At 62.8% G+C, this 269008-nt stretch overlaps 15 protein-coding genes and 1 pseudogene across 36 annotated transcripts; 4 read left to right on the forward strand and 12 right to left on the reverse strand.

Moving 5' to 3' along the window:
• Positions 1-1482: 1482 nt before the first annotated feature.
• Positions 1483-10514, forward strand: DGAT1 (diacylglycerol O-acyltransferase 1). The gene is made up of 17 exons (XM_062187856.1): positions 1483-1685; positions 6038-6125; positions 7934-7974; positions 8082-8167; positions 8251-8303; positions 8428-8533; positions 8613-8714; positions 8809-8880; positions 8977-9080; positions 9162-9200; positions 9270-9311; positions 9389-9433; positions 9505-9617; positions 9695-9760; positions 9834-9921; positions 10006-10068; positions 10158-10514. The coding sequence occupies exons 1-17, from the start codon at positions 1483-1485 to the stop codon at positions 10311-10313; spliced, it is 1467 nt and encodes a 488-aa protein (XP_062043840.1). The 3' UTR covers positions 10314-10514.
• Positions 10515-10968: 454 nt separating this feature from the next.
• Positions 10969-29371, reverse strand: HSF1 (heat shock transcription factor 1). Of its 4 annotated transcripts, XM_062187852.1 has the most exons (14): positions 29107-29370; positions 15759-15867; positions 15341-15477; positions 15106-15230; positions 14107-14182; positions 13967-14028; positions 13782-13878; positions 13560-13693; positions 13205-13474; positions 12773-12859; positions 12105-12210; positions 11966-12031; positions 11806-11875; positions 10973-11717 (listed from the first exon to the last, which is right to left on the reverse strand). In XM_062187852.1, exons 1-14 carry the CDS (start codon positions 29221-29223, stop codon positions 11512-11514), a joined length of 1662 nt encoding a protein of 553 aa, XP_062043836.1. In that variant the 5' UTR covers positions 29224-29370; the 3' UTR covers positions 10973-11511. The 4 variants fall into 4 exon arrangements, with proteins under 4 accessions (XP_062043837.1, XP_062043839.1, XP_062043836.1 ...); XM_062187853.1 differs by lacking the exon at positions 11966-12031 and having other exon boundaries at positions 10969-11717; positions 29107-29371; XM_062187854.1 differs by lacking the exon at positions 12773-12859 and having other exon boundaries at positions 10975-11717; positions 29107-29369.
• Positions 29372-29614: 243 nt separating this feature from the next.
• Positions 29615-50653, forward strand: BOP1 (BOP1 ribosomal biogenesis factor). 3 transcript variants are annotated; one of them, XM_062187872.1, is made up of 16 exons: positions 29615-29716; positions 30612-30764; positions 39447-39524; positions 47641-47795; positions 47866-47983; positions 48124-48225; positions 48316-48528; positions 48614-48775; positions 48846-48926; positions 48999-49068; positions 49150-49282; positions 49354-49534; positions 49611-49899; positions 50082-50166; positions 50244-50351; positions 50438-50653. In XM_062187872.1, exons 1-16 carry the CDS (start codon positions 29615-29617, stop codon positions 50589-50591), a joined length of 2184 nt encoding a protein of 727 aa, XP_062043856.1. In that variant the 3' UTR covers positions 50592-50653. The 3 variants fall into 3 exon arrangements, with proteins under 3 accessions (XP_062043856.1, XP_062043855.1, XP_062043857.1); XM_062187871.1 differs by having other exon boundaries at positions 30612-30770; positions 50438-50650; XM_062187873.1 differs by having other exon boundaries at positions 30612-30770; positions 48409-48528; positions 50438-50650.
• On the reverse strand, positions 44881-46303 carry SCX (scleraxis bHLH transcription factor). The gene is made up of 2 exons (XM_062189425.1): positions 45758-46303; positions 44881-45190 (listed from the first exon to the last, which is right to left on the reverse strand). Exons 1-2 carry the CDS (start codon positions 46301-46303, stop codon positions 45152-45154), a joined length of 585 nt encoding a protein of 194 aa, XP_062045409.1. The 3' UTR covers positions 44881-45151.
• A 30-nt stretch (positions 50654-50683) lies between the features above and the next one.
• On the reverse strand, positions 50684-124356 carry MROH1 (maestro heat like repeat family member 1). Of its 12 annotated transcripts, none has more exons than XM_062187860.1 (46): positions 120321-120511; positions 119467-119580; positions 111680-111766; positions 109257-109326; positions 107365-107510; positions 103330-103461; positions 102955-103117; positions 102366-102464; positions 92549-92700; positions 91926-92066; positions 91517-91609; positions 89554-89632; positions 88725-88838; positions 82845-82918; positions 81416-81538; positions 75462-75560; positions 75006-75150; positions 74885-74925; positions 74492-74633; positions 74167-74219; positions 73778-73885; positions 73398-73517; positions 66231-66353; positions 65398-65544; positions 65280-65306; positions 64536-64658; positions 64338-64417; positions 64077-64170; positions 63876-63971; positions 63512-63616; positions 62661-62796; positions 62466-62578; positions 61309-61461; positions 57682-57836; positions 54934-55099; positions 54479-54669; positions 54065-54169; positions 52952-53089; positions 52651-52765; positions 52286-52432; positions 51997-52185; positions 51750-51905; positions 51540-51674; positions 51326-51428; positions 51189-51254; positions 50684-50868 (listed from the first exon to the last, which is right to left on the reverse strand). In XM_062187860.1, exons 4-46 carry the CDS (start codon positions 109276-109278, stop codon positions 50783-50785), a joined length of 4995 nt encoding a protein of 1664 aa, XP_062043844.1. In that variant the 5' UTR covers positions 109279-109326; positions 111680-111766; positions 119467-119580; positions 120321-120511; the 3' UTR covers positions 50684-50782. The 12 variants fall into 12 exon arrangements, with proteins under 12 accessions (XP_062043844.1, XP_062043842.1, XP_062043841.1 ...); XM_062187858.1 differs by having other exon boundaries at positions 119467-119584; XM_062187857.1 differs by having other exon boundaries at positions 119467-119605.
• Positions 124357-129511: 5155 nt separating this feature from the next.
• Positions 129512-131707, reverse strand: HGH1 (HGH1 homolog). Its single transcript, XM_062187874.1, has 6 exons — positions 131106-131707; positions 130929-131029; positions 130730-130828; positions 130446-130537; positions 130241-130363; positions 129512-130163 (listed from the first exon to the last, which is right to left on the reverse strand). The coding sequence occupies exons 1-6, from the start codon at positions 131705-131707 to the stop codon at positions 130023-130025; spliced, it is 1158 nt and encodes a 385-aa protein (XP_062043858.1). The 3' UTR covers positions 129512-130022.
• Positions 131708-145072: 13365 nt separating this feature from the next.
• WDR97 (WD repeat domain 97) lies at positions 145073-152820 on the reverse strand. Its single transcript, XM_062189398.1, is given in 27 exon segments — positions 145073-145281; positions 145358-145419; positions 145498-145928; positions 146132-146294; positions 146390-146511; positions 146592-146789; positions 146868-147062; positions 147150-147257; positions 147321-147458; positions 147553-147684; positions 148299-148382; positions 148463-148585; positions 148660-148857; positions 148946-149095; positions 149265-149325; positions 149503-149588; positions 149590-149625; positions 149711-149843; positions 149989-150079; positions 150151-150169; positions 150171-150388; positions 150474-150616; positions 150699-151398; positions 151517-151638; positions 151751-152379; positions 152487-152623; positions 152691-152820. Coding segments are annotated over 27 exon segments (4818 nt in total).
• A 132-nt stretch (positions 152821-152952) lies between these two features.
• MAF1 (MAF1 homolog, negative regulator of RNA polymerase III) lies at positions 152953-155784 on the reverse strand. 2 transcript variants are annotated; one of them, XM_062187876.1, is made up of 8 exons: positions 155425-155778; positions 154733-154857; positions 154519-154647; positions 154114-154279; positions 153906-154027; positions 153709-153828; positions 153498-153614; positions 152953-153372 (listed from the first exon to the last, which is right to left on the reverse strand). In XM_062187876.1, exons 2-8 carry the CDS (start codon positions 154813-154815, stop codon positions 153351-153353), a joined length of 759 nt encoding a protein of 252 aa, XP_062043860.1. In that variant the 5' UTR covers positions 154816-154857; positions 155425-155778; the 3' UTR covers positions 152953-153350. The 2 variants fall into 2 exon arrangements, with proteins under 2 accessions (XP_062043860.1, XP_062043861.1); XM_062187877.1 differs by lacking the exon at positions 153498-153614 and having other exon boundaries at positions 155425-155784.
• Positions 155785-156305: 521 nt separating this feature from the next.
• SHARPIN (SHANK associated RH domain interactor) lies at positions 156306-166539 on the forward strand. The gene is made up of 9 exons (XM_062187875.1): positions 156306-156506; positions 156711-156885; positions 164042-164179; positions 164257-164398; positions 164508-164616; positions 164690-164843; positions 164919-165034; positions 165137-165264; positions 165334-166539. The coding sequence occupies exons 1-8, from the start codon at positions 156306-156308 to the stop codon at positions 165251-165253; spliced, it is 1152 nt and encodes a 383-aa protein (XP_062043859.1). The 3' UTR covers positions 165254-165264; positions 165334-166539.
• A 428-nt stretch (positions 166540-166967) lies between these two features.
• Positions 166968-169130, reverse strand: LOC133758244 (cytochrome c1, heme protein, mitochondrial). Its single transcript, XM_062189426.1, has 7 exons — positions 168994-169130; positions 168302-168498; positions 168086-168212; positions 167854-168011; positions 167619-167779; positions 167359-167459; positions 166968-167273 (listed from the first exon to the last, which is right to left on the reverse strand). Exons 1-7 carry the CDS (start codon positions 169120-169122, stop codon positions 167169-167171), a joined length of 978 nt encoding a protein of 325 aa, XP_062045410.1. The 5' UTR covers positions 169123-169130; the 3' UTR covers positions 166968-167168.
• A 4988-nt stretch (positions 169131-174118) lies between these two features.
• On the reverse strand, positions 174119-180817 carry GPAA1 (glycosylphosphatidylinositol anchor attachment 1). Of its 3 annotated transcripts, XR_009865654.1 has the most exons (14): positions 180206-180817; positions 179945-180124; positions 179838-179873; positions 179420-179567; positions 179226-179327; positions 178957-179153; positions 178690-178886; positions 178454-178607; positions 177276-177371; positions 176932-177122; positions 176676-176846; positions 176340-176584; positions 175579-175644; positions 174119-175090 (listed from the first exon to the last, which is right to left on the reverse strand). XR_009865654.1 is itself a non-coding variant. In XM_062187878.1 (13 exons), the coding sequence occupies exons 1-12, from the start codon at positions 180473-180475 to the stop codon at positions 176341-176343; spliced, it is 1986 nt and encodes a 661-aa protein (XP_062043862.1). In that variant the 5' UTR covers positions 180476-180817; the 3' UTR covers positions 174119-175090; position 176340. The 3 variants fall into 3 exon arrangements, 2 of the variants coding, with proteins under 2 accessions (XP_062043862.1, XP_062043863.1); XM_062187878.1 differs by lacking the exon at positions 175579-175644; XM_062187879.1 differs by lacking the exons at positions 174119-175090; positions 175579-175644 and having other exon boundaries at positions 175651-176584; positions 179762-179873; positions 180206-180368.
• An 85-nt stretch (positions 180818-180902) lies between these two features.
• On the reverse strand, positions 180903-182318 carry EXOSC4 (exosome component 4). The gene is made up of 3 exons (XM_062187880.1): positions 182093-182318; positions 181579-181785; positions 180903-181497 (listed from the first exon to the last, which is right to left on the reverse strand). Exons 1-3 carry the CDS (start codon positions 182261-182263, stop codon positions 181138-181140), a joined length of 738 nt encoding a protein of 245 aa, XP_062043864.1. The 5' UTR covers positions 182264-182318; the 3' UTR covers positions 180903-181137.
• Positions 182319-200787: 18469 nt separating this feature from the next.
• On the forward strand, positions 200788-209943 carry OPLAH (5-oxoprolinase, ATP-hydrolysing). Of its 3 annotated transcripts, none has more exons than XM_062187884.1 (27): positions 200788-200874; positions 201872-202095; positions 202169-202360; positions 202715-202814; positions 202900-203023; positions 203116-203311; positions 203392-203557; positions 203646-203784; positions 203869-203936; positions 204072-204337; positions 204472-204584; positions 204675-204845; positions 204991-205128; positions 205218-205356; positions 205449-205561; positions 205733-205884; positions 206414-206574; positions 206660-206761; positions 206838-207012; positions 208094-208278; positions 208350-208496; positions 208571-208705; positions 208794-208943; positions 209044-209201; positions 209271-209431; positions 209518-209615; positions 209755-209943. In XM_062187884.1, exons 2-27 carry the CDS (start codon positions 201925-201927, stop codon positions 209899-209901), a joined length of 3867 nt encoding a protein of 1288 aa, XP_062043868.1. In that variant the 5' UTR covers positions 200788-200874; positions 201872-201924; the 3' UTR covers positions 209902-209943. The 3 variants fall into 3 exon arrangements, with proteins under 3 accessions (XP_062043868.1, XP_062043865.1, XP_062043867.1); XM_062187881.1 differs by lacking the exon at positions 200788-200874 and adding an exon at positions 201333-201394; XM_062187883.1 differs by lacking the exon at positions 200788-200874 and adding an exon at positions 201353-201390.
• On the reverse strand, positions 209908-212214 carry LOC133757473 (sphingomyelin phosphodiesterase 5-like). Its single transcript, XM_062187885.1, is given in 8 exon segments — positions 209908-210071; positions 210143-210208; positions 210210-210279; positions 210455-210518; positions 210605-210694; positions 210770-210910; positions 211063-211135; positions 211221-212214. Coding segments are annotated over 8 exon segments (1425 nt in total). The 5' UTR covers positions 212049-212214; the 3' UTR covers positions 209908-209978.
• A 1403-nt stretch (positions 212215-213617) lies between these two features.
• Positions 213618-237265, reverse strand: SPATC1 (spermatogenesis and centriole associated 1). Its single transcript, XM_062187889.1, has 6 exons — positions 237055-237265; positions 224781-224987; positions 224385-224681; positions 223779-224330; positions 223562-223701; positions 213618-213956 (listed from the first exon to the last, which is right to left on the reverse strand). The coding sequence occupies exons 1-6, from the start codon at positions 237263-237265 to the stop codon at positions 213627-213629; spliced, it is 1737 nt and encodes a 578-aa protein (XP_062043873.1). The 3' UTR covers positions 213618-213626.
• Positions 237266-257272: 20007 nt separating this feature from the next.
• On the reverse strand, positions 257273-258265 carry LOC133758215 (ribosome biogenesis protein NSA2 homolog; annotated as a pseudogene).
• Between the last annotated feature and the right edge of the window lie 10743 nt (positions 258266-269008).

Here is a 269008-nt window from a genome sequence, read left to right on the forward strand (position 1 = left end):
CCTGCTCAGCCACAGAGCCTGAGCAGAGAGCCCTGAGTCTTTGGCCTCAGAGGTTCCTACCAGGCCAGTCCTGCAGGGGCCAGCACAGCTGCCCACAGCCAGCGGCATGGGGAGGGGGCCGGGGGCCAGGTCTGCAGTAGGGGTGAGTGCCCCTTCTGGAGCGCGCAGCCAGTGGGACAGCCTGCAGGGTGAAGGCACCCTGCTCCAGGGGCCAGGCTCTCCTGCAGAGACCCTCCCTCTCATGGCCCCTAGCTGCAGGAGGTGGACAGCTGGAGGAAGGCTTCCCTCCACGGGCACTTCCCAGCCAGAGCAGCCCCGCGGAAGGCCAGGAGGAGCCACAGGTGAAGCCACAGGTGCTGGTCCCCCCCCCCCCCCCCCCCGCTCTGCACCTTGGAAGGCAGCAACAGCCGGCAGCATGCCCTCTCCTTCCCAAAGATGTAAAACTGGCCGCTCCTGGGGATTCTGAGGGCCGTGAGGGTGGGCGGTCGGAGGCACCTCCCCAAGCCTGCACTGCACACCACCTTCCTCCTTGCAGACCACTCACAGACCCAAGTTTCACTCCACCTGTGGCCTCTCCACTGGATGGCCCTTCAGCCCTGGGGTCAGCTGTCAAACCCCAAGATCCTTCCTGCCCTCCATTCCACCAGGACGGCGAGACCCCCTGGTGGGGCCTCACCCTCTGCCCTGTAACCTCCCAGCAGACAGACCTGCCCTGGCCAGGACACCACAGGCTTCACCTGCCCCCCCCCCGCCCTCCTGTCCCCGCGGTGGCGGTGGGGCTCCTCTCGCTGGTGGTCACCGCCTGGTCTTCCCGCTGTCTCGGCCCTCGGCCCAGCCGGACCTTCCTCCCCAGTGGCCCCGGCCCCGGTCGCCCAACGCCCGCGGCCACTGTCATGCCGGCGGCTCGGAGCTGGGACGTGGCCGCACACAGCCGCCTCCAAAGCGTGCCCGCACTGCCGCTGGCCAGCCCCTGCGGCGGGACCCGCCCCGTGCGGCCCGGCGTGGCCGCCGCTCCGCGCTCTCTCCCCGGAGCCCCAGGCGCAGAGCGGAGGCGTCGTCTGCCACGCCCGCCGCACGTGGCCGCGTTCACGGCAGCGCGCGAGGGCTTTGGCCGTCGGGCCCGCCCTGCGGACGCCGGAGGTCCTCGGCCGCCTCGCCGGACCGCCGCGCCCCGCGCGCGCCCCTCGCCCGCCGCCGCGCCGCGCCTACAACTCCCAGGGTGCACCGCGCGCGCCTGCGGGCCCCGCCCACGCCGGCCGCGGGCTACAAATGGGCGCGCGCGCGGCCTGCCCGGCAGGCGCGCGCGGTCTGAGGCGGCGGTGCCGCGGGTCGTCGCCGGAAGCGCGCGACGCGGGCGGGCTACGGCGGCCGGCAGGGGGCGGCGGCGGCCGTTGCCGAGGGTCCGGAGGCGGGGCCGCGGGCCGCGGGCGCTGCGAGCCCGGAGGGCCAGGACGAGGGGGCCGCGGGGTGCGGGCGGAGGCCATGGGCGACCGCGGCGGCGCGGGCGGCTCCCGGCGCCGGAGGACCGGTTCGCGGGCCTCGGGCCAGGCCGGCGGCGGGCCTGCGGCGGCGGAAGAGGAGGTGCGGAACGGGGCGGCGGGCCCGGACGTGGGCGCCGCGGGAGACACGCCGGCCCCGGACAAGGACGCGGACGCCGACGTGGGCGACGGCCACTGGGAGCTGAGGTAGCCGAGCGCCCGGCCCCAGCCCGCGCGGGCGCCCCGCGGGGGAGGGTCACCTGCCAAGGTCACCAGGTGGCCGGCCAGGTGGCGCGGAGCGCATCCTCCGGTGCGGGGCCGTGGAGGGGCCTCGCGCTTGGCTCCCCCCGCCCCCGAGGCTGGAGCCGCAGCTGCCGGGATGGGGGCGTCTCGGGGCTGCGGGAGGGGGCCCTGCCCTGAGGGGCGCGCGTCCTGCCGAGGGCCGGGAGGACCGGCCGGCCCAGGCGCTGGCCCTTGGCGCTGCCGTCCTGTGGCCCGGGGTCCTCGGGGCAGCCGAGGGGCCAGGAGGAAGTGGGCGCTGCGAGCCTGCCCGTGGGGTGCTCACGGCTCACGGGGAGATAAGATAACCCGCGGAGCAGTGTGGACAAAGGTCGCCCAGGCGGCCACGAAGGCGCTGGGGGGGAGGTGGGGCCTCCCGAGAGGGGTGCAGCTTCCCCTGGGCAGGGCCTGCCCGGAGGGGGGGTGTGGGTTCTGTGGAGGGGCGGCTGCGGGGCCTCTGTGTGAGATGGGGGCCCCTGGGCCTGGCAGGGGGAGCAGCCGCGTCCAGCTTGGCACTGGCCAGTGAGCCTTTCCTGTGTGTCCTGGTGTGGGCTGGGGGCAAGGCGAGTGCGAGAGCCAGCAGAGCCCGGGTCCCTGTCCCCCAGTCTGGTCTCCCCGGGAAGAGCTGGGCCCTGCTGGGGAAGGCGCTGCTCCTGGGTTCCCAGCACCTGTGTCTCCGTGCCTGTCGCTCAGAGCTGGGGGTGACCTGTGTCTCTGTGCCTGTCGCTCAGACCTGGGGGTGACCTGTGTCTCTGTGCCTGTCGCTGAGACCTGGGGGTGACCTGTGTCTCTGTGCCTGCCCCTCAGACCTGGGGGTGCACCGTGGCTCTGTGCCTGTCGCTCAGAGCTGGGGGTGACCTGTGTCTCTGTGCCTGCCCCTCAGACCTGGGGGTGCACCGTGGCTCTGTGCCTGTCGCTCAGAGCTGGGGGTGACCTGTGTCTCCGTGCCTGTCGCTCAGAGCTGGGGGTGCACCGTGGCTCTGTGCCTGCCCCTCAGACCTGGGGGTGCACCGTGGCTCTGTGCCTGTCGCTCAGACCTGGGGGTGCACTGTGGCTCCCTGTGCCTGTCGCTCAGACCTGGGGGTGCACCGTGGCTCTGTGCCTGTCGCTCAGACCTGGGGGTGCACGGGGCTCCTGTGCCTGCCCCTCAGACCTGGGGGTGCACGTGGCTCTGTGCCTGTCGCTCAGACCTGGGGGTGCACCGTGGCTCTGTGCCTGTCGCTCAGACCTGGGGGTGCACGGGGCTCCCTGTGCCTGTCGCTCAGAGCTGGGGGTGACCTGTGTCTCCGTGCCTGTCGCTCAGAGCTGGGGGTGACCTGTGTCTCTGTGCCTGTCGCTCAGAGCTGGGGGTGCACTGTGGCTCTGTGCCTGTCGCTCAGACCTGGGGGTGCACTGTGGCTCCGTGCCTGTCGCTCAGACCTGGGGGTGACCTGTGTCTCTGTGCCTGTCGCTCAGACCTGGGGGTGCACCGTGGCTCTGTGCCTGTCGCTCAGACCTGGGGGTGACCTGTGTCTCTGTGCCTGTCGCTCAGAGCTGGGGGTGCACCGTGGCTCTGTGCCTGTCGCTCAGACCTGGGGGTGCACCGTGGCTCTGTGCCTGTCGCTCAGACCTGGGGGTGACCTGTGTCTCTGTGCCTGTCGCTCAGATCGGGGTGCACGGGGCTCCTGTGCCTGCCCCTCAGACCTGGGGGTGCACGTGGCTCTGTGCCTGTCGCTCAGACCTGGGGGTGCACCGTGGCTCTGTGCCTGTCGCTCAGACCTGGGGGTGACCTGTGTCTCTGTGCCTGTCGCTCAGAGCTGGGGGTGCACCGTGGCTCTGTGCCTGTCGCTCAGACCTGGGGGTGACCTGTGTCTCTGTGCCTGTCGCTCAGAGCTGGGGGTGCACCGTGGCTCTGTGCCTGTCGCTCAGACCTGGGGGTGCACCGTGGCTCTGTGCCTGTCGCTCAGACCTGGGGGTGACCTGTGTCTCTGTGCCTGTCGCTCAGATCGGGGTGCACGGGGCTCCTGTGCCTGCCCCTCAGACCTGGGGGTGCACGGGGCTCCTGTGCCTGCCCCTCAGACCTGGGGGTGCACTGTGGCTCTGTGCCTGTCGCTCAGACCTGGGGGTGCCTGGGGCTCCGCGTGCCTGTCGCTCAGAGCTGGGGGTGCAACGTGGCTCCGTGTGCCTGTCGCTCAGACCTGGGGGTGCCTGGGGCTCCGCGTGCCTCTCAGACCCAGACTTAGGGGTGCACCGTGGCTCTGTGCCTGCCCCTCAGACCTGGGGGTGCACTGTGGCTCCCTGTGCCTGTCGCTCAGACCTGGGGGTGCCTGGGGCTCCGCGTGCCTGTCGCTCAGGGCTGGGCTGCACTGGGGGTCGGGGCTGCTGGCAGGGCAGCTCTTGCTCTGTGGCCTTAGCTCACCGTCTGTGTCCCTTCTCTCCCGGGCCTGGGGCTGCTCTTCCTCTCTCCCTTCCTCATTGCTCCGCGAGCACCTGCCTCTCCTCTCCACTTCCTGCTCTCCTTGGCCTGGGCGGCCCGGTCAGGTGCTGGGCATGAGCTCACTTCTGCCCTGTGGCAAGGTGAGAGCACCCTTCCTGCTCAGCCTGTGGCCTTCCAGGCTCCGCAGCCCCGCGGGTCCCTGGGGTGCTGTCTTTGGGAGTTCTGTCTGAGGTGCAGTGAGCCCCATGCTCCAGGGGTCAGAGTGGAGGCAGTGCTGTGGGTGGCAGCAGGGGGAGCTGGCCCTCTGCGCCGTCCTCGCTCTGCTTGGCCCTGGGGCTGGACCGTGTGGTCTGCAGGTGAGGCCCGACTTGGAAGCAGAGCTGTGTGTGTGCCTGCCGCCTGTGCTGCCTGGGCGGGGGAGTGGGTGTGGCACAGCAGCACAAAAGCCCGGGCAGGCTGTCCAGTGGGTGAGAGGGTGGGAAAGATGGCTCTGCACAGCTGGCCCGGGCCGCGTCTCCCTGCCAGTCGTCCCTGTGGCTTGCCCTCTAGCCCATTTGCCGCTGGCTGCACCGGCAACCCTGCAGCTCTGTGGACGCTGGGGACAGGGCCTCGGGCATGTCGGGGGGGTGGGAGGGCAGCCAGGCTGAGAATGGAGGGGTGCTAGGGGCAGGGCTGGTGAGGACCCCTGGAGGGGCCTGAGGCGTGTGCAGGGGTGGCTCGGGGAGGGCCCAGCAAGCGCAGCAGGGGTGACGTGGGAGTTTGTCACTTTGTCACGCTCCCCATTCCTGTGTTCGTGCTGGAGATGGCCACAGTCATCTCGGTGGTGGTCGCGGTGTGGAACAGCCGTAGTCAGGAGTGGTGCAGGAAGTTCGGTGGGCGCACACATGAGTGTGAGGGCGGAGGCTGCCCTGCCCAGCCCCTGCTGCTGGGCTCTGGGGGCGGGGCTCAGGTGCTGAAGGAGCTGGTGTGTGCAGGGGAAGCCCAGGCCCAGCTGCCTGCCCTGGTGCTGCAACCCGAGGTGGTCAGATGGGTGTGCCATCTCTGTACCGCTGGGGGCCAGGGTGGGCACAGGGCTGTGTGGAGGGGGGCGCCTGGAGGCAGCAGTACCGGGTGCTTGTGGGAGGGCGGGGGAGGAGGGGAGGCCGTGTGGCCTCTCTTACAAAACCCGGGCCTTGCTCAACGTGGCCCGGGGCTGCCTGCAGGGAGAGTGGGGTGTAGCTGCTGCGGCTCTGAGCTTGCCAGGGGCTGGGTCAGGACCTTGCCCCAGCCACACAAGTGGCCTCTGTTGGGCCAGGTGTCCACCCCGGCACTGATGGAGGCCTTCACTGGGGGCCTGCCCCGTGGTCAGGGAGAGGACACGTAAGCACATGGGGTGGTGCTCCTGCCTCCAGGAAGCTGCGTGTCAAGCTGGGCGCTGGGCTGGCCCTTGCCTCAGTCCCAACGTGTGGCCGAGTGGGGAGGTTTTGTTGGCACGTTGGGCCAGCTGAGCGGGGTGGACTTGAGCCTCAGCCTCCTGTCCCTACAGTGCTAAGTGGTGCCAGGTGAGCCTGCAGACCCCCAGAGTGGACTTCTGTGGCCCGAGTGCCCCTGGAGAGCGAGGTGTAGCCTCCTGCTTTCGGGCACCCAAGGGCACGGAAGCCTGGGCAGCCCGGGACAGGTGCCTGGGCCTCTGCCCGTGACCTGCTCTTTCCTGCTGCCTGCAGGGCGGGCCTCCAAGAGCTTCGCCGCCGCCTGCCCTGTGGCTGCGGGGTGGGCTCGCTAGCTTCTCTGCCCATCTGAAATGGGCTGTGGGGGGTGGGGGTGGATCACGGTGTGGGGCCCTGCCCTGCCCCCGTGGCTCACCAGGTGCCTGGTGCTCTGCCAGATGCCATCGCCTGCAGGACTCGCTGTTCAGCTCTGACAGTGGCTTCAGCAACTACCGCGGCATCCTGAACTGGTGTGTGGTGATGCTGGTGAGTAGGGCCGGCTGGCGTCCGCCTGAGCGTAGGCTGTGCCCCCAGGTGCTGGACCGTGGGTTGGGGCACGTGAGACACTGAAGCTGCCCTGAGGAGGCTGGGGCAGTGGGGGCCACACAGGGGTAGTCCCTGCAGTGACCAGAGGGGCTCACGCTGGGCAGGAGGGAGGGCGAGCAGTGTGCCCAGGGCTCCAGGCCTCTGTGCTGTGAACTGCCCCTGAGGGCCCAAGGGTCCCTTGTGGCCGCCTGGGCTGGTGTGGGCTTTCAGGGTAAGAGGGGACGGCCAGGCGGCACTCTGGGCCACAAGGCCTCTCTGGGAGCTGGTGGATGTCCCTGTGCCTTGCCGTGTGACCCTCGGGGGTGGAAGCCCTGCGGGCCTCCTGGCCAGCCTCTCTCTTCTTTGGGTCACAGGAGTTTGTAGGGAGCAACTGATGGACACCTGTACTACATACCAGACCTGATGCACGCCAGAGGCATTGGAGTCCGAGCTCAAAGGGGCAGCCTGCGGGGCAGGTCGGGGCGCACAGGCCTGTCTGGGACCAGTGGCTACCGCACACTGCAGTCCTCACCTGGAAGAGCTCTTGGGCCTCTGTGACTGCTCTGCGCATGCCCACACGCCCTGCCAGTTGTCCTGGGAGGGTCCCAGCATCCTCGGCCCAGAGATGGCCTGATGGTTGAGAAGCTGGCCAGGCAGGGGGCAGGAAGCCCAGTGCAGCCTGGCTTCCAGAGATGATGTGTCCATTCTGGCCGGGCTGGCTCTCAAGCCCTGAGCAGGGGCTCTGGGGTAGCCTGGGCAGCACTGTCTGCGCTCCTGGAACACCTGGGACCCTCTTTTTTTTTTTTTTTAAAGATTTATTTATTTGAAAGAGTAACAGAGAGAAGGAGAGGCAGAGAGAGAGAGAGAGAGAGAGGTCTTCCATCCGATGGTTTACTCCCCAGTTGGCTGCAACAGCTGGAGCTGTGCTGATCTGAAGCCAGGAGCCGGGAGCTTCTTCCAGGTCTCCCACGCGGGTGCAGGGGCCCAAGCACTCAGGCCACCTTCTACTGCTTTCCCAGGCCACAGCAGAGAGCTGGATCGGAAGTGGAGCAGCTGGGACTTGAACTGGTGCCCATATGGGATGCCAGCGCTGCAGGTGGTGGCTTTACCTGCTGTGCCCCAGCGCCGGCCCCTTGTGGCCTGGCGCATCTGCATACAGCTCGGGCTCCTGCCTTCCGTGGGCCCCCCAGGCAGGGCCCCCTCCCCACAGCACGTGTGGCTCCTCCACAGTCCTTGTCAGTTCTGTTGTGCAGAGTTGAGCTCTGGGCAGACAGGTCAGTGGCATCAGGGCCCGGCTTGCCAGAGTACCTGTGAGAGGGTTCAAGGGAGGCCGGGCCCTGGCCCCAGGCTTGAGCCTGGAGTCTCTGCTGTGGTTCAGGTCTTAGAAGCCACACTGGGGCTCGGAGAGCTCTGGGCCCAGTGCCCTGCGCCTCATAGCTCTGGCCAGTATCTTTCTCCCACCCCCAGGACTGCACCTCCCTGCTGCAGTCTCCTGCCACAGGCTGGACACTCGGGATTGGCCTGGCTGGTGGGCAGGCTGTGGCGGGTGGTCACTGTGCTGCCGGCCGTGGCTCCAGTCGGCTGGTGCCTGGTTCTGCGGTGGTTCTCGTGGCGTCTTCTCTGCCCCCGTGGTGGAGTGGGTTGGGGTGAGGTGGGTAGTGGGCCCCAGAGCGTGGCACAGAGGCCAGAGAGGAGCCAGGCTGCTGCCCAGGAGCGGGGAGGGCTGTCCTGTGTCAGGACTGCCCGCACTGGGCTCTCCTGTCTTTCAGATCCTGAGCAATGCACGGTTGTTCCTGGAAAACCTTATCAAGTGAGTACTCTTGCAGGCCCCCAGGCCGCCTCCTCACTGCCTGCTCAGGTTCCACCCCGGCCCAGGCCTCGCCCCCAGCTACTCAGGCCCCCGTCCCCTGCCCCCAGGTATGGCATCCTGGTGGACCCCATCCAGGTGGTGTCTTTGTTCCTGAAGGACCCCTACAGCTGGCCCGCCCCGTGCCTGGTCATTGGTGAGCTGGGCTCCAAGGAGGGCCTCGGGCGGGGACTGGGCCCACCGTGCCCTGAACCCGCCCTGTGGTGCTTCTGTCCTCAGTGGCCAATGTCTTTGCTGTGGCTGCGTTCCAGGTTGAGAAACGCCTGGCAGTGGTAAGCAGGGCCTGTCCTCTCCTCCCACGGCCCTTGGCACTCGGCCTTTGGTGTGGCACTCCTCACTGGCCGGCCAGCCCTCTCCTAGAGGCAGCTCTGGCTGAGCGCGCCGTCTCCACCCCAGGGTGCCCTGACGGAGCCCGTGGGGCTGCTGCTGCATGTGGCCAACCTGGCCACCGTTCTCTGCTTCCCTGCGGCTGTGGCCTTACTGGTGGAGTCCATCACCCCAGGTGCGCCTGCCCCGCCCGGCTCGGGCCAGCCTCGCTCCGGAGTCGCCTCTGGCACCGGACTGAGCCTGCCTCTCTACAGTGGGCTCTGTGCTGGCGCTGTCGGTGCACACCATCCTCTTCCTCAAGCTCTTCTCCTACCGAGATGTGAACCTGTGGTGCCGCCAGCGCAGGGCCAAGGCTGGTGAGGGCTGTGGGGGGCGGGGCTGCCCGCGGGGGCGGGGGCGGGGGCTGGGGCTGGGGCTGGGCAGCCATGGCCTACTCTGGCCTGTTTGCAGTCTCTGCAGGGAAGGCCATTGGGGCCGCAGACCAGTGCACCGTGAGCTACCCCGACAACCTGACTTACCGCGGTGAGGGCCTGGGGGCGGTGGGGCCTGGGTGGGGCCTGGCCAGGGTGGGGCCAGGCCTGTGAGGGTGCCAGCCCCCGCCTCCCCCTTTCACCCCAGATCTCTACTACTTCCTTTTCGCCCCCACTCTGTGTTATGAGCTCAACTTCCCCCGCTCCCCACGCATCCGGAAGCGCTTTCTGCTGCGCCGGCTCCTGGAGATGGTGAGGCGGGGGGCAGGGTGGCTCCCCGGGCTGGCAGACCCCCTGGACTGGGGCTCAGGCACTGTCTGGTTCCTCCTCCAGCTCTTCTTCACGCAGCTGCAGGTGGGGCTGATCCAGCAGGTATGTGGGCCTGGGCGTGGGGGGCGGGGGCCCAGCCAGCCTGAGCTGACCTTGTGTCTCCCTTTGCAGTGGATGGTCCCCACCATCCAGAACTCCATGAAGCCCTTCAAGGTGAGTGGCAGGCTCCGGGGGCTGGGGTGGGGCTGGGGTGGGGGTGGCGCGTGCTGAGGGAGCCGCTCTCCTGGCAGGACATGGATTACTCCCGCATCGTTGAACGGCTGCTTAAGCTGGCGGTGAGTGGGGTGTGTGGGGCGGGTGGGGGGCAGGTGGGCGTTCTGGAGCCTGGAGCCCCTTCTCCCTGCAGGTCCCCAACCACCTCATCTGGCTCATCTTCTTCTACTGGCTCTTCCATTCCTGCCTCAACGCCGTGGGGGAGCTCATGCGATTTGGAGACCGACAGTTCTACCGGGACTGGTGGTGGGTGGCCTTGGGGTGGCCCTGGGGGTGGGACTTGGGGGCTACACGTGCTCCAGGAGCCTCGTTCTCACCTCCAGGAACTCGGAGTCTGTCACCTACTTCTGGCAGAATTGGAACATCCCAGTGCACAAGTGGTGCAGCAGGTAGCTGGGCCCGGGCATGGGGGCAGGCTCGGACCCCATCCCCACCCCCGTCCCACGGCCTCCTTCCCTGCAGGCATTTCTACAAACCAATGCTCCGGCGGGGCAGCAGCAGGTGGGTGGCCAGGACGGGGGTGTTCCTGGCCTCGGCCTTCTTCCACGAGGTCAGTGCTCCTCCGGGTGCCCCGCCTCAGCCCTGGGCCGGGGTCTGGCACTGGCAGACACTGACGTCCTCCTTCCCTACCCAGTACCTGGTGAGCATCCCCCTGCGCATGTTCCGCCTCTGGGCGTTCACCGGCATGATGGCACAGGTGAGCTCCCTCCAGCCCACGTTCCTTCTGGGACCTGGAACAGCCAGCCCTGGGGCCGTGTCCCCGTGACACAGCCCTTGTGTCCCCAGGTCCCGCTGGCCTGGATTGTGGGCCGTTTCTTCCGGGGCAACTATGGCAACGCGGCCGTGTGGCTGACGCTCATCATCGGGCAGCCGGTGGCCGTCCTCATGTACGTCCATGACTACTATGTGCTCAACCACGAGGCCCCGAGCGCCGGGGCCTGAGGGTTCCCAGGACCCAGCCTCTCCTCACTGTCCACAACCAGAGCTCGCCTGCCCTGCCTGGGCCTCAAGTGCCGGGAGGGGCCGCCTGCCCGCCCCTCCTGCCCTGGGAAGGCTTCTGCCCCCATGGGGCCTCCTCGGCTGCCCTCAAGGTTAGGGTAGCTGCCCTGGCCCAGGTGGTCAATAAAGTGCTGCCCACAGTGACCTCTGCCTGCTGGGGTTGGGGATGTGGCCAGGGCTGCTGCTGGACAGAGGGAGGTGGGTCCCACTTCCCGCTGCAGCCACCTGGAGTGTCCACATGGGCGTGGGTGGAAGGCACTGTCTACCAGGGTGGGGACAAGCCTGCCTGGCCAGCCTGGGCCCCCATCCTGGACACACTGCACAGGGTGGGCCCTGCAGGCCTGAGGCTGCTTTCACCTGGCAGAGGGTCTTGGGACGGGGCCTCAAGAGGCAGGCCAGGAGCTGTAGGCTTGCCTGTGGCCCAGCAGCACTGTGTGATTGGTTCTGAGGCGCCACCACGCCCCCGGGCCCTGTGGGCCACAGAGGAAGCCACGTTGTGGCAGAGGCCTTGGTGGTAGGGGTGGCTGTGGGGCCCATTCCTGCCCTCCTTGGGCACATTGGGTTTCTGAATGCTGTGCAGCCATCTTGGTGGTGGGCAGTCCTACTGCACGGCCCACGCCTCTGCTGTCCTGGGCCTGCCAGGATGGGAGTAGCTGCGGAGCTCCCAGACCAAACTCCCCTGCACACAGCCTGATGGGGAGCTGGGGCCTCTCCCTGGGCCCGGGAGTAGCACCATGGGTGCCCACACATGGAGGGAAGGCCCTCCCCCTGCACATCCTCACTGTAGCCCGCCCGCCTCGCCACCAGGGGCAGGAAGCACACAGAGGCTGCAGCCTAGAGCCTGTCCATTTATACAGCATCTCTGCCTGTCTCATCTCCGTCTGTCCACCTGTGTGTCTGGAAGGGGAGGGGTACCCTCATGTAAAAATCCAAAATACAGCTCTGAGCGAGCCGCAGGTCAGTCCAAGTGTGGCTGTAAAGCTCCAACCAAACCTCTGGATGCCGGGAAGGGGCAAAGGCAACTCTGGCTCCTGCCTGGAGGCACTGCCCACCCCAAGCGCCTGTCCAGCTGCCCCGAGCCAGCCCTGCACTGGGGGTGGCGGTGGGCAGGCCCTGGGTGGCCCAGCTCCCCCCAGGGCCTCTAGGAGACGGCAGGGTCCTTGGCTTTGGGGGGCTCGGAGCCTGTCAGCAGGGATATGGTGGGGTCGTCTGAGTAGTCGTCCCCTTCGGAGAAGTAGGAGCCTTCCCCAAGCTCGAAGAGCACGGGCAGCTCGCTGCTCCCTGTGTCCACGGCGTCCGGGTCCAGCAGGAGCAAGGGCTGCGCTGTGTAGTGGACCAGCTGCTTTCCTGTGTGGGGGACAAGGCAGGGTGGTGGGCAGGGGGCAAGGGGCAGGGATGGGGGCTGCGGTTGGCGTGGAGCGGAGTCTCAGCTCACCTGAGTCCGGGCTGCTGTTCTCTGCCTCGAGAGGCCTGGGGGGCTCCTGGGGAGACAGGAGCTCCTGGATCTGTGGGGGGATGGGGTGTTGTGGGAGGGACACGGTGAGGGTCACTGCTGGTTCTTGCACCTGCCCCCTCCCTCCTGCCCGCCTACGCACACTGGCCAGGCTGTTGTCAAGGTCAGGCAGGTTCATGTCAGGCAGCGTCACCGAGGGGCTGAACAGCTGCGGGAGGAGGGAGGGAAGTCAGGGCCCAGCTGGGGAGGGGGAGCGGGGGGACGGGGGGGGCAGGACTCACGTCCAGTAGGGCGCTGGTGTCCACGCTGAAGCCGTGACTGGTTAGCATGGTCTGCAGGTTATCCAGATTGGAGTCCATGGCATCCAAGTGGTCACTGAGCTCGTTCCTGGCCCGGGGTGAGTGGGCAGGTGAACCAGCGCCCCAGCTTCCCTGCCCAAAAGTGCTCCTTGGGGAGAGGGGCTCCCCGTGACCACACCCCCACAGGGTGCCCAGCAGAGGCTGGGTGGGGGGTGCGGTGAGCTAGGAGATGGGAGACTTGGGCTGGGCTGAGACAGCAGCTGGCTGGGGGTGTGTTTTGGTCTAGAAGTGTGATGGGGGCTTAAGAATGTTATCAGGCTGACGGTGTCGTCACTGCATTTGGAAGGTGGTGAGGGGACGCATGGGGCTGTGTGGCCACGTCGGCTCCACCCGAGTTGTTGCGAGGCCGTGGCCAAGGAGGCCCTGGGTCCCTGTGGCGTGGGTGGGCTGGCCGGGCCAGCACAGAAGCCTGCATCCTGTTTTTGCCAGCCACAGGGCCAGGCTGGGGCCCAATCCCGGTCCAAGACAGCGAAGATGCAGCGCCTGGGAGGCCCCCTGCACCAGGCAGGGCCTAGTGCTGCACCCAGGCTGGGGGAGGGGCCCGAGCTCTGGCAGAGCCCTCCTCCCTCCCCAGAGGGGGCAGTGCTAACCCTGGCTGGACTCGGCCATGCAGAGAGGAAGAGGAGGGGCAGGGGAAGAGGCGGGCGACCCCAGACATCTGTGGAGCGCGAGCCACACTGCAAGATACAAAGACAAGAGCCCCCATTGCAGGCGGGGGCCGGCAGGCTGTGCCCGCGGTCCTCACACTCAGTGGCTGGGGCAGGGCGATGGCGAAGAGCTGGAAGCGGGTGCTCCCAGGGTGCTCTGCCAGGGTGCTCTGCCAGGGTGCTCTGCCAGGGGTGCCCTGCGGTGCCAGCGGCTCTGGGAGCTGTGCGGGCCCCCCAACCTCCCCCAGCCCGAAGTCTGGTGTGGAGCCAGGCCTGTCCCTCTCGCTCCTGGAAGCCTGAGGCTCAGCTGCGTGTCCGGCCTCATTGCCCGCCCTGGGCCCAGCCCTCCAGGAGTGGGGTGGGCGTGGCACTCACTTGTCCAGGCAGGCTACGCTGAGGCACTTCTCAGGGGCGGAGGGGGGTGGGGGCGAGGGGGGGCGGCCCCCTGTGTCCGGGAGGACTGAGGCTGAGGCGGCCGTGGGGGCAGGTTCACTCTCCCGCAGGATGGAGTCGATGAAGGTGGTTGGGGACAAGGGGGTATCCACAGATGACGGGCGCCCAGGATTCGCCTCTTCCACCCGAGGGCTCCGGGGCGGGCTCGGGGGCTCCTCCTTAACTCGCACCACGGAGCTGCTGGATAGAGGCCTGGACGGTAGGGTGGTGCCGCGTCAGCAGGAGCCCTGCTGGCCCCACCTCCCCACAGCCTGCCTTGGGCCCACAGAGCCCCCACCTCTCTGCGCTCACGCCTGAGGAGCCCAGGGGGCTGGAGGGGGTCAGCTCAGTGATGTCCGAGATGATGGGCCCGGAGCTGGCAACGGCGTCTGCCGCGTAGAGGCTGGAGCCGCTGTAGGCCGGGGCCGGGGCCTGCAACCAGAAGCCAGCAGCTGCACATCACATGTCCCCCGGCAGCACCCATCCCACCTGGCCGTGTCGCCAGGCCCCCGGCGCTCACCGCATAGGGGCCGGCACCGGGGACGTGCTCCAGGGAGTACTGCCGGCCATACTTGGGCATGGAATGTGCAGAGCTGCCGTCATTCAGCATCAGCGGGCTGCAGGGAAGGGGTGGGGTTAGCTGCCTCCCGGGGCCTCGCGTGGCCCAGGGCCGGAGTGTGGGGGGCAGGGACCCCAGCGGCTCACATCTTTCTCTTCACCCCCAGGATCCGGTTGGACTGCACCAGCGAGATCAGGAACTGAATGAGCTGTAGGGGGAGGACTCGGTCAGCCTGGTCTGTGGGAGGGCTGTGGGGGGGGAGGGGAGCCTCTGGCCCTGCCCCCACCTTGTTGACAACTTTCTGCTGCTGGGCGTGCTTCTGCCGCAGGCTGGCCACCTCCCGCCACAGGGCCTCGTTCTCGCTGCAACACACAGGGCTGTGTCACGGGGCGTGGGGAGCTCCACAGTGCCCTCCCCAGGAGGCTGCGAGCTCTGGCTGGGGAGCCCATGGGGCCTGTACCACCAGCCCTGCTCCACAGCACTCAAGAGCACCAGTGTACCCCAGGCACCTGGCACCAATCCTGGACAAAACCTCCCAGGGGCCTTCTTGCTCCCATGAGGGCTGGGGGCCAGGCTCCAGGAACACCCGGCACCTGAGGCCCAGGAGTGACCCAGGTGGCCACGTGGGCCGGGGAAGAGCTGCCACGAGACATGGCAGGTGAGCGTGCTGGGTGCACTCCTGCCCTCAGGGCCTCCAGAGATGTGTCTGGGACCCGGAAGGTCAAGTTCACCTGGGCTATCTCCAGGTATCACAAAGTTAGTCGCTTCTGCTGGGCCCTGGAGCCAGGGCCTCTCCACACCACTTACAGGGAGCTCCACAGCTGCCCTGTGCTGGGGCTCCCACGCTCTTGGGCCCCAAATGGATGAGCCGAGACCCACGCTGGCCGTCGTCCTAGGTGGCCTTGCCTCAGTGTCCCAGGTGCAACCTGTGTGGCAGGCCCCCAGCTAGGGGCTCTCCCAGAACCCTGGGGTCCTTGTTGAGGAAGGGGCCACAACCGTAACCAGAGTGACCGGACCCCCGGCAGGGGCAGAGCTCGGACAGTCAGAAAGGCACCCTGCTTTAGGCCTGTGGTGGAGGCGCTGCAGGTGCGCTGGGAGTGACCCAGGGTGGGGACAGGACTGCTGGCTCCCAGCCCGGCCTGCGGCAGGGCCCCAGGGAGGACAGCCGCCTGCTCCTGGCTGCCCTTCCTGGGCAGTGAGGGTGCGGGTGGGGCTGAGACACGTGGGACCCTGGCATGGGACCCCCTCTTCCCACCCGCTGCTCCCGCAGCACGTGGGGACCTACTGCTTCATGGCCAGGAGCTTGGAGTCCATGCACTCCTGCCGCCCCTTCATGAGCTGCACGTCCGTCAGCAGCTTGGTGACGCTGTCCTGACGCACCTTGATGTCCTCGCTCTTCAGGGTGGAGGCCTGGGTCCCGGGGGAGGGGGCGTCACAGAGGTGGCCCCAGCCAGGTCCCCAGGGAGAAGGGAAGGCCTGGGGCCCAGGGGAGGGTGCGGGCCTCGCGGGCAGCGACTCACACTGGTCACTTTCCTCTTGATGTTCTCGAGCAGCTGCTCCTGGCCACGCAGGAAGCACGGGTGCTGGAACTCGGTGTCGTCCCTCTCGGGCTTGACCAGGCCGCCCTGCTCGATGCGCACCACCTTCCGGAAGCCGTCTGCACAGGAGGCGGCAGCAGGTCTGCCTAAGGCCGTAGGCCAGACTGGGGCGCAGCCTGGCGGTCTTGGGCTAGGGGGCACCCTGTGGTCTCCCAGCTCCTGGCTCCCGCCATGTGGAGCTGTAGCTGAGGTTGGCTCATGCCCCTCCCACAAGGACCCTTCCCCCAGGAAGAGACCCCCCCCCCAGCCCGGGCCTGCTGGGCTTCACATCCTGCCCTGGTCAACCCAGAGGCTCTGTCCTTTGGCCAGAGGCCAGTGCCGGGGCCCGGCAGGCACTCACACATGTTGAGCTGCCGCACGAAGCTGGCCATGTTGCTGTGCTTGAAGTACTTGGGCAGCACCTCCTTGGCAAACTGGCCCTGGTCGAACACGTGGAAGCTGTTGCCGCTCTGGCAGGAGACACATGGTGGTCACACAGGGCAGCATGGGCCAGGCGGCGTGGCTGCAGCCCTCCCACCCCATGGGTTAGGGCTGTGGAGGAGCTCAGGGGGTAGGGGTACTGGCAGGAGGAAGAACTGTACATGCCCCATGATGTGAGGCACTGGGCCCTGTGGCCAGAAACGGGGCCCTCACCCAAGGCCCCACCTGGGATGAGAACAGCCACACCCTCAGGCCCATGCGCTGGGGGCCGGCACTGAGCAAGCCTGATTCCCGTCGGGAGGGGAGTGAACGCAGCCCCAGCCCCTGGCACAGACGGTGGCGGGGTGCACTGCCCCCTCGGTTCTCCTGAGCGCAGCCCCGGCACCAGGAGGAGGGTCTGGCACGGCGTCTGCGCTGGCAGCAGCTGTGGTGGCTCCGACGGGGCAGAGTCCACACAGTGCGGAGCAGCAGCAGGCAGGGACTGGGAAGAACCAAGGGCCTGTGGTTCTGGACAGGAACCGGAGCTGCTTCTGAACTCCAGAGAGAAGGAGAAAGACACAGCAAGGGGTGTGCAAGAGACGGAGGGAGGGACCCGACACAGCAGGGAGAGCCCCATGGGCCGACGCCCCAGAATCCAATGCGGGGAAGGGCAGCGAGCCTCCTGGTGAGTCACCGGCCCTCCCTCCACCCCAGCTGGGGCTGGGGCGCGTCTCTGCTGCCTGTCCCATTCCACAGGGGCTCCCCCAGGGCACGTCTATGGCAGCATCTAGACGACACTTTCACCGGAGAGGCAGACAGCTGTCCCATCTGCTGATTCACCCCCAAATGCTTGCAGCGAGCTGGTGAGACCAGGTGACAGGAACTCACCCCAGGTCTCCCAGGCGGGCAGCGGGGCCCACCCTCTTGAGCCATCACCTGTGGCCTCCCACAGCATTAGCAGGAAGCTGGGGCCAGGGGCCAGAGCCTCTGCCGTGGCATGGAGGTGTCTGAGCCTCTAGGCCGAACGCCTGCCCCCAGAGGCAGCTGTCAACAAAGCTCGCTGGGGGAGACAGAAGGCCAAGCAGCGGAGGCAGGCGGGAGACAAGGCGAGCTCCAGACACCTACGGGGGCCCGGATGCCAGGGCACGAGGCGGCCCCCAGGGAAGCCTGAGGCTGGCTGGCCCCAGCACCTCAGTACGTGCTGCACTCAGGGGACCACGCCCTCTCCTACGGGAGCCGAGGAGGTCGGGTGATCAGAGCTGTGAGCGAGGCGCAGCCCCTTCCTCAGACGCCTGCCTGGGCCACAGGACGCAGCGCGGGGCTGCACAGAATCGGCGACCACAGCGATGACGACTCTGGGAGGACGTCGCATCTCCAGAGCCGCCCATCCGGCTCAGCAACAGCCAGTTTCCAGCAAGCAAGCGAGAAGGGGTGGGTAGAGCCGCCGCCTGCAGTGCCACATCCCATATGGGCGTCGGTTCAGGTCTGGCTGCTCCACCTCCGATCCAGCTCTCTGCTATGGTCTGGGAAAGCAGTAGAAGATGGCCCAAGTCCTTGAGCCCTGGCACCCATGCGGGAGACCTGGAAGAAGCTCTTGGCTTGCAGCTCTGGCCGTTGCGGCCATCTGAGGAGTGAACCAGCAGATGGGAGACCTCTATCTCTCTCTGTGCCTCTCAAGTACATAAAAAATAAATCTTAAAGAAAAGAAGAACAGAAAGTCCCCCACGCAGGAGCTGGTGTTTGGCGCAGCGGGCTGAGCTGCCACCTGGGACACTGCAGCCACAGAGGCGCTGGGTCAAGTCCCGGCTGTCCACGTAGGGCCCAGCGCCCTGCTGACTTGCCTGGGAGAGTGGGAGACAGGCTCCTGGCTCTGGCCTGGCCACCTGGGGAGCGGGCCTGCCAGCAGAGTCTGCTGGGGCCGAGGAGTTCCTCGACATGAGGTGTACACCAGGGACTTAACCCGTGTAAGCGCCATGGGCTTTGGGCAGTTGGTTTGAGGACCTGGCCCACTTCACCTAAGCAGCGAATCTACATGCGTGCAGCTGCTCCGCTCCAGGCACCGCAGACGCGGTCTCCGGCCACGGCGGAAGTGCACTGCCCCCCCCCCCCCCAGCAGTCTGTAGACCTGCCCACAAGACTCGGGCCCGAGGACGTCACAGAGAAGCTTAGCCTGAAGCTCCATCCTCTGCGCGGCGGGTGACCGCTCCCCTTCCCTCTGTCCCTGGGGCTCAGAGCGATGCCTGAATCGGCGGCCATGGCACTGCTTCACAGAACCCTCACAGCCGTGAGCCTGACACAAGGAGAGAGGCTCCGGGCCCGCTGCCTCCTCCAGCCAGGCTGTCCACCCGGCCCAGAGCTGGACAGAGCCTCAGGAGACGGCAGGGACGGGAGGCTGACGTGGGCCTGGGCCCAGGACCTGAGAGGTGAAGCCCACCTCCGGGCACCAGCTCCAGTCCCGCGCAGCTTCCTGACGCACCCGGGTGCGCTGCCACTCATGGGGGAGACCCGGATGGAGCTCTGGGCTCCCGGCTTCGTCTGGCTCAGCCCCGGCTGTTGAGGGCATCTGGGCAGTAAACTGGTGGACAGAAGCTCTCTCTCCCTTTCTCTCTCTCCTGTACCTCCCAAGTAGATGAAAATGAGTTTTTTTTTTAAGTGCATTCTGGAAAAACCCAGACATCGGGTGTGGGGAGGGCACGAGGCTGCAGGGCTGAGGCGAGGCGGCTGGCAGAGGGGGAGGCAGTGCAGGACCACAGACTGCACAGAGGGGCCACAGCAGTTCTGAGCCAGCAGGAATCGGGGAGAGGGCATGGGTGCTTGAACTCATCCTTCCCTACGTCTTGTTTCTTTCTTTTTTTAAAACAATGGTTGTTTCTACTTATTTTTAAATATTTATTTGAGAGGGAGGGAGGGATCTTCCTACTCTCCAAATGACTACAACAGCTAGGGCTGGGCAGGGCCAGAGCCAGGAGCTTCCTCAGGGTCTCCCACATGGGTGCAGGGGCCCAAGCACTTGGGCATCTTCTACTGCTTTCCCAGGCCACAACAGAGAGAGGGATCATGGGACGCCAGCGCTGCAGGTGGAGGCTTAACCTTCTGTGCCACAGCGCTGGCCCCTGTATTTTAAAATCAGGAGCCTGGAACTCAAGTACGTGGGCCATTCTCGGGGCCCCTAGCAGGAAGTGGATATGCAAGTGCTGCTGGGACCCCGGCTAGCACCGACCGGGGATGTCTCTGCTCTGCTGCTCTTGCTGCCCCACTGCCCAGACGCCCGCACTCACTGCCCAGACGCCCACACGTCACTGCCCAGACGCCCGCACTCATTGCCCAGACGCCCACACGTCACTGCCCACTGCCCAGACGTCACTGTCCAGACGCCCGCACTCACTGCCCACACGTCACTGCCCACTGCCCAGACGTCACTGTCCAGACGCCCGCACTCACTGCCCACACGTCACTGCCCAGACGCCCACACGTCACTGCCCAGACGCCCGCACTCACTGCCCACTGCCCACACGTCACTGCCCACTGCCCAGACGTCACTGCCCAGATGCCTGCACTCACTGCCCACTGCCCAGACGTCACTGCCCTGCTGTTGACCGGCCACTCACCAGTGGATGGGCCTTGGCGGGCATCCACACTGGCTGCTATGGGCAGTGTCACACTCGTTTCTGCGTGGCCTCTGAAGGGACACGGCTTTCCCCACTGATCTCCACAAAGACTTGCCGGCTAACTGCTGGGCCATGTGTAAATGCCTGCCCAACTTTCCCAGGAAACCAGCAAACTTTCCAACACGGCTGGCCCACCTGCACTAACAGGTCGGGGTGCAGTCACCGCCCACGCCTGGTGTGCGAGGCTCAGCCTCTCCCCAACGCCCACCGCCACGCTGCCTGTGGGTCTTCTCGGGGTGCCTCGGGGCAGCTGACTGGCATGGCTGTTGCAGATGCTGCTAGGGGCGCCCACGGATGGGAGCCTCGGGTCTGAGTCGCGGCTCTGTTTCCCACTGCGGATTCCTGCTGATGCACACAGCAGCGGTGGCTGCCAGCCGCGTGGCAGACCCACACGGAGCTCCAGACGTGTGCTTTGGCCGTGCCCAGCCTCGGGTGTCGTGGGCCTTTGAAAAGTGAGCCAGGGGAGGGCAGATCTGTCTTCAACATTAAAAAATACTTTCCCTTTAAAAAAAAAAAAAAGGCTGCCTTACAAGCTGCCGGCGCAAGCAGGAGTTCTTAGCTCTGCCTCTGGTCCTCGCGTGTTCCCTACTTCACGCTTCCTGGTTCCTAACTCACACCAGGGCAAAAGGTGTTCTCCAGCCCGAGAGCTTCGGCTCCATTCCAGTCCGCAGCTGAGTCCGCGTCACTCCTGGCACGAGGTGCGAGGTGAGCTCTGCCACCCAGCCCTGCACTGGGCCTGACACACCGCTCCCCGCACCCTGACACTGCTCCCTACATCGCAACACTGCGCTCTACACCGCGACACTGCTCCCCGCACACGGCGACACTGTTCTCTACACCATGACACTGTTCCCTACACTGTGACACTGCTCCCTGCACACGGCGACACTGTTCTCTACACCGTGACACTGCTCCCCGCACACCCTGACACTGTTCCCTACACCCTGACACTGCTCCCCGCACACCGACACTGTTCCCTACACCGTGACACTGCTCCCTACACCGTGACACTGCTCCCCGCACACCCTGACACTGTTCCCTACACCACGACACTGCTCCCCGCACACCCTGACACTGTTCCCTACACCGTGACACTGCTCCCCACACACCCTGACACTGTTCCCTACTCCCTGACACTGCTCCCTACACGGCGACACTGCTCCCTGCACACCCTGACACTGCTCCCCGCACACCCTGACACTGCTCCCCGCACACCCTGACACTGTTCCCTACTCCCTGACACTGCTCCCTACACGGCGACACTGCTCCCCGCACACCCTGACACTGTTCCCTACTCCCTGACACTGCTCCCTACACGGCGACACTGCTCCCCGCACACCCTGACACTGTTCCCTACACTGCGACACTGCGCTCTACACCGCGACACTGCTCCCCGCACACCACAACACTGTTCTCTACACCGTGACACTGTTCTCTACACCGTGACACTGCTCCCCGCACACCCTGACACTGCTCCCTACTGACACTGCTCCCTACACGGCGACACTGCTCCCCGCACACCCTGACACTGTTCCCTACACCGCGACACTGCTCCCCACACACCACAACATTGTTCTCTACACCGCGACACTGTTCTCTACACCGTGACACTGCTCCCCGCACACTCTGACACTGCTCCCCGCACACCCTGACACTGTTCCCTACACCACGACACTGCGCTCTACACCGCGACACTGCTCCCCGCACACCGGGACGCTGTTCTCTACACCATGACACTGTTCCCCGCACACTCTGACACTGCTCCCCGCACACCCTGACACTGCTCCCTATATGGTGACACTGCTCCCCACACACCCTGACACTGTTCCCTACACCGCGACACTGTTCCCTACACCGCGACACTGCTCCCCGCACACCGGGACGCTGTTCTCTACACTGTGACACTGCTCCCCGCACACTCTGACACTGCTCCCCGCACACCCTGACACTGTTCCCTACTCCCTGACACTGCTCCCTATATGGTGACACTGCTCCCCGCACACCCTGACACTGTTCCCTACACCGCGACACTGCGCTCTACACCGCGACACTGCTCCCCGCACACCACAACACTGTTCTCTACACCGTGACACTGTTCTCTACACCGTGACACTGCTCCCTGCACACCCTGACACTGCTCCCTACACGGCGACACTGCTCCCCGCACACCCTGACACTGTTCTCTACATGGCGACACTGCTCCCCGCACACCCTGACACTGTTCCCTACTCCCTGACACTGCTCCCTACACGGCCTCACTGCTCCCCGCACACCGGGACGCTGTTCTCTACACCGTGACACTGCTCCCCGCACACCGTGACACTGTTCCTGACACCGTGACACTGTTCCCTACACCGTGACACTGCTCCCCGCACACCCTGACATTGCTCCCTACACTGCGACACCGCTCCCCGTACACCGCGACACTGCTCCCCGCACACCATGACACTGTTCCCTACACCGCAACACTGCTCTCTACATCGTGACACTGCTCCCCGCATACTGATGCGGCCCTGCACACCGTGACACTGCTCCCCGCACACCGCGACACTGCTCCCTGCCCACCGCGACACTGCTCCCCGCACAGTGACACTGTTCTCTACACCGTGAAACGGCCCTGCACACCTCTACACCGTGACACGGCCCCGCACACTGCTCCCCGCACACCGTGACACCACTCCCTGAGCACCGTGATGCTGTTCCGTGCACACGGTGACACAGCCCCACACACCGTGCGCTGCCCTGCACACCGTGACACTGTCCTCCACACATTGTTGACGCTGCTCCCCACACTGCGATGCTGCCCTGCACACTGTGACCCTGGCCCCTTTGTGGAAAATCAGAGGCGCTCCAATGCCCGAGTCTGCCTCGTGCCTCTTCCAGTTCCTGGCGTGTCCACACCTGGCTAGCACCGCTCTCAGTATAGCGGCACAGTATACCGCTATGGCTTGCAGTCACACTGTAAGTCTTGCAACACTGTCTGCAATTGTGTCTTGGGCGTGTGAATTCGGTAAAGGTTTCCTGCCGGCAGCCCACTGATGGCCTCTGGGCCGCTGCTCCCTCCGAGGGCACGGCGCTGTGTGCCCGCTGCTGCAGAGCAGGCTCCACGGAGCAGCCCGGGCCGCGCACTAGAGGCACGCTCAGAGGCTGCTGCCACAGCAGCTCCAGGGCCCACGCAGGAAGGAAGCGGAGTTCCTGGCCAGCGGCCAGGGAAGAACTGGGCTGGCCGGCAGCCTGCGGAGCGAGCCCCGAGGCGGCCCTTCTTGCCGAAGATGGTGCCAACTTTGTGTGAAACCTTGAGCCACAAGCAGCCCAGGACTCTAAGCACCCGAGATAACAGATGTCCGTGGCTCTAAGCAGTCCAGCTTGGAGGCTGCTGGCACGGGTGGCGGGTGACTCTGCCTTCACCTTCAGCAGCACAGCGCTAGTTCTCCGAAACACGACCGGCGTTGTCCGTGGATCTTCGCTTGTGGCCTCCGCTTTTCAGAGACCCTCCGGGACATTTTGTTTCTTATTGTTAAGCATGGAAGCAAAGTTTAATGGAGGGAGAGCCAAGAGGCTGGACGGGCCTCTGGGACTGCCCACGCCTCCCGTTCGTGACCGGCCGGCCCTCCGTCCAGTCCCGGGGAAGCCTTCAGTTCTGTGCTGCGGATAGGTGTGAGCTGTGGGCAGCGTGGACAGCTCCCTGAGTGGACGCCAGCGCTGCCTCCTCCCTGCGGGCGGGGCGCCTGCCATGGGCAGACCTTCCTTTTTTTCTGGCTGTTTTAGTTTTTCTCTTCATTGGTCTTTTTCAGACACTCGACTGGGATGTTCCTGGGCTCGGTTTTCTCTGTTCTTATTCTGCTTGACGCTTGTCCATATTCACAGGTGTACGGGCTGGCAGCTTCTCAAGTTTGGGGAAACTTTTGGTCATCCTTTCTCCTAAAATAAGACTTATTTACCTGTCTGAAAGGTAGTGACCGAGAGACAGAGAGAGAGAGATGGAGAGAGGGATCTTCCATCCACTGGTTCACTCTCCAAATGGCAGCGATGGCCGGAGCAGGGGCAGGGTGAAACCAGGAGCCAGGAGCTTCTTCCAGGTCTCCCACGTAGGTGCAGGGGCCCAAGCACTGGGACCACCTCCAACTGTTTCCCAGACACTAGCAGGGAGCTCGATGGGAAGAGGAGCAGCCGGGACGTGAACTGGCGCCCATGTGGGATGCCGGCGCTGCAGGTGGCGTCACCACCCCCCTTACTTCTATGCACCCCCGTCTCCCTCTCCTGGGTCAGGGTGAGGTGAGGCCCCCGTCTCCCTCTCCTGGGTCAGGGTGAGGTGAGGCCCCGTCTCCCTCTCTCCTGGGTCCTGGGTCAGGGTGAGGTGAGGCCCCGTCTCCCTCTCTCCTGGGTCAGGGTGAGGTGAGGCCCCGTCTCCCTCTCTCCTGGGTCAGGGTGAGGTGAGGCCCCTGTCTCCCTCTCTCCTGGGTCCTGGGTCAGGGTGAGGTGAGGCCCCCTGTCTCCCTCTCTCCTGGGTCCAGCGTGAGGTGAGGCCCCTGTCTCCCTCTCTCCTGGGTCCTGGGTCAGGGTGAGGTGAGGCCCCGTCTCCCTCTCTCCTGGGTCAGGGTGAGGTGAGGCCCCCGTCTCCCTCTCTCCTGGGTCCTGGGTCAGGGTGAGGTGAGGCCCCGTCTCCCTCTCTCCTGGGTCCAGGGTGAGGTGAGGCCCCCGTCTCCCTCTCTCCTGGGTCAGGGTGAGGTGAGGCCCCCGTCTCCCTCTCTCCTGGGTCCTGGGTCAGGGTGAGGTGAGGCCCCTGTCTCCCTCTCTCCTGGGTCCTGGGTCAGGGTGAGGTGAGGCCCCCGTCTCCCTCTCTCCTGGGTCCAGGGTGAGGTGAGGCCCCGTCTCCCTCTCTCCTGGGTCCTGGGTCAGGGTGAGGTGAGGCCCCGTCTCCCTCTCTCCTGGGTCCTGGGTCAGGGTGAGGTGAGGCCCCTGTCTCCCTCTCTCCTGGGTCCTGGGTCAGGGTGAGGTGAGGCCCCCGTCTCCCTCTCTCCTGGGTCCAGGGTGAGATGAGGCCCCTGTCTCCCTCTCTCCTCGGTCCTGGGTCAGGGTGAGGTGAGGCCCCGTCTCCCTCTCTCCTCGGTCCTGGGTCAGGGTGAGGTGAGGCCCCCGTCTCCCTCTCTCCTGGGTCCAGGGTGAGGTGAGGCCCCGTCTCCCTCTCTCCTGGGCCAGCGTGAGATGAGGCCCCTGTCTCCCTCTCTCCTCGGTCCTGGGTCAGGGTGAGGTGAGGCCCCCTGTCTCCCTCTCTCCTCGGTCCTGGGTCAGGGTGAGGTGAGGCCCCCGTCTCCCTCTCTCCTGGGTCAGGGTGAGGTGAGGCCCCCGTCTCCCTCTCTCCTGGGTCCTGGGTCAGGGTGAGGTGAGGCCCCCGTCTCCCTCTCTCCTGGGTCCTGGGTCAGGGTGAGGTGAGGCCCCTGTCTCCCTCTCTCCTGGGTCCTGGGTCAGGGTGAGGTGAGGCCCCCGTCTCCCTCTCTCCTGGGTCCTGGGTCAGGGTGAGGTGAGGCCCCTGTCTCCCTCTCTGCTGGGTCCTGGGTCAGGGTGAGGTGAGGCCCCCACCCGTCTCCTTCTCTCCTGGGTCCTGGGTCAGGGTGAGGTGAGGCCCCCCTGTCTCCCTCTCTCCTCGGTCCTGGGTCAGGGTGAGGTGAGGCCCCCTGTCTTCCTCTCTCCTGGGTCCAGCGTGAGGTGAGGCCCCCCTGTCTCCCTCTCTCCTGGGTCAGGGTGAGGTGAGGCCCCGTCTCCCTCTCTCCTGGGTCAGGGTGAGGTAAGGCCCCCGTCTCCCTCTCTCCTGGGTCCAGCGTGAGGTGAGGCCCCGTCTCCCTCTCTCCTGGGTCCAGCGTGAGGTGAGGCCCCGTCTCCCTCTCTCCTGGGTCAGGGTGAGGTGAGGCCCCGTCTCCCTCTCTCCTGGGTCAGGGTGAGGTGAGGCCCCGTCTTCCTCTCTCCTGGGTCCTGGATCAGGGTGAGGTGAGGCCCCCTGTCTCCCTCTCTCCTGGGTCCAGCGTGAGGTGAGGCCCCTGTCTCCCTCTCTCCTGGGTCCTGGGTCAGGGTGAGGTGAGGCCCCTGTCTCCCTCTCTCCTGGGTCCTGGGTCAGGGTGAGGTGAGGCCCCCTGTCTCCCTCTCTCCTGGGTCCAGCGTGAGGTGAGGCCCTGTCTCCCTCTCTCCTGGGTCAGGGTGAGGTGAGGCCCCCTGTCTTCCTCTCCTGGGTCCAGCATGAGGTGAGGCCCCCGTCTCCCTCTCTCCTGGGTCAGGGTGAGGTGAGGCCCTGTCTTCCTCTCCTGGGTCCAGCGTGAGGTGAGGCCCCCTGTCTTCCTCTCCTGGGTCCAGCGTGAGGTGAGGCTCTCTGATGGACTCCAGGGTCTTCCACAGCCTGTGCAGATTCCAGAAAAGCCGGGAAGACAGCACCGAGAGTCCCGCAGGCCCCTGCCGAGATCTCCCGTGTCCACTCCACGTGCTTTTCCATGCGTGGTCTTTCAGACCCTGCCAGCTTTCGGGGAGCCTCACGGCTCCGAGGGGGCTGGTCAGTTATCCCGCGGGCTGCCCTTCACTCTGGACTTGTCGATGTTTCCTCGTGATGAGCGCGGTCATCCGTGTTTTCAGGAGGCAGAGCACGGAGGTGAAGTGGCCGGCACAGGCAGCCCACACCTCGAGGGGCCGTCCACTCGCAGAACTCGCCGCTCGGCCGGAGACGCGCTCCAGGAACCTTCGCTCCCGCCTGCCTCCTGTTCCTGCTCTACGTCCCCCAGCGCTCAGCGCGCTCTCCACCCTCTCTCACGCCCTCCGGCCAGTCCCGGGCTCCCTGGGCGCCGGAGTTCCTCCTGGGGCTGCCCTCACAGCCGCCTCCGGTCACGCTGCTCCTGCTCTGGCTTCCTAGGTGCACATCAGCGCCTGCCACGGGCCCCGGGGCTGATCCCCTCCAAGCCTGGGCTCGGCCTGGCCCCCTCTTTCTGCCCGGGACTCTGAAGAGGGCCTGCCCAAGGGCGACCGCATGGCTGGCTCTGGCCCGACCGATTTCTAACACCCCAGCATCACTGACTCTCAAGGGTTAATTCAGGGACGCCCACCCAGGCCCCTCCTCTGCTGACCACAGCCAATTCCAGCCTGGTGACCGGCCGGAAGGATGGCTGGAAGATGCCGCGTCCCCCTGAGCGGGGGTCTGTGTGCACGCGCACTTCACGTGGAGAAGGTACGTGTGGCTTCTTTCCTCGAAGGGCTCCACGGGCCACAAGGGCTGCTGGCCGCTGCCTCTCACACAGCCCTCTGCAGGCCCAGGATGTGTCCTGGCCACAGGGGGGTCCCATCAGTCACCCTGCCCAGCCAGACCCGCGTGTGGCGTGTGCTCTGCTCTCCGAGCCCCAGGGCGTGGGCTCCACGAGCAGCAGATGCACACGCGTGGCACGCGTGGGGCAAGGGAGCCATGGGGTGGGGCAGAGAGGAGGGCTCCTCCCCAGTCCTAGCTTGGCTCTCACCCCCGCCCAGGCTGGCTGTGGCCCCTCTGCCCGGGGCCCAGACAACTCTCGCTCACCCAGGACCAACAAGGCTGCTGGGCACCAGCACACATCTGGGGGCCAGCGTCCCGACCCCCGTGAGGCTCCTCCTCCTGCCAGGCCTCCAAGAAGCCCTGCATCCAAAGGAGCAGGCTCTGGGCCCGTGGGCCTTGTGGGAGGTCTGCTGGCCCCCTCCCCTCAGTCAGGGGCTGGGAGCAGACACTGGCGCTGCTCTAACCCCCTCGCCTGTCCTCACTGAGCCCCACCTGCCTTGGCCCCAGGGACAGGAAGAGCAGAGAACCTGTCTCATCCATCCGTCTGTCTGCCCGCCCGTTTCGGGGGTGGGACCCTCCGAATCCTCACTGTGAGGCAGACGTGCTGGGGCCCTGCTGCCTCCCTCCCGGGAGCGACGCTGGCCGGCTTGGGGAAGAGTCCGGACTTGGCTTTACCGTTTTCTGCCTCACTGTGCAGAGCATCCGCCCCCCCCCAGCTGCCCACCTGAAGGGGACCCACGAGAGGGCGCCCTCGCCCTGTGCCTCAGGGCCTGCTGAGAAGGCGCTCACCTGGCTCAGCACAGCTTCCCAACCCCCCCCCCCCCCCCCCCCCCCCCCCCCGTCTGATCTCACTCCGAGGCCTGGGTGTCGCCCTGCCCCCAGCCCCTCCGGAGGCTGGCTGCTGTGCCCAGCAGACCCGCCCGCCCGGGTGGGCCCCGGGAACCTGGCAGACAGCACAACCTCCTCCCAGAGAGGCCAGGACGGCACTCAGCAGGGGCCACACTCTCCTGGCAACCAACCCAGCCAGCCCTGCGGGGCGCCCGCCTCCGGGTCAGGACACGCCCACCTGCACTGTGTGAAGTCTGCAACCCCACACCCAGGCCGCTTTCTAAACTTCCTTCCACCTTCTCAGGCTCTGACCCGGCCGCATCCCGGCCTCTGCTGCTCACGCACAAATGGGCTGGAAGAGGCCGTAGCTCGGAGCTGGCCCTCAGCCCTGCAGGGCCCCGGCACCAGGAGCGGGCAGTGGGGCTGAGGGACCGGCCTCGTGCCCCAAGCATGGAGCCACCTGTCCACCCGGGTCCTCGGCCCCCTCTGCCCCTTTGGGAAGCGGTGGGAAGCCTGCGGCGAGGTGCACGGGCCCACCTGGAACCCCAACCTCGCGCCCAGCAACTTCGCTACCCGGGCCTGGTGTCCCCCTGCCCCCAGCCCCCCAGAGTCTGACTACTGCGCCCAGCAGACCCGCCCAGGGGTTTGGGCAGGTGTGTGTGTGTGTGGGGGGGGGGCACTGGGCTGCCTCCGGCGGCCTGAACTGGAGGAGGATTTGCCCGGGAGGGCGCCGAGCCAGGATCCCTGCCCCCACAGACCCTCTGGGTGGTGACTCACTGCCCCGTCCTCCCCACGCCTGTGGCTGACAGGAGTCCGGATCTCAGCCAGGGCAGGCAAGTGCAGGGGCTACACCGGCCCCACACGGGCCAGGCTCTCCACCCGCCCCACCCCTGCCGACAGGCAGCGCCGGCTCCTGGGGAGCAGCAGCAGAAGGCACTCGGGCGTGGATTTCAGAGCCTCCCGAAGGCTCGGCGAGCTGGACTCTGGGCAGTGAACCCGCAGAGGCTACGGGCCCTGCGTGGGTGTCCTCCAGGCCAAGGTGACCAGAAAGCCAGCCTGGGGCAGCGCCGCCTGCCGCTGTGAAGCCAGGGCTTGGTCTGGGGTCGCCGTCAGCTGTGTGTCGGGTCCCGGTGGCCCGCGGGGACCACGCGCCGGCAGGGCCACAGGTGGTGGGGCCTTTCCCACTCCAAGCCCAGAGCGGCGCACCCGCTTCCCCAGCCGCCTCCCGGCCCAAGAAGCAAGACAGCAAGGGGGCCGCGGCCGCTCCCGGGGCGTCCACGCAGAGGCCCCGCGAGGTCCGGGCCCTGCCCGGGCAAGAACACCTCCTGCCGGCTCAGGAGGCAGGAGGCGGAGAACGCGCGCAGAGGAGCCGGGAGCCACTTCCCGAGGTCCGGGCCTCGGCCCACCCACGGCCTGCGCGGCGGAGAGCCGGGCCTGCAGCGCCGCGCCGCCCGCCTCCCCGGCCCCGCCCAGGCCCCGGGTCCCCGGCGCTCCCCGCCCCCGCGGGCCCTCACCGGGCTCCAGCAGATGAGCGCGTCGGTGTCGGGGTCGCTCACGAGGGTCCACAGCTTGGTCAGGAAGGCCGGGACGTTGCTGGGCCCCGCCGCGCCGGGGCCCACGGAAAGGTCCATGTCGGGCGACGCCGGGAAAGGCGGAGGGAGTGGCCGTGAGGAGGGGCCGAGGGCAGGGCTAGCGCCGTCGCCGCGCCTGTCTCCCGGGCCGCGCCGCCGCCCGCTGCGCACACGCAACTCCCGGGCCTCGCATGGCCGCCGCCATCTTGCGCCGGGCGCGCTCCCGCCGGCGCCCCGCCCGCCGCGGCCCTGGCGTGCGCCTGCGCGCCCGTGCGTGCCGGCCCCGCACCGCCCCTCCCCGGAACGCGCCTGCGCACCTGCGCGCGCCTAGCTCCTGCGCAAGCGAGGCCCCGCCCCTTCTCCGAGCAATCACCAATCAGGGCCGGCGGGGCGGTCCCGGGCCCGCAGGCGCATGCGGCTGCGATGTTCTGCCGGAAGCGGCCGGCAGAGCATGGCGGGCGTGCAGGGTGCTGGGCGCGCCGTGGCGCTGGCACTGCGGCCGGGGAAGCGGCGGCTGGATCCCGGGCCGGAGCGGGAGCCCGAGCCGGAGGAGGTGACCGGGGGACGGCGGGGGTGCGTCTGGTTCCGACTGGACGTGCACGTGGCGCGCGGCTGCTGGGGCTGGCGTCGGCGGAGGGCTCGCGGGGCTGGGCGCATTTCCCGTGTGCTGGGGACCGGCCTGGGGGGATGCGGGCGCCGTCTGCTGCGGGCGTCTCCGCGGCCTCCCCGGGGAGGGGGCTCGTAGCGGGGGCGCTGGGGCCGGGGGCCCGCGAAGGGGCCGGAGGCCGCCCTGGCGCCCGCCCGGACGCCATTTGTGCGTCCCGGCGCTGGAGGGTTTGTGCTTGCGCCCACGGCTCACCCCCGGGTCCCGCGCGGGGCGCGTTGTCTGCGTGGGGGCGATGCAGAGCTGAGCTCCCTGCGCCGCGGCGGGGCCCTCGGCGGTGCGGTAGACCCCCGCGCTGGGTGGCGGGAGGCGCGCCCGGGCCTGGGTCGTAGAGGCCGCCCCCTTTGTCTTGGGCAGTGCCGAGGCCGGGCTGCCCGCACCGGCCCCGCACTCCTGCGGTGCCGTGGGTGACACTCCCGCGGGGCCGCCTTCCCGTGTGCCCGGGCGTGGGGTGGGCTCGGCTCTGGTTGTGCTGCCTGCGGGGAGAGTGCGCGGTTGTGCCGCGGTGGCAGGCGCCCTGCGGCGGCGTGGTGCCGGCCCCGGGCTGCCTGGAGGAGGAGGCGTCTAGCCTGGGTGCTCCCGGGCCCGCTTCCGTTTCTCCCGCAGGGCCCAACCTTCCCGTTACCGGCGTCGGAGTGCGGTTTAGCTGGCGCCTAGAGCTGGCCCTGTTAACAGCAGGTGACAGCGGGTGGCCATGCCGGCAGTGGGGGCCTAGGTGGGCGGCCGCTTTGGAGGAGCTGGGCACCTGCTGGGGAGACGCCCACCAACCTGCGCTTCCTCGCAGGCTTCTCCCGGCTGCGGCCCCGGCCCCGACAGCGACTCCGGCCTCTCGGACAGCGAGGAGAGTGTGTTCTCAGGCCTGGAAGACTCTGGCAGCGACAGCAGCGCCGATGACGACGACGAGGGGGAGGATGGAGCCGACGCCGAGCAGGGCCAGGTGCGGGTGAGTGGCAGGAACTGCTCCGGGGAGGCCGAGCAGGCCCCGGGCCCTGGCGTTGTGCCTGCTGCTGGACCTGAGGCCGGGCGGTGCAGATGCCGGCGGCGGGGGCTGGGACTGTGTGCGGTGCCGCTGGTGACACCTTGCACTCTGGAAGCCCAGAGCTGTGCGTGGGCGGGTGTGGTGGTGCAGCCCAGCCCGCCCTGGGGAGCCCGGCTTCTCCGCCTCAGGTCCAGCTGCTTCCCAGCAGCCTTTGCTCTGGTCAAACCTGGGGCTGCGGGCATCTGGGGAGTGAGCCGGCGGGAGGGAAGTCTCTGTCACTCTGCCTCTCGAGTAAATGAAAATAATTTTTAAAAGTCATCAGATTTAAGGTTGCATTCATTAAAACTCGAGTTTTTATTTTTAAGAAGTCTTTTACATGGAACAGTAAAGAGAGGGAGAGACAGAGATCTACCTCCTGGTTCCCTGAAGCCAGGGCCCAGGAGCTCCACCGGGTCTCCCCCATACGTGCAGGGGCCCAGCAGTGGGCCATCTCCCACTGCTTTCCCAGGCCACAGCAGGGAGCTGGATTTTAAGCGGAGCAGCTGGAGCTAGAACCGGAGCTCTGCTACGGAATGCTTTGAGGCCAGCGTTGTGGCATAGTGGGTAGAGCTGCTGCCTGCGGCGCCGGCATCACACATGGGCTGCTGTTTGTGTTCCATTTCCTGCACTTCCAATCCAGCTCCTTGCTTGAGTTACAGAAAGAGAGGGAGAGACATAGAGATCTTCCATCTGCTGATTCCCTCCCCAGGTGGACACAGTGGCCACGTCAAAGCCTGGAGCCAGGAGCTTCTTCTGGGTCTCCCACACGGGTGCAGGGGCCCAAGGACTTGGGCCGTCTTCCACTGCTTTCCCAGGCTATAGCAGAGAGCTGGATTGGAAGTGGAGCAGCCGGGACTAGAACCGGTGCCCATATGGGATGCTGGCACTGCAGGTGGCGGATTTATCTGCTGTGCTACAGCACTGGCCCCATAAACTTTTTTTTTTTTGAAAGATTTATTTATTTATTTGAGAGTCAGAGTTACACAGAGAAGGAGAGGCAGAGAGAGAGAGACAGAGAGAGAAAGAAGGAGGTCTTCTATCTGCTGGTTCACTCCCCAGAGAGCCGCAATGGCCGGAGCTCTGCCTATTCAAAGCCAGGGGCCAGGAGCTTCCTCCAGGTCTCCCACGTGGATGCAGGGGCCCAAAGACTTGGGCCATCTTCCACTGCTTTCCCAGGCCATAGCAGAGAACTGGATCAGAAGTGGAGCAGCTGGGACTCGAACCGACGCCCAAATGGGATGCCGGCACTCAGACCAGGGCTTTCACCCACTGTGCCACAGCGCCGGCCCCCCCCATAAACTCTTAGAAAACACTAGTGCAGAGAGAAGGTGTTGGTTTGGGCATGTGGCCCGTGGTTTGTCGCATTGTGATCAACTGTGAGCTTGCCTGGCAGAGACTGGGTGGACATGAGTGCTGTGGTGGGTGCTCCTGCGCCCCTCAAGGTAGAGAGCCCACCCGTTGGGGTTGGTCCTTTGGGATAGCTCTGGTGTCTCAGGTGTGGAGGCTGGACAGGGGCCTGCCCAGGACGCTGGCCCGTGCTATGCGCGCCTGGGTCCCTGGGAGCAGCTGTCAGGTTCTGTGTGGGCCCCTGGGGTAGGCCTGCTCACCTGTAGCCTTTCCCCACGAGAGGTGGGGCCCTGGCTGCTGCAGCCCTGCCTCAGCCCGCCACGGGCAGCGTGGCTCGTGGCTGCTGCCGGAGCCCAGCGAGCAGCTTCTGCGGTCAGTGCCCCTGCCCTGTGTCTCCACTGTGTGGTGGAAAGCTCTCTGGGTTCTGCCAGCCACGGCCATGGCCACACCGCTGTGGGCGCGCTGCTCCTGAGTGGAATAATGTCCGGAGACCTGTGACGGCGCCCCCAGCCCCCTGCTGTCTTGTCCTCCGGGGCTGGTTCTCAGCCAGGCTTGCTGCTGGGCACTACGGAGTGTTTGTTTTAAGAGATTTATTGGGGCCGGTGCTGTGACACAGCAGGCCAAGCGACTACCTGTGGCACTGGCATCCCACATGGGTGTTGGTTCAATCCCGGCTGCTGCACTTCCGCTCCAGCTCCCTGCTCATGCTCCTGGGAGAAGCAGCAGAAAATGTCCCAAGTGCTTGGTCTCCTCTGCCAACGTGGGGGCCTGGAGGAGGCTCCTGGCTGCTGGCTTCGGGCTGGCCGGTCTCTGCTGTTGTGGCCATCTCGGGAGTGAACCAGCGGATGGCCGGCCTCTCTCTGTCTCTCTCTCTCTGTAACTCTGTCTTTCAAATAAATAAAACCTTTTAAAAAATGACATATTTATTTGAAAGGCAGAGTTACAGAGAGACACACACACACACATACAGATCTTCCTACTGCTGGTTCAGTCCCCAGGTGGCCGGGTGGGCCAGGCTGGGCCAGGCCAAAGCCAGGAGCTTCCTCCGTGTCTCCCAAGTACTTGGGCCATCTTCTGCTGCTTTCCCAGGCTTTTAGGGAACGGGATTGGAAGTGGAGCAGCCGGGATTTGAACTGACACCACGTGGGATGCTGCTGTCACAGGTGGAGGCTTTGTCACAGGCCGTGGCGCAGCGCCGGTCCCAGTCGCACGGTTTGCTGCTGCTGCTGCCTGGTGCTCCTGTCCACCTAGCGCGTGCCCGCTGCTGTCTCTCTGGGGTCCACTCTGGCCGGTGTGCAAGCTCTGCCTGTTCCTGCCAGGAGGGCGTTGGTGGGCGGGGCAGTGTCGGGCGCAGAGCCCAGCGCCAATGCAGAGACAGGGACTGCCTGCTGCCTGCTCTGTTCAGGGGGCTGCCTGGCTGGTAGGTGGCTTCCAGGAGTCCTGTCCCCAGATCCGGCTTCCACGTGCTCGGCAGGCTGCTTGGCCAGGGGAGGGGGAGGCTCCGTCCACACCTGTGGCAGCAGTCGGGTGGGATGACCCCGGCCTGCCCCTCCCACCTTGGTCCTTAGCATTGACACGTGTGTGTCCACCACACGCGTGCAGCAGGGACACGTGCATGAGACGTTGTAGGGATGCCAGGGGGTGCTCTGGAGCTCCTGCGGGGCTTGCGAGGGGAGGGGTCTCCATGTTCCCGGCCTGCCAGCCCCATCTCCAGCTCGTAGGTCTGTTTCTCGGGCGTTCTTGTGTCGGAGCCTCTCTGTACACCTTGAGGTTTGGTGGCTGTGGGAAGCGAGCAGCAAGGCGTGTCTGCGTTCCACGGAAGGTGGCGGGCGGTGGCGAGCACGTGGCCCTGGGTCAGGACCCTGGCCCAGCCAGGACATGCTGGCAGCGATCGCATTGCTGGGTTGGATTCTTATTTGAATGGCAGAGTTACAGAGAGAGAGGGAGAGCCAGAGAGAGATCTTCTGTCTGCGCTTCACTCCGCAGGCTGCAGTGGCCAGGGTGAGACAAGCCAAAGCCAGGAGCCTGCAGCTCCATCCTGGTCCCCACTTGAGCCATCTCGCAGTTTTCCCAGGCCATGGCCAGGCCGGCTCCACTTCTGGCTCTGGCTACCTGCTAGTTCTGTCTCTGGATGGCTTACGTGTGTGGGCCCCTGTCACTCAGATGGGAGACCTGGGTGGAGTTCCAGGACCCTGGCTTTGGCCCAGCCCAGTCTGGCCTCTGGGCATTCGGGGAGTGCAGGAGCTCTCTCTGTTTCTCAAAGAGTTCCCAGGTCCAAGGGCAAATGTACGCTTTTTTTTTTTTTAAGATTATATTTATTTGAAAGAGTTAGAGAGGTAGAGTCAGAGAGAGAGAGAGAGAGGTCTTCCATCTGCTGGTTCACTCCCCAAATGACTGCAATGGCCAGAGCTGAGCTGAAGCCAGGAGCTTCCTCCAGGTCTCCCACGTGGGTGCAGAGGCCCAAGCACTTGGCCATCCTCCACTGCTTTCCTAGGTGCATTAGCAGGGAGCTGGATTGGAAGTGAAGCAGCCGGGGCTCGAACTGGAGCCCATACGGAATGCCAGTGCTGCAGGCTGGGACCAAGGCACCGGTTCCTGTTTCTGGAAGACCCGGTTCAGCATAGCTTGCACCTGCCACGCCAGCATCTGCGGCTGTTGGTCTTGAAGGCTGGGGCTCTGCGAGCTCTGCTTGGTGTCCCCTCCGCAGAGCGCCAGGGGCAGACTTGGACCCGGAGCCTCTGTGGCAGCCTGGCCCGTCTTCCCCACACTCAGCCGTGCTGGGATTCTGCTTGGGGCCCTCCCCAGGGAGCCCATCCCGCTCTGTCCCAGTTCTTTCCTGCTCCTTTCCCACCGAGGCTCGGCGCGTGCCCGGCCCCAGCGACCCCGTGTCTCCTCTTGTTCGGGCCGACTGCGGCTTTGCTGAGCCCAGGAGAGCTGGGCAGCCCTGTCGCTGGGTCTGCGGCCCCCACACCGGCAGCTCTGGCTGTGTCTGCCCAGTGTCACGGGGTCACCCAGGCCTTAGCTGCTGTCTGGCCGTGGTGGTGTCGGGCGCTGGGTTTGTGGCAGGGCCTGTGTTTTCACAGCGGGGCCTGAGCCGCAGGAGCAGCCTGGCTGCCACCGAGGGCTTTTGTGGTGATGTCAGGAAGGGCGGCCCCTGCCCCACTGGGCAGGCCCCAGAGTCTGCTCCTGTGTCTGCTCGTCCTGCCTCCGCTCCTAGCGCCCACTGCTGTCTGCCAGGCACCCTGGTGACCGCAGTGCCCCCGGCCTCCCCAGCCCCCTTCCTGCCTGTCCAGGCCAGGCCCTCACCCCGACCCGCTGCGGCCGTTCCTCCCTTCGTGCCCTTGTCTTTTTTCTTTGTTTGTTTTTGTTTTTGTTTTTTTGACAGGCAGAGTGGACAGTGAGAGAGAGAGAGACAGAGAGAAAGGTCTTCCTTTGCCGTTGGTTCACCCTCCAATGGCCGCCGCGGCCGGCGCGCTGCGGCCGGCGCACCGCGCTGATCCGATGGCAGGAGTCAGGTGCTTCTCCTGGTCTCCCATGGGGTGCAGGGCCCAAGCACTTGGGCCATCCTCCACTGCACTCCCGGGCCATAGCAGAGAGCTGGCCTGGAAGAGGGGCAACCGGGACAGGATCGGTGCCCCGACCGGGACTAGAACCCGGTGTGCCGGCACCGCAGGTGGAGGATTAGCCTAGTGAGCCGCGGCGCCGGCCCTTATTTTCAATAGGGCCTTTGCTCACTTTTGGAGTGTGAGAAAAGGCCAGGCAGCACATGGCTGGTGTGAGGCCGTTAGCGTTCCCCAGAGCACTGCCGTGGGAGCTGGGGGCTGGTTCTCGATGGGCGCTGGGGTGCCCAGCCCTGGCAGCATCCAGCCACGCTCTGCCTCTGGGGGATCGGGTTTCAGGCACCCCACAGGGCCATTGTGTCTGCTCCCAGCCCACAGGCTGTGTTGTGGGGCTTGGGTGAGGGTCCCAGGTGGGAAAGCTGGGGCCTGTCCTCTAGTGGTTGGTGGCCACAGGACGTCTGTCTGTGCCCCTGGAGGGAGCCGGGCTCGGCATAAGCTTGCAGGACGCCGGGCGGAGCTGTGTGAACCTTGCAGTGTGGACCCGGGTCTTACATGGCCCTGTGGCTTTGCAGGGGGGACTTGGGGCGAGGGGACGAGGCCTCTGGAGGGCAGGGTCAAGGGTTGGCCGTGCTTCCACGGCCACACCTCCCTTCCTGGACGTGTCAGAGCCTGGCTCGGACCTGTGCATGTGTGCGCATGTGTGTTGTGCGTTTGAGTGTGTGCATGTGTTTGTGTGGAAGTGCGTGTCTGCGTGTATTGTGCGTGTGTACGTGTACATGTGTGTATGCGTATGTGTGTTTGTTCGCCTGTGCTGGGAGGTGGCTGGGCTGCTGCCCGTCTGCTGCTTTGGGTCACTCACAGTGAGGACAGGCAGGAAGCCATGCGCAGCCCCGACAGGGTTTCCTGGGAGTCCTCGTCTGCTCCTTGGTGGGCACCTCTTTTCTTCTTCTAATTTTTTAGGTTATTGTATTTACTTGAAAGGCAGAGTTAGACAGATCTTCCATCTGCTGGTTCACTCCCCAAATGGCTGCGATGGCTGGAGCTGGGCTGATCTGAAGCCAGGAGCCAGGAGCTTCTTCCAGGGCCCAAGGACTTGGGCCATCCTCCACTGCTTTCCCAGGCCATAGCAGAGAGCTGGTTGGAAGTGGAGCAGGCGAGACTCGAACCGGCGTCCACGTGGTGGCTGCTGGCTCGCTGCTCAGCTCCTGGCACGGACGCCCTGTCCTTCATGGTCAGTGCAGCCTCTGCCCTGTGTCCTGGAGCCCCGCTGCCCGCCGCTGATGCCACCCGGCCCTGTGAACGGTGCTGTCCTGAGGTCGCCCTCGTGCAGCTCGTGTGCCTGCCTGATTCCTGGCCCAAGGTCTGCTGACAGAACTCTGAGCCCCGGGCGAGGGTTTGCTGTGGGCCTTCAGACCTGCCTGGGGGCCCGCAGCGTGGACCAGAGTGCCTGGGTTCAGGCCCAGCCGCCTGCTGTGGCCACCCTGGGAGGACCCATGTGGGCCTTCAGACCTGCCTGGGGGCCCGCAGCGTGGACCAGAGTGCCTGGGTTCAGGCCCAGCCGCCTGCTGTGGCCACCCTGGGAGGACCCATGTGGGCCTTCAGACCTGCCTGGGGGCCCGCAGCGTGGACCAGAGTGCCTGGGTTCAGGCCCAGCCGCCTGCTGTGGCCACCCTGGGAGGACCATGTGGGCCTTCAGACCTGCCTGGGGGCCCGCAGCGTGGACCAGAGTGCCTGGGTTCAGGCCCAGCCGCCTGCTGTGGCCACCCCGGGAGGACCCATGTGGGCCTTCAGACCTGCCTGGGGGCCCGCAGCGTGGACCAGAGTGCCTGGGTTCAGGCCCAGCCGCCTGCTGTGGCCACCCTGGGAGGACCCATGTGGGCCTTCAGACCTGCCTGGGGGCCCGCAGCGTGGACCAGAGTGCCTGGGTTCAGGCCCAGCCGCCTGCTGTGGCCACCCTGGGAGGACCATGTGGGCCTTCAGACCCTGCCTGGGGGCCCGCAGCGTGGACCAGAGTGCCTGGGTTCAGGCCCAGCCGCCTGCTGTGGCCACCCCGGGAGGACCATGTGGGCCTTCAGACCTGCCTGGGGGCCCGCAGCGTGGACCAGAGTGCCTGGGTTCAGGCCCAGCCGCCTGCTGTGGCCACCCTGGGAGGACCCATGTGGGCCTTCAGACCTGCCTGGGGGCCCGCAGCGTGGACCAGAGTGCCTGGGTTCAGGCCCAGCCGCCTGCTGTGGCCACCCCGGGAGGACCGTGTGGGGCTTCGGCCTGGTCCAGCTCTGGCAGTTGGCAGCTTTTGGGGAGTGAACCAGTGGCTGAGTTCTCTCCGCCTCTTGCTCTGCTTTTCAAATAAACTAAAAAAGGAGACAAAACAGCACCCGGAGTCCCCCCAGGAGCCCCCCACACACTGCTGGGGGCCCTGGAGCCGGCCAGGCCCTGCCTGTGGGCTCCCTCGACAGCTCCCAGCAGGGGCGACCCCGCACTCCTCTCGGTCTTGTGAGTTTTACTTTAAAAAATGTCCAGTGCTCACCTGCGAAGCCTCTGCCTTTGGGACAGGAAGGGCCAGGAGCTGTGCTGCTGCCCTCTGGTGGACACCAAGTGCCCTGCAGCTGCCCCAGAGCCCTGGGTGCCCCCTGTGGAGCACATTTGTAGGGGGCTTTGGCCCCGTCATTGGGGTGCCTCCCCTTTCCCGGGGCCAGCAAGGACCCTGTGGCCGTGGCCTGTGGCTACCAGCGCCTGGCTGACAGTCTTCCCCAAGCCACCCCAGGGCAGACCGGAGGCCAGAGCCCAGCTGGCAGCCAGGGCTGTAGACTCTGGAGCCTCCCCTGGGCCTGGAGTCTGTCCGCCCTGGGGCCTGGGGCCGCTCAGGTGTTGGGGGAGGGGCTGTGTGCCCTGGCAGGGGCAGGAGTTGGGCTCCCCCGCCACGGTCCCCACTCCCGTGCTGACCGGCGCTGAGCAGGGAGCGGGGGAGACGTGGAAACCGAATCCCTGGTTCCTGGCCTGCAGAAGAACTTAGCCCCCATCCTCTTCCTCCTGAGGGGAAAAACAGGCCCGAGGAAGAGCTGGGCCTTGGCTGCTGCCGGGGTGGGGGAGTGGGGCCCTGGGCGGGGGTGCCCTCACGCGGGGCTGCTGCTCCCGAGCACCTTCCTGCCCCGGGCGAGGGGCCTGTTTTCTCCATCAGGCCTGGTTCCGCCAGCAAACTTGATCCGGTCGCAGACGCCCACGCTCTGACCTGGCGAGACGAGGTCAGCCCAGGGGCTGGGATCGGGCCCTGCTGCCGCCCGTGGCATTCTGAGGGCTCAGGGCACCTCTCTGGGCCTGGGCCAGCTGGGCTGGACGTGGCTCGCGCAGCTGCCGGCGCTGGCCAGGCCACCAGAGGGTGGGCAGCGGCTGTGGCTGACTGCGAGGACCTCTAGCCCCCCACAGCTGGCTTTGACATCAGTGGGGGTAGGGCGGCCAGGAGTAGGGGGCTTGAGTCCCCCGCTGGTGGCTCTGGGGGGTCTACGCATCAGTGTTCCCCCGAGGCCCCGATGGCAGGGGTGGGTGAGGACCTGGGGGTCTGTGGGGTGGGGCTGCGGAGGCTCACAGAGTGGGGCGTCCTCAGACTTGTGCCAAGGCCTGGGGCCAGGACCCTGGGCCTGGGATCTGCCCGAGGTCCCCCCAGTCCCCTGAAGTGACCGTGTGCCTCTCTCCGCAGCCTGGCACCCCTGGCCTGAAGACAGAGGCAAGGACGCACAGCGGGGACGAATATGCGGAAGACAGCTCGGACGAGGAGGTGGGCCGGGGCGGTGGGCCGGGGCCGGGGCTGTGGGGGCTGTGCTGCCCTGGGGCAGGGGAGAGTGCGGGGGCCTGTGTGTGCGTCTTGGCGTGGCTCCCTGTTCCCGTCTGGAAGAGCCATTTTGGGGTCTGCTTGTGTCATGGCCAAGGTTGCGGGGGAGGCTGGGCGTAGTCTGGGGCCCCGGGGTGGGGGGAGGACCCTGGGGCTCCTGGGCATCTTCCCGGAGAGCGCAGCCTGGGCCCCAAGTGCCTCTGGTTGGCGTGGAGAGGCTGGGGCCGCCAGGAGCAGTGCCTGGGCAGCCTGGGGCCGGGGCGGCGGCTCCGCGCTTCTCTCCCTGGCATCCCCAGATGCGGGCCTCCCCTAGAGCTCCGGGGGTCCTCGGCCAGGAGGGACCAGAGTGGGGGGTTCCTTCCTGGAGGAGCACGCGCTGTGGACGGCAGGCTGGGTCTGCTCCCCAGGGAGCTGTGGCCCAGGAGGCCGAGGGGCTGGCGTGTGCGCCCTGGTTCTGAGAACTCCCAGGCTGAGGCCTCGGCCGCTCTGCCTGCCTGTCAGGGCTGTCCCCGGGCCTGGGGGACACACGCCCCTCCCCAGTCGGGCTTCCTCCCCTCCCCGCGCTGTCTTGGCAGCGGCTGGGGGAGCTTTGGCCGCCCGCCCGATCCGGAGAACAGAGACAAAACAAAATAAATTGGTTTCCTGGCCGGAGCAGCGGGCGCGCTCGGCGAGGGGGGCCACGCAGCGCGGCTCCCGGCCCGCGGCTCCCGGCCCGTCTCCCCTCCCCCCCAGGGGCTCTGGCTGTCGGCAGCCACATCCTGTCGGCTACTTTTTATATTTGGTATTTTGAGAAATCGATGGTGATTGTAAGTGGAGCACAGAGGCCGGGGCGGGGCCTGCCTGCCCACAGGGAGGCGCTCCTCGCCGGGGGCCAGGCCCGGGAAGACCCTGCCGTGCAGGAAGCGGGCCGTGATGACTATCCCATCTGTAGGGCTGAGTGACAGCGCGGGAGCAGAGGTGCCCGCCCGGGAGCTTCTGCCAGCACAGCCGGCCAGCAGCTCGAGGGGGCGGCAGAGTGCAGGGACGCGTCCCTTCCTGAGAGGTCTGTGTGGGGCGCCCGCCGGTTCCCCCACCCCGAGTCGCGCCAGCCCCCTCACCCTCGTGAGAACTTGGCCCCCCTGAGCTGCCCTGAGCTCCTGCCCGGGGTGGGGCCTGGGTCAGCAGGTGCCCTCCGAGGCTGAGGGGCCAAAGCCCCTTCTCAGGGTCGCTGGAGGGGGCCTGGGCAGGCAGACTGAGCGGTGGTGCCCCCGAGGGTGCTAGCCGGGGCCCCAGGCAGGGGTGGGCCCTGCTGGGGGTGGGGGGCTGCCCAGGACCCCTCCTTGGCCGCCTCCTCTCCAGCCCCCACCCAGAGCCTGGATCCAGAGGGACTTGCTTTGGGCACCCCTCACCGGACTCCTCAACCTGCCCAGCCCCTCGCGAGGTGCAGTGGTCCCCCATGCACTCGGCCCCCTCACTCTCCCCCAGACTCCAGGCAGAGCAGGGGGTGGGGGTGTCCCGGCTGTGCGGAGTGGGGAGCCCCCAGGAGCGGCCGCCCCGCCCCCGGCCCTCCCCGCAGCACCCAGGCTCACAGACGTGATCTCATCCAGCCGCCCAGGGAGGTGGGCTGGGGGAGGGGCGGGCCCGGGGCGAGGAGGCCCCTCCTGCTTCTGTGGGGCAGCTGGAGAAACTGAGGCCGCGCAGGTGGAGGGCGGCCAGTGTGCCGGGCTGAGAGGCCCTGGGCGCCGCTGAGGGGCTGGCCTGGGCCCTGGGAGACCTCTGTGGGGCTGGGGCTGGCCTGCCACACGCCGCCCCCTGCCCCCACTCAGCCCGGGCTGCAACTCGGCTCCCGCAGGGACGGCCCTGCCTGTCTGCATCCAGAGCCCGCGGTCCCCTCTGCTCTCTCGCCAAACGCCGTTAATGGCTTCTCCCAGCTACTGAACCGGCAGCTGCCTCCAGCGCTGGCGGCCTCCCGCTCCTCCGGGCCCCCGCCCCCGCCCGCGTCCTGGCCGCCGCCCCGCACACTCACTCGCTTGCGTCGCCGCTGGCAGCAGCGCCTGGCGGCTCAGGTTTCCAGCAGGAGCGAGCAGCGCTCCCCGCCCCGTGTGTGGAGGGTGCTCGGCCTGCAGAGCGCCCTGGCGGCCGTCCACCCCGGCCAGCCTGCGTGCCTGTCTCTAGACGGGGTAGCTGGGCAGGCTCGGCCTGGCCCTCCGGTCTGGTTCTTTCCCACTGCTGGCCGTGGGGCCTCGCCCGTGGCCGCTGGGCGTGAGTGGGCCTTTGCAGCTGTGACTGCTATGTGCTCGGCCCGAGAGTCCGCTCCTGTGCCCAGCACCACTGTTGCCCTCGGCTGGTGGCTTGCTACGCGGCCGACTGTGCCAGCCAGGGGGCTCCCCTTGGAAGGGCAGGGTAGGGGTCGTCCACTGTGGTGAGGGTCGCTGAGTGCCCTCTGAGCGGCCCTAATGGCCTGGTGGCCTTTAGAGCTGCCTCTTCCTCCTTGCGGGGGGGGGGGGGCAGGGGCTCACCAGGAGGAGCAGAGCAGGCCTGTGGGACCCGCAGGGGAAGGCTGATGCTTGGAGGTCCCTGGAGTTGAGGGAGCTAGCAGGAGCAGCGGCTGTCTGGGCGAGAGGCTCAGAGCAGGCGTAGCCACGCTCATGGGGCACAGCACAGCTGGGGCTGAGCTGGGGACTGCAGGTTCTGGGATCCCCTGCCTGGACGATCCTGAGCGCAGGGGCACCCCCCCCCCCAACGCCGCAGGCACCGTGGAGGCCGACCTGCCCAATGGCCCCAGATTGGGTTGGGGTGGCCTCTTGAGGGGCGTCCAGGGGGAGGTTCCCGGAGCCGGTCGGGTCAGAGGCAGCAGGTGAGGCTGGCGGGCAGCCCCTCCCCACCTGAGCACACTGACAGAGATAAAACACCCCAGAGGAGGAGGCGGTGCAGGAGGGCCCGGTGGTGTCCGAGACAGGCGGGGTCTGGTGCAGGGGAGCCGGCAAGCACCGCACTGAACACTGCCCCATTGTAATCGGAGAGGGGCTGGGGAGGAGAGAGACAGAGCGAGGGCGGCTGACCCCCAGCTCCCGGGGGACAGGTGGGAGCGGCAGAACGAGGAGAGAGTGAAGGATTCCAGAGGTGGGCCGGCTTCCTCTCTCGCAGACAGACACGGGAGGGAGGTGGGCAGCCGGCCAGCCCCGTACCTGCAGTTCCAATCTGTGGTCCTGACAGCTGCAGCCACTTTGGGGAGGGGGAGGGGAGGGGGCTCCTCAAGCGGAAAAATCCCAGCCGACACCGCAGCCGCTGCGGTGTCCTGTGCAGGCGGGGGCGGGGGGGGCCTGCCCGGCCCACGGGCCGTCCTTGGGGCCAGCGGCCCCCGGGGGGAGCTCCGGTTCTGGGCCTGTGGGTGCCCTCGGCCAGCCGGGCCTGGGCTCTGGAGTGTGGTGCCTGACCTGCAGGGGTCACATGTGTTTCCTGGCAGCCCGCAGGTGCTGAGCAGGGCGGGGCTGCTGGCCTGGGGTGCCGGCCGCCTGGTGATGGATCACGTGGTGCCGCCAGCAGCCCGTTCCCCAGGCTGGGGACAGGGGGCTGACAGCTGAGGCTGGGCCCAGCGTTTCCAGTCCCACCCGGCAGCAGGGCGCCTGCCGGGCCCCCCCTTCCCAGCTGCTTCCATGGGGCACACGCAGAGGGGGCCCTGGGTCTTTGTCCCGCAGCTTTCTGGCTGGGGAAATGGGGGCTGGGGTGGGCGGAGTGCACCTGCCACCCCCTGGCCATGGGCTGCGAGCAGCCTCGGGGGTGCGCTGGGACCTCGGGGCAGAGGCCGGCCTGCGCCACCCCCGGTCTGGTTTGAATTTCTGGAGCAGTGAGGGTGACGGAGTGCTCCCCCCGCCCTCCCTCCTCCTGCTGGCTGAGGCCTCGGCCCGCTGCTGCTGCTGCTACCGGTGCAGCTCGGGGAGCTGCCGGGCCGGCTGCCCAGGCCTACGGCTGGCCAAGCTGCAGCCTGTCGGAGTCAGGCCCTGCGGCGGAGGGCTCGGCCAGCGCGTGCCGCGCCCGACCAGCCAGGCGCCTGGGGATCCTGCCGGCCCAGGGGCTGTTTTGTCCCTGTCCCCTCTGACCCAGCCGCCTCGGACACCCCGGAGTCGGCTCGTGACCCCAACTCCCTCTGCTCCAGGCACTCCTAGGGCAGTTCTGAGCCTCGAAGTGGGTGTCCCATGGTTAGCGCCTGCCCTGGCGTGTGCAGGGCCGGTGGGTAAGGGGAGGTGGCCAGGGTCCCTGGGCCTATGCAGTCTCCAGATACGGCTTGTCCAGGCAGGGGAGTAGGGTGACCAGGCCACAGGACTAGGGCTGTGGCGTCTGCCTGCCAGGCTGTGCTGCGCCCTGCCCTGTGTCGCACCCAGTGACCTTGCTTCCTGGGAGGGCGCCGTGCAGGCCCTGAGAACGAGCCCCACACCCCCCAGGTCTTGGCTTCCCGAAGGGCGGGGGCTCCTGCAGCGACTGCGCCCCCCACCCCCAGCCTCGGCCAGCTGGAGGCTCCTGCAGGATTAAGGAGAGGAAATTTGGGGTTGGGTTTCTCTCTGAACGAAAGCTGCCGCGGTGACTTTTTGTCCTGTTATATTTCTATCAGATTGGACACAGCCCCCCCAGCCCTAACGGCTCTGGCTTTGAGAATTTCCTCCAAAATTACAACACCGCTTCCTGCCCCAGGGTCCCTGGAGCCCGGCCCTGCAGAGCAGGGCAGCTGTGGCCCTGCCCTGGGAGGATGCCCACGTGGGCCTCAGCACCTGGGCTCCCCTGGAGCCTGGGGGAGGTGCCATTGTCTGGTGCCGGTGGGGAAGGCCCAGGCCAGCGGCCGCCCGCACCTGGTGCCCTGGGCCAGGCCCCGCCCGCCCACCCTGCCGGAAGTCGGCCGCTGGCCCTGTGGGGGGTGGGGGAGGTGGCCCTTTCTTCTCGGCTCTGCCCGCTGAACTCACGGCACTAAACTGTAATCGTCACCTGCAGGATTTTAACAGTCGGCCAGCTGTGCCCAGCGTGGAGGGGGCCGATGGACGGCCTCGTGGGCGGGTGGGTGGGGTTTTGCGGGGGTTGGGGGCTGCGGGCCCTTCCTCCACAGTGGACCCATGCGGTGTCTCCAGATCTGGCTTGTCCAGGCAGGGGAGCAGGGCTGTGGCCTCGGGCCGGTGGGGGCAGGCGTGCCGTCCCTCTAACACACACGAGGCTCCTGGTGGGCAGCCCAGGGAGGGAAGGTGAGCGGCCTCATCAGAAAACGGTCCCGCCGCCCGGGAGAGGTGGGGCCTCCGGGCTGGAGTGTGGGCTTCAGCTGAAGTGGACAATCGGCCTCCACGTTTGGAAGATACGGTTTCATTTTTACTTATACAAAATTTCCAGACTTTATATTATATCAAAGACAGCACGTCGCCCCCGAGGCAAACCCAGGTCGGAGGCCACGGCAGGAAGTTCTGTGGGCCTGGGCAGGTGCTGGAGCCGCTCTGAGTGCTGCCGCCAGTGCTGTCTGTCCATCTGTCCATCTGTCCATCGGCCCCGCTCAGAGCCAGGGGCAGGTCCAGGCTGAGGCTCGCCAGGGTCCCCCGTGCCGCTGCGCCCTCCTCCTCCTAACTCCGTATCGCAGTCTTCCTGTCTCGGTCCTTGCTCTGCGGAGGGCAGGGAGGGGTCAGGCCTGGGCAGGGGCCCAGCGCTAGCCCAGGCCTTTGGCTTGGCGCTGACCGCCCCTGCCAGGCTCCCAGCTTCCCCCGTGCGTTCTGGGGAGGGGAGCATGTTGCTGCAGCCGAAATTGTAAAATTAAATTTCCCAGATGTTCGGGCCCCGGAGCTCGCGCGCTGTCTGGAGAGGAAGCGGGGATTGCTCCCCACTCGCCCTGCTTTTCCGGTGCCACCACGCACAGCAGGGGCCGTAAATCACGAAGGCCCCAGCCCCCCAGGGCTCCCGCTGCCCCCCCGCAGGCCCTGGCGTCTGGGGGCAGGGCCGGCAGGTGCCCTGGGCACCCAAGCTGATGGCCTCAGGGCTGTGGGGTGTGGGCAGCCCCTTCCCGTGGGGCCGGGAGGGCTGCTTCCAGCCCCTCGCTCACTGCAGGACGGCTGGCCGTGGGGAGGCAGCTGGATTGCCGGGCCGACCCCTCATCCTCCCGCAGCCGTCCGTCTGCAGGTCCGGGGACGCGGGGACCGCCGACCCGCCCTGCCCACCCTCCCCGCCGCGCTCACCAGCTTCCTCTGGCTGCTCAGGCAGAAGGTGCAGATCTGTTTGGGCTGCGCGTTCTCGGCGTCGCGGGCCGGGGGCGGCGGGCTGCCCGCGCGCGCTGCGTGGAAGAAGGCGGGCCCCGCGTGGCACGGCTGCCCGTCGCCGCAGGCCTCGCCGGCCAGCAGCACATTGCCCAGGTGCGAGATGTAGCTGGAGGCCAGGCGCAGCGTCTCGATCTTGGACAGCTTGCGGTCGGCCGGCTCGGTGGGGATGAGAGTGCGCAGCGCCGTGAAGGCCGTGTTCACGCTGTTGGTGCGGTCCCGCTCGCGCGCGTTCGCTGTGTGCCGCTGCCGGGGCTCGCGGCCCGGCCGGCCCCCGGCTCCCGGCCCGCCGGCCCCTGCCCGCCGGCCCCCGGGCCTGCGCCGGCTGCCCTGGAGGCCGCAGCGCGCCGCGTGCACGCGGCAGGGTTTCTCGTCGGACCCCGAGCTCTCGCTGCCGCGGTCCTCGTCCTCCGACAGCGGGCTCACCTCGGGGTACAGGTAGCGGCCCGGCGGCGCCGAGCGCAGCATGGCGAGGGCTGGGCCGGGGGCCGGCGTCAGCTCCGCCGCGCGCCGCGCATGCCGCCGCCTGCGGCCGCCGCGGGCCTCACGGGCCGCCCGGGGCCGGGGAGGCGCGGGTCTCGGCTGCGCCCCGCGGTGGCGGCTGCCGGGCCGCGCGCACACGTGCGTCCCGGGCTGGAGCGGGGCGGTGAGCCGCGCCTTTATAGCGGCAGGGCCCCTCCCCCGCGCCGGCCGCCCGCCCCGCCCCGCCCCTCCCCCAGCCCCTGGAGGCCGGCGGGGCCGCTGTCCCTGTGCCTCCCCTAGGCCACACTTCTGGGGCGCAGGTCTTGGGAGCGCCTTTCAGTCTCCAGGTGGGGGGAGGTGGGAGTCCCCAAGACGGCGCAGCGCCTGCCCCTCTCCCCTGCCCCCGGGGGCGGGGGAGGGTCCATGAGGACCCCGGCCCAGAGCGTTCTTCCCTGGCCTGACAGCTACACAGCTGCCCTGGTCCCGGCCCTGGCCGCACCCAGCCTGCCTGTCTCCCTCCCTGGGCACTCAGGCCTTATGCCACGACGAAGGGGCAGGGACTCGGCTGCAGCCCGGAGGCTCAAGCGTGGAGGGGCGGGCACAGCCTGTATTGCACCTGCCCCTGCCGGCTGGGCCCGCCCCGGCTCCCTAGAACCCGCTGCCCCTTCCCCACCCGCCTGGGCCGTGCCAGCCCCCTTGGAATACACATGCACTCCCGGGGCCTGTGAGCTCGGGGTGGGGCCCCGGAGCCATGGAGGGTGCTGCAGGCTCCTGCCCCAGGGAGAGGGAAGGGCATTCTCTGTGAGGGGTGCATGGGGGCTGAGCCCTGGGGGTCCCCGACGGCCTCAGAGGGGCCGCCCTCCCCCTTCGCGCTACTGTTGCAGGAAGTGGCCGCCTGGGCAGCAGTGCCCATGCTGGGAGGAGCGAGGGTGGTGGCTGGCAGGGGCTGCCGCCAGGAATGTGTCCGGGGACGTGGTTGCAGGCGGCTGGGGGCACTGCCACCTCCTGGCAGGCTGCAGTGGCCTCGGGCTCCCTGTGGAGTAGGCCGATGGGGTCTCCCCTGCTCCCCGCCTTGTAGCTGCCCACTTCTTCCTAAGGCCCCTGCCAGGGGAGGGAGCCCACGGGCGATGAGGTCATCCCCGTCTGTGGCTGCCCAGAGCCCTGGCCAAGGAATCCGAGGCGGGGGGAGCTCTGGGGTTGGCACCACTTCAGTGGAAAATGTGAAGGTGCAGCTCCGGCGCCTGGGGGGGGGGGCAGCGCCGGCCACAGTGCCACGTCAGACCCCAGGGCCAGGGGAAGGGCACGTGGTCAGGTGCTGATGCCGCTGTGGCTGGTGGCCGCAGGATATCCGGAACACCGTGGGCAACGTGCCCCTGGAGTGGTACGCCGACTTCCCCCACGTGGGCTATGACCTGGACGGCAGGCGCATCTACAAGCCCCTGCGGACGCGGGATGAGCTGGACCAGTTCCTGGATAAGATGGACGACCCCGACTATTGGTAAGCAGAGGGGCCTGCAGGCAGGGGCTGGGCCTGCAGGCCGGAGGGTCTCTGACTGGAAGCCCCCCAGGCGCACCGTGCAGGACCGGATGACAGGACGAGACGTGCGGCTGACGGACGAGCAGGTGGCCCTCGTGCGGCGGCTGCAGAGGGGCCAGTTTGGGGACGTGAGCTTCGACCCCTATGAGGTAGGTGGCAGCAGCTGGCCCGGGGTGGGGGGAGCAAGTCCCGGACCTGGGCTCCGACCCCTATGCGGTAGGTGGCAGCAGCTGGCCCCGGGGTGCGGGGACCAGGTCCCGAGCTCACACGCCTGTGCCCGTCTCCCCAGCCGGCTGTGGACTTCTTCAGCGGGGACATCATGATCCACCCAGTGACCAACCGCCCAGCAGACAAACGCAGCTTCATCCCCTCCCTGGTGGAGAAGGAGAAGGTGCGAGCGGCCCCGGCCCCGGCCCCGGCCCCGGCCCCGGCCCCGGCCCCCGGCCCGCCCTGCCCCCCCCTCACCCAACCCCCCCTGCAGGTCTCCCGCATGGTGCATGCCATCAAGATGGGCTGGATTCAGCCTCGCCGGCCCCGGGACCCCACCCCCAGCTTCTACGATCTGTGGGCGCAGGAGGACCCCAACGCCGTGCTGGGGCGCCACAAGATGCACGTGCCGGCACCCAAGCTGGCGCTGCCGGGCCACGCCGAGTCCTACAACCCCCCTCCTGAGTACTTGCTCAGTGAGGAGGAGGTGAGCCTGTCGGGGGAGGGCGCCTGGGCTGCCCCCGCTGCCCCCGTCCCACCTGTGCCCCCAACCCTGTCTCCTGTCTGCACAGCGCCTGACGTGGGAGCAGCAGGAGCCCGGTGAGCGGAAGCTCAACTTCCTGCCCCACAAGTTCCCGAGCCTCCGGGCCGTGCCTTCCTACGGCCGCTTCATCCACGAGCGCTTCGAGCGCTGCCTCGACCTGTACCTGTGCCCCCGGCAGCGCAAGATGAGGGTGCGTGGGGGGCACGCCTCGGGGGGGGTCTCTGGGCAGGGGCCACAATGACTGGGTGCTTGTCTCCCAGGTGAACGTGGACCCCGAGGACCTGATCCCCAAACTGCCCCGGCCGAGGGACCTGCAGCCTTTCCCCACGTGCCAGGCCCTGGTGAGTGGGGGGTGGCGACGGCAGGGGCTCCCAGCAGCCCCGAGGTCTGTGCTCACGGCCCCTCCTCTGCAGGTGTACTGGGGCCACAGCGACCTCGTCCGTTGCCTCGCCGTCTCCCCGGGGGGCCAGTGGCTGGCTTCAGGTGGGCCTGTGGTGGGGACAGCCCCGCGTCGGGTGGCAGGGTGGAAGGGCCTGGTGCTGAGGACCCGCTCTGCCGGTCCAGGCTCGGACGACGGCTCACTGCGGCTCTGGGAGGTGGCCACTGCCCGCTGCATGAGGACGGTGTCTGTGGGGGGTGTGGTCAGGAGCGTCGCCTGGAACCCCAACCCCACCGTCTGCCTGGTGGCTGCAGCCACGTGAGTGGGCAGGTCCTGCGGGGGGGGGGCTGGGGGGGAGGCGCAGTGCTGAAGGCCGGCCCCGCCCCCAGGGAGGACTCTGTGCTGCTGCTGAACCCGCTGCTGGGAGATCGGCTGGTGGTGGGCAGCACGGACCAGCTGCTGGGCGCCTTCTCCCCGGCCGAGGAGCCGGCCGTGCAGCCCGCGCGCTGGCTGGAGGTCTCCGAGGAGGAGCGCCAGCAGGGCCTGCGGCTGCGCATCTGCCACGACAAGGTGTGGGGCGCGAAGGGGTCAGGGAGGGGGCGGGGGGGCGGCCCAGCCCACGGCCACCAGCCCTGTCTTCCTGCAGCCAGTGACACAGGTGACGTGGCACGCACGTGGGGACTACTTGGCTGTGGTGCTGGCCACCCCAGGCCACACCCAGGTGCTGCTCCACCAGCTGAGCCGGCGCCGCAGCCAGAGTCCGTTCCGCCGTAGCCACGGGCAGGTGCAGCGTGTGGCCTTCCACCCGACCCGGCCCTTCCTGCTGGTGGCCTCGCAGCGCAGCGTCCGCGTCTACCACCTGCTGCGGCAGGAGCTCACCAAGAAGCTGATGCCCAACTGCAAGTGGGTGTCCAGCATGGCCGTGCACCCTGCAGGTGAGGGGAAAGGTGGGGGTGTGCGCCCCCTGGGGGTGAGGGGTGTGGGTGTGTCCCCTGCAGGTGAGGGGAAAGGTGGGGGTGTGCGCCCCCTGGGGGTGAGGGGTGTGGGTGTGCCCCCTGCAGGTGAGGGGAAAGGTGGGGGTGTGCGCCCCGCTCACCCTGCGGGTTCTGGCCCCCAGGGGATAACGTCATCTGTGGCAGCTACGACAGCAAGCTGGTGTGGTTCGACCTGGACCTTTCCACCAAACCGTACAAAGTGCTGAGGTGAGGGGCGGTGAGCGGGGGTGCGGCCAGCTGGGCCCATCCCGCGAGTCCGCGCCTGAGCAGCCCCACCCCTGCAGGCACCACAAGAAGGCCCTGCGGGCCGTGGCCTTCCACTCCCGGTACCCGCTCTTCGCATCCGGCTCCGACGACGGCAGCGTCATCGTGTGCCACGGCATGGTGTACAAGTGAGTGCCCAGCCGAGCCCCGCCCCGCCGGCCGGCCCTGGCCCTAGCCCTGGCCCGGGTCTGCAGTGAGCCCCTCCTCCCCACAGCGACCTGCTGCAGAACCCGCTGCTGGTGCCCGTGAAAGTGCTGAAGGGGCACGCGCTGAGCCGGGACCTGGGCGTGCTGGACGTCGCCTTCCACCCCACTCAGCCCTGGGTGTTCTCGGCGGGCGCGGACGGCACGGTCCGCCTCTTCACCTAGGCCGCGGCGGGCGCGGCTCAATACAGTGGTGTGTCTGCTGTCCTGCCTCGTCCCTCCCACCGCGGCGCCGAGCGTTCCAGAACGGGGCACGCGTCACCCACCGAGGGCAGCGGTTTATTGCAGAACAGGGTGGGCACAGCGCCTGCTCCCCCCCGCCCCCGGCCGCCAGCGCTCCTCCGCGGTGCTTGGGCTCAGGCGAACTTCCCCAGGCGGCCCAGTGTCTCGGCGGCGCTCGCCCGCACGCGGGGGGCAGGGTCCTGGAGCAGCAGCCGCAGCGCTAGGGAGAGGGCGGTGCTGTGCGGGGCCTGCGGCGGCGGGGCCTCACCCACCACCCTCCTGACAGGCCTCTGCGGGGAGGGCCGAGGAGCCAACGGAAAGATAGTTTTTCCTTTTTTAGTGTTTTTTAAGCTCTTTTGGAACAGTTAAGAAGTTTCCGTGAATTACTAGAGACGATGAGGTCACCAGTGACAGGGAAAAAATCCTGAAATCCAGGAAAATCGCTTGGTCCCCGTGGGCGCCCACGGGGTCAGCCGGGCCAGGCAGGTTGGGGACTCGGCGGGGGGGGGGGGGGGCGCGAAGGCCAGGCAGGGGGCTCACCCGCAAGGAGCTGCTCCAAGTCCACCTGTGGGAGGTGCTCGCGCTCGGCGTTTAGCACCAGGACCCCTGCGGGGGGGGGGGGTGGTGAGGCGCGGGGGCCGGCACAGGGCGGGGGCGGGGCGGAGCTGGGCGCTCACCTGTGAACATCGGGGCTGCAGCGCGCACGCCCTCCCAGCTGCTCTTGAAGTAGAACAGGCTCGTGCTCACCAGGCGCCCCAGCAGGTCCGGGAAGCTGCGCATCTGCGGGAGCGGGGGCGGCCTGGTCAGCCCGCTGGTCCCGGTCGCGGGGTCGGCTGGTCCCGGTCGCGGGGTCGGCCGGCCCCGCCCCGGCCCGCCCCGGCCCCGCCTCACCAGGGGCCGGCAGGCGGCGTGGAGGAACTCCCCGAAGTGCAGGCCGCGCCCCTCCTGCAGGTGCTGCCGGAAGACGTCCTCCAGCTCCTCGCACTCCAGGTTGCGGGCGCACATGCGCAGAGCGAACCTGCAGGCCTGTGGCGCGGCACTCAGCCCCGGCCCCAAGCCCGGCCCCCCCAGGCCCCAGCCTCTCTCCCCCCAGCTACTCACCCCAGCCACGGGGGCCTGAGGGTCCTGCAGGTGCAGTAGGAGGGGCGCCAGCCCACCCACCACCTGGTCCAGGAAGACGTCCTCGCAGGCCCCATGGCACGCCTTGTTGAGGTGGCCGAAGAGGCGGATGGACGCGGTCCGGAACTCCGTCTTGTCCTGCGGGTGTGGCCATCACTCAGGGGGTGGGCAAGGCTGGCGAGCCAGTGGGGCAGCCAGGGTCCCGGGGGAGGGGCTCAGGGCTGCATACGCTGTCAAAGAAGGGCCGAGTCCGGATGGCCACGTGCAGCAGCACGGCGCGCAGCTCCCGCGTCTCCACCAGCTCCACCAGCCGCGCCAGGCCCGCCATGGCCTCCAGGGCAACCGGGCTGTGTGTGTGGTCCCCGTCGTCCAGCCCGCCGACCATGGCTGTGAGCAGCTGGGGGCCGTGAGCCCGCACCTGGAGACCCCCACACTCTGGGCCAGGCTCTGAGTCGCCCTGACCCCTGCGCTGCCCGCGGGGGCCGTCCCCGAGCCCCGCCCCTGGGCCCCCACGTCACCTTGTCAGGGGAGCCCGAGGCCACGTTGGACATCCCGCGGAGCACCAGCCGCCGCACACCGGCACAGGGGTCCTGCTGCCGGGCCGCCAGGCTGTCCAGCAGCGACTCGAGAAGCGTCAGGTCGTCCGCCACGCTGCTGCTCAGCAGCTGGGGGCAGAAGCTCCGTCCGTGTCCACTGGGCGCCCCCCACCCCGGACAGCTGGCCAAGGGGAAGCCTGGGCCTCCAGTTCAGCCCCCGGGGGTGAAGCGCTGGCCACCAAAGGAGCCTGAGAAGGCACCCGGCAGAGCTTGGGGCCAGCAGTCCACGCGCAGCGAAGGGAGGGTCTGGGAGGCTGTAGGGGAGGGGCGGCCCACGAGGGTCCTACCTCGGCCAGGAAGGCGGTGGAGGTGACCCGCTGCACCTCGTACAGGCTGCCCTGCATGCATGCCAGGGACTTCATCACCAGGGGCAGCCGGGGGCCTGCGTGCTTGGCCATGGCACTGGGGAGGCCAAGAGGTGTGGGGGCTGCAGGTGCTCCCCACCTGGAAGGGATCTACAGGGTCCTTCCACCTCCCAGCCCACCCCAGTACCCCCCACTCCCACAGCTCCCCTGGGTCCCCTTGGTCTCCAGCAGCCCAGCCCCACACGGTGCCCCATGGGGCCCAGCCAGTGCCGCAGCCGCTTACCTGGCCAGCCGGGTGACCCCCTCTTCGTGCCCTGCAGAAGTCCTGAGCAGTGCCCAGCCTCCCTCCATCTCCATGCACTGCTCCACGTCCTTGCTGCCCCCTTGGAGCAGCACGGCCCGCAGGGCGTCCACGGCAGAGCTGCAGGTGCACAGGGCTCAGTGGCCAAGGGGATATAGCTGACCGGGCGCAACCCCACCCAAGGAAAAGACCCCGGGGCTGCCACGGCTGTGCCTGCTGGCACCCTCCTCTAGGGAACAGGCAGGAGCCTGAAACCAAGACCCAGCTGCTGGTAAGGAGCTCAGCCAGCCAGCCAGCCAGCACCAAGGGGAGGAGCCACTCAGCCACACGGCCTGGAGCCCTGGACTGCAGGCACAGCACTGGTCCTGGCTGCAGCCCCCCAGCACCAGGTCTCAGGCTGGGGGTGCATGCAGGGTCCCATCCCCCAAGCCTGCCCACCTTTAGCCTGACAGTGGCTGGGCCCACACCCCCTCCCCAGTGTTGGGTGGAGCTGCCAGGTGAGTGACTGGCTGGGGTGGGTGGAGGCATGCCCTGTGGCCCGGCCTGGGGTGGGGGTGTGTGTGCATGTGCGTGCAGGTGAGGCCCCTGAGACGTCAGGTTCTCTGGACCGAGGACCGTTCCCGGGAATGGTCTCTGTTGTGCTGCCCGCACCAGCAGTGGCCACCTCACATACAGGGCTCTGGCCAGCCTGCTGATGTCCAGGTCTAGTCCTCTGAGCCCACCATGAAGTGAGTGGCAGAGCTGACCCCTGGGGAGAAGGCCTGAGTGCAGGCCAATAGGCTGCAGGAGCCAAGTTGCCGCAGGAGTCTGGGAGCCCTGGTGGCCTCCCAAGGTAGCACTGCCCACACTAGCCCTCCATGTCTGACACTCTTCCACACCCCCAACCCCTGGGAGAAAGGCACTGGACAGCAGCTCACACGAGGCCCATGATGCCAGTGGAGGGGAGAACTGCACCAGCCCCTAGGGGAATGGACAGATGCCCACGGGGTTCCCACTAAGGGCAAGACAGGGAGCCCAGCCAAAGGCCCATGGGCTTCCACAGGACAGCGGCCCCCCACTCAGTCCGCACAAGGCTGAGTCGGTGCTGGCACTGACCTTTGCTGGGGTTTGAGCCAGTCCTGGGGTATGGCAGTGCCATGTGGGGTGGCCGAAGGACCCACCCAAACCCAGAGCCAGCAGCCGCAGTGGTCACCATTAGGCCTGTGGAAGCCAGGAGGGGCCCTGAAGTGCCACCATGCAACCCAGGGGTGGCCAAAGAGGTCAGGGCCTGAGGTTTGGGAGGTGGACCAGAACCCAGGGCGCATCTGGTGGGGACCACAAGGTCCCCAGGGGAAGGCACGGAGCCCCTCGCAGAGGTCGAGGCGCCACGGCCAGGTGGCACACCCCAGGCCACTCTGTGGACAGCTTCCTTCCAGAGCCACACCCGAGGCCCTGGGCTCTCCTCAGCCTCCCATCCAGAGTGTGTTGGCCACGCGTGCACACTGGGAGTGGAAGGAAGGACCCTGTTACCTGCAGGGCTCGAAGCTCCCTGGAGCCGTGCTGGCGGCCCTCCTCTCCTTGGCCTGCAGGTTCCGAGGCAGCTGGACACCCACGGTGCTGCTGACCCGCAGCAGGAGGGCCACAAACAGCTGTGGGTAGAGCTCCAGCACCGCGGGCGCCGACGCCGGGGCAGACACGACCTCACGGAGCGCGCAGGTGGCCTGGGGGGCACCGCAGGGCTGGGCTGCAGCACCCCGACCAGTCCAGGAGCCCTCAGCCAGCACGCCGTGGGCAGTGGAGGTCATGGCCTCGGGTGGGGATGGTGGACGTCTGTTCCAAGGAAACCCTCACAGCTGCTTTAGGGCCTCGCCAAGTGCGTTTATTTTTCTTCCACAGGATAAAGTGGAAGTGGCCACCCCTGGGGCCGACACCTGTGAGGGCCTTTTGAGCCGAGGCTCCTGTGTCCCAGTGCAGCCCCCACTTACCGCAAGGGGCAGTAGTGTGGCCACACGGTCAGGGGCAGTGCCCGGCAGGAAGGTCCGGCTCTCCTTGAAGGGCACGTCCTTGCTCATCTTGTCCAGGAGCAGTCTCAGGACCGGGCCGCTGAGGCTGGGCTCCACGGCCAGTGCCCGCCACAAGGCACAGGTGTGGCTGAAGCAGGAGGGAGGAGAGGTGCTTTGAGCCACCACTGACCACGGTACCCCAAGGCCCGACTGTCTCTGCCCCGAGAGCCAGGCCCTGGAGGGCTCAGACAGCCCCAGCTAGGCGGAAGGTGGACTCCTGACCTCAGGTCCAAGCTCCCGTGCCTCTGACCCCAGGGCTCTAGGGGAGCAGGGCTAGGAGGGGCCCCCTGGAGGGAGCAGCATCCCTGCCTGGCCCAGAGCAGCCCAGAGTGAAGCAGGCATGCAGGAGGCCTGTGCACAGGGAGACCACGAGAGAGGGGTGTAGCTGGGGCCTTGGGAACCACTGAGCAGCCGCGCTGGCCACCAGCCTTGAGCTACCATGGGAGCGAGGCCTGTTGACAGTTGTCTAGCTCAGTGCCTGGGTTCAAGTCCCAGCTCTGCTCCTCACACCAGCTCCCCAGCGTTGGGCCTGCAGTGCCCGAGATGCTTGGACTGCCTGCCCAGCTCCGGGTTTTGGCCCTGGCTGCTGTGGGTATCTGCAGAGTGTCTCTCTGCCTGGATACAGAAGAAAAAACTGAATTGGGAGACAACTCCCAGAACCCAGCAGAGACACAGAACATGGTTGAAACTGGAAGGCAGAACAGATTATGGGGGGCGGACAGTGGGTGCCTCCAGGGAGAGGGGGGGAGCCGGGCACCAAGGGCAAACGCTGGCTCTCGAGAGCAGGGGAAGAGGACCACCCGAGACTTGTGCCGACTGCCAAGTGAGTTACAGGCTGGACGGCTTCGGGCGGACACAAGTGACCCCCTGCAGGCACAGTGGCCACCAGGGCTGCAGCAGTGAGGGGCGTGGTCTCTGGGCCCGGGCAGTGGGAGGGTGGGCTCTGCCTGGCAGCACAGCTGTACCCAGGGCAGGGCCAGGGAACGGTCTGAGCTCTCAGACCATGGCGACCCCAGGGCTGCGGAGGAAGGGTGGGAGCTGTGAACACGGATCTACATTCCATGTCCCTTGCTGTCACTCTGGTCTCTTTCCTGCGTGTACCACACCTGGCATCTACTCCCAGGTGTGCACACAGGACAGAAACCAGGACGGAGCAGAGCGGCCAGGAGAGGCCCTGCAGGGAGGGGCAGTGGCTGACAGCACTGCCTGGGTCTCCACCGCAGGCCGGAGCACCAGGTCATCCCGGCTGCTCCGCTTCCAGTCCAGCTCCCTGCTAATGCACCTGGGAAAGCAGCGGAAGATGGCCCACGCACCCTAGGATAGAGTTCCAGATGCAGTTCCAGGCTCCTGGCTTCAGCCTGACCCTGGCTACTGTGGCCATTTGGGAAGTATACCAGGGGATGGAAAATTTATCTCTAACTCTGCCATTCAAACAACCCAATCTTTACAAAGATAATAAAATACTGGGCAGCACTGACACAAGCTCAAGACCAGATTAACACCTCTGGTGACGGCAGCTGGAGGGGCCTTCCAAAGGTAGGCTCCGGGGCCGGTGCTGTGGCGTAGCGGATAGAGCCACCACCTGCAGCGCCGGCATCCCATATGGGCACCGGTTCTAGTCCTGGCTGCTCCACTTCTGATCCAGCTCTCTGCTATGGCCTGGGAAAGCAGTGGAAGATGGCCCAAGTCCTTGGGCCCCTGGAATCAAAGACCCTGATGAAGCTCCTGGCTTCAGCATGGCCCAGCTCTGGCCCAATGAAGCCATCTGGAGAGTGCACTAGTGGATGGGAAATCTGTCTCTCCCTCTCTCTTTGTAACTCTGACTCTCAAATAAATGAATCTTTAAAAAAAAAAAAAGTATGGAGAAACTCACCTAACTGCCAACTGTACCCAAAAACGACGACGAAGAGGCCAGTGCTGCGGCACAGTGGGTTAAGCTGCCTTCTGCAGCACCAGCACCCCATACGGGTGCTGGTCTGAGTCCCAGCTGCTCCACCATGGATCCAGCTCTCTGCTAATGAGCCTGGGAAAGCAGTGAAAGACGGCCCACGTGCTTGGGCCCCTGCACCCACGTAGGACACCTAGATGAAGCTCCTGGCTTTGGCCTGGGCCAGCCCTGGCCACTGCAGCCATCTGGGGAATGACCAGCAGATGGAAGACTTTTCTCTCTCTCTGCCTTTCAAATAAATGAAACAATTCTTTTTAAGAACGCTAACAGATGCGGGCACCAGTGAACATCAGCTGAGAGGTCTCAGGACTCCTGTCCAGTCTGAGACAAGCTGGACTTCATCCAGTTCAGGGGGACCATGGAAGGAACAGGCACAGGGCAGGACTTCTGGAAACAGCCTGTGGGACACACAGGCACAGAGAAGCGAGCAGGCCAGAAGCCATGGCGACGGGGGAGGGGCACCAGGCACGCGCACCTTGATGTAAAAGGCGTCACCAGGAGTGAAAACAGTGCCTTCCGAGGGACGCCCTGACAGCTCGGTCCCCAAGCCTGCAGGAACCCACGCTATGGGGCCAGGGCAGGGCAGGTGCCCCCAATGCTGAGCTCCCCATGCAGCCCCGGGGGCCCTGGCGGGAGCAGGCACTGCCCTCTGGGAAGACACCGTCATGTGGCGGGGGGCAGCAAGCAGCCCCGGGGATGCACACAGCTCGCAGTGCTGGTACCTGTCAAAGGGCAAGGGGCTGCCCAGGAGGCTGGACACCACGGCGGCGCAGTGCTGGGTGGCCAGCAGGTACACGCTGTGCTGGGCGGCCGGCAGGACGTGCGCCTCCTGCGCCTCCCGCAGCTTGCAGCGCAGCACGCTCACGATCTCGGGGACCTGCAGATGAGACGGCAGTGCTCAGGCCCGGGCGCGAGGAGACACGCCAGACGGAGACAGGGACACCGGTCTCCAGGCCAGCCTTGGAGACGAAGGGTGGGGCAGAGAGGACGACACACCTGCCTGACAGCAGTGACGGAAGGGCAGAGGACATGGGCAGATGGGCAGGGAGCCCTCTGCTGTGGGACCCCCCAGGCCTACCCCAATGGCTTCATTCTGGACACCACCTCATTACTGGGTCCCTGTGCCCAGGGCACCGGCCCGGAGTCTCCACTGTGAGCACGGCCCATGGTGGGAGCACACTCGCCTCACCCTGGGGACGGCTGGCAGACTGGGGCCCCACCTACCACGCACTCTCAGGCAAGGGCTGAAGCCAAACTTCCTGGACATGGCCACGGGACCCACCAGACGGCCTGGGCAGCCAGGAACCCGAGGCAGGACTGGCTTGGTAAACAGGAGCGCACTAAGTGCCACAGCAGCCAGCACAGCCAGCTGGGCCAGGTCCGCGCGTGCTGGCGCATGGAGCCACTGGCAGGTGGCTGCAGGCACAGCGTGGGCAGCACGGGCAGCTCCTGCCTCACCACTGCCCGCTCAGGGCAGGCCTGGTACAGAGAGCTGCTAACCCCCGCTCAGGGCACAGCACAGTTCCATCCGCAGCCCCGATCCCGGGCTCCTCTCCCTGCTGCACCTGCACCCCCTCCCTGTTGGCCAGCCTCTGGACTCCGCCCAGTGTTTCTCCAGCTGCTTCCCGGCTCTCCCAGCTTTCGGGAAGGCCTCCCTCACAGGAGCAGCTACACTACTAGGCCTGCACTCTGCGCCTCCACACCTTCCAGGCTCTTCTAGGCTCGGCACCCGGCACACCCTGGCCTCGGCACGGCGTGCTCCTGGGGCTTCCCTGGGATGGAGTCAGGCACACGGTCAAGCACGCAGCTCAGGGGTCTCGGCAGCGGCCTCCGAGCGCTGGAGCCTTCCCTCACCCCCACCCGTCTGACCTTGGACCCCCTTTCTGCCCCCATGGGCTGCTCTTCTGGGAGTGATGGCCTTTGGGCTGGCTTCTTTCAGCAGCGTGATGCTTCCGCGGTTCACATGCGCACCAGCTCACTCCATGTGTTCCTGTCTGTGGGCATGTATGTTCTGTTGTGTGTCCGTGGGCTCTATGATGGAACCCATCCTTTGCTTGAACCCCTGCCACCCATGTAGGAGACCTGGATGAAGCTCCTGGCTCCTGGCTTCAGGCGGGCCCAGCCCCAGCCTCCATGGCCATCTGGGGAGTGAACCAGTAGATGGTGGTTCTCTCTCTCTCTGTGTATCTCTGATTTTCAAATAAATTTAAAAAACAAATGGGCAAGGGCGGGAATGCCAGTAAAGGCACCCTCGAAGACTCCCAGCACCTCAGAGCACCTGGGTCTGAAGTCCGGCTCTGGCCCCCGCCTCCTGGAAGGCAGCAGTGATGGCTCCCTGTCAGGCCCCTGCCACCCGCATGCGAGACCTGGATGGAGTTCCTGGCTCCTGGCTTCAGCCTGGCCCAGCCCCAGCTGTTGTATGCATTTGGGAACGTTCACCAGCAGACTGGAGCTTTCTCTGCCTGTCTCCCTTCCTGGTAAATAATATTTTTTAAAGGGCAAAGAACTTGAACAGAGAAGACATACAAATGGGAGAGAAAAAAAAAAAAAAAACACAAGCCCAGAGAACCACAGGAGACCACCGGGACTGCCACTGGGAGCAGACGGAGCGACGTGGACGCCCGTGTGCCGCGGGGGGAAGAGACCGACGCAGCCGCTGCGGAAAGCAGCTGGGCGCTTCCTCAAACGCAGACCGGGCTGCGTGGTGCACGTGACCCGCCAGCTGCCAGGCCAGCAGCCCACATCCGAGCTCCAGTTCGAGACCCGGCTGCTCCACTTCCAACCCAGTTCCCTGCTCATCTGCCTGGGAAAGCAGCAGGAGGCAGGTAAGTGCTTGGCCTGCCACCCATGCGGGAGACCCGATGGAGCCCCTGCCACCCATGCGGGAGACCCGGATGGAGCCCTGGCTCCTGACTTCACCTGGCCGTTGCAGTCATTTGGGGACTGAACTAGCGGATACAAGATCTCTTCCTGTCTCTCCCTATCACTATGCCTTTAAAAAAAAAAAAAAAAAACCCTATTAAAAGAAATTTAAGCATAGAATCACCTCATGACTCCACAATCTCGCTTCTGGGGATATGCCCACATGTCCACCAAAGGGCGACGGATAACAAAGCGTGGTCCATACACCTGGGACCACACGCCATGCCCAGCCCGGCCCATCCCTCCGTCTGACCTGGAGAGCCCCTCAGCCTGCTAAACCAGCTGTCTCGATTGTGGCCTCTTCCCCCCCGCCAGTCTCTTCCACCTGGCCATGACGGCACACTATAGCACACACAGGCTCCACTGCTCGGGGCTCCTGCTGGACACACCCCTCCCTAGAACGACGTGTGCAACACACAAACCCAACAGATGACCTGTACCCGAAAGGTACAAAGCTCCCCCAAACCAACACACACGTGAGCCTTGCTCTAAGGGCTCCCCGTGGAAGACAGCCAAGGAGGCGCAGATGCGCCGTCAGCAGAGAAGTACAAGTGGAACTGGGCCACGGTGCCTGGGGGGCCCTCAGGGCCTCTGCCTGGCGGCCAGCCCGGACCTGCCCGAGCTCACGGAGGCTGCAGGAGCGGCAGTGGGGCACAGCCCGGGCCAATGACCTACACACCCAGCCGGGGAGCAGAAGGGCACTAAACCCAGCCTGCACCCACATGCCAGCTCCCCTCGCCTGATACAGGGCAGTAGCTGGGGTGAGGCTTGGGAGCCGGCAGGAGGCTCTGCCGTGGCTGTCCGCGCCAACTCCGGCGCCTCTGATCTCTGCTCAGAGTCTTGGCTTCAACATCCCCCTCAGGGAAACGGGCCAAGCCCAAACCCTCCAGCTGCATTCTAGTAGCCACCGGGCCCACGGGCGCCCAGCAGACTGGAAGGTGCCGGCCACAGGGACGTGCAATTCAGCCCCAGAAGAGGCAGGTGGGCAGCCCCCTGAGCCCAGCCCAGCAGTCTCGCCGAGTGCCCCCAGCTCAGCCAGAGCCACGGCCCACTCCCAGCGCTCCACCTTCCTCTGGACTGCTCTTCCCCGTGATTCTAGGCATGGCCGGTTTTGACGAATTTGTCTTCGGATTAACACAAATATTTGTCCTTAATTGGCCCACAGGAAAGAGGGCAGAGCAACAAAGGTCATATTGGGGGCGGCCAGGTGTAGGTGCACAGCCACTGTGTCCCGGCCCGGCCCCGCCCTCACCCTCTCCAACATCGAGCTGCCCCGCCCCATCCCTGGCCCCACCCTCACCTCCAGCAGTGCCCCGCCCCGCCCCATCCCCGGCCCCGCCCTCACCTACAGTAGCCCTAGCCCCAGCCTGGCCCCACTCTCACCTCCAGCGGTGCACCACCGGGCTGTGACCCCGCCCCGCCCTCACCTTCTCCAACAGCGCGCTGCCCCGCTCCTGCAGCAGGCAGTTGATCATGACCGTGGCGGCTCGAGAGCAGTTCTTGTCCGGGTCTCCCAGGCCCTCGAACATGGTCAGCAAGAGGCTGATGAGCTGGTCTGGCGGGAGGCGCTTGGCAATGACCTAGGTGAGCGGAGAGGGGCGACACCGTCAGACGCACCCCCTGCGGACCTCCAACCTTGGGCTGAAACTGCCTATGGAGGCCCCCCGCTACTGGAGAAGCGCCGGGCAGCTGAGGGGCCCTCCCAGGGGCTCCTCCTGAGCAGGGGCGAGCTGGGGGAGACCCTGTGCAGCCACTTTGGAACTCTCTAGAACAAGGAGGCGGCGGCTCAGCAGCCTGTGCCACCGCGGGGACCCTGGCTCTCCTCCAGGTCGGCCAGGGACAAAGCCGTCCCGTGCCCTCAGCAGAGAAGGGCCAGGAGTTAAAGCAAACATGGCAGTGTGGAGCCAAGGGAAGATAGAGGCAACTGAGGCCTGACCCCAAGACCACCAAGTCCCACACGAGCCTGACTGGCCCCAGGTGGTCTCTGCTCCCCAGGGCTTAGCCCCCAACCCTGGGGACCCCTTCCTCCCTCTGTCCTCTGCTGGAGACAACGCCTCCAGACCCCAGGGGCTACTCCCAAATGAGAGTGCAGCCATGTCCTGACTTCTAGTGGCCCTTAGGGGGGGCCTGGGAGAAAGGAATCTTGGGCCTTGATGGGCCTGGGCGGGCAGGACAGCTCAGGGCCGGCCTTGGGGCCCAGGGAAGGCAGGGGGGAGCCACGGGGCTGCCTTCCACAACGCAGTGGGAGAAGCACCTGCTGTGGCCGAATGCAGCGCTGCTCCCCACCCCACCGGGCCCTGGTGCCCCCACAGCCCCCCGTGGCTCTCAGGCAGGCAGGCAGCAGCACAGGCGGCCTGTGCACACTGACACTGGCACCATGGTTCCGAGTCTGCTCCAGGGACCCACAGCTGCAGTGCGCGGGCTGGTGACTGCCAGGCCTCACCAGGCAGAGAACCAGGGCCGGCAGGCACAGGACACAAGGCCAGCGCTGGACGGGGTGCTCCAGTGAGGGCGAGTGCAGAGCCTGTGGGAGGCCCTCCCAGCCCGGCACAGCCCTCCCCTGCTCCGTCCTGCTGGCAGGCACCTGGGCTATGCTGTGGCAGCAGTGGAAGAGGGTGGCAGGGTCTGGGTGCACAAGGCCGTCTTTGAGTGGGGGCAGCTGCTCAGCCACGTCATCCTGGTGGTCTCGAGAGAAGCCTGGGGCAAGGCAGGAACAGGGGTCAGGCTGAGGGGCCCCGCGCCACCCCTCATCCCTCCCGCCCCTCCCCCAAGGCCGCACCCTCATAGGCCAGCTGGAGATAGAGCAGGGAGTACACGCAGTCCACAGCCTCCTGGCGGCTGGCAGGCCACGGGTCTGCGCATCGTGGCGAGAAGAGGCCGACCAGGAGGCCCAGGTTGTGGAAGGGCACCAAGGCCTGGGGGAAGACCAGCGTGGGGCCAGGAGCCTGCACCCAAGCCTCGGGCCCCCCTGTGTCACACGGCCCTGTGTGGTGAGTTCCTCCTCCCCGGACCGCACGGCCCAGCGTGTCCTCAGCTCAGCTCTGGACATCCATGTCCGCACGGCGCTGCAGGGGAGCTGGTGTGCGCAGCTGCACAGCCCATCAGATGGAGAGCCAGCCCTGAACGGCAGCCCGGGGGCGGGACACACGCCCTTGCATGTCCCCCGGAAGGTCACTCCCTGTGGACTGACCCAGGCCCACCTCCCTGCACCTGATCCTTCCCCTGCCCTCAAGTCCTGGCCGGCATCTTCGCCTCCCGCTGCCCGGGGCCCTGCCCGCCCACTCCCGCTGGGCCCCCAGGGAGGTGGCCCTCAGCCAGCACAGGCTCTTGACCCTGCCGCCCTTGTCTGGCAGAAACCTGGCCTCTGCCCAAAGCAGCCTGCTGGGGGGGAGGCACCACGGCCCTCAGTGCGGGGACTTGCGCACGGGACTCAGAGGCTGCAGCGGGAGGGAGAGCCCCGCTCGCATGCACAGGAGGAGCGGCTTTCCACAAACACACCAGAGGATGGAGCCTCAGCCGGGGCTCTGCAGGCCTGGGACCCCCCTGACTCAGCTCTGTGCTGAGCCTGAGAAACTCCTCAACCAGAGGGTGGGGGTGGGGCAGCCCCAAAGCCGGGCGCCAGGGACTCACGCTGACACGCAGGTGCTCCAGGAAGTAGCGCAGCAGGCTGGCGCTCAGGGCGAGTGCGCGGGCCCGCTCATGGGCCCTGGGGGACTTGATCCACGGGCTCAGGTGCTGGGAGAGAGGGGGCTCACACAGGTGCTGGCTCGGGGGCAGCCCCAGAAGCTGCCTGCCAGGCCACCCTTCCCAGGCTGCAGGGCCAAGCAGGGCACCTGTGTGGCTTCAAGCCCAGGGCCTGCCCATCACTCCATCCACAATGCCCTGCTCCTCACATCCGCAGGGGGCATCGTGGTGCCCCCATGGGAAGAGAGGACAGGAAGACAGGTGAGCAGCCGGTCACCAGGCCCCGCCCCCAGCAGAGGCCCCGACACACCTCGACCATGACCTGCAGGCCCTGGGGCGTCATGTTTCTTCGCAGCAGGCTCGTCAGCAAGTTCTCCAGGGCACGCATGGTGTCCAGATACAGGAGCTGGAAGGAGAGCCAGGCTGCCAGCCCCCTTGGTGACCCTGCCGCCCACAGGCACTCCCGCTGCCCGTGCAGACGCTGGCGCTTGGTGAGGACCCACAGCCATACCTCCTGGGGCTCCGGCGGCAGGGCCATGACACTGTGCAGGCAGCCGTGGGCCACATCTGCCTGAGCCTGCTCCTCCAGTGCCGGCTCCAGGGAGCTGAGCAGCAGGTTAAGGTCTCCCGCAGAGACCCCCGCACACCTCAAGCCCATGTGCACAGCACAGGGGCCACGTGTTCAGTGTGCGCCAGGCCCAAGGCTGCCCCCCACAGGCATGTGCACACGCATACACGGGCCCACACACGTGTGCGCACACAGGAAGGATACACCAGGCAGGCACAGGTAAGCATGGCTGTCTTCCGAATGGGTGTTCTCAGGGAGTCTGGGGGCTCTGCCCTGATGAACTCCTGGGGAGGCAGCCGCGGGACTCAGCCCACAGGGGAGTGCCAGCTTTCCCCCCTGTTCGACCCCTTCCCTTCCTCCCACGGCTGTGGTGGGGCCCCCACCCGGCCCCCCAGCACTCACCAGCAGCTGCGCCACCAGCTCGGCTTTTTTGGAGAACTGGAAGCTGTCGGCCTGCACGCTGCTGTGAACAGCCTGGCTCACCATGCACAGGCCCTGGACCAGGCACTGCTTCAAGGCGGGGTCCTGAGGGCACAGCCGCCAACACCTGCCCCAGGGTGGTTCGGCCCTGGGGCGGTGGCCACCAGCACAGGCTGTGGACATGCCTCTCTTCCCCGCACAGCCAACGTCCCCCCTTCTTCCTGGCTCTCCGAGGTGGAGCCCAGGGCCCCACGTCAGTCCTGGGCAGACAGGCCACAGGGCAGATGCCATGCTCCAAGGCCAGGGGCCCTGGATGGCTGCTCCCCACCTGCAGGCCCTGGAGAAGGGCTCAGGCAGGGTCCTGAGGACATGGAGGGCCAAAGATCACCCTCCCAGCCACCCTGCAAGACACAGAAGAGTCTGCTCTTCAAAGGATGCCCAACCAACTCATCGGTTAGTGAGGCTGGGGCTGGGCCTCAGGGGGACCAGGAGCCTCGCTGGGGTCCAAACAGGGGCAGCGCCCGACAGCAGCAGGGAGCAGAGCCTGTCCCTGGACTGCCTGGGGCTCGGCCCCCCTTGGGTGCAAGCCCAGGATCCGGGTGCTGAGATGCAGACGCCTCCCTGCTCCCCACCCCCACTGAGAGCCTGCGCCCAGGAAGCCCCAACAAGTCGCAGTCAGGCAGAGGAGAGACAGTGAGGAAGAGCCCGCCTCCGTCCCCACTGTACCTTGCTCTCTATCTTTATTCCCAGAACCTGAGTGACGGAAAGTGGAAGCAGGTAAGACGTGAGACACTGCTGCCGGCAGGCCCCTCGCCTGCCCGCCCCACGCAGCCATGGTGCCCACCTTGGTGCTGAAGACCTGGAACATGTTCCGGAGGATGTCGGACTCCACCTTGGCCAGCAGCAGCTCACGGGGTGCCTGCGAGGCCACGTGCCCATAGCACAGCACCAGCGCACTCCTCACCCTGTCCGCCTCACTCTCGCTTCGATCCTGGCGGGCAGAGGCAGTGGCAGGAACTTGCTTGACCACTGAGGACACTCACGAAAGGGCGCCTTGGACACAGACCCACAGGGTCCCAACGTCCTGAAGTTTTCTCAGGAAAGGGGCCAGAGCCAGCCGGCAACAGCAGAGTTAGGACCGAGCCAGAGGCCTGTGTCCCTGGGGATGGTGTAGGGACGGCAGGAGGATGGCTGGCCAGGCACAGGCCCCCAGGGGACCAAGAGACAGGGGAAAGTGGGCCACGGTGCGTGGCTCCCAGCAGCCCTCTGACCTCAGCCTGTCCCACCTCTGCATGCCCGGGGCCAGCCCTGAGAGTCACCTAGGAGCAAACAGGCACCACCACGGCCATCCAGGCGTCCACACCTTCCCTAACTCAGAACACAGCCCCTGCCGGCCACCAGAGGGCAGCAGATGGCCCTTCCAGGCCCCCAGCGAGCCATCCAGAGCCCCTCTCTTCGCCTGTGACCGGCAGAGGGTACATGCTGGGTTTGCCTCTGGGAGGTCTGCTGCCCCTTCAGCCGGGTGACAGCCCACGCCCCCAGGAGGGGTGTAGGGAGCCAGAGGGCCCCAGTCCAAGCTTGCAAAGGGCAGGACCCCAGCCCTCAGGGCCACCAGATGGAGTGCAGGGGCTGACAGAACGGCCCTCCCAGCCCAGGGGTCCAACGTGGTCCCTCTACCTTAAATATGTTGAAAATGCCGATGGACTTCCGAGACATATCCGACCTGACGAAGTCTTCCAGCTGCGCCAGGGTGTCCTCGAGGTGGGAAACGGCACAGATTCCAAAGCAACAGGCCAGGCCCTGGAAAGATGTACAGGTGCACTCACACCTGGGCCAAGACACGCCCTTCACCTACTCACACCTGGGCCAAGACACGCCCTTCACCTACTCACACCTGGGCCAAGACACGCCCTTCACCTGCTCACACCTGGGCCAAGACACGCCCTTCACCTGCTCACACCTGGGTGAGGACACGCCCTTCACCTGCTCACACCTGGGTGAGGACACGCCCTTCACCTGCTCACACCTGGGCCAGGAGGACACGCCCTTCACCTGCTCACACCTGGGCCAGGAGGACACGCCCTTCACCTGCTCACACCTGGGTGAGGACACGCCCTTCACCTGCTCACACCTGGGTGAGGACACGCCCTTCACCTGCTCACACCTGGGCCAGGAGGACGCGCCCTTCACCTGCTCACACCTGGGCCAGGAGGACACGCCCTTCACCTGCTCACACCTGGGTGAGGACACGCCCTTCACCTGCTCACACCTGGGCCCGGAGGACACGCCCTTCACCTGCTCACACCTGGGTGAGGACACGCCCTTCACCTGCTCACACCTGGGCCCGGAGGACACGCCCTTCACCTGCTCACACCTGGGTGAGGACACGCCCTTCACCTGCTCACACCTGGGTGAGGACACGCCCTTCACCTGCTCACACCTGGGCCAGGAGGACGCGCCCTTCACCTGCTCACACCTGGGCCAGGAGGACACGCCCTTCACCTGCTCACACCTGGGTGAGGACACGCCCTTCACCTGCTCACACCTGGGCCAGGAGGACACGCCCTTCACCTGCTCACACCTGGGCCAGGAGGACACGCCCTTCACCTGCTCACACCTGGGTGAGGACACGCCCTTCACCTGCTCACACCTGGGTGAGGACACGCCCTTCACCTGCTCACACCTGGGCCAGGAGGACGCGCCCTTCACCTGCTCACACCTGGGCCAGGAGGACACGCCCTTCACCTGCTCACACCTGGGCCAGGAGGACACGCCCTTCACCTGCTCACACCTGGGTGAGGACACGCCCTTCACCTGCTCACACCTGGGTGAGGACACGCCCTTCACCTGCTCACACCTGGGCCAGGAGGACACGCCCTTCACCTGCTCACACCTGGGCCAGGAGGACACGCCCTTCACCTGCTCACACCTGGGCCAGGAGGACACGCCCTTCACCTGCTCACACCTGGGTGAGGACACGCCCTTCACCTGCTCACACCTGGGTGAGGACACGCCCTTCACCTGCTCACACCTGGGTGAGGACACGCCCTTCACCTGCTCACACCTGGGCCCGGAGGACACGCCCTTCACCTGCTCACACCTGGGTGAGGACACGCCCTTCACCTGCTCACACCTGGGTGAGGACACGCCCTTCACCTGCTCACACCTGGGCCAGGAGGACGCGCCCTTCACCTGCTCACACCTGGGTGAGGACATGCCCTTCACCTGCTCACACCTGGGTGAGGACACGCCCTTCACCTGCTCACACCTGGACCAGGAGGACACGCCCTTCACCTACTCACACCTGGGTGAGGACACGCCCTTCACCTGCTCACACCTGGGCCAGGAGGACGCGCCCTTCACCTGCTCACACCTGGGCCAGGAGGACACGCCCTTCACCTGCTCACACCTGGGCCAAGACACGCCCTTCACCTGCTCACACCTGGGCCAAGACACGCCCGTCACCTGCTCACACCTGGGCCAGGACACGCCCTTCACCTGCTCACACCTGGGCCAAGACACGCCCGTCACCTGCTCACACCTGGGCCAGGACACGCCCTTCACCTGCTCACACCTGGGCCAGGACACGCCCTTCACCTGCTCACACCTGGGCCAGGACACGCCCTTCACCTGCTCACACCTGGGCCAAGACACGCCCGTCACCTGCTCACACCTGGGCCAGGAGGACGCGCCCTTCACCCTCTCACACCTGGTCCAAGACACGCCCTTCACCTTCTCACACCTGGGTGAGGAGGACACGCTCTTCACCTGCTCACACCTGGGTGAGGACACGCCCGTCACCTGCTCACACCTGGGTGAGGACACGCCCTTCACCTGCTCACACCTGGGCCAGGACACGCCCGTCACCTGCTCACACCTGGGCCAGGACACGCCCGTCACCTGCTCACACCTGGGTGAGGACACGCCCTTCACCTGCTCACACCTGGGTGAGGACACGCCCTTCACCTGCTCACACCTGGGCCAAGACACGCCCTTCACCTGCTCACACCTGGGCCAAGACACGCCCTTCACCTGCTCACACCTGGGCCAAGACACGCCCTTCACCTGCTCACACCTGGGCCAGGAGGACGCGCCCTTCACCCTCTCACACCTGGTCCAAGACACGCCCTTCACCTTCTCACACCTGGGTGAGGAGGACACGCTCTTCACCTGCTCACACCTGGGCCAGGAGGACGCGCCCTTCACCTACTCACACCTGGGCCAAGACACGCCCTTCACCTGCTCACACCTGGGCCAGGAGGACACGCCCTTCACCTGCTCACACCTGGGCCAAGACACGCCCGTCACCTGCTCACACCTGGGCCAAGACACGCCCGTCACCTGCTCACACCTGGGCCAAGACACGCCCTTCACCTGCTCACACCTGGGCCAGGACACGCCCTTCACCTACTCACACCTGGGCCAGGACACACCCTTCACCTGCTCACACCTGGGCCAGGAGGACACGCCCTTCACCTGCTCACACCTGGGCCAGGACACGCCCTTCACCTGCTCACACCTGGGCCAGGACACGCCCTTCACCTGCTCACACCTGGGCCAGGACACGCCCTTCACCTGCTCACACCTGGGCTAGGACACGCCCTTCACCTGCTCACACCTGGGTGAGGACACGCCCTTCACCTGCTCACACCTGGGCCAGGACACGCCCTTCACCTGCTCACACCTGGGCCAGGACACGCCCTTCACCTGCTCACACCTGGGCCATGACACGCCCTTCACCTGCTCACACCTGGGCCAGGACACGCCCTTCACCTGCTCACACCTGGGCCAGGACACGCCCTTCACCTGCTCACACCTGGGCCAAGACACGCCCTTCACCTGCTCACACCTGGGTGAGGACACGCCCTTCACCTGCTCACACCTGGGGGAGGACACGCCCTTCACCTGCTCACACCTGGGTGAGGACATGCCCTTCACCTGCTCACACCTGGGTGAGGACACGCCCTTCACCTGCTCACACCTGGACCAGGAGGACACGCCCTTCACCTACTCACACCTGGGTGAGGACACGCCCTTCACCTGCTCACACCTGGGCCAGGAGGACGCGCCCTTCACCTGCTCACACCTGGGCCAGGAGGACACGCCCTTCACCTGCTCACACCTGGGCCAAGACACGCCCTTCACCTGCTCACACCTGGGCCAAGACACGCCCGTCACCTGCTCACACCTGGGCCAGGACACGCCCTTCACCTGCTCACACCTGGGCCAGGAGGACACGCCCTTCACCTGCTCACACCTGGGTGAGGACATGCCCTTCACCTGCTCACACCTGGGTGAGGACACGCCCTTCACCTGCTCACACCTGGACCAGGAGGACACGCCCTTCACCTACTCACACCTGGGTGAGGACACGCCCTTCACCTGCTCACACCTGGGCCAGGAGGACGCGCCCTTCACCTGCTCACACCTGGGCCAAGACACGCCCGTCACCTGCTCACACCTGGGCCAGGACACGCCCTTCACCTGCTCACACCTGGGCCAAGACACGCCCGTCACCTGCTCACACCTGGGCCAGGACACGCCCTTCACCTGCTCACACCTGGGCCAGGACACGCCCTTCACCTGCTCACACCTGGGCCAGGACACGCCCTTCACCTGCTCACACCTGGGCCAAGACACGCCCGTCACCTGCTCACACCTGGGCCAGGACACGCCCTTCACCTGCTCACACCTGGGCCAGGACACGCCCTTCACCTGCTCACACCTGGGCCAGGACACGCCCTTCACCTGCTCACACCTGGGCCAAGACACGCCCGTCACCTGCTCACACCTGGGTGAGGACACGCCCTTCACCTGCTCACACCTGGGCCAGGACACGCCCGTCACCTGCTCACACCTGGGCCAAGACACGCCCGTCACCTGCTCACACCTGGGTGAGGACACGCCCTTCACCTGCTCACACCTGGGTGAGGACACGCCCTTCACCTGCTCACACCTGGGCCAAGACACGCCCTTCACCTGCTCACACCTGGGCCAAGACACGCCCTTCACCTGCTCACACCTGGGCCAGGAGGACGCGCCCTTCACCCTCTCACACCTGGGCCAAGACACGCCCTTCACCTGCTCACACCTGGGTGAGGACACGCCCTTCACCTGCTCACACCTGGGTGAGGACACGCCCTTCACCTGCTCACACCTGGGCCAAGACACGCCCTTCACCTGCTCACACCTGGGCCAAGACACGCCCTTCACCTGCTCACACCTGGGCCAGGAGGACGCGCCCTTCACCCTCTCACACCTGGTCCAAGACACGCCCTTCACCTTCTCACACCTGGGTGAGGAGGACACGCTCTTCACCTGCTCACACCTGGGCCAGGAGGACGCGCCCTTCACCTACTCACACCTGGGCCAAGACACGCCCTTCACCTGCTCACACCTGGGCCAGGAGGACACGCCCTTCACCTGCTCACACCTGGGCCAAGACACGCCCGTCACCTGCTCACACCTGGGCCAAGACACGCCCGTCACCTGCTCACACCTGGGCCAAGACACGCCCTTCACCTGCTCACACCTGGGCCAGGACACGCCCTTCACCTACTCACACCTGGGCCAGGACACACCCTTCACCTGCTCACACCTGGGCCAGGAGGACACGCCCTTCACCTGCTCACACCTGGGCCAGGACACGCCCTTCACCTGCTCACACCTGGGCCAGGACACGCCCTTCACCTGCTCACACCTGGGCCAGGACACGCCCTTCACCTGCTCACACCTGGGCTAGGACACGCCCTTCACCTGCTCACACCTGGGTGAGGACACGCCCTTCACCTGCTCACACCTGGGCCAGGACACGCCCTTCACCTGCTCACACCTGGGCCAGGACACGCCCTTCACCTGCTCACACCTGGGCCATGACACGCCCTTCACCTGCTCACACCTGGGCCAGGACACGCCCTTCACCTGCTCACACCTGGGCCAGGACACGCCCTTCACCTGCTCACACCTGGGCCAAGACACGCCCTTCACCTGCTCACACCTGGGTGAGGACACGCCCTTCACCTGCTCACACCTGGGGGAGGACACGCCCTTCACCTGCTCACACCTGGGTGAGGACACGCCCTTCACCTGCTCACACCTGGGGGAGGACACGCCCTTCACCTGCTCACACCTGGGCCAGGACACGCCCGTCACCTGCTCACACCTGGGCATGGGAGACACGCCCTTCACCCTCTCACACCTGGGCCAAGACACGCCCTTCACCTGCTCACACCTGGGCCAGGAGGACGCGCCCTTCACCTGCTCACACCTGGGCCAGGACACGCCCGTCACCTGCTCACACCTGGGCATGGGAGACACGCCCTTCACCCTCTCACACCTGGGCCAAGACACGCCCTTCACCTGCTCACACCTGGGCCAGGAGGACGCGCCCTTCACCTGCTCACACCTGGGCGTGGAGGACGTGCCCTTCACCTGCTCACACCTGGGCCAGGAGGACGTGCCCTTCACCTGCTCACACCTGGGCGTGGAGGACGTGCCCTTCACCTGCTCACACCTGGGCGTGGAGGACGTGCCCTTCACCTGCTCACACCTGGGCCAGGAGGACGCGCCCTTCACCTGCTCACACCTGGGCCAGGAGGACGCGCCCTTCACCTACTCACACCTGGGCGAGGAGGACGCGCCCTTCACCTGCTCACACCTGGGCCAGGAGGACACGCCCTTCACCTGCTCACACCTGGGCCAGGAGGACACGCCCTTCACCTACTAACACCTGGGCCAGGAGGACACGCCCTTCACCTACTAACACCTGGGCCAGGAGGACACGCCCTTCACCTACTAACACCTGGGCCAGGAGGACACGCCCTTCACCTGCTCACACCTGGGCCAGGAGGACACGCCCTTCACCTGCTCACACCTGGGCCAGGAGGACACTCCCTTCACCTGCTCACACCTGGGCCAGGAGGACACGCCCTTCACCTACTAACACCTGGGCCAGGAGGACACGCCCTTCACCTGCTCACACCTGGGCCAGGAGGACACGCCCTTCACCTGCTCACACCTGGGCCAGGAGGACACGCCCTTCACCTGCTCACACCTGGGCCAGGAGGACACTCCCTTCACCTGCTCACACCTGGGCCAGGAGGACACGCCCTTCACCTACTAACACCTGGGCCAGGAGGACACGCCCTTCACCTGCTCACACCTGGGCCAGGAGGACACGCCCTTCACCTGCTCACACCTGGGCCAGGAGGACACGCCCTTCACCTGCTCACACCTGGGCGTGGAGGACGCGCCCTTCACCTACTCACACCTGGGTGAGGAGGACACGCCCTTCACCTACTCACACCTGGGCATGGGAGACATGCCCTTCACCTGCTCACACCTGGGCGTGGAGGACGCGCCCTTCACCTACTCACACCTGGGTGAGGAGGACACGCCCTTCACCTACTCACACCTGGGCGTGGAGGACGCGCCCTTCACCTGCTCACACCTGGGCATGGGAGACATGCCCTTCACCTGCTCACACCTGGGCCTAGAGGACGCGCCCTTCACCTGCTCACACCTGGGACAGGAGGACTCGCCCTTCACCTACTCACACCTGGGCCAGGAGGACGCGCCCTTCACCTACTCACACCTGGGACAGGAGGACTCGCCCTTCACCTACTCACACCTGGGCCAGGAGGACGCGCCCTTCACCTATGTGTACAGGGGAGCACACACACTGTACACACACATGTATGTAGACGGTACACCTTGCAGGTGCAGCCACACAGCTCTATGCACATACACCTATGTCCAGAGCACGCATGTAGATGTGTGCTCTGCACACACAGGGGATGCCACACACACATGTGCACACGCGGGCCGGCGGGCAGGGGTGGCCACCTCGTGCTCTGCCTCCTCCTGGTATCTGGCCGTCTCCAGCAGCTCGCGCAGGTGCTTCCTCACCACCTCCCTACTTGAAGCAGCACGCAGGGTGGCTCCTATGCACTTATACAAGAAGTTCTGCAACAGCCAAGAACACAGTGCTGCCCGGCTGCTCCTGGGTGCCATCCTGCCAGCCTATGAGGAGGCCGCAGGGAGCACGGACCAGGCAAGTGCTGGGCTCCCCATTTCCCAGTCATCAGCCATGAGAGGAGGCACCCGGGCCTTCTCCCAGGCTCTGCCAAGAGCAGCCAGGGTCATGCGAGGCAGCGAGGGACGGGTGCCGGGCGCAGGCGTTCGGAGCCTCAGGACCCTGCCAGCCCTCTGCAGGTGGCTCTCACCTTCTCCCGGGGCGCGCCGTTGTAGCAGGGCAGCTGTTTGCACATCTCCAGGCTCAGCTGGCAAATCCACGTGTTGTCAGAAACCACAGCCAGGGTGTCCTGCAGAAACTGGACGAGGGCACCGTGGGGGCTCAGGAGCCCGAGCGCCTGGCCTGAGCTGAGGCAGCGGGCGGCAGGCGGGTGGGAGAAAAGGCTCCCACGGCCAGGGTGGCTCACAGGCCTGGAATTGGGCCTTGGTCACCAGAGGGTCAGTGCCCCGGCACCACGGGGCTGGGGCCGGCCCATGGCCCTGGAAGGTGCAGGTCCTAGCCTGTGCCCCCCCCCGGCCCCTCTCCCACCATGGAACACAGAAGACGTCTCAGTGCCTAGGACCGGCCCGCCCATCTCACCATCAGCAGCCTCGCCTCCCACTCCTTCGGGGACAGAGTCTCCTCCGTGTGTTCTGAAACCACAGTCGCCCGCGGGGTCCTCAGAGCGCAGCACCTCTCCTGGCTCGGGCCCCACCCCACTTCAGAGCTCCTGGCGAGGACCCAGTGGCAGCCAACCCCGCGTCCATGTGCTCTGGGTGGCTCCAGGAAGGAGACACCGTCCAGCCCAGACCCTTTCTTGTCACCCCTGCCAAACCCTGGTGCTACTGGCGACAATGACCCCAGAGCAGGCTCCCCCTGGCAGCAGCCCTCCCCCGGACGCGCCCCCACTGGCCCCGGGCCTCACCGTCCAGGTGCTTCAGCAGCAGGGGCACGGCGCTCTCCCAGTGCTGACCCAGCAGAGGGTGGATACTGGGGTGCAGCACGTGCAGGAGGCGCAGTGAGGCCACCCCACGCCCATCCCCCAGGTAGGGGTTGCAAGACACAGCCTGAGGGAGGTAGGAGAACAGGGTCTGAGCATGGAGCTCCCCGGGCCTCAGCGGCCACCCGGGGGCAGAAGGAGACCCTGCCCTGAGCACTGGCCAGGTGGCTCTGCACCAAAAAGGCAGCAAGGGCCACAGAGATGGGGTGGGAGACAGCGAGGAGAGCCCCCTCCTCTCCAGAGGTCTTCAGAGGGCGGGGGGTGCAGTTAGCCCGAGTCTGTCTCCCAGCCCGGCGAGCTGTGAGAGATGGCGCTTACCAGGAGTCTCGTGGTGATGGCATAGGGAGACGGGAGGGTCACTGCAGGCAAGAAACGAAGAAACCGTCACTCAGCCCCAGGACGGCCCGCAGGAGTGGGCAGGCGCACCCTGTGCACCCACCGTGGGCCTCGGACTGGATGAGGAAGGCGTCGGCCCCCGCCTCCTGCCTCTTCAGGGCCAGATGCACGAGGCTTCTGCAGAGTGGAGTCAGGGCCCCGGTGAAGCGGACAGGGGTGAGGAACCCGAGCAGGTGCGGCCAGAGAACCTGGGAGCAGAGGATGGGGTGCGGGCTGAACGCAGCAGCTTCCACAGGACGGGGGGCTCCAGGGGTCTGCAGCACGCCCGGCAAGCTCAGGGGACAAGGGAGGTGGGCATGACCCGGGGCAGACCCTTTGCTCGTCCTGCTGCAGCCAAGGCGGCCTCCAGGCATCCCTGGCTACTGCCCATAGCACTGTTCAACTGCTGCCCAGGAGGGCAGGGCGGGAAATCTCCCAACGCGGCAGGGCCAGTGGCCTCAAGCTGGAAGAGCCCTGCTGAGCCGCAGCAGGTGGGGGTCGGGCGGCCCTGCTCACTCACATCGCTCATCCTGTCCACGGTGGTGCTGACCAGGTAGAGGGTGCGCACGCTGACTGCCCGCACGCTGTCGGCCGGGGCGTCCTCAGTGCCAGGGTCCAGCTGTGGGGGACAAGGCAGCCGCGCATGCACCACAGCACCACAGCTGCAGGTGTCGGGCGAGCAGACTCAGCTGTACGGGGCAGGGCAGGGCCTGGCCAGCCCCGCGTCTGGCAACAGACAGGAGGCGCTGTGCTAAGATCACCCACGAAGACAGGCTCACCTGCCTAAGTGCTCATCTCCAAAAGAAGAGAAAATTAGACTTTTCCTGTGATGCGCTGATCCCGCTTAAAGAGCAGCTCTGTCCCTGTCTGTGCAACCTAACATGGGGAGAAGCGAAACCACCTCTGCGGAAATAAGGCTCCCACCTACTCCATCCAGGCAACACCACGCCTCGGCAGCCCGGGAAATAAGGCTCCCACCTACTCCATCCAGGCAACACCACGCCTCGGCAGCCTGGGAAATAAGGCTCCCACCTACTCCATCCAGGCAACACCACGGCCTCGGCAGCCCGGGTACCCCAGCGGTGTTCCCTGGCGTGCCTGCTGCTCTCTGGACTGGGGGACACCGCAAGGCTCCCTGGGGAGCCTCCATTCATGCCTGAAACCACAGAGCAAAACTGAGGGACAGGAGACAGTGGCAAAGTACAAGGATCACAGGAGACTTTCAATGCCTCTACGAGAAAGCAAAAGTAGAAAAGAAAAATAGTGAAGACTTTAAATGTTTAAAGGAAGTTCTAAAAATATAGACAGAATTTTATCCCAAACATGCGCAGACATTATTTTTATGTTTTTATTTATTGTCATTTTAATTATAAGGCAGAGAGACAGAGGGAGAGAGATCAATCCATGGATCTTGCATCTGCTGGTTCTTTCCCCAAATGCCCACCACAGACAGCTGGGTCAGACCAGTCAGGATCCAGGACCTAGAATCCGGGTCTCCTATGAGGGTGGCAAGGACTCAACCACTTGAGCCATCACTGACCGCTGCCTCCCAGGGTGCACACAGGCAGGATGCAGGAATGGGAGCAGAGCTGGGACTGGAACCCAGGTGCTCGGATCGGGGTCATGGTGACTTGACTACTGCACCAAACGAGTGACAGCTCCACATACAACTGTAAAAACACTGACCATCAGGCAGAACAGAGTACCTCAACACACTCTGGCAGACCCAGTGTCACAACACAGCGCACCTTCCACTCTACGACAGTCACGACACCTGTCTGCCTGGGGACGCTCAAAGACCACTTTAAGCCATTTGAGTTACCTTAACGAAGAAACCAAGCAGGGGCAGGTATCTGGCACAATGGTGAAGCTACTGCTTCGGATTCCCAGGTCCAGTACCAGAGCCTGGGCTGGAGTCCCAGCTCCACTCCCGATTCCAGCTCCCTGCTGATTGTGCACCCTGGGGGCAGCAGTGACGGCTCAGGTACCTGGGTCCCTACCCCACATGGGAGACCCTGACAGGGCTCCTGGCTCCTGGCTCGAGCCTGGCCCAGCCCCAGCTTTTGCAGGTACTTGAGGAGTAAACCAGGAGATAGATGATCTCTCTCTCCCCCCTCTCTCTGTGAATTTCAATGTAATTTTTTTCTCTCAAATGAGTTAGGAAAGCATTGTGCATCCACAGGTGTGTGTATATAAAATATATGAAGCATATCAAAGATATAACAAGAAAACTACAGACCACTATAGCCATGGAAATCCTCAACGATTCAGCAAACTGAATCCAACAATACATACAAAATGATTCTCTATCATGACCAAGCTGGACTCACCTGGGAACGCAAGGTCGGTTCAACAGTGGACAATCTTTACTGAAATACACTGTATCACTAGCATCCATGACAAAAACCACATGCTTGAGGCCGGCCTTGTTGCACAGAGGGTTAAGCTGTAGCTTGTGACAGAGGCATTCTGCATTGGAACCCTGGTTTGAGTCCCAGCAGCTCCACTTCCAATCATCTCCCTGCTAATACACCTGGGAGAGCAGTGAAAAAAGATGGCCTAGCTGCTTGGGTCCCTGCCGGTAAGGTGGGAGACTCAGGATGGAGTTCTGGGTTCCTGGCTTTGTCCTGGCGCAGGCCCGGTTGCTCTGCCATTTTGGAAGTGAACCAATGGATGGAAGCTCTCTGTTTCTCCCTCTCCCTCTGCCTTTCAAATACACAAGGGGCTGGTGCTGAGGCGTAGTGGTGAAGTTGCCGTCTGCAGTGCTGGCATCCCAAATGGGCACCGGTTCAAGACCCGGCTGTCCACTTCCAATCTAGCTCTCTGCTGTGGCCTGGGAGAGCAGAAGATGACCCAAGTCCTCAGGCCCCTGCACCCGCATGGGAAGACCCGGAGGAAACTCCTGGCTGCTGGCTTCGGATCAGCACAGCTCCGGCCATCACGGCCAACTGGGGAATGAACAAGCAGATGGAAGACCTCTCTCTCTGCCTCTCTTTCTCTCTCTGTAACTCTGAGTTTCAAATAAATAAACAAATCTTTAAAAAAATGCACAAAATCTAAAAACAACAAACCGCCCACCACATGTTCATCTTAATGAGCACACTGTAAAATTTGTAAAATTTGATGCCCAGGGCCAGTGCTGTGGGGTAGAGGTTAAGCATCTGCCAGCACTGCTGGCATCCCATATGGGCACCAGTTCGAATCCCAGCTGCTCCACTTCTGATCCAGCTCTCTGCTATGGCCTGGGAAAGCAGAGGAAGATGGCCCAAGTGTTTGGGTCCCTGTACCCATGTGGGAGACCCAGAAGAAGGTCTTGGCTTTGGATCAGCCCAGCTCTGGCTGTTGTGGCCATCTGTGAAGTTAACCAGCAGATGGAAGACTTCTCTGTGTCTCTGTGGTATAGCAGGTAAAGCCACCACCTGCAGTGCTGGCGTCCCATATGGATGCTGGTTCTAGTCCCAGCTGCTCCACTTCCGATCTAGCTCTCTGCTGTGGCCTGGGAAAGCAGTGGAGGACGGCCCAAGTCCTTGGGCCCCTGCACCCATGTGGGAGACCTGGAAGAAGCTCCTGGCTCCTGGCTTCAGATCAGCTCAGCTCCAGAAGATGGAAGATCTCTCTCTCTCTCTCTTTCTCTTTAACTCTGCCTTTCAAATAAAATAAATAAATCTTTTTAAAAAATTCAACACCCTTCATGCAGGAGCAGAAAGAACAATCTCATCGGCTGAAGCGCTCACAGCACATGCCACACTGAGTGGTGAGAGACTGAGCGAGGCCAGGGGGCCTCTCACCACCCTGGTCCAACCTCACATGGGGGTTCTGATCATGGCACGTTGCTAAGGAAACTAAACAAAGGGCATCCAAACTGGAAAAGGTGCCTCTGTTTGCAGAAGACGTGATCTCGTCTGCGGAATATCCACTGACAACTGATCAGAACTAGCAGGCAAATCCATCAAGGCTGCAGAGTACAGAAGCAACATGAACAAGGCACTCCACTGTACTTCTCCACAGGAGGAATCACAAAGTGAACATTAAATTAAGATTATCCCATTAAGAACAGCACCAAGAAGAACCAGTGCTCATGAGCACACTGAACAGAAAGAAGCTCAGAGCTTACACTGGGAAAGCACAAACCCCGTCAGGAGCAATCAGCGACCCACACAGCTGGGAGCGCACCCAGCCATGGGTCTGGAGCCCCAGCGCTGCTAGACAGAGCACTGGCCATCAGAGCCCCAGCTGGCTCCTTTGTAGACATGGACAAGCTGACCCTAGGATAAATCCCTGTGAGAATCCAGGGGACCCAGAACAGCCAGAGCAACCCTAACGAGCGCAAAGCTGGAGGGCGCACACTTCCCCAGCTCCCGGCTCGCTGCAGTGCCGGAGTGGCGCACCCACAGGGAAGGGCCGCGGTGGCCGGGGGCTGCTCCCTGGTTGTTCTCTGCAAACTTGGACTTTTGTTTTTAACCACGGCAAAATCCATAGAACACGAAATCCACATCTCAACAACTTTTAAGTGATCAGCTCTGCTGTGTTAAGTGCACCCACAGTGTCGCACAACCCTCCCCACCACTCTCTTCCAGAACTTTCTGTCTCCCAAACTGAAACTCAGCATGCACTCAACTCTGACTCCCTATTCCCCGTCCCTTCCACTTCCTGTCCATGGGGGCCTGACCACTGTAGGGCCCATTCAGGTGGAACCAGCGTCTGTCCTCCCGCAACTGGCTGACTTCCCTGGGCATAGCGGCCTCCGGGTTCACACACATGGCAGCAGGGCTGAGAGCAGGGCCCGCTCTGCTCACCTGCCCCTCCCTCCAGGATTGCCCCCCTCAGCTACTGTGACTACCACTGCTAGGAGCGTGAGTGCGAGGACATCCCGAGATCCTCTCTCTACTCCCGTCTTCCATTCTAGGCAGGGAGAGCTCTCCAAATGCCTACAGGGGCCAGGGTGGGAGGGGCACAAAGCTGGGAGCTCGGAACTCCATCCAGGTCTCCCAGGTATGTGGCAGGGACCCAGTCACTTTCGACATCACCACTGCCTCTTAGGGTCTACACTGGCAGGAAGCTAGCTAGAGTCAAGAACCAGATCAGATCCAGGGGCTGGCGCCATGGCTCACTTGGTTAATTCTCCACCTGCGGTGCTAGCATCCCATATGGGCGCCGGGTTCTAGTCCCGGCTGCTCCTCTTCCAGTCCAGCTCTCTGCTGTGGCCCGGAAGGGCAGTGGAGGATGGCCCAAGTGCTTGGGCCCCTGCACCCGCATGGGAGACCAGGAAGAAGCACCTGGCTCCTGGCTTTGGATCGGCGCAGTTCTGGCCGTAGTGGCCATCTGGGGGGTGAACAACAGAAGGAAGACCTTTCTCTCTCTCTCTCACTGTCCATAACTCTACCTGTCAAATAAATAAATAAATAATTAAAAAAAGAGAGTCAGATCCAGGTATTGAACCCAGGTACTAGCACATGGGACACAGGCATCTCAACCACTTGGCTCAACACCACCCCCCGTTTAATATTTTGAAAAGCCTGCGTTCCACCTTCCTTAACGCCTACAGCATTCCACAAGACAGCACCTCAATACTGAAGCATCCTAGCAACCAGGTCATCCGGGTGCCTGAGGCACTACACCTGCTTTCCTACTGTGAGGCTGGGACCTTGGAGGTAGCCTGTGACCAGCCCCCCAAAGCCTTCCCCCTGCAGGGCCTGTCCATGTGCCCGTGTCTCACGGCGGCAAGAAGGCACACAGCAGGCCTGCCACAAGCCACAGCCTGGAGGACATTTTCCTCTAGGTCCCAACACCGGACCCTCGGCCCCAAGATCCACTAGCAAGGCTTACACAGGAAAAACAGACCCCCCTGATAGTCCTGTCCATCCAAGGGGGGAATTCATGATGGAAACTCCCCCACCTCAGACCCCCCACAGGCCCCAAGGGGCTCCTCTCAGGAACTCTGCCAAGTGTGTAAGGAGAAATGATGTCAATTTTCCACCAACTCTTCCAGAAATGAGAGATTCACCTGACGATTACAGGAGTATCCCTGCGAGACACGGGCTAACACCAACCACAGCCAGACCAAGTGGGCTTTACCCTGTACTGCCAGCTCCTGGGTCGCTCACGAGGGTCCGAGGAAGAGGCCACGCCTCTGCTGAGCTGACCATGCTGTCAGCCCGACCCGAGCACTGACACACCCGCCAGCAGGCTCCGAGGCAGCAGCTCAGGGTGATGCTCCGACTGTTGTCCACAGGTCTGCTTCTACCACCTCTACTTTGATCTTCAAGGAGAAGTCAGCATTTACTTAGGAACTTTTATAGAGAAAAGACCCAAAGAGACCAAGCCCTGTCTTCTGCCTCTGCTTTGAGTCCTGGGAGCAAGCAGTGGATGTACGTGGTGCAGACCTTGTTCCAGACACCAGAGGGCGCCCTGGCACACAGCCCCGGCTCCACCAAGGCCCCGCTCAGAGGCGGCAGGTGAAGGGGCAGCCCTTACCTCCTGCTCGGGGGGCAGAGCGCACTGCTGCACGATGTACTCAATCATTGCCTCGCCTCCAGGCTGCTCCAGGTAGCCGTGGTGGGCCATGGCGCTGATCACCTGCACCACAGCCCGCTTCACCTGCCCAGAACCAAGGGGAATCAGCGAGGGGCCGCAGAAGGAGACCACCCGCACCTGCTGTCTTCTTGGTCCCTTGGTGGCTGGAGGCTCTCTGAGCGCCCCACCAGTGGTGTTGCTGCCGGTGTGTAGGTGACCCCGGTCTGCCAGGGAAGGCTGTCCCGACGCCGGCTCCTCATAAGCCGCCGTGTCTCACTCCTCTCCTTCCTGTATCCTCTTCCACCAAGCTGCACCCCCAACTCTAGGAAGGCCCCACCCCACTGCCCTGCCCTTCGTCCAGTGCTGTCCACAGCTTCTGTGGGGCGGCATCCTCAGAACCGGCTTCTCCTGTGGGACACAAACCCCTTCAGGTGGCAGACCCTGGCCTGCAGCTGCTACTCCGACAGTCGGAGTTCCCAGCCAGCATGTCCAGTCCAATACGGCTGCACAGTCACCGCTTCCTGGAGTCAGACCTGTGACCCTCGTTGCACAGACCCTGGTCCCTTCCTGCATCCAATGACGCTTCCCAGAGACCTGAGGTCAGAGGCCTCCTTGGACCATCCTACTCTGCAGCATGGGCAATGGGCCCATAGGGTGCAAGCAGCTGGCCGCTGGGCCTGGGCCGGGTCCCTGGGATGAGCTGCAGGACTTGGGGCATGCCAGGAGAGCACACGCTGACTGTGAAGGGGGACCCTGCCACAGCTGTGATGTGGGGTCCATTTGAGTAGCTTCTGGGGAAACACAGTGAGACTCTCCCACCAGGTCTCAAGGAGCAAGCCCAGGACCAGCGTGGAGGCTGAGGTGGCCTCCTATGAAGGCAGCAGCCCCTGTAACCAGGGTGCGGTCACGGGTCCACCTTCCCAGAGATGGGTCTGGTCTCTGCTGTTGGCTCCTGGAAGTCCTACCTGGGGTCTGGGCACTGACCAGGTGGTCTATCAGTGATGTGGGTGGGAACTTCAGGCAACATGGCGTCAGCCCTGCCTCCAGAGGTCCCCAGGTCACATGACAAGAGCCCTGGTACAGGGCTGCTCTGTCGGGGGGGGGGTGTGGCTGCGAGGCAGGACCTCTGCCCTGGAGCCTGCTGGACAGTCTGGCACCCTTCTCAGTGGCCAACTTTCATCATACGCCTTTGCTGAAGTCAGCAGTCCCCCGCTTCCAGTAAGTCAGGAGCCCAGGGTGGTGCCTGGGGTGGGGTGGTCTGGCCACACACACTACAGGGTCCCATGCCTGGGCTGGCTGCCCAGCTGGAAAGGGGCGGGGGCTTCAGGTCCCCCCAGGCCACTCCCTGCTGCGGCTCCTGCTGCAGCTCCGGGGGACCTGCCTGCTTTACCTTGTTGTTGGTGTCAAGAAGAGGGAGCCTCATGGAAGAGAGAATAAATGGCTTCTTAACTTCCATTTGAGCAGCTGCAAGAAACAGACAGACGTCTCAGCGTCCCCCGAGACCCAGCCACCTGTCCCGGGCACATTCCAGGGGCCTGCCTCCCTGGCCTCCGAGCAGAGGATGGTGGGAGCAGGAGCACACCCACTTCTCTGGGGCCAAACTACTGCCCCCAAAGACATTATTTTACCCAATGAAAAAGCTGGAAAGTTGGCAGTTTGGGGAGCCAGGTAAGAGGCGGCCTGAGCCAGGCAGCCAGGTTCAGACACAGTTCTGGGAGTCTCTGCAGGAGCTTTCCAGCCGAACACTGTCTGTGAGCCCCCAAGAACTAGAAACACAAGTCTTCTTCACTGCCTGACACTCAAGTGGAGACGACATATGTCCGTCAAAAGCGGTTCCGAGGTGAATAAAGACCCAGAGCACAGCACAGTGCCCTCTGTGGCAGTGCCACCGACAGGTACAGCAAAGATCCCGACCTCACTCAGGGAACCGCCAGGTCTGGGAGCAGCCAAAGGCGGAGCCCACGCAGCCAATCCAGGCCAGCAGCCCACCAGGCTCTGCCTAGCCCACCAACCCGCCCTTCTCATGCCCCGCCCTATCCTGCCCCGCCCCCGATGCCCCACCTACAGACCCTCCCCTAGGCCAAGGCCAAGACAAAGCCTGGATAAACCCACAGCAAAAAGAGGGACAGAGTTATCTGTACCCCCAAGTTCACTGCAGCTCCATTCACAATAGCTAAGACATGGAATCAACCCAGATGTCCATTACTGATGGCTGGACAAAGTAGATTACGGTCTACATACACTATGGAACACTACTCAGCTGTAGAAAGAAATGAAACCCTGCCTTTGCAAGGAAATGGCTGCGACTGGAAGTGAAATACGCCAGGCCCAGGAGGACAGACGCTGTGTGTTTCCCCATCTGTGGTAACTAACAGAGCCTGACATGCAATGTGTCGGAGAGAAACGGACATTCTGAGACTCCATGATTGTTTGCAGCCCTTGTCTCGACTGGTGAGGAACAGGGCTTTTGTCTCCATATCACTTGTTGAACTCTACTGAGTGTAGGGTTAACCTTATGAGTATAAAGCAAACTGAATACGGATCTTGGTAAAAATTCAGAGTGGGAATGGGAGAGGGAGGAGGAGGAAGGGTGGGAGCTGGGTGGGATGGAGGGTGGGGTGGGGATGTCACTATGTTCCTGAACCTGTATATAGGGAAAAAAAAAAAAAAAAAAAAAACCAGCAGCACAGTTCTAGAGAGAACGGAGTCCCTGCGGGTGGAGGAACGCAGCCCCCTTCCTGGGCAGGGCCAGGCACATCTATCCCATACAGAAGCTGCTGCCCGCCACTCCACTCACACCAAGGTCAGAAACCCATGAGCCCCCCACTCCCCGGCCGTACAGTGGACTAGAAACAGGGCATGGCCCTGTGGGCGGCAGGCAGGACTGCTGCGCCCTCCTAAACCACACGCGTGTGTCCTGGGATCAGTTTGCATTTCCTAGTGAAAGGCTACTAAAAAGAGAAGAGTATCTTTTTTTTTGAAAGGCAGAGTGGATAGTGAGAGAGAGACAGAGAGAAAGGTCTTCCTTTTTGCCGTTGGTTCACCCTCCAATGGCTACTGCGGCCGGCGCATCATGCTGATCTGAAGCCAGGAGCCAGGTGCTTCTCCTGGTCTCCCAGGTGGGTGCAGGGCCCAAAGATTGGGCCATCCTCCACTGCCTTCCCGGGCCACAGCAGAGAGCTGGCCTGGAAGAGGGTCAACTGGGATAGAATCCGGTGCCCCAACTGGGACTAGAACCCGGTGTGCTGGCGCCGCAAGGCGGAGGATTAGCCTGTTAAGCCACGGCGCCGGCCAAAAGAGAAGAATATCAACAGCCCAGTAGGAAAATGGAGATGAGCCCTAGGCACGTGCCTGGCAGAGGAGTTGAGGGCCATGAGGGCCCAGGGCTCAGCAGAACAAAAGCTGCATCCGGGTCAAGGACTCACACCCATCCAGCCCCTGGCCCTGAGGTTCAAAACAGAGAAGTAAGAGAAACACCCCCCCACACACACACAGAAAGGTGCCACCTTGTCCTGCAGGTGTGGCACTGGACACAGGCTGTATTTTACTTGCAATCTGTCATTCACTCAAGTCTGTGTCAAAGCCAACCACCTGCCGTATCCTTAACAACACAACACGGGCCAGAGGCGAGGCCTCCAGTCTAGGGAGGTATTCAGTGCAGGGGCTACTGGACAGTGACAGGGAGCAGGACCTGAAGAACGCGGCATGGGGGCCAGCATGTGGCCCGTGGGCTAGGCCGCCGCTGTGACGCTGGCTGGCACCCCATCCCAGCAGCTCCACTTCTGATCCAGCTCATATAGGTAGGAGAAAGCAAGCAAGGTTAGGTCAGACCTGGGCAGACGGCAAAGGATGGGGGGGCAGCCGCTGGGTTGTAAGCAGCACGAGGGCATGCACTCAAGAGATACACTTGGCAAAACCTAAATCAGGCACGTGAAAAAGGAAAGCCTGAGATTGGAAATGGACAGGATAGAAGAGAAAAACCTGTGATTGTAAGCTAACGAGCCCAAGGCTACCACCAGCACGACCGAGGCACGGGCTGACCCACAGCTCACACACCTGGGACCAGACTGACCGCCAGGGAGGAACGGGAGGTGGGGAGGCAGGATGAGCTCAGCACACGACGGACACGTGTCTCAGAGGACCGAGAGTGTAAGACCCCCAGACCACCTGCTGTCCAGGAGTCTTCCCTCTGGCCCTCCAGAAAGGCCTTCCGGCTGCAGAAGGCTCCTCTCGCTGAGCCGCTTGGCTGCCACAGCTGTCAGCTCAGCTAACACTCTGCTAAAAACTGCCTCCTGGCTTCGTGCCTCTCCTCATACTTCATCGTGGGCAGGGCAAGTTCGGAGGGTCCCTCAGCTATAACACCGTTATACTTCCTGGCTAGTACGCCTGGGAAAGCGGCACAAGACACCCCATGTGCATGGCTCCCCAATGTGTGGGAGACATAGATGGAGCTCCAGACTTTCGCCTTTTATTTTTTTTTTAAAGATTTATTTTATTTAAAAGGCAGAGTTGCAGAGAGAGAGACAGACAAATAGACAGATCTTCCATTTGCTGGTTCACTCCCCAAATGCCTGCAATGGCCACAGTGGGGCCAGGCTGAAGCCGGGAGCCAGGAGCTTCCTCCAGGATCCAAGCACCTGGGCCACCTTCGGCTGCTCTCCCAGGTGCATTAGCAGGGAGCTGCGTCACAGGCAGAGGCGTAACACACCATGCCACAACACGGGCCCCAGGAGAAAAGAACTTAAAGGGAAAAGGGAACCACAGGTGAAGACCAAGCAGCTTCTGCAAAGCAGGAGCACCGTCCAGGAGCCAAGAGCGAGGGCAGCCTGGTGAGGGGCACGGAGAGTCCAGCTTCAGGGGGCCCAGGCACACCACTCACCTCCTCCTCCGAAATGGACCTCAGGCCGGCACTGCGGTGTGGTGGGCTAAGCCGCCAGCTGCAATGCTGGCATCTGTATTAGAGCCATGTGCTCTGCCTCCGACCCAGCTCTCTGATCATGTGCCTGGGAAAGCTGCAGAAGAAGGCCCAGCCGGCGCCGCGGCTCACTAGGCTAATCCTCTGCCTGCGGTGCCAGCACCCTGGGTTCTAGTCCTGGTTGGGGCGCTGGGTTCTGTCCTGGATGCTCCTCTTCCAGTCCAGCTCTCAGCTGTGGCCTGGGAGTGCAGTGGGGGATGGCCCAAGTGCTTGGGCCCTGCACCCGCCTGGGAGACCAGGAGAAGCACCTGGCTCCTGGCTTCAGATTGGCGCAGCGCGCCGACTGTAGCGGCCATTTGGGGGGTGAAGCAGCAGAAGGAAGACCTCTCTCTCTGTCTCTCTAACTCTGCCTGTCAAAAAAAAAAAAAAAAAAGAAGAAGAAGAAGATGGCCCACGTGCTTGGATCCCTGCCACCTGTGTGGGAGACCTGGACACAGCACCAGGCTCCTGGTTTTGGCTTGAGTCAGCCCCATGTGCTGCAGCCCCCTGGGCAGTGAACCAGCACATGGAATATCTCTGTATTTCTCTGTCACCCTGATTTGAAAATAAATGAAATAAATCTTAAAAAAAAAGACACACACACACACACACAGGGCACCTCCGTCCTGGGGTTCCGGGGGCCGAGGCACACACACACACAGGGCACCTCCGTCCCGGGGTTCCGGGGGCCGAGGCACACACACACACAGGGCACCTCCGTCCCGGGGTTCCGGGGGCCGAGGCACACACACACACAGGGCACCTCCGTCCCGGGGTTCCGGGGGCCGAGGCACACACACACACAGGGCACCTCCGTCCCGGGGTTCCGGGGGCCGAGGCACACACACACAGGGCACCTCCGTCCCGGGGTTCCGGGGGCCGAGGCACACACACACACAGGGCACCTCCGTCCCGGGGTTCCGGGGGCCGAGGCACACACACACACAGGGCACCTCCGTCCTGGGGTTCCGGGGGCCGAGGCACACACACACAAGGGCACCTCCGTCCAGGGTTCGGGGGCCGAGGCACACACACACACAGGGCACCTCCGTCCTGGGGTTCCGGGGGCCGAGGCACACACACACACAGGGCACCTCCGTCCCTGGGTTCCGGGGGCCGAGGCACACACACACAGGGCACCTCCGTCCCGGGGTTCCGGGGGCCGAGGCACACACACACAGGGCACCTCCGTCCTGGGGTTCCGCGGGCCGAGGCACACACACACAGGGCACCTCCGTCCCGGGGTTCCGGGGGCCGAGGCAATGCTGCGGGTGGGAGCAGCTTGCCCTCCTGTCTGGCTGCCCCCTCTGTCTCAGATGCCCCCTCCCCTAGGGAGCACAGAGCAGAGGCAGTCCATCCAGGCGCAGAAGTCTCCGGCGCTGACCCTCCACTGCCCTGCCCTGGGCGGCCCAACCACTGGCCGCAGGCTGTCTCTGGCCGGGGCAAGCACAGCTGTTCTGACGCTTTGGCTCCAGATGGCCACGGCCCCCGGTGCCCGCCCCTCTCAAGCTGCTCCCACACCGCCTTCATCACTCCCTCCACGGCCCTGAGTCCAGACAGCACACCACGCAGGTCAGGGCCGGCACACATGCTAAGTGGCCACAGAGAAGAGTGTCTAGGCCTTGCGGCCACAGGTGGCTGCTGTCACATACTCTGTTTGCTTTGTCACCCGCTGAAACGGTAACAGCTGCTTAGCTCGCAGGACACTCGAGAGCAGGTCATGGGCCCAAGGTGGCCACAGCTCCTGTGCTCTGACCCTGTGACAGGACAAGGTGACACTACACAAGCTACCACTGGCCCATTACATCAGCCTTAAGAGAAGGAAATGGGAACCCTTCTACCTAATGGGGAGGGAACAGGCGGGGAAGGCACCTGCAAACCAAGAGACGAACACACCAGGCCGCCGGCCAGCCCGTGCTGCGAGCGGTGTGCCAGGGCGCCGTCGCGGGTGCGGCTGAACACACCAGGCCGCCGGCCAGCCCGTGCTGCGAGCGGTGTGCCGGGGCGCCGTCGCGGGTGCGGCTGAACACACCAGGCCGCCGGCCAGCCCGTGCTGCGAGCGGTGTGCCGGGGTGCTGTCGCAGGTGCAGCTGAGTGGGGCATGCATCTGCGAGCTGCACCTGGTACGGCACACAAAGGAACTATTCTTGTACCTTTTCAGAAAGGCTGGAATATTGCAAAATATAAAGTTGGAAACTCTTAAATACTCAAAGCAGGAACGCTACTGTCCAGCTAAAAGGTGCACAACGTGCCTTTCTCAGCCCTGTTCCTCCAAGCACACGGGCGCACCGGCTGCCTGAGGCAGGGGACACTCACCCGCCGAGTTGATGACGTGCCTCAGGATCTGCAGACTGCCCACACGGAGCCTCTCATTGCTGGTGTCCAGCTTGGGCAGCAGGAAGGCCAGCAGGCGGTCAGGCGAGCAGCAGGCTACAGAGCAAAGCACGCATCAGGCGCCATTCGCGATGCTGTCTCCGCTGCTTGCACAATGCCTGGACCTTCCACCCCTGGAGTCAGGGGCTGTGTCCCTTCCCTGCACGCAAGGGCCCAGGCCAGTGAAGAGTCGCGTGTGGCCCGTGAGGAGCTGCAATTGCCTGATGGATCCCATCCAAGGGGAGGCCGAGGCCCAGCAGGGGCAGCCACACCAGGGCATGCGAGGCCTCCTTCTGCCCCTTGGCCACTCCGCAGCAGGGTGGGCTGACTCCTGAGTGCTTGGACCCCCAGCCCACAAGGGGCCAAAGCAGCGCAGCTGCAGCCTTGCGTTCCAGGCCCTGCAATGGGAACCTTCTGGTGATGGACCAGAGTCACCGACAGCTACCCTGCTCCACCTGGACACCAGGCTGGCCATCCTCCCACCCCCTGGCCCGGATGAGGTCAGCTCCCCACCACCGCCCCCTCCAGGCTCCTCAGGGCTCAGGGGGCCCCAGTCTGGAGGTGCACGAGCAGAGGCAGAGGCTGAGATATGGGGGAGGGGCCAGCTCCAGGGAGACCGTGACCTCACACCTCTGTGTGTCCTATGAAGCACACGAGGACAGCGCCACTAGACCAGGCTGTGCAAGGCCCATGCTGACCACAGCGCCACCCGGGTGTGACAGGGCAGGGGCGGAGCCTGGGGCGGCAGCATGGCCCACGCGTGTCTGCTTACCCAGCACAGTGAAGCAGCGCAGCACCTCCTTCTGGTTGCTCTGCACCAGGGGGCTGGAGGACTCCACGGGCACACAGATCTGCCCAGGTAGGAGGGCGGCACCGTCACCCTGAGCCCAGCGACGAGGGCCCAGGGCCACAGACCACCCTCCAGGCCCTTCTCAGCCAGAGCAGGGATGGCCAGGCCTAGCTCAGGACGCACTGGCCCGCGTCACCTGTGGTGTGCCAGGGACAGCCCACCCGCAGCAGCTGGGGATGAGGGAGACAGGTGGACACATCAGTGCACGGACACCTGGCCTGTCCACTCGCGCCACTTCTGTCAGTAGCAGAACAAATTCTTACTAGAAAGGCAAGCGTTCCCACCCAGACATACGCTCCCACTCACAGGCCAGAGACTGGAACCAAAACACCACAGGCCATGCCTTCCAAGGCACAAAGTGGCACGGGTGGAAGGCAAAAGCCAGGCAGTGAGCTCCATGGCGCCTCAGGTGACGCCTCCAGGTGCCAGCTCACACCTTGGCCTCCCGGCAAAGGACACTGTCAGGGGCTGGGACTCCGCAGGGCCCCCCCGTGAGGCAGGAGAGCGCGCACAGTGGGGGCACCCCCTGCCTGGAGACAGAAGAGCGGGCACAGCACGGGCGCCCCTGCCTGGAGCCTGCTGGATCTTAGGATGGTGGGGAAGCACACGGTGCTGACCTCTAGGCTCAGGGGGCTGCGTTGCTCCCCTGTAACGTCCAACGCTGACCACAATGGTCCTGCAGCCCCAGGGGAGCCTTCAGTTGGCACAACCAGGGCGCGACTGCAGCCCTGGAAACCCTGAGCCAGACCGCCTCGGGGAGGGGCTCTCGCAGCCCTGCCCGCGACTGCACGGTGACATGCGTGGCTGAGGCTGCCACAGCCGCAGATGCCGGACGCCAACGGTCACAAGTCCTAAAGGATCAAGCTGGACCCTCCCCTAAGTAAATGAACTGGGAGAACTTGAAAAGCAGTCGCTGCACGTCAAAGGTTTTCCACATAGGACAAACCTAGCTGTGACGTAAAAGACAAAGGAGGCGGCTGGCGCTGTGGTGTAGTAGGCTAAGCCCCCGCCTGCAGCGCCGGCATCCCATATGGGCGCCAGCTCTGGTCCCAGCTGCTCCACCTCTGAGCCAGGTCTCTGCTGATGGCCTGGGAAAGCAGTAGAAGATGGCTCAAGTGCTTGGGCCCCAACACCCATGTGGGAGACCTGGAGGAAGCTCCTGGCTCTGGCTTTGGGTGGTCCAACCCTGGCCATTGTGGCCATTTGGGGAGTGAACCAATGGATGGCAGATCTAACTCAGACTTCCTAATAAATAAATCTTTACATATATACATACTTATGCATATATACTTCATATGTAAAGACACAGGGGCTGCACCTCTGCTCCACTACCCTCCCCGGGGAGCCCAAGGGTGGGGGACGCAGCGGAGACTTGAAGGTCCACTTCCTTGCTTCTTTTGCAGGGTCTCCTGGGAGAGACTCAGCTCTTGCTCTCTTGCCTCCTGTCCTGTCTCTCCCAGAAAGTCCCAGGGACTCACGTCGCCACCCCTCGGTCACAGGCGTCCTCCACACATGGCACTCACTAGCCGACTACAGGCCTCTGTCAGGTGTCCAACCGACCAACTCCTCACGGCACTTCCCCTGCCCCCCCCTCCCTGTGGCCACTCTGCTCGCTCTAGCTCATAGCATCCCTGGGCCTCTGCTCAGGCCCTGAGGGACTCCCGTGCCTGCCCCTACACAGCGGTCACCTGAGCTCTCTCCAAGAGCGCCTTGGTGGCCCTCAGCACCTGCCCAGCTGCCTCTACCACCTGCATGGCCACACTCAGGGCATGCAGGCCCTGAGTGTGGCCACGTCTCCAAGGTCCTCACCCTAGCAGCTCTCAAAGACACTGCGTGGCAGAGCCACCCACCCGATCGACAGCTGCCCCTCGCACCCCCAGCCTACCTGTGCATGCAGAGCGGCCAGGAGGGTGTCGAGCTGGACCTCCAGCGAGCGGCTGCCCACACTCACGGCCGCCTCGAGGATCTGGCCCAGGCTCTGCTCAGGGCAGGAGAGGGGCTGTGAGTTCACCTCCAGATCACGCGGTCAACCAAGACCCCAGGCACAAGAGATGCAGGGGCACAGGCCCTGCCCCGAGTCTCAAGGGCGAGCTCGGCCTCCACACCTGGCGTTTACGGCTGGGGCTCTGGGCCAGACGTCCTAGGGTTCCCATATCCAGCGCAGGGCTGGGAGAGGCCCGGTCCTTCACAGCCCAGCCCTGCATCCCCACAGAGCACCGAGGCCACCCCCAGGGAAGGCCAGTGTGAGAGGGGTCCTCGAGGACTGGCTCTGGCCCTGCCTGGCCGGTGGGTACCTTGGACACGTGGAAGGCTTCTGCATGCTTCTTGTAGAGGGCGAGGACCCCGGGTAGGAGTTTGGGGAGCTGCTCCTCCAGCTTCTCCCCGGGCAGCAGGTGGCTCATGGGCCCCAGAGCCTCTACCACAGCGAGCCGGAGCTGAGGAGACAGTGGACCGGGCATCTGTGCTGCTCCCCGTCACCCAGCACCAGGCCAGTGCAGCAGCTGCGCTCCGAGGACAGCTGTGCAGTGGCCCTGGTCAGGGGCTGGCTGGCAGCCAGGTCAGAGGCATGGGATGTTCAGTGCTGGCTCTGGGAGCACTGGGGCCTCGGGCCAGAGGGGCAGAGGGGGCGTCTCAGTGCCAGGCCTTCAGGAACACGTGCTCCCAAGGAGAAGACAAGCTCCAGAGCAGGCTGGGACACTCACAGGCAAGGCTGAGCAGAGGCGTGGACCCGCAGAGGTCCGCCAGCCCCTGAGCACCAACTACGGGCAGGGCACAGGAGGCGGAGAGCACCTGACAACAGGTTCAACAAACAACTTCCCCACGCCCCTCCCGCCAGAGCCCACCGAGGCAGAGGGGCCCTCAAGGTGGGGAGCAGGCCAGGACCAGGTCAAGGTTCCTAGAGGCCCAGGGGCTGTACCTTGGCTTCTCGACTCTGCAGCCAGTGGTGGAAGAGAACGTCATAGGCACTGGCGAGGTCAGCGGCGAAGGTGTCCTTCCTGACCGTGGGGTCTGGGGCCTGGTCCAGGTTGGCAAGGTACTCCAGGGCACTCTCGCTGAAGCGCTGCAGGGCTGCAACGGCCCATGGAGAGACTCACCCGACGGCCGGCAGGCGGCACTGCTGCCCACCCCGGCACGCCGGCCAAGCAGTCCCCCAATCCCACATCCCTCCAGAACCTCAGAGAGGGACCTTAGGTGACAATGGACTGGCTGCAGATGCAACTGCTCGTCAGACGCCATGGCAGAGCAGAAGAGGCCCTAACCCAACAGAAGAAAGGGAGCAGGCACAGAGGCAGGCACACGGCACACGGCAGAGGCAGAGACTGGGGTGGGGGGCCCACCAAGGGTGCCAAGGGGGGACAGCCACGCCCAGGAGCTGGGGCAGGAGCAGATTGTCCCTCTAAGCACACAGGAACCAGCCAGGTCCACACACAGCCCCAGGCCCCTACAGACCAAGGGTTTGTTATTTCAGCTGCACCTGTGGTTGGTCAGGGCAGCTCTCTCGCAGCGGCCCCTGGCCACAGCGCCAGCAGGAGGCACTATGCCCCTCAACACACTTCCCAAGGGCAGCTATGCAGGGACAGTGCAGAGTGTGGCCCCAGGTAGGGGAGACGAAGGGGCACAGCGGTGGCCTGTGAACTCCAGAACCCCAGCACACGGGGCTGGAGAAGGGGACTTGGCCCCTGCCTGGGGGCTGAGCACGCAGCCAGGAGTGGACAGGGCCAGGGCCAGGGCCAGGGCTCTCCTTACGTCTACCTGAGCTTCAAGTGGCCGAGGCCACCTAGGTGGGAGGTCTGGGAAACACCGGCTATGGGGCCTGGAGTTCAAGACTAGGTGCAGATCTGGAAGTGGCTGGCGGGGCCGGGCCCGGGGTCAAGTGAAGAAAGAGGACCCCAAAGGGAGTGACCGAGGCAGGACCCTCCTGCACCGCCCTGAAGGAGCAGTCAGAGGAGCTGAGGAAAGAAGCGCAGCTGGACAGGAGCAGCCGGAGGCACCGCATGCCCGGATCAGGCCTCCCGAGACCTCCCGGGGCACAAACGGGTGCTCAGGACGCCAGACAGGGTCCATCTGCTCCACAAAGCAGCGGGCGTGGTAGGTCCCAGCGGCTGGGGCTGTGGGCTCCTGTTACAAACCTCAGCCGCCACTTGGAGTCTGACAACCCAGTGTCGTCCAGACTGACCGAGCGCCGCCCCTCTCCGCCCCACGCCCGACCGCCCTGACACTGGGGCTGCACTCTTCCTCCGCGTCCTCTGGGTCGTCTTCCCCTTCTGCTCGGAGGGTCTGGACCTGGGGCATGTGACTGAGCCTCCTTTCTGTCTTCACCCCAGGACTGGAGACACAGGCAAGGCAGAGCGCCGGCCTCCTTGCCGTCCACTTCTTCACAGCCACAGCTAGGCCTTCCCACATCTCGTAAAGCAGCGGTACCACCTAATTTCTATAGCATCTCCTGATGAGCAAAGATCCCTAAGCTTCGATGTCCACGGCACTCATCTGTACCCTGGATCTGCACTTCTGTTACCTTGAGAAACTTCAGGGGCCACCGTGGTGGTGCAGTTATGCTGCCATGCGTGGTGCCCAAGTCCCACATGGGCGCCAGAACCGCTTCCAAGCCAGCTTCCTGCTAACACACACCCTAGAAGGCAGCAGGTGATGGCTCAAGGACGTGGGCCCCTGCCAAGGGGAGTCCCGGATAGAGTCCTGGGCTCCTGGATTTGGCCTGGCCCAGCATCAGCCATTTTGGCCTTTAGAGAGTAAACAGTAGATGGAAGACCAACCTCTTTTCTCTATTATGTAAGTAAATATTAAAAAAAAAAATCCCTTCCAACAGAGAACCACACGGTGGCTGTCACTGACAGTGCCCAGGCTCACCCACACACTCACATCCGTCTCTCACCCTCCCCTTTCCACAGCCCCCCACATTCAGCTCACTGAAGGGGACCCTGACCCTCCTGAACCCACAGCTGTGTTCTGCACCCTGCCAGGCCTAGAAGCCTCACCCCAACACCCATCTCCACTGCTCCACGCTGCCTCCACAGGGGCCAGGGGACCGGCTCTGCAGCTCTGCCCTCAGCTCTGCCCTCAGGGCCACAGCCTCCCCCAGGGGCTGGCAGCCATCGGTAGAGGAGCTGTGGAGCTCTCCCTGGGACCTGGGCCGCCACATGCTGATGCAGAGGTCGCCAGCTCGGGGGCTGCTTACTCTAGGGCGCAGGCAGCCTGCCCTAACGCTCCAGCAGCACTCTGCCGCCGTCACTCATCACCTCAGCGGTTTGTAGAATGTGCTGGACGTTTTAGAGACCATAAAAGTCTGGTTTGTTCCCGGTTGCCCCTCTTCCAGGCCAGCTCTCTGCTGTGGCCAGGGAGTGCAGTGGAGGATGGCCCAAGTCCTTGGGCCCTGCACCCCATGGGAGACCAGGAGAAGCACCTGGCTCCTGCCATCGGATCAGTGTGGTGCGCCAGCTGCAGCGCGCCTACCGCGGCGGCCATTGGAGGGTGAACCAACGGCAAAGGAAGACCTTTCTCTCTGTCTCTCTCACTGTCCACTCTGTCAAAAAATAAAAAATAAAAATAAATAAATAAAAAAAAGTCTGGTTTGCTGCGGTTCTTCTGGGATACTGAGCTCCAGCAACTGCTGCCCAAGGACGGTGCCATCAGGCCTCCTGCCCCACTCCCGACTCATCGGGGCACTAACGGCTTCTGGACAGGCGAGTGACGCACGTGACTCCACACGAGCCACTTACCTCTCCGGGCCTCAGTCTCCCCAGGTGTAAACAGAGAACTGCCACGCTCACAGGTGGGACACGGAACAGCACCAGGTGTTCCCACGACCAGCTCTCATGCAAGGCCAAGTCAACCCCCTACTGCTTCTGGTCTGCAGGACAAAATGCCTTCAACGCCACGGGCAGTTCTGCTGCCCGGCAGCCAGGCCCTCAGGGTTTTTAGCACCTGTGCCCCCGGGGCCTGGCCTGTCCACTCGCACTGGCTCACCTGGAGCTCAGCCCCCACGCTAAGCCGCGGATGCTCTTTCGCTGCATGTTCTCAGGGTTCTGGTGTTAAGTGGAAAGAGCGCATGTGGTGTTCCGCCACTGGCCGGACCGCAGTGCTCTCCGGGACAAGGGGCTCCCTTTGGGCTAAGCTAACTCTACTTTTCTTATCCTGTAACAGACGCCCACTCACTTGTATTTACGAGGGATTAAGAATCAACAGCCACAGAAGTGGGTCTGCAGGTTTCTTCTGCACCTCCAGGCACTGACCCACATGGGACACAGCTCAGCTCCACGTCCGCTGTGACTCTGTCCCTGGGCCTCGTTGTCACCAAGGATGCTAATCTCCATGTTCCCAGGTTTTGGGACTAAACCAACACATCACAGGCTACAGATGGACACAGGCACCCAAAGGCACCTTCACTCTGGGAGCAGCACAGTGCGTGGCTGGAGGGGGTGTACTGTGTTCTCTCAGTGTGACGGCACTACCCAACTCACAGAAAGAATTTGGTGGGGTGGGCACTGTGGCATAGCAGGTAAAACTGCCACCTGCAGGCCGGCGCCGCGGCTCACTAGGCTAATCCTCCGCCTTGTGGCGCCGGCACACCGGGTTCTAGTCCCGGTCGGGGCACCGATCCTGTCCCGGTTGCCCCTCTTCCAGGCCAGCTCTCTGCTGTGGCCAGGGAGTACAGTGGAGCATGGCCCAAGTGCTTGGGCCCTGCACCCCATGGGAGACCAGGAGAAGTGCCTGGCTCCTGCCATCGGATCGGCGCGGTGCGCCGGCCGCAGCGCGCTACCGCGGTGGCCATTGGAGGGTGAACCAACGGCAACAGGAAGACCTTTCTCTCTGTCTCTCTCTCTCTCTCACTGTCCACTCCGCCTGTAAAAAAAAAAAAAAAAAAAAAAAAACTGCCGCCTGCAATGCTGGCACCCCATATGGTGCTGGTTCGAGTCCCCGCTGCTCCACTTCCCATCCAGCTCTCTGCTATGGCCTGGGAGAGCAGTAGAAGATGGCCAAGTGCTTTGGGCCTCTGTACCCATGTGGGAGACCTGGAGGAAGCTCCTGGCTTCGGATCAGCCCAGTTCCAGCAATGGGCACTTGGGGAGTGAACTGTCAGATGGAAGACCTCTTTCTCTCCACCTCTCTGTAACTCTGCTTTCCAATAAATAAATCTTTAAAAAAAAAAAAAAAAGGAATAAACGAATGAATTTGGCCCTGGGGTGGCACAGTCAGGCGGGGAGCCCTGGGTGACGGGGTCAGGCGGGGAGCCCTGGGTGACGGGGTCAGGTGGGGAGCCCCTGGGTGACGGGGTCAGGCGGGGAGCCCTGGGTGACGGGGTCAGGTGGGGAGCCCCTGGGTGACAGGGTCAGGAGGGAGCACTGGGGATAACATCTGGGTGACAGGGTCAGGCAGGGAGCCCCTGGGTGACGGGGTCAGGTGGGGAGCCCCTGGGTGACGGGGTCAGGTGGGGAGCACCTGGGTGACAGGGTCAGGTGGGGAGCACCTGGGTGACAGGGTCAGGCAGGGAGCCCCTGGGTGACGGGGTCAGGTGGGGAGCCCCTGGGTGACAGGGTCAGGTGGGCAGCACCTGGGGGTAACATCTGGGTGACAGGGTCAGGTGGGGACCACTGCTGCTTCGTGTTTCTCTTAGCTCTCTGGCTCTGCCGATGCCCTCAACACTTCTGAGGGGTGTGGCTCCTCGGGAAAGCACTCAGAACATGAGGACGCCCAGGCATCTGCACACCATCTCCGCACAGGCCCGCACGCAGCTCTCTGACACTGCAGTTTTAGGACATGGCTGCCAAAGCGAGTGCAATGTTGTATCTTCTCAGAGGCCTGTCTGTCCCTTTTCTGCCCCGTTCAGTCAGGGCAGGAGGGATGAGGACAGGCAGCCGCACTATCAATAACGAGGGAGAACCCTGTTCCAGCAAGGCCTGGGTGGCTCACTGACCACACAGCGGGCACAGCCCTGAGGTACCATGGCCAGAACAAGAGCCACCTGTCCATCTGTGGGGGTGGGTGGCTGCAGAAACACTGGACTCCAGGCTATAGCGGCTCCCAGGAAAGCCCTGGCCACGCACAGGTGACCAACAGCTGCTACTGCCGTGCTGGCGTATGTGCCCCACGCACCGGGTCACACTCCACCCTGCAACATGGGCTCCTGGAATCGGCTCTGCCCCAGCCACTCCTGCCTCCCCCTCTGGCAGTTGCAGGCTCCTGGCTTCGGCTGGAGGGGTCGGTGTGGGAGGTGGCCCCTGGGGCCCGACAGGGCACAGCCTTCCCAGCAGCTGCTTCCTGGCACCCGTGACCTCAGAGGATGCACCCAGCTGTGGACAACTGCGACGTCACCTCCTCTGCCTTTGGAGCGAGCAGCCGCTCTAAGCCCGCCCTTCCCCCACCCCTTCCTTCACGCCGCTCCTGCGGTCCCCAGAGCTCAGCCCGCTCAGAGCAGCGCTGGGCAGACCTCAGCTCCTGGCCCAGCTTCTCCAAGTGGCCACCCCTCCACCCTTCATGGAGAGCACCGGCTTCCTGTCTAAACGTTCTATCTGTCCCTCTCCAAACCGGCCGCAAGGGCACAGAAACACCCTTTTCTCCCGACTTGTTCCTGCTTTTGCTTCCTAACCCTGTTCCTCCCCCCCCATCTTTAAGAATTGTTTACTTTTACTTGAAAGGCAGAGAGAGAGAGAGAGAGAGAGAGAGAATGAATCTTCCCTCCATGGTTCATTCCCCAAATGCCCACAACAACCAGGACTAGGCAAGGCGTAAGGCAGGAGCCAGGAGCTCCATCCAGGTCTCCCACGTGGGTGGTGGGGATTCAAGTGCTTGGGCCGTCACCTGCTGCCTCCCAGGGCGCACTGGAGAAGTGCAGCAGCTGGGGCTGGATACGGGTGCCCCAGGGGTGCCGCGCCCACCCCTCTGCTGCTGCGTTTTGACCTTATGAACATCACAGACGCACTGTCTTCTGCTCTAACCCTGCTCTGGGGCTGCTGCGGGTTTTCTGGCTGTAACTGACACGGCCCCAGGCCCAGGCCGATCCTCACTGCAGGGAGCCAGTGAGCTGCCGACTCAAGCCTGTGTCTTAGAAGTGGGCCTCCCAGCCCAACAGGAGGCATAGACCACAGCGACACCTAGCTGAAAGCCAGGCACAGTTACACAACCTCAGGGGGGAAAACAACAGAAGAGAAAAAATCCACTTCCCAGGGCCCTTGGCACCAAGGGCGTCTCCTCGTCACCCTCTCGCGGAAGATGGGCCATGCCTGTCTCCTGCACCTGCCTCCCGTTCCCAGCCGCAGGACGGATAGCAAGCCCATCGGCATTTCTGGGTGTCCTGCAGCAGGAAGGGTTCGCAAGGTAACAGGCCACTCCTCACCTTCATCCGAGTCACACACAGGTTAAGGGAGGATTCTCACCCTCCCTCCCCAGCACTCTGCAAGCAGGCGGGTGCTGGCTCGGACCCCTATCTCCAGCTGCTGCCTCACGGCACCCTCTCTGTGCCTCATCTGCTTGGTCCTGCCCACCCCGAGTGGCCCTTTCCAGGGTGGCCTGGCAGGAGTCTCCCCCGTCTCCTAGCCCCAGTTCTCCTTCCTGCACGGCTTTGCTGGGCGTGAGTTAGGGGTCATCTCCTGTGTGTCTGCCTGGTTCCCCATCACAAACACAGCCCCCTTCCCCAGGGGGAAGACAGCAGCAGCCACTTGTCCTGGGCCTCCACCTCCTCCAAGAGGCCCAGGCGCCTGCTGTCCCACAGTCTCTTGGGTGCCCACGTGGTCAGAGCAGTGTCACGGTGGAACACACCCTCCATTCACCTCCAGGAAGCATGGATGGAGGTTTGTCTTGAGGCTTGCTTTCCATAAAGTCTTTATTCCACTCTGACACTCATATGGTGTTTGGGGTGGGCTCCCACTCCAGGCTGGAGAGGGCTGCGTGGCACTGCCACCAGAGCTGCCCACAGGCCATCCCGTCCCTCACCCCCTCGTAGACCATCTTCCCCACAAGAACACCCTGGGTGCCCCTCAGAGGACCTGCCTGTCCAGCCACTTCGGCAGATTCGCAACCACTGTTGGCTCTTTCTAAGGTGCCCAGTATCTGGGTCCTGGTTCCGTGCCCCAGCATGCTAACTCTCTCCACCTTCTCTTCCACTTTCCATACTTTTGCATCGTGGCTGTTTGGGGGAAGATTTCTACTCTTTCCTCGACTCTATTGTGGTTTTTATTTATTTACTTATTCATTTTGACAGGCAGAGTGGACAGTGAGAGAGACAGACAGAAAGGTCTTCCTTTGCCGTTGGTTCACTCTCCAATGGCCACCACAGCTGGCGCGCTGCGGCCAGCGCACCACACTGATCCAAAGCCAGGAGCCAGGTGCTTCTCCTGGTCTCCCATGGGGTGCAGGGCCCAAGGACCTGGGCCATCCTCCACTGCACTCCCTGGCCACAGCAGAGAGCTGGCCTGGAAGAGGGGCAACCGGGACAGAACCTGGCGCCCTGACCGGGACTAGAACCTGGTGTGCCGGCGCCGTAGGCGGAGGATTAGCCTATTGAGCTGCGGCGCCGGCTGTGGTTTTTATTTGTATCACCATGACTTTACTCTCAGAGCTCCACTGTATTCTCTGGATGTGGTTTCCTCACGACAACATGCTGCTTCACGGATCCACCATCTCCTCGCATCTCCCTTGGGGGCCTCGGTCACGGCTTTCTCAGCCATCTTCTCCCGGGGACCTCGGTCACGGCTCTCTCTTGGCCGTCTTTTCCCGGGGACCTCGATCACGGCTCTCTCTCGGCCGTCTTCTCCCGGGGACCTTGGTCACGATTCTTGGCCGTCTTCTCCCGGGGACCTCGGTCACGGCTCTCTCTTGGCCGTCTTTTCCCGGGGACCTCGATCACGGCTCTCTCTTGGCCGTCTTTTCCCGGGGACCTCGATCACGGCTCTCTCTCGGCCGTCTTCTCCTGGGGGCCTCGGTCATGGCTCTCTCGGCCGTCTTCTTCTCCCGGGGACTTCGGTCACGGCTCTCTCGGCCGTCTTCTTCTCCCGGGGACCTCGGTCACGGCTCTCTCGGCCGTCTTCTTCTCCCGGGGACCTCGGTCACGGCTCTCTCTTGGCCGTCTTTTCCCGGGGACCTCGGTCACGGCTCTCTCGGCCGTCTTCTCCCGGGGGCCTTGATCACGGCTCCCTCTCGGCCGTCTTCTTCTCCCGGGGACCTCAGTCACGGCTCTCTCTCGGCCGTCTTCCCCGGGGACCTCGGTCATGGCTCTCTCGGCCGTCTTCTTCTCCCTGGACAGTCTGCACCCCGAGTCCATCTTTGGCTCTTCTGAGGCTGCCTTCCTACACAGGCAGTGCAGGGTGCTGTACTCCTGGGCAGTGTCAGGCTGTGCCCTTTCCCCTGCATGGCATGTCCAGCGGTGGACACAAGGCTGCCCCGTGCTGCTCACTGACTGCCAGCGAAGCCTCCCTTCACGTGGGGAGTGGCCTCACCCCCAGGACAGAGACTGGAGGAGAGGCACCACAGCACCACAGCTGTGGCAGCGGCAAGGCCTGGGGTCATGGCTCTCAGCACCGTAGGGGCGACACAAGGTGAGCTCAGCACAGACCCAGCAGCCGTCATGTCATGGTCCCTGGTCGCCGCCACCTGGACGAGGCCCTGTCCTACGCTCTCCCAGCCATGCTTTCACGTCGGGAGGGTTTGCCCACAGCCCACGCCATGCAGGCACCCCCGAGGCCCACTCCTCCGCCCCAGCTCAGCGTGTGGTTCTCTGGGGCCCTGCGTCAAACCTCAGCCTCAAACGCCAGGAAGTGAGGTTGGCATCAGCTCAGCCAGGGGCCTCGTCCCCAGGCAGGAAGGAGTCTTTGAGGAAAACCCCAGAAATGAAAGCATGAAGAAGCCGGGCAAGGAGACGGGAGGCCAGGGGCTGCGAGGAGATGGCAGGGCTCTGCGGATGCACGGGAGGCAGGGCCCTAAGAGCCCAGGACCCAGACCCGAAGTCACCAGGAATGGGCCCAACATGTAAAATGTATTGCTCACTCCGTCACCATGCCCTTCCCCACCAAACCATGCCCCTGGGCACCAGGCCCTGCCTGCTGTCACGACAACCCACCAGGGGAAAAACCCGGACATCCCAATCCTGGGAGGGCCAGCGGTCAACAAGGGGTCAACGTTTAAGGAGCTGCTGCCTCCTGGGAGCCTGGAATGACACAGGTGCCCTCCCCACCAGGTTCCAGAGCTGCAGTCTTGCAGGGGCTTCACGGCTGCTACCAAGGGTGGCTGGGTCCCCAGGCCCACAGCGTCCAGGGTCTAACTTTGGCTAAGTTAGCTCAGATCCCCACAGGAACACCATGTTCCCAGAGGCCATGCCCAGGCCCCTCCTACAGCCTGATCAGACACAGGTTTGAGAGCAGGGAGCACCTCTCTGCCTGCTCTGAGATGCCCAGGGGGAGGTCACTCTGCAAGCAGAGCATGGGGAAACGGAACAGACGTGCAAAGCTGTGACTAAGGATGTGTCCTCCTACCCCGTGTCCAGGTCACTACAGACCCTTGGCGTGAGGATCCCAGCAGCAGAGAGAAGCAGCGAGGGGCACAGGTTGCAACACAAGGGCAGGCCCGCCCAGCACCCAGGAGCAGCTCAGCTGAGGCCCGCCCTCCGGCACCTGCCTACCTTCCTGCAGCCCCAAGGACCTGTGCCAGCCGACAGCGGCATGTCAGCCAGGTCCCACAGCAGCCCCGAGACAGAGGGCAGACAGGTGGCAGCCGCACCACCATCTTACCGCAGCAGAGCACAGCCCGCATGGTGTCGTGCTTGGCCATCCCCAGCATGGGCAGCATGGTGCTCAGGACGGACGGCAGGAAAGGGACGGTGCCGAACACTGTGGAGGCAGAGGGTGGTCAGGGTGGCGTCACAGCTCCCACCACTCACCAGAGCGAGCACAGCCCCCAGCGGTCAGCACAGGGACACACACAGCCCCCACCGCCCGGCACACACACACACACACCAGCGCACACACACACACAGCCCCCACCGCCCGGCACACACACACACACAGCCCCCACCGCCCAGCACAGACACACACACACACAGCCCCCACCGCCCAGCACACACACACAGCCCAGCACACACACACACAGCCCCACCGCCCAGCACACACACACACAGCCCCACCGCCCAGCACACACACACACACAGCCCCCACCGCCCGGCACACACACACACACAGCCCAGCACACACACACAGCCCCCACCGCCCGGCACACACACAGTCCCCTACGTGGCCTGAGCTCCTGACAGCCCAAGGCGGGCACAGGCACAGGAGCTGGGGCCATGAGGCCAGAGCACAGAGCGGGCCAGGCCACACCTACCGTTGGAAACGGCGAGGCTGGCCAGCGTCTGCACCACGAGAGGGTGCGGCAGGACCCCAGGCTGGAACTTGCTCAGCACCTCCTCCATCACGGGGTTGATGAAATGCTTCCCCACGGCCACCAGCACACTGCTTGCCGCCTGCTGCCACTCACAGAACAGCTCCTGCCCGAGACCCAGAGGGAGACCCTCTCGCAGATCCTCCCAGGTGGCAGAACGAGCCTCGGTCTGCAGTGTCCCTCGGGGAAGGCTGGGTGGCACACCAGCAGCAGCGGCAGAGGCACGAGACCTCCGCCAGACACAACCCACGCCTGACACCCGGGGCAGCAAGGCCCAGACAAGAAGCCGCCCTCCCGAGCAGGGCGGAGCCCACGCACCTTGGTCTTGGTCATCTCGCTGGAGGCCAGGAGGAGGACGGTGCTGGCCGTGTCCTTGTCCAGCCTGCAGGTGTGACTGCTCAGGACCGTCTCCATAGCCCTCAGGACCATCGCGCGGTATGGGTGCGCCAACTGAGGAGGGCAGCAGGGAAGGCTGTGGGGTGTGCAGCTGCACGCCCAGACTCCGTGTGCCCAGAGCTGCGCTACAGGGGTCCCCCACACAAAGCCACCCTCTGCTCCTGGCACAGGAGAGGGCACGTCCAGTCTTCTGCATGTGACGGGCAGCAAGCAGCCGAGCTGGAGCTCACAGGCCCCTGCTCCCCAACCTGGGCTCCAAGGCCCCACCCCAGGCTGTGACAAGCTCCAGGCACCAGACTCCAACATGAAACACGACCCCCATCCATCAGCCACGCCTCCACCCCTCGGCTGACCCCACACACAGTCCTGCCACCCTCTTCCTCCTACACCAGGCCACTCCAGCACAGTTTTTGTCTCAAATAAGCACAGGGGACAACGGCATGGGCTGGCCACACCACTGGACGGCCAGGCCCAGCCACAGCACACAGCAGAGCCACCACTGCCCACTCCCAAACAGGGCACCTGGTGTCTGCCACTGGAGGCACCCAGTTAGCCTGAGTGACATCCCCAGCACTCCTCCCGAGAGCAGCTGGCACGGGAGACAGCTAGTGTCCGCAGAACACTGCCCACACAGCAGGGGAAGGGACACATCAACCCAGCCCCATGGGGGAGAAACAGGGTTTCCCGGGGGAACTGAAGTTACAGTAGGCTTGCAGGCGACAGTCACAAGACAGCTTTGGGAATAGAGAGGGCAGTCAGTCAGCCAGGAAAGGCTTGGTTTTGCTTAGAAACCACTGGAAGGGAGTTGGCATGGGGTCACTTAACAGACACAGACTTGGCCTGACTGTGGCTGCTGCCCACACGGCTGGGTGGGTGATGGAGCAGTGGCCACCGTCTGGAACTTGGGGGGACTGTGAGTGTCCCAGCACTGCGGAGACAGTGGGCTGCAGAGGGGCCGTGACTTTCCCAGAAATGAGCCAGTGTACATCACGAGCACCCCAGGGACGCTGAGAGTTCACACAAACTGCCAGTTTGCCCGGGGAGCTTCGGTTCTGGGCGGTTTGCTCAGCGTAAGACCCTTCGGCCAGAAGGCCATCTCCTGAGGCGCAGTCAGCACAGCCAGCGCCTGCCTGCCTTCCTGGGGGCCACTTGTTTGCACGTCTAAGTTAGAAATAAGTCATTTCTCACTTCTGCAAAGTCGTGGGCCTCCAGGTTTGTGCAAAGAGAACCACGCTCAGCTGCCAGACAGGAGCCGACTCCTAGAAAGCACCCATGTGCCCCCGAACACTGGACTGAGTCGCTCCCAGCATCCCAGTCCTCAGAGCGAGACGCTGCAGGCCTGAAACACGCATGTCGTCTACACAGAGGCAGCCAAACAGGGCAACCAGGAACACACACACACAACCGCAAGGGCGAGGGTCTTGTGCCCACACCTGCAAGTGGCTGACAGGAGACAGACGAGGCGGCCACCCCGGAGGAGCAGAGCTCCCGACTCAAAACATGTACACAAACCGGCCACTGATGGGAAAGTCGTTTTACTTTGAAGCCATTTTAATAAGCTAAAATGGGAGCCAGGGCTGTGTGTAGCAGGTTAAGCCTCTGTCTGCAGCACCAGCATCCCATGTGGCTGCCAGTTCGAGTCCCAGCTGCTCCACTTCGCTAATGGCCTGGGAAAGCAGTGGAAGATGGCCCTACTGCTTGTGCCCCTGCACCCTGGCTCCTGGCTTCGGATCATCCACCTCCAGCCGTTGCAGCTATTTGGGGAGCGAACCAGAGGATGGAAGACTCTCTCTCTGTCAGTAACTCTGCCTCTCAAATAAATAAATAAATGAATCTTAAAAAAAAAAACAACACACAGCTAAAACAGCTAGAAAAGAGGCAAAATCAGACACAAACCAGGAAGCGGCACACACGACGAAGCACACTTATGCTCCACTACAGGAGTGGGCATCTGGCCTAGGACATGAACGCAGACAACTGCAACCCACTGCAGTGCCTGAGTCCACTCCCCGGCTCTGCCCTGACTCCAGCTTCCTGCTAACACACACCCCACACCCGGGGAGGCAAGTGATGGTGGCTCAAGTACACGCACCCTTGCCACCCACATGGGAGACCCAAATGGAGTTCCTGGCCCCGGGCTCCAGGTTGGCCCAGCTGCCACTGTTGTGGGCATCTGGAAAGAGAGCCAGCAGATGCAACATCTCTGTCTCTGTCTCTGTCTCTCTGTGGCTCTGCTTTTCAAATGAATAAAAACAAGTAAACATCTTAAACATTGTTGGCTACAAATTACTAAACATAACAGTCTCTTGTTTTCTGTGGTGCGTTTTGTTCCTCTGACAGCAGGGTCAGCCCCAGCGTCTGTCAAGGGCCAGGGAGGCTTTCTGCCACCCAAGGAAGTGTGAGCCCAGAGAGTCTGTAGGAGTCACAAACGGGCACACACACACACCCCACTGCACACGCGCTACACGCGTGGGCTGCATGCATACGCACCACACTGCCATCAACCTCCAGCCACTATCCTGTTGGAACCACAAACCCACCGCAGGGGGAGTAAGGACAGCCCCCTATGCCCAGGGGAGTAAGGACGGCCCTCCATGCCCAGGGGAGAAAGCACAGGCCCCCCAGGAGGCCTCACCAGGCTACAGCACAGTCTAGGCATCCTCTAGGAACCAGGCCACGGCACAGCTCTAGGCATCCTCTAGGAACCAGGCCACGGCACAGCTCTAGGCATCCTCTAGGAACCAGGCCCCGGCACAGCTCTAGGCATCCTCTAGGAACCAGGCCACGGCACAGCTCTAGGCATCCTCTAGGAACCAGGCCACGGCACAGCTCTAGGCATCCTCTAGGAACCAGGCCACGGCACAGCTCTAGGCATCCTCTAGGAACCAGGCCACGGCACAGCTCTAGGCATCCTCTAGGAACCAGGCCACGGCACAGCTCTAGGCATCCTCTAGGAACCAGGCCACGGCACAGCTCTAGGCATCCTCTAGGAACCAGGCCACGGCACAGCTCTAGGCATCCTCTAGGAACCAGGCCACGGCACAGCTCTAGGCATCCTCTAGGAACCAGGCCACGGCACAGCTCTAGGCATCCTCTAGGAACCAGGCCACGGCACAGCTCTAGGCATCCTCTAGGAACCAGGCCACGGCACAGCTCTAGACATCCTCTAGGAACCAGGCCTCGGCACAGCTCTAGACATCCTCCAGGAACCAGGCCATTTTGTGCCTCAGAGAAACACTCAGCTGATGAGGTCCCCTTTTACATATCAAAATATCAAATAAAACAAAAAGAATGAGGGGCTTCTTAGACTACAAAACCCTGCACCAACAGAAACAAGAAACCAACAATTTCAGGCTCTGCCAAGGCCCAGCAGAGGCAGAAGTCCAGTGAGCCGTGGCAGCTGAGTCGCTCACTCCCACGGGGGCTTGAACTGGCAACCTGACACCCGCAGGCAGAGGGAGCATACACAATTCTGCCAAGTTAGCAATGCATGGAGTGGACAGTGCGCTCCAGAGCCCCCTCCCTGGGGCAGCTCCCACCTTGGGGACAAGGCAGCCTCCAACCTCAGACCAGCTCTCCATGGCCCTGCCAAGTCTTCCCAGATACCAGCACCAAGGGGACAGAGACAACTCTCCCTCCCCGAGGCAGGAGCTTAGTCCACCACCTGGAGCAAAGGGAATGGCAAGCAGCCCCCGCTCACCAGCCTCAGAGCTGCAGTGGGGATGGCCAGTCTCCAGACAGGCCAGTGAGCCTGTTGGGGCACAGTCACACTCCAGGCACAGGACGAGGGGGCCCTCTATCCCGAGATGCCACCCTGGAGGGAGCCCAGGGGCAGTTCTCTGCCAACAGCCTGCACACATGCAGCCCACTGCTTCCGACTGGGCTGTGCACTCCCAAGCCAGGAAGGCCCAGCAAAGGGTGCCCCGAGGGTGTCCCCATGCGGGCAGGCAGACATACCTTGTCCCGGTGCCGCAGGAACTCCTCACAGGCACACAGCATCTCCGCGGGCTGCACCTCCCCAAGGGAGCACAGGGCCCTGCACACCTGCTCCTGCACAGCAGGGTCCTTGTCCGTGACCGCCTCCAGCAGGGGGTAGGACAGCTCTGTGGAAACAAGCCCCGTCCCCAGACACGGTCCAGCAGCCTCTTCACTGTGGCACAACTGCCACCCCAGATAGATGCCGTCAGCCTGGGGCCCAGTGTGGGGGTGGCACATTCCCGAAGCCTTAGGGCCACCCCACAGAACGGCCATGCCTACTGGCACCTGCAGCTACACAGTGGGCCTGCCTTCCACCCCTTGGGGTCGGGAGCACCAGGGGCCGCTGCCTGCCTGGGACACATGGGTTAGGCCTTCAGAAGACAGGCCCAGCTCCCCTCCCCACACACGAGGTTCTGCCAGCCATGATCACGAGGCCTTGGGCTCGGCCGGACAGGTTCCTCAGGGTCCATGTGCAGGACCACACCCCTCACGTCCCAGGACAGGCGTGAACATCTCCATCTCATCCTGTGTCACCTGGGTGGCCAGGCACCTTACGAGCAGAACCCATGGAGAGCAAGGAAGGAATAAAGCCAGACCCTGCCTCACGGCACTGAGAGAAGGCAGCGCTCACAGGCCAGGCCAGGCCTCAGCCAGTCATAAGCACCGCCCCAGGCAGAGACGAGACCCTGCGGGGCTGGCCATGCCCTCTGCTCCACCAGCAGGAGTCCGCCATGAGCAGGACGCTGCATTTGAACAGCCCCCACCTCCACACTCAATAGTTCAGCAAATAAGCCGCCCAAATTAAGGAGATCCACTCACATCTAAGTTTAACAAAGCAGAGCAAAGCTGGCCCGTCCTGTGGTCTGCACCTGCCCCTCCATGCAGGGCCCTCCTGCTGACCTCGGGCCCTCACATGGCTCGGGCCATCTGTGGGCAGTGCATGCTCCCTCCTCTGCTCTTCCCAGCCCTTGCCTGCACCCAGACTCCTCAGGTCTCTTAGTGGCCCTCAGCCTCAGCTGTGCCGCAGTGGCACTGACAGAACCCCCAGGCGCGGCCCAGGAGGGAGGAGGTGGAGCATGTGGGGGGAGCTTCCACCTCAGGGGGGCTGTGGGACTTTGTTGGGGAGGCAGGGGCCGGGGAGGCAGGTAGCAGCTCCATGCCAAGGCTGTGTCAAGGCGGGGAAGGCACAGCGACCCAAGGACCCTTCCCGTTCAGAGCGGTCGGGCCGAGCCCGAAGGAAGAGCTGTGTGCTCGGCTCCAGCAGCTGCTCCGGGCCAGCTCGACACAGCTTGAATGCCGGCCCCCTCGGAGTGCACACGCTGGGCTCCACTCCACGGTGGGCCCCGGGGAGCAGGGTTTGCTGTGCTCGTGTGCCAGTGCCTGGTTTGAGTCCCAGCTGCTGCACTTCTGGCCCAGCTTCCGGCTCGTGCACACCCTGGGAGGCAGCAGATGATGGATCCGCCACCCACATGGGAGACCTGGATGGAGTTCCTGCCTGGGCCTGACCAAGGTCCAGCTGTCGTGCGCATTTCACGAGTGAATGAGCAGACAGCAGATCGGTCTCTGCCTCTCTCTCTGCCATTCCGCTTCTCTAAGTTAGTCTTTAAACCGCGCAGTCTGAGGCATTTCATTACAGCAATCCAAATGGCCTGAGACAGCACTTTGTTTCCTGGAGAAAGCAACTTCTTCAAGACAGACTCCTTCAAGCCACAGCTGCCTGGCACCAAGGCCGGCTCTACACCAGAAGCCGGCAGGCTCGGAGCTCTGATGGGGCGCCAGGCATCCCAGAGCCGTGTAAATGCCCCAGCAAGGGGCAGCCCCATCCGTGGGGGCCTGGAGGCACTTGGGTCCCGCCCACACCGCACACTCACTCTTCACATAGGACTCGGTCATTTCTGAGGTCCTGGCTTCGCCCAGTGGGGACGGGGCAGCTTCTCCAACCTAGAATAACAAAACATTCATCCATGAGCCCCCACAACACCTAATTCCTCCAAAAGTTACTACTTCCTGTGGAACGTGAATTTGTTCTGTGGGAAATCTCTCTGCCACATTTCGGTTGAGCTGTTCGAGGGAAAGGACCCCTTCTCCTCAGATTCCGGTTCTGCTCTGTCCCTCAGCACCTGGCAGCCCTGCCCGTGAACTGGCCAGCAGGGCTTGTCCACCATCGTCAGCCTAGACAAGCAGCTCCCTGCTCACCCTGTGAAAGAGGGCGGATGCACACCTCGGAGCACCTCCCGCACAGACAGACATCAACACACACATCCCACTGCCTCTGCCTGTGGGGCACACGCCCAGCCCTGTCAGGGTCCCCCACCCCCGCACCCTGCCCCGACAAGGAGGCTGGCTTCACTGACTCCCGCGTCCTCCATTCTCTGACAGTTCCTTCAACCTCTGCGTCACCTCTCTGCCATCACTCCTCCCTAATACATCAGGAAAATGGGAAGACACAGTGCCCACCCTGAGCTGGGGGTGAGGGGGGCAGGCAGGGTGAGAGGTCATGCAAATCCTGGGAGTTACGGGAGGAAGAATCCAGGCCAGGAAGGCAGACTGACCCCAAGCGTCCACCCACATCCAAAAGCCCAGTGAGGAGGTCAGCACTAAGGTACAGCAGGTAAAGCCGCCACCTGCAACACCGGCATCCCACACGGGCATCAGCTCATGTCCCGGCTGCTCCATTTCCATTTCGTTTCTTTTTAAAGATTTATTTATTTGAAAAACAGAGTTACAAAGAGGGAGGGAGAGAGAGAGAGAGAGAGAGAGAGAGAGAGGTCTTCCATCCACTGGTTCACTCCCCGGATGGCCACAACGGCCAGAGCTGCACTGAGCTGAAGCCAGGAGCCAGGAGCTTCCTCCAGGTCTCCATTCAGTTACAGGAGCCCAGGGACGTGGGCCATCTTCTGCTGCTTTCCCAGGCCATAGCAGAGAACTGGATCACAAGTGGAGCAGCTGGGACGCGAACCAATGCCCATATGGGATGCCAGCGCTGCAGACGTCAGCCTTACCTGCCACGCCACAGCTCCAGCCCCCGTTCCACTTCTGATCCAGCTCCCTGCTAATGGTCTGGGGAAAGCAGCAGAAGATGGCCCAAGCTCTTGGGCCCCTGCACCCACGTGGAAGACCCAGATGAAGCTTCTAGTATTGGCCTGGCTCAGCCCAGACCACTGAGACCATCTAGGGAATAAACCAACGGATGGAAGATGGATCTCTCTCTGCAGCTGTTGTCATGCAAATAAATTTATTTATTTGAAAGACAGGAGTTATAGCGAGGTAGAGCCAGAGGGAGAGAGAGGTCTTCCATCTGCTGGTTCACTGTCCAAATGACTGCAATGGCCACAGCTGAGCTGATCTGGAGCCAGGAGCTTCTTCCAGGTCTCCCATGTGGGCATAGGGGCCCAAGGACTTGGGCCATCTTCCACTGCCTTCCCATGTGCATCAGCAGGGAGCTGGATCGGAAGTAGAATAGCCGGGACTCAAACTGGCACCCATATGGGATGCCGGCTCTGCAGGCTGGAGCTTTAACCCACTTTCCAGGGTGACAGGTTTTGAAATAGCAGCCCATGGGGCCAGCAATGTGGCATAGCGAGCTAAGCTGTCACCTGCAATGCCAGCATCCCCTATCAAAGCACTGGTTCCAAGTCCCAGCTGCTCTGCTCCTGATCCAGCTCCCTGCCAATGTGCCTGGGAAAGCAGGGGAAGAAAGCCCAAGTGCTTGGCCCCTGCCACTTATGTTGGGTAGCCAGGGAGAATTCCTCGCTCCCGACTTTGGCCTGGCCCAGCCCTGGTTGTCGCTGTCATCTGGGGAGTGAACCAGCAGATGGAAGAGACATCTCTGTCTCTCACACTCCCTTTCAAATAATTAAATCAATATTTTAAAAAATAAGTAAATAAGGCCAGCACCGTGGCTCAACAGGCTAATCCTCCACCTTGCGGCGCCGGCACACCGGGTTCTAGTCCCAGTCGGGGTGCCGGATTCTGTCCCCGTTGCCCCTCTTCCAGGCCAGCTCTCTGCTATGGCCCGGGAGTGCAGTGGAGGATGGCCCAAGTGCTGGGGCCCTGCACCCCATGGGAGACCAGGAGAAGCACCTGGCTCCTGCCTTTGGATCAGCACGGTGCACCGGCAGCAGCGCGCCGGCCACGGCGGCCATTGGAGGGTGAACCAACGGCAAAAGGAAGACCTTTCTCTCTGTCTCTCTCTCTCTCACTGTCCACTCTGCCTGTCAAAAAAAAAAAAAAAAAAAGTAAATAAGATAGAGCCCACAAGAGCACAATCAACAGGAAAGAAAAATGAACAAACCCGAGGCTGGCAGGAATCTCAGGAGACTGCAGGCAGAGGGAGCGCCCTGGCTTGGAAACACATGTCGTCTTTCTTCCTGGGGAGCATCTGCAAGGAGCAAGAGAAACCAGACATGAACGGGTGGGCCAAGCCTCTGCCTGCAGCGCTGGCATCCCATATGGGCACCAGGTTGAGACCCACTGCTCCACTTCTGAGCCAGCTCCGTGCCAATGTGCCTGGGAAAGAGGTGGAAGACGGTCCAAGTCGTCTGGCCCCTGCACCCACGTGGGAGACCTGGAAGAAGCTCCTGGCTCCTGGCTTGGGCCTGGCTCAGCACTGGCCGCTGCAGCCATTTGGGGAGTGAGGCAGTGGATGGAAGAGCAATTGATTGACAGATCTCTCTCTCTCTCTGCCTCTCTGTAACTCTGTCTTTCACATAAGTAAATAATCTTTAAAATGAAGCGAGGCAGAGGGAGGACTCCCATCCACTGCAGCTGGCTGTGAAGACGGAGGCGGCTCCGGGACAAGGGAAACTGAAGCTGGGACTCTGGTCCCACAGAAGCCAAGAACCAAAATCCACAAATGAACTGGAAGGGCAGGAGCAGCACCAGAGGACTACAGCCGGCGGACGGCTGGAGGACGGCAGCCGGGTGAACACCACATCAGGCTGCTCACTCGAAGAACTTTGAGAGAAGTTTGTGGTACTTTGTTAGAGCGAGGCTGAAAATTAATGCAAGGGCCACATGTGAGAAGACCCTGGCCAGGACTGGGGAAAGAGCCACCAGGAGGGGCTGGCAGCAGCAGCATCTGGAGCCCCACTCAGCCAGGACCCACGCCTGCTCCCAGCAGCCAAGGCACCAGGAAGTGTGCCCGAGTCACCTGGCCTCACAGCAGCACAGAGCTCAAGACTGACGAGTGTGGTAATGTCTGCACCAACACAGCAAGAGGACAGCATCTGGGTCCAGTCACAGGTCCAGGCCGGGCCTGCACGGTGGCACAGTGGGTTAGGCCACCACCTGCGATGCCCGCATCTCTCATCAGTGTTCCTATTCAAGTCCCAGCTCCCTCTGATCAGCCTGGAAAGCAGCAGAAAATGGCCCAGGTGCTTGGGCCCCTGCCACCCACATAGGGGGACCAGATGAAGCTCTGGCTCCTGGCTTTGGTCTGGCCTCGCCCTAACACTGGGGCCAACTGGAGAGTGAGTTAGCAGATGGAAGATTTCTCTGTTACTCTGCCTTCCAAATAAAAATAAAATAAATCTTAAAAAAAAAAAAAAAAGATTTCTAGATGCAAAGAAGAAAATTCAACTTACAATGAGGATGGCTCAATCAACACAAACTGACCTGGAAATGACGCAGAAGAGAGAATCAGGAGACAACATGTAGACAGCTACAGTCACCACAGTTCATACCCCTAAGAAATGCGGAAAGGCTGAACGTGCTCAAAGAATGAGGAAAGGAAAACAGGGCTAACATTAGTCATGGAAAGTCGTGGAAACTATACTGGACAAAACAGGCTTCCCAAACATAGCAATCCTAAACATTTATCCCCTAACAACAGAGCTTCAAAATCTCCAAAGCCAACTCTAATACAAATGAGAGAAAACAGACAAATCCAAATTATAATGGAGATTCTAACACCTCTCCATGATTGACAGAAAAAATAGACAGAAAATCTGTAAGAACAACACTGTTGGGGCCGGCGCTGTGTTGTAGTGGGTAAAGCTACCGCCTGCAGTGCTGGCATCCTACATGGGTGCCAGTTCAAGTCCCAGCTGCTCCACTTCTGATCCAGCTCTCTGCTATGACCTGGGAAAGCAGAGGAAGATGGCCCAAGTCTTTGTGCCCCCTCCCCAAAACCGTGTGGGAAGAAGCTCCTGGCTCCTGGCCTTAGATCGGCTCATCTATGGCCATTGAAGCCATCTGGGGAATCAAACAGTGGATAGAAGATCTCTCTCTCTCTCTCTCTGCCTCTGCCTCTCTATAACTCTGAAGTAAATAAATTATTTACTTATTTCAAATAAATAAATCTTTAAAAAAATAAATAAAAACCACTGTCAACCAACTTGACCTACAAAGTGGTTACAGAAACTCCATTCTGTGACAGAATATATACCGCTTCCCAAGCCACAAGAATAGAACTCAACCGAAGTAATTAAAGCAATTAGGCTCCAGGGAGTTCATGGCTAGTGTTTTATTTCTTTATTTTCATTTTACTTAGAAGGCAGAGACACAGAGACAGAAATCAAGATCTCCATTCACTGGTTCACTATCCAGACACCCACAGGGGCCAGGGCTGGGCCTGCCCAAAGCTAGGGGGTCTGGAGCTGCTTCCAAGCCGTCCACGTGGTGGCAGGGACCCAGGTACTTCCATGCGGCAGGCAGAAACCATGGGAGTCATTCTTCACATATCCTTCCCTTTCTGGGTACAGCTAGGGAAGGGAGAGAGAATGAGAATACAGCAATAGAAGGCAAACACAGAGCACAGAGCAAAGTGCTGAAAATCAACCCACAAATCCATGTGGATCAGCAATAACAATAAATATAAATGTGGCAAATCCACCAGTTAGAGAACGAGAGATGGGTCCAGTGTTGTGGTATAGCAGATAAAGCTGCTGCCTACAACACCTACATCCCATAAGGGCACCAGTTCATGTCCCGGCTGCTCCACTTCCCATCCAGTTCCCTGATAACGGCCTGGGGAAAGCAACAGAAGGTGGCCCAGAGCTTGGGCCCCTGCCACCCATGTGGTAGGCCTGGATGAAGCTTCAGCCTCGCTCAGTCCTGGCCAGGGTGCCTAGGTTTGCTGCAGGCTCCATTCTTGATTCCAGCTTCTTGCTGATGTGCACCCTGGGAGGCAGCCGTGATGGCTCAAATGGTTGGGGCCCTGCACCCACATGGAAACTGCACTGAGCTCCTGGTTCTTGGCTTCGACCACAGCCCAGCTCTGGCAGCTGCAGGCATCTGGGGACTGAACCAGCATCTGGGGAGCGAACGGTGGATTTGCAGGGACCCAAGCACTTGGGCCATCTTCTACTGCTTTCCCAGGCCTTAGCAGAGAGCTGAATGGGAAGAGGAGCATCTGGGACTTGAACCAGAGCCATATAGGATGCCAGCGCTGCAGGCACAGGATTAACCTACTGCACCAAAGCACCGGCCCCCTCCATTCTTTTTTAATTGTGTTTTTCTATAAACTTTTTGAAGCTCCCTTTTATCCATATTTCAAATCGTGTTGTACACCATAAATATATACAACTGTCATCAAATCTAAAAAGCATTTTGAGAAAAGAAAAGGGAAAAGACAGCAGAAGGAGGGAGGAGGCGCGTTCCAGGGGGGAGCTGGAGAGGAGCCTGGGTGGGAGCTCCACGGAAGGGAGAGAACGGCACGCGTGGCAGTGGGCGGGGACACCACCGCCGCAGCTGGGGCTTCTGAGCAGGGCAGCAGACAGGGTGGTGTGCCAGGGGGGATCCTGCCTCAGGGAGAACGTGCAGACCACACTGACTTTGAGTCTGGCCTGGAGCCCTAGTGGGGGCCGGGGTGCCCCCCAATCCAGTGAGGGGAACGCACAGTTCTTTCCCCCAGCCCCAACAAGGGCGCCATCTTGACGCCAACAGAGGCTGCAGCAGCTCTGGCACGCGTGACCAGGGGATTTTACCAGAGGGGAAATCCACGTTCCCTACTGACTTTGCGTCTGGCTTAGAGGGTTGGCAGGGGCCGGGCATCCGCTCAGGACTGTGAGGAGCCACCATCCCCTCAACCTATCACAGGCTCTGGGGCTCAAACTGGCAAGGAGGAGCGCCCACAGGCAGAGGGCTCTGGGAATGTCTCTGCTCCCTTCGTGGATGGGGGAGGCCCACAGGCTGACAGTGGATCCTCTGCAGCCTGACTGTGGCAATTCTGTGACCGTGGGGAGTAGCTGGGTCTCTGGGCAATCACTGTGTCTGGCGTCAGAGGCTCAGAGCTCCTGACTGCCGAGGGTCACTGCAGAGGGCTCCATGCTCAGAGACCCACCCCGATCCTTTGTGCAGTGTATGCACCTGTGTGGGTGGGGGGCTGTACCCACCCTGGGCTAAGCCCGGCATGCATCACCTCAGAAAGAGGAGGCGAGGCCAACAGGCATGATCATACCTTCACGCCAGCTGACAACAGAGCAGATCCGCCCCCTGGAAGTCTCACCCCATCCTCAAGACTGACCAGAGCTCCCTGGCCCCACCAGCACGTGCCTCTGATACCCACTGAAGGCGCAGACACTCCACTAAAGCCACAGAGGCACAGTTCAAGGATAAAACCCATTAGAGGAGAAATCCAACAAGTGTTTCCACAAACGCCTAAGAATAAATGCAGAAACACAAGAAACAAGGAAGACAGCATGACTCCTCACAAGGAGCATAGCACTCCAAATCAGAATGGGAAGACAAAGAGACTGGTGAAATGTCTGGAATGAACTCAAAAGAATGACCACAAAATTACTCAGAAACACAGAGAAACCAGTTCACGAGATAAGGAAATCCATACACTATATGGATGAAAAATTTTGCTGAGCAATTGAGATACTGAAGGCACAGCAAACTGAAATATTAGAAATGAAGAACTCAATATGTCAAACAGAAAATACACTGGAAAGCCTCAGCGACACAACAGAAGAAAGAATATCCGAGGTGGAAGACAAATCCTTGGAAATATCTCAGTCAGACAAAAAAAATCAGAAAAAGAAAATAGTGCTCAAGATTTACGGGAGCTATCAAGTGACCAAACGTGTCTTAGGAGTTCCTGGAGGTGTGGAAAGAGAGGACGGATCAGAAGGCCGACACAGTGAAGTAACGGCAGGAAACACCCGAGTTGGAGAAAGGAAGGAAGGCAGCAACAGTCCTGCCGGACCAGAAAGGATCTTCAACACAGCACACTACAGCCAAACTTTCCACAGCAAATTCTAAATGCCAGGTCACCTTCCGAGGAGCCCCAATTAGACTAACAACCGATTTATCATCAGAAACCCTACAGGCTAGGAGAGAGTGGAGATACAGTCCAAGTCCTACGAGAAACTGTTAACCCAGAATGCTGTGCCCAGCAAAGCTCTCACTTATAAATGAAAGTGAACTAAAGGTCTTAAAAACAGACAGTTCAAATAATTTGTCACCATTTGTCAAGCCTTACAAATGATTCCTTTTTTATATTTTTTTCTTTTTTGTGTGTTGGAGTATGTGTGTGTGTTGGGGTGTGTGTCCTGGGATGTACGCTGGTGGGTATGCTGGGGTGTGTGCGCTTATTTGGGGTGTGCTCTGAAGCTTGGGCACCACGCTTCTTCCTCCAGCAAGCTCCTCACAACAAATGATTTTTTAAAGATTTATTTATGTATTTATTTGAAAGGCAGAGAGAGAGAGAGAGAAGGAAAGAGAGTTCTTTGATCCACTGGTTCACTCCCCAAATGGCTGCTATGGCCGGGGCTGGGCCAGATGGAAGCCAAGAGCCAAGAGCTTCTTCTGGGCCTCCCACATTGTGCAGAGGCCCAAGCACTTGGGCCATCTTCCAATGCTTTCCCAGGTGCATTAGCAGGGGGCTGGATTGGAAGTGGAGCAGCTGGGACTCAACCATGGGATGCTGGTGCTATAGGCAGAGGCTTAACTTTCTACGCTACAGCACTGGCCCCAACAAATAATTCTTCAGGATGAAACAGAGAACAATATTCATAATTATGAAAGAATGTGAAGGCAGAAAATCTAGTAAAAGTAAAAAGGAAACCCAAAACAAACAATAGAAGTATTAATAGAATGGTAGACCAAATCATTACTTGGTCTATGTATCCCATAAGTTATTATTATGGTCTACCCTAGAGAAAGTTCCACAACAATAATAACCTTGGATGTAAATGCCCTAAATCCTCCAATTAAAAGGTACAGATTAGCTGAATGGATTAAAAAACAAGATCCATTGGGGCTGGCACTGTGGCACAGAGGGTAAAGCCGTCGTCTGCAATGCTGGCATCCTATATGGGTGCTAGTTCCTGTCCCGGATGCTCCATTTCCAATCCAGCTCTCTGCTGTGGTCTGGGAGAGCAGGAGACTGTCCAAGTCCTTAGGCCTCCGCACCTGCCCGAGAGACCAGGAAGAAGCTTCTGGCTTCTGATCAGCCCAACTCCAACCATTGCAACCATCTGGGGAGTGAACCAGTAGATGGAAGACCTCTCTCCAACTCTGCCTTTCAAATAAATGAATAAATCTTTTAAAAAAAGACCCATCTATCTGCTGCCTACAAGAAACATGCCTCACCAACAAAGATATACACAGACTTAAAATCAAAGGATAAAGAAAGATATTCCATGCTAATGGAAAGCAATATGAGCAGGGGTAGCCATTCTAATATTAGACGAAATAGATTTTAACACAAAAACTGTTAAATGACACAAAGAAGGGCATTATGTAATGATTAAGGGATCAATTCAACAGGAAGATGTGACTATAGTAACTGTATATGCACCCAATGCTAGGGTGCCTGGGTGTTTAAAATCTATGTTCATGGATCTAAAGAGAGACACAGAATCCAGCAGTAATGGGGGACTCCAACACCCCCACTTTCCTCACTGGACAGATCAAATAGACAGCAAATCAACCAAGAAACGGAGCTAATCGACGCTCTGGACCAAACGGACCTAACTGATACCTACAGCACATTCTTTTGATCAGTACAGAGAACTTTCTCCAGGATAGACCATATGCTAGGCCATAATGTAGTCTCAGAAAATTTAAAAAAAAAAATTGAAATCATACCCTGTATCTTTTCTGACCACACTGGAATGAAGCTGGAAATTAACAACTTAAGAAACTCTAGAAAATATACAAACACTTGGAGACTAAACAACACACTCCTGAATGAACAGTGGGTTACAGAAGAAATCAAAGGGGAAAGCAAAAGTTTCCTGTAAACAAATGAAGATGACAACACAACATATCAAAACTTACAGGATACAGGAAGAGCAGTTTTAAGAGGGAAGTTTATAATAATTAGTGTCTACATCAAGAAATTGCAAATACATCAAATAAATGATTTATCAATGCATCTCAAGGACCTAGAAAAAAGCGGCCAGGGTTGTGGCATTAGTGGGTAAAGCCACCACCTGCAACACCTGCATCCCATATGGGCACCGGTTCAAGTCCTGGCTGATCCACTTCCAGTCTCGCTCCCTGATGATGGCCTGGGAAAGGCAGCGGAAAATGTCCCAAGTGTTTGGGCCCTTGCCACCCATGTGGGAAACCTAGAGAAAACTCCTAGCTCTTGTCTTTGGCTTGGCCCAGCAGTGGCCACGGCAGCCATATGGGAACTAAACTAGTAGATGGAGGATCTCTGTCTCTCCCTTTCTCTCTCTTTCAGATAAATAAATACATCTTTAAAAAACAACAGCGGAGTCCAGCACTGTGGTGCAGAAAGTTAAGCTTCCACCTGCAATGCCAGCGTCCCATAAGGGTACCAGTTCGAGTCCCATCTGCTCCATTTCCAATCGAGCTCCCTGCTAATGCTCCTGAGAAAAGCAACAGACCCCTGCACCCACATGGGAGATCCGGAAGAAACTCCTGGCTCCTGGCTTCAGCTTGACCCAGCCCTGGTCATTGCAGCCATATGGGGAGTGAACCAGCAAATCCAAGATCTCTCTCTCTCTCTGTATATCTGCCTTCTGAATAAATATATAAATCTTCAAAACAGCAATAACAAACCAAAAATTAGTAGGAAGAAATAATTAAAATTAAAGAATAAACAAAATTAAAGTCCCCCAAAATACAAAAGAGCAGTGAAAGCACATGGGCCCCTGCACCCACCTGGGTGACCCGGAAGAAGCTCCCGGCTCCTGGCTTCAGAATGACCCAGCCCTGGCTGTTGCAGCCATTTGGGGAGTGAACCAGCGAGTGGAAGACTTCTTGTTGTCCGTAACTCTGCCTCTCAAATAAATAAATAAATCTTTAAAGAGAAAAACAAACCGAAGAACAAAAACCAAATTATTATCTCAATAGATTAAGAGAAAGCATTGATAAACTAAAACATCCTTTCATGATAAAAACCCTTAAGCAAACTGGGTATAGAAAGAATAATCCTCAATACAACGAAGGCACTATATAACAAACCCACAGCCAGCATCATATTGAATGGGGAAAAGTTGGAAGCATTTCCACTAAGATCCAGAACCAAAGATGCCCACTTTCACCACTGCTATTCAATACAGTTCTGGAAGTTTCAGCCAGAGCCATTAGGCAAGAAAAAGACATCAAAGGGATGCAAATTGGAAAGGAGGAAGTCAAACTATCCCTGTTTGCAGATGACATGATTCTACACATAGGGGAACCAAAAGACTCCACTAAGAGACTACTGGAACTCAAAGAAGAGCTGGGTAAAGATGCAGGACATAAAATCAACACACAAAAATCAATGGCCTTTGTATACAAAGACAATGCAATGACTGAGAAAGAACTTGTAACATCACAATAGCTATAAAAGTTTTTAAATACTTTGAAATCAATGTAACTAAGGAGGTGAAAGATCTCTACAATGAAAACATTAAAAGAGACACAGAAAAAATGGAAAAATCTTCCTGTTACTGACACAAAAGCAGACATGTAGACCAACAGAACAGAAAAGAAACTCCACAAATCAATCCAGGCATCTACAACCAACTCACCTTTGACAAAGAACTCAAACCAATCCCTGGAGCAAGGACGGTCTCTTCAACAAGTGATGCTGGGAAAACTGGGTCTCTGTAGGCAGAAGTATGAAACAAGACCCCACCTTACACTTTATACAAAAATCGACTCACAGTGGATCAAGGATCTAAATCGGTGACCTGATACAATCAAATTACTAGAGGAGAATATTGGGGGAACTCTGCAAGGCATTGGCATAGCTGGCATTGTAGCACAGCAGGTTAAACCACTGATGGGCTGCCAGTATCCCATACCAGTGCTGGTTCAAGTCCCAGTGCTCTACTTTTAGGGTCCACCACTGTGGTAAGGTAAGCCTCCACCTGAGACACCGGCATCCCATATAGGCTCCAGTTCAAGTCCCAGCTGTTCCATTAACAACCCAGCTCCCTGCTGATGGCCTGGGAAAACAGTGGAAAATGGCCCAAGTGCTTGGGCCCTGCACCCACATGGGAGAACCATAAGAAGCTCCTGGCTCTGGACTGGCCCAGCTCTGGCCACTGCAGCCATTTGGGGAGTGAACCAGTAGATGGAAGAACTTTCTCTCTGTGTCTCCCTAATAAATAAATAAATCTTTAAAAAAAAAAAAAAAGACATTGGCATAGGCAAAGACTTCTTGCAAAAGACTCCCGAAGCACAGGCAATCAAACCCAAAGCTGACAAATGGGATTACATCAAGCTGAGAAACTTCTGCACTGCAAAGGAAACACTCAACAAGGTGAAGAGGCAACCAACAGAATGAGAGAACATATTTGCAAACCATGCAACTGATAAAGGATTAATACCCACAATCTACAAAGAGTTTGAGAAATACAACAACAACAACAGAAATAATCTAGTTAAGAAATTGTCAAAGGACTTGAACAGACATTTTTCAAAAGATGAAATTCAAATGGCCAACAGACACATGAAAAAATGTTCAGGATCACTAGTCATTGAAGGAAATGCAACACAAAACAATGAGGTTCCACCTCACCCCAGTTAGAATGGCTCTCATACAGAAATCAACAAACAACAAATGCTGGTGAGGAAGTGGGGGAGAAGGTGCACTAATCCACTGTTGGTGGGAATATAAACTGGTGCGACCACTGTGGAAGACAGTATGGACATTCCTCAGAAATCTGAAAACAGAGGTACCATATGACCCAGCCATCCCACTCCTGGGAGTTTACCCAAACGAAAGGAAATCATGATGCGTATGAAAGAGTGATCTGTTCCCCCAAGTTTACTGCAGCTGAATTCACAATAGCTCAGATAAGGAATCAACTCAGATGTCCATCAACCAATGACTGGGTAAAGAAACTGATATAAACACACAATGGAATACTACTCAGCCATAAAAAAATAATGTGCAACAAAATGGATGCAACTGGAAAGGATTATACTTAGTGGTTTATACCAGCCCCCAAAAGATAAATATCATGTTTTCCCTGATTTGTTGTAACAGAGTACAAAAAAAAACATACATTGACATTTTGAGATTCAATGATTGTTTACAGCTCTTGTCTCTACTGTTGACAAACAATGTTTTTTTTTTCCTTCTATTTGTTGAACTCTTTATTTAGTGGAGGGTTAAGCTTATGACTATCAAATAAAAATATGTCATTATAAAAATCATTAGAAAGAGTGGCCAGCTCTGTGGTGTAGCGGGTAAACCCACCGCCTGCAGTGCCGGCATCCCACATGGGCATTGGTTTGAGTCCCAGCTGCTCCACTTCTGATCCAGCTCCCTGCTATGGCCTAGGAAAGCAGTAGAAGATGGCCTGAGTGCTTGGGCCCCTGCACTCACGAGGAAGACCCGGAAGAAGCTCCTGGCTTCCGACTGGCACCATGCCAACAGCTGCAGCCAACTAGGGAGTGAACCAGCGGATGGAAGACCTCTCTCTCTCTCTGCCTCTCTGCAACTCTTTCAAATAAATAAATAAATCATGTTTTAAATGGTAAGAAAGAATAAGGGAGGAAAGAGGGTGGGAGCATGGGCAGGAGGTAAGCATCACTATGCTCCTCAATCTGTATCTAGGAAGTACATGAGATTTGTTTCCCTTATAGAAATAAAAAAAATTATAGGAGAAAAAAAAGACACCACGAGGGCAAATTACAATATGACAATAGGCTAATTTGCCTAATATTAATGTGCAAACTAAGGCAAACAAGAAGGACAAAGTTCACACACGAATTCTCACAGACACAAGATGGCTGTGCTGGCCAGCCCTCAGGATGAGCAGGTACGGTCTCCTGCCTTTCTAGAGTCAAGGGCGATGAGGCCCAGAGGTCACAGGGACCAAGTGCCAGAGCCAGATGCCCAGCGTCTCCCGGCGTGTGCTCCTGCATAGCCTGGAGCAGGTGTGGCACCTCCCATTCCACCATCTATAAACGGTGACTCAGCACCTCCAGCCCCACGCTGTGACTCAGGGCAAGGCCGGGCAGTCAAGCTTGCGCCTCAGACACAGCTGCCTGGGTGCTGGGCGCTGGCACTGGGGCTTGGGGAGCAGCTACCTGGAGCCTGAATAAGCCAACCTCCACGTCCTGCACCTGTCTACACCAGTGGTGCACAGACAATAATGAACGTGGTACTAGAGAAAACAGCCCAAGAACAAGTCAGGCTCCAGTTAAATGTTTTAAAAAAAGAAAACCTAATGGGAGAAGGTGGCTGTAGACAGAACTCACGTCACCTGAAGAGAGAAGCTGCTGCTTCCTTGTTCCACATCTAGGAAATGCCCTGCAGACATCCCAGGCCACAGCCCCTGAGTGAGGCTCTCTGAGCCCGAAGGGGGCCAGGTGGGTGTGGGAGGTGGGGTAGGCCAAGTACCAAGCCTACGGGCACTGATGGGCAGCCTGGAGGGTCCAGTGTATGCCGGGGTAGGGGGGTCACCCACACACAGAGCACAAGGGACTCTCCCAGCTGGTCCATGAGCCAGAGAAAATCAACTTCCGGAGTCACCAGAAAAACGTGGGCTGGTGACCCAGGAAACCTAGGCCTGCAGCTCACTGCCCACTGGCCCGAGACTGGGGTTTCTCTGGAGAAATCCGGCAGCAAAGCCGCGTACAACAAGGAGCTCCTCCAGCTGTTTAGAAGCAGGTTTGTCATGAGGTCCAGCAGCCAGGAATCTCCGAGCACTGGCCAGGGGCTCCTGGGAGAAGTGGCAGCGTTTCCTGGTGCTCCCAAGCGCAGGAGATGGAGCCGTGTGAGCGGTGCTGAGAGGACGCCTTTCACCCGGAGCAGCTCTGCCTGGGAGAGGGGTCGGAGGCCTGGGACTGCTGATCACCTGGGCCTCTGTGGAACCCAGAAAGACGGAGCCGTGGGCCCATCCAGCCCAGAACACAGCCCCCAGGCCAACACAGCCGACCGGGGAGCCCGTCACAGCCAGTGGCTCCCAGAGAGCCCCAGGACCTCCGAGCATCCCCCTCCGGATGGTCACCACCACTCAGACCCGACAGTCCTCGGCGAAGCTCCCGCCCTTCGCCGCTGGCAGCCGGCGGCACCCCATGTCCCTCTGCCAGCTCCCCTCTGGGTCCGCCAGCTCCCACGCGGCCCCTGCCTCCAGGGTCACACGCCCAGGCTCCCGACCCGGTGCCCTGCGCGCAGACCTGGTTGCACGCGAGTTTGGGGTCTGTCCAGCGAGCGGTCTCCTCCGGCCGGGCCCCGCGCCTCAGCTACGCGGACGCTGCAGGACGAGCGGGACCCGAACTCCGAGCCGGCCGGCTGTGCTCGGACCCTTCCCGCGCCCCTCGCGGCGGCCCGGCCACGCAACGCGGGGAGAGCACGGCGTGGGCGCGGCTCCCCGGCCAGGCCCTCGGGACCCCGTCGGCTGCGCCACGGGAGCCTGCGGGGCCAGGGACGCGGGCGGCCGCGCCGCGCGGGTCTCTTCCGGGTGGGACGCGGCGGGGTCGGGACAGCGGGGCGCGGGGCACACCCGGCCCTCCCGCCCGGGCTTCCTGACAGGCGCGTCCCCCGCGCCGCGGAAGGCGCAGCTCAGCTCACCGCCTACCTGAGGGGGGGCCGCCGCCGCCGCCGCCGCCGCCGCCGCCGCCGCCGCCGCCGCCGCCGCCGCCGCCGCCGCCTCAGCCGCCGCCTCAGCCGCCGCCACCCGGCGTGGGCGGAGCCGAGCTCGCCGTGCCCACCCCCGCCGCCCTCTGGCCAACCGCGACCTGGCGCGCGGCGGCCCGGCCACGCCCCCACGCGATGGCTGCGTTCACTGGCTGGAGGCACGTCCTTCAGGCTCGCTCCGCCTCCTGCCCCGCCCCCGCGGTCTTGGACTGCGCAGACTCCGCTCCGCACTCGGCCCCGCCCCCGCCTCCCCGTGACCGGCGCACCTGACTGTTGGGCGCGCGCGCTGCCCCGGCCGCGCCGGCGCCGGCCCCCAGCTGGACAGCATCGCTTCGTGTCCCGGTGAGACGCACACGCCGCTCCCTGCGGACGCCGGATAGCGCTGAGGGCAGCTCTGTCCAGCACACCCTCCAGGACGTTAACACACGTGCGACACCCAACAAACACGCCAAGTCGGTGGGCCACCCGCAGGCCTGTCCAGACCCTGCGTGGAGGCCCCAAACTCGGGGGCAGGCGGAGCCCCGGGGTGCGAGACAAATGGCCGCTCGCGTCGCGCGCTGCGGGGCCCGGCCGTCTGCTTTGGGGCAGGCGTCGGAAAGAGGTGTTCAAGAGGTCAAACGAAAAGAGCCGTTGGAGAACCAGGAAGCGGTGGCAGCGCTGGCCGGGCAGTGCCAGTCAAGAGCAGGTGCGGCCCTGCAGGCGGTGGGCTGGGGATTGCAGGCGGCAGAGTGGGCGCCTTGGAAACCCTGGGCCGGGATGCCAGCGGAATAGCACAGGGGAGGTGTGCTTCTCCCCCAGCCCCAGGGGCCTGAGCCTTTGTGTTGGAGGGACAGACGGGACACTGCCAGGGCAAGCAAGAGCGGGAGGCCCGTGGAGGGCTCCCTCGCCGTGGCCAGTGCCCAGCGAGCCCCAGCCCAGCCACAGTGGCCAGCAAGCATCACAGCTTCACGTTAACACCAACCACCCCTCCCAAGAGCTGGCCTCTGAGGGGCAGGCCTGAGCCTGCGCTGTGCCCCCAGGGCTCCAGCAGGACGCTGTGTGTCACCTGCAAAGGCGAGAGCTGGACTCTGGCGTCCCCGGGCTGCTCTGGGTCCGCAGGCAGCAGCTTCCTGTAGCCACCTTCCCCCAGCCTCACCCCTCGGAATGCCCGAGTGACCAATCCCACGTGAAATCAGATGCTTGCGTCTCCTGAACAGCGAGCGGCTCTTCACCTCGGCTCCCGGTCAGCCACAGGCCAGCGAGCCCGCCCTCGGGACCGCAGCTTGCCGGTTAGAGCCGTGATTGCACAACGGAACAAGAAATACAAGTCTTGCACCAACGGGCTCCGGCCCAGCAGGGATGAAACTCTGTGTGTGTGTGTGTGTGTGCGCACGCCTGCCTGTGCCTAGGCCACACCACAGCCACCGCCCTTCTCCCTGCAGGCCCTCAGCGCCTGTGCAGGGAGCACACGTCAGCCTGGGCCTGAATTCCATCGCCTGCGAGGCACTGTTTTCGTGCGTCTGAGACCGGATGTGAGGATGATGGGTCCAGGTGATGGGCACCTCCGGTGTGTTCTGACAAGAGGGCAGGATTGCTGCAGGGGGTCTCCCGGAGTCTCCACCCCGACAGTGGCCCCCACACAGGGCTGGGCTGGCCCCTCAAGGGGTCTTCAGAGCAGGCAGGTCCCAGAGAGCTGGAGGACACACACCCCAGATCTGAGGGAGTGACGCAGGTGCAGCTCCAGAGCCTTCTAGAATCTGCCCCCACTACCCCAGAGCCTGTTCCCTGACCCAGCCCCAGCTGGCAGCCCCCGCTGCCTGGCAGGGGAACAGCTCTCGAGGCAAGCCGGGCCTCAGCCAAGCTCCCGTGCCCTCGCGGGGGCTGCAGGCCATCTGGACCCTGCCCTCTATGACACAGCGGCAGGCACGAGTTAGGCCAGGGCACCATCACAGACCGGCTGTAGCAACGCAGGGACCACAGCTGCCATCCTCGAAGACCGGCGCTGCGCCTTCCCGAGGTGTCCCTTGCCTGCACACACGCGAGCATCGGTGCAACCCGAGCGCCACAGCTGGGTGGGGCGGGGGGCTCCCTGTGCCGAACCCTCTCAGGTACCTTCCCGCCACCCCCAGCTTCTCCAGTCCCTGTTCCCATGGGACAGGAGGCAGCGCCCCTACGGAAGTCATGGATGTGCCCAGAGAACAGGCAGCCCAAGGGGCTGTGGCCTGCATGTGACCGACATCACCTCCCCCAGCTGGCCGTCACAACGCTGTCCACAGCCAAGGCCCCTGTGGATTCCTTCTGTAAGTCCCTGCCCGGTGAAGAGGTCATTCTGTACCACCTACCAACTCCTGAACATGGCAGGCAGGGGCTTCAACACAGCCCGTCCCACGCGCACACCCCAAGGCCAGCCCTCACTACACCTGCTACCCGCCCCAGACCTGGGACCTCCCATTGGCCCTTAGCCTCAGGGCAGCCGTCCTGGCACACCCATGGCCCAGCCGCTCATGTGACAGCAGGTTGGTGGGCGGGGTTCTGGCAGGTGCAGACCTGTGCCAGAATGGGCAGCCCAGGGAGAGCTGCTGGACACAACACCACGCCAGCCCACCGCTACAGCCCAGGGCTGTCCTGCCACTGCCACAGCAGGCACTGTGCACTGGAGAGAGCCACCTGGCTGACCACTTGAGCCCAGGCTAGGTTAGGCCCTCCTTGCTCCCCACAAAGGAGCCTCAGCATGAGACGCCATGCCGGGTGACCAGGGCTTCCGACACCAACCACTGAGCCCACAAGCCCACCCCAACCGTCACCTCCACTCTGGTCCTGGGCGGGACCCCCTGTCTCCCGCCCCGCAGCACATTTGCCATCACATACATTCCATGATCCCACACCCCTGCCCTCCCTATGCAGACACTGGCTTTGCCAACTATACAGGGCTCAAGAACTCACGGCTGAGCCCCAAAGAGCCTCATGGGTGAGAAGTACAACAGGGAGCAAACCAGCCCGTGGAGCCCGCAAGTGCTGCCCCCGGGCCCCCTGCCCCAGGCGCGTCCTCCACACCAGGGGTGGGCAGCAGACCAGCCCGTGGAGCCCGCAAGTGCTGCCCCCGGGCCCCCTGCCCCAGGCGCGTCCTCCACACCAGGGGTGGGCAGCAGACCAGCCCGTGGAGCCCGCAAGTGCTGCCCCTGGGCCCCCTGCCCCAGGCGCGTCCTCCACACCAGGGGTGGGCAGGGCCAGTCCCATGGCAGGCTGTGGCAGGTGCATGTGGTCCTGCCTCTGGCCAGGCCTGTCCCCTGGTGAGCACCAGCACCCCATGTTCCCCCCACATGCCAGCTCAGGCCCTGGGGGTGGACAGCAAGAGACCCAGTGTGGGGAACCGCAGGATGGCCACCTGTGAGAACCTCCTCATCTACATGGCTTGCAGCAAGGCCTACGAAAACAGCCAGGTGAAACAGATGAAACAGAATGGACTCTGCATAAACTAGGAAGAACCAGGTGCAACAGATGAACTTTCGACCTGAGGCTATACGCGCGCCCTTTCATCTGATTGGACGGTATCAGCATAAAGGGACACTGGGATCTGGGCGGGCCGGCGTGGCCACTGCGGCCCCCTCCTCTCTTTTCTCCTCTCCCCACTTTCCTTTTGCCCCCCACAAGTGAAAGTTCCTTGAGAACCGATGAACAGTGACCGTGTCGTGACTGCGTTGGACCCTTGCTGGCGAGGGTCCGACACCCAGGCCCCAGGAAGGGTCGCCTGTGGGGTGGACAGCAGGGAAGCCTGATGTGGCATCTGCCCTGCCCAGGCTGGGGAAATTCGGTCCATACACCCAGCTTGAAGTCAGGAAAAGACAGCGGCTCCCACATGCTGCAGCCAGAGCTCTGCACTGTCCCAGGTGAGCTGCCAGCAACTGCCAGTGATGGGCACAGGCCAGGGCACCGGGGGGACAGGGAGAGGGCAGGAGGCTGCAGCCAGGACCTGTCCCGACAAGCCCTGGGCCTGCAGCGGGTGGCCCCACAGCACTGGGCGCTCCTCTGCCAGGTACTCGGCACCACCTGGCCCCTGCCGCACTGCTTCCCTGAGCTCCCAGTGTCCCTGTCCCTGGATGACAGCACGGTGTAGACCTGGAATCCCTGTGGCCAGTTCTGCAGCTGTGGCGTCCCCAGGCACGGGGCAGCCCACAGGCAGCACTGCCTACCCCAGACAAGATGCAGGCGCTGCTAGGCTGGGGCCCTGGCACCGGCCAGCCCTGGGTGAACACCTGCAGGCATGCTGGACATCAGCAACTCGCCTGGGCCCCACGGGGTCCACGGAGGGCAGGTGGGCAGTGCAAGGCCAGAGTGCTTGTTCCGCGCAGCAGGCAGTGCAGAGGTCTTGGAGCCGGAGAGCGCGTCTGCTCCAGGTGCCACTGCCCCACGCAGCTCCAGTGCAGGGAGAACGCCAGGCCACACATCTTTGAGGTTCTCGAATGAGGCGGAGAACTCCCAAAGGACGAGCTGAGCCCGTTCCACAGGGCCAGGGTGGGCACAGGTAGGAAGCCCTCTGCCCAGAGGCTTGGGAAGAGCATCCGTGACAGCCTTTAGGGCATGGCAGCCACAGAAGTACCCCACGGGAGCCCAGGAGGAGCGCCCAGCAGAGGGTGACCGGGCGCACCGGCTCAGGCCAGGGCTGTGGCTGCCGGCCCTCTCCGGTCACGGGTAGCTAAGATCACCCTTTCTCTCACAAGTGGATGTGGACGACCTGCAGCTCCGGGCCTCATCTTCACGGACTCGGCCTCCTCTCCAGGAGTTGCTGATTCCTTGGGATTAGCCCCGTAAGCTTTCCGTAAAGCACGAAGAACGCCACCCAAGCTCTGCCCTAAGTTTGGGGTTCTGGCTCCAGTTTCAGCACACCTCATGTCACTCCGACAGGTGCTCTTCCCAAACCGGCCTTATCCTCCTCAGTCCTCAGACTCCATCTGCCCCAGGGCGGGGTACGGCACAGGTCGGGCCACGGCTTGGGATGCTGACGTTCTGTCTCCTAGAGTTCTGGTTGCAGTCCGGCCGCTCTGCGTCAGATCCAGCTTCCTGGTAACGTGCACCCCAGGGAGGCAGCGGGTGACAGCCCAAGTGCTTGGACACCTGGCACCCACGTGGCAGGCCCGGATGGAGTTCCAGGCTCCCGGCTCCAGCTGGCCCAGCCCCAGCCCAGTTGTGGACACCTGGAGAGCGAACCAGCGGATGGAAGATCTCCTCCTCTGTCTCTTCCTGTCACTCTGCCTATCAAATCAATCAGTCTTAAGAAACAAAACACAGAACTCTCCCATTCTCAGAGGTCCTACAGCAAGAACTTGAAAACCATGATTTATTTCACCCAGGATCCTGTGGGGCTGCCGCAGCCACACTGCTTCCACTGGAGAACCCACGGCTGGGCGCACGGCCGTCCCCACCTTGCTCCCCCACGGGGGCACCAATGTGTTTTTTCCACACACACACACCCCCCGCTCCCTACTTCGTCCTCGTCCCCACGCTCCCTGGAACCACGCAGAGCAATCTGTACTCTCGCTGGCACCAGGGCACAGGGCTGCCCTCCACCCTCCAGCCTCTGGGCAGCGGGACTGGAGGGGCGGCCAGGCCGCAGCAGGCCTCCTCAGGACATCGTGGCCAAGGTGGGCCTGCGGCCGGCTCAGGACGCAGGGGCCAGCTCCCGCTCCAGCTGCTCCTGCTCCTCACGGTCCAGCTGCTGCAGCCGCCGTTCCACATCCTCAGGCACCTGGACCTCCAGCAGGTTTTCCATGCCTCGCTCCGGCTCATCCCCGATGAGCACCTGGGGCGGGGGCAAGCCGGTGAGCTGCTGGCCAGCGGTGGGCGACCCGTCCCCGGCCTCTGCAGCCCCGCACCCACCTGAATGAGCTTCTCACAAGCTGCCTGCACGTCGGGCTCCGGCTCCCAGCTGTGCAGCTCTCGGAGGATCAGGTAGGCTCCCTGGTCCCGCACCTGCTTCCGGCCAGGTGCGGTGGCTGTCAGCTGAGGGGAGGGGAGGGGGTGCCCAGATGTCACCGTGCTCGTGTGCCGGGGGCGGCACGGCCACGGCAGGACCCCCACACACCAGCATGATGGCTTCCACCAGCATCTTGCGGATGTCGGCATCAGGCTCCCGCTGCTTGTCGGGCGGCAGGTACTGCAGGTCCACGGGCAGCCCTGGCGGTGAAGGTGGGAGCCCCTGGGTCCCTGAGCTGGGTGGCGGGGCCAGGCTCTGCCCACTTCAGCCCCATCCGTGCTCAGCTCCCTGCGAGGTTTCAGAAGGGGCCTGGGGCCTGGACACCTCCTGTGACTTCCCTGGCGGGCCCCCTCCTGCCAGCCCACCCCCGGACGTCCACCCAAGCCACTCACGGTCCATCTCTTCCTCGGAGAACTCCTCAGGCCCGGCCAGAGGCAGCAACAGGAAGGGGAGGATGTCCACCTCGGGACCAAGCAGCCACTCGTGGTGTCCTGGGGGGGCAGGGACAGGGGTCGGCCCGAGCCCCCCGCCCCCGCCAAGCACATTCTCCACGCCGCCGCTGCCCCGGCTGCCCTCCCCGTCGTCACTCACGGTGCTCGAAGCAGCAATTCCGCAGCGTCCCCACCACACCGCCCCTGCGCACCGAGGAGTCCGGGTGCTGGGTAAGAGGCAGCAGCCGCTGCACCACGCACCTGCAGGGAGGGATCGCTCGTTGCGGCCCTGTACCCTTCCACCCGCTCCGGCCCGCACGCGCGCCCTGGGTTTCACCTGTCGGGGTCCAGCAGGAAGGCGCGCGCCGCCGGCCGCTGGCTGAGGTTGGAGAGCAGCGGCCCCAGGTAGTGCAGGGGTGCGCGCGCGTTGTAGCCGGGGGTGCACAAGGCGCGCACTATCCGCTCCAGGCCCGAGCCCTCGGGGTCGGCGCTCGCCAGCGCCTCTGTCAGCGCGGCGCAGGGCGCGGGCTCGCGGCTCAAGTTGGCCAGTGCGGCGGCCGCCTCGTCGGCCCAGGGCCACTGCGGGTCCAGGGCGAGGCCGAGCAGGCGGGCCGGCAGCCCGGGGTCGGCCGCCAGCAGCGGCTCGTGCAGGCCGGGGTCGGCAGCCAGGTTCACGAGTGCGCGCGCCGCGTCGCGGGCGGGGGCCGGGGCCGGGGCGGCCGCCAGCTGGCCCAGCGCCCGCAGCAGCGCCGCCTGCCCGGCCAGCAGCGAGCGGCCCGGCTCGGAGCCGGTCAGAGCCAGCACGTGCCGCGCCGCCGCCGCCTGCAGGTCGGCCCGGGCGCCCGGCGCCAGGAAGGGCAGCAGCTCGGCCGCCTCCGCCTGCGCTTCGGGCCGCCCCGGCGCGCGCTCGCCGGCCCCACTCGCGCCGGTCTCCCCCATGCCCACGGCCAGCACGCCGCGAGGAGCCGGCCCCGCCCGCCGCGGAGGCGGAAGTCGCGGAGGCCAATCCGAGGCCGCGGGCTCCGCGCCGGGGCGGGGCCGGGGCGGGGCCGGGGCGCGCGGCATTGTGGGCGCCGGGGCGCGTGACTGGCAGGTCTGCAGGGCCGCTGGCTGCGGGCTCGGCTGCGGGCGCTGCTGGTGTCGGGCCCGCCCGTCCCCGCTCCCAGGCCGCTCGGGCCGAGCACCAAGCAGCTGCTGGCCAGGTGAGATACAGCGCATATTCTCGGTGCCAGACCCACAGCTGTCGTGGCGCGTTTCCACAGCACGTGGCCGCGGTGCGGGATGCAAGGTTGCACACCGGAAGAGGTCAGTTGTGGGCAAACCCTGCGGCCCTCCCTGTCCTGTGACCCTCCGCGGTTCTGTCATCTAACCGCCGGATGCCGGGTGCACACTGCTCTCGCGTCTCCGTTCCTGGAGCCCTGGTGCCGGCCCGACGTGACTCCCTGCCCCTGCCCCAGGTCTGCCCGGCAGTGCCCACCCCGTGTCCACACACACGACACTTGGCATGCCTCCCACGTTGTTCATCCAATGAGCGACCTCTCTGGCAGGGATAAAGGAGGCTGGGCGGCTGCTTCCACCTGCAGGTCACTCAGTGAACGCCGCTGGCCCTGCCTTCTTCAGGCTTCTGTGTCCATCCTTGGCCGGGGGAGGGGGTCGGAGGCGGGTTTATTTCCCACGCTGATGATGCACACGGTGGGAGGCACCAGGTGGTGGCCAAGTGCTTGGGTCCCTGCCACCCCACCGGAGACCTGGACAGAGTTCCTGGCTGCCGGCTTCCACCGGCCCAGTCCGGGCTGTTGAGGTCGTTCAGGGAGTGGCGAAATAAATAAAAATGCAAATACATAAATAATATTTAAAAGGCGTGGCCTCCATGGGAAACAGTCTGTCAGTTCTTCAAAAAGTTAAACAGAGAAGTGACAACCCAGCTCTCTGCTCCTGGGTATGCACGGGAGAAACCTGTGTGTGCAGGCTGCATTACCCACGGCAGCCGAAGGTGGGGACAGCCCAAACGTCCACCCGGGGAGGGTGGGCCCTGGGTAGGGGTCTCACTGCGCTGTAAGAGGAGGCCGGCTCCTGATGCCCAGGTGGCTGTGCCCTCCAGCCAGCAGTCAGCAAATGGAGCAAGTCACAGAGACCGCATCTTGTGCGATCCCGTCTATGAGACACTTCCGGAATAGACTAACCCACAGGTCAAGGACCTCAGAGGTCGTCACAGCCGGTGGACGGGGAGCTGGCAGCCAGAGACACCAGTGGTGGGTGCTGTGGGTGGAGCAAACGTTGGGGTCCAGGCCCTAGTGGGACTGGCCTTCCCGATCAAGGTTAAAAGGCCACACACAGGGCTGGGGTCTCTGTACGTAGGGCACCAGAGTGCCCACTGGCTCTGGCTCCGCCGGAGGTCACAGGGAGCTGGGCGCCCTCCCCAGAGCCACACCTGGGGTCTCCAGGCTCCGGAACCATGAGGAAACCTCTATGGTCCAAACCCCCCAGTCTGTGGTGTCTTCATGTAGCAGCCGAGCTAACACGGCAAGTGCAGGCTTTGCTTTTCAAATACGAAATGGGGTTTCAGGCCAGGACTGGGAGTGCCCGGCTCCGGGTTCCAGCTTCCTGCCAGCGCACACCCTGGGAGGCAGCAGTGACGGCCCAGGCATTGGGGTCTCTGCCACCGCGTTCCTGGCTCCTGGCTTCAGCCTGGCCCAGCTCCGGCTGTTGTGGACATCTGAGTGAGCCCGGAGATGGATCTCTCTGTCTCCGCCCACACCAGCTGGCTGAGCCCCCTTCTCACTGGCCCAGGGAGGCAGCCGCCCTGTCCTCTCTGGACCTGTCACTTCCCGTGCTCCACACAGTCGCACCCCCGGGTCTCACCTGACCCCCACACCCACCCCCGGGTCTCACCTGACCCCCACCCCCACCCCCGGGTCTCAGCTGACCCCCACACCCACCCCCGGGTCTCAGCTGATCCCCACACCCACCCCCGGGTCTCACCTGACCCCCACACCCACCCCCGGGTCTCACCTGACCCCCACACCCACCCCCGGGTCTCAGCTGACCCCCACACCCACCCCCGGGTCTCACCTGACCCCCACACCCACCCCCGGGTCTCACCTGACCCCCACACCCACCCCCGGGTCTCACCTGACCCCCACACCCAAGCTTTCCCTCCTACTTCCTGCCGGCCAGGGCCCTCTCCAGAGTGGCCGGACAAGAGACCCAATGGCGTCTCCTGTACAAACAAGCTTCCTGTGCGAGGACCCCTGCTCAGGGCTGGACACCTACACACTGGGCCGTCCCGGCTCGGGGGAGGAGCCCATGCTGTAAACACCCACGGCCACCGCTCCTGGAGCCCTCTCTCCAGAGAGAGACCTCAGCTCAGCTTTAGCAACAAGGAAGAAAAAGCAGCAACACAGCAGGAGGTTGGAGTCGGGGAGCTAACGCCTTCCCCGAGGGCAGCGTGTGTGTGTGTGGCTTCAGCATAACACCAAGTGGACCCCTAACTCCTGCCGCATGGGCCATGGTTGGAAGGTGCCCCCCAAACCCAGACTCCATCCCAGGCCCAGTACAGCGGTGTTGGGAGACAGGGCCCACCGAGACGTGGTCAGCTCGCGAGGCACTGCTCGCGGGTGGACCCACGTCAGGAGTGGGGGTGTGCAGAGGGGCCTTATTGTTAGAGACATTTGCCCCCTCTTTGCTCCTCCAGCTTCTGCCGGGGCGATGTAGCCGGAAGCCTTCACGGGTCCCCTCTGTTTTTAGCCTTATAGGGAGAGAAACTTCAGGAGCGCCCATCTGCTTCTTGTTCTGTCTCTGCTTTCTTTCTATTTGAAAGGCAGTGTTGGCCGGCGCCGCGGCTCAACAGGCTAATCCTCCGCCTTGCGGCGCCGGCACACCGGGTTCTAGTCCCGCTCGGGGCACCGATCCTGTCCCGGTTGCCCCTCTTCCAGGCCAGCTCTCTGCTGTGGCCAGGGAGTGCAGTGGAGGATGGCCCAAGTGCTTGGGCCCTACACCCCATGGGAGACCAGGAGAAGCACCTGGCTCCTGGCTTCGGATCAGCGCGGTGCGCCAGCTGCAGCACACCGGCCATGGCGGCCATTGGAGGGTGAACCAACGGCAAAAAAAGGAAGACCTTTCTCTCTGTCTCTCTCTCACTGTCCACTCCGCCTGTCAATTAAAAAAAAAAAAAAAAAAAGGAAAGGGAAGGCAGTGTTGCGCACAGATCTTCCGTCTGCTGGTTCACTTGCCAAATGGCCGCCACAGCCAGCGCCGGGCTAAGACTGAAGCCAAGAGCCAGGAGCTCCTTCCAGGGCAGGAGCCTAAGTGCTTGGGCCGTCATCCACGGCTTTCCCAGGTGCACCAGCAGGGAGCTGGATCAGAAGTGGAGCAGCCAGGACTCGAACCGGTGCCCATATGGAATGCCAGTGTCAGAGGCAGCAGCTTGACCTACTGTGCCACTACACCGGCCCTTCTTCTGCGCCTTTATCCCTAAGAGCCAATCTCCTCTGCACGTTGGAGCATCACCCAATTCCAGAATTGCGACTAAGAGCCTCTAACTTCTAAACTGGGGCCAACGATCGGCACAGTGGAGCGAGCTGCATCTGTGACAGGGACATCCCATATCCAAGCGACGGTCCGAGTCCCGGCTGCTCCGCTGCCTAGCCAGTTCCCTTCTAAGGTCCTGGAAAAGCAGTGGAAGATGGTGCAGGTCCTTGGGCCCCTGCCACCCCCTGGGGAGACCCGGATGGAGTTCCAGGCTCCTGGCTTCATCGTGACCCAGTGCTGACCGTCACAGCCAAGCATTTGGGGAGCAAACCAAATGGATAGAAGGGCTCTCTGTCTCCCCCGCCTCGCTGTCACTCTGCCTTTAAAAACAAATCTGTAAACTGGGGAGCAGGCGCTTGTGGTTAGGTCACCCGTGTCCCAGCCGGAGGGACTGGGCTCAATTCCTGGCTCCGGCTCCCAGCCCCGGCTTCCTGTCAGTGCCCCGCGGCACTGCCCCACGAACGTGCTGTGATGTGGGATCTTATGCTTCCAGTGAGAGGTTTTCTGTCTTTCTTTTGTTTTTTTAATTTATTTTTTGACAGGCAGAGTTAGACAGAGAGAGAGAGAGAGACAGAGAGAAAGGTCTCTCCTCCGCCGGTTCACTCCCCTAATGGCCGCCACGGCTGGCACTGCGCCGATCCGAAGCCAGGAGCCAGGTGTCTCCTCCCAGTCTCCCACGCGGGTGCAGGGACCCAAGCACTTGGGCCATCCTCCACTGCCTTCCCGGACCACAGCAGAGAGCTGGACTGGAAGAGGAGGAACTGGGACCAGTAGCCGGCGCCCCAACCGGGACTAGAACCCGGGGTGCTGGCGCCTCAGGCAGAGGATTAGCCTAGTGAGCAGTGGCGCCGGCCAGAAAGGTTTTCTTTAACATGCCTTGTTTCCATCTTGCATGTCTTCACCTGAATTAATTCCTGGATACCTGGTGTTTGTGATACTGTTATCAATGTGTTCTAAAACGCTTATTAATTGGCCGGCACCGCGGCTCACTAGGTTAATCCTCCGCCTTGTGGCGCCGGCACACCGGGTTCTAGTCCCGGTTGGGGCGCCGGTTCTGTCCCAGTGCCCCTCTTCCAGGCCAGCTCTCTGCTGTGGTCCAGGAGTGCAGTGGAGGATGGCCCAAGTGCTTGGGCCCTGCACCCACAGGGGAGACCAGCATAGGCACCTGGCTCCTGCCTTCGGATCAGCGCACCAGCCGTGGTGGCCATTGGAGGGTGAACCAATGGCAAAAGGAAGACCTTTCTGTCTCTCTCTCTCTCACTGTCCACTCTGCCTGTCAAAAAATAAAATAAAAATAAAATGCTTATTAAGCTTTCCTTTTCTGGGGAGCGAGTGTTTGGCCTGGCCGCTAAGATGCCTGCCTCCCAGGCTGGAACTCCTGGACACCTGCTTGGCCAGGCTCCGGCCCCAGCGCTGGTGTCTCTCACACTTGGTTTCCTGCTGCCCAAGCCCGAGACCTGGACTTTGTTTCAGGCTCCTGGCTTGAGCCTTGGCTCAGCTCTGACCACAACAGTATTTCGCATGAACCAGTGAGCAGGAGCTCTATTTATTTATCTCTCAAATAAGCAAACAACATAAAAATAGGGGTGGGTGTTGTAACGTAGCAGGTTAAGCCACCGCTTGGGACACCCGGACCCTGTATCAGAGTGCCCAAGTACCTGGGCCCCTGCCACCCACATGGGACACCTGGACCTGTATCAGGGTGCCCAAGTACCTGGGCCCCCGCCACCCACATGGGACACCTGGACCTGTATCAGGGTGCCCAAGTACCTGGGCCCCCCGCCACCCACATGGGACACCTGGACCTGTATCAGGGTGCCCAAGTACCTGGGCCCCTGCCACCCACATGGGACACCTGGACCCTGTATCAGAGTGCCCAAGTACCTGGGCCCCCGCCACCCACATGGGAGACCCGGACCCTGTATCAGAGTGCCCAAGTACCTGGGCCCCCGCCACCCACATGGGACACCTGGACCCTGTATCAGGGTGCCCAAGTACCTGGGCCCCCGCCACCCACATGGGAGACCTGGACCTGTATCAGAGTGCCCAAGCACCTGGGCCCCCGCCGCCCACATGGGAGACCTGGACCTGTATCAGGGTGCCCAAGTACCTGGGCCCCGCCACCCACATGGGACACCTGGACCTGTATCAGAGTGCCCAAGTACCTGGGCCCCCGCCACCCACATGGGACACCTGGACCCTGTATCAGAGTGCCCAAGTACCTGGGCCCCTGCCACCCACATGGGACACCTGGACCTGTATCAGAGTGCCCAAGTACCTGGGCCCCCGCCACCCACATGGGAGACCTGGACCTGTATCAGAGTGCCCAAGTACCTGGGCCCCGCCACCCACATGGGAGACCTGGACCTGTATCAGAGTGCCCAAGTACCTGGGCCCCCGCCACCCACATGGGACACCTGGACCTGTATCAGAGTGCCCAAGCACCTGGGCCCTGCCACCCACATGGGACACCTGGACCTGTATCAGAGTGCCCAAGTACCTGGGCCCCCGCCACCCACATGGGACACCTGGACCTGTATCAGAGTGCCCAAGTACCTGGGCCCCCGCCACCCACATGGGACACCTGGACCCTGTATCAGGGTGCCCAAGTACCTGGGCCCCCGCCACCCACATGGGACACCTGGACCTGTATCAGGGTGCCCAAGTACCTGGGCCCCCGCCACCCACATGGGAGACCCGGACCTGTATCAGGGTGCCTAAGTACCTGGGCCCCGCCACCCACATGGGACACCTGGACCTGTATCAGAGTGCCCAAGTACCTGGGCCCCGCCACCCACATGGGACACCTGGACCTGTATCAGAGTGCCCAAGTACCTGGGCCCCCGCCACCCACATGGGACACCTGGACCCTGTATCAGAGTGCCCAAGTACCTGGGCCCCCGCCACCCACATGGGACACCTGGACCCTGTATCAGAGTGCCCAAGTACCTGGGCCCCTGCCACCCACATGGGAGACCTGGACCTGTATCAGGGTGCCCAAGTACCTGGGCCCCGCCACCCACATGGGACACCTGGACCTGTATCAGAGTGCCCAAGTACCTGGGCCCCCGCCACCCACATGGGAGACCTGGACCTGTATCAGAGTGCCCAAGTACCTGGGCCCCCGCCACCCACATGGGAGACCTGGACCTGTATCAGAGTGCCCAAGTACCTGGGCCCCGCCACCCACATGGGACACCTGGACCCTGTATCAGAGTGCCCAAGTACCTGGGCCCCCGCCACCCACATGGGAGACCTGGACCTGTATCAGGGTGCCCAAGTACCTGGCCCCCGCCACCCACATGGGACACCTGGACCTGTATCAGGGTGCCCAAGTACCTGGGCCCCCGCCACCCACATGGGACACCTGGACCTGTATCAGGGTGCCCAAGTACCTGGCCCCCGCCACCCACATGGGAGACCTGGACCTGTATCAGAGTGCCCAAGTACCTGGGCCCCCGCCACCCACATGGGAGACCCGGATGGACCAGCCCAAGCCTTTGTGGCCATTTGGGGGAATGAAACAGCAGATGGAAAATTCTCTCTCTCTCTGTCACTCTGCCTTTCAAATAAATAAATAAAAATCTAAAAAATATTTTAAAAATAAAAATTCCATTTTCTCACTGTAGCTAGCATATAGCAGTGTAGTTGGTACTTATGTAGTTTGTACTTTATAACCATGTTAAGTTCTATCAGTAATCCCTACAGTGAATATTTAGGGTTTTCTACAGCTTTACTGAGAGACACTTAACATACGCTAGAAATGCACAGGGGCTGGTGCTGTGTGTGGCAGGTGCGCAGGTGCTTGGGTACCCACAGCCCATACCGGAGGGCCTGGTTAGAGTCTCGGCTACTCTGAGCTTCTGACTCGGCTTCCTGCTAATGTGCCCGGGAGGCAGTACCTGATGGCCCAAGTGCTTGGGCCCCTGCCACCCACATGGACGAAGATCCTGGCTCTTGGCTTTGGCCTGCACAAGCCTGCCTGTTGCAGCCATCTGGGGAATGAACCAGCAGATAGATCTCTGTGACTTTCCTTTTCTCTGTTACTAACTCTTTCAAGTAAATAAATAAATGTTTTAAAAAGTAAAATATACACTTTGTTGGGTTTGATATATGCATATAATATATATATACCTCCCCATAAAACTGCCATTCCAATCAAGATAACAGAGGCACCTGTCACCCCAAAGACTCCACATATTCCTTTGTAACCCCACTTCTCCCCTCTCTCCCTCTCCCATTTCTTAGCAAACACTGACATGTTTTCTGTCATTATAGGTCAGCTTGAATTTTCTAAACCCTGTATAAATAAAGGGAATATTGTAATGTACTCTTGATTCTAGTTCCTTTCATTCAGAGTGTTGGTTGAGGTTGAGTGGCGTGTTGGGTAAGGCTGGGCTGAGTGTGGGGGGCTGAGTTTAGTGTAAGGGGGCTGGGTTGAATGTAGGGGGGACTGGGTTGAGTGGGGGGCTGGGTTGAGTGTAGGTGAGGTTGAGTGCAGGGGGACTAGGTTGAGTTGGGGGGCTAGGTTGAGTGGGGGGGCTGGGTTGAGTGTAGGGGGCTGGGTTGAGTGTAGGGGGTTGGGTTGAGTGTGGTGGGGCTGGGTTGGGGGGGGCTGGGTTGAGTGGGGGGGTTGGTTGAGTGTAGTTAAGGCTGGGTTGAGTGTAGGGGGTTGGGTTGGGTGTAGGGGGTTGGGTTGAGTGTAGGGGGGCTGGGTTGAGTGGGGGGGCTGGGTTGAGTGTAAGGGGTTGGGTTGAGTGGGGGGGTTGGGTTGAGTGTAGGGGGGCTGGGTTGAGTGTAGGGGGGCTGGGCTGAGTGTAGGGGGTTGGGTTGAGTGGGGGGGTTGGGTTGAGTTAGGGGGGCTGAGTTGGAGTGTAGGGGGGCTGGGTTGAGTGTAGGGGGGCTGGGTTGAGTGTAGGGGGCTGGCTGAGTGTAGGGGGTTGGGTTGAGTGGGGGGGGTTGGGTTGAGTGTAGGGGGGGCTGGGTTGAGTGTGGGGGGCTGGGTTGAGTGTAGGGGGGCTGGGTTGAGTGTAGGGGGCTGGGCTGAGTGTAGGGGGTTGGGTTGAGTGGGGGGGTTGGGTTGAGTGGGGGGGGTTGGGTTGAGTTAGGGGGGCTGAGTTGAGTGTAGGGGGCTGGGTTGAGTGTAGGGGGGCTGGGTTGAGTGTAAGGGGTTGGGTTGAGTGTAGGGGTTGGGTTGAGTTAGGGGGGCTGGGTTGAGTGTAGGGGGTTGGGTTGAGTGTAGGGGGGCTGGGTTGAGTGTAGGGGGCTGGGTTGAGTGTAGGGGGTTGGGTTGAGTGGGGGGGTTGGGTTGAGTGGGGGGGGGTTGGGTTGAGTGTAGGGGGGCTGGGCTGAGTGTGGGGGGCTGGGTTGAGTGTAGGGGGGCTGGGTTGAGTGTAGGGAGGCTGGGTTGAGTGTAGGGGGCTGGGCTGAGTGTAGGGGGTTGGGTTGAGTGGGGGGGTTGGGTTGAGTTAGGGGGGGCTGAGTTGAGTGTAGGGGGCTGGGTTGAGTGTAGGGGGGGCTGGGTTGAGTGTAGGGGGCTGGCTGAGTGTAGGGGGTTGGGTTGAGTGGGGGGGTTGGGTTGAGTGTAGGGGGGCTGGGTTGAGTGTGGGGGGCTGGGTTGAGTGTAGGGGGGCTGGGTTGAGTGTAGGGGGCTGGGTTGAGTGTAGGGGGGGCTGGGTTGAGTGTAGGGGGGCTGGGCTGAGCACAGGTGGAGCTGGGTTGAGCCATGGCAGGGTAAGCTCCTAACTATGGGATGTGAAGGGGGCGGGGCATGCATCCTACGCTTCTGTTTCGGAATCAGTTTAGACGTGTGCGGCTGTGACGGCTGCCAGCAGAGTTGACAGGTGAGAGGCTGAGCCCCGCAGGGTCTTGAAGTGCCAGCAAGTTGTGGGGGCAGCCTCTGTGAGCATGGCTCCTGGAGAGTCCTCCCGGCCGGTTGTCAGAGGCAGAGAAAAGGCGGGCAGGTTTACAAGCGCATCCTCGTGGTTGCTGGCACTGCCGCACGTGGACAGCTGCTGCCTGGGGAGCGGGGAGCGGGGAGCCTTGCCAGAGCTCGAGCTGAGGTCGTACAGGGCCATGACAGGGGCCCAGGTGCCACAGATTCCTGGGCACCTGGAAACAGGGCGTCTTCGGCTCTCAAGGATGAGGTACACGGGATGGCACGTGCCGTGGCTCGCACTCAGCCCCTCTGCCCAGACCCCCAGAACCTGCTTTGTGGGGAGCAGGGTGGCCACAGCGGCAGGCATGGATGCCCCACACAGACTCAGCCGTGTGGTTTTGCCTTTCACCAAGAGTGACACGGGGGACATCCCACCGGCTGTGGCTGCACATGCCCACCTGGACAGGGCACACCTGGCTCACGCTGAGTGACTTCAGCCAGCCCGGTGCCCCTGAGAACCCCGCCTACTGGCGCTGTTCTCACTCCTCGGCGTCACAGCTGCCTGGACCGGCGTGAGGGTGACTTCAGGGGGCCTGGGGAGGGCTCCCTCGACTCTCCCAGGTAGAACCTCGTGGCAAACCCAGCCGGGTCTCAGGTTTTCCTCCTGATTTTCAAGCACAGGTTCGACTCGGTGCACGGGCACACGGCTGTGCGGGTTGTCACCTTCTTCCTGGGGCCCTCTTGGTGACGTCTGTGGTTTGAGGAACACAAGCCTTGGAAAGGTGATCCCCGGAGGAACAGTGTTCAGAAGTGAGCCTTTACGAAGAGGGGCGTGGGCCGAGAGGGTTTGAGACCTCAAAGGGTTATTTTTACCACTTGTTTCTTTGACTGATGGATGGGTATCAGCACAGAGATAAAGCAGCAGATAAACTCCTATACGCCAGTTCAGTCCCCAGACGCCCACAACAGCCAGGGCTGGGAACTCCACCCAGGTCTCCCACGTGGGTGTCAGGGATCCAGGTACTTGAGCCATCACCAGTGCCTCCCAGGGTTCACAAAGCAGGAAGCAGGAGTCGGGAGCAGGGCTGGGACTCCAGCCCAGGCACCCCCACATGCCATGCAGACACCTTCACCACTAGGCCAGGGGCCCGTCCTGCCTTGTGGATTGCACGTTGCTTAAACCCCTTTAACAGATGGATGTTAATTATTTAATTCTTTTACGTCAAGGGCACAAATGCCCAGGAGAGCCCGGAATAGCCCCACAAACTCCCAGAACTGGCACTTGCCCAGGGTGGCCCCTTGGGCGGACACTTTATGGTCTCAATCCAGACCTGACCTTGTGTCCCACGAAAGGGAGGAAAAGGGGGCGGCAGGCGGACAATCTGGGCAAATGACGCCCTCTGGTGGGCACTTTTGTTTGAGCCCAAGATGTGCTGGTCAGGCCCACTGGCTCCCACAGGCCCATGCTTGCTTTGATGCCCTGGGAGGCCTATATATAGTACCACCACGTGGTCACCAGGACGGGCACCTCCCACAGTCCCAAGACAGATGGGCAGGTCCCCAGTCTCTGGCGTGTGGCCATTGGCTCAGCAGTTAAGTCGCTGCTTGGGATGCCTGGGTCCCATGTTGGGAGAGCAGGGGTTCAGGTCCCAGCTACCCCACTCCTGACGCAGCTTCCCGACCACGCACATCCTGGAAGGCAGCAGTGACGGCCCAAGTGAACCAGTGGGTGGAAAAGCTCTGTCTCTGTCTTCCTCTCTGTGTCGCTCTGCATTCAAAGAGGTAAATGGATCCCTTAAAAAGCTCGTCACGGAGCTCCCCTCGTGCTGGACCCCCGTCCCATCCTGAGCCCTGGCCGTCTATTCTCACCTGTACACTGTTGTTTCGAGAATGGTCTAGAAGCGGAACACGAGGCTCTACGAGGGTACTTCAGGATGTCCGTGGAGGGGCGGGATTTAGTCTCGAGGTTAAGACGCCTGGTGCACTCCCGACTCCAGCTTGGAGCCAGCCGGTGCCGGCCCCAGGAGCTGGGCTCCTGCAGCCATGGGGGAGAGGGGGGTTGAGTTCCTGGCCCCTGACCTCAGCCCCGCCTGGCAGCCCCGTAGTTTCAGGCACTGCAGGACGGGTGTGGGCGTCCCAGGCGGCGCCTTACCCCACACCCTGGGGCGCTACTTCGAGAGGCTGATTTGCAGTCTTGTTGGCGGAGCCTGATGCGGGGTCACCTCTGCCCTCCGGGCTGCGCCACCGTGCAGGCCTCCAGCCTGGCGAGTCTCGGGTTCTCACGTGTAGGCAGCCCGGTGAGCAATGGCCGTTTGTCACAGTGGTTCTCAGTTGCTGAGGGGGAAGCCACGTGTGTGTGTGCACATGCGTGTGTGTATGCGCATGTGTGCACCCAGACATGTGTCTCTTTGTTTTTAAAGATTTCATTCACTGGGGCCTGAGCTGTAGCATGGAAGGTAAAGCCGCCGCCTGCAGTGCCACATCCCATATGGGTGCTGGTTCGAGTCCCGGCTGCTCCACTCTGATCCCACTCCTTGCTAACGCACCTGGCTCAGGCTCTGCTTCTCTGTAACGTTGCCTCTCAAACAAATAAATAAATCTGAGAGGCAGGGTTACAGAGAGCGAGCTCTTCCACCTGCTGGTTCACTCCCCAGATGGCCGCAACAGCCGGAGCTGGGCCGATCCAAGCCAGGAGCTTCTTCCAGGTCTCCCACGTGGGTGCAGGGGCCCAAGCACTTGGGCCATCATTTGCTGCTTTCCCAGGCGCGTTAGCAGGGAGCTGGATCAGGAGCCCATATGGGATGCTGGCGCCACGGCGGAGGCTTAGCCCACTAAGCCACAGCGTGGACCCTGATGTGTCTGTAATGTTTCCACGTGCCTCTTGGACCTCTTGTGCATCTTCCTACAGGGCTGTGTGGGTTTTGCTGTCGACTGCAGGACTGCCTCACTCGCTCTGGACGGATGGCAGAGCCCCCCTTCCTACTCCCTTAATGCTCACTAGGCTAAACTTCTGCCTGCGGCGCCGGCACCCCGGATTTTAGTCCCGGTTGGGGCACCGGATCCTGTCCCAGTTGCTCCTCTTCCAGTCCAGCTCTCTGCTGTGGCCCGGGAGTGCAGTGGAGGATGGCCCAAGTGCTTGGGCCCTGCACCCGCATGGGAGACCAGGAGAAGCACCTGGCTCCTGGCTTCGGATCAGCGCGGTGCGCCGGCTGCAGCGGCCATTGAGGGGTGAACCAACGGAAAAGGAAGACCTTTCTCTGTCTCTCTCTCTCACTGTCCACTCTGCCTGTCTAAAAATAAAAATAAATAAATTTTTAAAAATTAAAAATTCTGCGTTTGAGTAGGTACATTGATTCCTTTAAGACTGCTTTGTGGGTGTGTGATGTTTAAAACTTGCTGTGCTTTCTTTGCCATACCTTAGAAAGGGTTTGCTCTCATCCCTTGGAACAGGGAGGTGCGGTGGGTCAGCTCACTTGGCAGTGGGCTTGAGGCCCACACGGAAGGAGCAGGCCCCTAACCATAGCCGGAGACCGGAATTTACAGGAAGTTACTGCTGAGAGGCCAAGACAGGGCACCCAAGGTGTGCGTGCAGTCTTGGGGGTCCCCTCGGAAGGCGTGTGTGACGCTGCACCCCACAACAGCACCCATCTCCAGGGACTGCCGGGAGAGTGCCCAGGACACAGCCAGCTGCTGCCTTCCCCACACACACCTGCGGCCTCCCCTGGCCACAGCCAGCCTCTCCCACTGACATCCAGCCCACGGGCGTGACCCTGGCAGCCCCTCCCTGCCAGGCCACCCACCCGGAGCCCCAAAGGTGGAGGCGGCGCCCCATCTGCCGGCTGTGGCCCTGGGCTTTATTCCAGATGCAAGGGGGCGGGCAGGGGTCAGCGGGGCGGTTAGCCCAGGCCGTCGGGGTCTGCGCGCCCCGGCACGAAGTAGCGCTGCAGCCCGGGCTGCAGGGGCAGCGGGCACCGCGGGCGTGCGGGCCGTGGCCACCCCGCCGGGAATGGCTGCACCTCCACCCGCGGCAGCGGCAGCTTCAGCGCCCGGATGGCAACGTCGAGGGGGCGGGGCCGGCCGGTGCGGAGTGCGGCGGGCATCCAGCCTGCGGGGCACGGCAGGGCGGTGAGGCTGCATCAGGGTGGGGGTGGCGCTCCCGCCCCCGCCCTGTGCGCACTCACCCCTCGGCCGCTCCTCGGAGCTGTGGACCTGGGCCTCCTGGAGCCGGAGGACGGGGCAGCGCCTGGGGGCGGCGGGGGCAGCGGGTCAGCCCTGCAGGCCCCGCGGCCGCCCGCCCCGCCGCCCGGGCCGCGCCCCGCACCTGCGGTCCTGCGGCGGCCGCACCACGGTGTTGGGCTCGGGCGAGCGCAGGCGCTGCGCCTCCTCCCAGAGCAGGATGAGCTGCTGCGCCCGCTGCTGCTCGCAGAAGTAGTTGAGGGCGTCGATGCAGCCGAGGTCCAGCATCTGCCCGTGGGGCAGCGGCGGCCTCTCCGGCAGCGCCGGGGACGCGGGCGAGCGCCAGCTGGGCCTGGGCGTCCCGCAGAAGTTCTGCAGCGTCTCGGAGAGCGCGCGCTTGGTCCACCGGCTGCGCACCGGCTGGGCCTGGAGCTCCGCACCCGCACCCGCTGGCAAGGGCGGCTCCAGGAGGTGCCACGGGGACGCCGGCGACGCAGCCTTCGAGGGGGCCTCCTGGGGAGGAGGGGGGAGCGCTGAGGGCTCGGGCCTGGCCGCCTGCGCCTTCATGGTTCTTGTCTGCAGGAAGAAGCGCTTAGAGCTGCGGGGATGGGTGCCCCGCCCCTGACCTGGCCGGCCTCCCTGCCTCTAAGCCGTCCCCCGCTTCCCCCGCGCTGCAGGCTTGCAGCTGCCCAAGGAGACCCTGAAGGACGGGCAGTGCCTGTGCCCCCCGCTCTGCCCCCGTGTCCTGCAGGAGCCTGGGGAAGGGGGGGGGGCAGGACCTGCAGCTGCTGGATCATGCCCTCCAGCTTCTGGCAGCACAGCCTGCGCAGCGTGGACTTGGAGCTGAGCTGGGCGCCCTGGGCCCAGGTCAGCATCTCCTTGAACAGGAAGCCCTGTGGGTCTTGCAGGCCCAGCCTGTCCATCAGCTTCATGAGTTCTGGCCTGGGGCGAGGATAGGTGGTATGGCAGGGCCTGGGCGGAGCTGGGTGACGGGGGTGGGGGCACAGGCACTGGGGGGGTGGGGGGGTGGGACGCACCGGCAGGAGTCCGGCGAGTAGAGGAAGTAGGACATGAGCTCCAGCACGGTGTCCTGCGACTCCAGGAAGCAGGCCAGCAGCAGCTGCAGCGCCAGCATGACGAACTGCTTCTGAGTGGGGTCCTGGGCGGAGCCGGGGCTGCGGTTGGAGGAGGAGGGGGCCCGGGCAGGGAAGGCGGGGGCGTGGCGAGCCATGCGGTCACCTGGAAGCTGGGGGGCTGGTCCAAGTTGAGCAGGTGCAGGAGGAGGTCCCGCAGCCGTCCGCGGAGGCCGTGGCCCAGGTCGGGCAGCAGCATCAGCAGAGCGTGTAGGATGTGCACTCGGTCGGCCCAGGAGGACGGAGGCAGCTTGTCCAGCAGCATCGAGGCCAGTCCCTCCACAGTGCCCATCTCTGGATACGCCTGTGGGGGGGGGCGTGCTGGGCCCCAGCTCGTGCCGTGCCCCAGCCTCGCTGCCCACCCATCCCAGGCTCCTCCTACCTCCAGGGTGATGATGGGGAACAGTTTTTTGAACCAGTTCTGGCTGACGAAGAAGTGCAGGAACTTGGGCAGGTGCCCGTAGCGCTCCTCCCACAGTGTGCGGGTGCGGGGGTACTGGGACTGGGGGTAGGCGCCCGTCTTGGTCCTGGTGGTCTGCTGGGAGCTCAGGGCTTCCGGGGTCAGCTCTGCAGCGCTCTGGGGGAGGCAGGGTCACTGCAGGCCCCACTTCATGGCGCCGGGGACGCCGCACCCACGCCTCCCGTGGCAGCCTGGGGCCTGTACCGAAAGCTTGGGCTCCAAGGACTCCAGCCGCTGCTCAGAGCGCAGCCTCTGTGGGCTCAGGGACGCCGAGGAGCACACGGCTCCCAAGTCCTCCTCCTCCTCCTCCAGCTCCTCCTCCCCTTCTTCCTCCTCCTCCGGTTTCTCTTCGTCATCCTCCTCCAGGAAAATCACCACCTTCTTCCTCTCCTCCTCCTCCTCCTCCTTGACCCTGGCCTTCCCCCGCAGCCACTGCAGCCACCGCCTCTTCCACCTGGCGTTGGACCGCCGGGGGTGATGCAGCCACAGGTCGTCGCCACGGCTCCCACCTGGCTGCAGAGCCGAGGGCGAGAGGCGGCGTCCGTCGGGCGGTGGGCACGGCAGAGCCCTCCCCAGGCCGGCGAGCCGCCCCAGCCCTGCCCCTTGCCTTGCGTCTCCGGAACCGGGAGGCGAGCTGGGCCAGGGACCCCAGGCAGCTGACCTCGGCAGGCAACCACATCTGCTGCAGCAGCGTGGAGTTGGGCACGAAACCTGGGAAGCCGATGGGCAGCGGGCAGCCCTGGGCGCAGGCAGAGGAGGGCAGGCTGAGGCCCCGAGGTCCCCCAGCCCACGCTGGTCACCCCTACGACCCCACTCAGCCCCCAGTCCAGCTCCACCAGCAAAAGTGCCCCCCCGTAAGCCCATAGGCAGGCCAGGTGGAGGGACATCAGTGTGGCACCAGCTGTGGTACATGAAGACACAGCCCTGCAGGGCCAGCGGGTGCTGGTTCTGAGAGTCCCCCCCCCCCACCGGAGCCCCCTGCAGGGTTCAGCCCTGAGCCCTGGAAGGGGGAAGTCTCAGAACCATGGCTGGTGGGGGCAGGGCAGGAGCGGACAGTGGTCCCCTCCCAGGGAAGGGCCAGTCATGCCCGGGGCAGGCGTAGGAGAGGCGCCGAGGCCTGCCCAGGAGCCTGGCGGGTTTGGAGGGCCAGCTCCACTCAGCCTTGCTCCCCTGAAGGGCAGGGCCTCAGGTCACCCAGGAGGGCCGAAGGGGATGCCCACACCCATCCAGCGGAGACTCTTGCTGGGGGCCCCCAGACTGGCGCAGGCTCCTGGGCCCGCCACACCAGAGCTGGGCCAACGGCGGGCCAGACAGGGACAGGAAGCTGTGTGGCAGAGGGGGTCCTGGCCTCACCTTGTGGGGGTGTGGGGTGGCAGGAAAGAAGCCCCTGAGCTTCGACAGGGGCTCCCTGGGCCGTCGTCTCAGCAGCAGTGGGATCTGGGGAGGGGGATCGGCACAGGCTCAGCGCACAGCTCGGCCCCCAACACCCCGGGCACCTTCACCCGCCAGGCCCTTACCCTATGCTGCAGGTGGGACGGTGAGTTGGGGCCCACGGTCATCTCCCGCCGGACCTGCTCCGACTCTAGCAGCATGTCCAGCCCGAGGCCCAGCTCGTAGCTCAGGGAGGAGCGGACTAGAAGCTGGGGCAGCACAAGAGTCATGGGGGGGGAGGCCGGCGCGGGGTCGGGCTGGGTGGGGAGGGGCGGGGCCTCACCTGGGACACCTTGCTGTGCACCTCGTGCTGGGCAGGTGGCAGGGGCAGGGCGACTCGGGGAGGGCGGGCAAAGCGCCGGGGCAGAGCCGCTGGCGCTGTCTGGACATCGGCGCCGGGCGACACAGTGCCCCTGGCCTCTCTCTCCAGGCTGAAGGCCGCAGCGGCCCACTGCTGGGATCCCCTTACAGACTGGAAGTCCTGGGGTGACGGAGCGGGCGGGCTGAGTTGTCTCGGGGCAGAGGGAGGCCCCGGGGTCAGGGGTGGCTGGAGGTGGCCCCACACCCACCAGCAGGCCGGGGCTGCGGATCAAACGGAGGTAACGGTCAAAGGCTTCCTGGCGCTGCTGCCAGGAGAGTGGGGGCGGGGCTTCAGGGACCACCAGCCCCAGCCTCAGCTGCTTCAGGTCTCTGTCCCGGGCCACAAGGGCCTCCAAGTCCTGAGGAGGTGGACTGAGGTCAGCCTGTCCTCTCTCGAGCCTGGCCAACAGCTACCCGGGCACATGCCGGGACCCAGGGCCAGCCCCAGGGACCAAGGGTTGTGGCCTGAGCCTGGGCAGGGGTCACAGCCGGGCCCTGGGAAGTCAGGGATCTTAGGGCCCACCCCACCTCCTTCAGCACCGGCTCCTGGGGCACTGCTGACTGGTGATGGACGAAGGTCAAGGCCACACTGCAGATGGGGACAGGCAGAGGGGGATGGGTGCTGGGGGCATCCCTGGCGGGGAGGGGGGAGCAGCGAGGTGCAGGGACTGGGCTGGGACGGCTCACAGCCAGCCCCGAGGGGCCCTGGTGCTGGGGGCACACAGCTCCTGCCCCCACAGGGCTGGGGGGGGAGCCGCGGGCAGACCTGAGGCTGGCCACCCCGTGCAGGGTAGCGAGCCTCTGCAGCTGGGCGGAAGTCAGCTGCTCCTTGTTGGTCAGCGGCAGCGGGGGGGTCGTCCACCACGTCAGGTTCCTTCATGCAGAGCTTCTGAACGGGCGAGAAACCCAGATTCCTGGGGTGGGGGGGCAGGTACCTGCAGCAGCCCCCCCCCAGCTCCTCCCTCCCCGCACACCTTAACCAGGTAGGACGTGGGCAGGTAGAGCTTGTGGGACACCAGGCAGAGGTGGGAGCCCAGCGCCAGCACCAGGTCTCCACTGTTGCTGCAAAAGGCCAGGGCCTGCGGGGCCCCGCCCAGCTGCAGGAGCCTGCAGGGTGCCCAGGGGCCAGAGTCCAGTCAGAGAGGGAAACTGAGGCAGCAGCAGCGCCGGGACCTGCCCCCCAGTGGAGCCCAGCTGCGCTCCACCCGGATGCCCCGCTCAGGCCCGGCCCCCACCCCCGCGCCCCGCCCACCGCAGCAGCCGGTTGTCGGCGGTCCAGATGCGGACGGTGCAGTCCAGGCTGGAGCAGGCGTAGAGCTTGAGCGTGGGGCAGCAGCACAGGCCTGCGGGGGCTCCAGGTCAGCACGCAGGCCAGCACGGCGACCGGGGCCTGACCGCGGGCTCGTGCCCTCACCCGTGATGTGGTCCAGGGGGGTCGTCCTGGGGCCGGTGGTCGCAGCGCCGCTCGCTGCCCAGGCCGAACTGCACCAGGCCGTAGGTGGCGCTCTGCGGGGCCTCGAAGCCCACGGTGACGCGTCTGCCCAGCGCGCAGAGCCAGGCGCCGGGCTGGCAGCAGCAGAAGGTCCGCAGCAGGCTCAGGCTCTCCTCGGCGTAGGGGAAGACGCGCCACATCTTCACCGTCAGGTCTCCGCCTGCGGGACGGGCGTGGGGACGGGCTGGGCCCTCGGGGGTCTCCCGGGCCAAGACCCGCCCTGGGGCGGGACAGCAGGGACTGACCGGAAGTCACGATGCTGCTCCAGGTGGATGCGATGGCTGTGACCGGGCCCGGGCTGTGTGCCTCCGTGCGGAAGACGGCCTTGGACGTGCGCCCTTCGAGGACCGACAGCGAGCCGTCCGAGTACCCGACCACCGGCAGGTAGCTGCGGCGGCCACAGGGCGTGTTGGCGCGGGCCCAGTCGCCACGGCCGCCCTCCCAGCCCTCAGGCCAGCCCTGGCGCCCACCGGTTCTTGTTCTTCCAGGCCCAGGACGCGGCGCTGTGGCGCATCTCGCCCCCGCGCTCGCGCACGGCCTCCCAGGAGGCGAGCGCGGCGCTGGGGTCCGTGAGGTGGCTGTAGAGGTGCAGGCAGCAGGGCTGCGGCGCCGGGGGCGGCGGCGGGCGCGAGCGGTGCAGCACGCGCATGGGGCAGCGCGCGGCGTTGGCGAGCACCAGGTGCCCGGCGCGCGTCAGCAGCCACAGCGCCTCGCGCGGCAGGCAGTAGGCCACGCTGGCCGCCAAGTCCTCGGGCCCCAGCAGCAGCGCGCTCACTAAGCGTCCGGTCACGGCCGACACCAGGTAGACCGAGCCGTCGGCGCACGCACACACGAGGCGCGCGGGCAGCGACGGGTACTCGGGCGCGGGCAGCGGGGGTGCCGCCTGCAGGTGCAGCACGGGCGCGGGCAGCTGCGCCAGCGGTGAGTGGAGCTCTCGCAGGCACCACAGCCCCACGCCGGTGGCGCACAGCGACAGCACGGGCCAGCCGGGGCCAGCCGGGGCCAGCAGGCGGTTCACACGCGCGGACAGCGCATCCTGGCACCAGTAGCACAGAGACACTTCGCCCACCTGCGCCGCCGCCTGCAGGTCCCACGTGCGCAGCGTGCCGTCCTGCGAGGCGGACACTACCAGCGTTGTGTTCGGGAGCACCGTCATAGCAGTCACTGGGCCTGCGGGAGGGGCGCGGGTCACTCGGGCGCGCCGGCCCGGAGGGTTAGGGGGTCGTCGGCCCGGCTGTGGCGAGTGCGGCAAAGCCTGGCCAGGGCTGGCGGAGACGCCGCACCCCACCTGTGTGGCCCACGAACACCATCCGGATCTGCCAGTCGGCTTCCCACACCTTCACCGTGGTGTCCCGTGAGGCCGTCACCATGACCTCCGCGTCCTCGCAATACGCCAGGTCTGAGATGGTGCTGCGGGTGCAGGGGACGCGGTGTGGCTACGTGCGTGCCTGGTGCGCCCCCGCCCCCCCTTGGCTCTCCCCAGAGGCCCATCTCACGGCCGCTTGCGCCCTGGCGTCCTCACGTTTTGTGCAGATCCCGGCGCACGTCCACTAGCGCCCACTCCTGAAGGTCCAAGGTGAGAACGGCAGAGCCGTAGGCAGCCACACAGCGCGGGACGCAGTGGGGTGGTGCAGGCCACAGAGCTAGGCGCTTGAGCGGCCCCTCCAGGCTGGCCGGCGGCTGCAGGGGTGACCCTCGCGGCACCAGGCGGCGACCACCTGAGCGGAACTTCCAAAGCGCCAAGCCACCGCTCGCCTGGGCCACAAGCAGTAGCCCCAGGTCGGGCACCGGCAGGCAGCAAATGGTCTCGTCGCTCGGTGGTCTGTCCGCCCCAGGCTTGCTCAGCCACAGCAGGCTGAGGTCAGGCCGTAGGATGGCCAGCCCCTGGGGACCCCAGCCTACAAAGCGGCCCACCGCACCCAGAGGGCCCAGCACGGCCGCCAGTCCCGTAAGAGCCACGGGGGCCAGCAGCTTGCCCTGCGCCCAGCCGTCTTTTCTGTGCAGGTGCAGGCGGCACTCGCCGTCCAGCACCACCAAGTGTCCTCCCACGGGGTCCAGCGCCACGGAGCGCGGCCCGGCTGCGACCTCCAGGCGGCGCAGGGGCTCCAAGCCGTGCGTCAGGCGCGCCACGTGCAGCTCGGCCCTCTTTTCCTGCGGGCGGGGACGACAGGCCCGAGGTCAGGGTGGGAGGAGCGCGCCTGCGCGGGGTTTTGGGGAGTCAGCGCTGGGGGCCCCGCACGCGCGGGGACACGCTGCACCTTCTCCACGATGTCGCGAAGGCCCGTGCGTAGAAGCAGCCACAGCTGGCGGGCGCGGGCGCGCAAGGTCAGGTTTTGCCACCTCTGGCTGCTGGCAAAAAACTGCAGGTTGCGCTCCGGCTCGGTGATGTACAGCTCTGTGGGCGGCAAGCGCCGTCAGCCCGGGGACCCAGCCCCGCGGGCCCCGCTCCCCGGCAGCCTCACCGTCCTCTTCTGAGAGCAGCCCGGGGTCTGGGATGTCGTAGGTGTCCGTGTCGTACAGGTCCGCGTCCAGGACCAGGCTGTCGCCTTCGGCTGACAAAGGGTTGCTCGCCTCCAGGACCTCCACCTCCATCTTGGCGGCCGCGGGTCCAACAGCCCTGGGAGCCGCCGGGCAGCCCTGCCCGGCCGTTGCTAGGATTCCAGCGGACGCAGGCCCCACCCCCACGCAGGCCCCGCCCCCGCGCCGCAATGAGGTCCACACCGAGTCACGCAAACTTTTATTTGAAACAAATGAGCTGCAGCGAAGTGACACTCAGTGCACGCGGCCCGACGGGCGAGGTGGGGGCACAGGTGGGCGCCACGGGCCACCCAAGGTCAAAGCCGGTGACCGCTGGGTCCCGCTGGCAGGGGCCGCGACCGCCGGCCCAGAAGGAAGTACAAAAATAAACTCTGTGGTGCAGCCGCCCCGCCAGTGGCGGCCGTGTGGGCAGCAGGAGCCTGTGGCAGAGTGCAGTCCACAGGCTGCAGCCAAAGGGCTAGGCAGGAGTGGCCGTGGGCAGTGCCAGGGTCTGGCCAGCAGCTGGGACGGCCCTGGGGACCCTCAGCAGCGCAGGTCCAGGCTTGGTTGACGCTGGATGAAGCTGGGGCCTCTGCTCCTCCTCGTCACATACAGATCACCGGGACCCTGGCAGAAGTCGGCACACAGAAAGCCTTGAGGAGCTACCACGCAGGGACCGAGCACAGGACCCCCCGCCCCCGGCCCCCCCGCCCCCGGCCCTGGGGACCTGAGCCGCAGCCCCGGTCACACACCTGTCCTCCATGGCACTGGTCTCCTCGGCCCCGGCCTCACTGCCTCCACCCCCGCTCTCCTCCCCCAGGTCCATGTCCAGCTCATTGCCGGCCTCTGAGGGGGTGTAGGTGGAGCCGCTGCGGAGACACGGGGAGCCGCTCTCAGCCCCTCCTCCCCCTCCCCCGCTCTGCCAAGGGCCGGGCCGGGCCGGGCCGGGCCGGGCAGACCAACCTGATGGAGCGGCAGCTGAAGAAGACGATGCGCTTGAGCCGCTTGTTGTAGAAGAAGTAGTTGAAGGACCAGAGGCTGCCGTCCTCCCCGAACGGGTCCGAGTCCAGGTCTGGGTTGTAGCTGCGGGGTGAGGGCGAGGGGTGGCGTGAGGCCCCGGTGCCGCCGCGCGGGCCCCCCCCTGCGGGCGGCCGGCCCACCTGTAGATGTCACACTCGGCCAGGCAGATCTCCTCGTCCACCGCATTCCACAGCTGCGGCTTCAGGGCCCTGAAGTCCTCCCGCACGGCCGAGAACAGGCTGCAGTTGACGGCGTTCACCACCTGGGGCGGGCACAGCACAGCTGACGGGGGCCCTGGGGTGGGGGTGGGCGGCGGGGGCGGGGCAGCCTGGGGGACCCCACCCTCACCCAGCTCAGGCTGGGCTCCCTGCTGAACTCGTGGCTGCGGGCGGTGCTGAAGTCGTAGTCCGGCCTAAAGGACTCGTTGAGCGTGGCGATCAGGTAGAAGAGGGTCTTGCGGCTGCACTTGTCGCTCAGCGGGCCCTCGTCCTCACCTCCTTGGCTCTTGCTCAGCCTGCGACAGGCAAAGCCTCCGTCCCACACTCGCCCCACGCTCCCCGGGCCCAGCCTCTGTCCCACACTTGTCCCACCCTCTGTCCCACGCTCCCTGGGCCCACCCTCCGTCCCACACTCGCCTCACGCTCCCCGGGCCCAGCCTCTGTCCCACACTTGTCCCACGCTCCCCAGGCCCAGCCTCCTCCCACGCTCCCCAGGCCCACCCTCTGTCCCACGCTGCCCACCCTCGCCGCTCACCTGCTGGGGCTGAGGCCCGAGGTCTGGGGTGGGGACAGCGCCTCCAGCACGTGGGGCTGCCCATCCTGGCAGAACTGCTTGAACATGTGCTTGTCGTCTCCCGCCATCTTACACGAGTAGCTCTCGATCCTAGGGGTGCGGGCGGGCCATGGAGCACTGGGCCTCCAGGTCCAGCTCTGGGCCGGGCACAGGGACCCGGAGACGCTGGCCTCACCTGCCGATGATGTGCGCGTCTCCGGTCTCCACGGTCAGCTGCGAGTTGATGGCCTCGAAGCTGGAGTTCTCCAGCAGTTTCATGGCCTCGGGGAGGGGGCGGTGCCCCGCAGGGGCCGGTGCTGCCTAGGACGAGCAGGCGCGGCCATGCACACCTTCCCGCTAGGAGGAGTCGCTGTCCACTAGCCGCTGCGGCCTCTCCCCAGCCTGCCTCCGAGCATCCAGAGCAGCGGGGGTGTCCCATCGCCCGGGGGTGGCAGCCCCCAGCCCCCCCCGTTCAGCCACACCCCTGCGCTGCCCCGCCACTTCCGGGGTCAGGCTGGGAGCCCACTGGGGGTCTTGTTCACCCTGGAGCTGCTGGTTCAGTTTCTCCCTCCCCCATCTACAAAAAGCCGCGGCCCCCCACCACGGGCTGCGGCTCCCCAACGCAGGCAAAAACCTGCACGCCGGTCAGGAACCTAGGGTCCCCGCCAGGGGCGCCTCGCGTCCTGCCGGCTGCCGTCCGGCTGGGAGCGGGAGGAGCTCGGCGGGCGTGGAGACCCCGGCCCCCGCGCACGGCGCACCTGCCGCGGCCGGGACTCCGAGTCCCAGGAGGCAGTGCGCCGGCCGCGGCCGGACTTCAAGTCCCAGGAGGCAGTGCGCCGGGCGCCGGGCGCGGCCGCCGGGGGCTGAGGGGCAAGGGCGGACACCCACCTGCCTGGGCTGGGCCGGGCCGGGCCGGGCCGCTAGCGCGGGGGACGGTGCGAAGGCGCGACAGGCTCCGCGCGGCGAGGGCTCCTCAGGACCGGAGGGCGGCGCCGTGGCCCGCGCGCAGGCCGCACTGTATCCGGGGGAAGCTCCGCGGCGACGTCCCGTTACTCCCGGCCCTGCCGGCCCATCCGGGTTGCCACCGCGACATAGCCTCACCCCGCTGCACAGCGCCCGCTCTCGCGACCGACCTGCCGCCGACCGCCACAGATCGGCCCAGCGAGCGAGCGAACCAGCGACCTCCGCCTCCCCCAGCCGGACAACAACAAGCGTCCGTCAGGCCCGGCCTCACGCCTGTGAATGGCCCGCTCCAGCCTCCGGGATCCAGAGCTCGAATAGCCATTGGTGGGCCTGCCCGCCGCTCAGTCCTACTTGCATTGCGACTGGCTAGAGGACCTGCCTGTCACTGCCCTGGCCCTACGAACCCGCCTTCCTCGCTGGCACTCATTGGTCGCGGCTTCCCCCGTTCCGCCCCTGAGGGGAGGGGGCCGCCGACCCAGTTCCCAGGGGCCGCGGCCGGCGAGCGCGGGTGGGAACGGAGGTGTTCGGAGCGGCGCTGGCAGGTACTCGCCGCCAGGCCGGCGTCCGCCCAGCCGACCCTGTCTTCCAGTTGAGGCCGGTCCTCGGCCCCCAGCTCAGACGCAGCCTCCTCGGCCGTCCCGCTCGGGCCTCGGACCGGCCGCTGGCCTCGCCCGGACCGAGCGGCCGGGTCCGCTGGCCGCCCCGGAACCCCGGGCCCGCGGCTCGCGTTTCCGGCCGGTGCGGGCGCTTGGCGGCCCGACCACCCGGAAGCGGCCTCGGAGCGCCGCGGCCCAGCCGCACTGGAGATGGCGCCGCCGGCCGGCGGGGCGGTGGTGGCGTCCTCTGAGCCGGGCTCGGCCGCGGCGCTCCGGGCCGTGCACGCCGCCGTGAGGCCGCTGGGCGCCGGGCCCGACGCCGAGGCGCAGCTGCGGAGGCTGCAGCTGAGCGCGGACCCCGAGCGGCCTGGCCGCTTCAGGCTGGAGCTGCAGGGCGCGGGGCCGGGGGCGGTGAGTGAGGGCGGCGGGGGCGGCAGTGCTTTGCCCAGTTTGCGTTTTCCCGCTGGAACCGGGGGTCGTGCGGGTACCCGCTTCCCGACACGCGGAAAGGAGAGAACCGGGCAGGTGGCCTCCCGCTGTCGCTTCCGGTCCGTCGGCCGTCGTGCTGAGCGGGCCGGGTGGGAGGCCCTGAGCCTGGACTCTCCCTCTCCTCAGGTCAGTTGGCGGTGGCCCCTGGACTCCGTCTCCTACACCGTCCGAGGCCCCAGCCAGCATGAGCTGCAGCCCCCACCAGGAGGGCCGGGCGCCATGAGCCTGCGTTTCCTCAGCCCTCAGGAAGCTCAGCTGTGGGCAGCCCTGGTCCAGGGCGCCGCCATGGAGGGACAGAATGGTAGGTGCCCTGGCCTCCCAGCCGCGGATGAGGCCGGGGGAGCTAGGCCCACCCTCCCCTCGGCAGGGGCCTGAGAAGGCTCCCAGGAGGGAGCAGAAGGAGAGAGGGTCAGATAGAGGCTGGGCAGCAGATACCACACAGGAGTGGAGAGGCAGAGCCGACAGGGCCTGAGGCATGGTGGGAGGGTGTCCCTCAGGAGCGTGGTGGTGTCGGGTGGTGGAGTGACAGGTGTCCCTCAGCAGTGGTGGTGTCGGGTGGTGGAGTAACAGGTGTCCCTCAGCAGTGGTGGTGTCGGGTGGTGGAGTGACAGGTGTCCCTCAGCAGTGGTGGTGTCGGGTGGTGGAGTGACAGGTGTCCCTCAGCAGGGGTGGTGTCGGGTGGTGGGTGACAGGTGTCCCTCAGCAGTGGTGGTGTCGGGTGGTGGAGTGACAGGTGTCCCTCAGGAGCGTGGTGGTGTCGGGTGGTGGAGTGACAGGTGTCCCTCAGCAGTGGTGGTGTCGGGTGGTGGGTGACAGGTGTCCCTCAGCAGTGGTGGTGTCGGGTGGTGGAGTGACGGGTGTCCCTCAGGACCGTGGTGGTGTCGGGTGGTGGAGTGACAGGTGTCCCTCAGCAGTGGTGGTGTCGGGTGGTGGAGTGACAGGTGTCCCTCAGCAGTGGTGGTGTCAGGTGGTGGGTGACAGTGTCCCTCAGCAGTGGTGGTGTCGGGTGGTGGAGTGACGGGTGTCCCTCAGCAGTGGTGGTGTCGGGTGGTGGAGTGACAGGTGTCCCCTCAGGACCGTGGTGGTGTCGGGTGGTGGAGTGACAGGTGTCCCTCAGCAGTGGTGGTGTTGGGTGGTGGAGTGACAGGTGTCCCTCAGGAGCGTGGTGGTGTCGGGTGGTGGAGTGACAGGTGTCCCTCAGCAGTGGTGGTGTCGGGTGGTGGAGTGACAGGTGTCCCTCAGGACCGTGGTGGTGTCGGGTGGTGGAGTGACAGGTGTCCCCTCAGGACCGTGGTGGTGTCGGGTGGTGGAGTGACAGGTGTCCCTCAGCAGTGGTGGTGTTGGGTGGTGGAGTGACAGGTGTCCCTCAGGAGCGTGGTGGTGTCGGGTGGTGGAGTGACAGGTGTCCCTCAGGACCGTGGTGGTGTTGGGTGGTGGAGTGACAGGTGTCCCTCAGGAGCGTGGTGGTGTCGGGTGGTGGAGTGACAGGTGTCCCTCAGCAGTGGTGGTGTAAGGTGGTGGGTGACAGGTGTCCCTCAGGAGCGTGGTGGTGTTGGGTGGTGGAGTGACAGGTGTCCCTCAGCAGTGGTGGTGTCGGGTGGTGGAGTGACAGGTGTCCCTCAGGACCGTGGTGGTGTCGGGTGGTGGAGTGACAGGTGTCCCCTCAGGACCGTGGTGGTGTCGGGTGGTGGAGTGACAGGTGTCCCTCAGCAGTGGTGGTGTTGGGTGGTGGAGTGACGGGTGTCCCTCAGCAGTGGTGGTGTTGGGTGGTGGAGTGACGGGTGTCCCTCAGCAGTGGTGGTGTTGGGTGGTGGAGTGACAGGTGTCCCTCAGGAGCGTGGTGGTGTCGGGTGGTGGAGTGACAGGTGTCCCTCAGCAGTGGTGGTGTCGGGTGGTGGAGTGACAGGTGTCCCTCAGGACCGTGGTGGTGTCGGGTGGTGGAGTGACAGGTGTCCCCTCAGGACCGTGGTGGTGTCGGGTGGTGGAGTGACAGGTGTCCCTCAGCAGTGGTGGTGTTGGGTGGTGGAGTGACAGGTGTCCCTCAGGAGCGTGGTGGTGTCGGGTGGTGGAGTGACAGGTGTCCCTCAGCAGTGGTGGTGTCGGGTGGTGGAGTGACAGGTGTCCCTCAGGAGCGTGGTGGTGTCGGGTGGTGGAGTGACAGGTGTCCCTCAGCAGTGGTGGTGTCGGGTGGTGGGTGACAGGTGTCCCTCAGCAGTGGTGGTGTCGGGTGGTGGAGTGACGGGTGTCCCTCAGGAGCGTGGTGGTGTCGGGTGGTGGAGTGACAGGTGTCCCTCAGCAGTGGTGGTGTAAGGTGGTGAAGTGACAGTGTCCCTCAGCAGTGGTGGTGTCAGGTGGTGGGTGACAGTGTCCCTCAGCAGTGGTGGTGTCGGGTGGTGGAGTGACGGGTGTCCCTCAGCAGTGGTGGTGTCGGGTGGTGGAGTGACAGGTGTCCCCTCAGGACCGTGGTGGTGTCGGGTGGTGGAGTGACAGGTGTCCCTCAGCAGTGGTGGTGTTGGGTGGTGGAGTGACAGGTGTCCCTCAGGAGCGTGGTGGTGTCGGGTGGTGGAGTGACAGGTGTCCCTCAGCAGTGGTGGTGTCGGGTGGTGGAGTGACAGGTGTCCCTCAGGACCGTGGTGGTGTCGGGTGGTGGAGTGACAGGTGTCCCCTCAGGACCGTGGTGGTGTCGGGTGGTGGAGTGACAGGTGTCCCTCAGCAGTGGTGGTGTTGGGTGGTGGAGTGACAGGTGTCCCTCAGGAGCGTGGTGGTGTCGGGTGGTGGAGTGACAGGTGTCCCTCAGCAGTGGTGGTGTCGGGTGGTGGAGTGACAGGTGTCCCTCAGGAGCGTGGTGGTGTCGGGTGGTGGAGTGACAGGTGTCCCTCAGCAGTGGTGGTGTAAGGTGGTGGGTGACAGGTGTCCCTCAGGAGCGTGGTGGTGTTGGGTGGTGGAGTGACAGGTGTCCCTCAGCAGTGGTGGTGTCGGGTGGTGGAGTGACAGGTGTCCCTCAGGACCGTGGTGGTGTCGGGTGGTGGAGTGACAGGTGTCCCCTCAGGACCGTGGTGGTGTCGGGTGGTGGAGTGACAGGTGTCCCTCAGCAGTGGTGGTGTTGGGTGGTGGAGTGACGGGTGTCCCTCAGCAGTGGTGGTGTTGGGTGGTGGAGTGACGGGTGTCCCTCAGCAGTGGTGGTGTTGGGTGGTGGAGTGACAGGTGTCCCTCAGGACCGTGGTGGTGTTGGGTGGTGGAGTGACAGGTGTCCCTCAGCAGTGGTGGTGTCGGGTGGTGGAGTGACAGGTGTCCCTCAGGACCGTGGTGGTGTCGGGTGGTGGAGTGACAGGTGTCCCCTCAGGAGCGTGGTGGTGTCGGGTGGTGGAGTGACAGGTGTCCCTCAGCAGTGGTGGTGTCGGGTGGTGGAGTGACAGGTGTCCCTCAGCAGTGGTGGTGTCGGGTGGTGGAGTGACAGGTGTCCCTCAGCAGTGGTGGTGTTGGGTGGTGGAGTACAGGTGTCCCTCAGGACCGTGGTGGTGTTGGGTGGTGGAGTGACAGGTGTCCCTCAGGACCGTGGTGGTGTCGGGTGGTGGAGTGACAGGTGTCCCTCAGCAGTGGTGGTGTCGGGTGGTGGAGTGACAGGTGTCCCTCAGGAGCGTGGTGGTGTAAGGTGGTGGAGTGACAGGTGTCCCTCAGGAGCGTGGTGGTGTCGGGTGGTGGAGTGACAGGTGTCCCTCAGGAGCGTGGTGGTGTCGGGTGGTGGAGTGACGGGTGTCCCTCAGGACCGTGGTGGTGTTGGGTGGTGGAGTGACAGGTGTCCCTCAGCAGTGGTGGTGTCGGGTGGTGGGTGACAGGTGTCCCTCAGCAGTGGTGGTGTCGGGTGGTGGAGTGACAGGTGTCCCTCAGCAGTGGTGGTGTAAGGTGGTGGAGTGACAGGTGTCCCCTCAGGACCGTGGTGGTGTCGGGTGGTGGAGTGACAGGTGTCCCTCAGCAGTGGTGGTGTCGGGTGGTGGGTGACAGGTGTCCCTCAGGAGCGTGGTGGTGTCGGGTGGTGGAGTGACAGGTGTCCCTCAGGACCGTGGTGGTGTCGGGTGGTGGAGTGACAGGTGTCCCTCAGCAGTGGTGGTGTCGGGTGGTGGGTGACAGGTGTCCCTCAGCAGTGGTGGTGTCGGGTGGTGGAGTGACAGGTGTCCCTCAGGAGCGTGGTGGTGTCGGGTGGTGGGTGACAGGTGTCCCTCAGGAGTGTGGTGGTGTCGGGTGGTGGAGTGACGGGTGTCCCTCAGCAGTGGTGGTGTCGGGTGGTGGAGTGACAGGTGTCCCTCAGCAGTGGTGGTGTCGGGTGGTGGAGTGACAGGTGTCCCTCAGCAGTGGTGGTGTCGGGTGGTGGAGTGACAGGTGTCCCTCAGGAGCGTGGTGGTGTCGGGTGGTGGAGTGACAGGTGTCCCTCAGGAGCGTGGTGGTGTCGGGTGGTGGAGTGACAGGTGTCCCTCAGCAGTGGTGGTGTCGGGTGGTGGAGTGACAGTGTCCCTCAGGACCGTGGTGGTGTCGGGTGGTGGAGTGACAGGTGTCCCTCAGGAGCGTGGTGGTGTCGGGTGGTGGGTGACAGGTGTCCCTCAGGAGCGTGGTGGTGTCGGGTGGTGGAGTGACGGGTGTCCCTCAGGACCGTGGTGGTGTCGGGTAGTGGAGTGACAGGTGTCCCTCAGGAGCGTGGTGGTGTCGGGTGGTGGGTGACAGGTGTCCCTCAGCAGTGGTGGTGTCGGGTGGTGGAGTGACAGGTGTCCCTCAGCAGTGGTGGTGTCGGGTGGTGGAGTGACAGGTGTCCCTCAGCAGTGGTGGTGTCGGGTGGTGGAGTGACAGGTGTCCCTCAGGAGCGTGGTGGTGTCGGGTGGTGGGTGACAGGTGTCCCTCAGCAGTGGTGGTGTTGGGTGGTGGAGTGATGGGTGTCCCTCAGGAGTGGTGGTGTCGGGTGGTGGAGTGACAGGTGTCCCTCAGCAGTGGTGGTGTCGGGTGGTGGAGTGACGGGTGTCCCTCAGCAGGGGTGGTGTCGGGTGGTGGAGTGACAGGTGTCCCTCAGCAGTGGTGGTGTCGGGTGGTGGAGTGACAGGTGTCCCTCAGGAGCGTGGTGGTGACGGGTGGTGGGTGACAGGTGTCCCTCAGCAGTGGTGGTGTCGGGTGGTGGAGTGACAGGTGTCCCTCAGCAGTGGTGGTGACGGGTGGTGGGTGACAGGTGTCTCTTGGAGAGCACGGTGTGTTAGGTGGTGGAGTGACCGGCTTAGGTTCACATGGCTTTGACTCAGTGAGGCCCCTGTGTGGTCTAGGTGGTGCAGATGGGGAGGGAGGAAGCGTTTGGAGGTGACTGGGTGGCGAAGTGAATTGGGTTTCTGGCTGTGTCGGTGGCAGTGCCGAGTTGCTGGGTAGAGGGCCTGTGTGAGTGGACGGCAGGGGTTGCGTTCCGAGGCATCTGGGAGTGGGAGTCATCCAAGATCATGAGGAGCGAGAAGAGGGCCAGGCCCGTGCTGTGCACCAGGGAGGGGAAGGAGGACCCCCAAAGCAGACAAGACAAGTAGACGTGCGAGAGGCCCAGGCGTTCAGTCAGCCACCAGATACCAGGGCACTAAAAACTTCGTAGAAAAATTGAAATTAAAAGAGAAGCTTATTTGGTACAAAATATCGTTTTTTGTTTTAATTTATTTGAAAGGCAGAGTTAGAGAATCTCCCATCCGCTGGTTCACTCCCTAGATGGCCATACAGGTTGTCCCAGGCTGAAGCCAGGAGCCAGGCGCTTCTTCCAGGTCTCCCACATGGGTGCAGGGGCCCAAGCCCTTGGGCTGTCTCCCGCTGATCTAGCAGAGAGTTAGGTCAGCTGGTCTGGAACCAGTGCTAATATCGGGTGCTGATGTCGCAGCAAAGCTTAACCCCCATGCCACAGTGCTGGCCACATATATGTAATACATATATTCAATAATATGTCTTCCTTGGCCGTTGGGTCACCCTCCAATGGCCGCCGCGGCCGGTGCGCTGTGCTGATCCGATGGCAGGAGCCAGGTGCTTCTCCTGGTCTCCCATGGGGTGCAGGGCCCAAGGACCTGGGCCATCCTCCACTGCACTCCCGGGCACAGCAGAGAGTTGGCCTGGAAGAGGGGCAACCGGGACAGAATCCGGCACCCCGACCGGGACTAGAACCCGGTGTGCCGGCACCGCAAGGCGGAGGATTAGCCTGTTGAGCTGCGGCGCTGGCCAAAATCTTGTCTTAAAGTCAGAGTTATAAAGAGGAGGGAGAGAGAGAGATACCGATCTTCCATCTGCCAGTTTGCCCCCCATTGGCTTCAGCGGCCAGGACTGGGCCAGGCTGAAGCTAGTAGACTCCTCCAGGTTTCCCGTGTGGGTGCAGAGGCCCAAGCACTTGGGCCATCTTCCATTGCTTTTCCCAGGCTATTAACAGGGAGCTGGATCAGAAATGGGCTAGCTGGGACGCGAGCTGGGACGCATGTGGGATGCTGGTGTTGTAGTTGGTAGCCCCACCCCCAAATTTTTTAAATCCATGCAAATTTTACACAAACTTCTCTCAAGACCCTAAGTCTTCGCAGATGCCCCTTTAGCATGAATGAAGCCTCAAGCTCCCACCCTCTTGAAGCCTGCTCTGCCTCCCCACGCTTGTCAAAAAACTAGAAGGGGGGCGGGTGCTGTGGCATAGCGGGTAAAAGCCTCCACCTGCAGTACCGGTGTCCCATATGGGCGCCGGTTCAAGACCTGGCTGCTCCACTTCCAATCCAGCTCTCTGCTATGGCCTAGGAAAGCAGTGGAAGATGGCCCAAGTGCTTGGAACCCTGCACTCACGTGGGAGACCAGGAAGAAGCTCTTGGCTCCTGGCTTCGGATCGGCACAGCTGTTGTGGCCCTCTCTCTCTGCCTCTGTCTTTCAGATAAATAATCTAAGGTCTAAAACAAACAAACTAGAAGGGAAGCAGACATTTGAGGACAGAGAGTAAATAAACTCCCATTAGATGTGAACAGAATGGGAGCGCGGGAGCTGGAAGGGGCCTTGCTGAGCGGGTGACGCCAGTGAGATTCGAGATTCATAGCAGGAACCACGTGGCCGAGAGCAGCAAGGGGCTCTGAAGGGCCCTGGACGCACAGGCACGGCACTGGCAGCTGGGAGGGCCAAGGCCACCAGAGCTGCCATGGACTGGGCCGGGCATGTGCAGTGCTGCGGGGCGAGGGGGCCCCCCTGACTTTGGGGCTGTACTCTTGGGCAGCTTTGGCCGTCCTGTGTGGAGTGGGGCTGGCACGTGGGCCGTCCTGTGTGGAGTGGGGCACGTGGGCCCACAGAAGGGGTCTGAAGGCGTCCAGGTCCCAAAGACCACACGAGTTCATGTCTAGCATCAGCAAGGGTCAGGCAGGGGATGACTTGGGAAGGTGAGGTGAGAAGACAAAGGCCTGGCCAGAGGCCCCGCCCATCGCCATCTTTCCTCCCAGGCAGTGGCAGCCCAACCCCAGCCCAGGGCCCAGGGACGTGCCCTGTTTCCCCACCCAGTCCCCCTGTGGCCTTCACGCCCAAAGCCCCCCAACCCGAGGCGGATCCTCCCTGGAGCCCTGGAGACTTGATGGAGAAAGGTAAGGGCAGAAGCCAGGCAGGGTTGGGGGAAGCAGCGAGTGCCTGGCTGGGCCAGCTGACCTCCCTCGCCCTGCAGAGGAGCTGGTAGGACGCCTGGCCAGGGCCATCGCAGACGGGGACGAGGAGAGGGCAGCCCAGACGGCCGCTGCCCTGGCCCAGCATCACGTGGCCCTCAGCGTTCAGCTCCCGGAGTCCTGCTTTCCACCTGGTCCCCTCAGGTGAGGCCCGAGACGTGGTTGTGCCCCAGCCCTGCCCCTCCCGAGGTCCCTGTCCATCCAGCCCCGCCCCTCCCGAGGTCCCTGTCCACCCCGATCCTGGTCTGGTCAGGCTGCAGGTCACGGTCGAGGATGCTGCGTCGGCCGCGTCCACGGCGTCTTCGGCCCATGTCTCGCTGCAGGTGCACCCCCACTGCACCATTGCAGCTCTCCAAGAGCAGGTGAGCACAGCCAGGAGCGCCGCTGGGGACGGGGACCCTGGGGACACTGCCAGCCTTGACACCGTGGTCCTAGGTGTTCTCGGAGTTCGGCTTCCCGCCCGCGGTGCAGCGCTGGGTCATCGGGCGATGCCTCTGTGTGCCTGAGCGCAGCCTTGCTTCCTACGGCGTCCGGCAGGACGGGGACCCCGCCTTCCTCTACCTGCTCTCAGCCCCTAGAGAGGCCCCAGGCCAGTCCCTGATATGGGTGGGGCGGGCGGTGGGGCACAGCCTGGGGTGGCCCTGAGCCCCACCTCCTGTTGTAGGCTGCAGCCCTCAGCGCCCCCTGAAGACAGGTGGGGACACGGGACACTCGTTTCCTCAGCCACTGGCGCCGCCCCGGGCTCAGCCAGCCAGCTCCAGCCTCCCCAACCCTCTTCAGGTGGGCAGGGACCCGAGTGGGCAAGGTGGGAATGGGCCGAGCCTGGGCAGCTGTGGGCACTGGGAGGAACAGGAAGCAGCCACTGTGTCCCCGCCTCCCCAGCCCGGCTGGCCCTGTCCATCCTGCACCTTCATCAATGCCCTGAGCCGCCCTGGCTGTGAGATGTGCAGCACACAGCGGCCCTGTGTTTGGGACCCTCCGCCCCCAGCCTCCACCTAGACCCACCACAGGTACTGGGAGTGCGGTGGGGTGGGGGCGGGGCCGCAGCACAAGCAGGAATGACTGGTCTCTCCTCCCAGGTGATAACGTCCTTGAAGGCCCAAGGTCCCGGGATTGCTGCGTGAACTTCTCAGGGGATGGCGGCTCAGGGTTTGGGGGAAAGGGAGCGCAGCAGTCATTAAAAACACTTACCAGCCGCCTGTGTCCCCTGCCCCACCTTTGTGAAGAGCCGGAGCTTCAGGAGGGGCAGGGCAGGCCCTCACTGCTGGAGCCCAAACGTGGGCCCCCAGTCTCGGAGGAGCAGACCCCGGGCCTCCAGGGGCCTCCCTGGCTGCTGCTGACCACCCGGCTGGGGCTGCGGAGCCCATGCAGGCCCTCTGAGCCCCTGGGCACACCGTCCTCTTCCGCTCAGTTCCTGCTCCAGGCAGGATGACAGACCAACAACGGCAGTGGGGTTTGGGATGTTTTTTGGGTAAGAGTATAAAAACTTTTTTAAGGCTGAAAGATCTTCTACCTGCCAGTTCCCTCCCCAAATGCCACGCCAGAGCCAGAATCAGGCCCAGGACCCCAAGCCCTTGGGCCAGCACCTGCCTCCCGGGAGCATCAGCGGAAACTGGATGCAGAGCAGAGGCAGGACTTCATCCCAGGCATTGATCCGGGACGCAGGCTCCCCAAGTGGAGCTTAGCCCGCCGTGGCGTTAACACCCACCCACCCACCAGGGGTGTGACCACCACTGAGGTCACACCTTACAACCCCCTTGTCACTGACATGCTGCTGTCTACACCCAGCCACTAACAGCAGTCTGGCCTGGACCACCCAGTGGCCACGGTGGCCAGGACACTGTCCTGTTAGAAATCCCTTGAGGCCGGCGCCGGTTCAACTGGCTAATCCTCCACCTAGCAGCGCCGGCACACCGGGTTCTAGTCCCGGTCGGGGCGCTGGATTCTATCCCGGATGCCCCTCTTCCAGGCCAGCTCTCTGCTGTGGCCCGGGAGTGCAGTGGAGGATGGCCCAGGTCCTTGGGCCCTGCACCCCATGGGAGACCAGGAGAAGCACCTGGCTCCTGGCTTTGGATCAGCGCGGTGCGCCGGCGGCCATTAGAGGGTGAACCAACAGCAAAGGAAGACCTTTCTCTCTGTCTACTCTGTCAAAAAAAAAGAAAGAAATCCCTTGATCCCCGGTATAGTTCTGGCCATTGCAGCCAGTTGGGGAGTGAACCAGCGGATGAAGACCTCTCTCTCTCTGCGCAACTCTTCTAAATAAATAAATCTTTAAAAAAAAAAAACCAGAACAACTCCTTGTTCCCTCCCACAGCTGTGCAGTTGAAACCGAGGGACACTGGAGTGCACTCTGGCTGACTGCTTAGCGCTGCAGGGGGCCATTCCCTGCTCCGCCCCCCAGCCCCAGCAGCCCTTGCTCACGCCAGACCCTTCCCAGAGCCACGGCTGCAACAGGGCTGAGGGGCCCCACTCCCCAGTGTGTGGCTGCTGCTAGCAAGTCACTGGGCCCCTGGACCACAGCCAGCCTGGGCCTGGGCACACCTACCCTGCTACACGCTGCCACTCCCTCCCACTCCCATACCCACCCAGGTGCCGCCCAGTGCGGGGCAGGGCTGGCCGCAGTGCCCAAGGCATCCTGGGAGCTCTGGTAGGGCGGTCTCGTCCCAGAGTACCCTGCGAGGACAGACGCCTTCCACAGAACAGCTCCATCGAATACGCCGAGAAGTCTTAATTAATTTATTCCCGTGACGGGGCTGATGCGAGGACCCCGGGCTGCACCCTGGTCTCCCGCCCCTCCCCTCTTGTCCCAGATGAAGAGGGCATGGCCGGGGGCCAGCTGAAGCCTCCTCAGGCTGGGGGCGGCTCCTGGGCCTGAGGGCCTCTTCAGGCAGACGACAAGCACACACCGGACAGGTCACTTGGGTGGCCGATACGCCAGCTTCCGACTCTTGAGGACTGACCACTTGTGCCGCTTCATGGCGTACAAGAGGGGCAGCAGCAAGCCCATCATCATCAACATCTGGGGAGAGAGCGGGCTCAGGAGAGGGAGGGGGGCGCCCGGCCCCTCTGCGGCTCCCCCCGCGGCCCTGGCTCGACCCTTTCACCTTGAGCCCCATGCGTTTGCGGTGGTCGTGTTCGGGCTCAGACGCCCAGCGCAGGAAGGTGCACACGTCCTTGGCTACCTGGGACATGGTGGCTGGGGTGCCTAGGCCAAGGACAAGTGGTGGGAGTTACCCTTGGGAGCTGCTGCCCCGGCACCCTGGGGTCACGCAGGCCACGAATGCTGCCGGAAGAAACGCCCAGCGAGGAAGCCCACGGGGGTGCCCCTCTGCGTGCCCAGCCATCCCCAAGGAGGGGGACTCACCGTCGTCAAATTCCAGGACTTCCGTGTAGATAGGCGGGGCCATGCCGATAGCCTGGCCAGGGAAGTAGGGGTTGAAGTAGAGGCCTTCTCGCAGCGACACCCCCGTGGGCGGCTCGCAGTAGCCCGTGAGCAAGGAGAAGACGTAGTCCTCTCCCCCGTGCCTGGAACCAGACCACAGCTGCTCAGCCACCGCGCGGGGCCGCACTCCCGCCCCGCCCCGCGAGCACCCCCAGACCTGGCGCGCACGATGTAGCTGAGGTCGGGGGGCAAGGCTCCGTTGTTGGCGGCTCTGGCAGCCTCGGGGTTGGGGTACGGCTTGGGAAAGTAGTCCGACAGCTTCCCCGGCCGCGTGAACATCTCCCCGTCCTCGTTGGGGCCGTCCTGGACCTCCACCTGCCACCGACAGCCGTCACCACCCTGCGGCCGCCCCCGCCCCCGCCCGGCCCCCGCCCGGCCCGGCCCCACACCTCCTCGGCCAGCGCCTTGGCTTCCTCCTCCGTGTAGCACACGCCCACCAGGTGGCGGTAGGCCACGTAGTCCATGCTGTGGCAGGAGGAGCACACCTGCTTGTACACCTGGAAGCCCCTCCGGATGCTGGAGGGCGGGGGGGAGCGTTAGGGGCGCCAGGGCCGGCCGGCCCGCCCGCCCGCCGCGCCCGGCCCGCCCGCCCGCCCGCCGCGCACCTGGTGTGGTCCAAGGAAGACAGCAGGCCGCGGTGAGACCACGGGAAGCTGGGGGGATGCAGCTCCAGGTCAGTGGCGCTCACGGCCGAGTGCAGAGCCACGGCCAGCCCCGCACCCCCTGCCGCCAGCACGCCCAGCGCCGACAGCATCACCTTTCGGCCGCGGGAAGCGCCAGCCTTCGACGACAAGGACACTGCCTGCAAGAGCTCCGCTCAGCGCCTGCCGGGCAGCAGGGCGCCGGCCCCCTCCCCGGGACGCCCGGCCCCCGCCGCGATTCGGCTCCGAGCTGGGGGTCCGGCCGAGGCGACCAGAGGTCCCGGGGCAGGCCAAGGTCACAGCAGCTGGCCGAGGTCGGGCAGGGGTCACTTCGGGACGCGAGCCCCGTCTGCACAGCCGGCGGCGGGAGCCGTCCCGGGCGCCCCCTCGGAGGAAGCCCCCAGCCCGCCCGGCAGCGAGCCCGCCCCGCCGCCCCCACGCTCGGGCCGGGCGCCTCGCCGGGGGGAAGCGGCGGCGCCCGGCGCGGCTCCCGGGCGCCAAAGTCGGCGGGCGGCAGGGGCCGGGCCGGGCCGGGGGCGCTGGGAGCCGGGCTGCGCCCCCTGACGCCCGCCGCGGCGCGCGCCCCGAGCCTCCCCGCCGTGACCTTCACCGGGATGCGGAGCCGCGCGGCGGCCGAGGCCCCGGCCAGCGCTCACCTGAGGCGTCCGCAGCCGGAGCTGCGCGGGCCGCGCGCCGCAGAGCAGGCCCCGGGCACGCGCGCCCGGGAGACCCGCGCCCCGCGGGCCCAGCACCGCTCCGCGAAGCGAGGCCGCCGCCGCCGCCATCTTGGCCCTCTGCAGCGCGGCCGCCGAGCCCAGCGGCCCCTGCGGCGCCACGCGAGCCCAAACCTCGCGAGACCCCGCGAGGCGGGGCTGCGGGGCTGACCGCGAGGCAGGTGGGCGGGCCGGGATCTGTCCGTCAGGGCCGGCGGCTCCGCCTCCCGGGCTCCTCCGGTCGTCTGGGAAACTGCAGGGCGGGCGCGCGCCGTGGCGTCTCCTGTTGCTGCGACAACGCCCCTTGACCCTTGCCCGGCCCGGGCCCAGGAGAGCGAGCCCCCGGCGGGGCCGCCTCGGTCCGGTGGAGCCCGAGGCCGCGGCTCTGCAGCTGCTCCGAGCGTCCCCGCCGGGTGCGGACGCGGGGTGGCCACTCGGCTGTCGGGGACACCCCGGGCATCGGCGGGACCTTGTCCACGGTCAGCTGACCGCCAAGCCGAGGAGCCCGCACGGACAAGGACGCGGAGGGCCGGCGCTGTGGAGTAGCGGGTAAAGCCTCCGCCTGCACTGCCGGCATCCTTTGTGGGCACCGGTTCGAGTCCCGGCTGCTCCACTTCCGAGCCGGCTCTCAGCTGTGGCCTGGGAAAGCAGTGGAAGATGGCCAAGTGCTTGGGCCCTGCACCCACGTGGGAGACCTGGAGGAAGCTCTTGGCTCCGGATCCGGCTGTTGTGGCCAATTGGGAAGTGAACCAGCGGGTGGGAGAACTCTCTCTCTCTCTCTCTGCCTCTCTTTAACTCCGCTTTTCAAATAAATAAATAACTCTAAGAGCACAGAAGCCGGCCGGCGCCATGGCTCACTAGGCTAATCCTCCGCCTGTGGCGCCAGCACCCCGGGGTTCTAGTCCTGGTTGCCCCTCTTCCTGTCCAGCTCTCTGCTGTGGCCCGGGAAGGCAGTGGAGGATGGTCCAAGTGCATGGGCCCTGCACCCGCGTGGGAGACCAGGAGAAGCACCTGGCTCCTGGCTTCGGATCTGCGCAGCTCCGGCCGTGGCAGCCATTAGGGGAGTGAACCAATGGAAGGAAGACCTTTCTCTCTGTCTCTCTCTCTCTCACTGTCTAACTGGTCAAAAAAAAAAAAAAAAAAAAAAGGCAAAAAAAGCCGGGCTGTGCTGAGGCTCTCGTGTCCAGATCGGCCCGGAGCCTCTCTCCGCGTCCCGCCCGGGGTTCCTGCTGCCTCTCTCCGCGTCCCGCCTGGGGTCCCCACTGCCTCTCCCTCTCTCGGTGACCTGCCCGGGGACCACTCGGTGAGGTCGCCTGGCAGGTTGTCTCCTGCGGTGGCCTTGGCCGTCCCCAAGCACTGCCAAGCTGCTTAGCTGTTGCTCAGAACCACAGCAAGGGGCCTGGGGAAGCCCTGCCTGCAGCGGCCCCACCCCATATGGGCGCTCGGCTCCAGCTCCTGCTGGTGTGCCTGGGAGAGCAGGGTGGGGGCTGGCGCTGTGCAGTGGGCTGAGCCTCCCTGTGGCGCTGGTTCGAGTCCCGGAGGCTCCAGCTCTCTGCCCTGTCTTGGAAAGCAGCAGCAGATGGCCCAAGTGCTGGAGCCCCTGCACCAACCGGACCTGATGAAGCTCCTGGCTCCCGGCTTCAGGTCTGGCTGAGTGGCCACTGGGGGCGAACCAGCTCCCTCTCTGGATCTCTGCCTTCCAAGTGGGAGAGTGTGCTAGGCAGAGTCTGGCGTTGAGAAGTACAAAGGAATACAAGCACCGGCAGAGTGAAAGGAAGTTAGGGCAGCCCAGGTCGTCCGGTCCGAGGAAGGGACGCGGAGGGGCGGAGGGACAGCGCCCCGCGAGCTGCAGGACACCAGGACGTGCACAGGAGGAAGAGAACATGTAACGAAACAATGGCCCCACCAGCCAAGGTTTATGAACATTCACCTGCGTGCCCGGATGCATCTCACGGTGTTGAAAGAAAGTTAAAGGTAAGGAGAGAAGCGATCACCACACACAACAGCAACGGATCTCTCATCTGAGTCACCTGGACGCGAATGCATGTCCGTCTCCAGTTCCTCCCCCGTCTGATACAAAATCTGTGCAGCCGTGGCCTGCAGTGCCAGCCTCTCCTATCCCAGCGGGGCCGGCCCCGCTGCTCTGCTCCACTCCAGCGGGTGAGGGCAGGACTGCTCGCCCGGACACCTGACGGAGCTCGGTTCCCGGCTTCCGCCGGACCCAACCCTGCCGCTGTGCGCGTTTGGGGACTGAACCAGCAGACGGAGGAACTCTCAGTGTGTCTCTCCCTCTCCCTGACGCTCTGCCTTTCTAACTAATAAATATTTTAGAAGATAAACATCTGAGAAAAAACCACTCGGAGCCTATCTGGATGGGCACGGAACGTGTGGAGTGCACTGGTGACAACGGCAGGGGAAGGGAGGCGACAGACACCATGGAGGAGCACGTTCTGGGGATTCTGTTGGCATTAACTCGGTGTTAACGACAATCAGGTGCTAACTGTAATCCCCAGGACAACAAAGAAGAAAGTTCAGGGTCTTGGTGTGTGTCTCGCCCAGCCTGACTGTTACCTTTTAAATCAATAAAGTCAGTAAAAAACCGAAGACAGTTGTTAAAAAAAAAAGTGGTCCAGTCTCCACAGTAAATGAAAAAGCAAACATACACTGACGATGGGAAGAAAACTAACGAGAAAATGGGTAGGTTCACAGACCGGGAGACGTCATGTTGCTAAGTTGGCAACAGCCCCGGCATGAGGAACAGTCGGAGTGGCCAGTGCTGGGGGCACACGGACAGCCGGGGAGTGACCAGTGCTGGGGACACACGGACAGCCTGGGAGTGGCCAGTGCTGGGGGCACACGGACAGCCTGGGAGTGGCCAGTGCTGGGGACACACGGACAGCCTGGGAGTGACCAGTGCTGGGGCGTATGGGCAGCCTGGGAGTGACCAGTGCTGGGGACACATGGACAGCCTGGGGGGGACCAGTGCTCGGGGCACACGGACAGCCTGGGAGTGACCAGTGCTGGGGACACACGGACAGCCTGGGAGTGACCAGTGCTGGGGGCACGAGGACAGCCTGGGAGTGACCAGTGCTGGGGACACACGGACAGGATCCTCACGTGTCTGCTGGGACACACGGACAGCCGGGGAGTGACCAGTGCTGGGGGCACACGGACAGCCTGGGAGTGACCAGTGCTGGGGGCACGAGGACAGCCTGGGAGTGACCAGTGCTGGGGACACACGGACAGGATCCTCACGTGTCTGCTGGGACACACGGACAGCCGGGGAGTGACCAGTGCTGGGGGCACACGGACAGCCTGGGAGTGACCAGTGCTGGGGCGTATGGGCCGCCTGGGAGTGGCCAGTGCTGGGGGCGCACAGACAGCCTGGGGGGGACCAGTGCTGGGGGCACACGGACAGCCTGGGAGTGGCCAGTGCTGGGGGCACACGGACAGCCTGGGAGTGACCAGTGCTGGGGACACACGGACAGCCTGGGAGTGACCAGTGCTGGGGCGTATGGGCAGCCTGGGAGTGACCAGTGCTGGGGACACATGGACAGCCTGGGGGGGACCAGTGCTCGGGGCACACGGACAGCCTGGGAGTGACCAGTGCTGGGGCGTATGGGCAGCCTGGGAGTGACCAGTGCTGGGGACACATGGACAGCCTGGGGGGGACCAGTGCTGGGGGCACACAGACAGCCTGGGAGTGACCAGGCTGGGGGCACACGGACAGCCTGGGAGTGACCAGTGCTGGGGCGTATGGGCAGCCTGGGAGTGACCAGTGCTGGGGACACATGGACAGCCTGGGGGGGACCAGTGCTCGGGGCACACGGACAGCCTGGGAGTGACCAGTGCTGGGGACACACGGACAGGATCCTCACGTGTCTGCTGGGACACATGGACAGCCTGGGGGTGACTGGGCTGGGGACACACGGACAGCCTGGGAGTGACCAGTGCTGGGGGCACGAGGACAGCCTGGGAGTGACCAGTGCTGGGGGCACGAGGACAGCCTGGGAGTGACCAGTGCTGGGGACACATGGACACCCTGGGATCCTCACGTGTCTGCTGGGAACAGAAACGTCCTGGTGCCTTGGAAAGTCTCACGTCTTTTCCTGGTGACGCTGATTCTACGTGGCACAGTAAACTCACTCCAGAACTAAAGTGCGCCCCACACTTGTTCACCAATCTTCCAGCAGCATTGCTGACAGCCAGAGCTGAGCAGTGGGCAGACATCCATGAGGCCACGAACCAGTCCTCAGCCCTGCTACGGCCGAGTGGAGCAGCCCGTCACAGAGCAGGCTGCCGGGGGCCAGGGAGCAGACTATGTGGGTGGGGCGGTGGTGTGCTGAGCAGCCAGGCAGCAGCTGGGATCTGCCCTGAGGGCCACAGCACAGACCTGGGCCGCCTCCATGTGAGGTGGCCAGTGCTCGGGTCTAACCTGGGGCTTTAGACGGGTGTGCGCTGCAGTGGTTACCACCTGGGACACGCGCATCCCACAGCGAGGGCCTGGTTCAAGTCCCCGCGTCCCACAGCGAGGGCCTGGTTCAAGTCCCCACATCCCACAGCGAGGGCCTGGTTCAAGTCCCCACATCCCACAGCGAGGGCCTGGTTAGGGTCCCCACATCCCACAGAGAGGCCTGGATTCCAGCTCCTACCTATGTGCACCCTAAGGAGGCAGTGACAGCTCCAGGACCTGCGTCCCTGCCAGTTACGTGGGAGAGCTGGAATGGCTCCTGGCTGGCCTGGCACCACCCTGGCTATCGTGGACATTTGGGGAGCAAACTCGATGCTCAGAACGGGAGCTCTCCTAGTGTTTCCCCTACGTATCGACTCCCTGAATTACGCCTTATGTGACCACCAAAGGCCCGTTCAGGACAGGTGAAGACGCTGGGAGGCACTCGGACTGCGGCACAGACTGAGCCTCTGCTTGGGATGTCCACACCCCACCCTGGAGCGTCTGGTTCAAGTCCCAGCTACCCCGTGCTTCCAATGCAGCTTCCTACTAGTAAGCCTGGGAATGGGGTACTGGTCCAAGTCTTAATTTTTTTTTTTTTAAAAAGATTTTATTTATTTGAGAGGTAGAGCCACAGAGAGAGGGAGACAGAAAGGTCTTCCATCCGCTGGTTCACTCCCCACTTGGCCGCAATGGTTGGAGCTGTGCCAATATGAAGCCAAAGCCAGGAGCTTCTTCCAGGTCTCCCATGCAGGTGCAGGGGCCCAAACACTTGGGCCATCTTCCACTGCTTTCCCAGGCCACAGCAGAGAGCGGGATCAGAGAGGAGCAGCCGGGACTTGACCCGGCGCCCATATGGGATGCTGGCACTGCAGGCGGCGGCTTTACCTGCTACACCACAGCACTGGCCCATGGCCCCTGGCCCAAGTCCTTGCCACCCACACGGGAGACCCAGCCAGAAGTCTGGCTCTTGCCTTCACCCTGCCCTGGCCCTGCCTGTCTGTCAGTACTTGGGGAGCGAGCCACGTATGGAAGCTCTTTCTCTCCCTATCCCTCTACCTTTCAAATCAACCAAAAACAAACAAAAGACCAAAACTACAACTGTTTACCACACAGCAGCCCAGGTTCCAGGCTGACAGCCGGGACGTGCTCCTCGTCAGGGAGGCAGCTGGGTCAGGGAAAGTGCTCATCACAGAAACTGACCCGAGGTCCCAGCCCGGGACGGCAGGGTGAAGATGGGCAGGCTGGTGAGGCTGCCGCGTCACAGGGGCCCACGCCCTCAACCGTGCGGAGAGCTCCTGCCAGACGAGCAGCCAGCACAGGCCGACCCAGGTACAGTCTCAGCGCCACTGCTCCCTTCAGTATGGGAAGGGTTCAGACTTCTAAGTTGGACGAATGATGTTCCGAGAACCGCTTCTTCAATGACATTAACAACATGGAAAATCATGCTAGCTGTTTGTACGTAAAATTAAAACTTCAAGAAGTTCCTGGCTCTTGATTGGCTCAGCTCCGGCTGTTGCGGCCACTTGGGGGGCGAACCAGCCAACGGCAGACTTTTCTTTCTGTCTATGACTCTGCTTCTCAAATAGTCTTAGAAAAAAAAAAAAAAAAGTAAAAAGGACAAGTTAAAACAAAGCTAGGAATTTAAACAAACACACAAAGCTCCCGAGGCCCTGGGCCCTGCCATGGGAAGCCAAGCCCCACCATGAGGCAGCAGGGCCCAGGACAGGGCAGGTGCCCTCCCTGACCACACCACTCGGACACAACACTGGACGCTGCCCCTAGGCCAACTCTAATAATCGCTTTGGCTCCTCCAGCCACAGCGGAGAACTGGAGCTTCATCCAGTCTCCCCTGTAGGGGGCAGGGGGCAGGGGGCAGGGGGCAGGGGCCCAAGTACTCCAGCCATGGCGCTTAGCAGGGAGCAGCCAGGACTTGAATCAGCACTGATGCAGGGCTTAACCTGCTGCGCCTCGACGCTGGCCCTGCCTGCACCCCTTCTAGTACTGAGGTCCGTCCCTGCTAGCGCTCCCGGGAAGCCATGGACCCGGTGTCAAGTGCTTGAGCTACTGTCACCCACCTGGGAGACGGGGATGGAGTCCTGACTCCAGGCTCCAGCATGGCCCAGGGACGCTGGTGCCACCATCTGGAGAGTAAACCAGTGGACACAAGATCCTCTCTCTGCCTTTCAAACACACAGCATTTCACAAAGCAGGTCTCCCTGCTGTCCCACGCTCCAGAAGCCGGCTGGGCTGTGAGCACCTCTGCCCACGTACAGCGCTGCTGTCCTGTCCTGTCCTGTCCCTCTCCTGCAGGCTCTGGCTGCAGCCCTGGTCCCCCAGTCCGGCAGTGACAGACCACGTGATCTAAGGGGGCTGCAGCCCCGGGCAGATGCCAAGTCTTGTCTGGGTTATTTCCTTCTCCTTAGCATTGAGCCCGGCACAGATGCACAAGACAGTGGTGCCCGGAACCCTCAGGCCTCAGTGGTACCCTCTAGGCCTGAGAACCTGCACTCGGGGCTGGGCAGGGTCTGCACACACCCCTTCCACAGAGCTCAAGGCCTGGGACCGGTCTGGCCGTGTCCGGCTGAGGCGCTCCTGGGTCTGCCACAGCTGGGCCCCTACTTCTGCCCTGAGCAGAGCAGGGCAGCCCCGCCAGGAGGCCCGGGAGACCGCCCCACTCCGCAGGCACCGGCTGCTCGCCCCCATGCCCTGATGCCTGACACGGACGGTGGGCTAGGAGCCGAGAGCAGCTGAAAGAGAACATTTGTTTATTTTCCAGGAGGAGGTAGAAGGGGTGGGCGTGGGAGGGCCCTGCTCGTCTGTGTGCCCCACGGCTGACCTCACTTCCAGAAGAGCACGTTCCAGAAGAGAAGCCAGCAGGGGTAGAGGCCCAGGGCCAGCAGCGGGAAGAGCAGGGCGCCGTAGGTGTAGTGTTCCAGCACGCCCTGGGCCAGCGCTGCCAGGAAGAGCTGCCAGCCCTCAGCCAGCGACAGCGGCACCTCCTGCAGCTCCCGCCACAGGAACAGGCTGCCCAGGAGAGTGGCTGCTGGGCTTGTCAGCACCAGCAGGGCGGCGTAGAGCGGCCTGGGTGAAGAAGCAACAGGGTGGGCTCCGAGGTGGGGCAGGAGCAGTGAGGGCAGGCAAGCGCTGGGGAGAAGCGCACAGCGGCACATACCGGGGCCCGTGGGGCTCGGCGAGAGCGGCAGCAGGCACCATGGTGGCAGCCAGCAGGAAGCCCAGTGAGAAGTTGGTGAGTGCGATGCAGCCCAGCTGTAGGGCCAGGTAGACCAGAGCCACCAGCTTCAACGCCATCCAGCCCCTGTCCGGGGCCTGTGTGCTCACCACCCTGCAAGGTGAGGACTCAGAGGCAGCCCAGGGCACACCACTACGTGCCGAGGGGGACCCCCGCACCCTCCCGCCCGGCCCCTCACCGGTGAGTGTTGTGTGGAAGGGCCAGGCCAGCGGCGTAAATCGCCAGCAGCGCCAGCACCACGGCCTCGGCCTCGGCCACTGGGAAGTGTTGGGCGGCCACGTGCTGGCCCAGCACCGGCAGGACGTAGAGGGCCAGCCCCATGGCCTGGGAGATCAGCAGAGGTGCCACGAGCGAGGTCAGCCCCACACCCTGCAGGGCACACGAGCTTTTGGAGATGGGCCCTGGGACCAGCGGAGCCCCAAGACCCCTATCACCAGCCTTCTAAATGAGGGTGAGTGGAGGCAGCAGGCTCCACGCAGGACGCTAGAAGCCCTCCCCAGAAGAGGAAGGGGGTGCTGTCACCTGCACTGGGGGAGCGGCGGGGCTGGGCCCGGGAACGCCCCGAGCCTCCTCGGGGCCCACTCCAGCCTCGTGCAACTGCATCCACAGCTCCAGGGCGTGGCCAGTCAAGGACTCTGCCAGTGTGCGGTCTGCGGGAGGACCCCCCCCCCCCAGGACGTGGTCTGCGGGAGGACCCCCCCCCCCAGCCAGGACGTGGTCTGCAGGAGGACCCCCCCCCAGCCAGGGCACGGTCTGCAGGAGGACCCCCCCCCAGCCAGGGTGTGGCCAGTCAAGGACTCTGCCAGTGTGCGGTCTGCAGGAGGACCCCCCCCCCCAGCCAGTGCGTGGTCTGCAAGAGGACCCCCCCCCCCCAGCCAGTGCGTGGTCTGCAAGAGGACCCCCCCCAGCCAGGGCACGGTCTGCAGGAGGACCCCCCCCCAGCCAGGGCACGGTCTGCAGGAGGACCCCCCACCCCAGCCAGGACGTGGTCTGCAGGAGGACCCCCCCCCAGCCAGTGTGTGGTCTGCAGGAGGACCCCCCCCCAGCCAGGACATGGTCTGCGGGAGGACCCCCCCCCCAGCCAGGGCGTGGCCAGTCAAGGACTCTGCCAGTGTGCGGTCTGCAGGAGGACCCCCACCCCAGCCAGTGTGTGGTCTGCAGGAGGACCCCCCCCCAGCCAGTGCGTGGTCTGCAAGAGGACCCCCCCCCCCCCAGCCAGGGCATGGTCTGCAGGAGGACCCCCCCCAGCCAGTGCGTGGTCTGCAGGAGGACCCCCCCCCAGCCAGGGCACGGTCTGCAGGAGGACCCCCCACCCCAGCCAGGACGTGGTCTGCAGGAGGACCCCCCCCCCAGCCAGTGTGTGGTCTGCAGGAGGACCCCCCCCCCAGCCAGGACATGGTCTGCGGGAGGACCCCCCCCAGCCAGGGCGTGGCCAGTCAAGGACTCTGCCAGTGTGTGGTCTGCAGGAGGACCCCCACCCCAGCCAGTGTGTGGTCTGCAGGAGGACCCCCCCCAGCCAGTGCGCGGTCTGCGGGAGGACCCCCCCCCCAGCCAGGGCGTGGCCAGTCAAGGACTCTGCCAGTGCACAGTCTGCGGGAGGACTCCCCCCCTCCCCGGCAGGATGACGGATTCCCCCCGTCCTGAGCTGAGGGGACTACGGGGCTCCAAGTGGAGAGCCCGAGTGGAGCGGGGGAGGATATCTTGAGCCCGAGGACCAGGAGCAGGAAGCCGGCGGCCGGCATGTAGAGGCCGATGGAGACGAAGCGCGAGAGCGCCGGCAGCAGGTAGAAGAAGAAGGACTGGTGCAGCCGCTCCAGCAGGTGGTTGAGCTTTCGGAACATGCCCTCCAGAGCCCTGCCGCACGGGAGGCTGGGTCACAGCTGGCCGGGCCCCGGGCCACCCCCGGGCATGGGAAGAGGAGCCCAGAGCTACTTACTTGCCCACTGCTACCAGGTCATACTTGTACTGGCGAAAGCTATTGATGCCACGCAGCGTGAGGGCCTCCACGCGGTAGCGCAGGAAGAGGCCGTGGGGGCCGTGGGGGCGGCCGGAGGCCTGCCGCAGGACCATGAGCAGCAGCGTCTGCAGGCTCTGCAGTGGCCCGTCCAGGGATGTCCAGTCCTGGGGCTGCAGCTTCGGGGAACAGGTGCAGGGTCAGTGCACCGCCTCCCAGCAGGCTGTGCGCTCCCCGGGCGGGCCTCACCTTGCCCTGCAGCGTGCACAGCAGCCCCCCCTTCTGGCAGAAGGTCTGGAAGAGGTTGAGCAGGTCGAGGTTCGGCAGCTGCCCGTTCAGTCCCTCCACGGTCACGTCGAGGCTCGTGATGACGTCGCTGCTCAGCTCCAGGGCCACAGCGGCCTGGATGGCCCCCGCCCGGCCCTGCAGGGGGGACGACTGGATGCCTGCAGGGACAGTGAGCGAGCGCCAGCGCGGGGCCGGTGGAGGCAGTGCCCAGGGCAGGGCAGGGCACCTACCAGTGACGTTGACGTCGTGGTAGGCTTCGAGCCAGGCCTCGGTGCCCAGGAGGTCGTGTTCGGTCACCAGGAAGACGATATCTTTTGCCCAGTAAATCTGCCCTGCAGGTGAGAGGCAGGGTCAGCAGCAGGGCCTGGGGCACTGACCAAGCCGTCCCTGGCAGCAGCAACCCCCCAGCCAGCCCCAGCCTCACCACGGAAGTGGGCAGCAAGCGCCAGCAGCAGCCCCACGGCCTGGCTGTTGGTGGAGTCGGAGCTACAGGGCACGGTGAGCACCAGGGACTCCGTGCTGGCGGCTCGGGGCCCTCGCAGGATGCCATACACGTTGGTACCCGACACCAGCTGCACACAGTAGCAGGTGGGGAGCGTCAGCCCGGGAACCCCGCGGTACAGCTGCAGGGCCCCTCCCTCTGCCCGGCCACGCCGTGCTCCCCAGGGACTTCCCTGGCCTCGGGGACCCCCCCCAAGGCGACTCCCGCCCTAGGCCACCCCACCAAGCAGCTTTCGGGCCCCAGCCACACCCCCTCCCCCAATACATAGCGCTCGTGCGTCTCATCTGGGAAAGGCAGTTTCCGGGAGAAACTCTGCGTGTAGACCTCCAGCCCTACTGACCGCATGGTCCGCTCCAGCCAGGCCACCGGCAGGGCCCTGGGGACACAGAGCCGCTGTGAGCACGGCGCCCGGCCTCGGCGCTCCCAGGCCCCTGCTCCGCCGCTCACCCCGACTTCCTGCGGTGGGCGGCGAAGTCGCGCGCGAAGTTCCGGGCGCGGTCGCCCCCCGCGAACTGCTCCTCCACCATGGTGGAGCCCATGGCGTTCTCGGACATGTACGTGCGCTGGGTCAGCGGCGGGAACGCCAGCGCCAGGAACCAGGCGACGCCGGCCACGTAGCTCAGCACGCTGCGGCAGGGGCAGAGGGGCCGCCTCAGCGTCCGCGGGGCCGCGCGGGCCCGGCCCCCGCCCCCGCGGCCCCGCGCTCACCACAGCGGCGCGTTCAGGCGCAGCACGAGGCGGGCGAGCGCGCGCCGGCGCACCGGGTCCGACAGGAGGCCCATGGCGGGGCGGCGCGGGCACACGACCCCTCTCCCGCCACCAGGCACGGGCACCGGCGCGGCGCGCGGCTCCTGTCAGACCCGGGGCTTCGCGCTCGCCCGCACTTCCGGTCCCAGAGGCCCTCGCGCATGCCCAGAAGGCGGGGGAGGCCACTGCGCATGCCCAGACCAGAAGGGCCGCGGGGGGCGCACTGCGCATGCTCTGAGCGGCGACTCGCTGTAAGGCCGCGGGGCTCGGGCTCAGCTGACCGGGGTGGGCCCAGGCAAGGGAGGCAGCCTCCAGTACGGCCGGACCGTGCACGAACGGGCCAGGCCGGTCAGGGGCGGCGAGAAAGCACCAGCTGGACGGCTGGCAGGAGACGGAGGTGACGCGCAGGGCGGCAGCGAGCAGCCGACGGGGATGAAGGCTTGGGAGAGGGAGGCCGGGACCGGGAACCCTCGCTGTGGGTGCCCTGCACCGAGGTCGCCGGTGGGGAGCGCGCTGCCCCTGTCCAGGCCAGGGGGCCCCAGGTAGTCGGGGAGACGCAGCTCCTGGTTCCCTGCTGCAGGGCTCAGGCGGCTGACGGGGAGCAGTGGTGGGCGGGGAGGCAGGGGCGGAGCAGGCGGAGAGTAATGCAGGCCAGGGCACGAGGTTGTGGTACTTTTAGAGCTCCAGGTAAGGGACACGAACGGCCCGGGGGCCTCCTGGGGGAAGGGGCTGCTCAGTCCAGGCCACAGCGCCCAGAGCCGCCTCCCGCCGCCCTTGTTCCTAAGGTCCAGATGCACTGGGGTGGGCGCAGCGCGCACCGCACCGGCCCTCCAGGTGCGACTCCGGAGCAGTTCCCGCGTGGGAGAGGTCCGCACGGGCCCGGCGGCCGCTGTTCAGTCCCCCAGCAGGATGGAGGCCTCGCGCACGTGCTGCCGCACGACGCGGTCCAGCAGGGCGTGCACGCCGCGCGCAGCCTGCGCAGCCGCCTCCAGCACCTGCTCCAGGTGGTCTTCGTGCAGGCGAGCGTCCATCTCCAGCAGCGCGATCTGGCCGGAGGCCGGCAGCAGGGCCAGAGCCAGCTGGGGGCTGCCCGACGCCTCCTCCACGTGGCTGAGGTCCGTCAGCGCTGTGCCGTCCACGAAGCCGGCCGAGCAGGCGCACACGAAGTCCCGCATGGGTATCCCGGCGTCCAGCACTGCCAGGGTGGCCGCGTTCACACAGGCCGCGTAGGTGCCCCCGTCCGCCTGCAGCACCTGCAGGGAGCCCGAGGGGCGTCAGACGGCCCCCCACGCCCCGCAGCCCCCCCTCCCTGTGCGGGGCTGCGGCCGGCTCACCTGCACGTAGATGTCGATCTGGGAGCGTGGGTGCAGCTGGGTGAGGATGGCCGCCTCGAAGGTCTGGCACAGCTGCAGGCCCAGCTCACAGGACTTGCGGTCCCCGTGCGGCCGGCGCTTGCGCTCGGCTGTGCTGAACGTCGCCGAGCTGTACTGGCAGTTCACCAGGGCCCGGTCGGGCAGCGCGCGCGAGCGGGAGCCCCGGATCTGCAAGAGGGGCGCCCCGTGAGCCAGGCCGCGGCCCCCCGGCCCCCCGGCCCGGCCCGGCCCGCAGCGCCTGCTCGTCCAGCGCCGCCAGCCGCCTCTGGCGCGCGTCCCTAACCCACCCCCCAGGGTCACGCGGGTTCCGTGGGAGCTGCGCCTCAACCCCCTGCCTCGCAAACCCTGGGGAAGCCTCGCGGCGGAGGACGCCCGGCCCCCTCCCCACCCAGTCCGCCCGCTGCCGCGGGCCGGGCGTCGAGGTCCGGGAGCAGGGCGCCGGCACCACGGCGGCGGGGGGCGTCCGCTCACTCGCCTCGTGCGGCCCGTACACCACCGCCAGCGCCTTGGTGTTGCCCTGCTCGATGTAGGCCGAGCCGTCGGCCTGCGCGAACACCCCCATCCGCGCCTGGATCTTGCGCAGCTCCCCGGCGCGCCGTCCGTCCACCCGGTAGCCCTGGTCGGACAAGAGCTCCAGGCCCGCCATGCTGGCCCGCTCCGCGCGCGGCCTGCCGGGGAACTACGCCTCCCGTCAGCCCCGGCACTTCCGGCGGCCAGGCCGCACTTCCGGCGCCCGAGGCCGCGGTGTGACGTCACTGCCGGCGCCGGCTGCGGTCCGGGCGCTCTTCCGCGGCCGCCGGAGCTCACGGGACTGCGTTCTCTCGGTTCCGGGCCGTTCCAGCGTTTGTCGAGTTTGACAGCTGGGCGCGACCCCGTACGCGACGGGCGTATCCGTGGAGCTGCAGTTTTCCTCGGGCGCCTGTGCCCCGCGGCTCTGGGGGCGCCGAGCCTGCCCCCTCGCGCACCTCTGTTGTTCGCACAGAGAAGTGGTCCTGCGGGTCCTCCGCCGCGCCGTGGCCGCGGAGAGCGCAGCCCGAGGGCAGGGCTCGGGGCGAAGGCCGTAGCGGGGCAGCGTGAGCGCCGCTGCTTCCCCGCCGAGCTGGGAGCTGCCGTGTCCGTGGGAGGGCAGGGCCTGTGCGGCCAGCACCCGCCTCCGCTGGGCCGCTTCCCACTGCAGTCTGCGGGTGGAAGGAGGCCGCGAGGGGCCGCCGCGCCGGTCCCGTGTCCTGGGGCTCTCGGCTCCCACCGCGCTGCACGTCCCCTTGGGGGGCGCAGGTGCCCGCACCCTTCCCGAGGGCGGTCGTTGCAGTTTAGTTCTTGCTGCGGCACCGCCACGCTGTCACGGAGCGGAAGTCCCTGGGTGACGTCTCACCGTCCACAGGTGGTGGCTGGGGCCATCTTGACTTCTTCCTGCCCGTCCCTGCTCTGGTTGCTGCCGCTGTCAGCTGCGGGCCAGCGGGCGCCCCCTGCCTGGCTTCCCTCAGCTTGGCGGCGGTCCCAGGCAGCGCCCGTGTGTGGTGACTTCGTGACAGCCCCAGAAGTCAGCGTTGCTTCTGCCGTACCGTGTGGCCAGGCGTAAGGCGAAGGGACACAAAGCGCACCTGCCCTGGAAGGCGTGGCAGTGCAGACCGGCTGGGAAATACCTCGTGGCCGTGGCTGTGAGGGGTCACCCTCGGCCGCTGGCCACTGTGGGCCCCCCACGCTCTGCTCTGCTGCTGGATGAAACTGCTGGAAGAGCAGCTGCAGCCTCTGCCTCGGGGCCCTGAGCTCACTGCCCCTGTCCTTACTGGGCTGGCCTCTGCTGCCCTCCCTGTCTTTACTGGGCAAGGTGTTTGCTGCAGTGAACATACTGAGATGCCTGGGGGTCCCCTGGGTCCCCGCCGCCTGCAGCCCTAGCTTCACGGCTCAGTAACCAGGAAGTGCCCGTCTTCAGCCTAAGCGACCGAAGTGGATGAGTGGTAGCCAGGGGCTTCCTCCAGGTCTCCCACGTGGGTGCAGGGGGCACATTAGCAGGGAGCTGGATCGGAAGTGGAGCAGCCAGGACTTGAACCAGCGCCCGTATGGGATGCCGGCACTGCAGACAGTGGCTTAGCCCACTGCGCCACAGCGCTGGCCCCAGAGCTGGTGCTTGAAAGGGTAAGAGTCAAGGAACTCATGACGTGCAGACAAAAGATCACACACAGCGCTGGCAGGATCACAGAATGAAGGATCTGGCCAGTTTGGGGCCACCAATCGCGAACTCATGGACCGTCCTGCAGAAGGAAATGTATCTCAGTGTACCCCATTTAGAATATACCAGACAATGGCCGGCGCCGCGGCTCAACAGGCTAATCCTCCGCCTTGCGGCGCCGGCACACTGGGTTCTAGTCCCGGTTGGGGCACCGATCCTGTCCCGGTTGCCCCTCTTCCAGGCCTGCTCTCTGCTGTGGCCCGGGAGTGCAGTGGAGGATGGCCCAAGTGCTTGGGCCCTGCACCCCATGGGAGACCAGGAGAAGCACCTGGCTCCTGGCTTCAGATCAGCGCGGTGCGCCGGCTGCAACGGCCATTAGAGGGTGAACCAATGGCAAAAAGGAAGACCTTTCTCTCTGTCTCTCTCACTGTCCACTCTGCCTGTCAAAAAATATATATACCAGACAATGAGCAAATGGCCCTTCATTCAGAAGCTGTTCTGTCCTGCGGCTGCAGCTGGACAGTCGTGTACACCAGGTGACCGCAAAGACGTGTGTCCTGCCATTGCTCCTCAAGCTGCGGTGACTCCTGGAGCTGAGCCGGAGCTGGCAACCCCTCCGCAGGGCTGAGTGAGAGCTGCGCCACCGGCGTGATGTCCTCGCATCAGCGCCATCCGCTGTTTGCCTGAATGGAATCACCCTGCGCTGCCCGAGACTGTCACCCTCCTGCTTCCGTCGGGTTTGGCCAGGAACACCTTGCAGCTGCAAGCCCAGTGGGGAAAACATTGAGCGTGAGATAAGGCTGGTCTGACTCTGACGCACAGCACCCCTGCAGGCCTGAGTCTTCTTGAACAACACAGCGGAGCCCAGCCTGCGGCCTGGGAAAACAATGGGAAAAGAGACGGGTATTTCCCAAGGTGACCGTGGTTGAAGTTCAGCTCCACAGAGTGGAAACATTGGTTTTTAATTTTCTAGAGAATTAGACTTAAGAAAGTGTTACTGGTGAATGGCAGGGTACTTGTCTTCGCGCAAGAAAGAATTCAGGTGTGAGACAGAGTAGTGGAAAGTAAAAAGTAGCAAGGTTTATTAGGGGAGGGACATCTGTAAGGACGGAGGGGCACCTCTCCAGACAGGACCTGAGAGAGAGTGCCCAGTCACTCAGACTGGGGAGGGGGGAGGAGCGAGGTTACCTGGTTGAGTGGAGAGATTACACCTGACCAGGCCAGGCAGGTGGCTCAGCAGAGAGGTGGGGCAGGGGGTGGTGGTGGTAAGAAGATGGGTCTGGGCCGGCGCCGTGGCTCAACAGGCTAATCCTCCGCCTTGCGGCGCCGGCACACCGGGTTCTAGTCCCGGTCAGGGCACCGATCCTGTCCCGGTTGCCCCTCTTCCAGGCCAGCTCTCTGCTGTGGCCAGGGAGTGCAGTGGAGGATGGCCCAAGTGTTTGGGCTCTGCACCCCATGGGAGACCAGGAGAAGCACCTGGCTCCTGCCATCGGAACAGCGCGGTGCGCCGGCCGCAGCGTGCTACCGCGGCGGCCATTGGAGGGTGAACCAACGGCAAAAGGAAGACCTTTCTCTCTGTCTCTCTCTCACTGTCCACTCTGCCTGTCAAAAAATTAAAAAAAAAAAAAAAAAAAAAAAGAAGATGGGTCTGTCTTCACACATCTCCTGAGACAAAGGATTTTATGGATGTAAGTATTAAGACGCTCCTATCTGAGTTTTCCCCTGAAGGTATCAGACAGGAGGAAGCCTAGCTGGCTCCATCCTGGGTTCAGAGGAAGGGTGAGCAGGACCCCCTAGAGAATGGGGATCCGGAGCTGGGTGTTTGAGATGCAGATACTGGGCTGCACCTGGGAGATTGTGGAGGATTGTCAGGCAGAAGGGGCGGGGACCCCCACCTGGCAGGTTATCGGGTAGAAGGGGCAGGGCAGGATGGGAACGCTGGGCTGCCCCTGAAACCTTATCGGGACGACTCTGAGATGCAGCACATGCTGGACACAGATGTCTTCTCTTTAGGCCTTTATGTCACACACACATAAGCTCCTAACTGACTTCCTACCTAACAGAAGTAAAAGAGAAATTCTGTTATCAACGGCTTTCAGTGATTTTGGTAAAAGACTGAATTACAGTAAACCTGTCTTTCCTTAATGAAATTTTCTGTTTACAGGCTGGCTGTGGGGGACTTTTTGTAAAGCCTCTGAATACGCTTTGCCTTAACAGAAGCGACAAGTGCTTGGCACAGTGGCTGCGATGCTGCTGTGCATACCCACAGCTGGTATTTGGGTGCCTGGGTTCGAGTCCTGACTGCGCGCCCAACCCCAGCTCCCTGCTAATGCACACCCTGGGGGCAGTAGGCGATGGCTCGAGTGGCCGGGTCCCTGTCACCGAGCCTGCAGGAGGAGCGTGTTAGTTAAGCACCGTGAACAGGTTGGTTTACCGCCTGAGCTGAGGGGAGAACGTCTGCTGCGTTCCCGACACGCCACTCGGATGGCTCAGGAGACGGGCACGGCGTGCTCACGCCTGTGTGCACACAGGGCGTTTATCGCTTCTCCTGTTTGAACTTTGCTTTTAGTATTTATGTCTTAGACAACTTGCATCAGGTAGCAGCTCCCTTGGGAGCTGTGTGTTTGTAGGATTGTTGAATTTGAGGAAGCCTCTATCAGGTTTCTTCACGTATGAGCCGTGACTCATGTATGTTCGTGACTAATCTTAGACGAGCCGATTTCGCCAGCTCAGCCCGTCCTGACATGTGGCAGAGGCAGGCGGGGGAGTTCACTTGGCAATCGCGTAGACATGTTAGGAAGTGACTGTTCTCTGTACCAGGCTGCTGCTTGCCCAGCTCTGCCTCCCTGGCCCGACCCCATAATATCCCTGGCAGCTCCCTGCAGCGGCGGGGAAGGGACAGCATGCAGGTTGCTGGGGGAAGCACAGCCTTAACCGATTGTGGCTAAAATATTTTATTTTACGAGCTTTACTAAATATACAAGGAGGTGGTTCCTGTGCCAGGGCCCAGTCTGGAGCAACTGACTCCTATGATTTCACAGTGAACCTGTCCTGAGAACCCAGATCCCTGGCTCACCCTGCAAGGGGCTGACACCCCCAGGAGGCCTGGCAAGTCCTCCAAGAGACTGCCTGCATTCCATTCTGTTAGGTAGGAAGTCAGGTATGAGCTTATGTGTGTGTGACATAAAGGCCTAAAGAGAAGACATCTATGTTCCAGCATATGCTGCATCTCAAAGTCATCCCGATAATGTTTCAGGGGCAGCCCAGTGTTCCCATCCTGCCCTGCCCCTTCTACCTGATAACCTGCCAGGTGGGGGTCCCCGCCCCTTCTGCCTGACAAATCCTCCACAATATCCCAGGTGCAGCCCAGTATCTGCATCTCAAACACCCAGCTCCAGCTCCGGATCCCCATCTCTAGGGGGTCCTGCTCACCCTTCCTCTGAACCCAGGATGGAGCCAGCTAGGCTTCCTCCTGTCTGACACCTTCAGGGGAAAACTCAGATAGGAGCGTCTTAATACTTACATCCATAAAATCCTTTGTCTCAGGAGGAGATGTGTGAAGACAGACCCATCTCCTTAACACCCCCACCCCCGGCCTCAGCCAGACTTCGTGCTCAGCCCTCTGCCTCTCTGCTGAGCCGCCCGCCTGCCTGCCCAGGTATAATCTCCCCACTCAACCATGTAATCTCACTCCTGCCCCCCCCCCCCAGTCTGAGTGACTGGGCATTCTCTCTCAGGTCCTGTCTGAAGAGGTGCCCCTCCATCCTTACGAATGTCCCTTCCCTAATAAACCTTGCTATTTTACCTCCCTCTACTCTCTGTCTCACACCTGAATTCTTTCTTGCACGAAGACAAGAACCCTGCAATTTCTCCGCTAACAATTAGGCTGGCAAGGATTTGGGAACACCAGGATCCCCAAGACACAAGCCCACTGTTGCTTGTCATAGCTCTCGGGTGGGTCCCTACAGGAAGGGAGGCCTTCAGGAAGCCTAGGGTGGACATAGTGGCAGAGGAAGGAGGGGCACAGAGATGTCCAGGGGAGGCCAGTCGCTGGCTCCGGCCGTGTGGAAGGAGTTCGGGGTGCTTGGTCTCTGCTGGTACAGGTTGGGCAGTGGCAGGGGGACCCATGTGGAGCCGCCACCCCTGGTGCTATGGCCACTCTGGTAATGGGCCTTGGCATGAGCACAGCTTTGCTGGCTTGTCTGCTAGGGCAGTCAGCATCGCCTGCTGGTCTCTGCAGAATCACAATGCACACTGTCCGTGTCTTTGCACAGTCTCCTCATTTTAGGTAAAGTCTCAGAGCAGCTCAGTTTTGCGACAGGCCGGGCCCCGCGGCCTCCGCCACCACCCCGTTCCCCCACACCGCGCTCTGCCACTGCCCAGTTCTCCCCTAGTTCTTTCTTTCTTTTTTTTTATTTTTACGATTTATTTATAAGTCAGAGTTACACAGAGAAGGAGAGGCAGAGAGAGAGGGGTCTTCCATCTGCTGGTTCACTCCCCAGTTGGCCACAACGGCCGGAGCTGCGTTGATCCGAAGCCAGGAGCCAGGAACCTCTTCCGGGTCTCCCACGTGGGTGCAGAGGCACAAGGACCTGGGCCATCCTCCACTGCTTTCCCAGGCCACAGCAGAGAGCTGGATTGGAAGTGGAGCAGCTGGGCCTCGAACCAGCATCAGTATGAGGTGCTGGCACTGCAGGCAGCAGCTTTACCTGCTATGCTACAGCACCAACCCCACCCCAAAATTTTTAAAATTAAACATTTATTTGCAAGGCAGAGTTACAGAGAGAGCAGGAGGGGCCGGCGCTGTGGCATAGCAAGTAAAGCCACCACCTGCAGTGCTGGCATTCCATATGGGCACCGGTTCGAGTCCCAGCTGCTCCACTTCCAATCCAGCTCTTTGCTATGGTCTAGGAAAGCAGAGGAGGATGGCCCAAGTGTTTGGGGGCCCCTGCATTCATGAAGGAGACCTGGAAGAAGCTCCTGGCTTCAGATCAGCCCAGTTCTGGCCGTTGCGGCTATTTGGGGAGACCTGGAAGAAGCGCCTGGCTCCTGGCTTTGGTCTGGTGCAGTCCTGGCTGTTGCAGCATCTGGGGGGTGAACCAGCGGATGGAAGACCTCATCTCTCTCTGTCTGTCTGTCCTTCTCTCTCTCTACCTTTCAAATAAATATTTTTTAAAATGTCTGGCTTCCTAGAGATGGCACCTGAGCCAGCGTGGCTTATCATCAACCGCAGATTGGCCAAAGGTTGTGCTTATGCTTCCTGAGCCAGTGAGGACCCATCCTTCGTGGGGGGTGGGGTGTCCGTGACAGGGTCACTGTGTCACAGGCTGAGCGGTGACCGCCGAAGAGCCCCAGGGAAAAATCACTGAAGCCTGTGAAGTTGATCTCATTTTACAGATGTGACCAAGTCATGATTTTTTTTTAAAAAAAGATTTATTTATCTGAGAGAGCGAGAGCGAGAGAGAGCGAGAGGAATATGCTCTACCCACTGCTTCACTCCCCAGATAGCCGCGATGGCTGGGGCTGGCTCAGGCTGAACCCAGGAGCCTGGAACTCCATCTGGCTCTCCCAGGTGGGTGCAGGGGACCGGGTATCTGGGCCATCTGCTGCTGCTTTCCCAGGCACATTAGCGAGGAGCTGGATTGGAAGCAGAGCAGCCGGGGCTCCAGGTGGTGTGGTATGTGGTGGCTCAACACACTGCGCCGCAATGCCAGCTCCTAAGCCCCAGTCTCGAGGCGGAGTGGCCCTGCTCTCCAGGCGCTGGGCCCTCCGCGTCCTCGTGAAGGGGAAGTGGGCACTTGTTGGCAGAAGAGGAGGCAGTGCCACCGCGGAGTGTGGCTGCGAAGACGTAAGAGGCAGGAGACAGAGGCTCCCCTGGGACCTCCCGAAGGGATCATTCCTGCTGCAAACCTCGATTCTAGCCCCACGAGGCTGCACTGGCGCCTGTTTTGCTGAGTCCGTGTTGTGTCTGCGGTTGGAAGCCCCCAGGTGAGGGCAGCAGTGGGAAGACACACATCAGGAGGGTGCCTCTGCCGTGCGCGGTGCTGGCCCCCCGAGCAGCTGGTACAGACCTGGGCTTTCAGGGGTTCTGGGAGGCCAGCGGGCTCCTTTTCTAGTTGTCTGTCCCTGACTGTCCCCTGGCTGGCCTGCCTGTCCTCCTCCGAGCAGTCAGCTTGTTCACGATGGCTGGCCTCTCATGCTTTCAGCTTCTACGAGAGTCAGCCCCTCCCCGTCGCCCCTGCCCTGGGAGGGCCTGGGGCACAGAGGGCCTGCTTCTCCCAGGGAGACTCCTGCGCTAGGCGTAGGTGCTGCACCTGCTCGGCCCCGTCCTCTGCCCCACGCTGGGAGCCGGTGGAGTCTGCACAGATCCCAGAGGTCTTAGATAAACACTTCTTGCTTTGCTAAGGCACCTGGGAAAATCAGCAGAAGACGGCCCAAGTGCCTGGGCTCCTGCCCCCACATGGGAGACCCGGATGAAGCTCCTGGCTCCTGGCTTCGGCATGGCTCAGCTCCAGCTGTTGCAGCCATTTGGGGAGGGAACCAGCAGATGGAAGACCTCTCTCTCTCTCTCCCTCTCTCTCTCTCTCTGTAACCCTGCCTTTCAAATAAATAAATCTGAAAAAAAAAAAAAAATCAGTCTCGCGCCTCCATCAGTGCCGGCGGCGGCGGCACTGGTGACAAGCTGCCGGCTGGCGCACTTCCACGGGGGAGCCAGGGCGCTGCAGGGCTGTGCCCAGAGAACAGATGAAGATTATCGCCTGCTGCTCTCACCCTCGGTCGTGAGCCTTCCTCAGTGTCTCTGTGAGCTAGGCTCAGCAGCCGCAGTTCTGTCTCTCTTGGGCTCTTTATTCCACCTTCAGTTCCAAGGCGAAACAGATATTTTCCTGCACGTAGGGTCGCTGCTTGATGCCTTCCTGGGGCGCGGGCAGTCGGCCACCCACTGCCCATGGGCTCCCCTGCCCTGTGAAGTCAGCCCTCGTCCTGCCGGCTCTGTCACCTGTGAACCATCGGTCATAGACCAGGGCTCCCGGGGCTCCCTCACAGGGCAGGGGGTGTCCACCAGGGCTCCCTCACAGGCCAGGGGCGTCTCCTCGGGGCTCCCTCACAGACCAGGGGCGTCTCCCCTCACAGACCAGGGGCGTCACCCTCACAGACCAGGGGGCATCTCCCGGGCTCCCTCACAGACCAGGGGCGTCTCCCCTCACAGACCAGGGGTCGTCTCCCCTCACAGACCAGGGGGCGTCCCCCGGGCTCCCTCACAGACCAGGGGGCGTCTCCCGGGCTCCCTCACAGACCAGGGGCGTCCCCCGGGCTCCCTCACAGACCAGGGGCGTCTCCCCTCACAGACCAGGGGCGTCTCCCGGGCTCCCTCACAGACCAGGGGCATCCCCCGGGCTCCCTCACAGACCAGGGGCGTCCCCCGGGCTCCCTCACAGACCAGGGGGCGTCCCCCGGGCTCCCTCACAGACCAGGGGCGTCTCCCCTCACAGACCAGGGGCGTCTCCCGGGCTCCCTCACAGACCAGGGGCGTCTCCCCTCACAGACCAGGGGCGTCTCCCGGGCTCCCTCACAGACCAGGGGGCGTCTCCCGGGCTCCCTCACAGACCAGGGGCGTCTCCCCTCACAGACCAGGGGTCGTCTCCCCTCACAGACCAGGGGGCGTCCCCCGGGCTCCCTCACAGACCAGGGGGCGTCTCCCGGGCTCCCTCACAGACCAGGGGCGTCCCCCGGGCTCCCTCACAGACCAGGGGCGTCTCCCCTCACAGACCAGGGGCGTCTCCCGGGCTCCCTCACAGACCAGGGGCATCCCCCGGGCTCCCTCACAGACCAGGGGCGTCCCCCAGGCTCCCTCACAGACCAGGGGGCGTCCCCCGGGCTCCCTCACAGACCAGGGGCGTCTCCCCTCACAGACCAGGGGCGTCTCCCGGGCTCCCTCACAGACCAGGGGCATCCCCCGGGCTCCCTCACAGACCAGGGGGCGTCTCCCGGGCTCCCTCACAGGCCAGGGGCGTCTCCCGGGCTCCCTCACAGACCAGGGGCGTCTCCCGGGCTCCCTCACAGACCAGGGGCGTCCCCCGGGCTCCCTCACAGACCAGGGGGCGTCTCCCGGGCTCCCTCACAGACCAGGGGCGTCTCCCCTCACAGACCAGGGGCGTCCCCCGGGCTCCCTCACAGACCAGGGGCGTCTCCCGGGCTCCCTCACAGACCAGGGGCGTCTCCCGGGCTCCCTCACAGACCAGGGGCGTCCCCCGGGCTCCCTCACCGACCAGGGGCGTCTCCCCTCACAGACCAGGGGCGTCTCCCGGGCTCCCTCACAGACCAGGGGCGTCTCCCGGGCTCCCTCACAGACCAGGGGCGTCTCCCGGGCTCCCTCACAGACCAGGGGCGTCCCCCGGGCTCCCTCACCGACCAGGGGCGTCTCCCCTCACAGACCAGGGGCGTCTCCCGGGCTCCCTCACAGACCAGGGGCGTCTCCCGGGCTCCCTCACAGACCAGGGGCGTCCCCCGGGCTCCCTCACCGACCAGGGGGCGTCTCCCGGGCTCCCTCACAGACCAGGGGCGTCTCCCCTCACAGACCAGGGGCGTCCCCCGGGCTCCCTCACAGACCAGGGGCGTCCCCCGGGCTCCCTCACAGACCAGGGGCGTCTCCCCTCACAGACCAGGGGCGTCTCCCGGGCTCCCTCACAGGGCAGGGGCATCCCCCGGGCTCCCTCACAGACCAGGGGGCGTCTCCCGGGCTCCCTCACAGGCCAGGGGCGTCTCCCGGGCTCCCTCACAGACCAGGGGCGTCTCCCGGGCTCCCTCACAGACCAGGGGCGTCTCCCGGGCTCCCTCACAGACCAGGGGCGTCTCCCGGGCTCCCTCACAGACCAGGGGCGTCTCCCGGGCTCCCTCACAGACCAGGGGGCATCTCCCGGGCTCCCTTCACAGACCAGGGGGCGTCTCCCCTCACAGACCAGGGGGCGTCCCCCGGGCTCCCTCACAGACCAGGGGGCGTCCCCCGGGCTCCCTCACAGACCAGGGGGCGTCCCCCGGGCTCCCTCACAGACCAGGGGCGTCCCCCGGGCTCCCTCACAGACCAGGGGCGTCTCCCGGGCTCCCTCACAGACCAGGGGCGTCTCCCGGGCTCCCTCACAGACCAGGGGCGTCCCCCGGGCTCCCTCACAGACCAGGGGGCGTCTCCCGGGCTCCCTCACAGACCAGGGGCGTCTCCCCTCACAGACCAGGGGCGTCCCCCGGGCTCCCTCACAGACCAGGGGCGTCCCCCGGGCTCCCTCACAGACCAGGGGCGTCTCCCCTCACAGACCAGGGGCGTCTCCCGGGCTCCCTCACAGGGCAGGGGCATCCCCCGGGCTCCCTCACAGACCAGGGGGCGTCTCCCGGGCTCCCTCACAGACCAGGGGCGTCTCCCGGGCTCCCTCACAGACCAGGGGCATCCCCCGGGCTCCCTCACAGGCCAGGGGCGTCTCCCCTCACAGACCAGGGGCGTCTCCCGGGCTCCCTCACAGACCAGGGGCGTCTCCCAGGCTCCCTCACAGACCAGGGGCGTCTCCCGGGCTCCCTCACAGACCAGGGGCGTCCCCCGGGCTCCCTCACAGACCAGGGGCGTCTCCCCTCACAGACCAGGGGCGTCTCCCGGGCTCCCTCACAGACCAGGGGCGTCTCCCGGGCTCCCTCACAGACCAGGGGCGTCTCCCGGGCTCCCTCACAGACCAGGGGCATCTCCCCTCACAGACCAGGGGCGTCTCCCGGGCTCCCTCACAGACCAGGGGCGTCTCCCGGGCTCCCTCACAGACCAGGGGCGTCTCCCGGGCTCCCTCACAGATCAGGGGCGTCCCCCGGGGCTCCCTCACAGACCAGGGGCGTCTCCCCTCACAGACCAGGGGTGTCCCCCGGGGCTCCCTCACAGATCAGGGGGCGTCTCCCGGGCTCCCTCACAGGGCAGGGGCGTCCCCCGGGCTCCCTCACAGACCAGGGGCGTCCCCCGGGCTCCCTCACAGACCAGGGGGCGTCTCCCCTCACAGACCAGGGGTGTCTCTCGGGCTCCCTCACAGACCAGGGGGTGTCTCCCGGGCTCCCTCACAGACCAGGGGGCGTCTCCCGGGCTCCGTCACAGATCAGGGGGCGTCCCCCGGGCTCCCTCACAGGCCAGGCATCATTTTGCCTCTGCTGCTTCCGAGTTCCCTGTCTCCGGCTCTCGGTGTCTGACTGAGCTGTCGGCCCTGTGCTGTGTCCTGCAGCCGGCATCTCCCTCGTGGCCTCTTCCTGCTCCCAGTCTTGTCTCATCTTTAAGACTCAGGGCCCCGCGTGGTGGGTTAGCATATAAAGCTGCACCTGTGACCCCAGCATCCCATGTGGGTGGCAGTTCGAGTCCCGGCTGCTCCACTTCCGATCCCGCTCCCGGCTGTGGCCTGGGAAAGCACAGAAGACGGCCCAAGTCCTTGGGCCCCTGCACCCACGTGGGAGACCTGGACGCAGCTCCTGGCCTCTCTGGCTCTGCCTGGCCCAGCCCCAGCCATTGCAGCCATCTGGAGAGTGAACCAGCAGACGGAAGAGCTTTCTCTGCAGCTCCAATACATGGATGAATGTTTTTGGTAAAGAGATTTATTCATTTGAAAGGCCCAGGGACAGAGAGAGACAGACAGAGAGAGAGAGAGGTCTCCCATCTCCTGGTTCACTCCCCAAATGGGGAGCAGCAGGCAGGGCTGGGCCAGGCTGGGCCAGGCACTCCTCGGTTGCTCCCACAGGGGCAGGGGCCCCAGCACTTGGGCCGTCCTCCGCTGCATTCGCGGGGAGCCGCCTCTGCAGCAGAGCGCCGCGATCGGGGCTTCACCTGCTGCACCCCAGCCTCAGCCCTCTGCTTCCGGTCTCCTCTACCAGGGGCCCCTTCCCGGCTATCACCTGAGGGACAATCTCCTTTACCCCTGGGCTGTGCTGAATAACCCATCAGGCAGTGAAGCCGCTGGCCCGGCTCTGGGGGCTTTGCAGGAGGCCTGGGGCCTTCCCAGGGTGTGCAGCACAGCCCACCCAAGGGCTTCCAGGGAGCGCCGTGCTGCAGGTGGGGCCTCCTTTGGGGTGAGAGCTCCAGGACCACAGGGACTCCCTGGCCCCACCCCTCAGGGTGGGGGGTCATTTCCTAGTGAAGGGGTCACTGCTGCTGAGCCGGCTCCCTCAGGGGACTGACTCTGCTGGAGGTGATAAGGGGGCAGGAACGGAATTCACTGTGGGAGCTGAGGGGGTCTTTGGGAGGTGACAAGGATTAGGTAAGGCTTCAGGGCGCAGCCCCATGACTGAGACAAGAGGATACACGCACCCACGTGCTTGTGCAAACTCGCACGTGCTCCATCTCACCATGTGTGTCCTGCAGTCTGCATGTGCACACACACAGTACACACACAGCAGTACACACACACAACACACACAGCAGTACACACACAACACACACAGCAGTACACACAGAGGTAGTACACACACAACACACACACAGTACACACAGAGCAGTGCACACACAATGCACACAGCAGTACACACAGAGGTAGTACACACACAGTACACACACACAGTACACACACAACACACACACAGTACACACAGAGGTAGTACACACACAACACACACAGCAGTACACACACAACACACACACAGTACACACAGAGGTAGTACACACACAACACACACACAGTACACACACAGCAGTACACACACACAACACACACAGCAGTACACACAGAGGTAGTACACACACAACACACACAGCAGTACACACAGAGGTAGTACACACACAACACACACACAGTACACACACAGCAGTACACACACAACACACACACAGTACACACAGAGGTAGTACACACACAGCAGTACACACACAACACACACACAGTACACACAGAGCAGTGCACACACAATGCACACAGCAGTACACACAGAGGTAGTACACACACAGTACACACAGAGGTAGTACACACACACAGTACACACACAGCACACACACACAGTACACACACAGCAGTACACACACAACACACACAGCAGTACACACAGAGGTAGTACACACACAGTACACACACACAGTACACACACAACACACACACAGTACACACAGAGGTAGTACACACACAACACACACAGCAGTACACACACAACACACACACAGTACACACAGAGGTAGTACACACACAACACACACAGCAGTACACACACAACACACACACAGTACACACAGAGGTAGTACACACACAACACACACAGCAGTACACACACAACACACACACAGTACACACAGAGGTAGTACACACACAACACACACACAGTACACACAGAGCAGTGCACACACAATGCACACAGCAGTACACACAGAGGTAGTACACACACAGTACACACACACAGTACACACACAACACACACACAGTACACACAGAGGTAGTACACACACAGTACACACACACAGTACACACACAACACACACACAGTACACACAGAGGTAGTACACACACAGTACACACACACAGTACACACACAACACACACACAGTACACACAGAGGTAGTACACACACAACACACACAGCAGTACACACACAACACACACACAGTACACACAGAGGTAGTACACACACAACACACACAGCAGTACACACACAACACACACACAGTACACACAGAGGTAGTACACACACAGCAGTGCACACACAGCAGTACACACAGAGCAGTCACACACAGTAGTGCACACAGAGGTAGTACACACACAGCAGTGGATATACACAGCAGTGCACACACACAGTACACACAGAGCAGTGCACACACAATGCACACAGCAGTACACACAGAGGTAGTACACACAGAGCAGTGCACACACACAGTACACACACAGTACATAGGCAGTAAACACACATGCAGTACACACACAGTGCACACACAGACAATACATAGGCAGTAAACACGTACGCAGTACACGCACACACAGTACACACACAGTGCACACACACAGTACATAGGCAGTAAACACACACGCAGTACACGCACACAGTACACACACAGTGCACACACACAGTACATAGGCAGTAAACACACATGCAGTACACACACACAGTACACACACAGTGCACACACACACAGTACATAGGCAGTACACACACACAGTACACACATCAGTGCACACACAGACAGTACATAGGCAGTAAACACACATGCAGTACACACATCAGTGCACACACAGACAGTACATAGGCAGTACACGCACACACAGTGCACACACACAGTACACACACAGTACATAGGCAGTAAACACACACGCAGTACACGCACACACAGTGCACACACACAGTACACACACACAGTACACACATCAGTGCACACACAGACAGTACATAGGCAGTAAACACACATGCAGTACACACACACAGTACACACACACAGTGCACACACACAGTACATAGGCAGTGCATACACATGCAGTGCACACACCCACGTGCTCCCTGGCTCTCACCATGGATGTCGGGTACCACCTCAGGACTCTACCAGCAAGAAAGGCATCACCAGGGGCCGGAGCTGTGGCGTAGTAGGTTACAACTCAGCCTGCAGTGCCGCCATCCCATATGGGCGCCAGTTCCAGTCCCAGCTGCTCCACTTCTGATCCAGCTCTCTGCTGTGGCCTGGGAAAGCAGTGGACGATGGCCCAAGTGCTTGGGCCCCAGCACCCGTGTGGGAGACCTGGAAGAAGCTCCTGGCTCCCAGCTTTGGATCTGCCCAGGTCCAGCCATTGTGGCCATCTGGAGACTGAACCAGTGGATGACTGGCCTCTCTCTCTGTAACTCTGACTCTCAAATAAATAAATAAATCTTAAAAAAGAAAGGCATCACCAGATGGAGCCCCTCAACCTTGGCCCTCCAGAATCCTGAGCCAAAAATAAACCTCGTCTTTAAAAAGCACCCGCGGTGTGGCGTCACGCGGCCAGCAGATCTGTGAAGTGACAGTGGAACCGGGCGGCAGCCTGGGCTTCCTGGTGGAGGCGGCTGCCAGCCCCTGGGCCCCATCAGACAAGCACACGGGAAACCACCGGGGGAGATAAGCTGAGATGAGGGTGAGGTGAGAAAACGCCGCACAGGCAGAGCCGCCGCATGGAGGCGCCTCGTCCGGAGTCAGATGGGTTGAAAGAAGGACATTCTCCGTGGGACCCAAATGCAAACCCACTGCCACCTTGGGGGAGGCGCTCCTGCCGCGGCACGCGTGTTCCGCCTAGGACGGGCCCCCTGGTGCCTGCCCTGCCCCTGTGCTGGAGGGACACCAGCCAGATGGAGTGCCCTGTCCAGGGAGCCCTGTGAGCGACAGCGCGGCGCCTTGGCTCCTGCGCCTGCCGGCCTTGCGGGGCTCCCGCATGGCTTGGTGGAGCTTGTGGATCCCTTACCCCGTAGGTCACCACTGTCCAGCTCCCATGTCACTGGGCCAGCAACTCACGTGTCCACCATCCCCGAGCCTCTGGGACGCCGTGCTCACTGTGGCTGCACAGTGTCATGGCCAGCCGCCTAGATCCACGTCCCAGCACGAGAGGCTGCGGGATTCCGGTGGGCCTGTGGAGATGCCAGTCCCATCTCCCTGCCCCTACAGCGCACCTGGCCTGGACTGGGCCACAGAAGCTTCCAGAAGGGGGCTTCCCAGAGGGGCCCGGAGGCGGGGCCGGGTGTGGGCAACCGCTGGCTGTGCAGTCCCCAAGCGAAGCCCATCGAGGGTGGGCGGCTCGCCCGGAGCCTGGGCCTGGGGCCTCGGAACGCAGCTGAAGCGTGGGGGCTGGGGCGGCCGCTGACCTCACAAAGGCGAGGGCCGGGTCCCTGTCCAGCCCGCAGCTGCCGGCAGCTGCCGCCCCTGCCGCCGGGCATGTCCCTCCTGAGCAGCTACGAGGGCCTGCGCCAGGAGATCCAGCGGCTGGCGCAGGAGAACGAGGAGCTGAGGCGGCTGGTGCAGCTCATCCAGGAGAACCATGAGCTGAAGCTGGTGCTCAGGAGCCGGGGCAGCAGCCTGGGCTTCCTGGCGGAGGTGGCCACCAGCCCCCGCCTGCCCCGGCGCAGGACCATCAAGTTCAAGGATGCCGACAGAGGTGAGCCCTCCCCTCGCTCTGTGAGAAGTCAGCCCAGAGCCCCTGCCCCGTGGAGCTGTGCCCACGTGCAGCGGGAAGCAAAGTCAGGCCAGGGGCTCTGGGGACGCCTCTGGGAGGGAGGAAGCAACATCCCTGACACCCCAGCGGAGCGGGGGCCGAGGGAGGTGCCGTGAGGCTAAGATGCGGCTTTCCAGGCCGAGGGGACAGTGTGCAGAGGCCCTGGGCGGCAGCCACGAGGCCAGCGTTCTAAAGTGGAGGGCAGAGGGGCCGGGAGACCCTGTCCCTGCCCTGTGCCCCAGGGCTGACTGGGACAGCCTGCACTCCCGGGGAGAAGGAGCCGATGCTTGGCTGGGGTGAGGGAGCCCAAATGCTTGGGCTCAGTCATTCGGCCGGGGTCCTGGCTTGAGGTCTGCAGGGGAGGCGTGTGCGGCCAGCGCACAGGTCTGGCCCTGGAACCGGCACGGCGGGAGGTGGCCCGGGCGCCACGCTCTGGGAAGTGTTTGGCCACTCTGAGCCAAGGGGAGACTCCGGTGGGCAGGTGAGGCTGAGGGGCTGTGCGGCTGCAACGGGGACTGCTGGAACACGCCACACCCAGGGCTGGATTTGAAGACGGGAGCAGGCGGGAGCAGGATTCTGGCCATTTCCAAGGGCGGGACTGTAGGTCCTTGGCACCAAGTCCACATGGGTCAGCTCCACTCCGTGTCAGTGCAGAGGGCCCAGGAAGGTGGGAGTGCATCCCTCAGGGACAGGTCCTGGCGAGGACGACCTGTGAGTCGGCAGGCACCAGCCTCCGGGGTGAACACAGAGCCGGGGTGGACGGTGATGCCCGTGGGCCGTGGTGGGGGGAGTCAGGGCCCAGGCAGGCAGCTGGGACGGTGCGGGTAGGGGGGTTGGGGCTGGGTTGCGGCAGAATGTCACCCAGGAGCGCTGGGGAATGAGCGGGCCCTGGGGCCTGTGGGCGGGGTCTTCCCACACACCGCTCACAGCAGGCAGCAGTGGGGCTCCTGCATCCGAGCTATGGTGTGCTGGGTTCAGGCCCAGGCTGGCCACCAGGGACGGGGAAGGCAGTGGGCAGCCTAGTGGCCTGGGGACAGCACCCCAGCGGGCACATGGTCATCTGGACAAGGGCCAGCAGCCCACTCACAGGGGACAGGGCCCTGTGTGCCTGTCCGTCTGCCGGGGAGCTGATGCCCACTACGCCTGGCTTACGAGGGCTGGAGGGGAGAAGCCCTGTGCAGGGCTGGGCACGGGGCACAGGAGCAGCCCAGCTGAGGGCCGAGATCTGGGCTGGCAGAGGAGGCCATGGGACCGCGGTTGGCCGGGTGCCTCCGAGCCTGGCTCTGCTGACTTGGTGACCCCGCTCTGCGTCTGTCCTTGTGGTGACCCGGGCCAGACACTGGGTCCGGTTCCTCCTACACCGTGTCTCCATCACCGTCACGTCACACCAGAGGGTGCCCTGTTGTGGCCGGGGTACAGCCCAGAGCCTGCAGTCCACGTGCAGTCAGTCCACCTGTGCCGCCTCCCAGGCCCAGGCAGGCTTCCAGGGCCAGCAGAGCTCATTCTAGTGGGGGCCAGGCGTGGGGTCCCTGCCTGGCTGCTCTCTGGCTGGGACTTTGGGTCAAGTCCGCGGGGGCCACCTCCCCCAGGCCAGCAGGAGGCAGCGCTCCCGGCTGGGGAAGTCCAGCTTGGATCCGGCCTGCAGATGGCCTCACCCCCACACTCCAGCCGGCCCAGAGCCAGGCTTCCTTCAATGTCAAGTCTCCAACTGCGGGCCTGGCCAGCGTCCAGTGCAGGGTCAGCTGGAACTCAGGAGGGGAGAGGATCCTGCCTTCCTGGGCCGGGAACCCCGCGGAGTAGCTGCGAAGACGGAACTGAACGGCCGCCAGCGCTGGCCTCTCTGCAGTGCCCCGCGGCTCTGGAAGCCGGGTTTCCAGCCCGGGGCGGCCACAGGCCCGGTCATCGTCACAGGGCCCGGTGCGGGGGCGTCAGCCACGGGTGTGTGCACGGGGAGGTTGACCGTGGGGCGGGCGGGACGGGCCTCCGCGAGCGCGGCGGGTGCGGGGCTTCTCCAGCGCGCGCCCCATGGCCGGACGCGCCCTCCGCCCGTCCCAGCGCGTCTGGGCCGCCCTCTGGACGGCAACCAGCCCGCCGTGCCCCAGGGCGCGAGGAGCGGGAGCGGAGGGCGCTGGCTCGGCGCAAGGCCCCGGCGGCCCGCAGAGCCAAGGTGACCCCGGGCGGGCCGCGGGGCGGACGGCGGCGACGAGTTCCCCGCGCCGGCCCCGCCCCTCGCCTGGCGCGGCCGCCCGGCCTGGCAGCCCCCGGGTGGCCGGGCGCGAGGCGGGAGGCGCCCGGGACCGGCCGGGCCTGCCACGGGCGCGGGGGTGGGGCGCGCCAGGCCCCGCCGTGCTGGGGGCGGGCCCCGCAGGCCCCTCCCCGGGGTGGGGACTGCAGCGGGCAGGGCCGGCGGGGAGCGCAGCCCGTGCAGACCGCGAGCGACCCGGCGCCGACCAGGCAGGTGGGCCCTGCGCCGTCCTCTCCGCTCTCCGCAGCCACCTCCCCGCTGCCCGCTGGGCCGGCTCCTCACCGCCTCCCGGCCTCGGGCCTGCCCAGTCCCGGCGCCCCGCAAGGCCTCGGCCTGGAAGCGGGACCCCCCTCCCCATCTGCCCACGCTGACCCCAGGCCGCTTCGTGCCAAGAGAACTCCGACCTCCCAGGTCCCAGGCCGAGGCCTGCGGCGGCGCCTCCACCTCCACCCCTGGCAGGCCTGTTCCAGACCCTGGCTTCTACCCCAACCCACGGGGCTGGGAGCCTTCTGCCCCCTGCTGACCGGCCTGTCCAGCTCTGGCTGTGGCGCACACTGCCCTCCAGGACGGCCCTCCTCCGCCAGGGGCCCTCCCTAACTGGCGTTCCTACCCCTCCTTTCCCGTTCCTGCCCAGTCCCGGGCTTGTGGCGGACCCCCAGACCTGCCCACCCACCCGCCCGCCCTGTCCAGTTCACCCAGGGCTGCCGGTGGAAGAGCCCCTGCTGGACTGCAGCCCCACCACCATGGGCACCCCGGAGGGCCGCTTCCACTTCGCCATCGACCGCGGAGGCACCTTCACGGACGTCTTTGCCCAGTGTCCAGGTGGGCACGTGCGGGTCTTGAAGCTGCTCTCGGAGGACCCTGCCAACTACGCAGACGCCCCGACCGAGGGCATCCGCAGGATCCTGGAGCAGGTGCGCCGGCGCAGCCTGCGGGATGGGTGGGCGCCTGGGGCCGGGGACCTCGTGCTCACCGAGCGGTCCCCAGGAGGGAGGCGTGCTGCTGCCCCGGGACCGGCCACTGGACACCAGCCGCATTGCCAGCATCCGCATGGGCACCACAGTGGCCACCAACGCGCTGCTGGAGCGCCGAGGGGAGCGGGTGGCACTGCTGGTGACACGTGGCTTCAAAGACCTGCTGCACATCGGCACCCAGGCCCGTGAGGACCTGTTCGACCTGGTGAGCCCCCTGTGCCGGCTCACACCTCCCTGGGGGTGCCCTGGGCCCCCGGCTCTGCCTCCGTGGGCACGTGGTGTCCTGCTCCTGCCTGCTACCACTTGCTGTCCTAGACTGGAGCCAGCCTTGCTCCCCGCCCCCACTGCTGGATTCCCGGAAGGTGCTGTCCTGAGGGGGCGGGGCACTTGGCTGCACTCAAATGCCTGGGGAGGGGGGCGGAGAACCATACCTGGATGGACCTTGCTGGGACTGCCAATCAAGCCGAGTTCCCTGGGCCGCCCCCCCAGGCCCCCGCCAGGCAGGGCCTCCGCAGGGCCCCTCAGACCTAGTGCTCCCCTGATTTCTGGTGGCCCCCAGGCCGTGCCCATGCCTGAGGTGCTGTACGAGGAGGTCCTGGAGGTGGACGAGCGTGTGGTGCTCTACCGCGGAGAGCCGGGCGCCGGAACACCTGTCAAAGGTGTGCTTGCTGCTGCGGCAGGTGCGGGCCATGGGGTGGAAGGGCGGGCCCGCCGCCCCTGACTGGCGGCCGTGGGCTTCTGCAGGCCGCACCGGGGACCTGCTGGAGGTGCAGCAGCCTGTGGACCTGGGGGCCCTGCGCGGGAAGCTGGAGGGGCTCCTGGCGCGTGGCATCCGCAGCCTGGCGGTGGTGCTCATGCACTCGTACACGTGAGCGCGGGCTGTGGGCCGCGGCCTGGGGCGGGGATGGAGGGTGGCTGGGCCCTGGTGGCAGGCACAGGGCCCCTGGGTTCTGGCCGCAGGTGGGCCCAGCACGAGCAGCAGGTGGGCACGCTGGCCCGGGAGCTGGGCTTCCTGCACGTGTCGCTGTCCTCGGAGGCCATGCCGATGGTGCGCATTGTTCCCCGGGGACACACGGCCTGCGCTGACGCCTACCTCACGCCTGCCATCCAGCGCTACGTGCAAGGCTTCCGCCGGGGCTTCCAGGGCCAGCTGAAGGTGAGGCCTGGCCGCCCATCCCCTGCCGGGCCAGCGCCTGCGCCCGGTCAACGGTCACTGCAGCTCCTGCCCCTCCCCAGGACGTGCAGGTGCTGTTCATGCGCTCCGATGGCGGCCTGGCGCCCATGGACGCCTTCAGCGGCTCCCGCGCCGTGCTCTCGGGCCCTGCCGGCGGGGTGGTCGGCTACGCGGCCACCACCTACCAGCTGGAGGGCGGCCAGCCAGTCATCGGCTTTGACATGGGAGGTGTGAATGCTGCCGGTGGCACCTGGAGGGAGCTTAGGGTTGGGCGCGTGCGTTTTCAGGGGACTTCCCGGCTCCACTCTCCCCACAGGCACGTCCACGGACGTGAGCCGTTACGCGGGGGAGTTTGAACACGTGTTTGAGGCCAGCATCGCCGGTGTCACCCTCCAGGCCCCCCAGCTGGACATCAACACGGTGGCAGCTGGTGGGGGCTCCCGCCTCTTCTTCAGGTCAGCTCTCCTGCCCTCCGGGGCCAGGGCTCCAGCCCTGTGTCCCCCTCCCAGAACCCCGATCCCAGTCCTGCCTCTCTCAAGGTCTGGCCTCTTCGCGGTTGGGCCCGAGTCTGCAGGTGCCCACCCCGGCCCCGCCTGCTACCGCAAAGGTAAGAGCTGGCCTCTGCCCCACCAGGGCTTGGCCTCCTCCACCGTGCCGGGCCCACTCCATCCCCCATCCCTTCTGCCCACTCCTGGCCCCTTCCTGCCTCTGCCCGGACTCCTACCCTATGCCCGCCTCCCAGGGGGCCCCGTGACACTGACAGATGCGAATCTGGTGCTGGGTCGCCTGCTGCCTGCCTCCTTCCCCTGCATCTTTGGGCCGGGAGAGGACCAGCCACTGTCCCCGGAGGCCTCCCGCAAGGCCCTGGAGGCTGTGGCCACTGAGGTCAACAGCTTCCTGACCAATGGGCCCTGCCCGGCCTCCCCGCTGAGCCTGGAGGAGGTGGCCATGGGGTTCGTGCGTGTAGCCAACGAGGCCATGTGCCGGCCCATACGTGCACTCACCCAGGTAAGCCACCCTTACCTCCTGCCCTGCTCGCCAGCCCTGTCCCCTGCCCCACACCTCCTCTCGGTCAGCCCAGCAGGGGGGGAGGTGGGACGGGACAGGGCCAGAGCTGGCACTGACCTCACCTGGCTCTGCAGGCGCGAGGCCACGACCCCTCAGCCCACGTGCTGGCTTGCTTTGGGGGAGCCGGTGGGCAGCATGCCTGCGCCATCGCCCGAGCCCTGGGCATGGACACTGTGCACATTCACAGGTGGGCCCGGGCAGGGGGTGGGGGCACTGCGGACATGGGGGGCGCCTCCCTCCCTGTACCGATGCCCGATGCGCCACCCCGCCCCTGCAGGCACAGCGGGCTGCTGTCGGCGCTGGGGCTGGCCCTGGCACACGTGGTGCACGAAGCGCAGGAGCCCTGCTCCCTGCCCTACACGCCGGAGACCTTCCTGCAGCTGGACCAGAGGCTGAGCCGGCTGGAGGAGCAGTGTGTGGAGGCCCTGCAGGCCCAGGGCTTCCCCAGGTGGGCCCCGGTGGCTTCTGTCACTCTTGGTCACGCCCGGTGGTCAAGGGCGCCTGAGAAGGCAGGACAGGCCCCCGGGGGACCCTGGGTGGGCAGGGGGCAGGCTCTGTCGTGAGTGCCCCCGCCTGCCCCCTGCCCGCCGCAGGTCCCAGATCAGCACCGAGAGCTTCCTGCACCTGCGTTACCAGGGCACGGACTGCGCCCTCATGGTGGCTGCCCACCAGCACCCACCCACCGCCCGCTCCCCCCGCGCCGGCGACTTCGGGGCAGCCTTCGTGGAGAGGTACGTGAGCGTCACATCCAGGCAGCCTGGGGGTGGCCTGCCGGGCTGGCCACCCCTCCCTGACCGCTGCCCCGGCCGGGGGTGCGCAGGTACATGAGGGAATTCGGCTTTGTCATCCCCGAGCGACCAGTCATGGTGGACGACGTGCGGGTGAGGGGCACTGGCCGCAGCGGTCTTCGTCTTGAGGATGCCCCCAAAGCCCAGACCGGGCCTCCCCGGGTGGACAAGGTTGGTGGCCCTGGCCTGCCCGCAGCCACAGCTTGGGGGACAGGGTGTGGGCTGGGAGACTCGGAGCCTCACTCTCTATGTGTTCTCTGCAGATGACCCAGTGCTATTTCGAGGGGGGCTATCAAGAGACCCCCGTGTACCTCCTCGGAGAGCTGGGCTATGGCCACAAGCTCCAGGGGCCCTGCCTCATTATTGACAGCAACAGGTGGGCTGGGGCCTGGCCAGGTGGCCCCTGGGAGCGGTGAACTGTGGGGCGCCTGGTTGGGGGTTCTCTGGCTCAAGGCTACAGGGGTCTGAAGGACTCGGCCGGGGGCTGCGGGGCCCTGCTTGGGAAGGGACCTGACCCCTTGTACCCTCTCTGTGCCCCCATCCCCAGCACCATCCTGGTGGAGCCAGGTTGCCAGGCAGAGGTGACCGAGAGAGGGGACATCCGCATCTCTGTGGGGGCCGAGGCCCCGAGCACAGTGGGCACCCAGCTCGACCCCATCCAGCTGTCCATCTTCTCTCACCGCTTCATGAGCATTGCCGGTGAGGGGCCGCCACCACCGCCAGCGCCCTGGCTGCCTGCGGGGCAGGGCTCGGGGTCGGAGCACCCGGCACAGGTGGCTGCAGAGACCACCCGGCTCCGGTTCTTGTCATCTTGTCGCTCGTGGCAGGCCAGGCGGTGCAGTGGGAAAGTGAAAGCAGAGGCAGGGCCTGGGCGGGCATGGGTGGGCATCGCGGCCTTGGCCGTGGGAGGGGCAGCGCCTGGCTCCTCTCACCGCGAGTCATGTGATTTGCCGATAGCCATGACCTGTCTGTGCAGGCTCAGGCCAGGGGCTTCCTGGGAGCCCCAGGGTCCGTGCCCGAGAGCGACTCTCATGTGCCAGGCAGGACATGTCGGGGGGGGGAGGGAGCAGGTTCTCCTGGGGCGGGAGGGGGTGGTGCCGCGGCTGCTCTGTGCCTGTGTGGACTTGCCTCCATCTCGCTGTCCCCCGGGCTGCTGGGCCTGGGCCTGGGGGACCTGGAGCCGTGCGGTGGGTGGGGCCGGCAGGCATCGGTCCCTCTGTGCCCCCAGAGCAGATGGGCCGCATCCTGCAGCGCACGGCCATCTCCACCAACATCAAGGAACGCCTGGACTTCTCCTGCGCCCTCTTCGGGCCCGATGGAGGGCTGGTCTCCAACGCCCCCCACATCCCCGTGCACCTGGGCGCCATGCAGGAGACGGTGCAGTTCCAGGTGTGTGGGCCCCCCCGCCCCTGCCCTGCAGCAGCCCTGCCTCCCTCTCCCCACCCCCAACGCTGCCCTGGTTCCCTGGTTTCAGATCCAGCACCTGGGGGCTGACCTGCACCCCGGGGACGTGCTTCTGAGCAACCACCCCAGCGCAGGGGGCAGCCATCTGCCAGACCTCACCGTCATCACCCCGGTGAGAGGCGGCCGGGCTACCTGTTGGGGGCGCGAGGGTGGCTGCCACAGCTGACGGGTGCTCCGCATGCCCCTAGGTGTTCTGGCCGGGCCAGACGCGGCCTGTGTTCTACGTGGCCAGCCGTGGGCACCACGCAGACATTGGGGGCATCACCCCAGGCTCCATGCCCCCACACTCCACCATGCTGCAACAGGAGGGCGCCGTCTTCTTGTCCTTTAAGCTGGTCCAGGGGGGCGTCTTCCAGGAGGAGGGTGAGTGGGTGTGGGCCCGGGTGGGGGCTCAGCAGGCTGGGACTCGGCTGCTGCTGGCCCCAGGCTGCGAGGGAGGCAAGTGGCGGCCCCGTGCAGTGGCTGGACCCGTGCAGCCCTGCCATCCTCTGAGAGGGTCAGAGGCGCTGAGACGGATTCTGCCTGGCCCAGGAAGACTCCCGGAGGTGGTCTTGGGGAAGGGGAGGTGGTGGGCGGGGCTGACCAGGACACCGCAGGAGAGGACCCTGTTTCAAGTCAGGTGTGTGTAGCCAGCAGTGGGAGTGGCACCTGCAGAGAGCGGTGGAGCCAGGGGCAGGGGCTGCTCTCCGGCTTGGGTCTGCATCTGCTCCCCACTGCCGGGGGCTGGGTGGCACAGGGCAGAGGCTTCACCGGGGATGTGGGGTGGCACAGGGCAGAGGCTTCACCGGGGATGTGGGGTGGCACAGGGCAGAGGCTTCACCGGGGATGTGGGGTGGCACAGGGCAGAGGCTTCACCGGGGATGTGGGGTGGCACAGGGCAGAGGCTTCACCGGGGATGTGGGGTGGCACAGGGCAGAGGCTTCACCGGGGATGTGGGGTGGCACAGGGCAGAGGCTTCACCGGGGATGTGGGGTGGCACAGGGCAGAGGCTTCACCGGGGATGTGGGGTGGCACAGGGCAGAGGCTTCACCGGGGATGTGGGGTGGCACAGGGCAGAGGCTTCACCGGGGATGTGGGGTGGCACAGGGCAGAGGCTTCACCGGGGATGTGGGGTGGCACAGGGCAGAGGCTTCACCGGGGATGTGCTGCTCTTGGAAGGCTGGCTGTGGAGGCCAGCGTGAGCCCGGAAGCGCTGGGCAGGGAAGTGGCCTTGCTCTGGGAGAGGAGACCGGGGCCCAGAGAAGGCAGGAGGGGAGGAAGGAGAGCAGTGGCCGGCCACAAGGGACGCACTGGCAACGCTGCCTGCTGTGGGGCCGAGGGGCCATGGGGCCAAGGGAGGGGAGGCTGGAGGTTGGGGGCTTCAGCGGGGATGGAGCCGGGCACCAGGCAGCCAGGGCTAGGGGGCGGGGCGGGGGGGGGGCTGAGCCTGACCCTGTCCCCACAGCGGTGACCGAGGCCCTGCGGGCGCCCGGCAAGATCTCTGGCTGCAGTGGAACCAGGAACCTGCACGACAACCTCTCGGATCTGCGGGCACAGGTGGCAGCCAACCAGAAAGGCATCCAGCTGGTGGGGGAGCTCATCGGACAGTACGGCCTGGACGTGGTGCAGGCCTATATGGGCCACATCCAGGTGGGTGAGGGTCAGGCGCAGGGCAGCGCACCGGCACGGGCCACTCTGACGCCCACCCTTCCTGCTGTCAGGCCAACGCCGAGCTGGCCGTGCGCGACATGCTGCGCGCCTTCGGAACCGCCCGCCAGGCGCGGGGTCTGCCTCTCGAGGTGTCGGCCGAGGACCACATGGACGACGGCTCCCCCATCCGTCTCCGCGTGCAGATCAACCTGAACCAGGTGGGCCTCCGGGGCGCGGGGAGGCTGCCCCGGGGGCGTTGGCGAAGGGCCGGCCGCTGACCGCTTCTCCTTAGGGCAGCGCCGTGTTTGACTTCAGCAGCACCGGGCCCGAGGTGTTCGGCAACCTGAACGCGCCGCGCGCCATAACGCTGTCGGCGCTCATCTACTGCCTGCGCTGCCTGGTGGGCCGCGACATCCCGCTCAACCAGGTGCGCGCGGGCGGGCGGGCGGCCGCGGGGCAGGGGGCTGCCCGGCCGCCGCCGCTCCCGGCCCTGAGCGCCGCCCGGCCCCGCACAGGGCTGCCTGGCGCCGGTGCGTGTGGTTATCCCTCCCGGCTCCATCCTGGACCCGTCCCCGGAGGCGGCCGTGGTGGGCGGCAACGTGCTCACGTCGCAGCGCGTGGTGGACGTCATCCTGGGGGCCTTCGGGGCCTGCGCCGCCTCCCAGGTGCAGCCGCCGCTGGGTGCCCGCGGCGGGGGCGGGGGGTTGGGGCTCGCGCGCGCGCGGGCGTTTGGGGCGGGGAGGTAGCGGCCGCCTGCCCCGCCAGGGCTGCATGAACAACGTGACCCTCGGTAACGCTCGCGTGGGCTACTACGAGACGGTGGCGGGCGGCGCGGGTGCCGGCCCCGGCTGGCACGGACGCAGCGGCGTGCACAGCCACATGACCAACACGCGCATCACCGACCCCGAGATCCTGGAGAGACGGTGAGCCGCGCGGCGCGGCGGGGGCCGGGGCCCGCGCCCGGCCGCGCGCTGAGCTCCTGGTTCGCGCAGGTACCCGGTCATCCTGCGCCGCTTTGAGCTGAGGCCGGGCTCTGGGGGCCGAGGCCGCTTCCGCGGCGGCGACGGCGTGGTCCGCGAGCTGCTCTTCCGCGAGGAGGCTCTGCTGTCGGTGCTGAGCGAGCGCCGCGCCTTCCGGCCCTACGGCCTCCACGGTGCGCGCCCCCGCCTGCCGGCCCCTGCCCCCTCCGCGAGGTCCCCCGGGCTTCCCTGGACATCCCGCGCCTCGCCTCTCCCGCAGGGGGCAAGCCTGGCGCCCGGGGCCTGAACCTGCTCATCCGCAAAGACGGCCGCACAGTGAATCTGGGCGGAAAGACGTCGGTCCCCGTGTACCCCGGGGTAAGGGCCGCGGCCGGGCAGCCTCCCCGTCCCACCGAGGGCGAACAGAGGCGCAGGGGCAACCAGGAACCGAGTTTAATTTGTCCGCGGAAGGCGCGGGGGCCTGCGCCCGCGCTGAGCCCGCGCCTGTGCTCCCCAGGACGTGTTCTGCCTCCACACGCCCGGCGGCGGCGGTTACGGAGACCCGGAGGACCCCGCGCCGCCCCCGGGCTCGCCCCCGCAGCCCGTGGCCTTCCCTGAGCGCGGCAGCGTGTACGAGTACCGGCGGGCGCAGGAAGCCGTGTGAGCGGCGCAATAAAGATGCTCGGGCCGCCCGGCTCGGGCGCAGCGGCCGCGCAGCCTCCCGCTCCGTGTGTCGCCGGCCTATGGGGGCGCCGAAACCCGCAGGTGCAGGCCCACGGCCAGGTGGTCCGTGAGCCCCGCCAGGGCAGTGCTGAAGGTCACCTGCTCCACCTCCTGCGGGCGGGACTCGGGCTCGAGGCTGGGCCCAGCCAGCAGGCCCGGCCGCCCCACGCCCCGGCACTTACCGGGCTCAGCAGCCCCCCGGGTTGTGCCCGGTACGCGACGTAGTCCAGACGCCGGCCTTGCCACGGGGTGGGCCGGCAGCCCCCGCTGGGGGGGGCCCGCCAGGTACAGCTGGCGGCCTTTCTCCTGCTCCAGGGCCCTGGGTGGGGGGGGGGGCGATATCACTGGCCAGGGCGAGTGATGCCCGGCCTGGCCGCCACTCCCCTTAGCGGCGCCCGGCGGGAGGTGGGGAGGGGGAGCCCGGGCCGCCGCTCACCTGCCCCGCACTGTTTGGGGGAGCAGGCCGCACCTGCGGGGAGGGGGGAGCCACTCACCTGCACAGCATCTCCGGGGAGTTAGCCACCGAGTGGTGGAGCGTGGTGGTGCTCAGTAAAGTCCCTGCCGTGCGGGGAGGGCGGGGTCACCGGGGCCTCACGCGTCCTCGGGCTCCCCACGCACCCCCACCGCACCCCCAGGTGACCTACCCAGGGCCCAGGGCTGCTCCCGACGCGTGCCCAGCCGGCAGGGGTCCCGGAAGCGGCTGAAGAGTTTGTGCTCCTGCTCTCGAGCGTGGTCTGCGGGAAAAGCGAAAAGCCGGCGCTCGTTGGGCAGGGCCGTGCCTTCGGGACTGCCCCTCCCCACTCCCTCACCTTGGGAGTGGTTGTCGAAGTTCAGGTCGCCCAGGAGCACGCTGAAGGCCACGGCCTCGTCGCTCTGGCCGCTCTCGGCCTCGAACTGCTCGGCCCACTCCAGCAGCAGCGTTAGCTGCTCGCAGCGCAAGGGCCCGTCCTCTGGGGGTGGGAGGGTGGGCGCTCAGCCCAGTCTGCACGCCCGGCTGCCCACCAGATCCTGAGACTTGCCGGTGCGGGGCGGGCGCTGAGGGCGGCTGCCAGAGCGCCAGGCGGCCTGGCCCCATGCCCACGAGGCCGTGCGCAGGACTCACCCGTAGGCGCATGCAAGTGCGTGCAGTGCAGGAAGCCCACGATACGGCGCCCGTCCAGCGTGCCCAGCTGCGCCTGCAACGCCAGGGATGGCCCCAGCTGCCCTGCCTTTTGGGGCCAGCACCCTCCACCCCCTGGCCAGGGCGCATCGGGTCTGTACCTGTGCAGACAGCAGTCCCTTGGAGGCCAGGGCGTCTTCCCGACGCGCGTGGGGAAAGCATCGGAAGGAGGCGCGCAGCAGCGGGTAGCGCGAGGCTAGCAGCAGCCCGCTGCCCAGCAGCTTGAGGTAGGGCCCGCGCTGCAGGCCCAGCGTTCCCACGTCGTGCAACACCGGCCCCAGACTGGGCGCCAGGCGCTGCACCAGGCGACGGCCTGCGCGGAGATCGAACACCTCCTGCAGGCACACGAAGTCCAGACCTGCGGGCACCGCAGGCAGGAGCACCCCGCAGGGCGCCCCTGGCTGCGGCTGCCTGCGGTCGGTGGCCCTGTGGAGCGAGGGCCTAAGGCCAGCTAGGAGCGCGGCGCTGATGGCCTCCGCGCGCCGCTGGCTGTGCGACAAGTTGCTGAAGCGCGCCAGCCCGTCGGGGAGCAGGCACAGGTTGGCGGTGAGGAAGACGAAGCAGCGCGCGGGCTCGGCGGGCGCGCGCCAGGGCGGGGGTGGCACCCAGCACCGCGGAGGGGGCTGGTAGCAGAAGGGGCGGCGCCAGGCCTGCAGCGGCAGCCAGAGCAGCAGGCCGGGGAGCGCCAGCGGCAAACCCAGCAGCAGCAGCAGCGCCAGCGCCGCGCTGCCGACTGCCGCCGCTCGAAGCGTTCCCAGCCGGCTGGGTGGCGCTCTGGGGGCGCAGCAGCCCAGCAGCTGGTCCAGCGCCCAGTAGGTCGGGAAGAGGAGCGCGCGCGACAGGTCGTGGAGGGCGTGCAGCACCGGGTGCGGGAAGGGGGAGGCCCGCAGGGCGTCGGGCGCCGGGGGCCAGTCGGACAGGGGTTGCATGGCGCACAGAGCTGTCTCGCCGTGAGGCACCTGGGAGGCCTATTTGCTTCCAGTGTGCGCGTCGAGTTGCCCGTGCGTCCTTGAGAGCGGCGGGTTAGTAGCAAGGGTGCAGGGCACGTGGCGCGACCTGCGCCGAGAGCAGGCGTGTCCCTGCGTCCGAAGGCGTGGGCGGAGGGTGCCGCTCTCCGCGTCTCATCCGCGCGCAACTTCGGCGCTGGCTGGGGAGACGGAAGGGAAAGAGAAAGGGATCCTGCCTCGGGCTCCACCCCACACCCTCCTGGCTCCGCCCCTCCGCCCCTGGAGGCCGCCGGCTGTCCTTGAGTGTTGGCCTGAGCGCGCAGCGTCCGGCGCCGGCACCCTTCTGGGTCAGCCAGCTCGCAATAGGGCGCTCGGGATACCTCGTCCCTGACCCTCTCCCCGCGGCCGCAGCGGCCCTGAGGCGTCTGGCCCCTGGGTTCGGCGATCCAGCACCGGTGCTGACCAGCCTCTCGCCCAGCACCCTGCACAGTCCCTGAGGTCGGCCCGCGGTGAGGCGGCCTGAGACCAAACCCTACGGAGCTTCCAGTCTGGGGGAGGGACCGTTGACTGCGGGGCTCGCGAGCCGGAAGGAAGGCAGCTCCCTCCGCGGTCTCAGCGCGCGAGCGCCCAGCCCAGCCCACCTTTCTGATGTGAATGGGCGTGGGTCTCAAACTGCCCTGGAGGCTTGGCTCGGGGCTGACGCTCACCCCTGCTGGTCCGGAAGGCTGGACCCCCTGACTCCTCGGGAAGCTTGGGTGTGGGGGGCCCCAGCGTGCCCCCACAAAGCTTCGGTGCCCCTAGCCTGTGTGCGTGGCCTCTGATCCCGCCACCCACGTCTGAACCTAGACACGCGCACCTCTGTCTTTCCTTTTCCATCTGTGGGTCAGGGGCCACTCTGCGCCTTCCCTCCTGGCTTCCAGCACAGCCACCATCTTGGCCTGCGCCCCCTGGCTGTTCTCACCCCATCCACCTTCCCCATCCCACCCGCGCCCCAGCTCTCTGGGGCCCTGTGCAGAGGCGTCTTCTCCCTGAACTTGGGCGTCTTGGGAAGAGGCTGCCACTTCCCTGGGTTGCCCGCGCCCGTGTTCAGGTGAGAGTACTGAGAGCATTTCTTGCCGCTCCCCTCCCTCTAATGCCCTCCTGCCCCCCCCCCCACCAGGTGGGGAATCCCTCTCCCTCCCAGCCCGCCCCTGTGTGGAGCGTGGAGGCCTTGTCTATTTCCTCTGCCCCTTCCCCCAAGATCCCAGCTCCCTCCTCCGCATTCCTGTCCTGCTGCTCCCCATGGGGCTGCTCTGCTTCTGCCACCATGGCCAAGCAAGGGGACACTTGGCGGGGGAATCTCCCAATCAGTCCCTTCAGCCACACAGTTCTCGAGGGGAGGGCCCTGAGTCGGGGCCTCCAGGGCAGGCAGGGCTGACGGCCTGGGTCTGGGTCTGGTCGGCACCCTGGGGAGGCAGCCCACACAGCGGCGCAGTGGCCCAGTGGCTGGTGTCTGTGGGGAGCTTTAATGGTCGTTGGCGGGGTGCGGGGAGGGCCAGCCTGGGCCAGCCGGTGCCGGCGTCACCAGATGAACATGGGCTTGCCGTCGTCGTGTGCCAGCTGGTTGAGGCAGGAGAGCAGCAGCAGGGCGTCGGTGAGCATGCTGGGGTGCACAGTCTCCACCAGCACGCGCTGCAGGAAGTCCACGGTGTAGGAGCCGCCCTCGGACGCGGCCAGCTCGGGCCGCTCCCGCAGGATGCCGTAGGCGTTCACCAGCTGCTCCGTCAGCGCCGGGTGCACCCTCCCGTTGTAGCCCAGACTCTGCAGCCTGTTCATGATGCTCACGTAGCGCTGGGTGAGTGTCTGGCACAGCTCCTCGTCCAGCTTGTGGTCGCTGGGGTTCAGCGAGGCCTGTGGGGAGAGTGGCCATCAGACCCTGCAGGCGGGCACGGGCACGACCCAGGACTCGCGAGGTGGACGAAGGCCCTCAGCCGTGGCTGTGGGAGAACCAGGATTGGGGTGCCTGCAGAGGAGGTCCCAGGGAGAGGCCCCGAGCCCAGGGGACACCACGGCTGGACCCCGGCAGGATCCACCACCCCTGTCGCCTGCTCTGTCTGCCCTTGGGGTCTGGGACTGGCTGCGGTTCACAGGGGACTGAGGGCAGAGATCTTGGCTGGGGCTGTGGAGGGAGGGGCGGAGTGAATAGGGCAGCAGGGTCACCTGACCCAGGACTCTCCTGGGCTTTTTGCCCTGCTCCCTAGGGACCCCCATGGCCCTGGGCCCCATCCTTGGTGCCCCCTGGGCTGTACCCACGAGCCCTCGGCACTGAGGGTCCTGCTGACTGGTCCTGGGGACCCACAGACTCTGAGATGGTCTCCCTCGCTCCCCAGCCCAGCCCCTCCTCCACTGCACCTGCTGCTGCCTCCTGGGACCACGTGCACAGCCAGCTGACCCCGTGCCGTTTAATGCCCCGTGGCTCCGTCCCGGTTTTGAACGAGGCCTGTGTGTTTGCACCGTGCACTGAGCTGTTCCGGACTCAGCCCAGGGAGCCTGACTCAGAAGTGGACCTGAGCCGGCTCTTCCTCCCCCCCCCCCCCCCACAGCCGGGACTGCTCTCCCCCTCCCTGCCCAGAGAAGCGGCTTAGGCCCCACCTCCCAGGGAGACTCCCCTGGCCGCCTCTGCCCCGCCCCGCTGGTCACGAGAGCAGAGCCCTATGGTCGACCGGTGCCCTTGGTCCTGGTCAGCCCCTGGCACAGGTCCCTGCACCTCCCAGGGAGACTCCCCTGGCTGCCCCCGCCCTGCTCCGCCCCGCTGGTCACGAGAGCAGAGCCCTGTGGTCGACCGGTGCCCTTGGTCCTGGTCAGCACCTGGCACAGGCCCCTGCACCTCCCAGACAAAGCAACAGCACACACAGGGCCAGTGTCTGGAAGATGGAGAGGGAACCCCAGCACCTGGCTGCTTGGTTTGGGATTAAAGGAAATGACCGCAGGGAGCAGTGAGCACAGTGCAGGTGTGGTCAGCACTGGCCCCTCGGGGCCTGGACGCCCTGCCCGGGAGGATGTCCGCAGTGCACACCGCAGCTGTGGCTGTGCCAGAGTGGAGGCGGGGGCCCCAGGCATGCCGGGACCAGGCCAGGAGCTGGGGGGGTGCAGGGCGGAATCACCACCTTCCAGCTTCCCTCAGACTCCTCCCACAACACACCTCACCCCAACTCTGCCTCACACCCTGACCGCGTACCCCAACTCTGCCTCACACCCTGACTGTGTACCCCAACTCTGCCGCACACCCTGACCACGTACCCCAACTCTGCCTCACACCCTGACTGTGTACCCCAACTCTGCCTCACACCCTGACCACATCACCCCAACTCTGCCTCACACCCTGACTGCGTACCCCAACTCTGCTTCACACCCTGTGTACCCCAACTCTGCCGCACACCCTGACCATACACCCCAACTCTGCCGCATACCCTGACCATATACCCCAACTCTGCCTCACACCCTGACCACATCACCCCAACTCTGCCTCACACCCTGACCGCGTCACCCCAACTCTGCCTCACACCCTGACCATGTACCCCAACTCTGCCATACACCCTGACTGTGTACCCCAACTCTGCCATACACCCTGACCACCTCACCCCAACTCTGCCTCACACCCTGACTGTGTACCCCAACTCTGCCTCACACCCTGACCATGTACCCCAACTCTGCTTCACACCCTGACCACATCACCCCAACTCTGCCTCACACCCTGACCATGTACCCCAACTCTGCCTCACACCCTGACTGCGTACCCCAACTCTGCCTCACACCCTGACCATGTACCCCAACTCTGCTTCACACCCTGACTGCATACCCCAACTCTGCCTCACACCCTGACCGCGTACCCCAACTCTGCCTCACACCCGGTGTACCCCAACTCTGCCTCACACCCTGACCGCATACCCCAACTCTGCCTCACACCCTGACCACATCACCCCAACTCTGCCTCACACCCTGACCACATCACCCCAACTCTGCCTCACACCCTGACCGCGTCACCCCAACTCTGCCTCACACCCTGACTGCATCACCCCAACTCTGCCTCACACCCTGACTGCATCACCCCAACTCTGCCTCACACCCTGACCACATCACCCCAACTCTGCCTCACACCCTGACCATGTCACCCCAACTCTGCTGCACACCCTGACCGTACACCCCAACTCTCCATCTGGGTCTCACACATGGGCAGCAGGGCCCAAGCACTTGTGCCATCTTCCACTGCTTTCCCAGGTGCATTAGCAGGGTGCAGCCAGGACTGGGAGCAGCGGACCCTGTGGGATGCCGGCGCTGCAGGCAGCAGCTTGGCTGGCTGCACCACACCTGCACTGTCACCCCGACTGTCACCCCACATGACTGCATGGCACGTCCTGCCTCACTGTGCCAGCCGAGCCCATCACCCGACTGTGTAGCTGCACTGTCACTCGCCCTGGCCGCTCTGCCCTGCACTGACAGCTCCTCCCACGGGCTGTGCGAAATCCTGGGGTCTGGGGCCTGGGGTCTGGGGCCTGGGGTCTGGGGTCTGGTGCTGCCGAGGCTGTGCCAAATCCTGGGGTCTGGGGCCCGGGGTCTGGGGTCTGGTGCTGCCGAGGCTGTGCGAGATCCTGGGGTCTGGGGCCCGGGGTCTGGGGTCTGGTGCTGCCGAGGCTGTGCAAAATCCTGGGGCCTGGGGCCCGGGGTCTGGGGTCTGGTGCTGCCGAGGCTGTGCGAAATCCTGGGGTCTGGGGCCCGGGGTCTGGGGTCTGGTGCTGCCGAGGCTGTGCGAAATCCTGGGGTCTGGGGCCCGGGGTCTGGGGTCTGGTGCTGCCAAGGCTGTGCGAAATCCTGGGGTCTGGGGCCCGGAGCCCGGGGTCTGGGGTCTGGTGCTGCCAAGGCTGTATGAAATCCTGGGGTCTGGGGCCCGGGGTCTGGGGTCTGGTGCTGCCGAGGCTGTGCGAAATCCTGGGGTCTGGGGCCCGGGGCCCGGGGTCTGGGGTCTGGTGCTGCCGAGGCTGTATGAAATCCTGGGGTCTGGGGCCCGGGGTCTGGGGTCTGGTGCTGCCGAGGCTGTATGAAATCCTGGGGTCTGGGGTCTGGGGCCTGGGGTCTGGGGCTGCCGAGGCCACTGCAGGCCGGAATACAGCACGTTGCAGTGGACACTTGTGTGTCCTCCATTGCAAATACCACAGGGCCCTCTGCAGACAGCGAGGCGCCAGGCAGGTGTGGTGGGGAGCCCATGGGACAGGGAGCAGGACCTGGTGCGGGCGGCCGCGAGGGGCAGCAGTGTGGCCAGGCCTGTGTGCCTGCCCCCCGCCCCCACAGGCTTCCCACCCGCAACACCGGTGACCCCGGCCACAGGCGCAGTGACAAGGGGGAACGAGACAGAAACGCACTCGCTCACGGGGCAGAGAGGACTCCACGGTGGTGTGCAGTCCTCAGGCCTAGCCGTGCTGGGCCCACCTCCTGTGGGAGGCAGTGCCGGGAATGGCAGACCCTGCCCCTCCAGCCAGAGTGCTGAGCGGCACCCCAACCAGAGGCACTCTGAAAACAAAGAACCTCCCTCCCTCTCTCCCCTCTCTCTCTCCCCTCTCTCCCCTCTCTCCCCTCTCCCTTCCTCTCTCCCCCCTTCCTCTCTCTCTCCCTCTCTCTGTAACTCTGCCTTTCAATAACTCTTCACACCATCCTCCAAAAAAAAAAAAAAAAAAAAAAAAAAAAAAAACCAAGAAAGTGGCTGGTGTTGTGGCTCTAGTTAAGCCAAGTGGGTGCCAGTTTGAGTCCCGGCTGCTCCACTTCCGATCCAGCTCCCTGCTATGGCCTGGGAAAGCAGTGGTGGATGGCCTGAGCGCTTGGGGGACCCAGATGGAGAACCGGGCTTCCGGCTTCAGCTTGGCCCAGCCCCAGCCATGGTGGCTATCTGGGAAGTGAACTAACAGGTGGGGAGGCTCACTTGCTCTCTCTCTCTCCCCCGTCCCTCCCTCTTTCTGTAACTCTTACAAATAAACAAATCTTTACAAATAAATCTTTACAAAATTTCTTTTCTTTTCTTTCTTTTTTTTTTTTTTTTTTGACAGGCAGAGTGGACAGTGAGAGAGAGAGAGACAGAGAGAAAGGTCTTCCTTTGCCGTTGGTTCACCCTCTAATGGCCGCCGCGGTAGCGCGCTGCGGCCAGCGCACCGCGCTGTTCCGATGGCAGGAGCCAGGTGCTTCTCCTGGTCTCCCATGGGGTGCAGAGCCCAAACACTTGGGCCATCCTCCACTGCACTCCCTGGCCACACCGGGACTAGAACCCGGTGTGCCGGCGCCGCAAGGCGGAGGATTAGCCTGTTGAGCCACGGCGCCGGCCTCTTTTTTTTTTTTTTTTTTTTGACAGGCAGAGTGGATAGTGAGAGAGAGAGAGAGACAGAGAGGAAGGTCTTCCTTTTTGCCATTGGTTCACCCTCCAATGGCCGCTGCGGCTGCTGCATCGCGCTGATCCGAAGCCAGGAGCCAGGTGCTTCTCCTGGTCTCCCATGGGGTGCAGGGCCCAAGCACTTGGGCCATCCTCCACTGCCTTCCCGGGCCATAGCAGAGAGCTGGCCTGGAAGAGGGGCAACCGGGATAGAATCCGGCGCCCCAACCGGGACTAGAACCCGGTGTGCCAGCGCGGCAAAGCGGAGGATTAGCCTGTTAAGCCACGGCGCTGGCCTACAAAATTTCTTTCATGGGGCTGCCATTGTGGGGTAGCAGGTAAAGCCGCCACCTGCAATGCCAGCATCCCATATGGGCGCCGGTCCAAGTCCTGGCTGCTCCCTGCGATGGCCTGGGAAAGCAGCAGAGATGGCCCAAGTGCGTGGGCCCCTGCACCCGCGTGGGAGACCTGGATGGAGCTCCTGGCTCCTGGCTCCCTCCTGGCCCAGTGCTGGCTGTTGCAGCCATTTGGGGAGTGAACCAGCAGATGAAAGATTTCTCTCTGTATAACTCTGACTTTCAAAAAAATAAATCTTTTAAAACATTATTTCCTGATTCAAATAAATTAACAAAATTCTCAACAAATGAAGACCGGATCGAGGGAGAACTTCTCAGGTGAGGCGCGGTTACTGATACTGGCTCGTCCAGCCTCTGTTCTAGCACTTTCTGTGGCCTCCCTGAGCCCTGAAAGCTGCACGCCGCCCCTTCCAGATTGCAGCGCAGACGCCTGGGTCTCCGCCCCACAGACAAGCGGACGCATGGAGCTCAGGGTGGGCTTTGGCCGTGGCGCTGGTTGTGCGGGGGCTGCTGAGTTTGGGGGTCTGGGTGTGTGCACACTGTCCCTGGGGCAGTGGCCCATGGCCATCGGCTAGGGAAGCCCATGGCAGCTCGGAGCTCCTGGCTTCTGGCTTCAGCCTGGCCCAGTCATGGATGTTGCCGCCATCTGGGGAGTGAACCAGCACGTGAAAGGCCCCTCTCTCTCCCTCATTCCTTCCCTCTCTCCCTCTCTCCTTCTGTCTTTCAAATAAATAAATAAATCTTAAAAATGAAAATAAGGGGCCGGCGCCATGGCTCAACAGGCTAATCCTCTGCCTGCGGCGCCGGCACACCGGGTTCTAGTCCCGCTCGGGGCACCGGATTCTATCCCGGTTGCCCCTCTTCCAGTCCAGCTCTCTGCTGTGGCCCGGGAGTGCAGTGGAGGATGGCCCAGGTCCTTGGGCCCTGCACCCCATAGGAGACTGGGAGAGCGCCTGGCTCCTGGCTTCGGATCAGCGCGGTGCGCCAGCCGCAGGGCGCCGGCCGCAGCGGCCATTGGAGGGTGAACCAATGGTAAAAGAAAAACCTTTCTCTCTCTCTCTCTCTCACTGTCCTCTCTGCCTGTCAATAATAATAATAATAATAATAATAATAATAATAATAATGGAGAGGCAGAGGACGACCGGGTTCTGGTGGAAAAGTCCTTGCTCGCGTCCTCGGTAGAGGGCAGGGCTGGCTCGCTGAACGCTGTTCAGGCCTGGGGCACAGGACGGCGAGCGTTTGCAGAGCGAGGGGCCCCGGCTGGGCAGCTCCATTTAGGGATTCCGCAGCCACTGACACTGGAGTGCCACAGCAGCGGGACAGGGCGTTTTGAGTCAGGGAAGCAAAAGGCCTGGGCAACGCGGGAAGTCCTGGCCAGGCAGGAGGCTAAAAGCAATTACAGCTGTGCGGCCTGTGGTGCGCCTCAGGGGGCCAGCCCTGGTGCTCGCCCCAGCCCAGGACGCAGGGTGAGCCCCAGAGGGCCATGCCCAGCCCAGGATGCAGGGTGAGCCCCAGAGGGCCATGCCCAGCCCAGCTCAGGATACAAGGTGAGCCTCAGAGGGCCAGCCCAGCCCAGGACGCAGGGTGAGCCTCAGAGGGCCAGCCCAGCTCAGGATACAAGGTGAGCCCCAGAGGGCCACGCCCAGCCCAGGACGCAGGGTGAGCCCCAGAGGGCCATGCCCAGCCCAGGACGCAGGGTGAGCCCCAGAGGGCCACGCCCAGCCCAGGACGCAGGGTGAGCCCCAGAGGGCCATGCCCAGCTCAGGATACAAGGTGAGCCCCAGAGGGCCAGCCCAGCTCAGGATACAAGGTGAGCCCCAGAGGGCCACGCCCAGCCCAGGATGCAGGGTGAGCCTCAGAGGGCCAGCCCAGCTCAGGATACAAGGTGAGCCCCAGAGGGCCATGCCCAGCCCAGGACGCAGGGTGAGCCCCAGAGGGCCACGCCCAGCCCAGGACGCAGGGTGAGCCCCAGAGGGCCATGCCCAGCCCAGGACGCAGGGTGAGCCCCAGAGGGCCATGCCCAGCCCAGGACGCAGGGTGAGCCCCAGAGGGCCACGCCCAGCCCAGGACGCAGGGTGAGCCCCAGAGGGCCATGCCCAGCCCAGGACGCAGGGTGAGCCCCAGAGGGCCACCCCGAGTGCCCGCCCCAGCCCCAGGACAGCCTCTCTGCAGGTGGGCTCCAACAGGGCTGCTCCCCAAGAGGATGACGGCCAGAGCTGGCTGAAGGCCTGGGCCAGGGTCTGGAATTGGTGATGGTGGCTCTTGGCAGGACTGGAGCGTGGTGATGAGGGCCGGGGTCCCCAGGGGCCACCAGCGCGGTTCAGCAGAGCCATGCTGGCTTTGCCTGCCTCAGACAGCGGCGGAATTCTTACAGACCCCCCGTTTCCTCGCCTGCCCCTCCTGGGAGCACCACTGTGCTGTGCCAACCTGCGGCCCAGGTAACAGTTCCCACGCCAGTGTGTGGGATGCCGGTGGGGCGGGGGTGGGGTGCACGGCACAGCTGCCCACACCAAAGGCGGAGCATCTGTCGTCCGCTCACCAACGAGAGTGACCGAGCTCTGCAGCGACAGGACTCTCGCCCATCAGTCTGCCAAACGCTCTTCACTGTGTCCTTGGCTGAGTATCAAGTCGCCCGGCCGGCTGCCCTGTGCCAAGCTGCTCCTGCACACACAGGGGCGCCAGCTGGGGCCCCGCCAACTGCGGCATCGGAAGCTGAGGGGCCAGCGGCACCGTGAGCAGCGTAACCCACAATCCACACAAGGCAACGTCCGGTCCTGGTTTCCCCGCTCTGTGAGCTGCACCAGGCCTCCTGTCCACCCCGTGGCGTCACCGTGGGAAGGAAGCTCTCAGCACCAGGACTGCCCCTTACGTGCCCTCCCCGTCTCCCAGTCTCAGGAGCCCTTGTCCCTTGGCGGCTGCCGGCCCAGGTCTGCGCGGCTGCCGCCCACCACCCTCCCGCCATCCATCACAGTCATTAACGGGACAAAGACCCAAGTGGAAGAAAACCTGAAGGCCTCCGAAGAAGACACAGACACGGAATCGGGGCTTTTTGGCCGGGAAGGACCTCCGAAACACGACACAGCGAGGACCAACAGTGAGGCAAAGGCTGAGAGCCTGGCCACGCTACGCTGAAAACCAGGCGGCCAGCAGCCTGCTCTCCTTGGGAGCAGCAGGTGTGGCTCCAGTACTTGGGTTCCTGCCCCCACGGGGGAGACCTGGATTGGGCGCCTGGCTCCTGGCCTTGGCCTGGCCCAGCCTTTGGTGTTGCAGGCATTCAGGGAGTGAACCAGAGGATGGAAGATCTCTCTCTCTCTGTCTCTCCCTCTCTGTCACTCTGCCTTTCAAATAAATAAATAAACAAGCAAATAAATAAATCTTTTTAAAAAAATGAAAACCTAACCAAAGGATGCTTTAGCCAGAAGAAAAGACGAAGTCAACCCTGAACCCCAAACCGGTCGCGGAACCACAGTCCTCATGCCGACCTCACGGGTCTACCAGCCCTTGTGCAGGGCCCAGCTCTTTCCCCAGAGAAGCCCAGGTGGCCCACAAGCAGGGACGGACGCCCACCTTCCCCTCTGCCCCCTGCTCCCACGTGCAGCCCAGCAGTGGACCAGCACCCGCTCTGCCACCCGTCCCATGCGGTGGCACCGGGACACGCCCCAGCAGGTTTCCACGAGCAGGCTCAGTGGACACATCCCGGGCACATGCGCCGGCCTGAGGCTGCCAGCTGCCCAGAGCCTCTGGTCCTGTGTGTCCTGTGACCCAGTGATACCCAAGGGCCACAAGGGCAGGGGAGGCCCTGGCTGTGCCAGTCTGCAGAGGGCCACCCTTCCAAGGCCATGGTGGTGGCAGAGGCCGGACCTGCCTGCCCCTGCCTGCAGCCCACCCCTGCCCTGCCCTCCTCAGCGGAGGTCTTGGGCTGGGCCTGGAGGCTCCCAGTGCTGGACACCTGGGATCCCCACACCAGGGTACCCCTGGATTTAGACTCGTTCCACACAGCAGGGATCTCCCATCCCCAGGCTCCCCTGCAGGTGGGGCGCTCACACACCTGGGTGACCGGGTCCCCAGGCCCCCCTGCGGGTGGGGCACTCACACACCTGGGTGACTGGGTCCCCAGGGGCACTCACACACCTGGGTGACCGGGTCCCCAGGGGCACTCACACACCTGGGTGACCGGGTCCCCAGGCCCCCCTGCAGGTGGGGCACTCACACACCTGGGTGACCGGGTCCCCAGGCCTCCCTGCGGGTGGGGCACTCACACACCTGGGTGACCGGGTCCCCAGGCGCCCCTGCGGGTGGGGCACTCACACACCTGGGTGACTGGGTCCCCAGGGGCACTCACACACCTGGGTGACCGGGTCCCCAGGCCTCCCTGCAGGTGGGGCACTCACACACCTGGGTGACTGGGTCCCCAGGCCCCCCTGCGGGTGGGGTGTTCACACACCTGGGTGACCGGGTCCCCAGGGCCTCCTGTGGGTGGGGCACTCACACACCTGGGTGACCGGGTCCCCAGGCCCCCCTGCGGGTGGGGTGTTCACTCACCTGGGTGACCGGGTCCCCAGGGCCTCCTGTAGGTGGGGCACTCACACACCTGGGTGACCGGGTCCCCAGGCCCCCCTGCGGGTGGGGCACTCACACACCTGGGTGACCGGGTCCCCAGGGCCTCCTGTGGGTGGGGCACTCACACACCTGGGTGACCGGGTCCCCAGGCCCCCCTGCGGGTGTGTGGGAGGCGGGCACTCACACACCTGGATGATCTTCTCTGGAATGTTGGACACGGTGAAGCCGTAGAGGCGCACACGCTCAGGGAAGATGCTGGACAGGATCCTGCGGTCTAGCTGGAAGGCGATCTCCCCCACCAGCCTTTCCCAGGCCAGCTGCTTCGACTCTGGGGACGACAGAGCAGGGAGTGGCAGTGGCCCGGTCAGCAGCCCGAGGCGAGCCAGGCCCCCTGGCGCCACTGACCTCGGGAGCTGTCGGGGAACTTGCTAGTCTTGCGGTGGGTCAGCTTCCGCTCCAACTCCAGGACGCTCTTCCGAGCCGGCTCCGCGGTGCTGGGAGCCCGGGTGTCGTTGACCGAGGCCGGGGAGGACGCGGTGCGAGACGGGGAGGAGTGGGCATTGCGTGGAGGAGAGTGGGGGCTGGCCAGGGGCCGGCTGGACGAGTGCTGCACGCGGGCGGGGGACTGGGGGGCCACGTGCGTGGTGCTCGAGGTGTAGCCACCGGGGGGCTGGGGGGCCGGAGTGGTGGTGCCCGTGAGGACGGGGAGTTGGGGGGAGGCGGGGACAGCAGCGGGAACCATCTGTCCCTGGGGGGCACCGGGCTGGGCCCGGGGGTCTGAGGCGCTGAAGGAGAAGGCGGTGCTGGGGATGGGCGTGGCCACGGAGCCCATGGGGGTGGAGGTCTGCAGGGGCGTGCCCACAAACGCCACGCTGTGGGGCTCTGGGTCCTGGGTCATCCGGGCGTGCTCAGCAGGGAGCGGGACTAGCGATGAGGGAAGTGGAGGTGAGAGGGGGGCTGCAGCTCACCCCCCCAGCACCCAGCTGCCCCTCCCCCAGCCCAGCCCATTACCTTTGGGGGTGGCGGCCGAGGAGTGGGGCTCTGCCAGCCGTACCCTGGGGGTCTCCGACAGCACCAGGTTGCCCATGGGGCTGGCCAGAAGGTTCTGAGAGACACCTATAGGGGCAGCTGTGGAGCTGAGCAGGGGGCTGCTCAGAGAGACTGTCACGGGGCCCCCCATGGGGGCCATCAGAGGGCCACTCTGCGACACGGCCAGCGGCCCGGCCAGGGGGCTGCTTGGAGTCAGAGAGCCGGTGGAGATCATGCCCAAGGAGCTGGCCAGGGTGCCCATGGTGGGCGCCGCCACGGAGCCCGTGAGGTGGCTGCCCAGCGGGCTGGTCAGGGTGCCCGCGGCGGGGGTCACTGCCAGGGGGCTGGGCAGGTGGCTGGGCAGGTGGCTGGGCAGGGGCCCGTTCAGGAGGCTGGAGATGGGGGTACTCTGCGACACAGGGGCTGGGCCAGTCAGCAGCGAGCTGAGGGGGCCTGTCAGGGGGCTCACAAGGGGGCTGGGCTGCGGGCTGCTCAGCATGTCGGCCAGGGGTGCCAGGGCTGTGAGCCCCATTTCTTCCAGGGTGGGCTCGTTCGCTGTTGCTGCGGCCGAGGGCAAGAAGACGCCTGAGAGACAGTGAAAGCAGGAGACCCCGTGAGCCCCTCTGGGAGCAAGGTGTGGGACCGATGCACCCCCGCCCCTCCCCTCCCACTGTGCGGGGGGCCTGGCCCGGTGCCCACAGCCTCTCTGTCAGTCTGACCTCACTTCCTAGGGCCTTGGAGTTCCTGGCTCCTGGCTTCCGTCTCTGGGCCCAGTCTAGGGCTGTTTGGAGTATCTGGGGAATGAACCAGCGAATGGGGGCACGCTGTGTCTCTGTCTCTCAAAGAAAGAAAGAAAGAAGACGAAAGAGCTCCATTCAGCACCCTAACTGCGCACCTTAAGGACCAGCAATAGAGGCAGCAGCTAAGCGTGAAGCAGGCAGAGGAGGGGGCAGAGAGACTGGGAGGAAGCGCGACACGGCGAGGCCAGAGCCGCAGAGCAACGGGCGGGGATCAGCCAGCTGTCCCCCCAGGCAGACACCCCCAGCTCACCCCGCTGCCCCAGACGCTCTGCCCACACTGCTGACCCCTGCACTCGTGGGTGGGGGCGTGCTCAGGGTGAGGCCTCCGCTGGCTCGGGGCTCGGTGCTCTGTCACCTGCCTTCCTGCAGGTGCTGCTGGCCCCACTCTGTCTACCTTCCCGGGAGTGGCTTAGGTTCACCTTGTTCTGCACCTCCCTGGTGAGCTACGCAGCCCGGGCCTGGGGATGGGCCTTGTGCCACCACCACTCCCCGACTCACTACACAAGACCTCTCACCCCGGCACCGGCCTGCTGCCTCCCTCCCCAGCTCCTGTTGGGGCTGCAGCCTGGCCCCCCCAGTCCCTGCCACCCCAGCCCACTCGCTGTCCCTGAGGACCCTAGCACTGCCCCCCCCCCCCCCGCCCACACCACCATCCCCCTGCTTGTGTTGTTGCAGGAGCCTCCTGGCTGGTCTCCGGACGCCAGCCTTGTGCCCCAAGTGTTGCCAGGGTCCTCCGGTTAGACGGCTGCCAGCTCAGCGTCTCGTCCCTGCTGCTGGGTCTGCACGGCCCCTCGGTCTGGCCCGTGACCTCGCGGCTTTGGGTGCACTCTCGCCTGTCTTTGCCCTGGCTATTCCCTCTTCCTGGAGGGAAACTGGGCGCTCAGGGGAAGAGCTGGGCGGCAGGTGTTCAGCCGAGCGGTTAAGACGCTGGTAGAGACGCCTGCATTCCCTGTTGGACTGCCTGGCTCTGGCTCCTGTCTCTACTGACACAGACCTTGGGAGACAGCAGTGGCAGCTCGAGTGACCGAGTGCTTGCCACCCACGAGGGAGACCTGGATTCAGTTCCCAGCTTTGGCCTGGCCCAGCCCTGGCTGCTGCAGGCATCTGGGGAGTGAGCCAGTGGTGAGAACTCTGCCTGTCTCTGTCTCCATGCCTTTGAAATAAATTACCGAAAACATCGATCAGCATAGGAATTGGGATGCTTGGCTTGGCTTTGTGCCCTCCAGCACTGAGGGCTCCATCGGCCACAGAAGCAAGTGTTCCTGGAATGACGGCCAGAGCTGGGCCACGGAGGCAGCCACATGAGACACCCACGTTCGACGCAGCGGTGTGCCCGGGTCCGGAAGAGCTGTGCTGCCCTTGGAATACACGGCGCAAAGCGAATCAGGGTCTGTGGAAATCGGTCGTATTTCTACACACTTGCCATGAACAATACAAAAATTGAAATGAGAAAGCAAGTTATAATAGCATCAAAAAGAAAAAAACTACTTGGAAGCATCTTTAGCAAAAGAAACACAGAACCACACTCCGTAAGCCGCAGACACGAAGGAGGACCCAGGCAGACGGGAGGGCCGCCCGTGTTCGCCGACGTAATTCCACCCGCAGACTCAGTGCACCCCGGACAGGATGCCCGCCAGCCTCTTCCGGGAATTCGCAAGCTGATCCTAAAATCCGCATGGAATTTTGAGGACCCAGAATGGCCCAGGCAACACTGAAAAGGAAGAAAGGTGGCCGACACGCGTCGTGTGGATCCAGGCTTCCTACAAGCGGCAGCGGTATGCGTGAGCCGGCACAGGATGAGCACGCAGATCAATGGACTAGAACTGGGAGTGCGGGAAGAAACCACATCTCTATGACCTACTTGTTTTCACAAGGCTGCCAGGACAACTCCCGGGGGGGAACTGTCTTTTCAGCGGAGGGTCCTGGGACAACCGGGCGTCCCCACACACGGGAACGCAGCTCAACGCCTGCCTCCACAAACGTGAAATCAAAAGGCACGGAAGCCTTAAATGCAGGAGGCAAGACCATAAAAGGCTTAGAACGACATGAGATGGATCTGCATGACCTTGGGCTTGGCAATGGATTCTTGGTCATGAATCTACGATCGTCCCAAAAGCACAAGATGAAAAAAAGAGATAAATCAGATGTCGTCAAAATTCAACGTTCTGTGTTTCAAAAGATGCCATTGAGAGGATCTCCAGAAAGGGAAGAGACAATGCAAGAGAGGGAGGAAATATTGCAAGTCACATGTTTGCTAAGGGATCGTATCCAGTAAACGTGGGCTCTTACAACTCAAGACAGAAAGACAAACAGCCCAACTTGGAAACGGCCAAAGGGTCGGAGAAGGGCCATTCTTAAAGGAGAAACACAGAGAGCCCAGGGGCGCATGGGGGAGCTCAGAGCTGTTGTCACCAGGGAGCTGCACGCAGGAGCCGGGTCACCACCACTGGGCCGGCTAGACGCAAAGGTCAGGTGACACACACTGGCGGAGGTGTGGATGGCAGGGTCTTCACACGTCGCTGGTGGGGACGCAGACTGGCGTGGCTGCTCTGCACAGCCGTCCGGCAGCTCCCCAGCCACGCTGACCCAGCAGTTCCTCCCCTACTTGTGCACATGGCAGCCCGCCTGCACAAACCCAGCGCGATGCTCCCAGCGACCCAGAGCAGGGGCCGTCCGACGTGCACTGGGGAAAGGACGGCACAGGCTGTGCACCCATGCCAGGGAGCCCCGTTCAGCCGCGGCCCGGGCCACCCCCACACCCTGCCCCTCGTCACAGCCCGCGTGCACCTCGAAAACATGGGGCCACGAGAGAGCTCGCGGCGATTCCGCCTTCGTGCAGCGGCCACAAGAGTGAACCCCTGGAACCCAGACAGGCTTGGCGCTGGGGTGGGGGCAGTTTGCAGGTAGGGGTGGGCTGGACAGCTGGGCAGGAGGCGGCTTCTCTTCGGGGTGCTGTGATGTTTGTGGATAAGTGCCACGCCACAAAATCCACTGCACTGTACTTTGGGGGGCTGTACTGTGGCTTACAGCTCAGCTGGGCTGGGATTAAAGACCCGTGGGGACATGGGCATTGAGGGTGGCCGCCTTATGGCTCGGGCCGCTGGCCCCCTGGGGTGGGGCACCCAGGCCCAGCAGGTGCCGCGGGGAGGGACCAGTTCCCGGGCCGTGTCCAGGGCCGGAGTTTCAAGGGCAGCCGGCGCCAGGGATGCTGGCAGTGCCCCCACCCGGACACCCCGCCCCGAGCCGCCGCTCACTGCCGGGCGCCGCGCGCGGGGGCGGGGCCAGACGCGTCGGGGCGGGGCCCCAGTTGGGCGGGGCGCCAGGCGGAAGGGGCGGGACCAGAGCGGCGGGGCGCAGCCGACGTAAGGGGCGCGGCCCTGCGTGTGGGCGGGGCCCGGCGTTTGGGCGGGAAGCTGAGGCGCTCCAGGGGAGCCTGGAAGGTCTGGGGCGGCCCGGGGAAGCCCAGTGCGGGTGTGGGGAGTGGGGAGGTTGGCAGAGAGCCGGCGGTGGCCAGATGGCCGCGCATCCTGACGGGGGGGAGGGTCCTGGGGCGGGGAGGGTCCTGGCGGGGAGGGTCCTGACGGGGAGGGTCCTGAGGGCGGGGAGGGTCCTGGCGGGGAGGGTCCTGAGGGCGGGGAGGGTCCTGAGGGCGGGGAGGGTCCTGAGGGCGGGGTCCTGACGGGGAGAGTCCTGAGGGGGAGGGCCTGAGGGCGGGGTCCTGAGGGCGGGGAGGGTCCTGACGGGGAGGGTCCTGAGGGCGGGGTCCTGACGGGGAGGGTCCTGAGGGCGGGGTCCTGACGGGGAGGGTCCTGACGGGGAGGGTCCTGAGGGCGGGGTCCTGAGGGCGGGGTCCTGACGGGGAGGGTCCTGCCGGGGAGGGTCCTGAGGGCGGGGAGGGTCCTGAGGGCGGGGAGGGTCCTGACGGGGAGGGTCCTGAGGGCGGGGTCCTGAGGGCGGGGAGGGTCCTGAGGGCGGGGAGGGTCCTGACGGGGAGGGTCCTGAGGGCGGGGTCCTGACGGGGAGGGTCCTGCCGGGGAGGGTCCTGAGGGCGGGGTCCTGAGGGGGAGGGTCCTGCCGGGGAGGGTCCTGAGGGCGGGGAGGGTCCTGAGGGCGGGGAGGGTCCTGACGGGGAGGGTCCTGAGGGCGGGGAGGGTCCTGAGGGCGGGGAGGGTCCTGACGGGGAGGGTCCTGAGGGCGGGGAGGGTCCTGAGGGCGGGGAGGGTCCTGAGGGCGGGGAGGGTCCTGACGGGGAGGGTCCTGAGGGCGGGGTCCTGAGGGCGGGGAGGGTCCTGACGGGGAGGGTCCTGAGGGCGGGGAGGGTCCTGAGGGCGGGGAGGGTCCTGCCGGGGAGGGTCCTGAGGGCGGGGAGGGTCCTGAGGGCGGGGAGGGTCCTGACGGGGAGGGTCCTGAGGGCGGGGAGGGTCCTGAGGGCGGGGAGGGTCCTGACGGGGAGGGTCCTGAGGGCGGGGTCCTGAGGGCGGGGAGGGTCCTGACGGGGAGGGGAGGGTCCTGGCGGGGAGGGTCCTGACGGGGAGGGTCCTGAGGGCGGGGTCCTGAGGGCGGGGTCCTGAGGGCGGGGAGGGTCCTGACGGGGAGGGGAGGGTCCTGACGGGGAGGGTCCTGAGGGCGGGGAGGGTCCTGAGGGCGGGGAGGGTCCTGGCGGGGAGGGTCCTGACGGGGAGGGTCCTGAGGGCGGGGTCCTGAGGGCGGGGTCCTGAGGGCGGGGAGGGTCCTGAGGGCGGGGTCCTGAGGGCGGGGAGGGTCCTGAGGGCGGGGAGGGTCCTGACGGGGAGGGGAGGGTCCTGAGGGCGGGGAGGGTCCTGAGGGCGGGGTCCTGACGGGGAGGGTCCTGACGGGGAGGGTCCTGAGGGCGGGGTCCTGAGGGCGGGGTCCTGACGGGGAGGGTCCTGCCGGGGAGGGTCCTGAGGGCGGGGAGGGTCCTGAGGGCGGGGAGGGTCCTGACGGGGAGGGTCCTGAGGGCGGGGAGGGTCCTGAGGGCGGGGTCCTGACGGGGAGGGTCCTGACGGGGAGGGTCCTGAGGGCGGGGTCCTGAGGGCGGGGTCCTGACGGGGAGGGTCCTGCCGGGGAGGGTCCTGAGGGCGGGGAGGGTCCTGAGGGCGGGGAGGGTCCTGACGGGGAGGGTCCTGAGGGCGGGGTCCTGAGGGCGGGGAGGGTCCTGAGGGCGGGGAGGGTCCTGACGGGGAGGGTCCTGAGGGCGGGGTCCTGACGGGGAGGGTCCTGCCGGGGAGGGTCCTGAGGGCGGGGTCCTGAGGGGGAGGGTCCTGCCGGGGAGGGTCCTGAGGGCGGGGAGGGTCCTGAGGGCGGGGAGGGTCCTGACGGGGAGGGTCCTGAGGGCGGGGAGGGTCCTGAGGGCGGGGAGGGTCCTGACGGGGAGGGTCCTGAGGGCGGGGAGGGTCCTGAGGGCGGGGAGGGTCCTGCCGGGGAGGGTCCTGAGGGCGGGGAGGGTCCTGAGGGCGGGGAGGGTCCTGACGGGGAGGGTCCTGAGGGCGGGGAGGGTCCTGAGGGCGGGGAGGGTCCTGAGGGCGGGGAGGGTCCTGACGGGGAGGGTCCTGAGGGCGGGGAGGGTCCTGGGGCGGGGAGGGTCCTGGCGGGGAGGGTCCTGACGGGGAGGGTCCTGAGGGCGGGGAGGGTCCTGGCGGGGAGGGTCCTGAGGGCGGGGAGGGTCCTGAGGGCGGGGAGGGTCCTGAGGGGGAGGGTCCTGAGGGCGGGGAGGGTCCTGAGGGCGGGGTCCTGAGGGCGGGGAGGGTCCTGACGGGGAGGGGAGGGTCCTGACGGGGAGGGTCCTGAGGGCGGGGAGGGTCCTGAGGGCGGGGAGGGTCCTGACGGGGAGGGTCCTGAGGGCGGGGTCCTGAGGGCGGGGAGGGTCCTGACGGGGAGGGTCCTGAGGGCGGGGAGGGTCCTGAGGGCGGGGAGGGTCCTGCCGGGGAGGGTCCTGAGGGCGGGGAGGGTCCTGAGGGCGGGGAGGGTCCTGACGGGGAGGGTCCTGAGGGCGGGGAGGGTCCTGAGGGCGGGGAGGGTCCTGACGGGGAGGGTCCTGAGGGCGGGGTCCTGAGGGCGGGGAGGGTCCTGACGGGGAGGGGAGGGTCCTGGCGGGGAGGGTCCTGACGGGGAGGGTCCTGAGGGCGGGGTCCTGAGGGCGGGGTCCTGAGGGCGGGGAGGGTCCTGACGGGGAGGGGAGGGTCCTGACGGGGAGGGTCCTGAGGGCGGGGAGGGTCCTGAGGGCGGGGAGGGTCCTGGCGGGGAGGGTCCTGACGGGGAGGGTCCTGAGGGCGGGGTCCTGAGGGCGGGGTCCTGAGGGCGGGGAGGGTCCTGAGGGCGGGGTCCTGAGGGCGGGGAGGGTCCTGAGGGCGGGGAGGGTCCTGACGGGGAGGGGAGGGTCCTGAGGGCGGGGTCCTGAGGGCGGGGAGGGTCCTGAGGGCGGGGTCCTGAGGGCGGGGAGGGTCCTGACGGGGAGGGTCCTGAGGGCGGGGTCCTGAGGGCGGGGAGGGTCCTGACGGGGAGGGGAGGGTCCTGGCGGGGAGGGTCCTGAGGGCGGGGAGGGTCCTGAGGGCGGGGAGGGTCCTGAGGGCGGGGAGGGTCCTGACGGGGAGGGTCCTGAGGGCGGGGTCCTGAGGGCGGGGTCCTGAGGGCGGGGAGGGTCCTGACGGGGAGGGGAGGGTCCTGACGGGGAGGGTCCTGAGGGCGGGGAGGGTCCTGAGGGCGGGGAGGGTCCTGGCGGGGAGGGTCCTGACGGGGAGGGTCCTGAGGGCGGGGTCCTGAGGGCGGGGTCCTGAGGGCGGGGAGGGTCCTGACGGGGAGGGGAGGGTCCTGGCGGGGAGGGTCCTGGGGGCGGGGAGGGTCCTGAGGGCGGGGTCCTGACGGGGAGGGGTCCTGAGGGCGGGGAGGGTCCTGAGGGCGGGGTCCTGACGGGGGAGGGTCCTGACGGGGAGGAGAGGGCCTGAGGGCGGGGTCCTGGCGGTCGGGGAGGAGGTCCTGAGGGCGGGGTCCTGCCGGGGAGGGTCCTGAGGGCGGGGTCTTGACGGGGAGGGGAGGGTCCTGAGGGCGGGGAGGGTCCTGGCGGGGAGGGGAGGGCCTGAGGGCGGGGTCCTGGCGGTTGGGGAGGAGGTCCTGAGGGCGGGGTCCTGGCGGGGAGGGTCCTGACGGGGAGGGGAGGGCCTGAGGGCGGGGTCCTGGCGGGGAGGGTCCTGCCGGGGAGGGTCCTGAGGGCGGGGTCCTGGCGGGGAGGGTCCTGACGGGGAGGGGAGGGCCTGAGGGCGGGGTCCTGGCGGGGAAGGGTCCTGAGCGGGGAGCGGGGTCCTGAGGGCGGGGAGGGTCCTGCCGGGGAGGGTCCTGCCGGGGAGGGTCCTGCCGGGGAGGGTCCTGGCGGGGAAGGGTCCTGCCGGGGAGGGTCCTGGCGGTCGGGGAGGGTCCTGACGGGGAGGGGAGGGCCTGAGGGCGGGGTCCTGCCGTTGGGGAAGGGTCCTGCCGGGGAGGGTCCTGGCGGGGAAGGGTCCTGCCGGGGAGGGTCCTGGCGGTCGGGGAGGGTCCTGACGGGGAGCGGGGGCCGTGAGGGCGGGGTCCTGGCGGTGGGGAAGGGTCCTGCGGGGGAGGGTCCTGGCGGTCGGGGAGGGTCCTGCCGGGGAGGGTCCTGGCGGGGAAGGGTCCTGCCGGGGAGGGTCCTGGCGGTCGGGGAGGGTCCTGACGGGGAGGGGAGGGCTTGAGGGCGGGGTCCTGCCGTTGGGGAAGGGTCCTGCCGGTGGGGGAGGAGGTCCTGAGGGCGGGGTCCTGGCGGTGGGGAAGGGTCCTGCCGGGGAGGGTCCTGGCGGTCGGGGAGGGGATCCTGCGGGCCGCCGGGCCGTGCGGGGCTCCGGCCTCCGGGTGAGACGCCTTCCGGAGCCTGGCGCCGGCTGCCCCCTGCCGGAGGAGCCGTCAGGGCCTGCAGCCCCGGGAGGAGCCGGGAGGGGGAGGGCAGTGGCTGTGCGGTGCCGCCTGGCCCCGGTGTGCGGCACCCTCCGTGGCCCCGCGGCCCCGCCGCCACAGGCTCCAGCCCCGCAAGGCCCGCTCCGGGCCCCACCTGTCTCCCGTCCCGGCTCCGACGAAGGCAGTGTGGGCGCCACGCAGCGCTGCCTGTTGCACGCCCCGCGGCGCGCTTGCACCTGCCGGCTTGCTCAGAGCCACACTCCCGGCCCCGCGCCGCCAGCCTGCCCAGGCCTCTGTGCTGTGCCTCTCCCCATTGCACAGACTTCCGGCCTCAGCCGCCCTCCGCCTAAACCGAGCAGGCATCCTAGGCCACCAAATACTGCTGGAGGAGGCCCAAGGCTGGCCAGTGCCTCTGAGCCCCCATAAGCCGCGCAGCGCTTGCAGCTTCCCCGCGTAGCCCCTGGCCTCGTTTTTGCTGTCCACCCCCACCCCGCCCCCGTTTCTCGAGAGGAGTTTCTCAGTAGCTGGGTTCACTCTCACTTCCACTTCCTCCTTGCCTCCCAGGACAGCTGAAGACATGCCGTGGCTGCCCTCGAGGGAGCCCTCCACCGCGCAAAGTACCCTCTCTGGTGCATGTTAGTGTCTCCTGGCTCCTCTCCTCTACTTACCAAAAAATTCAGGCTGCTGCCATCTTGGAAAGAGGCTGTGGACTCCGTGCCCACGGCGCACACCACCCCTAAAAGCCCAGCTGGAACCGGCGCCTGTTCTCCCCACTTCCTCATTCCTCTCACTCTGGTCGGCCTTTCCCGCCCGCAGTGGGGCTGAACTCACTAACCAGGGTCACGAAGGGCAGGTCAAGGACATTGTCAGCACTTCTCTTGCTTGACCTCTGGAGTGACCTTACACTCTGCTTTCCGCTTGCCTCTCTGGATGCTCCTCTGCCAGCGTCTCTACCTGTCCTCTCTGGGCTTGTCCGTCAGTCCCTGCTCGCTGTCCACACTCCCTCAGCTTCAGTCATCAACTCTTGAATCTTCTCTTCCCCTGAGTGCCAGGCTCACGCTCAGTGCCTCCTGGACACCACACACGGATGTCATGTGAATGTCTTAAAGTCAGTTTGTCCAAAATACAGCTCAGTATTGTGCTCCAAAACTGCGCTTCCTTCTCCTGGGCTCACCTCTTAACTTCCACAGGCCCCTGGGCCATATGTCGGAGTAGTTAAATGCTAACACTTAAGCTCACTTGAATCACATCCTATTTCCTTACCCTGACAGTGAGCTTTTGTAACAATCTAGAAGGTCAGACGTGAATTTAGAATTCATGTACTCCCTGGAGTTCTGTGCCAGGATGTGATGGCTTGGGGAGACCTGGCCTGGCTCCAACCCTCGTTCTGCACCCATTCTCTTCCTATCTGGTCTTAGTCCTGCACCAAGAGGGACCTAGTCCATCTTCTGTGAGCACCCACACCCTTGTGTACAAGCTGTGCTCCTGCCTCCCAAGCTACATTTTCTCCAGTGTTCCCCCTGAGTAGGGTTGGGGCAGAGCTGTGACCAGGGTGGTTAAGGAGGTAGGGCTATGCCCAGAGCACAGCAGAGGATACAAGTGGGCCCAGATCGAGGAATTGAAGGTCAGGTGCACAAGGGCAGATCAAGAATGAGAGCCTGACTCCATGAAGAAAGTCACAGGGAGTGGCCACGGGGAGGCAGGGTGAGGAAGTGGTCCGATTCTCAGAGGTGGCGGTAGGGGTCCGCCGTGGCTGAGTCGGGTTGGCGAGTCTGCTGTCCCAGGACATGGCACCACAATCGCCAGTCAGCGCAGTGGGGCAGCAGGCGTTCTAGACGCTCTCATCATCCCTCATCCAAGCAGGTAGGGTTTCCACTGTCTTAGTAACGAAAGGCTTCCTCTCCACCTGCAGTCCAGACCGTCATCCCCCACCTGGTTGACTGCAACAGCCTCACTCTAAACCTCTCAGTCTTGTCTCGCTTGAATCCATTCTGATGCATAAACGTGATCACTTCCTATGAGAAGCCACTGGTGTGGGCCTACGGGCATTGGGAGCAAGCCCAAGGTGACCCCTGCTGGCCTGCTGGCCCCCAGCATGCACAAGCATACCGCACACGTGAACATCACATTCCCACAACACACACCAGATGTGGGGTTTGCTTGTGCATAATCACGCAGAGAGAGGTCTAGTTTTTCCCGAAGCCCCTAGGGCTGGACGGTTGTCAGGCTGCCCCTCCTGGAGCACTGCTCTCCACCGTCACCCCAGCTGTCTGGGCTTTCCTGTCAGCCTTCCCGTACTCTCAGCGTCCAGTCCTTCAGGACTGGACAATCCGAAGGGATCCAAGGATTCCCTTAATCAAACCGAAGAGGTGAAGGCTTGGTTGGTTAGCCTGGGAGTAGGAAACCAAGGGTCTATCTTCTTAAACTGTGGATTTTCTTAAATATTGTACTGCCCTGAGCAGTACAAATATTATTTTTATTGCAACGTTTAAAATGCAAGGGGACTGTGGTTGTGAGCAGTACAGGGAGCTGAAGGTCGGCCCTGGCCGGGGAACAGGGAAGTCAGCAGGGGAGTAGGCACCAACCTGCGGGCCTGAGGCGTTCTGTAGAAAGGCGTGGGGTCTCAGAAACATGACTAGGTAGCAGCAAGGGACGTTCTAGGAACTCGGGGGCCTCGAGACCCTCTGAGGGTCTCTTTCAGTGGAGTGTTGGAGGCCTGCTGTGGGTGGGCTGGCCTGCTGTGGAGAGGCAGGGCCTGGACCCAGAGCCCAGCAGCAGCTGCGAAGGTGGGGCGAGGTGACAGGAAGGCAGCGTGGAGGAAGAGTGTCCACGTCAAAGCTGTGCAGAGGCAGAGAAGGGTGCGCCACCTGGGGGGCCGCCACGACCTCTGCCAAGCTGCAGAGGCTTCAACAGGCAAGGAGCAGGAGGGGGGAGTCCTCTCCGGGAAGGAGGCAGGGCTTCATGCCTGGTCGAGGGCAGAGGAGAGGGCGGGCGGGCTGGTGAAACACAGGGCATGTGACCGGGAAGGCCATGCAGGGCTGGGTAGGCGCCCACGGGTGGAGATGGCTGCCGAGGGCAGGAGGAAGCCCCTGTCTAGGACAGGACAGATGTGAATGGAACAGCTGACAGTATTTCCTCACTTGCTCTTGGTCCTGGGGACCCTTAATCAGCACATGGGGCCAGCCGGACTCCGGTGGCCTTGCTGCTGGTCTCCCTGGACCTCGCTGCTGCCGAGAGACTTTCTGATGTTAGCAATGCTGCCCGCGTGCCTACCGCTTTCCGTTCTGCCAGTGCCTCCCTTGTTTCTGTCTTCCCACTCAGCTGAGTGGACTCCTGGCTTCTGAGTGCCCGCTTGGCTCGGTCCCCAGCTCCAGGCCTTGCCAAAGCTCTTCACTTGGCAGCTTTTCTGCAAACACCCGCAACCTCTTTGCCGGACCCCTGTCTCGCCCTGCTCTGTCGCTCTCCCCAGCTCCGTCACACACCAACTCCCAAACCACAGGCTTAAGTCCTGATTTCTCTTCCCAGCTTCTCAACCTGGGTTGCCACTGTGTCCAGGCTATCTCTAACTGGAGAGCAGTCGGGGAAAGGAGGGGGTGCTAATGGTGCAGGACAGGAGGATGAGGGTGAGGGATGGGGCGAGGGGAGGCTGAAAGGGGTGACGTGTTGGGCCCACGGCTGGGAGCTTGGAAGTTCAGTTGAGGGGAGGCTGTGGGCAGGGGCTCCTGCTAGCAGGAGAAGGGAGGTGGGGCCTGTGTCCCTTGTTTCGTCTCCACGGTCCTGTGTGCTTGCCCTCCTCTCGCCTGATGGGGCTGGGAAAGCTTTGTTCCTTCCATCTGCCCTACTCTGAGGTCCTGAGATCCCAGCAGACCGGGCTCTGCCGTCTGGCGCAGCCTTACCCTGCCCTCCTCCCCTCCTTGGACCCGGGCTCTTACTGTTGCCCTGGCGGGGGGCAGAGGCTGCCACCGCCTCGCCGAGCCCGCTGGTGAATCCGCTGATGTTGAGGCCACCAGCTTGAGTCTTGATTGCTGACTTGAGCTCGTGATTCTCCCGAATGAGCCGCACCAGCTTCTTCAGTTCCTCGTTTTCCCTCACCAGCCTCTCTATCTGATGCCGGAGCCCCTCATAATTGGTGAGGAGAGACATGCCCCGGGCCAGCGGGAGGGGTGCGGCCCTCCAGAGGGCACTGCACCTGGAGGCTGCCAGGCCCCGGGCCTTGCCCGGGCTGGAAGAGGGCGCCAGAGCCTGCGAGGCCGGCCCAGCGGGCCCTGGGTATTGTGAGGTCAGAGGCTGTGCCCTCCTCTTTGCCCTCTGCTCTACCAGGCTCGGCTCTGTGCCTCCAGGCCTGGGCACAGGCCCTGACTGGAGGGAGAATGGCCCGACCCCTTCATGTCTGGGGTCTCCTCTGAAGTCTCTTTCCCACCACAAGCCTAATCGCTGCCCGCTGGCTTCCCCAGCAGACCTGTCGTGTGTCTTAATGCTCATCCAGTTTCCATGCAGCTGAATCGTTAGCAGGATCTGCTTGCTTTACAGAGGGAACAGGGGTCGTGCCACTCCCCGAACCCTGTGTCCAGCAAAGGCCTGGCACCGTGTGAGTGAGGAAGCAGAGAGCATTCGCTGAGTGGAATCTCGCCGCCCTCACTCCTAACCAGCGTGCTCCTTCCTTGGGCACGCCTCGATTTAGCCTGTCAGCTTACTAGGGAGACTCTGGACACTGGCCCGTGGCTTCTTCTGACCCCAGGTGCCCAGGATCGTTCCCAGGTGCTGACCAGGGGCACTCTTACCCAAGCAACTGGCTCCCTACAGCTTGGAGTTCCCATTTCTGGTGACGGAGGGTCTCCGATTCCAAATCCCTCGAGGTGCTTCTTACATTCTTGGATCTCTGTTCTGCTCCCTGGATTCCCTGCGTTTAGTCCTGCCAGATCCCAAGATTTCATTCCTTATCTGGTTCCCAGAACTCAGAACTCTGGGTCCTCACGGTACTCCCTTCTCTTAGAGCTATCTACAGAGAACACATGGGCCTGACCTTGAGAGTCGAGTGAAGCCACGTTTTCATGGTCTCCATGGCTCTGTGGGCATCCAGTCTCAAACCTTCTGTGGGGCAGGGAGAGGGTGGTGAAGTCCAGGTACAGTGCCGAGGGCAGATTCCTGGGTGGTTCGAGGAAAGGGGAGATCAGCCAGGGCTGGGGTCAGTCTGAGTCCAGCATTCTACCTGGACCTCATAATGGGGGGGGGGGGCCCTGTCCTCACCCCTCCTCTGACACCTTGGACTCTACTCTGGCTGAGTCACTCCGGCCCTAGGGACTAGAGCCCCTGGGGACCAGGGCTAGGTTTTTTTCGGTCTCCTCTTTATATGGTGTGTTTGCTGGGCTTTCCTCCAGCAAGCAGAAATACACTTATTGTGTCTGCGGGGGCTGGTGCCGTCCTTGGTGCTGACATTTTATGTCAGTTTTGCTGAGCTGTGGTGCCTAGATATTTGGCCAAACAAGCGTTAAGACCTTGCAGTGAAGGTCTTTTGTAGACTTCGGGTTAAGAACCTTTAATCCTGTGGGTGGACCTCATCCAATCAGTCGATGAATTTAAGAGCAGAAAGCCCAGAGATTTCCTGGGGAAGAAGGAATTCTGCCTCCAGATCATACCAGGGAGTGGGCAGTTGGTGCAGCCATTAAGGCCCTGCTTAGGACACCCACATGCTAGGCCAGAGAGCGCGGGTTTGAGTCCTGGCTCCACTTAGGATTCTAGCTTTCTGCTATTGCACACCGCAGGAGGCAGCAGGCCCCTGCCATCAAGGGCGGGGCCAGCTTGAGTTCGGGGCAGAGCCGCCCAGCCGTTGCAGGCATTTGGGAGGAACCAGTGGATGGAGTGAACAAGACAGATGTATGTGTCCCTGCCTTCCAAATAAAGTGAAACAGACGTTTAAAAAATGCTTATAACACGGAAATCCTGCCTGAGTTTCCAGCGGGGCCTAGGCTTCAGACTTGCCAGCTTCTGTAATTGTGTGGACCAATTCCTTAAAATAAGCCTTTATGATTAAAAAGCCCCACCAGTCGGGGTGGTGGTCATCTCATCTCCCTGGGTACCAGTGCTTCTTCCCTCCAGAAGTACGCATGTTGAGCGACTATGTGGCAGGTGTCATGTTGGGACCGGAGGGTTCCATGCTGGTCACAGGCAGGCGTGTCCCCGCCTCGTCACCCTTGGGGTGACTCTGGGGACTTGGACGTCTTAGGTGACACACTGAGGAGTGCATGGACGGTGTGGCTTGGCCACCTCCGGAGGCTGGAGTCTGAGAAGTGAGTGGGAAGATGAAGTGGAGCTGGGGCACATGCAGCCCTCCGCAGAGGGGGAGTGTGGACAGAGCCACGGGCAGGTTCTTCCTCTATTGTCCTCTTCCCCGCCTTGCAGCTGGTGCCAGTGAATGCTGTGGCCCCCCGCCACCTGACCCTGTGCCTCTGCCACCCCCAGTCTCTCCCTCAGGTCCTGTGTGTGCAGGAGGGCCTTCAAAGGACTCCCAGGCTGCCCCGGGGCGTTGGGCTGCAGCCTTCCCTTTCCTTTATGCTCACCTCAGCCGGGCTTAATCTGCTTTCTGTCTCTTCCTACTTCCTCTTCGCCCCAATTTTCTTATCATTTTTGTCACATCGTACATACAAAATGTCCTTTGGTATCCAAATCTATTGAGTTTAAATTGGATAGAGGGTAGACAAAGTACAGAGAGTGAGCGATTCGTCCAGATTTATCCACATCACTTAGGATCATGTGGAGAGTAAGAGAGAAGTGTTGGGCCTGCCTGCATTGTCTTTGTCCAGCTCACCTGAGCCTTGGGAATGGGCCAGGGTCTCACACTGCAGAGACAGAGCTGCGAAGTGACAGGGACCTTCCGGTGTGAACCAGGGCTTCCGTTCCTCCCTGGCGCATCGGGGACTTGTGTCTTGGACTCAGATCCCCTGGTCGTGGGTCACCGGCTTCTGCACACTTTGTCCCCATGCGTCTCAGCGTTCTGGCTCGGCGAGGGCTCCGGGAGTCTCGGCTTCCCTTTTGGCTTGGGATTCTTTGCAGGTTTAGCGAGTTTCCATCTAATGTGTTCTCTCCAAGGCTTCAGGTTGGTGAAGAATGGGGGCCCTAACTAATCTGGAGTCCTCAGTCTGCACCCCTGCATCCTACATGGATAGTCTGGGACGGGCTCCCCTGTGCCAGACCCAGTGAGCGTCCCCTCCTGGGAAGGAGCCGCACAGTACCAGCCGTGTGCCCTGTGGCCATAACCGGGATTCGGCCAGCGAGTGGTCGCCTCCTGTTGCTGACGAAGAGTCCTGGGAGGGCTTTGTCCAGTGTGGGTCCCACTGGTTCAGCTGGCACCAGACCCCAGTGCCCTCCTGGGCAATAGTGGCGATGCCTCTCCCTCTCCCTCTCTCCTACTCTTCAGAAAATGAGAAGGATGACATATATTGAGTGCTTATTGTATGCAGGCACTGTTGTGACTGTCCTAACGCCCCCAAAGCTGTAGCACTTCATTCCACAGGTGAAGGCAGCAAGCACAGCCATGCCAAGTGCCTGGGCTCCCCCAGGCGTCAGGTCGCTGTTCTCTCAATGTAGCAAGGCACAGCCATGCCAAGTGCCCGGGCTCCCCCGGGCGTCAGGTCGCTGTTCTCTCAATGTAGCAAGGCACAGCCATGCCAAGTGCCTGGGCTCCCCTGGGCGTCAGGTCGCTGTTCTCTCAATGTAGCAAGGCACAGCCATGCCAAGTGCCTGGGCTCCCCCAGCCTCAGGTTGCTGTTCTCTCAATGTAGCAAGGCACAGCCATGCCAAGTGCCTGGGCTCCCCCAGCCTCAGGTTGCTGTTCTCTCAGTGCTCCCAGCTGCCAGGGTCAGGGCTTGCAGGGAGCCTGGTACCTGGCCTGCCCTCCCCTCTCGCTGCAGCCTCACTCTGTGCACCTGTGAATGGGGGCATCTTTCTGACACCCCACCAGAGGGAAGACCCAGAGTGACGTCCCAGGAAGACAAAGGCGATGGCGTAGTCTGCTCTTCCTCACAGCCCAGCACAGACCCTGGCACACAGCAGGTGCTCAATGAAGGTAAGAGTGTGCTGTATTCAGTCTTTTTCTTTTCTTATAAAGATGTACCCTATTTGTTTGACACAGAGAGAGAGAGAGAGAGAGAGAGAGAGAGGTCATCCATCTGCTGGTTCATTTTCTAAATGTCTGCAAAGGCTGAGGTTGGACAAAGCTGAAGCCAGGAGCCAGGAACTCCACCTAGGTGTGCCACCCGGGAAGCAACGGTCCAGTATCTCGAGTGATCTCCCGCTGCCTTCCCAGGTGCATTAGCAGGGAGCAGGATCTAATGTGGATCAGCAAGGACTTGAGCCGGCGCCCATACTGGATGTCAGCATCACAGGCCATGGCTTTACCCATTCACCACAGCACCGGCCCCTCCTCTGTGCTTTTGTTGGGCACTGCTGGCCGGTGCCAAGGATGTGGAGGGCTGGGGAGACCCGTGGCCAGGCGGGAGTTGAAAGTCATGAAAGGCAGAGTGGCCAGCTCTGTGTGAGGAGAGCAGGCTGAGGCTGGGGTCCCTGGAGGCCTGTGGGGGGGTTCGTCGGTCTGGGCTGCTGGAACAGATGAGCACAGCAGCAGACACTCACCCCTGGCAGTTCTAGAGGCTAGGAAGCTCCAGATCAAGGCTCTGGCAGATCCAGGGCCTGGGGGCTCTGCTTCCTGGCTCACAGACGGCCACGTTCTTGTGTGTTGGCAAGGTTGAGTGCAGAGAGAGAGGAAGCTCGTGCCCTGGCGTCTTCCTGTCAGGGCACTACCTCATGACCTGCTCAACCAAGTTGCCTCTCCTCCGTCACCTGTGGGTAGGATTGCAGTAGTGACTCTGGGTGGGGCGGGCATTTAGTCCGCAGAGATTCCATAGCCCAACCTTAGACCCATGTGGTACCCAGCCCTGACTGTCAGTTAATCCTGTGCCTTAGACCTCAGTGTGCACGCCGCCTCTCAGGCTCACAGAGTGTCAGTCCCCAGCAGGCAGCACAGGCAGTTCGGAGCCCTGCTTGCTGGCCTCTCGCGTGGACCTGGGGCAGGCCCACGGCGTCTCTGCTGCGTGTAGTAAGAGATGCTCCTTCTTCCTCCTGTCGTCGTGGAGTAGGTGAGGTGGTGCCGGCACCCAGCAAGGCCTGTTGACAGTGACGCTGAGAGCACTCTCTCTGCAGCCATAGGTGTGAAAGCCTGCCACGGGACAGGCATGCTGTGGCCCCTGCAGCACTCAGCGGAAGAGCTGGGAGAGCCCCGCTCACGCTCTCTGGCTCTGTTTGGGAGGCTGGGAGCTGCCCAGTGCAGCCAGGCTGGAGGGTGACAGGGCACATGGGAACACAGGCCTCCCCGGCCCCATTCCCTGCCCTGGGGACACTCAGAGTTTTAACAGAGGAGAGAAGGGCGCAGAGGTGAGAGGGATCTGGGATGTGACAGGTCCTTGCTCTGCCAGTTATGGTTGGGTAACCAGGGACTGGACCCTGTCCACAGCGGATGCCGTACAGAGTGGGCTCTAATCCTGCACCGGTCCTGATAGTGGGATTCAGTGTGGTGACCGTATCAGAACAACCTCGTGAGGTCTGTCCGTCCAGAGCACGTGGCCCCCACACTGTGCCTGCAATCCTTCCGGTGACCCTGCGGCGTGGCAGGTGGAGGACCTGAGTCCAGTAAGAATCCCTGCTCCACTCCTCTGGAGCACAGGGCTGTCTGGTGGGCATTGTGAGGTGTGTGTTGGGTCCTCTCACTGGGTCAAGGGACTGCTGTGGGCCTGCCACTCTGGCGGGATGACAGATGTGGTGGGGTACATGCTTCGAGGGGAACAAGACCAGGAGAGCAGGGGGAGGGCACTGTGTGATGCAGAGTAGAAGAAGGTGGGGAATAATGAGGATGGGCACAACCTTCCAGACACGGGAGACAGCCCTGCAAAGGCCCTGGGGGCTTGGTGGGTTAAAAGTTTAGTTATTTATTTGAGAGAAAGAGAGGACAGAGACAGACAGACAGAGCTTCCACCCCTGGGTCACTCCCCAAATGCCCACATAGCTGGGGCTGTGCCAGGGCCAAAGCCGGGAGCCAGGAGCTCAGTCCAGGTCTCCTGTGTAGGTGGCAGGAACCCAGTCACTTGAGCCATCACCTCTGCGTCCCAGGCTGGAGTCAGAGGCTGGAGCTGGGGATTGAACCCAGGCCCTGTGATGTAGGACACGGGCACCTAAACAAGCTGGCTAAGCACCCCTCCACTGTCGTGGTTTCAAAACTTTTAAATTTATTTTCATTTTATTTGAGAGGTAGACAGACTAAGAGAGGTCTTTCATCTACTGACTCACTCCCCAAGTGCCCATAACAACCAGGAGGGGCCAGGTTAAAAGCAGGAGCCCGGACCTCAATCCACGTCTCCCACATGGGTGACAAGGACTCGACTCCTTGAGCTGTTACCTGATGCCTCCCAGAGTCTTCATCCGCAGGGGGCAGGGATAGAGTGGAGCCGGGACCCAAACCTAGGCCCTCTGGTACATAATGTGGGCCTCCCAGGGGGCAGGGATAGAGTGGAGCCGGGACCCAAACCTAGGCCCTCTGGTACATAATGTGGGCCTCCCAGGGGGCAGGGATAGAGTGGAGCCGGGACCCAAACCTAGGCCCTCTGGTACATAATGTGGGCCTCCCAGGGGGCAGGGATAGAGTGGAGCCGGGACACAAACCTAGGCCCTCTGGCACATAATGTGGGCCTCCCAGGGGGCAGGGATAGAGAGTGGAGCAGGGACCCAAACCTAGGCCCTCTGGTACATAATGTGGGCCTCCCAGGGGGCAGGGATAGAGTGGAGCCGGGACCCAAACCTAGGCCCTCTGGTACATAATGTGGGCCTCCCAGGGGGCAGGGATAGAGTGGAGCCGGGACCCAAACCTAGGCCCTCTGGTACATAATGTGGGCCTCCCAGGGGGCAGGGATAGAGTGGAGCCGGGACCCAAACCTAGGCCCTCTGGTACATAATGTGGGCCTCCCAGGGGGCAGGGATAGAGTGGAGCCGGGACACAAACCTAGGCCCTCTGGTACATAATGTGGGCCTCCCAGGGGGCAGGGATAGAGTGGAGCCGGGACCCAAACCTAGGCCCTCTGGTACATAATGTGGGCCTCCCAGGGGGCAGGGATAGAGTGGAGCTGGGACACAAACCTAGGCCCTCTGGTACATAATGTGGGCCTCCCAGGGGGCAGGGATAGAGTGGAGCTGGGACACAAACCTAGGCTCTCTGGTACATAATGTGGGCCTCCCAGGGGGCAGGGATAGAGAGTGGAGCTGGGACCCAAACCTAGGCCCTCTGGTACAAAATGTGGGCCTCCCAGGGGGCAGGGATAGAGAGTGGAGCAGGGACCCAAACCTAGGCCCTCTGGTACATAATGTGGGCCTCCCAGGGGGCAGGGATAGAGTGGAGCCGGGACCCAAACCTAGGCCCTCTGGTACATAATGTGGGCCTCCCAGGGGGCAGGGATAGAGTGGAGCCGGGACCCAAACCTAGGCTCTCTGGTACATAATGTGGGCCTCCCAGGGGGCAGGGATAGAGAGTGGAGCTGGGACCCAAACCTAGGCCCTCTGGTACATAATGTGGGCCTCCCAGGGGGCAGGGATAGAGAGTGGAGCTGGGACCCAAACCTAGGCCCTCTGGTACATAATGTGGGCCTCCCAGGGGGCAGGGATAGAGTGGAGCCGGGACCCAAACCTAGGCCCTCTGGTACATAATGTGGGCCTCCCAGGGGGCAGGGATAGAGTGGAGCCGGGACCCAAACCTAGGCTCTCTGGTACATAATGTGGGCCTCCCAGGGGGCAGGGATAGAGAGTGGAGCTGGGACCCAAACCTAGGCCCTCTGGTACATAATGTGGGCCTCCCAGGGGGCAGGGATAGAGAGTGGAGCTGGGACCCAAACCTAGGCCCTCTGGCACATAATGTGGGCCTCCCAGGGGGCAGGGATAGAGTGGAGCCGGGACCCAAACCTAGGCCCTCTGATACATAATGTGGGCCTCCCAGTGGCGTCTCAGCGGTGCCGAGTGCTCACCCCTACTGTTCTGTTTTTTAAGTCAGTTCATAAGACTATACGATCATTGAGCCCCAGGACTGCACAGCGGTAGCCTCCGTTCGTCCCTGATGCCCACTGCCCGCACTTCTGAGGCTCTCGGTGTGTTCTCTGCCTGGCTGTGCCCACTTCCCAGGGTGAAGTCCAGGCCTCCTGTCTCCTCTCCTCCCTTGTTTCTCCACCCCGCCCCCCACAGCTGCCTTGGAATTTATGCCTTTCCAGATGCCACCCTGCCTGTTCCTCACCCTGTCTCCTTGGAGCTGCGCATCATGTGAGCCTGCCTCACCCTGCTCTGGGAAGCCAGGCTTGACCTGGGGCCTCCGCCTCACCATTGCCGGCCCCACAGCGAAGGGCAGACCTGGCAGGACCGTTTCTCAGAGGTAGCCTGTCCTGAGTGGACGAGTCAGCCCTGTTCCCACCTCAGCTCAGCCAAACAGGCCTTTCTAAGGTGTTTTCGCCAGGGGTCTGTGGGAGCACAGAGGGAAGAGGCTGGTGACAGAGCCCCAAGTCTGGAGAGCCTGGCCTTCCACTGGCTGTGTGGGGCTGGGAGGCCAGGGGAAGATGGCCTAAGAGCTTGGGCCTCTGTATCCACATGGGAGACCAGGAAGAAGCTCCTCACTCTCGGCTCTGGCCTGGACCAGCCCCAGCCTCTGCAGCCATTTGGGGAGTGAACCAGTGGATGGAAGATCTCTCTCTCTCTCCCCCCACCCCCCCCACCCCATCTCTTCCTGTCTCTGAAACTCTTTCAAATAAATAATAAATAAATAAGTATTAAAAAAATAAAAGGCTGGTTAAAGGAAGGAATTGAAGCAGTCAGTTTAGGGCAATACATGTTTTGAAATGTGATTTTGTTTTTTGTTAAGGTTCTTATTTTTTTTTTTAAGATTTATTTATTTATTTGAAAGGCAAAGTTGTAGAGGCAGAAAGAGAGAAAGAGGGAGAGAGAGAGAAAAAGTCTTCCATCCGTTGGTTCACTCCTCAAATGGCTACAACTGGCAGAGCTGAGCCAATCTGAAGCCAGGAGCCAGGAGCTTCTTCCAGGTCTCCCACGTGGGTGCAGGGGCCCAAGGACTTGGGCCATCTTCCCCTGCTTTCCAAGTTGCTTTAACAGAGAGCTGGGTTGGAAATGAGGCATCAGGAACTCGAACCAGCTCCCATGTGGGATGCTGACACTGCAAGTGGAGACTTAGCCCACTACACCACAATGCTGGCCCCTGAATTTCTTTTAACATGATTGATATAAATGGGGAAAGTTATGCAAACTTCATGTCTGTATATAATTTTTTCTCTGAGGCTGGCACCGCGGCTCAACAGGCTAATCCTCCGCCTAGCAGTGCCCTCACACCAGGTTCTAGTCCCGGTTGGGGCGCCAGATTCTGTCCCGGTTGCCCCTCTTCCAGGCCAGCTCTCTGCTCTGGCCCGGGAGTGCAGTGGAGGATGGCCCAGGTCCTTGGGTCCTGCACCCCATAGGAGACTGGGAGAAGCGCCTGGCTCCTGGCTTCGGATCAGCAAGATGCGCCAGCCGCGGCGGCCATTGGAGGGTGAACCAACGGCAAAAAGGAAGACCTTTCTCTCTGTCTCTCTCTCTCACTGTCCACTCTGCCTGTCAAAAAATTTTTTTTTTCTCTGAGAAGTATTACATGAAAGCAGACAACAAGAGCTCCACCCGGCTGGAGAACTGCAGACTGGCTGGGACGCTCGGGACACAGCTCAGGTCTGCCAGCCCCAGCTCGGCGTGGTCAGCGGTCTGCCAGAGCCCCAGCTCGGCGTGGTCAGCGTATGTCCAGGGCGCCTCTCCCACCCACGCCTGATGTGCACCTCCCACCCGCTGCAGGCAGCACACAGGTCACAGCTTCCACGCACGCTCCCAATGCAAACTCGGACTTCTCCAGAGTCAGTAAACACCAAACGTATCGCAGTATTTACGTATTCGGTTCTTTCTTTTTTTTTTCTTTTCCTTTCTTTTCTTTCACAGTGAGAGAGAGAGACAGAGAGAAAGCTCTTCCTTTCCGTTGGTTCACTCCCCTAATGGCCACCACGGCCAGTGTACTGCGCGGAAGCCAGGAACCAGGTGCTTCCTCCCAGTCTCCCATGCGGGTGCAGGGCCCAAGCACTTGGGCCATCCTCCACTGCCTTCCCGGGCCACAGCAGAGAGCCGGACTGGAAGAGGAGCAACCAGGACAGAATCCGGCGCCCCAATCAGGACTAGAACTCGAGGTGCCGGCGCCACAGGCGGAGGATTAGCCAAGTGAGCTGGGCACCGGCCTCGTATTTGTTTCTTAACCATTAAGCGTTTGTAAAACTGCAATCATTTTTGATAAGTTTCTGTCACCTTAAAATTTTTTTTAAAATTTATCTATTTGTTTGAAAGGCAGGATGGTAAAGAGGAGGGAGGAAGGGAGAGAGAGAGAAAGAGAGAGAGAGAGAGAGAGAGAGAGAGAGAGAGAGAGATGTCTTCTGTCCACTCCCCAAGTGGCTGCAATGGCCAAGGCTGGGTCAGGTTGAAGCCAGGGGCCTAGAATTCCACCTGCGTCTCCCACATGGGTGGCAGAGGTCCAAATACTCTGGCCATCTCCCGCTGCTTTCCCAGGCATATTCGCAGGTAGCTGAATTGGAAGTTGAGCAACTGGGATTCAAACTGGCACTCATATGGGATGCCAGTGTCTCAGGCCATGAAAACTCGTTATTCTTCAAACTGTGGTAAGAGACACAGAACATAAAATTTACCTCTCAGCCATGTTTAAGTGTATAGTGCAGCAGTAGTAAATAGGTTCACGGTGTTGTGCAGACATCACCACTGTCCGTCTCCAGGACTCTTTTCGTTCTGTGAAACTGAAACTGTCCCCGTTAAACATCAGTTCCTCATTTCCCCATCGTCTGGCAACAACCACTGCGCTTCCTGTGCTAAGGGCCGCACGGAAGCGGAATCCCACAGTGCGCACCCTCTTGTGTTTGGCTGATTTCACTCGGAGTCCTTCCTTTTTAAGGTTGACTGTTCTGTTGTACGTAATACTGCCTTTTGCTTTTCTGTTGGTCTCTTGCTGGGCACGTCAGTTGTTCACATTTTAGCTGCCCCCTCCCCTGCCTTCTGGGTTTGTTTGAGGCAAAGAGACAGAAACAGGCAGGGATCCCCCATGCATTGGTCCACTTCCAGATGCCTGCAACTGCTAGGGCTGAGGCAGGCTGAGCCGAGAGCCAGGAGCTCCGTCTGCGTCTCCCACGTGGGTGGCAGGGGCCCAGGGACTTCAGCCATTACCTGCTGCACATCAGGAAGAAGTTGCATTGGAAGTGGTGTTTCTAGGACTTGAACCAAGCACTCTGGTGCACAGGTGTGCCTAGCGGTGACTCGGCGTCTGCGCCAGACGTCTGCCCCCGCCTTGTGGTTTTTCTGGTGCTGGTTGATGCCGCTGCACCTGCTTCCTGGCCCTCTGTGCTGCTTTGACTTCCCCAGCTGTGAAATGGCTCATAACCCTGCCGTCCCACTGCCCATTTCTCTGTCCGCTCGACAGCACGTGTCCAAGGCTGCGCAGTGGTATAGTGCTGCTCCTGCCCAGCTGCCCTGAGTGCGAGGGCTGTGGAGGCAGCTGAGCAGGGTGGTGGGGGAGAGGGGACAGCTGGCAAGGCAAGGGCCAGGGCCTCTGACTGAGAGCTGGGGATGGGAGGCAGAGCAGCGGCCCTGAGGCAGGCCCCTGGGTGCTGCGAGGAGGAACCACAGAGTACAGCAGTGAGGCCTGCACATGGACCCTGCACAGGCTGTGTGCACAGCAGGCTGGGCCAGGGGTCTCTGGGAGGTGGGCGTGTGGGCAGGAAGTGCTCTGTAGGACCCAGCTGCTGTCTGACTTTGTGCGCGTGAGGGTGGGAAGAGCAAGTGCTGTGAGTTGAGGACAGTGCAGAGGGGGTGAAGCGGAATTGGTAGCGGGGCTGCCTGGTCATGCTAAGGACACCAGGCCACCCTGCCCTGTGACCGTTCTGCCAGCCTCACACCTCAGGAAAGGGCACAACAGCCCAGTCGGAGGAGGGCTAGGAAGTCCCCCGGCCGTGTGACACGGCGGGGTTTCGGGGGAAGGCAGAGCCCTGGGGAGGCTGGGGCGGCGGATGTGTCAGAGTTCTGAGGAGATTGGCGGGGGCACTGGGGATTTGCCCTGGTGGGACTGGAGGAGCAGGGCTGAGGAGGGCGGGGGAAGGGGTGCCCCGATGCTGAGATGTCTTTCAGAAGCTGGTCTGGTCCGTTCCCAGGGGTGATGGGCTGAGGGCTGCATCCCCCAGCCTTGCTGTGCAGCCCCAGGTGAGACGGTGAGCTCAGCAGGTGGAGCCAGGACCAAGTCTGGGACAGGGCCTGCACTGGGCCCTGGAGTAGGAGGAGCCAGGCAGGACTCTTAACACAGCCATGGAGAGGGGTGGCGGCTGAAGTCCCGGGAAGCAAAGGAAAAGGAAGGGCCCGTGGTGAGTGACACCCCCTGGGGAAGGGAGGAGTGCAGTCGGGTGGCAGGCACAAGAAATGGCAACTTCAGGGCAAGTCAGGCTGGGGCTTTGACAGGCAGGGAGGCGTCTCACCCACTGACAGGGACAGGGCAGTGTGGTAGGGTCGGGGGAGTGCACCCAAGGGCTGCCGGGTGCCCTTGAGCTCCCAACTCTCCTCTCGGACTTGGTTCTCTGACTGTTCATCGGGCGGCTCTGGGTGTCAAGAGCTGGAGGTACAAAATAAGTTAGCACTGCCTCAGCTCGATGTCTTTAGGGACAGAGCAGCCAGAACAGTGACAGAGTCACAGGCAGGGAGCTGTGAACCTGAAGCTACTGGGGGAGGAGGTGGGCTCATGGTGGGGCTAGTGGCCGTGGCGGGATTCTAAGTTAGAGGCTTGGGGTGGTGAGGGGGCCGGGTGAAGGTGGACCCCAGTAGGACTCGATCTTGTGGAGGAGCCGTAGGCAAGGCAGCTCTGGAGAGCTCTCAGCTGGGCGTGCCGCTGCCACAGGAAGGTTTTGTGTGTGATGAGGGGTGGGGAGGCCCTGTGGAAGGCTCAGAAGGATGAGAAGAGGCGTGGCTTTCAACCAGGACGGTGGCGTTGGACAGAAGGGGGTGCGGAAGGAAAACCCCCATCTTCTTTTATCCTGAAAGATTGACGTCAGGACACGAGCCAGCTGTGGGTGGGGTAGGGTAATTCTTTTCATTCGGGTTTCCATGGATGCCTTGGGGGATCTTTGCCGCTCCTCCTGGTGCTGGCTCAGGGAGTGCTGCTTGCCTTTAACATGATTCAGCAAAGACCATTGAGCTGGTGATTGTGGGCACCACATTGTCACAGAGAGTTACAATGAAGTGGAACACAGATAATCAGGCAGGGACCAGATGGAGTGAGGGCTCCACTGGGGAAGCTGAGGCAAAGGTCCCCTGCTGGTAGGTCAAGGGGTTTGTCTTCTAATCCTAAAAGGGAGCTGGCCAGGTCAAAGGACAGGAAGAGGGTTACGCAAAGACAGGGACTGGAGGCGTCTTATGTGGCGGGAGTCTGCAGTGTGGAGACAAGCGAGAGGCCAGACTGGAGCTGTGCCCTGTCACACAGGGCCTTGAGGCTGTGTCATGGTTTTATCCTGGAACGTGGTGGACGGAAGGAGGGCAGTAGTTCTCACCTAGGGGCTGCACATCTGGAAATATGTGTGGGCTCTTCTGGCCATTACAGGATGGGGTGCATGGCCCTCCGCAGTGTGGGCGGTCCAGCACTTTGCTCCACTCCAATGGGAGAGCGCCCTAATGAAGGTGCTACAGACATCTTGTTACCTTGTTAATTTAACTTTTGGCTCTGTGCCCTGGTGTTCAGAGCGCAGAGCCCTGCACCACTGCCCCACATAGCTGTCCTCTAGCTGGGCTTGCTGGGCATGTCACCCTGGGTGTCTGCAACAATGCACACATGTTGCTGTGGATTCGTTCTGAGAGGAGAAGCGTGGTGGGGGCAAGAAGTGTAGAGTCACTACACAGACCCTGGGAGTCGGGTTAAAGCAGGCCAGAGGCGAGCAGCCTGCAGACTCGTTTATTTCAGTTGGTGCAGCAGCTTATGTAGCTGAGGCAGCCAATCCAGTCAAGGGGTGGTTTATGCCATAACCAATCATTGCCTGTTGCCAGGCAGGCTCCTTTGCCAGGTGGGTTTCAAAGCCATTCCTGAGTAACTGACACTCCCTTGCCAGCGGCCATCTTGGCATAGCCTTCTCATTCCACCACACACACAAACCCCCGGTTCTACCTGTGACCCTTTGGGTTTTTTGTTTGTTTGTTTGTTCAATAGGATTTTGCTAACATGGGCAGTGACACTGTGAACATTGTTTTTTTTTTTTTTTTTAATTTATCTATGTTATGTGAGAGACAGAGTTACAGAGACAGAGAGATAGAGAGAGAGCTTCCATACACTGATTTACTCCCCACATGGCCTTAACACCTGGGGCTGGGTCGGATGGAAGCCAGGAGCCTGGCACTCCATCCAGGTCTCCCACATGGGTGGCAGGGGGCCCAAGCACTTGGGCCATCTTCTGCTGCCTTCCTAGGCCATTAGCAGTGAGCTGGATTGGAAGTGGAGCAGCCAGGACTTGTACCAGTGCCTATATGGGATGCTGGCATTACAGGCAGCAGCTTAACTTGCTGCTCCAGAAGCTGCCCCCAGGCATTCTTAAACATGTTCAGGTGGACATGTGTGAACATTTATCTTGGGCATAGCTAGGAGTAGAATTCCGAGTCGTAGGAATGTGAATTTTCAACTTCATGAGATAATGCCAAATTAGTTTACTAATTTACCTGCAATGTGCAAAGTGATGTTGTCTTCTCCAACAGTTGATATTGTCAGACTTCTTAATTTGTGCCTGTCAGGGGCCAGGGCTGTGGTGCAGCAGGGTGAACCGCCACCTGTGATGACAGTGTCCCATATCAAAGCATTGGTTTGAGTCCCAGCTGTCCCACTTCCAAAGCAGTTCCCTGCTATTGTGCCTGAGAAAGCAGCAGAAGATGGCCCAAGTGCTTGGTCTCCTGCCACCTACGTGGGAGAATTGAATGGAGAGCTGGGCTTCTGGCTTTGGCCAGGAGCAGCCCCCGCTGTTGTGGCCATTTGGGCAGTGAACCAGTGGATGGAAAATCTCTCTGTCTCTCCTTCTCTCTCTTTGTAACTCTGCCTTAAATAAAATAATAAAATACTATGCCAGTGCTGTGGCATTATAGGTTAAACCTCTGCTGCAGTGCTGGCATCCCATACGGGTGTTGGTTCGAGTCTTGGCTGCTCCTCTTCTGATCCGCTCTCTGCTATGGCCTGGGAAAGCAGTGGAAGATGGCCCAAATTCTTGGGCCCCTGCACCCATGTGGGAGACCTGGAGGAAGCTCCTGGCTCCAGGCTTTGGACTGGCGCAGCACCGGCCATGGCGGCCATTTGGGGAGTGAACCAGCAGAAGAAAGACCTTTCTCTCTGTCTATCTCTTTTACTGTCTAATTATGTCAAATAAAAAAAAATATTTAAAAAGAATCCTTAAAAAAAAGGTGGATGTTAACTGGTATTTAATTGTGGTCCGATTTCATTCAGTCACTCAGCAAATATTCGTTGAGTGCTTACTTTGTGCCAGGCACTCCGTTAGGGCTGGAGTTGTTTTCCCTTGGTGATTACGACGCTGAAAGTTTCACCTTGTGTTTCACGGCTTTTGCTCTTTCTCTGCAGTGAAATACTTATCGCAGTGTCCACCATGGGTTCTTATTTGTTTACTAAACATCTAGCTCTACCCACGGGACCACCGTAGACTGCCCTGGGCACCCGTCTGCCCAGAGAGGCAGAGGCCCAGAATAGAGCTGGCCAGCAGCAGGGGTAGGCCCTCTATTGCAGGAGTCCACGAGTGGTTTATGCAGCCCCACGACTACGTCACTGCATGACAGCTCACCGGCAGGGAGATGAGATCTACGTCAGGCAGGCACCAGTTACTCTGGCTTCCACACTTAGGGTTCCCAGGAGCCCTGTGTCTTGCTGTAATTCCACAGGTGCTGCTTCCAGGGTCCCCACAAGGGGCACGCTCCACTGCAAGTCTGTCCTCGGGAAGCCCAGAGCTGTGGCTTCCCCTCAGACGCTTGCTGTGCCTTTGTTGTTCCTCCAGGCCCACACAGCTTACCACATGTGCTGTCACATACGTGACATTTTACCTTGATTTGGCTACTAGGGGAACATGGTCTAGAGCTAACCTAAGGTCAGGAGAGGGAAGGGGAAAGGGTTTTGGTGACCCTTTGCCCATACCCACTTTTAAAATTTTTAAAAGATTTATTTAGTTAAAAGGCAGATCCATAGAGAGGCAGAAAGAGAGAGAGAGGTCTTCCATCTGCTGGTTAACTTCCCAAATGGCCGCAATGGCCAGAGCTGGGCTGATCTGAAGCCAGGAGCCAGGAGCCTCCTCTGGGCCTCCCATGTGGGTACAGGGGCCCAAGAGCCTGGGCCATCCTCTGCTGCCTTCCCAGACCACAGCAGAGAGCTGGATCAGAAGAGGAGCAGCTGGGACTTGAACCAGCGCCTGCATGAGATGCCGGCATGGCAAGTGGCTGCCTTACTGATATGCCACAGCGCCGGCCCCAACCCACACCCATTTTTAAAAATCCACTTTACTGAGCTATAATTCTCATGCAATGAAATGCACCTATTTTAAGTGAACCATGTTATGAGTTTTGACAAATGTGTACACTGTGAAACTGTTGCTAAGGCAAGGTATTTCTGTGATCCAAAAGAATTCCCTTGCACTTTTCCTAGCCAGCTCCCTCCCCGACCTCTGGCCCTAACACATTGCTTTTTTCTAGGGTTTTAGTCATACTGTGTACATTATTTTGCACCTGTTTCTTTGGTTCAGTGTAGTGTTTTTCCGAACGATTCATGTGTGTGCCTAAGTAGTATTTCATGTTACGACTACTGCAAGTTATTCATCCACTCACCTGTCAAAGGATGTCCCAGTCATCTCCTTTGTTGGCTATTATGAATAAAACCTCTGTGAATACTGGTGTCTGAAAACCTAGGAGTGGAATTGGTCATATGGTATATGTGTGTGTCTACCATTGTAAGAAGCTGCCAAGTTGTTTTCCAAAGTGGCTGTACCAATTTGCGTCTCCACCAGCAGTCAATAGAGCTCCGGCTGCTGCCCATCTTTGCCAGAATTTAATATTGTCTTTTAATTTTAGCTACTCTAGTGAACCTAGTGGTGTCTCATTGTGGTTTTAAATTGCATTTCCCAGATGACTTTTAATATTGAGAATATTTGATGTGCTGTACCATTAGTATATCTTCTTTTTATGAAGTTCCTTTTCAGATATTTTGTCCATTAAAAAATTAGATTGAGTATCTTCTAATTGTGCAGTTGAAAAAATATTTATATAGTCTGAATGCAAATCTTTATGTGTTGCAAATAGTTTCTCCCATTGTGTCTTGTCTTTTTATTTCTGAAACAATGTCTTTTGAAGAGCACAGCTTTTAATTTTGATAAGGTTCAGTTTATCCATTTTTTAATTTTATAGTTCATGCTTTTTGTGTCTTACCTGAAAAATATGCCTACTCTAGAGTTATGAAGATATTCACCTAAGTTTTTATCTAGAAGTTTTTATAATTTTAGCTCTTCATAAAAATATTTTTCCTTTTTTAAGATTTATTTATTTTGAAAGCTAGAGTTACAGAGAAAGAGGGGGAGACAGAGAGAGAAATCCTCTATCTGCTGGTTCACTCCCTAGATGGTCATAGTGACCAGCACTGGGCCATCTTCCACTGCTTTTTCCAGGCCATTAGCAGGAAACTGGATCAGAAGTAGAGCAGCACCCTCTGGAACCAGCACCCATATGGGATGCTGGCCTCATGAGCAACAGCTTTACCCACTATGCCACAACGCCAGCCCCAGCAGTGATCCTTTTCAAGTTCATTTTTGTGTAGGATGTGTGATAAAGGTTGAGGTTATTGTTTGAAAAAATATGATAGCCAGTTGTACCAGTACCATTTGTTTAAATAAATACTTATGGGGCTATTTCTGGATTCTCCGTGTTGTTCCACTGATGTGTATGCCCCGCCTTATGGCAGTATGGCACCTCCTTTTGCAGTAAGTCAGGAAAACCAGCTTGTGTAGCTCCTCCAACTTTGCTCTTCATCTTCACGGTTGTTTTGGCCAGTGTAAGTGTTTTGCCGTTTCCATTTAAATGTTAGGTGCTTGTCAATTTCTGCAGCACAGCCTGCTGGGATTGTGCAGACTCCAGGTCGTCTGGAGGGTGTTGATGTACTAACGCTGTTGAGTCACCTGACCGAGCAGCATGGTCTGTCTCAGTTTGTTTAGGTCTTTAAAAGGTCGGAAGCTTTCAGTCTGCAGGCATTGCATATTTTGTTACAGGTATTGGGGGTACATAAAAGCCTTTATATAGCAGACCTGGAAGGTATGCCGGGAGGCTTGCCCTGGGCTGTCATCTGGGAGCTTGCTTTTCGGAGGGTTTCTACCGCCCCAGAACCAGAGCCAGTGGCTCCCTATGCCTAAATCGTTTGTGCAAACAACATGGGTTGAGCTGAGATGCTGATTTCCTTCAGGAAATCCCGAACTTTGGTACCTGCTAGGCAAAGGGAACCTAAATGACCAACTCCCTAAGAAAAACTGTGTCACCGAGTCTCTCATAAGTTTCCTTGGTGGACACATTTCACACACATGATCACAACTCATTGTTTAAGGAATGAAGTGCACCCTGAGTGGCTATGCTGCGCCTGGCCTGCTTCCGTTGCCTTTGCCAACTTTGCTTTATGTCAGGGCCACCAGGATGAGTCATGCTGTGTCCAGGGAATCGTCTAGCCTGGGGTGGTCTGATGGGCCTTCTGCCACAATTCCTAAGCATTTTTTTTTTTTTTGACAAGCAGAGTGGACAGTGAGAGAGAGAGACAGGGAGAAAGGTCTTCCTTTGCCGTTGGTTCACCCTCCAATGGCCGCTGTGGCCGGCGCACCGCGCTGATCCGAAGCCAGGAGCCAGGATCCTCTCCTGGTCTCCCATGTGGGTGCAGGGCCCAAAGACTTGGGCCATCCTCCACTGCCTTCCCGGGCCACAGCAGAGAGCTGGCCTGGAAGAGGGGCAACCGGGACAGAATCCGGCGCCCCAACTGGAACCAGAACCTGGTGTGCCGGCGCCGCAGGTGGAGGATTAGCCCATTGAGCCATGGCATCGGCCCCCAATTTCTAAGCATTTTATGTTTATAATTTTGTTTATTTATTTAAACTTTAAAAAACTGTCTTTATTTGAAAGAGACAGGAACAGAGAAAGACAGAGAAACCTACAGAGATCTTCCATCTGCTGGTTCCCTCTCCAAATATCTGAAACGATGGGTGGGCCAGGTGGAAGCCAGGAACCAGGAGCTCAAGCTGTGCCTCACAGGTGGGTCGCAGGGGCCGGTACTTGAGCCATCTCCTGCCACCTCCTAGGGTACACATCAGTAGGAAGCTGGACCGGAAGTGGGGTAGCCAGGATTAAACCAGGCACTCTGATATGGGCTGCCAGCACCACAGGCTGCACCATGGTGCTGGCCATTTTAATGCTTTTACAGCTTAATACACAGTTCTTTGCTGATTGTAGCTGTGTAATGCTGGCTAGTGGTGTTCAGAAACATCACAGTAGGAGTCGTCTTCCTACTTAGTTTGTAGTCTTCAGTGATGATTAGAAGTTTCCTACATGGAACTGCTGTCAAGCACGTAAGATGCATCAATGCATCCATCGTTCTCAGGATGTTGGTGACCTGGGCATCCTTCCCCCATGTAATCTTGCCTCCTTGTATCACAAGGCCCAACTCATACACGTTCACCCCACTGACAATCCCTAAGTTGTATATAATCAGGATGATGGATTCTTTTTTCTTTTTAAGATTTATTTTATTTTATTTGAAAGGCAGAGTTACAGAGAGAGAGAGAGGGAGAGAGAGAGAGAGATTGCATCCGCTGGTTCACTCCCCAAATGGCCACAAGGCCGGAACTGGGCAGATCTGATGCCAAGAGCCAGGAGCTTCTTTCGTGTCTCCCACATGGGTCCAGGCTCTAGGACTATCTTCTGCTGCTTTCCCAGGTGCATTAGCTGGGAGCTGGATCAGAAGTTGAGCAACCAGAACTTAAACTGGTGCCTGCCACACCACATTGCCCGCCCTGATGAATTCTTTTTTACACCAAACATTGGCAGACAGAAGGTGGCTTTCAGTTCTGGATTGTTACATTGGTTTCTTTGGAACATAAACCCTTTGGCCTAATGAATGTTTCACATTTAAGTGGTTTTGTCGTAATGCCGTCTCCAACAAAGCAGACTCTAATAACCACTCTTTTCCGTGCTTTATTTTTCTCTTTTCTGTTTAAATAAACTTTTTTTTTTTTAAAAAAGATTAATTTATTTATTTGAAAGACAGAGTTATGGAGAGGCAGAGGCAGAGTGAGGACTCTCCCACCTGCTGTTTCACTCTCCAAATGGTCACAATAGCTGGAGCTGGGCCAATCTGAAGCCAGGAGCCTGGAGCTTCTTCTGGGCCTCCCACGTGGGTGCAGGGGCCCAAGGACTTGGGCCATCTTCTACTGCTTTCCCAGGCCATAGCAGAGTGCGGGATCAGAAGTGGAACAGCTGGGACTTGAACCAGCGCCCATATAGGATGCTGGCACTACAGGCAGCGACTTCACCCCGGCCCCTTGAATAACTTAATGACTTATAACTTCTGCTTCTCCCTGGGCATGAACTGTAGGCATAGGGACTTCCCATTTTCCCGCTTTCTCTTTCCGTTTTTGTTTACTCAGACTGGAAAGTACCTTAGCTTGGGCTGTGGCTCTCTGTCCAGCAGACTGGCAGATACCACTCCCTGGGAGTCTTTTCCTCATTCTTTGGTGTTTCTCTGTTCGTGATCTGCATGGTCTTTTTCTTCTGTGTTTTCTCAGCATAGTGCTGCTTGTGGTAGAACTCCGCCTTCACAGCAGTCATCTTTGTTGCTTTCCTTGAACGTTCATGAGCCTCCCGACTCTCCTTTTTCCTGTTTTTCTCATGGTAACCCACACTATACCCACAAAGTTTACAACGTAATTCAATATATTCATTTTGTGGCATGGTGACTTTCTTACAGCGCTGGGTGTGGCCTGCTGGGCACCAAGAACATCTCAACTTTTGGGGCCAGAAACCCCTGACTCGGCACAACTTGTTACAAGAAAAGGTTCCCTACCTTTGTTGTTAATCTGAGGTGGACACCACTGTCCCCCAGGAACTGTGTTAGCTGCACCGTTTTCATGGATGCCCTTTGGCAGTTTTTCTGCTCCTGTTTCTTGGGAGTTTGTTTGTTTGTTTGTTTGTTTTTGCTTTAATCATGAGGGAATATTGAATTTTTCATATGCTTTTCTACATATTTTGAGATTGATTTTCTCAGTCTTTTAATGTGGTAAATTACCTTGCTTTGTTGTTAAATAATGTTAAGTGCTGAATCCTTTCCTCCCAAAATTCGTACATTCAAGCCCTAGCATGACTGGATTTGGAGACAGAGCATTTAGGGAGGCAATTAAGTAAAATGAGGATGTAGGAGTCAGGCCTGAATCTCGTGGGACTAGTGTCCACATGAGAACAGGAAGAGGCCCAAAGATTTTCTCTCCTCCTGTGCACACAGAGAAGAGGCCGTGTGACACTACACTGACTAGTTGTAGTGATCTACACACTAGAAAGGGAGGCCCCACCAGAAACCAGCTCTGACATCAGCTTGGCCTCAGACTTCCAGTCTTTAGACTGTGGGAAGATGAACTTCTGCAGTTGAGTGGCCTGGTCTGTGGCATCTGTTGTGGCAACCCTAGCAGAGTAATAAAGCAGTAAACACACTTTGTATTAATGAGGTAAACACTACTTGGCTATGATATAGTATCCCTTTTTGAAAAAGTGCTACTCAATATTTTACAGAATTTTCACACGAAGGATACTGGTCTCTATTGTTTCTTTTTTATTTTAAAGCTTTTATTTAATGAATGCAAATTTCATAGGTACAATTTTAGGAATATAGTGGTTCTTCCCCCCTTACCCACCCCCCACCCCAATCCTGTCCCATCTCCTACTCCCTTTCCCATCCCATTCTTCATTAAGATTCATTTTTAATTAACTATATATTCAGAAGACCAACCCTATACTAAGTAAAGATTTTTAAAGTTTTAATAGTTTGCACCCACACACACATACAATGTATAAAGTACTATTTGAGAAATTTTGCAGTTAATTTTCATAGGAGGAGTTGAGGAGTGCTCCCCCATTTCCCATGCCTCCTGGGAGGCATGGTGAGTGTCTTCCATGAAGAGAGAACTGCAGAGGCGGGGGCACTGTGGCAGTAAATGAAATAATTTTCATTTACAACTCGTTAAGGACAGAGGACCTACATGAGAATAAATGCACAGTGAATCCTGTTGTTAATTTAACAATTAACACTCTTATTTATGACATCAGTGATCACCGGAGGCTCTTGCCATGAGTTGCCTAGGCTATGGAAGCCTTTTGAGTCCACAATCTCCATTAGTATTTATACAAGGCCATAAGCAAAGTGGAAGTTCTCTACTCCCTTCAGAGAAAAGTACATCGTTCTTTTATGGCTCCTTCTTTCCACTGGGGTTTCACTCACAGAGATCCGTCATTTAGGATATTTTTTGCCACAGTGTCTTGGCTTTCCTTGCCTGAAATGTTCTCATGGGCTTTTTAGCCACATCCAAATGCCTTAAGGGCTGATTCTGAGAGCAGAGTGTTATTTAAAGTGATTGTCATTCTATGAGTCTGTTGTGTGGACCGCTTCCCATGTTGGACATTCCCTCCTTTTTAATTCTATTATTATTACCAGGTACTAGAAGTTATTTATATGATCTCTTTAACACTTTATTGTATCTATATGTTCACTTTAACATTTAATATGATCATTTTAACAATTAAGATGGCATTTTTACCACCAATTTTAATGGGATTTGGAGTCCCATAACAAAATTTTAAACTGTACCCTTAAAAGTAAGTCTGTAGGACTGTACGCAAAACTATACAGCTTTACAGTTACAAACTTCTTCCTCCCTCTCTTATTCCCTCTTATTTTTACTGAGCTCTGTTTTCAATTGACTTTATATACATCCGATTAACTCTATGTGAGGTAAAGAGTTCAACAGATAGTGTGAAGAAGAGAAGGAAAAAATAAAATAAAAAAACTGTCCTTGACAGTCAAGACAAGGGCTGTTCAAGTTTTTGCTTCTCAAAGCGTCGATTTCACTTCTGCAGCTTTACTTTTAGGTGCTCTATTAGCTCTCACAGATCAGGGAGAACACATAGTATTTGTCCCTTTGGGGCTGGCTTATTTCACTAAGTATGAAGTTTTCCAGATTGATTCATTTTGTTTCGAATGACTGGATTTCATTTTTTTAAACTGCTATGTAGTATTCCATAGAGTACATGTCCCATAATTTCTTTATCCAGTCTTCGGTTGATGGGCATTTAGGTTGATTCTATGTCTTAGCTATTGTAAATTGAGCTGCAATAAACATGGAGGTGCAAGACAGCCCTTTTGTTTACTGATTACATTTCCTTTGGGTAAATTCCCAGGAGTGGGATGGCTGGGTCATATGGTAGAGCTACATTCAGATTTCTGAGGTATCTCCAAACTGTCTTCCATAATGGCTTTACCAGTCTACATTCCCACCAATAGTATATTAGGGTACCTTTTCACCACTTTCTCTTCAGCATTTGTTGTTTGTTGATTTCTGAATGAGAGCCATTCTAACCAAAGTGAGGTGAAACTTCATTGTGGTTTTGATTTGCATTTCCCTGACAGCTAGTGATCCTGAACATTTTTTCATGTGTTGGTTGGCCATTTGGATTTCTCTTTTGAAAAATGTCTGTTCTGCCGGCGCCATGGCTCACTTGGCTAATCCTCCGCCTGCAGCTCCTGCACCCTGGGTTCTAGTCCCGGTTGGGGTGCCGGGTACTAGTCCTGGTTGCTCCTCTTCCAGTACAGCTCTCTGCTGTGGCCCTGGAGTGCAGTGGAGGATGGCCCAAGTGCTGGGTCCCTGCACCCTCATGGGAGACCAGGAGGAAGCACCTGGCTCCTGGCTTCGGATTGGTGCAGCGCTGGCGTGGCAGCCATTAGGGGAGTGGACCAACGGAAGGAAGACCTTTCTCTCTGTCTCTCTCTCACTTTCTATAACTCTCTCTCTGTCTCCCTCTCTCTCACTGTCTAACTCTGCCTGTCAAAAAAGCAAAAAGAAAAATGTCTGTTCTTCAATTTGTTAATGTGGTATTGGTATATCACATTGATTGATTTGCAAATGTTGAGCCATCCTGGCATACCAGGGATAAATCCCACTTGGTCTGGGTGAATGATCTTTCTGAGGTGTTAGATTAGACTGGCTAGAATTTTGTTGAGGATTTTTGGGTCTATGTTCATCAGAGAAATTGGTCTGCAATTCTTTTTCTCTGTTGCATCTTTTCTGGGTTTAGGAATTAAGGTGATGCTGGGCCAGGCTGAAGCCAGGAGCCAGGAGTTTCATCCAAGTCTCTCACATGGATGGCAGGAGCTCAAGCACTTCAGCCATCTTCCGCTGCCTTCCCAGGCCATTAGCAGGGAGCTAGGTTGGAAGTGGAGCAGCCAGTATTTGAACCTGCACCCGTATGGGATGCTGGTGTCACGGGCAGCGATTTTACCCGCTGTGCTGCTATGCCACCACGCCGGCCACCTGTTACTTAGTTCTGATTCACTTCTGTTGTGGTCTGTGTGACCAGCACACGCTCTGCCTCACTTCCTGTTATGTGTGCACTTAGCAGAATATGCGTTTGGCTGTTGGTGAGTGAACCAGTCACCAAGTTGGTTGGTTGGATTATCTGTCTTTGATACACTTTATGATGTTCAGCTTCCTTGTTTATTACTGGGAAGCTATTGTAGAAATTGCTAATAGAAAACTTTCTATTTCTTCCTTTGATTCTCTCAGTTCCTGCTTTGTGTATTTTGAGGCTATTATTAGCTGTATATGTATTTAAGGCTTATTATATTTTCTTCATTAATTGACCCATTTCATGGTGAAATGATCCTTCTTTATTCCTGTTATTATTCCTTGTTCTAAAGCCTTATAACTGGGGCCAGTGCTGCGGCATAGCAGGTAAAGCCACTGCCTGTGGTGCTGGCATCCCATATGGGTGCCACTTAGAGTCCCGGTTGCTCCACTTCCAAGCCAGCTCTCTGCTGTGGCCTGGGAAGGCGGTGGAAGATGGCCCAAGTCCTTGGGCCCCTGCATCCACATGGGAGACCTGGAAGAAGCTCCTGGTTCCTGGCTTCGGATTGATGCAGCTCCAGCTGTTGAGGCCAACTGGAGAGTGAACCAGTGGATAGAAGACCTCTCTCTCTCTCTCTCTCTGCCTTTCAAATAAATAAATAAATATTTTTAAAAGCCTCATAATTAATATTTGTATATACCTTTTTTTTTTGACAAGCAGAGTTAGACAGTGAGAGAGAGAAACAGAGAGAAAGGTCTTCCTTTTTCCGTTGGTTCACCCCCCAAATGGCCACCAAGGCCGGTGCACTGTGGGTGGTGCGCTGCGCTGATCTGAAACCAGGAGCCAGGGGCTTCCTCCTGGTCTCCCATGAGGGTGCAGGGCCCAAGGACTTGGGCCATCCTCCACTGCACTCCCTGGCCATAGCAGAGAGCTGGACTGGAAGAGGAGCAACCGGGACAGAATCTGGCACCCCAACTGGGACTAGAAACTGGGGTGCTGGCGCCGTAGGCGGAGGATTAGCCAAGTGAGCCACGGCACCAGCCCTGTATATATCTTTTTTCCAACCTTTTATTTTCAGTGCATTTGTGTTTATAATTAAGGTAGCATTCTTATGGTCAGCATGTTCAGTTGATCATCTGTTTTTGTTTTGTTTTTTAAGATTTTTTTATTTGAAAGACAGAGAGAAAGAGTTACACAGAGAGAGGAGAGGCAGAGAGAGAGAGAGAGAGGTCTTCCATCTGCTGGTTCATTCCCCAAATGGCTGCAATGACTGGTGCTGAGCTGATCCGACACCAGGAGCCAGGAGCTTCTTCCGGACTGCCCACGTGGGTTCAGGGGCCTAAGGACTGTGGCCGTCTTCTACTGCTTTCCTGGGAGCTGGATTGGAAGTGGAGCAGCTGGGACTCGAACTGGCACCCCTATGGAATGCTGGCACTGCAGTCTGGAACTTTAACCTCCTGCACTACAGCGCCAGCCCCTAGTCATCTGTTTCTACTTGGAGTACTATGGTTGGGCTAAAATTTACCATCTTGCTGTTTGTTTTTTGTTATTCCTTTTTTAAAAAAAGATATTATTTACTTAAAGAGAGTGACAGAGAGAGATGTATCTTCTATCCACTAGTTCACTCTCCAAATGGCCCCTGAAGCCAGGTGCCAGGAACTCCATTCGAGTCTCCCAGGTGGGTTGCAGGGATTCAGGCTCTCAGTCCATCTTCCACTGCTTTTTCCAGGCACATTAGCAGGGAGCTGGACTGGAAGCTGTGCAGCTGGGACTCGAACCAGCACTCAGATGCGGGATGCCAGAATCAGGAGCTGGGGCTTAACTTGCTGTGCCACAATGTTGGCCCTGAAGTTACATTTTTTAAAATTAAGGCTCTATGAATGTAAATTCTCATAGCATTTTTTTCTTTAAAAAAAAAAAAACACTTAAATCCTTGGGCGGTGGATTCTTTTAGTCTATTTCAAAATGCTTGTATCGTTCTCAAATGGTAGTCTATTGGGTAGAATTATGGACTGAAAATTATTCTTCTATTCACCTATACTTTGAAGATACTTTTACATTGTCTTCCAACATTTACTTTTTTTTTTTAAAGAAAATAAATATTTATTGATTTATTTGAAAGGCAAGTTATAGAGAGGCAGAGAGAGAGAGAGAGAGAGAGAGAGAGAGAGAGAGAGAAGGAGGGAGAGAGCTCTTTCATCTGCTGGTTCGCTCCCCAGATGGCTGCAACAGCTGGAGCTGGGCCAATCTGAAGCCAGGAGCCAGGAGCTTCTTCCAGGTCTCCCACGTGGGTGTAGGGGCCGAAGGACTTGGGCCACCTTCTACTGCTTTACCAGGCCACAGCAGAGAGCTGCACTGGACGTGGAGCAGCCAGGACTTGAACTGGCGCCCATATGGGATGCGGCACTGCAGGTGGGAGCTTTACCAGCTACATCACAGTGCCGGCCCCCACACGCTTACTCTTGTTGATGAGCCTGTCACTCTAATTCAGCTTCCTTTTCATGCAGTTTGCCATTTGTTAAAATGTGTTTTTTTGCAGTACACGATTGATCCTTACCTGTTGATCTTGGGCTGAGGGATCTTTGTAAATCTGCGTATTTATTTGAATGAAATCTGGGTATCAGTTTGGATTTTCTCTTTTGTGGTCTTTATTTTTGCAGACAATGAGAATTTCATTTCTTCTAATCTAATCTTTATGCCATTTATTCCCCCTTCTCTTTGCCCTGGGAAGTCTTCAATACAGTGTTGAGTAGAAGACATAACCGATGACACCCTTATCTCATTTCCAATTTCAGGGAGAAATTTTTCTTTTTTAGATTTATTTATTTGAGAAACAGAGTTACAGAGAGAGGATAGACAGAGATGTCTTCCATTGCTGGTTCACTCCCCATATGGCTGCAACTGCCAGAGCTGGGCTGATGCAAAGCTAGGAGCCAGGAGCTTCTTTAGGTCTCCCGTGTGGGTGCAGGGGCCCAGAGACTTGGGCCATCTTCCATCTTCCCAGGCCATTAGCGGAGAGTTGGATAGGAAGAGGAGCAGCCAGGACACGAACCAGAGCCCATATGGGATGCCAGCACCACAGGTGGAGGCCTAACTTACTATACAACAGCGCTGGCCCCAAAAGAGAAAATTCTCCACCGTGCGCCATTAAGTGTGGTGCTTGCTGTAGGAGTTTTGCAGATATTTCTTATAAGGAAGTTAACTTCTCATCCGTTTCTAATTTGCGATGTGTTTACCTTAAAGTGATCATATGATTCTCAACTCTTTTTTTTTTCTTTTTTTTTTCTTATTTTTGACAGGCAGAGTGGACAGTGAGAGAGAGAGACAGAGAGAAAGGTCTTCCTTTGCCGTTGGTGCACCCTCCAATGGCCGCCACGGTAGCGCGCTGCGGCCGGCGCACCGCGCTGATCCGATGGCAGGAGCCAGGTGCTTATCCTGGTCTCCCATGGGGTGCAGAGCCCAAACACTTGGGCTATCCTCCACTGCACTCCCTGGCCACAGCAGAGAGCTGGCCTGGAAGAGGGGCAACCGGGACAGGATCGGTGCCTCGACCGGGACTAGAACCCGGTGTGCCGGCGCCGCAAGGCGGAGGATTAGCCTGTTGAGCCACGGCGCCGGCCGATTCTCAACTCTTTTAACAGCTAACGTGATGATAGGTGTATCTTTTATTTTTTTAAAAGATTTATTTATTTAGAAGTTAGAGTTACACACAGAGAGAAGGAGAGGCAGAGAGAGAGAGAGAGAGAGAGAGAGAGAGAGAGAGAGGTCTTCCATTCACTGGCTTACTCCCCAGATGACTGCAACAGATAGAGCCGTGCCGATCCAAAGCCTGGAGCCAGGAGCTTCTTCTGGGTCTCCCACGCGGGTGCAGGCCCCAAAAACTTGGGCCATTTTCTGTTGCTCTCCCAGGCCATAGCAGAGAGCTGGATTGCAAGTGGGGCAGCTGGGACTTGAACCGGTGCCCATGAGATGCCGGCACTGCAGGTGGCAGCTTTACCCACTACACCAAAGCGTAGGCCCCTAAGTGTATCTTTGGTCTGTTAAAACCACCCCTTGTATTGGTGAAGTAAACCTCACCTACTCACACTCCACCAGCCTTCTATGCACCATCCACCACAGGATTTGACTTGCTCCTGCTTTGTTTAGAATATTTGTTCACGAGGGACAGTGACCTGTGAACTTTCTTTCTTGTCATGCGCTTGTCAGACTTTGCGATTGTTGTTTTGCTGGAAACAAATCAGTGCCACATCTGAAGAACCTACACAGCAGGATTTATTCTTCGAAGTTCTGGAGGCTGAAAATCCAGGATCAAGGTGTGGGCGGGGTCAAGGGTCGCTCCCAGGCCTCCCAGCTTCCGGCTGTCTCCTGGAGGCATTTGCCCTGTGTGCCTGTTCGCGCCCACATCCCCATTATGGGGCCCACGCTACTCCAGTGTGACCCCATCTGGATGAATCACATCTGCAAATACGGCCACACTCTGAGGTGTGGGAGGTGAGGACTTCCCGAACCTGGGGGATGCGATTCCACGGGCAACGCTGGGTTTGTGGAGGGAGCGAGCAGTGTGATGAGGGCAGAAAATCCTTCCCTCTGTGTCAGTTTTGGTAGATTTGGGGGCTGATGTAACAGTGTGGCTAGTTCTCAGTATTAATCCCTCCAGATGTTACTTCTTACCCATTCTTTCATTCTCTCATCTCCTGGGATTCCTGTCCTTGTTATTTTATTTTTTAGTGTTTGCATGTTTTCTCTTGACTTGTCTGATATGATCTTTTTTTTGACAGGCAGAGTGGACAGTGAGAGAGAGAGACAGGGAGAAAGGTCTTCCTTTTCTGTTGGTTCACCCTCCAATGGCCGCCTCGGCTGGCGTGCTATGGCCGGCACACCATGCTGATCCGAAGGCAGGAGCCAGGTGCTTCTCCTGGTCTCCTATGTGGGTGCAGGGCCCAAGCACTTGGGCCATCCTCCACTGCACTCCCGGGCCACAGCAGAGAGCTGGCCTGGAAGAGGAGCAACCGGGACAGAATCCGGCACCCCGACCGGGACTAGAACCCGGTGTGCTGGCGCCGCAAGGTGGAGGATTAGCCTATTGAGCCGCGGCGCCGGCCCCTGATAAGCTCTTAAATTAGCTCTTGAGGGTTTTTAAAGGTTTGTTTACTTGAAAGGCAGAGTGAGGGAGACAGGGAGTGAGGAGAGATCAATACTTGGGCCATCGTCAGCTGCGTTCCTAGGCACGTTAGCAGGAAGCTGGATCTGCAGCAGGGCAGTCAGGACTGGACTGCACTCAGGGGATGCCGGGACCCGGGGGACAGCACCGCCACACCAGCCCCCGGAGTTCTGAGTTTCAGTTAACTGTGTTTCTCCATCAACGAAGCTCACTGTTGTGTTCTTTCACAGACGCCACCGCTCTGGTGAAATGCTCCGTGTGCCTCCATTTCCACCTGCGCTTTCCTTAGCGTGTGGGTCATATCCGCTCTAACGTACGGATGCTCCAGCTCTGATCTTGGAGTCACCTCTAGGTCCCTTCCATCTTCTCATCTTTCCTCTTGGTTTCAGTCCGTAAGTCCTGTGTTTGAAAGGCTTAGTCATTTGTGAAGGACCCTTATGGGGGAGAGGGACAAGAAACTAGGCCTGGGCAGATATCAGGGGCTTCTTAAGAGGTTAGATGTTCCCCAGGGTCCAGCGGGCACGTTCTCTGGGAAGGAAAAGTCTATCCCCTTTAGAGAACCTCTAGGCATGCCCAGAGCAGAGCTGCCACTCCCCTTCGGAGAATCTCAGCACTCTCCTCAGCATTCTCCTCAGCTGGTTCCCTCAGCACTCTCCTCAGCATTCTCTTCAGCTGGTTCCCTCAGTACTCTCCTCAGCATTCTCCTCAGCTGGTTCCCTCAGCACTCTCCTCAGCACTCTCCGGTATGCTAATTGTCCCTCCGAACCGGCCAATCCCATATGCTAATTTGTTGACTATATAACCTGTGTGAAACTGCCGCTCAGGGCTCCTCACCGCCTTAGGTGGGGGCCCGTTTGCGCAAACGTACAATAAATACCTCATGCTTTTTGCATCAACTGGTCTGGAGTCTGGATTTTTGGGCGTCCTCTCGAGCAAGTGGGCATCTCTACAACTGAGAGGTCCAACAATTTGTAACTGAATGAGAGGTAACGTCGTTTTAAAGACCGCAGTTTCTACCTGATTGTGTCTTCTTCCTTCCACAGATTCCTGCCCCTGCTCTGCAGGCAGAGAGAGGGGTGATTGCTAAGGCTCTGTCTGGTCACGCCTGTCCCCAGGAGGAGTTCCCTCCTCTGGGGGTTCCCAATGTGAATTCTGACTTCTCAGTGCAACTGCTATAAGCCACACGGTTGCAACTCTTCCCCCGTAGCTGAGGCGTCTCTATTGCCTCCCCCCCCCCCCGTAGCTGAGGCGTTTCTATGTTCTCCCCCCCCACCCCCCCACCCCCCGTAGCTGAGCCATCTCTATGCTCTCCCCCGTAGCTGAGCCGTCTCTATGTTCTCCCCCCCCCAGCTGAGCCGTCTCTATGCTCCCCCCCCCCCCAGCTGAGCCGTCTCTATGCGTTTGTTTCTTGCATTCCTGCTCAGCTGCGTGTGCTTCAGCCTTTTCGAGTGTCTTTCCTAGCAATTATAGGCGTCAAGAGTGGGAGTTGGCATCTCAGGTGAGCTTGGCTGAAGCCACTGTCTTCACAGGAGGTCTTGGAAGAAGTGCACCCAGGGTGTGCTGTTGGAGAGCCCCCTTCGCCTGCAGGGCTGAGGACAGCTAGGGGACTGGACCTGAGAGAAGGGTGCAGGTCTGAGAGGTGTTCAGAAGAGAGGACCTGAAATGCCCAGGTCCACGGAGGCAGCTGGGGCAGAGAGGATGTTACTGCTTGCTGGGTAGCAGGGAGGCGCTGGCTACATGGGAGGCAGGAGCGGCACAAGTCTCAGGGTTGGGAAGTTTTGGTGGTGAGGGAGGAGACGTGAATGGGGGGGAAGCGTGGCTGCAAGAGGGCCCACGGGGCAGATGCCGGGAGCTTGAGTGGTGAAGACATGGGAGTTGAAAACTTGGAGTAAGGACACAGGGGCACTCGTGTTTTGGGAATTGTT

The sequence above is a fragment of the Lepus europaeus genome, chromosome 4, assembly GCF_033115175.1.
Source record: "Lepus europaeus isolate LE1 chromosome 4, mLepTim1.pri, whole genome shotgun sequence".
In the NCBI taxonomy this organism is placed as follows: Eukaryota; Metazoa; Chordata; class Mammalia; order Lagomorpha; family Leporidae; genus Lepus; species Lepus europaeus.

What these genes read in the sequence shown, in the direction of transcription:
- DGAT1 (XM_062187856.1), top strand. Translation starts at nt 1,483, where the DNA reads ATGGGCGACCGCGGCGGCGCGGGCGGCTCCCGGCGCCGGAGGACCGGT. An exon ending in CCAGCGCAGGGCCAAGGCTG is followed by an intron (nt 8,715 to 8,808) that starts GTGAGGGCTGTG and finishes GCCTGTTTGCAG; the next exon opens with TCTCTGCAGGGAAGGCCATT. An exon ending in CCTCGGCCTTCTTCCACGAG is followed by an intron (nt 9,922 to 10,005) that starts GTCAGTGCTCCT and finishes TTCCCTACCCAG; the next exon opens with TACCTGGTGAGCATCCCCCT.
- HSF1 (XM_062187852.1), bottom strand. Translation starts at nt 29,223, where the DNA reads ATGGACCTTTCCGTGGGCCCCGGCGCGGCGGGGCCCAGCAACGTCCCG. An exon ending in CTGGGGGTGAAGAGAAAGAT is followed by an intron (nt 13,879 to 13,966) that starts GTGAGCCGCTGG and finishes CCTTCCCTGCAG; the next exon opens with CCCGCTGATGCTGAATGACG. An exon ending in AGCGTAGCCTGCCTGGACAA is followed by an intron (nt 12,860 to 13,204) that starts GTGAGTGCCACG and finishes TGTATCTTGCAG; the next exon opens with TGTGGCTCGCGCTCCACAGA.
- BOP1 (XM_062187871.1), top strand. Translation starts at nt 29,615, where the DNA reads ATGGCGGGCGTGCAGGGTGCTGGGCGCGCCGTGGCGCTGGCACTGCGG. An exon ending in GGGAGCCCGAGCCGGAGGAG is followed by an intron (nt 29,717 to 30,611) that starts GTGACCGGGGGA and finishes GCTTCCTCGCAG; the next exon opens with GCTTCTCCCGGCTGCGGCCC. An exon ending in TGCCACGGCATGGTGTACAA is followed by an intron (nt 50,352 to 50,437) that starts GTGAGTGCCCAG and finishes TCCTCCCCACAG; the next exon opens with CGACCTGCTGCAGAACCCGC.
- SCX (XM_062189425.1), bottom strand. Translation starts at nt 46,303, where the DNA reads ATGCTGCGCTCGGCGCCGCCGGGCCGCTACCTGTACCCCGAGGTGAGC. An exon ending in TGAGCAGCCAGAGGAAGCTG is followed by an intron (nt 45,191 to 45,757) that starts GTGAGCGCGGCG and finishes TGCCCTCCGCAG; the next exon opens with AGCAAGGACCGAGACAGGAA.
- MROH1 (XM_062187862.1), bottom strand. Translation starts at nt 109,278, where the DNA reads ATGACCGAGTCCTATGTGAAGA. An exon ending in CTCGGCCCTTCTTTGACAGC is followed by an intron (nt 51,906 to 51,996) that starts GTATGCAGCCCT and finishes CCACACCCGCAG; the next exon opens with GACAAGACGGAGTTCCGGAC. An exon ending in CTCAGGCCCCCGTGGCTGGG is followed by an intron (nt 51,675 to 51,749) that starts GTGAGTAGCTGG and finishes GCCGCGCCACAG; the next exon opens with GCCTGCAGGTTCGCTCTGCG.
- HGH1 (XM_062187874.1), bottom strand. Translation starts at nt 131,707, where the DNA reads ATGGGGGAGACCGGCGCGAGTGGGGCCGGCGAGCGCGCGCCGGGGCGG. An exon ending in CTCCGAGGAAGAGATGGACC is followed by an intron (nt 130,538 to 130,729) that starts GTGAGTGGCTTG and finishes CTTCACCGCCAG; the next exon opens with GGCTGCCCGTGGACCTGCAG. An exon ending in CTTGTGAGAAGCTCATTCAG is followed by an intron (nt 130,164 to 130,240) that starts GTGGGTGCGGGG and finishes CCCCCGCCCCAG; the next exon opens with GTGCTCATCGGGGATGAGCC.
- MAF1 (XM_062187876.1), bottom strand. Translation starts at nt 154,815, where the DNA reads ATGAAACTGCTGGAGAACTCCAGCTTCGAGGCCATCAACTCGCAGCTG. An exon ending in GGGAGCCCAGCCTGAGCTGG is followed by an intron (nt 154,028 to 154,113) that starts GTGAGGGTGGGG and finishes TGCCCGCCCCAG; the next exon opens with GTGGTGAACGCCGTCAACTG. An exon ending in ACCAGTGCCATGGAGGACAG is followed by an intron (nt 153,373 to 153,497) that starts GTGTGTGACCGG and finishes GACTTCTGCCAG; the next exon opens with GGTCCCGGTGATCTGTATGT.
- SHARPIN (XM_062187875.1), top strand. Translation starts at nt 156,306, where the DNA reads ATGGCGCCGCCGGCCGGCGGGGCGGTGGTGGCGTCCTCTGAGCCGGGC. An exon ending in AGGGCGCGGGGCCGGGGGCG is followed by an intron (nt 156,507 to 156,710) that starts GTGAGTGAGGGC and finishes CCCTCTCCTCAG; the next exon opens with GTCAGTTGGCGGTGGCCCCT. An exon ending in TTGCAGCTCTCCAAGAGCAG is followed by an intron (nt 164,617 to 164,689) that starts GTGAGCACAGCC and finishes CCGTGGTCCTAG; the next exon opens with GTGTTCTCGGAGTTCGGCTT.
- LOC133758244 (XM_062189426.1), bottom strand. Translation starts at nt 169,122, where the DNA reads ATGGCGGCGGCGGCGGCCTCGCTTCGCGGAGCGGTGCTGGGCCCGCGG. An exon ending in CCAAGGCGCTGGCCGAGGAG is followed by an intron (nt 168,012 to 168,085) that starts GTGTGGGGCCGG and finishes TGTCGGTGGCAG; the next exon opens with GTGGAGGTCCAGGACGGCCC. An exon ending in GCAAACGCATGGGGCTCAAG is followed by an intron (nt 167,274 to 167,358) that starts GTGAAAGGGTCG and finishes CTCTCTCCCCAG; the next exon opens with ATGTTGATGATGATGGGCTT.
- GPAA1 (XM_062187878.1), bottom strand. Translation starts at nt 180,475, where the DNA reads ATGCGCAGTGCGCCCCCCGCGGCCCTTCTGGTCTGGGCATGCGCAGTG. An exon ending in GACCTGGTAGCAGTGGGCAA is followed by an intron (nt 178,608 to 178,689) that starts GTAAGTAGCTCT and finishes CCCGTGCGGCAG; the next exon opens with GGCTCTGGAGGGCATGTTCC. An exon ending in CCGCCGCTCCCCCAGTGCAG is followed by an intron (nt 177,123 to 177,275) that starts GTGACAGCACCC and finishes TGTGCCCTGCAG; the next exon opens with GGTGTGGGGCTGACCTCGCT.
- EXOSC4 (XM_062187880.1), bottom strand. Translation starts at nt 182,263, where the DNA reads ATGGCGGGCCTGGAGCTCTTGTCCGACCAGGGCTACCGGGTGGACGGA. An exon ending in TGGTGTACGGGCCGCACGAG is followed by an intron (nt 181,786 to 182,092) that starts GCGAGTGAGCGG and finishes CCCCTCTTGCAG; the next exon opens with ATCCGGGGCTCCCGCTCGCG. An exon ending in AGATCGACATCTACGTGCAG is followed by an intron (nt 181,498 to 181,578) that starts GTGAGCCGGCCG and finishes GGCTCCCTGCAG; the next exon opens with GTGCTGCAGGCGGACGGGGG.
- OPLAH (XM_062187884.1), top strand. Translation starts at nt 201,925, where the DNA reads ATGGGCACCCCGGAGGGCCGCTTCCACTTCGCCATCGACCGCGGAGGC. An exon ending in GTGAGGACCTGTTCGACCTG is followed by an intron (nt 202,361 to 202,714) that starts GTGAGCCCCCTG and finishes GGTGGCCCCCAG; the next exon opens with GCCGTGCCCATGCCTGAGGT. An exon ending in CAGGCCCAGGGCTTCCCCAG is followed by an intron (nt 204,846 to 204,990) that starts GTGGGCCCCGGT and finishes TGCCCGCCGCAG; the next exon opens with GTCCCAGATCAGCACCGAGA.
- SPATC1 (XM_062187889.1), bottom strand. Translation starts at nt 237,265, where the DNA reads ATGTCTCTCCTCACCAATTATGAGGGGCTCCGGCATCAGATAGAGAGG. An exon ending in TGCCCCCCGCCAGGGCAACA is followed by an intron (nt 224,988 to 237,054) that starts GTAAGAGCCCGG and finishes ACTGTCTCTCAG; the next exon opens with GCGTCTTCTTGCCCTCGGCC. An exon ending in CTCCAGCCTCCTGAACGGGC is followed by an intron (nt 224,682 to 224,780) that starts CCCTGCCCAGCC and finishes ACCTCACGGGCT; the next exon opens with CCGTGGCGGCGCCCACCATG.